Genomic DNA, 288,358 nt, shown 5'->3' with positions numbered 1-288,358 from the left:
GATGAATTCATGATTTCCGTTTAAAGTTAACAGCCTCCAGACTCATCTTACCCATAAAGCACACACTTTTAATTCAACACACACACATTAGCACTCATGCATACACATTCACTAGGTAAGATTACACATACAGTATGCAGATGCACGCAGGCACGTACACACACGTCTGGATCCATAATGAAACATTGCATTATATTCACAACTATAGATAAGAAGACAATTGTCCAGTTCATCACACTTCATCCTTTATCAAGTGTGTATCTAAAGTGAACAAATAAAGTACAGTTGGTATACAAAAAAAATATAAAACAGAGGCTGAAGTACACACACACACACACACACACTATAAGAGCGATGAGTGAGGCTTTTCAGTCTGGCTAAGATGCCATGTTGTTCTACACTCTGGTGGACCCCGACTTCAGCAGTGCCTCGTCCTATCTGGGGAAAGCTCTCTCCTAGTCCTTGGGTCATACCATGAGATGCAGGGGCAGGGTTTCCAAAATAATAATAAAAACACAGAACATAGAACACAGACAACAGTCAAAGCTACACTGAACAAAAATATGAACGCAACATGTAATGTGGTGGTCCAATGTTTCATGAGCTTAAATAAAAAATATCTTATTTCTCTCAAATTTGTTTATATCCCTGTTAGTGAGTATTTCTCCCTTTTGATATTTCTTTATACCTTTATTTCAACAAGGAACACAGACTGAGCCCAAGGTCTCTTTTACAGCTGGGCCCTGCGTATACATGTTTACACATACAGTTTAGGTACAATGATTAAGAAACTACACAAGACAAACAAAACGATCACAGATAACACAAGAAAATACAGCAACCGATTACATTTACACACAGGCTATTCCCCTAACAGCACAAGAACTTGCATTACCCAAAACAGTAACAAGCAATAAAATAAAATCCTCCAATAAATATTTAAAACTGGCAAGGTTATCTTTGCCAAGATAATCCATCCACCTGACATGTGTGGCATATCAATAAGCTGATTAAACAGAATGATCATTACACAGGTGCACCTTGTGCTGGGGACAATAAAAGGCCACTTTAAAATGTGCAGTTTTGTCACACAACACAATGCCACAGATGTCTCAAGTTTTGAGGGAGCGTGCAATTGGAATGCTGACTACAGGAATGTCCAACAGAGCTGTTGCCAGCGTATTGAATGCAAATTTTGCTACCATAAGCTGCCTCCAACGTTATTTTAGAGAATTTGTCATTACGTCCAACCGGCCTCACAACATCAGACCACGTGTAACCATGCCAGCCTAGGACCTCCACATCAGGTTTCTTCACCTGTGGGGAGTATTTCTGTCTGTAATAATTTGTGGGGAAAAACTCATTCTGATTGGCTGGGCCTGGATCCCCACTGGGTGGGCCTGGCTGCCTAGTGTGTGGACCTATGCCCTTCCAGGTCCACCTATGGCTGCACCTGTCATGTATTGTCATGTTGTGTCTTGTTTCTGTCCTTTCTCTTCACCCTGTCTCCCTCTGCTGGTCGTATTAGGTTACCTTTTCTTACCCTCCTTCCCCCAGCTGTTCCTTGTCTCCTCTAACTACCTCGTTCACCCCTTTTCCCACCTGTTCCCTTTTTCCCTCTGATTAGGTCTCTATATCTCTCTCTGTTCCTGCTTCTGTCCTTGTCGGATTCTCGTTTGTGTTTCCCATGCCTGAACCAGACTATCGTCGTGTTTGCTGCAACCTTGTCCTGTCCTGTCGGAATCTGCCAGTTCATCTAACCTTGTCCTGTCCTGTCGGAATCTGCCTGTCCATCTGAGCCTACATGTGTTTCCTCATTAAAGAAACGCTGTTTTGTTAATTCGCTTTTGGGTCCTCATTCACGTACCGTAACAGAAGAATCCGACCAAGAATGGACCCAGCGACTTCGGATCCTCTCCACTCAGCCGTCGAGATCCAGGGAGCAATGCTAGGCAGACACGAGCAGGAATTGTCTGCTGCTCGACATGCCGTTGAGACCCTGGCCACCCAAGTCTCCAACCTCACAGAACAGGTTCACCATCTCCGCCTCGATCCACCGGCCACTTCCAGGGCTTTCGAATCTCCGGAGCCCAGAATCAATAACCCGCCGTGTTACTCTGGGGAGCCCACTGAATGCCGCTCGTTCCTCACCCAGTGTGATATTGTGTTTTCTCTCCAGCCCAACACTTACTCCAGGAGCACTGCTCGTATCGCCTACGTCATATCTCTCCTTACTGGACGGGCTCGTGAGTGGGGCACGGCAATCTGGGAGGCAAGGGCTGAGTGTACTAACCAGTATCAGGACTTTAAGGAGGAGATGATACGGGTTTTTGATCGATCTGTTTTTGGGGAGGAGGCTTCCAGGGCCCTGTCTTCCCTATGTCAAGGTAATCGATCCATAACAGACTACTCTATTGAGTTTCGCACTCTTGCTGCCTCCAGTGGCTGGAACGAGCCGGCTTTGCTCGCTCGTTTTCTGGAGGGTCTCCGCGCAGAGGTAAAGGATGAGATTCTCTCCCGGGAGGTTCCTTCCAGCGTGGATTCCTTGATTGAACTCGCTATTCGCATTGAGCGACGGGTTGATCTTCGTCACCGAGCTCGTGGAAAGGAGCTCGCGTTCTCCGTTGCCCCCCTCTCCGCATCACTACCACCTTCCTCTGCCGGCTCGGGTGCTGAGCCTATGCAGCTGGGAGGTATCCGCATCTCGACTAAAGAGAGGGAACGGAGAATCACCAACCGCCTCTGTCTCTATTGCGGTTCCGCTGGTCATTTTGTCACTTCATGTCCAGTAAAAGCCAGAGCTCATCAGTAAGCGGAGGGCTACTGGTGAGCGCTACTACTCCTGTCTCTCCTTCAAGATCCTGCACTACCTTGTCGGTCCATCTACGCTGGACCGGTTCGTCAGCTTCCTGCAGTGCCTTAATAGACTCTGGGGCGGAGGGCTGTTTTATGGACGAGACCTGGGCTCGGGAACATGACATTCCTCTCAGACAGTTAAGGGAGCCCACGGCCTTGTTCGCCTTGGATGGTAGTCCTCTCCCCAGGATTCAGCGTGAGACGCTACCTTTAACCCTCACTGTCTCTGGTAATCATAGCGAAACCATTTCTTTTTTAATTTTTCGTTCACCTTTTACACCTGTTGTTTTGGGCCATCCCTGGCTAGTTTGTCATAATTCTTCTATTAATTGGTCTAGTAATTCTATCCTCTCCTGGAACGTCTCTTGTCATGTGAAATGTTTAATGTCTGCTATCCCTCCTGTTTCCTCTGTCTCTTCTTCACAGGAGGAGCCTGGTGATTTGACAGGGGTGCCGGAGGAATATCACGATCTGCGCACGGTGTTTAGTCGGTCCAGGGCCACCTCTCTTCCTCCACACCGGTCGTATGATTGTAGTATTGATCTCCTTCCGGGAACCACTCCCCCCCGGGGTAGACTATACTCTCTGTCGGCTCCCGAACGTAAGGCTCTCGAAGATTATTTGTCTGTAGCTCTTGCCGCCGGTACCATAGTCCCCTCCTCCTCTCCCGCCGGAGCGGGGTTTTTTTTTGTTAAGAAGAAGGACGGGTCCCTGCGCCCCTGCATAGATTATCGAGGGCTGAATGACATAACAGTGAAGAATCGTTATCCGCTTCCTCTTATGTCTTCAGCCTTCGAGATCCTGCAGGGAGCCAGGTTTTTCACTAAGTTGGACCTTCGTAACGCTTACCATCTCGTGCGCATCAGGGAGGGGGACGAGTGGAAGACGGCGTTTAACACTCCGTTAGGGCACTTTGAATACCGGGTTCTTCCTTTCGGCCTCGCTAACGCTCCAGCTGTCTTTCAGGCATTAGTCAATGATGTCCTGAGAGAGATGCTGAACATCTTTGTTTTCGTTTACCTTGACGATATCCTGATTTTTTTCACCGTCACTCCAGATTCATGTTCAGCACGTTCGACGTGTCCTCCAGCGCCTTTTAGAGAATTGTCTTTTTGTGAAGGCTGAGAAGTGCACTTTTCATGCCTCCTCCGTCACATTTCTCGGTTCTGTTATTTCCGCTGAAGGCATTAAGATGGATCCCGCTAAGGTCCAGGCTGTCATTGATTGGCCCGTCCCTAAGTCACGCGTCGAGCTGCAGCGCTTTCTCGGCTTCGCAAACTTCTATCGTCGTTTCATCCGTAATTTCGGTCAGGTGGCAGCTCCTCTCACAGCCCTTACTTCTGTCAAGACGTGCTTTAAGTGGTCCGTTTCCGCCCAGGGAGCTTTTGATCTCCTCAAGAATCGTTTTACATCCGCTCCTATCCTTGTTACACCTGACGTCTCTAGACAGTTCGTGGTCGAGGTTGACGCGTCAGAGGTGGGCGTGGGAGCCATTCTTTCTCAGCGCTCCCTCTCTGACGACAAGGTCCACCCTTGCGCGTATTTTTCTCATCGCCTGTCGCCGTCGGAACGTAACTATGATGTGGGAAACCGCGAACTGCTCGCCATCCGCTTAGCCCTAGGCGAATGGCGACAGTGGTTGGAGGGGGCGACCGTTCCTTTTGTCGTTTGGACTGACCATAGGAACCTTGAGTACATCCGTTCTGCCAAACGACTTAATGCGCGTCAGGCGCGCTGGGCGCTGTTTTTCGCTCGTTTCGAGTTCGTGATTTCTTATCGTCCGGGCTCTAAGAACACCAAGCCTGATGCTTTATCTCGTCTCTTCAGTTCTTCAGTAGCCTCCACTGACCCCGAGGGGATTCTCCCTGAGGGGCGTGTTGTCGGGTTGACTGTCTGGGGAATTGAGAGGCAGGTAAAGCAAGCACTCACTCAAACTCCGTCGCCGCGCGCTTGTCCCAGGAACCTTCTTTTCGTTCCCGTTCCTACTCGTCTGGCCGTTCTTCAGTGGGCTCACTCTGCCAAGTTAGCCGGCCACCCTGGCGTTCGGGGTACGCTTGCTTCCATTCGCCAGCGTTTTTGCCGGGAGCATGACACGCGTCGCTTCGTGGCTGCTTGTTCGGTCTGCGCGCAGACTAAGTCCGGTAACTCCCCTCCTGCCGGCCGTCTCAGGCCGCTTCCCATTCCCTCTCGACCGTGGTCTCACATCGCCTTAGATTTTGTCACCGGACTGCCTTCGTCAGCGGGGAAGACTGTTATTCTTACGGTTGTCGACAGGTTCTCTAAGGCGGCTCATTTTATTCCCCTTGCTAAGCTTCCTTCTGCTAAAGAGACGGCACAAATCATCATCGAGAATGTTTTCAGAATTCATGGCCTTCCGTCAGACGTCGTTTCGGACAGAGGTCCGCAATTCACGTCTCAATTTTGGAGGGAGTTTTGCCGTTTGATTGGGGCTTCCGTCAGTCTCTCTTCCGGCTTTCACCCCCAGTCTAACGGTCAAGCAGAACGGGCCAATCAGACTATTGGTCGCATCTTACGCAGTCTTTCTTTTCGCAACCCTGCGTCTTGGTCAGAACAGCTCCCCTGGGCAGAATACGCCCACAACTCGCTTCCTTCGTCTGCGACCGGGCTATCTCCTTTTCAGAGTAGCCTCGGGTACCAGCCTCCGCTGTTCTCTTCTCAGTTCGCCGAGTCCAGCGTCCCCTCCGCTCAGGCTTTTGTCCAACGTTGCGAGCGCACCTGGAAGAGGGTCAGGTCTGCACTTTGCCGTTATAGGGCGCAGACTGTGAGGGCTGCTAATAAGCGTAGAACTAAGAGTCCTAGATATTGTCGCGGTCAGAGAGTTTGGCTCTCCACTCAGAACCTTCCCCTTAAGACCGCTTCTCGCAAGTTGACCCCGCGGTTCATTGGTCCGTTCCGTATTTCCCAGATCATTAATCCTGTCGCAGTTCGACTTCTTCTTCCGCGATATCTTCGTCGCGTCCACCCGGTCTTCCATGTCTCCTGTGTCAAGCCCGTTCTTCGCGCCCCCGCTCGTCTTCCCCCCCCCCCCCATCCTTGTCGAGGGCGCACCCATCTACAGGGTCCGTAGGATTTTGGACATGCGTCCTCGGGGCCGTGGTCATCAGTACCTAGTAGATTGGGAGGGGTACGGTCCTGAGGAGAGGAGTTGGGTTCCCTCTCGGGACGTGCTGGACCGTGCGCTGATCGATGATTTCCTCCGTTGCCGCCAGGTTTCCTCCTCGAGTGCGCCAGGAGGCGCTCGGTGAGTGGGGGGGTACTGTCATGTATTGTCATGTTGTGTCTTGTTTCTGTCCTTTCTCTTCACCCTGTCTCCCTCTGCTGGTCGTATTAGGTTACCTTTTCTTACCCTCCTTCCCCCAGCTGTTCCTTGTCTCCTCTAACTACCTCGTTCACCCCTTTTCCCACCTGTTCCCTTTTTCCCTCTGATTAGGTCTCTATATCTCTCTCTGTTCCTGCTTCTGTCCTTGTCGGATTCTCGTTTGTGTTTCCCATGCCTGAACCAGACTATCGTCGTGTTTGCTGCAACCTTGTCCTGTCCTGTCGGAATCTGCCAGTTCATCTAACCTTGTCCTGTCCTGTCGGAATCTGCCTGTCCATCTGAGCCTACATGTGTTTCCTCATTAAAGAAACGCTGTTTTGTTAATTCGCTTTTGGGTCCTCATTCACGTACCGTAACAGCACCCCTATATATATGTAAAAATAAAGAAAAAAACGAATACACAGACAGTACCAGTCAAAATTCACACCTACTTATTTGTTTTTTCTTTATTTTTGCTATTTTCTACTTTTGCTATTGTAGAATACTAGTGAAGACATCAAAACTATGAAATAACACATATGGAATTTTTATTTTACTAGGCAAGTCAGATAAGAACAAATTCTTATTTTCAATGACGGCCTATGAACAGTGGGCGTTCAGGGGCAGAACACCTGTTCAGGGGCAGAACGACATATTTGTACCTTGTCAGCTCGGGGGTTTTGTTACTTGCAACCTTCCGGTTACTAGTCCAACGCTCTAACCACTAGGCTACCCTGCCGCCCATTTAGTAACCAAAAAAGTGTAAAACAAATCTAAATATATTTTTGTTTGAGATTCTTGAAAGTACCCACCCTTTGCCTTTCTGACAGCTTTGAACACTCTTGGCATTCTCTCAACCAGCTTCATGAGGTAGTCACCTGGAATGCATTTCAAGTAAAAGGTGTGACTTGTTAAAAGTTAATTTGTAGAATTTCTTTCCTTCTTAATGAGTTTCAGTCAGTTGTGTTGTTACAAGGTACTGTAGGTTGTGGTATACAGAAGATAGCCCTATTTGATGAAATCTTATGGCAAGAACAGCTCAAACAAACAAAGAGAAACTACATTCCATCATTACTTTAAGACATGAGGGTCAGTCAATTCGAAAAATATCAAGAACTTTGAAAGTTGTTGGGACCGTTGTTGGAGGTTCCGGACTGTGGCCCGGAACCGGGGACTACGGCAACGATCCTGGCCGTAGGCCCCCGATTGGGGACGCGCGCTGCGTGGATCCTCACCGGATGTTCTGAACTGGGGACCGTCGCTGGAGACCCCAGACTGGGGACCGTCGCTGGAGACCCCGAGCTGGGGACCGTCGCTGGAGACCCCGGGTACTGTCGCCAGATGCTCTGAACTGGGTACTGTCGCCGGATGCTCTGGACTGGGTATGTTTTCCAGTGGTTTTTTTTGTAAATAAACTCCGCCGTTGGAAACAGTTATTTCTCTCCTGCGTCTGACTTCTCTGCCGCCAGTTCACACCCATACAACCGCCACAGAAAAGGAAGCCCCAGAGTTACCTCTGCTGCAGAGGATAAATTCATTAGTGTTAGTGTTCGAAAAATATCAAGAACTTTGAAAGTTGTTGGGACCGTTGTTGGAGGTTCCGGACTGTGGCCCGGAACCGGGGACTACGGCAACGATCCTGGCCGTAGGCCCCCGATTGGGGACGCGCGCTGCGTGGATCCTCACCGGATGTTCTGAACTGGGGACCGTCGCTGGAGACCCCAGACTGGGGACCGTCGCTGGAGACCCCAAGCTGGGGACCGTTGCTGGAGACCCCGGACTGGGGAACGTCGTTGGAGGTTCCGGACTGTGGCCCGTCGTTGGAGGTTCCGGACTGTGGCCCATCGTTGGAGGTTTCGGACTGTGGCCCGTCAATGGAGGTTCCGGATTGTGGCCCGTCGTTGGAGGTTCCGGTCTGGGTACTGTCGCCGGACGCTCTGGACTGGATACTGTCGCCAGATGCTCTGGACTGGGTACTGTCGCCGGACGCTCTGGACTGGGTACTGTCGCCAGATGCTCTGAACTGGGTACTGTCGCCGGATGCTCTGGACTGGGTACTGTCGCCGGACGCTCTGGACTGGGTATTGTCGCCAGATGCTCTGGACTGGGTACTGTCGCCGGACGCTCTGGACTGGGTACTGTCGCCAGATGCTCTGGACTGGGTACTGTCGCCGGATGCTCTGGACTGCCGAGGCGCACTGTAGGCCTGGTGCGTGGTGCCGGGACTGGTGGTACCGGGCTCAGGGCGAGTGCGGGGAGCAGGCACAGGACGTACTGGACTGTGGAGGCGCACTGGAGGTCTGGAGTGTAGAGCTGACACAACCCGTCCTGGCTGGTTGTTTATTTTCGCCCTGCAAATGCAGGGCGCTGGCACAGGACGCACTGGGCTGTGCAGACTCACTGGAGACACAGTACGCAGAGCCGGCGCAGGATATCCTGGTCCAAAGAGGTATACTGGAGACCAGGAGCACTGAGCCGGTACCCTCCTTCCTGGCTGGATGCCCATTCTAGCCTGGCTAATGCGAGGAGCTGGAACGGGCTAGAATAGCGCACTGGAGACACCATGCGCTCTTTCGCATAACACGGTGCCTGACCAGTAACATGCTCCCCACAGTAAGCTCAAGGAATAGGCTCAGGTCTCCGACCTGACTCATGCAATCTCCGTGTGCCGTATTTATCCTCGTAGTATCACCGTTCCGCTTTAGCTTCCTCTAACTCCTCCTTAGGAGGAGACCAAGGCGCAGCGTGATAAGCCTACATTCTAATTTATTCAGGCCACCATAGACCTACATATTCCTAGACATTCTAAAACCCCATAGAATTACAAAAACCCTAGACAGGACAAAAAAACTAGACAATACAAAAACTAAACCAACCATCCTTGTCACACCCTGACCTAACCAAAATAATAAAGAAAACAAAGATAACTAAGGTGTGACACCATCGTTGAGGCGTGACACCATCGCTGATCCATTTTTCATTTTCCATTGGTTTTGTCTTGTCTTCCATCACACCTGGTTCCAATCCCATCAATTACATGTTGTGTATTTAACCCTCTGTTCCCCCTCACGTCCTTGTTGGTGATTGTTTATTGTAAGTGTATCTGTACGTCTGTACTGGTGTGCGTCGGGTTATGTTACCCATTGATTTGTATTAGTATGTTTTCCAGTGTTTTTTTTGTAAATAAACTCCGCCGTTGGAAACAGTTATTTCTCTCCTGCGTCTGACTTCTCTGCCGCCAGTTCACACCCATACAACCGCCACAGAAAAGGAAGCCCCAGAGTTACCTCTGCTGCAGAGGATAAATTCATTAGTGTTACCAGCCTCAGAAATTGCAGCCCAAATAAATGCTTCACAGAATTTAAATAACAGACACATCCCAACATCAACTTTTCAGAGGAGACTGCGTGAATCAAGCCTTCGTGGTCGGATTACTGCAAAGAAACCACTACTAAAGAACACCAATAATAAGAGACTTGCTTGGGCCAAGAAACACAAGCAATGGACAATAGACAGGCGGAAATCCGTCCTTTGGTCTGATGAGTCCAAATTTGAGATTTTTGGTTCCAACCGCTGTGTATTTGTGAGACGCAGAGTAGGTGAATGGATGATTTCCGCATGTGTGGTTCCCACCGTGAAGCATGGAGGAGGAGGTGTGATGGTGTGGGGATGCTTTGATGGTGACACTGTCTGTGATTTATTTAGAATTCAAGGCAGCATAGCTACCACAGCATTCTGCAGCAATACACCATCCCATCTGTTTTTCAAGGGCTACTTGACCAAGAAGAAGAGTGATGGAGTGCATCAGATGACCTGGCCTCCACAATCACCCAACCTCAACCCAATTGAGATGGTTTGGGATGAGTTGGACTGCAGAGTGAAGGAAAAGCAGGACTGTTGGAAAAGCAATCCAGGTGAAACTGGTTGAGAGAATGCCAAGACTGTGCAAAGTTGTCATCAAGGCAAAGGGTGGCTACTTTGAAGAATCTAAAATATATATTTTTTGTTTAATACTTTTTTGGTTACTACATGATTCCATATGTGTTGTTTCATAGTTTTAAAGTCTTCACTATTATTCTACAATGTAGAAAATAGTAAGAATTAAGAAAACCCCTTGAATGATATGAGATAGGATTTGAGAACATAATTAGCAGAGGTCCTTGAAATACTTTCTGAACAGCACGGTCTTGAGCTGTGCCTTAAAATAGGACAGAGACTTCTGCAGCCCTAATAGTGTCTGGAAGCAACTGAAATCCCTGTCACCCATAGTTTTTAATCTGCTGCTGAAGGGAGACGGATATGGAGGAGCGAAGGTCATGGCCTACCTCAAGGGTTCTAAAGGGATAAAATCGACATAGTTAAAATTAAAAGTATGTAACAAACACATATTGTATGTTGATACTGCAAACGCCAGATGTAATTCACCTTGCCCCAGGCAAATTTCCAGGTATGTGGCCTACAGATTATTTATTTGATTTAATATGTGAGAATTCCTAAACTGGAGATGCATTCTGACAGAGGATTCACCTCAATATCCTTTATAAGTGAGCTAGGATGTTATGTGATACAATGAGGAAATTGTCTACTGTACTGTGTACATATAGTAGTTTTCTTATGGAATAACATAGCCAAAATCGCCTAATCCCGGGGTCACAAACTCAATTACTTATTTTCAGTGCAACCAATTTCCGCAAATGCTTTTCAAATTTTCTACAATGTCTTTCCATTCTGTGAACAGTTTAGAAAAGTGTTAGGCATTGATAATGTTGTAACTGGGAAAAAGGTCAAGAACAACTGCATTTTGAACTGGACTAAAGTTATTATCCCTTTCAGAAGGTCATCACTAGCTTCTAAACCCTGCCCATTTCTACAATTTATCTTCTTAAAATGTGATTTTAAAACTAACCCTAACCCCACTACTAACCTTATACCTAGCCCTAACATTATATTGAGACCAAAAAGCTCATTTTTGGAGCCAATGTAACTTTGTGGCTGTGGAATCTGACTTTGTGGCTATAGAAGCTAGTAGAAACCCTTACAAGGAGCAACATTTATTTATTTTCCTCAAGTCTATACTGCCATCTGGTGGTTTATTCTATTCAGCAACATTCATTGCTTTTATGTCATTGAATGTATCTAAAACAATGAACTCTTATTTGAATTACTAACCCATTATTTTAATCTGCTGACTCCACCCTACAATGTGCATATTTTTAACCTGCGGTGTGTTCAGCAGGACACAATGTTTAGGAATGTTCAGAAAGAAATATGTTATGTAGAACAAAGATGCCTCTACAGCATGTACAACAAGGAATCATGGTGGCTCTATTCATGGTATTTCTATCTGCAATGTTCAACACTGTTTAGCAGCTGAAGTGGCAGTGGTGTCTCAGTCTGCAGATGGACACTCTCAGAAGCACTCCCAGACCTGACTCTTAACCCAAATACAATTTACAGGTCTGCTACCATGATGAGGAAAAAAGTTATTATTCTAAATTATCCAATGACATTATTTTTCCCCATCACAAACATTGCAATACTAGACTTGCATTTCTCCTGAGTTTGTTGGCCAGTTTATTAAACTTCTGCATTTGTCGATACCTCAGGGGAAATTATCAATTTATTGGAATGTTGGAGTACTTAAGTTATTTGAATGATATCACCTCCATGCAGCTGTTCCTCCTGTTGTATCAGCCCTAGCTAGATCTCCTGAGTCTACCTGTGTCTGAAAGCATGGAGGTTTGCATTGTGCATGTGTGAGTGTGTGCGTGCAGGTGTGGTGAGCTCCAAGATAGAGTTTCTGCAGTTGCAGTTCTCTCCTTCATTCTGGGCAGAAAAACTAGAAGTTAGTAAACTTTAAAGCGTAGTTATATTCTGCCTTAACTCTTTCCTTAGGGCATGGATTACAGGTTATTCATTCAATCATTTCCACTTTTTTCTTCACCCTTTCCCCACATTATGGCTATTGTTGTATATCAGTGTGTGCAGCACAGAAGAGGCTAAAATCACTTTGATGGTGAGCATATGACATTGCTCTAACTGTATCAATATGTTGCAGTACTGTTACAGTACTGTTGGAATTGCAGTATTTGACCTTCGTACAGTATCTGTATAATTCCACTAAGCTGATACAATACAGTACATATTCACTGTTTGGATTTCACTTCAATCACAGGCTCTAAATACAAGCAATCAGTGCTGTAGTACTCGAGACCGGTCTCGAGTCTGGTCTCGAGACCAAATAATGAGTTCCTCCGTCAGTGGTGTAAAGTACTTAAGTAAAAATATTTTAAAGTACTACTTAAGTAGTTTTTAGGGGTATTTGTACTTTACCTTATTTTTCTATTTTTGACACGTTTTACTTCACTACATTCCTTATTAAAATAATGTACTTTTTACTCCATACAATTTACCTGACACAAAAAGTACTCTTTACATTTTGATTGCTTAGCAGGACAGGAAAATGCTTCAATGGTTCATCTTGGCAATAGCCTATCTCAAGATGAGTTACTTTGAAAAACAGAGCTGCTGTTCAAAAAAATTGGGAGTTGAGTAAAAATAAATATTGGTTCTACAGACAATTTTCAGCAGTAGGCATTTGCTTTCCAGACTGTACATTTTTCCCGCGATTATATTTAGACAGCTGCAACCAACCATATAAATATAATCCATAGATAGCTGGCCAATTTGCCAGGGTGAGGTTCCAAAACCCTTCTATTGATTAAATGTCTATGGCCACAAAGCAACAAGAAGTATATTTTGCAGGCATGCTGGCCAAATTGCAGCCTTCCCGACTAGACAACCAGTAACTGCCAAAATAAAGGAAACACTTGAGTAAATGAGGGATAGAAATAATATGTTATGGTGTGGGGTGCATTTTCTTGGCATGGTTTAGGTCCACTTGTAGAATCTATGCCAAAGCCTATTGAAGCTGTTCTGAAAGCTCGTGGTGGCCAAACACCCTTTTAAGACACTATGTTGGTGTTTCTTTTATTTTGGCAGTTAACTCTGCTTGTGATAAAATGTAATCCACTGTTATTTTTTGGAAACTATTGATCATCTGTGGAAAAATTATGCTCTCTGGTGTATTTTGAACATTGAGAGCGGGCTACTGTGGTTAAAAAAAATGATAACGTACATAACAAATATTAAACAAATTGCCTCAATGGGCTTGGGACCAGCCCCTGACTCACACAATTGACTAGTCACATTTATTGATTATATAGTTTATTTTTATTTACCCACGTGTACCACCTACCTCCATTCATCCCCATATCTGATGATTAGCAAAGTGGAAGCAGGCAGGAGCAGGCTGTTTACACTCATTGACAGCAGGCTCCTGAATCGTTCTGTGGTTGGCTGTTGCAGTAAAAAAATATATATATAGAATAACAATATATACAAATATTTATATATAATAGACTGCATATATTTCCTTGATTTATATTTTTGTACAATGCAAAAAATATTGCTGCCTCTTGAACCCCCACGGGTCTGGGCCCAGGGGCTTCATCCCCGGTAAGACCCTGCATTAATACGGCCCTGGAGACTACACCCCCCAAAAAATATATCCTTTAAATTTTTCCCAGACCTCAAATTGGTCTGGGAAAATGTGGTTTAAGCATTGTTGTGGACTTAGAACATCACGTTTCAAATTTTTTATTTTTAAAAAGTGTGACTTTGAAAGTGAAAATCTGGAAATTCTATAGGAAATCATTTTTCACACAGGGCGCCTCTCCTTCGGCGGGCGGGCCATTTGGGAAATGTTGGGGAAAATTAGATTATACTCACTACTCCATGCACCACTACATAGGGTGATGGAAAGACAACACTCACACACAGAATAATGTTAAAGGATGAGCAGTCTATTTACTCTGGCATCATAAGCCAGTAGGGCCCAACCAGTCAGTTCCACTGACCAGATGAGAATAATTTGAAATTCAACTTCTTGTTGAAAGTTATTCTTTAAAAGAGAGAAGTTAACAAATTCGCAACAACATCCTCTTCAATAACACCTGCCGCTGCCTACAACAAATGCTAGCTAGACCGTGGTAAAACTACTGCTCATTACTGTGCAGTGACCTGTTGGCCTTTCGAAAAGGCAGAACTTTCCATAAACTGTAGTCAAAACAGTCTCACCCATTACAAGTCAATGTGATTGGTTGATTCCACTGTCACTCCAAAATGTTGCCTTAGTAAAATTGAATGGCAGATGCTTCCAAATTGCTAGATTTATCTCCCCAGAGACCACCAAAGAAAACTCCTGATTGGTAATTTTTTCGATTAAATCAGAACATCACTCAAAATAATAATATCATTATAATAATGAGGATTATTATTTTATAAATCCATAGCCCTTCTCTGAAGACGTAAAATAACCTTATTGTTCCCCACTGTATTTGGGTTGGTTAACCATTTGTAGATTGGCTCTATTTGCCCTCAGAATGCATTTTTTTCACCATTCTGAAATATTAACACAGAAATACTTGACATTTGGAACTCTCATTATGGTGGCAATTTTATACAGTTACCATCATGGTCTTGAATTAAACTCGTATTTTTCTGTTCTCCATCTTGACTATGTCTCGGACCCCTCGTCCCCCTCCCGGTCTCGGTCTTGACTCGGTCTAGTCCCCCCTCCGGTCTAGGTCTCGATTTGCTGCTGTCTTGAATTGGTCTTGCTTTAGGTGTTCTCGAACATAGCACTGCAAGCAATGCCCCTTTGTGAGGATCTTTAATTCCCATGATAAAGAATGCTGCTTTGAGTTCAAAACAGAGAGAAACAGCTCAGGATCTCTGAGAGCCATACAAATCTAGCAGTGACAGTCATCTGACAGTTTGAGATTGCCCCCCCCCCCCCCCTCTAGCTATGCTCAGTAACTGTATGGAGGGGATTCTGTGTTGATATGCAGCATGAAAGAGGCTAAAGGAACAACAGCACACATCCATATGGGCATTTGACTGCTCTTTTTACAATCATGTTGCAGGCGTGAAATGATCTGCCAACTGCCAAGCAAAAACATCTCACTATTCACATACTTTCAAATATGAATAAGCCTAGATATGATCAGATCAATCATTCTCACAAAGTATGTGGATGAATGAATGAAAAACTGATACTGTAGTTATTGAGTGGATGGCTGTGAGAAAGCTAATCTATTCTTCCTCAATGGTACCATTTCTCAGAATATTTTGGCATAATTGTTGAACCAAGAAGTACTTACAAATGTTTGATTGTTTTCTGTCATTTAATTTTTTTTTTTATCTTTGCTTAGTTTGACAAAGTGCTTTGATTACAATAGTGTTTTCTGTTTTCTGTCGGGCAGAGTTCCTCTATCTAGTGTCTGTGTTATTTTGCCCATCTGAATCTTTTCTTTTTATTGGCCAGTCTGAGATATGGCTTTTTCTTTGCAACTCTGCCTAGAAGCCCAACATCCCTGAGTCGCCTCTTCACTGTTGACATTGAGACTGGTGATTTGCGGATACTATTTAATGATAATGCAAATAGTCCAGGTAGCCATTTGATTATCTGTTCAGGAGTCTTATGGCTTGGGGGTAAAAACTGTTGAGAAGCCTTTTTGTCCTAGACTTGGCACTCCAGTACAGCTTGCCATGCGGTAGTAGAGAGAACAGTCTATGACTGGGGTGGCTGGGGTCTTTGACAATTTTTAGGGTCTTCCTCTGACACCGCCTGGTGTAGAGGTCCTGGATGGCAGGCAGCTTAGCCCCAGTGATGTATGGGGCCGTACGCACTATCCACTGTAGTGAATGGGGGCGTGCTCGGTCCTCCTTTTCCTGTAGTCCACAATCATCTCCTTAGTCTTGGTTACGTTGAGGGATAGGTTGTTATTCTGGCACCACTCGGCCAGATCTCTGACCTCCTCCCTATAGGCTGTCTCGTCATTGTCGGTGATCAGGCCTACCACTGTTGTGTCGTCTGCAAACTTAATGATGGTTTTGGAGTCGTGCCTGGCCATGCAGTCGTGGGTGAACAGGGAGTACAGGAGGGGTCTGAGCACGCACCCCTGTGGAGCTCCAGTGTTGAGGATCAGTGTGGCAGATGTGTTGCTTCCTACCCTCACCACCTGGGGTCGGCCCATCAGGAAGTCCAGGATCCAGTTGCAGAGGGAGGTGTTTAGTCCCAGGATCCTTAGCTTAGTGATGAGCTTTGAGGGTACTATGGTGTTGAACGCTGAGCTGTAGTCAATGAATAGCATTCTCACATAAGTGTTCCTTTTGTCCAGGTGGGAAAGGGCAGTGTGGAGTGCAATAGAGATTGCATCATCTGTGGATCTGTTTGGGTGGTATGCACATTGTAGTGGGTCTAGGGTTTCTGGGATAATGGTGTTGATGTGAGCCATTACCAACCTTTCAAAGCACTTCATGGCTACGGACATGAGTGCTACGGGTCTGTAGTCACTTTGGAAGGTTGCATTTGTGTTCTTGGGCACAGGGACTATGGTGGTCTGCTTCAAGCACGTTGGTATTACAGACTCAATCAGGGACATGTTGAAAATGTCAGTGAAGACACCTGTCAGTTGATCAGCACATTCCCGGAGCACACGTCCTGGTAATCCGTCTGGCACCGCAGCCTTGTGTATGTTGACCTGTTTAAAGGTCTTACTCACGTTGGCTACGGAGAGCATGATCACACAGTCGCCCGGAACAGCTGATGCTCTCATGCATGCCTCAGTGTTGCTTGCCTCGAAGCGAGCATAGAAGTCATTTAGGTTGTCTGGTAGGCTCGTGTCACTGGGCAGCTCGCGGATGTGATTCCCTTTGTAGTCTGTAATAGTTTGCAAGCCATGCCACATCCGACGAGAGTCGAAGCCGGTGTAGTATGATTCAATCTTAGCCCTGTATTGACGCTTTGCATGTTTGATGGTTCATTGCAGGGCATAGTAGGATTTCTTGTAAGCTTCCGGGTTAGAGTCCCGCACCTTGAAAGCGGCAGCTCTACCCTTTAGCGCAGTGCCAATGTTGCCTGTAATCCATGGCTTCTGGTTGGGGTATGTACGTACAGTCACTGTGGGGACAACGTCCTCGATGCACTTTTTGATAAAGCCAGTGACTGATGTGGTGTACTCCTCAATGCCATCGGAAGAATCCCAGAGCATGTTTCAGTCTGTGTTAGCAAAACAGTCCTGTAGTTTAGCGTCTGCTTCATTGTTGGGAAAATTATGATTAAATGACTGAACAAATAATTTTAAATGGAATAGTTACTAAGTAAACTTATACTCTGTTTTATTATATCTGATTAATAATGTGAGTTCATAAGAAGGGATTGTGTGACACAGACAAGGAGTAATTAAAGTTAATGAACACCATTCCAACTGGGAAGAAAGGAATGGTCTGTGGATTAAGTAAACAGATAATGTAGTTAACCTATGGTTGAACCGACGAAACTGAGCTCTCAACTACCTGCCCTCCAGGACACCTACACCACCCGATGTCACAGGAAGGCCATAAAGATCATCAAGGACATCAACCACCCGAGCCACTGCCTGTTCACCCCGCTATCATCCAGAAGGCGAGGTCAGTACAGGTGCATCAAAGCTGGGACCGAGAGACTGAAAAACAGCTTCTATCTCAAGGCCATCAGACTGTTAAACAGCCACCACTAACATTGAGTGGCTGCTGCCAAAACACTGACACTGACTCAACTCCAGCCACTTTAATAATGGGAATTGATGGGAAATGATGTAAATATATCACTAGCCACTTTAAACAATGCTACCTTATATAATGTTACTTACCCTACATTATTCATCTCATATGCATACGTATATACTGTACTCTATATCATCGACTGTATTCTTATGTAATACATGTATCACTAGCCACTTTAACTATGCCACTTTGTTTACATACTCATCTCATATGTATATACTGTACTCGATACCATCTACTGTATCTTGCCTATGCTGCTCTGTACCATCACTCATTCATATATCCTTATGTACATATTCTTTATCCCCTTACACTGTGTACAAGACAGTAGTTTTGGAATTGTTAGTTAGATTACTTGTTATTACTGCATTGTCGGAACTAGAAGCACAAGCATTTCGCTACACTCGCATTAACATCTGCTAACCATGTGTATGTGAAAAATAAAATTTGATTTGATTTGATTTGGGGTGTTTTAGATAAGGAAGTGAGTGCATTCCTAGGTTTTCTGTTAATTAGAACTGTCAGCTAAGTGGTGATCGATAATGTTGGGGGGTCAAAAGTTAATTCAGTTATGTTGTGTGACCTGTGAGTGTGTTAGTAAGTTAGAATGAACTATTAACCTCACTTTGTCCCGGTCAAGAGGAGGGGATTCTGTTAGAAAGATACACTGCTTCTTAATGCAATCGCTTTGTCACATTTCTTTTTAACGTTACAGAAATCGTTCACTATTCAATAATCTGAGACGGCGCTCAGACGTAAGCAATATTTCTCCGCTATGTTGGAGTCAACAGAAACACAAAATTACAACATAAATATTCCCTTACCTTTGATGGTCTTCGATCAGAATGTAGTGGAAGGAGTCTTACTTACCCAAAACATTGTTTGGTTTCAAGTCGTGTGTCTTTGTATTAGCATATGCTTCAAGTTCCAGCTGAAATCTATCCAAAATGACTTCTGGTCCCAAACAGTTGCGCATCAAAACTTCAAAATTACATATTATATGTCGACTAAACTGGTCAAACTAAGTGCAGAATCAAGCTTTAGGATGTTCTAAACGTACAAAACAATTATCCACCGTGTATTTTCTCGCGACACTCAGTCTTTTGCCTGCCAAAGGGTCACAATTTGCACAATTAAACACTGTACTGAATGAGGACATCTAGTGGAAGACATAGAAAGTGTCTCCAGATCCATAGCTGGTTGGGAAGGGTGGGGGCGATGACGTCAAAGTTGCCCCAAATTTCAGGCTCCCCAAAATAGTTTGGGAGATTGCCTGCCCTGTGAGTTCTGCTATACTTACAGACATAATTCCAACGGTTTTAGAAGCTTTAGAGTGTTTTCTATTCAATAATAATTATTATATGCATATATTAGCAATTTTGGACAGATTTTTTTTCAGTTTACTATGGGCACGCAATTCTTCCAAAGGGGGCAGTATTGTCCCGAGCCTTAATTAAGCAATGAAATGATGTCGTGTTATTGTATATAAACTGTTGCTTGTGGTAAAGTGGCAGCGCGCTCCGAGAATAAATTATATTACCTATTATTGAAATGGCTGGTCTCCGTCTATTTTATGCAAACAAGAATCTTACAAATTCTCATAAAATAGATTAAGGGTTTTCAATTAATGAAAACACATTGGCATAATACAATTACAGTAACATTCATCTGACCACTTTTTTCTAGACCGAGTCTTTAATTTTTGCTTGTAAGCAGGAATCAGGAGGATAGAGTTTTGATCGGATTTACCTAATGGAGGGCGAGGGAGAGCTTTGTACGTGTCTCTGTGTGTGGAGTACAGGTGATCTAGAATTATTTTCCCTCTGGTTGCACATGTAACATGTTGATAGAAATTTGGTAGAACTGATTTAAGTTTCCCTGCATTAAAGTCTCCGGCCACTAGGAGCGCCGCCTCTGGGTGATTGGTTTCCTGTTTGCTTATTTCCTTAAACAGCTGACTGAGTGCGGTCTTAATGCCAGCATCTGTCTGTGATGGTAAATAAACAGACACGAAAAGGAAAGCTGAAAACTCTCTAGGCAAGTAGTGTGGCCTGCAATTTATCACAATATACTCTACTTCAGGCATGCAAAATCTAGATACTTCCTTAGATTCCGTGCACCAGCTGTTGTTTACAAATATGCACAGACCGCCCCCGCTCGTCTTAACGGAATGTGTTGTTCTATCTTGCCGGTGCAAGATATCCCGCTAGCTGAATATCCATGTCATCATTCAGCCACGATTCCGTGAAAGATAGGATATTACAGTTTTTGATGTCCCTTTGGTAGGATATTCGTGATCGTACCTCGTCTAATTTATTGTCCAATGATTGCACATTGGCGAGTAGTATTGACGGTAACGGCAGCTTTCCCAGTCGCCTTCTCCGGGTCCTGACCAGGCATCCGGTTCTTTGTCCTCTGTACCTGCGTCGCTTCGTCTTGCAAATAACGGGAATGTCAGCCCTGTGGGGTGTTTGGAGAATGTCTTGTGCGTCATCCTTGCTGTAGAAAAAATCTTTGTCTAATCCAAGGTGAGTGATCGCTGTCCTGATATCCAGAAGCTCTTTTTTGCAGTAAGATGCGGTTGCAGAAACATTATATACAAAATAAGTTACAAATAACGCAAACAACCCCCACATAATAGCACAATTGGTTGGGCGCCCGTAAAACTGCTGGATATAGTTTACTTTATTTAATAAATATGTTTGTCCTTTCTTTATCTCTGCGTTGTCTCCGTCTTTATTACGGGCATCGAGCCGGTTCGTTACATGACCAATTTGTAGATACTTTAGGATGATTTGGACCAAATCGTAATATAGGTATCCGTGTATTAAAAGCAGCCACTTTCATATATTCTGTTGTATTTGTCATACAAGGCCAAACATACATAATTTCAAAATGTACATAGAATATTCATTCAAACCATTTATTTGTTTCTTACCTGATTCTTACTAGATTTTTGTACAAAACAATCTACTTCTGCCATACAAGATTCTTATTTGATTTCCATATGGGTTGTACAGGCCTAGATGCATCGTTGCTGGTATGAATTTGAGTGAATGTATAAAATAGCTTTGAGGTTGTGAGCATATTGTAGTTCCCTTTTTATGCTGACCCCACTGAAGTAGCCACTCATTGCCACTTAAAATTCTTCCACAAATTCCTGACTGAGGCTTTTAAATGCAGCTGAGATTTGAATCTCAATGCCATAGGAAAACAGATGTAGCCCTGATTCCGTCGCGTTTAATATGACAATACAGTATAAATATTTTAAAAGGTACTATCCTACAATTGTGCAAGCCCATTTTACTCCCATTAGTTAGGTTTCCATCCAATTGGCAACAGACTTTCACGTGAATATTCTAAAATCTGCATAAATACAATATGCACTTTTTCCCACTAGAGATTTCCGTCAAATTTACTTGTTGTGGAAAAAAGGCTGTGCGTGATGATGTAATGCACAAAAAAATACTGAATACAAGTTAAATGGGTTTCCGTAGCATTTTCAACTCTACTGATGGGTTTGTCACAAAAACAATTGCATTATATAGTAAATGTGCCCAGTCTTGGAATATGTGCTCTAGCCAACAGCTGGCAGATACATACTATAGCCTACATGATGACATTATTATATGGACAAAAGAGTGAGATTATTTAGATTTGTCAAACTGCGGCCAAGCATCGATCATCATGGCACCAGAATAAGACCCTCAATATTTATTGGAAAGGAGCATCAAGCTAATCACTGTGCACTTTCCCCACCCTGTGAAGTTCATCATCATTTATTCGATATTTTTACCTGAGGAAAATAGCTTAATACTGACACATTTTTTAAGAGGTTGTCTCGAGATATGGCATTGCAGTTTTGCTTTGAACTAAATCACCACCATATCACATTCTAGAGTGACAGTAGTGACTACTTCCGGCGCCAACAGAGATGGCCGCCTCGCTTCGCGTTCCTAGGAAACTACGCAGTATTTTGTTTTTTTATGTGTTATTTCTTACATTGTTACCCCAGGAAATATTAGGTTTTATTACATACAGTCGGGAGGAACAATTGGATATAAGAGCAAAGTCAACTCACCAACATTACAACCAGGAATACGACTTTCCCGAAGCGTATCCTGTTTGGTCCACCACCCAGGACAATGGAACGGATCCCAGCCGGCGACCCAAAACAACGGCGGCGCAGAAGGGGCAGACGGAGCGATCTTCTGGTCAGACTCCGTAGACAGGCACGTCGCACACCGCTCCCGATCATACTACTCGCCAATGTCCAGTCTCTTGACAACAAGGTAGAGGAAATACAAGCAAGGGTTGCCTTCCAGAGAGACATCAGAGATTGTAACGTTCTTTGTTTCACGGAAACATGGCTCACTCGGGATATGTCATCAGAGTCAGTACAGCCACCTGGCTTCTACACGCATCGCGCCGAAGGAAACAAACATCTCTCTGGTAAGAAGAAGGGCGGGGGTGTATGCCTTATGTTTAACGAGACGTGGTGTGATCATAACAACATACAGGAACTCAAGTCCCTTTGTTCACCTGACCTAGAATTCCTTACAATCAAATGCCGACCACATTATCTACCAAAATAATTATCTTCGATCAAAATCACAGTCGTGTATATCCTGCCCCAATCAGACACATCGATGGCCCTGAAATAACTTCATTTGACTCTATGTAAACTGGAAACCACATATCCTGAGGCTGCATTTATTGTAGCTGGGCATTTTAACAAGGCTAATCTGAAAACAAGGCTCCCTAATTTTTATCAGCATTTAAAATGCGCGACCCGGGCTGGCAAATCCCTGGTTCATTGTTATTCTAACTTCCATGACGCATATAAAGCCCTCCCCCACCCTCCTTTCATAAAATCTGACCACGACTCCATTTTGTTGCTCCCAGCCCATAGACAGAAACTAAAACAGGAAGCGCCCGTGCTCAGGTCTGTTCAACACTGGTCCAACCAATCAGATTCCACGCTTCAAGATTGCTTCGATCACATGGACTGGGATATGTTCCTCATAGCGTCGGACAATAACATTGATGAATACGTTGATTCGGTGAGCGGGTTTATTAGCAAGTGCATCGGTGATGTTGTACCCACAGTGTCTATTAAAACCTTCCCCAACCAGAAACCGTGGATTGATGGCAGCATTTGCGCAAAACTGAAAGCGCGAACCACTGCTTTTAATCAGGGCAAGGTGACGGAAACATGACCGAATACAAACAGTGTAGCTATTCCCTCCACAAGGCAATCAAACAAGCTAAGCGTCAGTATAGAGACAAAGTAGAGTCGCAATTCAATGGCTCAGACACAAGAGGTATGTGGCAGGGTCTACAGTCAATCACGGACAACAAAAGCAAAACCAGCCCCGGCGCGGTTTTCAGACAAACTCCCAGACAAAATAAACAACTTCTTTGCTCGCTTTGAGGACAACACAGTGCCAGTGACACGGCCCGGAACCAAAATCTGCGGACTCTCCTTCACTGCAGCCAATGTGAGTAAAACATTTAAACGTGTTAACCCTCGCAAGGCTGCCGGCCCAGACGGCATCCCCAGCCGCGTCCTCAGAGCATGAGCAGACCAGCTGGCTGGTGTGTTTACGGCCATATTCAATCAATCCTTATCCCAGTCTGCTGTTCCCACATGCTTCAAGAGGGCCACCATTGTTCCTGTTCACAAGAAAGCGAAGGTAACTGAGCTCACTTCCGTCATCATGAAGTGCTTTGAGAGACTAGTCAAGGACCATATCACCTCCACCCTACCTGACACCCTAGACCCACTCCAATTTGCTTACAGCCCCAATAGGTCCACAGACGACACAATCGCAATCACACTGCACACTGCCCTAACCCATCTGGACAAGAGGAATACCAATGTAAGAATGCTGTTCATCAACTACAGCTCAGCATTTAACACCATAGTACCCTCCAAACTCGTCATTAAGCTCGAGACCCTGGGTCTCGACCCCGCCCTGTGCAACTGGGTCCTGGCGGGCCGCCCTCAGGTGGTGAGGGTAGGTAACAACATCTCCACCCGCTGATCCTCAACACTGGGGCCCCACAAGGGTGCATTCTCAGCCCTCTCCTGTACTCCCTGTTCACCCATGACTGCGTGGCCATGCATGCCTCCAACTCAATCATCAGGTTTGCAGATGATACTACAGTGGTAGGTTTGATTACCAACAATGATGATACAGCCTACAGGGAGGAGGTGAGGGCCCTTGGAGTGTGGTGTCAGGAAAATAACCTCACACTCAACGTCAATAAAACCAAGTAGATGATCGTGGACTTCAGGAAACAGCAGAGGGAGCATCCCCCTATCCACATTGACGGGACAGTAGTGGAGAGGGTAGTAAGTTTTAAGTTCCTCGGCATACACATCACGGACAAACTGAATTGGTCCACCCACACAGACAGCGTCGTGAAGAAGGCGCAGCAGCGACTCTTCAACCTCAGGAGGCTGAAAAAGTTCGGCTTGTCACCAAAAGCACTCACAAACTTTTACAGATGCACAATCGAGAGCATCCTGTTGGGCTGTATCACCGCCTGGTACGGCAACTGCCCCGCCCACAACTGTAAGGCTCTCCAGAGGGTAGTGAGGTCTGCACAGCGCATCACCGGGGGCAAACTACCTGCCCTCCAGGACACCTACACCACCCGATGTCACAGGAAGGCCAAAAAATCCTCAAGGACAACAACCACCCGAGCCACTGCCTGTTCAGCCCGCTATCATCCAGAAGGCGAGGTCAGTACAGGTTAGAGGTCGACCGATTATGATTTTTCAACGCCGATACCGATACCAATTATTGGAGGACAAAAAAAGCTGATACCGATTAATCGGACGAATGTGTATATATATATAACACTCAATATATATATATATATATATATATATATATATATATACAGTATATACACACATTTTTTTGTAATAATGACAATTGCAACAATACTGAATGAACACTTTTATTTTAACTTAATTTAATACATATGGGCTTTTGGATGGGTGTTCTTAAGGTGATTCCACAGGTTGGTGGTATTTTTTTTCATCTATTGCTGACCCCATGCTTACATCTTTATCACAAATAATACACCTTGCTTTCCCTGTTGCCAATTCCATGTAATAGTCCCACACTGGTGCTCTGTTTTCTCTGCCATCTGTAAAACACACACAGCTCTGAAGTGACAATGATACTGAAGAGTCTGCTTAGGAGGCAAATACTCTCAACTGTTTGAATAAACATTTTGTTCAAGTTACCTGTGATGAATGTTGAAACAAAAACTGTAATTTCTATATGCAGGAAATCCTATTTGAATAATGTAAGAACAAGGTAAGAATTGACTACCAAAGTGCGAGTCATAATTCTCATGACACCTTTGAGCAAAATCTAAAAAGCGGTTCCTTCAATCATTTATTCCATAGGATATTTTTAGATGCACTTAAAATAAGGTATGTGTTTCGTGTAGGCTTACACCACCTTGCCAATTGTATAACTGTGTAGATATCCACAGGACAAGGTAACTCTGATCAATTGGCTAAATATAAGCGAAGATAAAAAAATTTGTAGAGTGGATTTATGAAAATATTTTGACAAACGTTACCTTATCCTAGTGAGATTTACACGGGTATCAAAACACAGAGGCGGTTTAAGCCTGAACGAAACACAGACCTTATCTGAAGTAGATCAAGACATTCTCTATGGAAGACATGAACGGTAAAATAACGAAGGAACCCCTTTCAAGTTCAGCCGCAAGTTATTACAGGAATTATAACACGGCAACTATTTCGCTCTAAACCATATACCTTTGACTATTACGAGCCTGCTGCTGCCCACCACCCCTCAGTCAGACTGCTCTATCACATATCAAATCATAGACTTAACTATAATAAACACACAGAAATAGGAGCCCTAGGTCAAATCCGTAAACTATCACCTCGAAAACAAAACGTTTATTCCGTTCTGTATTTCATCTAATGGGTGGCATCCATGAGTCTAAATAGTCCTGTTACATTGCACAACCTTCAATGTTATGTCATAATTACGTAAAATTCTGGCAAATTAGTTTGCAAAGAGCCAGGCTGCCCAAACTGTTTCAGTATGATATGTTGGATAAAGGAATAAAGACAGACACCAATGTCAAGTTCAATAGCCTTGTTTGTGGATTGTACAAATCCCTACGCATGGAGTCCGGGGAACAGTCCGGCTAGTCGAATACCTATCAACTAGACTCCGTAACATCATCCTTTTCAATAGAAAGTGCAAACATAAAAAGGCATAACATTAAGTTCTTAACAGTCAGGTCATAACAATATAAAAAGCATGACATTTTCTTTTTACTTCAGTTGTCATTTTCCTTTTTTAATTTAATTGTATTATTTAAGAAAAATATATATATTTTAATTAACCGAGGGCAAGTTAACAGTCTCTTGCTTACAGAGTAAGCCTGTCCGGTGGCTTGCACAGCCAACCCACCCGTGAGTAAGTATTGGCTCTGACAGGGGTAGGATTAGGGCCACGAGCTGGAGCTGGAGCTCATGTCTCAATTCTGCGCCCCTTACCCTTAGGCCTGGACTGTGATCCAGCTCATCTAGGTGAGTGTATGGCGTGTTCTGGTTTGTCTGCTCTGCTACACGCAGATCCACCCGATTGCGACGATAGAGGGAGCCACCAACATCCACCAGGTAAGAACGTGGTGCAACTCTCTGCAGGCATGTGCCCAGCCTCCAAAGTCCTGTGTGGTCTCCCGGCAGCGGTTTCATCCTTATCATTTCACCCACCTCCAGCTCTGGTAGGTCTCGAGCAGTCCGGTCGTAGAAGCACTTAGCGAGCTGCTTTCTGTGACGCAGTTTGTCCGTGACGCCAACCAGGGCTCAAGTAGCTTGTTAGCTGCGGGGATGGTAGTCTTCAGACGTCTGGACAGAAGGCGTTGTGCTGGGCTGCTGTCCATGTTTTCGGTGGGTGTGTTCCTCCACTGTAAGGTCGCTTTCCATGGGTCGTTGCTGTCGCGCAAGGCCCTGCTTAACAGGTTTTTTGCAATCTTGACAGCTGATTCCGCCTTGCCATTTGCTTTTGGGTGTCTTGGAGAGGAGGTCACGTGGTCAAACTCCCATTCTGAGGCAAAACGCTTGAACTGTGCAGTGAATTGTGGGCCATTGTCCGTGATTACCTTGTCAGGCTGACCTTGCCCTGCAAACTGTGCCTTGCAGTGCTTTATGACCATCTCAGCAGACAAGTTAGGGAGCAGTTCAATTTCCCAAAAGTCAGAGTAGTGATCAACGATGAGAAGATAGTCCTGTCCTGGAGTGTATGCGGATAAGCATCTCTGGACGTAGTGATTTGGGAATAATGACCTTCTGACCTCTGAACAAGACGCCATTTTGCACGCTGATCTCATCTCAAAAGGTCCAGTATTCTCTCACAGTGAAAGGTGTCTCCTCTTTCAGGTATGGCCAACCTGTGAGCCATGGACTTCAGTGACTGTAGGTGTTCGTCCATGTCAGTATGTTGCCTGATCTGGACTAGGCGGTGATCTGTGATGTTTAAGTAGTCTGCCTGATTGATCATCTTGAACATCTTGTTGTTCCTGCTGTAGTGAACAAATGGCAAGCCGCTGATAGACAGTGCCACTGCCTGTACATTGTGTTGTTGCCCTGCTCAGTGTGTCGCTGATGTACATCTCTGGTCCTGGCTTGTAAATTACCCTCAGGCTGAAGTTTTGCAGAGTCACGAGCATGCTTTGAAGCCTCTTGGGCACGTTGAGGAGAGATTTACTGAATATGGCAATGAGTGGTTTGTGGTCAGTTTCAGCGGTGACCAGCTCTCGCTCATATAAGTAGTGATGGAATCGCTGGCAGGAGAAGACGATGCTGAGGCACTCTTTCTCAATTTGTGCATAGTTTTGTTCGGTGGGAGTGAGCGCTCGAGGCAAACGCAACGGGCTGGCCTTCCTGCATAAGGCAGCACCCAAGTCCCCTTTGGCTGGAGTCGCTCAGGATTGTGACAGGCTTCATGACGTCGTAGTTGCGCAACACTGGCATGGATGAAGCCAGAGATTTCATCTCCTGCACTGCGGCCTCGTGCTTGGGTAGCCAGTGCCATGGTGTGTCTTTGTCCAGCAACCGGCGCAGAGGCTCACAGACTGCTGATAGGTGTGGCATGAACTTTGCAAGATAGTTTGCAAAGCCGATGAGACGCTGTACTCCTTTTGCATCAGACCGGTTTGGCATGTCGAGGATCGCTCTGACCTTGTCTGGGTCCGGCTTCAGGCCTTTTGCCGAGAGAATGTGGCCATGGAAGTGGACGTCTTTCACCTTGAACTGCAGCTTCTTCAGGCCTATATGAAGATTAACTGATCGGCAGCGCTCCATCAGTGCCAGGAGCTTCACATCGTGGTCGCGTTCTGCTTCTTCGTTGGTGTCACCACAGCCTACGATCAGGACATCATCGGCAATGGGTTCAATGCCCTGAGCCCAGCCAGTAACTCGTGCTGCTTGCGTTGGTATATCTCGGGCGCCACTGAGACACCAAACGGGAGCTTGATCCAGCGTTTCCGACCCCAGGGGGTCCAGAAGGTAGTCATGAAGCTGCGTTCTTCGTCCAGCTTGCATTGAAGGAATGCATCTCGGGCATCCACCAAGGTGAAAGTCGATGCAGACCCTCAGCTTCTCTGTTTTTTTCACTACGACCATATTGCTGATCCAGTCAGTTGGGTCAGTCACAGATGTCATGTGGCCATCGGCCTCATACTTGTCCAGCTGGGCCTGTACAGCCACTTTCATTGCATTGGGCACATTGCGAGGAGCACACTGGACTGGAGTGATGCTACCTCCCCAGGCACAGATTAGACGGGCATGTTGAAAACATCTTCATATCTGCTGAGTAGTTGTTCTTTGGACAGGGGTCCATGCTGGACATGATCCACAATGTGCAAGTAATTTGGTACAGTGAACTGCATCAGTCCCAGGCATTAGCATGTAGAGCCTGAGAGGAGAGGATGTTGACTGGTTTTCACAATCTCAAACTCCAGCTTGTGTTTGCGTCCCCGAATAACACATTCGGTCTCAAAGGTGCCCATGGAGCTCATTAGCTCTCCTGAGTACAGCTTAAGTCTAGTATCGCTGGGCAATAGATGTGTGTCAGGTGCCAGATTGATTTTGTCTTTGTAGCTCATTACATTTCCGTAGGCAGGGCAGTGCTCTTTGCCACGTGTGTGTGTATTCCCACAGTATTTACATGCTACGGGGCTCTCTGTGTTCACCGTTCGTGGTGAATTACTCTGCCTCGATTGGTTTTGTCTGAATGTCTGCCTAGCAACAGCGTGAACAGTATCAACGTCGGAGCGTGGGGTTTCGATTTCCATTGCTCTCATTCTCATGTCATTGACTTCAGCAGTGCGGCACATTTCGATGGCAGTTACTAAGCCTCTCTCTCTCAGTAGACGCCGGCGCGTATCCTCATTTGCAATTCCCAGAACTATTTTGTCAAGAAACAATTCCTCTTTCAATCCCCCGTATTCACAAGTGGCGGATTTCTCTCTCAAACGGGTTACAAAGTTGTGTACTGACTCACCCTCTTCCTGTTTGCAGCTTCCGAAAACGAACCGCTCGTAAATTACGTTTCTGGCGTGTTTGAAGTAATTCTCCAATGCATCCATTATAGCCTTTGCATCACACTGTTGTCGTGCTGTGAGGGTGAGATTGTGTCGGTAGATATGCCTGCATTCGCTGCCCATTAAACTCCTCAGAGTTGCAGCTTGTACCTCGTTGGGTTTCTCATGTAGACCGGTCGCCAGCACATAGTCCTCGAATTCATCCCTGAAGTTGTCCCAATTAGTATTCCAGTCCCCTGTGAGAACCATGGGATTTGGTGGCGGAATGTTCGCTGCCATAGCGATGGAATAGGAGATTTCTTTGCCTTCAGTCATCGAGGTAGGTAGCTAGCTAGCCAGCTAACAACGAGTTGATCAGTGTTGTGAGTAGGAAACGGAGTGTGTTCGCATATGGAACGTAACTGCGCCTATACTGTACTTAGCTACAAAAATAACAAATGTGTGTTTTCCGAGCCACTTCTGATACCATGTTTCAGTATGATATGTTGGATAAAGGAATAAAGACAGACACCAATGTCAAGTTCAATAGCCTTGTTTGTGCATTGTACAAATCCCTACGCATGGAGTCCGGGGAACAGTCCGGCTAGTCGAATACCTATCAACTAGACTCCGTAACACAAACTGTTGCATATACCCTGACTCTGCGTGCAATGAACGCAAGAGAAGTGATACAATTTCACCTGGTTAATATTGCCTGCTAACCTGGATTTCGTTTAGCTAAATATGCAGGTTTAAAAATATATACTTGTGTATTGATTTAAAGAAAGGCATTTATGTTTATGGTTAAGTACACATTGGAGCAACGATAGTCGTTGATTGATTGTTTTTTTATAAGTTTAATGCTAGCTAGCAACTTACCTTGGCTTACTGCATCCGCCTAACAGGCAGGCTCCTTGTGAGGCAGGTGGTTAGAGCGTTGGACTAGTTAACTGTAAGGTTGCAAGATTGGATCCCCCGAGCTGACAAGGTAAAAATCTGTCGTTCTGCCTCGTTCCTAGGCCGTCATTGAAAATAAGAATGTGTTCTTAACTGACTTGCCTAGTTAAATAAAGATCAAATAAAGGTGTAACAATCGATTTCCGATTGTTATGAAAACTTGAAATTGGCCCTAATTAATCGGCCATTCCGATTAATCGGTCAACCTCTAGTACAGGTGCATCAAAGCTGGAACCGAGAGACTGGAAAAACAGCTTCTATCTCAAGACCATCAGACTGTTAAACAGCCATCACTAACATTGAGTGGCTGCTGCCAACATACTGACTCTCTAGCCACTTTAATAATGAAAACATTTATGTAATAAATGTGTCACTAGCCACTTTAAACAATGCCCCTTTATATAATGTTTACATACCCTACATTACTCATCTCATATGTATATACTGTCCTATATCATCTACCGCATCTTGCCTATGCCGTACGGCCATCGCTCATTCATATATTTTGATGTGGGTATTTAGAAGCACGATGGCTTGGAAAAACTCCCTAGAAAATAAAAAGGCAGGAACCTGCAGCTGAGAGCAAACCAGGCTCTGAGGGGTGGCCTATCCTCACATCCCTTTGCATGGCCCAAATCATTCAAACAAAGGCATGAAAACTACACACACATTCTTGGATCTAATCATCACAACTCTTATCTAAATTATATGGGCGCACCCCTGTGTCGCTCCTCTTTGAACTATCCGCCATCGGATGAAAAGAGTAACACAGTTTCTCTGTAACAATACATTCATAGCACTTACAGTACAATGAAACATCAAAATGCATGGCTATTTATGAATGCATAGAACTTTATGAACTCAAGTTTCATCAGTCTTCACATCTCCTGGCTTAAGTGACACTGGGACTTCTGTGGGAATGTCTCTTCATCGAGATTTCCACAGATAAGACATGTTTGACCCCTGTGATAGCCCACAGATGGTCTGCCATATGAACAAAGTCATAAATCGTGATTTAGTCATTATGCTGCGCTCCCACGCCAGCCAGTCGCGAGTATCACCTTTTCTAATTTTCCACTACAGTTTCCCCCCTGTGGGTACTCTGCATTGTAGAATACAATCTGAGGAACCAGAGAAAAATGTGGAGAGGTGATTAGACCTTCAAAAAATAACAGCATCTAGTCCATGTAATAGTTACCACCCAAAGGATTGCCAGGACACAGTGGAGACTCTGAGCTAAAAACCAATGAGGCGGGACATGCAGCAAGTTCTCGAGAGACCATATCGAGAAGCATTGAGCTTCTTGCTTCTCGGTTCTGCGAACCTCAAAGTGCGTGTGCCTCTGATGGGTTTTGATTATCAAATTGTATGCGCGCAACCTGTACACTTTTGTTGGTTTCGTGTAACTCGAGTCAGTAGCTTTGTGCCTGGCACCTATTACCATACCCCATTCAAAGGCACTTAAATATTTTGTCACCCTCTGAATGGCACACATGCACAATTATGTCTAAATTGTATCAAGGCTTAACAATCCTTCTTTAACCTGTCTCCTTCCCTTCATCTTCACTTATTTGAAGTGGATTTAACAAGTGACATTCACCTGAATTCACCTGGTAAGTCTATGTCATGGAAAGAGCAGGTGTTCTTAATGTTTTGTACACCCAGTGTATCAGCCTCAAGAGCTTGGTCTGTTATTTCATTATGGATATTATGGTGGTTGTATTTCACATTGCCATGACATTAGGTCATTCAGAGTAGCCTAAGTCTGTTTCTCCTGGAAGTTTTTACACAAGGCGCCTTTCATTTGCCATGCACCACGACTACACCACTGATGGTATTTTTCAGAAAAATGTTGGCCCAGTCACTTTTACTCTTGCCCAGCCACATGGCAATTTCTGCCTACGCCTCTGCATCAGGCTGCTGCCTATGCTGACTGAATTCACTCCAAACGCTAAGAACATTGCTCATACTCTACACAGCATGGGAACGGGAAGCATACTTTCCTATGGGGTCTGTCTGAGTGAGTGTGGGTATTTGGGTGTGTGTGTGTATACATCTCGGTGTGTGTGTGTACATTATTTTGTACATTACATTATTGTCCCAAGATGGCATAGCAGTCCTTTGCCCTCGTCTTGTCGTGTCCGGTGTGTATATATATTTGCATCTTTTCTTCTCATATCTTTATAAATATAATTTTTTCGAAATATCTCAACTTCAAAACACTCTCCTGCAACCCGCCACACCAATTAAAAAAATATATATTATTCACCTCAAATCTGAAATCCACAATAGAAGCTAGCCAGAAGCTAGCCAGTTTACTGGCTAACGTTAGCATTCAACTAACCACAGGTTCGTGGTCATCAGCTACCCTTTAGCTCGAAAAGCTATCGCCAGTTTTGTACAACGTGACTCAGACAAGGGCATACCAGACCTATTTTCTCTCCATATCCCCGGATTTCTACAGCAAGCTCTGGACATTTACACGTGGATCTTGCAGCTAGCTAGCTGCTATCCGAGTGACTATTGCTTACGTCAGTCCCGGAGCAAACATCAATTATACCGGAGCTAGCCAGCTGAAGAGTTCCATCAGCCACTCCTGGGCTACAATCACCTATCCGGACCCGTTTTACTGCCGATACGGAGCCCCACCGGGCCTTCACGACTGGACTACCGACGTTATCTGCCCGAGGGAGTTATCCAACTGGCCCCTCCGTCGCGACGTTACCTGAGCGCCCATCTGCGGCCCGCTAATCTGAATCTGACAATTTTCTTGGGTCACTATAACTATATCTATTTTGCCAATTGGATTGGTCACCTCTACCACACGGAACCCCACTAATCTACTGATGGAAACGCACGAGGTGGCTAAAAACAGACCTCCATCCTCTGCCAGCTTTTTACCCATGGCCCGGCTAGCTGTCTGAACCGCCGTGACCCCAACCAACCTCACTACTCACTCAACCCTTATGATCACTCGGCTAAGCATGCCTCTCCTTAATGTCAATATGCCTTGTCCATTGCTGTTCTGGTTAGTGTTTATTGGTTTATTTCACTGTAGAGCCTCTAGCCCTGCTCATTATACCTTATCCAACCTCTCAGTTCCACCACCCACACATGCGATGACATCACCTGGTTTCAATGATGTTTCTAGAGACAACATCTCTCTCATCATCACTCAATGCCTAGGTTTACCTCCACTGTATTCACATCCTACCATATCTTTGTCTGTACATTATACCTTTTTTTCGCCCCCAGGAACCTCCTCTTACTCTCTTTTCCGGACGTCCTAGACGACCAATTCTCATTCTCATAGCTTTTAGCCGTACCCTTATCCTACTCCTCCTCTGTTCCTCTGGTGATGTAGAGGTGAATCCAGGCCCTGCAGTGCCTAGCTCCACGCCTATTCCCTCCCATTCTTTTGATGACTTCTGTAACCATAATAGCCTTGGTTTCATGCATGTTAACATTAGAAGCCTCCTCCCTAAGTTTGATTTATTCACTGCTTTAGCACACTTCGCCAACCCGGATGTCCTAGCCATGTCTGAATCCTGGCTTAGGAAGGCCACTAAAAATCGTGAAATTTCCATCCCCACATTTTCCGACAAGATAGAACTGCCAAAGGGGGCGGAGTTGCAATCTACTGCAGAGATAGCTGTTTTATTCATTGCTTTAGCACACTCTGCCAACCTGGATGTTCTAGCCGTGTCTAAATCCTGGCTTAGGAAGACCATCAAAAACTCTGAAATCTCCATCCCTAACTACAACATTTTCAGACAAGATAGAACGGTCAAAGGGGCGGTGTTGCAATCTACTGCAGAGATAGCCTGCATAGTTCTGTCCTACTATCCAAGTCTGTGCCCAAACAATTCAAACTTGCCGCCTGCTATAGACCATCCTCTGCCCCCAGCTGTGCTCTGGACACCATATGTGAACTGATTGTCCCCCATCTATCTTCAGAGCTCGTGCTGCTAGGTGACCTAAACTGGAACATGCTTAACACCCCAGCCATCCTACAATCTAAGCTTGATGCCTTCAATCTCACACAAATTATCAATGAACCTACCAGGTACAACCCCAAAGCCGTTAACACGGGCACCCTCATAGATATCATCCTAACCAACTTGCCCTCTAAATACACCTCTGTTGTTTTCAACCAAGATCTCAGTGATCACTGCCTCATTACCTGCATCCGTAATGGGTCAGCGGTCAAGCAACCTCCACTCATCACTGTCAAACGCTCCCTGAAACACTTCAGCGAGCAGGCCTTTCTAATCAACCTGTCCCGGGTATCCTGGAAGGATATTGACCTCATCTCGTCAGTAGAGGATGCCTGGTTATTTTTAAAAAAATGCCTTCCTCACCATCGTAAATAAGCATGCCCCATTCAAGAAATTTAGAACCAGGAACAGATATAGCCCTTGGTTCTCTCCAGACCTGACTGCCCTTAACCAACACAAAAACATCCTATGGCGTTCTGCATTGGCATCGAACAGCCCCCGTGATATGCAACTTTTCAGGGAAGTTAGAAACCACAGGCAGTTAGAAAAGCCAAGGCTAGATTTTTCAAGCAGAAATTTGCTTCCTGCAACACAAACTCAAAAAAGTTCTGGGACACTGTAAAGTCCATGGAGAATAAGAACACCTCCTCCCAGCTGCCCACTGCACTGAGGATAGGAAACTCTGTCACCACCGATAAATCCACTATAATTGAACATTTCAATAAGCATTTTTCTATGGCTGGCCATGCTTTCCACCTGGCTACCCCTACCCCGGTCAACTGCACTGTAACCCCCACAGCAACTCGCCCAAGCCTTCCCCATTTCTACTTCTCCCAAATCCAGTCAGCTGATGTTCTGAAAGAGCTGCAAAATCTGGACCCCTACAAATCAGCCGGGCTAGACAATCTGGACCCTTTCTTTCTAAAATTATCTGCCGAAATTGTTGCAACCCCTATTACTAGCCTGTTCAACCTCTCTTTCGTGTCGTCTGAGATTCCCAACGATTGGAAAGCAGCTGTGGTCATCCCCCTCTTCAAAGGGGGGAACACTCTAGACCCAAACTGCCACAGACCTATATCTATCCTACCCTGCCTTTCTAAGGTCTTCGAAAGGCAAGTCAACAAACAGATTACCGACCATTTCGAGTCCCACTGCACCTTCTCAACTATGCAATCTGGTTTCAGAGCTATTCATGGGTTCACCTCAGCCACGCTCAAGGTCCTAAACGATATCTTAACCGCCATCGATAAGAAACAATACTGTGCAGCCGAATTCATTGACCAGAGGCTTTCGACTCTGTCAATCAACACATCCTCATCGGCAGACTCGATAGCCTTGGTTTCTCAAATGATTGCCTCACCTGGTTCACCAACTACTTCTCTGATAGAGTTCAGTGTGTCAAATCGGAGGGCCTGTTGTCCGGGCCTCTGGCAGTCTCTATGGGGGTGCCACAGGGTTCAATTCTTGGGCCGACTCTCTTCTCTGTATACATCAATGATGTCGCTCTTGCTGCCGGTGAGTCTCACATCTCACACCACTGACTCACATCAAACATCTCCAATCCAAAGTTAAATCTAGAATTGGCTTCCTATTTCGCAACAAAGCATCCTTCACTCATGCTGCCAAACATACCCTCTTAAAACTGACCATCCTACCGATCCTCAACTTCGGCGATGTCATTTACAAAATAGCCTCCAATACCCTACTCAATCAATTGGATGCAGTCTATCACAGTGCCATCCGTTTTGTCACCAAAGCCCCATATACTACCCACCACTGCGACCTGTACGCTCTCTTGGCTGGCCCTTGCTTCATACTCGTTGCCAAACCCACTGACTCCAGGTCATCTACAAGACGATGCTAGGTAAAGTCCCCCCTTATCTCAGCTGGCTGGTCACCATAGCAGCACCCACCTGTAGCACGCGCTCCAGCAGGTACATCTCTCTGGTCACCCCCAAACCAATTCTTCCTTTGGCCGCCTCTCCTTCCAGTTCTCTGCTGCCAATGACTGGAACGAACTACAAACATCTCTGAAACTGGAAACACTTATCTCCCTCACTAGCTTTAAGCACCAGCTGTCAGAGCAGCTCACAGATTACTGCACCTGTACATAGCCCATCTATAATTTAGCCCAAACAACTACCTCTTCCCCTACTGTATTTATTTATTTTCCTCCTTTGCACCCCATTATTTTTATTTCTCCTTTGCACATTCTTCCACTGCAAATCTACCATTCCAGTGTTTTAGTGCTATATTGTATTTACTTTACTTTTTTTTTGCCTTTACCTCCCTTATCTCACCTCATTTGCTCACATCGTATATAGACCTATTTTTTTACTGTATTATTGACTGTATGTTTGTTTTACTCCATGTGTAACTCTGTGTTGTTGTATGTGTCGAACTGCTTTGCTTTATCTTGGCCAGGTCGCAATTGTAAATGAGAACTTGTTCTCAACTTGCCTACCTGGTTAAATAAAGGTGAAATTATTATTATTATTTTTTTATTCAAATTATGGAAAAACCACATGATTTCACTTATGACATTTGGTCTTTCTGCTACACCACCACATCCATGTCATCAGACTATTTCACCTGTATTCCTACATTTTTGACTTCAAAGTAAATCTCAGCTTTGTTCAAAATACACTCAAGAAAGACAATTATATTTATCATAGTGATTCAGGAGTAGCATTCAAACATAATAATAGGCCCCACCAACATTAGACAACTATACAGAAAACCCTCAAATTGCGGAAATAAGTTCATTAAATCAATGATGAGAATACTTAAATTAACTGATAACTAAAAGAGCATTGCAGATGGCACTCCTTTCCTAAGTGCAGGGATGTATTACAGGTAAGGAATGTGTAGAGGAATGTTACAGACTTTGTCATTGCCTCTCAAACCTGGAGGTTGTGAGTTCAAATCCCAGAAGGGGTCATATTTTAGCTGACCAGCGTACCACCTACTTTAAAACAACCATGCCATTATTTTACTTATAATGATTTGGAACCATCTGGGACCATCATGTGACGTCCTGACGACCGATAAAACAAATGTCTTGAGAACATCTTACAAAAATACTAACATATTCCTCACCCTTATGTCAAAACCTCATGAATTTAATGTGGTCACATGTTTTTGTCACATGTGAAGGGTTCCAAAAGCACATGTTCTCATGTGAAATGTTCCAAAGGCACGTTTTCACATGTGAAATTTCACATAACCTTAAGTGTGCATAATTGCTCTGGGGATTTTAACTTGCAACCTTTTGGTCTGTAGTGCATTCATTTCTCAGCAAGGCCACCAGATACTTTAAAAACATTTTTTTACCAAGAACATGTACTCTCAAAATAAGTTACAGTAAAATGTTGTTCCTTGGTTTACAAAAAGGTAAATTACACACATACAGAGGTACACATTGGAACTCACATCATACTGGCCGGTAACTTTTAGGGTACATATGCAGATGAAGTGCGGATAATCTAATATAATGATATATTTTGAAACCCAAATGTACTGACAGGGGCTCATTAGCATATTTGGGGGCATAGTCTAAAACATGTTGCATTTGTGCCAACCATTAGTAGAAATGTTGTACCAGTTTAAGGGGTTATGTTGGTGAATGTTGAGCATATCTTTTGACACTATTTGCTCTGCAATCTTTGTAATAAATTGTGACAATCGAGCACTAAGAGAGATTACTGTGCATTTTCCAGTAGCTTAATGGCATCTGGATGACAGATAGTTCATGTTTATTTTTTGATAACTTCCTTTCAACTAGCTGCAAGTGTGTTTTATTTAAAAATTCACAGTAATTTACTGTAGTTAAACTGTCATTTTCAATGACCTGATGGTGTAGCAGAGAATTGAGTATTACAATGACATGCTGACTAGCTATACATGAAATATTGTATGGCTCTTTACAATCACATGCACGTACAGCACTCTTTCACAAGGCCAGAGAACTGACCGTGTACAAGCTGTGTATATACTGTATAAAACACATCACATTAACTGGATGTTAATGAGAGGGATGACATTCCCTCTCATGGGAAACAAAATTAGCTACCTGAAAACAACGCCTCCAGTAAGCCACACCTGCAATATTCTGATAGGTCGCTGCTACGGTATGCTGCCAATCAGCAAGTAATGTTGCATGTTGTCAACAGAAGAGTCAGTGAAAGCACAGTAGGTTACTGGCATGTATTGCTCGAGGCAGCAAGTTGCCTGTAGGTTACTGGCAACAGTTTATCAGTAAGAAATGACAAATTCACACTAACTTCTGTCAACAAGTTGCAATTTTTTGTAGCCCAGGGAACATCGCTGTACCCTAACCATACCCTTATGTTAATGTTCCACGCAAGAAGTATGAACCTGATGGCACTGCAGAAGGATCAATGCACTCGACCAAAAGGTTCCAAGGTCAAATCCCACTATATACTCTATGTTAAGGGTCCTTGCACACTGCTAGTTTTACATTGGACAATTATTTACTTGATTCTCTGCAGCTTTTAGCAAATTGCAGAAATTCATTATTGCCAGTAGGTCTGTGGCCATCTCTCTTTTATGTTTACAGACCTGGTGGTCAGGGTTGGTTAGGTTACTTTCTTAATGTAATCTGTTACAGTTACTAGTTACCTGTCCAAAATTGTAAACAGTAACGTAACTTTTGGATTACCCAAACTCAGTAATGTAATCTGATTACATTCAGTAACTTTTAGATTACTTTCCCTTGAAGAGGCATCAGAAGAAGTCAAAAATGTATATTACCAATTGAACATCTATTGCCGGATAAATCAATGTTAGCATTTAAATAGCTGGCCATATATGGATATTACATTTTATTTTATGGGTTGGTTATGTGTGATTCTTCTAACCCATCACATTCTACTACATATAATAATACGATTAAATTATATCTTTACATTAAAAACCAAAGTCCATCAGAATTCTAGTCATTCCAATTAATGTTATACCCATTGATCTTCAAGAATAGGATTTGGAAATATGGAAGTATAGATTAGCCAAAATTGTAATCAGTAATGCAACTTTTGGATTACCCAAACTCAGTAATGTAATCTGATTACATTCAGTAACTTTTAGATTACTTTCCCTTGAAGAGGCATCAGAAGAAGTCAAAAATGTATGATAACAATTGAACCACATCTATTGAAGGATAAGCCATATATGGATGTTAAATTGAACTTTATGGGTTGGTTATGTAGATTTATTTTAACCCATCGCTTCCTACTACATATAATAATACGATTAAATGATATCATTAAAAACCAAAGTCTATCAGAATTCTAGTCATTCCAATAAATGTTATGCCCCTTACTCTTCAAGAATAGGACTTGGAAATATGGAACTATAGATTAGCCAAATTGTTTTATCTGAGCATAACCCCACAACTAAGGACTTATTAGCCAGCCCTACTCTGTTGTTTATGATTTTGTTGTCATGGAGGACTGATTGGGCTCATTGATTTGTTGAAAAATAAATGCTGCGCTCCTGGAATGGCATGCTAGCACTACTGAAAAGTGCTATTTACATGTGAAAAATGAATGCCATGTCCTGCATTTTCTGTAGGCATATTGTTTAACTTTCTGTCGGTGACATTTTGATATTTTGATAGTATGCAGCTGTTTAAAGGGAAAATCCACAGAGGAAACAATAACAAAATGGCTACCCCGCCACTGTTTTGGTAAACAGTGACCACTCTCAGACTAATAGACAGAGCAATGATGCAAGGACTGAGCATCAATGATATCAACATTATTGTTTTAACCATGTTATGAGGCTGTACAGTGTTTGTTTACATTTACAATGTTTACAAACATTGGAGAAAACAATTTTATATTATGGATTGTCATGGAGCGTGACAGTTGAACTAAGCTCATGAAGCATTTAAAAGTTATATTCTTCAAGAATAAATGGATGTATATATATACACACAGTTGAAGTCGGACGTTTACATACACTTTAGCCAAATACATTTACATTCAGTTTTTCACAATTCCTGACATTGAATCCTAGTAAACATTCCCTGTCTTAGGTCAGTTAGGATCACCACTTTATTTTAAGAATGTGAAATGTCAGAATAATTGTAGAGAGTGATTTATTTCAGCTTTTACTTCTTTCATCATATTTCCAGTGGGTCAGAAATGTACATACACTCAATTAGTATTTGGTAGCATTGCCTTTAAATTGTTTAACTTGGGTCAAACGTTTCGGGTAGCCTTCCTCAAGCTTCCCACAATAAGTTGGGTGAATTTTGGCCCATTCCTCCTGACAGAGCTGGTGTAACTCAGTCAGGTTTGTAGGCTTACTTGCTCACACACGCTTCTTCAGTTCTGCCTACAAAAAAGTATTGAGGTCAGGACTTTGTGATGGCCACTCCAATACCTTGACCCTGTTGTCCTTAAGCCGCTTTGCCACAACTTTGGAAGTATGCTTGGGGTTCATTGTCCATTTTGAAGACCCATTTGCAACCACACTTTAACTTCCTGACTGATATCTTGAGATGTTGCTTCAATATATCCACATAATTTTCATTTCCTCATGATGACATCTATTTTGTGTAGTACACCAGTCCCTCCTGCAGCAAAGCACCCCCACAACATGATGCTGCCACCCCCGTGCATCACGGTTGGGATACTATTCTTCGGCTTGCAAGTCTCCCCCTTTTTACTCCAAACATAACAATGGTCATTATGGCCAAATAGTTCCCTTTTTGTTTCATCAGACCAGATGACATTTCTCTAAAAAGTACAATCTTTGTCCCCATATGCAGTTGCACACCGTAGTCTGGCTTTTTTATGGCGGTTTTGGGGCAGTGGCTTCTTCCTTGCTGAGCGACTTTTCAGGTTATATAATATAGGACTTGTTTTTACTGTGGATATAGATACTTTGTACCTGTTTCCCCCAGCATCTTCACAAGGTCCTGCTGTTGTTCTGGGATTGTTTTGCTCTTTTCGCACCAAAGTACATTCATCTCTAGGAGACAGAACTCGTCTCATTCCTGAGCGGTATGACGGCTGCGTGGACCCATGGTCTTTACACTTGCGTACTATTGTTTGTACAGATGAACGTGGTACCTTCAGGCATTTGGAAATTGCTCCCAAGGATGAACCAGACTTGTGGAGGTGTACAATGTTTTTTCTGAGGTCTTGGCTGATTTATTTTGATTTCCCATGATGTCAAGCAAAGAGGCACTGAGTTTGAAAAAAGGTCTTGAAATACATCCACAGGTACAGCTCCAAATGACTCAAATTATGTCAATTAGCCTATCAGAAGCATATAAAGCCATGACATCATTTTCTGGAATTTTCCAAGCTGTTTAAAGGCACAGTCAACTTAGTGTATGTGAACTTCTGAACCACTGGAATTATGATACAGTGAATTATAAGTGGAAAAATTACTTGTGTCATGCACAAAGTAGATGTCCTAACCGACTTGCCAAAACTATAGTTTGTTAACAAGAAATGTGTGGAGTTGTTGAAAAACGAGTTTTAATGACTCCAACCTAAGTGTATGTAAACTTCCAACTTCAACTGTATGTATACAGTACCAATCAAAAGTTTGGGCACACCTACTCATTCAAGGGTTTTTCTTTATTTTTTATTTTTGTAGAATAATAGCAAAGACATCAAAACTATGAAACAACATATATTGAATCATGTAGTACCTAACAAAGTGTTAAACTAATCAAAATATATTTTATTTTTGAGATTCTTCAAAGTAGCCACCCTTTGCCTTGATGACAGCTTTGCACACCCTTGGCATTCTGTCAACCAGCTTCATGAGGTAGTCACCTGGAATGCGTTTAATTAACTGGTTAATTAATAATTTGTGTTGTGACATGGTAGGGTTGGTATACAGAAGATAGCTCTATTTGTTAAAAGTCCATACTATGGCAAGAACAGCTCAAACAAGCAAAGATAAATGACAATCCATCATTCTTTAGGACATGAAGGTCAGTCAATTCAGAAAATATCAAGAACTTTTAAGGTTTCTTCAAGTGCAGTCATAAAAACCATCAAGTGCTATGATGAAACTGGCTCTCATGAGGACCGCCACAGGAAAGGAAGACCCAGAGTTACCTCTGCTGCAGAGGATAAGTTCATAGAGTTATCTGCACCTCCGATTGCAGCCCAAATAAATGCTTCACAGAATTCTAGTAACAGACACATCTCAACATCAAATGTTCAGGGGAGACTGCGTGAATCAAGCCTTCATGGTCGAATTACTGCAAAGAAACCACTACTAAAGATCACTAATAAGAAGAAGAGACTTGCTTTGGCCAAGAAGCACAAGCAATGGACATTAGACCCGTGGAAATTTGAGATTTTTGGTTCCAACCGTTGTGTCTTTGTGAGATACAGAGTAGGTGAACGAATGTTCTCCACATGTGTGGTTCCAACCGTGAAGCATGGAGGAGGTGTAATGGTGTGTGGGTGCTTTGCTGGTGACACTGTCAGTGATTTATTTAGAATTCAAGGAACACTTAACCAGCATGGATACCACAGCATTCTGCAGCGATACCCTGTCCCATCTGGTTTGTGCTTAGTGGGACTATAATTTGTTTTTCAACTGGACAATAACCCAACACACTTCCAGACTGTGTAAGGGCTATTTGACCAAGAAGGAGTGATGAAGTGCTGCATCAGATGACCTGGCCTCCGCAATCACCCAACCTCAACCCAATTGAGATGGTTTGGGATGAGTTGGACGGCAGAGTGAAGGAAAAGCAGCCAACAATTGCTCAGCATATTTGGGAACTCAAGACTGTTGCAAAAGCATTCTTGGTGAAGCTGTTGAGAGAATACCAAGAATGCGCCAAGCTGTCATCAAGGCAAAGTGGCTACTTTGAAGAATATTTGTAGTTGTTAATTAACACTTTTTGGTTACTAGATTTTTCCACATGTGTTATTTCATAGCTTTGATGTCTTCACCATTATTCTAAAATGTAGAAAATAGTCAAAATAAAGAAAAACTCTTGAATGAGTATGTGTTCATACTTTTGACTGGTACTGTAGCTTAGAGAGTAACCTGTCCATCAAACCAATTTGGTGTGTCATCATAGTGTTCTCTGAATCACTCAGGTGGAACAAGCTTAACTTGCGCTTTTTTTCAATGCTGATTTGAATGTTATTGAGAAAACAGAAAAGTGTCAACTATATTGTTTTTGCATTTCCCCTTTCTGAATTTAAAAGTAATCCACGAAGTAATCATCTGGTTTTTCAAAAGTATCTGTAATTTGGTTACAATATTTTTGCTGGTAACGTAACGGATTACAGTGACTTTTTTTGTAATCCATTCCTCCCCCACCCTGCTGGTGGTGTAGCAGGACATGTATTAGGACATTTCTGGTTGCTAGCAACCAGAGGTTATATGTTTAAATCCCAGTTAAGTCCCAAGTGTGGCCACAGTACAAAATGCTACAAGATGTTTTACTCTCATAGAAATACTGTTATTTTATATAAATAACACCTTCAAGTTCTTGTACATACTTCAGGCAATGTGCAAAAAAATATTTTGGGCAATTTATTTATAGCCAATCTCCATTCTGTCTAGAGACCTTATGGCACAGCAGGAACTTCAAGTAGCTAACAATCAAGAAGGTGTGAGTTAGGTTGAGTCCCAAGTAAGCAGAATACTGCCCTTCAACATTAACACCTTAATTTAGCTGTAAAAATACAGTAACATGTAGTTTTACTATATTTTCACTGCAACTAGACAAAAACCTCCAGGAGACCATGAAACAAGGTTCTAGGAATGTCCTAAAAAGGTTATTGGGGACGTCCCTGGAACAAACCGGGAAAAAGACCAAACCTGCAGGGGACTATGACTGTTTAAATTGAATTTATTTCAATTATGCATTTTAAAGTAAAATATTCTCAATTTGACACCTGGGTTTTCACATGTGCAAAAACGTTGTCATTAGGTATCACATGTAAAAACAATGTGCAGTCCCACACATTTATTTCACATGGGATCATGTTTTCACATGTGCTCAAATGTTGTCACATTAACTTTAACTCGTGAAATTCATGAGGTTTTTCCGTAAGAGGTGTGTTATCTGTGCATGTGTGTTGTCTGTGAGTGTGGATACACAGATGTGTGATGGGCAGTGTCCTTGTCATAGTTGCAGTGCCTTGCTGTTGTTTCTGTTTGTATGTACTGTACGTGCATGTGTGTGTGCACGTATGTGAGTGTCACACTGTATGTGTTTGTGTGTGATGTGTCAGGAGTAGCTAGAAAGCCCGCAGTTAATAGGTTGTCCTGTGTACTCTGCTGCAGGTGTAAACGGAGGTGACATGCCTGTGGTACAGTGGGGAGAACCTGTAGACATACAGTGGGGAGAACAAGTATTTGATACACTGCCGATTTTGAAGGTATGTCACGCAATAAAATGCTAATTAATTTCTTAAAAATCATACAATGTAATTTTCTGGATTTTTGTTTTAGATTCCGTCTCTCACAGTTGAAGTGTACATATGATACAAATTATAGACCTCTACATGTTTTGTAAGTGGGAAAACCTGCAAAATCGGCAGTGTATCAAATACTTGTTCTCCCCACTGTATGTCTACAGGTTCTCACCCTCTGTCTCCTCACCACTCTATTAGCTATGTTATCCTGTAATTCTAACTTCAGCAACAGCTCATATTCACTTGGCATCACTTTGTGAACTTCCTGTGCCCCTTTAACATGTTAAGGGGGTGTGTCCTCCTTGTTCACCGACCCATTCCATTGATAATAAGCTGTTTTAATGCATAGCCCCTTCTGTATGTTCTCCCAGTTTGTGTTTTTAGTACTTCAGAGAGCTGCCTGGCGGAAGTCCGTTTTTAGGTCAGTGCTCTTGTACTTTCTGCACTGCTCAGACTCCTGGGAGATTCAGAAATCACTGAGGGGAGCTGTGCTGCCGTCAAGTATAGCCTCTTTCAGTTTATCACAGGCTGCAGAATAGTCAGGTTTGTCCATCAATGTCCTCTTCTCTACTGCTGAGACTCAATAAAGAGCCCCCATGATGAGTTTTGAAGTTTGTGTACCATCCATGTAGGCCTAATCTTATTTTTCATTGTTTGCAACAAGAATGTGTAGTAAATGCTGAGTGCATGAATATTACAAAGGGTATTGACTAAATACAGTATATGTACTGTAATGGTTATCTTATTTACATTTTTATCTCAGGCATCACGGTAGGCTAATCGAAATTGAAATGAAATTCAAATATTGTAAATTAATGTTTAATTTGATTGTTACAAGGAAATTAATTTGTCCACATTGTGCCCACATTATCTGCTTGTTATCTGTGACTGATAATGCAAAGAATCAAATAGATTCCTCTACTTCTGTGGATCTCCCTTGGAGGGTTGTCACTAGTTACCACAGCCACAAAGTCATGATCATGTCTAAACCCCGCTTATTTCTACTATTTCTCTTCTTAAAATCTGATTTTAAATCTTAACCATAACCACACTGCTAACCTAATTCTTAACCCTAGCCTTAAACTAAGACCAAAAAGCAAATGTGTGTTTTCATGAATTTTTACTGTGGTAACTAGTGACAACTCTTGAATACATTGTCAATGTTTAATTGTGTTCTTCAACTGAAACACTCTCAGCTTTTGAGGCTCCATTCGTCATCACAGAAGTGCAGAGCACACCAATTTGCTTATCAATGTGTGTCTGGGGGATGTTTCCCGGCTGTGTTCTGGAAATGGTACCAAAGTAATAACCGAGCCAGACCTGTAAGTGGGGTGTACTGAGAGTCGGGACAATGTAACAGGTGGATCCAAATTAATGCACACAAACCAATTATTGTATTCGTCTTGCCAGGTTTTTATCAATTGTAACAATTCTCCTTTAAATAAGATGAAAACTGATAATTAAGATTTTCTAACCTCGTGTTCTGTTTTTGAAAGTAAGGTAAATCAACTTATTAGGGAGAGCATTGTATTTGGCATTGGAACTGGAAGAAGTTAATACTTATTATAGAAGAATGCCTTTTGTGTCTCAATTAGTCCTGTTTCCATGGTTATTATAACTGTCAGCTTTGAAGGGGATGGGCTCTGGGTAGTGAGAGCTGGTGAGAGCTAATTTAGATAGAAGCAAATTAGAAACACATACAGTATTAGTGTGGAGAGCCTATTTTAGAATGAAAAGGGTTAATGAAAGCCATTATTTCCTTCCCTTCCTCACAAAGTGGATTTCCCTGGCATGTTGCCCAAACCTGCACACTAAGAGATAGTTTGCCTTTTTAAATTACTCTTACCAAGGGGAACCATTGTCATTATAATTGCTTAATTTCCTCCAATTTTATCCTTCCCTTTTCTTACAACATAATGGGAGAATCTCAATTGCATAATCTTCATGTCCTCTCTCCTCACCTTCTTCTCAAAACCCATTGGATGAGAAAGCCAGAGACCCCTCCCCTCTGACCTTCTCCTCCCATGGGTTTTGAGAAGCAGAGGAGAGCGAAGAGAGGACGTGAGGAGTATGCAATTGAGATTCTACCATTGTAGCAGTTGCGGCTCATTATAAAATTTTGGGGCGTGGTTTGCACAGTTATATCCTTCCTGTTTGGCCCTGTCCGGGGATATCATCGGATGGGGCCACAGTGTCTCCTGACCCCTCCTGTCTCAGCCTCCAGTATTTATGCTGCAGTAGTTTATGTGTCTGGGGGGTTAAGGTCAGTTTGTTATATCTGGAGTACTTCTCCTGTCTTATCCATTGTCCTGTGTGAATTTAAGTATGCTCTCTATAATTATCTCTTTCTCTCTTTCTTTCTCTCTCTCGGAGGACCTGAGTCCTAGGACCATGCCTCAGGACTACCTGGCATGACGACTCCTTGCTGTCCCCAGTCCACCTGGCCGTGCTGCTGCTTCAGTTTCAACTGTTCTGCCTGCGGCTATGGAATCCCGACCTGTTCACCGGATGTGCTACCTGTCCCAGACCTATTATTTGACCATGCTGGTCATTTATGAACATTTGAACATCTTGGCCATGTTCTGTTATAATCTCCACCCGGCACAGCCAGAAGAGGACTGGCCACCCCTCATAGCCTGGTTCCTCTCTAGGTTTATTCCTAGGTTTTGGCCTTTCATGGGAGTTTTTCCTAGCCAACGTGCTTCAACACCTGCATTGCTTGCTGTTTGGGGTTTTAGGCTGGGTTTCTGTACAGCACTTTGAGATATCAGCTGATGCACGAAGGGCTATATAAATAAATTAGATTTTTTTATTTGATTTGGATGAGATGTTCCGACGGTTTGGAGCACTGCAAGGTCTAGAATGACTTGCCTAGTTAAATAAAGGTTAAATAAAATAAAAACAAACAAAAGGTCTCCTCAGTGATCAGGGGAGACATTTTGACAAAATTCTGTTGAAGAAAGTCAAGCTGGTGGGTGAGCAAGACGGGAACCACCACCCTGCATCTTCAAAGCAATGTTTGGCAAACAACTATGCACTACAGTAGACTTGTCCTTTGGAAGTCCTCCGGAGCTGGAGGTTTCCTGGTGCAGCAGGCATGGAGTACCCAGTACCCCTATGACTTCGCTCAATGACGCTTGTCGGAAGCAGGGGTCAAAACGACCCTGTAAAGTCCAGGGATTTAGTCTCTAATGACTCATCAGAAGGTAAGGAGACATGTGAGGTGAGTTCACATTGAACAAATGTTATCTAGCCTACCAGGTATGTACTCCCTCTTTCCATAGCAAGGTTTTTGTAGGAAATAAAACCAATATGATGGGATTCCCCTTGCCCAGAGAGAGACACATGGTACGGAAGGGCTGAATACATTTTTCTGTCACATCATGAAACCTTTTAGCAATCTGACGGCCACAAGCACGTATCCTAACGGAAAATCACAATTTCACGTGGATTCAAAGTTTCTCACGAGATATACACACAGGGCTTTTAAAATAGTGTTATCAACTTACATATTTCACCTACATGACTAGATTTTGTATGTTTATTTATACAGTAATTATTATTTAACAACCTCTTGGTTCACAACATTCAGATTTTCCTGCAACACCACCATGTCTTTGTCAGTAACTGATTTCAACCGTCTTCCTATACTTTGATTTAAAAGTCAATGTCAGCTTTATTTAGAATACACTCAAGAAAACAATTATATTTATAATAGAGATTCAGAAGTGACATTAAAACAGATGAATATGCCCCACCAACATTAGACAACTATATTGAAAACCCACAAGTTGAAATAAGTAAATTAAATCAATGATGAGAAAATAGTCAGAATAACTGTAATGCTCATACTTTGTTCATACTTTATTTCAACTGAACACTAAACAAAACAACAAAAGGAACAACGAGCGTCACATTCTGAAGGCTACACAGAGCTAACAAAAAACAACATCCCACAAGCTAAGGTGGCAAAACAGGCTGCCTAAGTATGATTCCCAATCAGCGACAACGATAGACAGCTGTCCCTGATTGAGAACCATACCCAACCAAAATATAGAAACACAAAACCTAGAAATAAAGAACATTGAATAACCACCCAAATCACACCCTGACCAAACCAAAATAGAGACATAAAAAGCTCTCTACGGTCAGGGCGTGACAATAACTGTTAATTAAAATAGCAGTGGAGATGCCACTCTTTTGTTGTCACGTTGTTATATTAACTTCACATTAAATCACATGAGATCACACGAGATCACGTGTTCACGTGAAATTTATGTGGTTTTTCCCGTAAGAGATACTGAAGCTTTCCACAGACACACAACAGCTATTGGTAAAATAACTGTGCTCTTATGAAAATAATACATTATCTTTATTCCTCTTCAAGACCAGAATACAATTAAGTAATATAATGTAGGCATATGTCTTCATATACAGTAGATACTGTATCTTATTGATTGATCTGGTGATGTAAAAATGGCTTTATAAATACATTTGATTTGATTTGATTGATTGACAGTAACTTTAGAGAAACAAAAATAGAGAAAGGTGATATTATTATCTAAACAAAAACTCCAGGACCTATACATTTAGAGTAAAGAAAATTATTCCACAGATATATTCAGTTATTCATTGGCACTGACCAGTTGCTAGTCCCAGTTCTGTGGAGTGAAGCCAAGCATAGCAAACTCTTCTTCAGTAATCAGAGCTCACTGGGCTGTCTCCTGGACCTGGCCTGATAGACTAGATCAATGTCCTGTCAGATCAATGTCCTGTCAGATCATACCCTTCAACGTACCAGGTCACTGGGCTCCCCACAGCACAGGAATGACCTGCCATCTCACAACGTCCACTAGTATTAACCTGGTGTTTCATAGGAAATGAGGTGGTAATTGAAATGAACCGGTAATTTACCTGCTCTCAAATCGGTACCTAGAGGTGCTTGTTTTCATAGGGGGAGAATATCTTTACTTCAAAGACAAGTCCCTGTAAGCTTCACTAATTTTCTATCTATGTAATAATTGTGTATTCAGTAGCTGCATGGCTCTGGAATTGGTTTTCAAAATGTAGGTTTTCAATATATTTCCATAACTACATATCATTAAAGACTGGTGCATTCTAATCACATTTTATTCACATGAAGGTATGAATTTGCAGCCAATTTAACATGCAACATTTCAAGCTTATAATAATTATGTAGTGAGAAATTTAGTGAGGCTTACAATTGTTGTCAAGTAATAATACACAACATACCAAAAGTATGTGGATACCTGCTCGTCAAACATCTCATTCCAAAATAATTTGCATTAATATGGAGTTGGTTCTACCTTTACTGCTATAACAGCCTCCCCTCTTCTGAGAAGGCTTTCCACTAGCGGTTGGAACATTGCTGCGGGCACTGCTGCGGGCACTATGCTTCCATTCAGCCACAAGAGCATTAGTGAGGTAGAGCACTGATTTTGGGCGATTAGGCCAGGCTCGCAGTCAGGGTTCCAATTCATCCCAAAGGGGTTCCATGGGGTTGAGGTCAGGGCTCTGTGCAGGCCAGTCAAGTTCTTCCACATCGATCTCGACAAACCAATTCTGTATGGACCTCGCTTTTGTGCACTGGGGCATTGTCATGCTGAAACAGGAAAGGGCCATTTCCCAAACTGTTACCACAAAGTTGGATGCACAGAATTGTTGAAAATGTCATTGTATGTTGGAGCATCAAGATTTCCCATCACTAGAACAAAGGGGCCTAGCCCAGACCTTGAAAAACAGCCCAAGACCATAATTACTCCTTCACCAAACTTTACAGTTGGCACTATGCATTCGGGCAGGTAGCGTTCCCCTAGCCAAACCCAGATTCGTCCGTCGCACTGCCAGTTGGTGAAGTGTGATTCATCACTCCAGAGAACATGTTTCCACTTCTCCAGAATCCAATGACGGTGAGCTTTACACCACTCCAGCTGACGCTTGGCACATGGTGGTCTTAGACTTGTATGTGGCTGCTTGGCCATGGAAACCCATTTCATGAAGCTCCCTACGAACAGTTTCTGTGCTGACGTTGCTTCCAGATGCAGTTTGGAACTTGGTAGTGAGTGTTGCAACCGAGGACAGATGATTTTTACGTGCTACGCACTTCCGCACTCCGCGGTCCCGTTCTGTAAGCTTTTGTGGCCTACCACTTTGCGGCTGAGTCTTTGTTGCTCCTAGACATTTCCACTTCACAACAACAGCACTTACAGTTGACCGGGGCATCTCTAGCAGGGCATACATTTGACGAACTGCCTTGTTGGAAAGGTGGCATCCTATGACAGTGCCACGTTGAAAGTCACTGAGCTCTTCAGTGAGGCCATTCAACTGCCAATGTTCGTCTATGGAGATTGCATGGCTGTGTCCTCGATTTTATACACCAGTCAGTAACGGGTGTGGCTGAAATAGCCGAATCCCGTCATTTAAAGGGGTGACCACATACTTTAGTTTAAACAGTGTACATTCCAAAGTAGCTCCAGTAGTTTGTGGAGGTGCTTTTAAAATTTGTTTAAATTTAGTTACATTTCCTCAGGATTATTTTTGCAGTAGAATCAAAATAAAGATACTGATCACGAAGGGGTTCAATTAATGAGAAAGTAATGAGTAAAATATGTAGAGAATCCTCAGCCTAGTCTGCTTAACATATCTGGTCTATTTATCATGCATTCTCACACAGGGTTTTGTCAATTAAATGCAGTTTGTTAGATTAATATAGCAGGAAATGGATGAGTCATTGTTTGACTGTTCTCACCATGACTAACATGACATGTGGGCAGGAAAACATGACAAGTGAGGACTGCCGACACTGAATAATGAAAGCAGTGTTAGCCCTGTTACTGCAATGAGATTAAACCCCTATACAGGACTTCAGCATTATACATTCATTTAATACACACGCATAGAATACAACCATGAATGATGATGATATTGTGTAATATAGCGTTAGTGACATACAGCATAATATCAATGTACAGTACAGGTACAAATTGATTTTCCGCATTTGTTCAGTTTCTTAATAGCGCATATAGCCACAACCCTTACTTAAACCCTACTCTATGTATGGGAGCATATTCAGTGTCTGACAGTCAGTCATCTTAAGCATAGCCTTCCATTTGACAGAATGCATGATAATCACTTTTATGGAACAATGTTTGGTGCAAGCACATCATGTGCTGTATTGTGTGTTTACAGCCCATAGATACACTTCTTGCACATGCATACTTTTTGTAGCCCCCGCCTCTGCTATAAAATATAGCAGGCGTTCTGAAACCTCTCCTTAAGTAACCCTGACGTTCCATGTATTTGAACTATTCCACAGCTAGCACACCTGATTCATACGGTCAACTAATCATCAAGCCCTTGACTAGATTAATCAGGTGAGTTCAGGGCTACAACAAAATTGTGGACCTTCTGGGGTCCCTGAGCAGAGGTTTGAGGACTGCTGGAATAGAGTGACAGCAACTACCAAGGGAGGAATTTCCCAGCTTCCTCTGACAGACCTCTGCGGATGTAACATGCAGTTGTATCAGTCAACATTCCTTACCATAGGGAATATCCAACCGGACATATGGAATATGAGTCAAACTGAGTTGGAATCTCAACCTACAGTAAAATCCTACACAAGCCGCTGAGGATTTGAGACGAGACTCAAATAAAATATGATTAAATAACATGAAAATAAGTGATCGTCCTTTGTCGGTCTCCGTCTTGTTGGTAACTGGGTCTTTAACATACTGCTAAGCTCCACTGAGGGGAGAGCTGATGTAAACAAGCTAAGCAATTGGAATTGTGCTCAATCTTCAATCTCCCCCTTCATCCTTCTGACAGTCATGTACAGCTCCAGTGACATTGCTCAGTGAGAAAAGCCTGCCAGCCAGAAATAGATTAATTGTGAGCCAGTGTCAGCGTCAAGCAGACGTTGGCCCAGAGAAATGCAGACGTTGGCCCAGAGAAATGCAGACGTTGGCCCAGAGAAATGCAGACGTTGGCCCAGAGAAATGCAGATGTTGGGACCAGAGAAATGCTAACGTTGGACCAGAGAAATGCAGACGTTGGCCCAGAGAAATGCTGACGTTGGACCAGAGAAATGCAGACGTTGGCCCAGAGAAATGCAGACGTTGGCCCAGAGAAATGCAGACGTTGGCCCAGAGAAATGCAGACGTTGGACCAGAGAAATGCAGACGTTGGCCCAGAGAAATGCAGACGTTGGACCAGAGAAATGCAGACGTTGGACCAGAGAAATGCAGACGTTGGCCCAGAGAAATGCAGACGTTGGCCCAGAGAAATGCAGACGTTGGCCCAGAGAAATGCAGACGTTGGACCAGAGAAATTCAGACGTTGGACCAGGGAAGTGTCTGCCTTTTGGGTTTGGGTGACTGCATCTAGAGATTCCAATCTAAACCATAGACCAGAGAGGCAATGAGGCAAGCAGGTAAGCTAATCCATGCAATGGACTCTATCAACATGTAACCCCAAATTACTTTTGGAGAACAAGCAGGAAATACACTCAATTCAATGTGCGTGCTCCTTCTACCACATGGATCCTAATAACATTTTTTACCTTGTATTTTTGTGCTCAGTCTTATTCCATATATCCCTAAGGGCATGGGAGCCCAGCTCAGTAAGTATTTGCTACAGAGACACTGTAATCACACAGATAGATAAACAGACAGGGTAGGGTTTTGTTGTGACTGACCAGTGTGAGTATGGAGCGTGGAGCCTACTGAGGGTCTAGACTGGGGATCAGTGGGGTTTTAGTGCTCAGTGATGTAGAAAGGAAGGCTGAGTGACTGCCAGGTTGGTCCCGCTGATGGGGAGAGAGGGCTGTGATTGACAGGTGGGCTCCTCACCAGTCACCCACTCCTCACCTGAGATCAGCATCCTCCTATAGGCCCTGAGGGGGTCACTCAACCTGGATCCATCATGCACACCACAGGCTGTCTGCTCGATCAGAAAGCGGTCCTCTGTAGCTCAGTTGGTAGAGCATGGCACTTGCAATGCCAGGATAGTGGGTTAGATTATTGGGACTACCCGTACGTAAAATGAATGCATGCAGGACTGTAAAGTGTAAATCATAGTCCACAGACGCTGAGACGCGATAGTCCGGCGACCCATTGTGACACAGCTATGCAGCTCTGAGACCACCATCCGGGTGCACAGTCCGGACGGGCACGTCCCCACAATTCCCAACCAATGTGTCTCTGGTACACGTCCTCTATTCATTTAAAAGTGTTGACAGTTGGAGAAATTGCTTGAGCTGTACTGAGAAATTCCAAAAGTATGAAAGCCAGCGGCCCAATATTCTAGAACACTTGTGTGTACGCGTACACATTTGATATTCTGATAGAACCTTACATCGCGTTGGATAAAAGTGTCTGGTAAAGTGTCTGCTTGTATATTTTTGTTGTTTATTGGAAAGTCCATGGAATCTCCATATCTCCACACTGAAACCAGTGTCCCTGTCTTGTCATATTGTGTTTGTCATCTTCAGTGGATATGGTAAGATTCTGCTAAATAGCTTCACGTTACTTTACTATGAGAAAAAGATCAGGGATAATATTGAGGGATGTTGTCTCTATGTAGAATTCATTACCATCCTCTCTCCTCATGAGTCCTCTAATTAAATATTTGTGTGTTTCCTCTTTCCAGTTAGTAAAACTCACCATGCCATAGCTACTGTATAACCACCAATAACAATCCACCTCACCTCTTCTCTTTGTTTAAATTCATGGGATGAATGATACAGGGAAAGTCATTAAGTGGGGTAAAAATACAAAGGATCGATGGTGCAATGGATACTCCCCAACACTTGATGCTCCACTCCACTGAACATGAGCATCAGGGAGGCTCAAGCCTGCTTGTTGTTTCCAGGTGAGCTCAGTAGCCCAGCTTTATCTCTCTCTCTTTTCTCTGTCTCTGTTTGTCTCTCTTCTCCACCTAATCTCTCTCTCTTTCTTTCCATTTCTCTTTCTGTCTCTCTACTTCCCTCTTTCTCTCTCTGCTTTCCCTTTCTATCTATCTCCCTCAGTCTGTCTTCTCTCTATCTCCCTCTCTCTGCTTAATGGAGAGGGTCGTTGGAACTGCTTCGTCCTGACTGGGGAGAAAGTAGAGGCTTTCAGCAGGTGACTGCCTCAAGTATGTTCTTCTGAAGATAATGTCATGTCGATTTAAAGTCACAGCCATCAAGTGGACATGCCCCGCATTGACAGCCTGTTCCCTCATAATAGCTCATCAACCTGGGCAGACCATACTGTGACACTGGAGAACAGTGATGGAAAACACATTCACTTATTCATTATTCAGATCCTGGATGTTCTCTCTCCTTTTACCCAACTATGCAAACCAGAGTGAATTTGATTAAGACGGTGCGATTAACAGATGATGGATAACGTATTTAATATTGCAATCAATTTGATAAAATGCTATATTTAGAGTACACAGAGTAATTGCCATGTGAAGAAATATCTTAAATTATGTCCCATGTAGATGGTTTGTAGATGTTCAATAACTGTCAACAACATTTTCGCTAACTATCCACTAACCCTAACCCTAACCATTATCCTAACCCTAAACGTTACCCTTACCCTAACACTAGATAACGTTAGCCACCTAGATAACGTCAGCTACCTACCTAGTGTTAGCCACAAGAAATTGGAATTCGTGATATATCATACCATATGACACTTATCATATCACACTAAATGGAGGGGGACAGATTTACTTTTACTATGTTACATCTACTCCTGAGTCCAGGGTGGATAAAACAGTGTGGATTAATAAGGACAATGTGAGGTTATTCAAATCATCTGTTTGAAAATCGTTTGTCACTGAATATATTTTCCCTTTGTCATTCACTGTCTTTTTCAGTTAGCATATTCATATATTGTAAGTAGGAGTGGATAAATTGTCTCTCAGATATGAATAGTATAAACAAAAGACACACCAGCAAGATGCCTCCGGGAATGTATTTGGTGCCCCGGTTGCCCTGGAAACAGATTTCAGAGGCACATCACTGTAAATGCTGAAAGGTTGGCCACCCAGAGGGAGCCAGGGGATAAGGGGATAACTGACTGACTGACAGAGAGATGCACTCACTCTCACTCACACTCACACACACACACACACACACACACACACACACACGAGTGAGACTGACATATAAAATCCGATTTAGATATTTAGCGTTGCTCATTTCTTAAGTATTTATATAAGAGCATGGACCTGTCCTGAATTCAAACTGTGTAAGCCATTTAGGAGGCTGCAAGTGCCTTATCATCATGGTCGAAAGGCATGAATGATGTTCATTGGACTTGGGAAGGCTGGAGAGCACACAGAGAGACACAACAACAATAACAACAACAGTGTGAAAACGTCTCTCTCTCTCTCTATCATTCATGTCAAGCCATCCATAGGCTGTGTGAGATTACTTCTTGGTACAACACATGGCTGAATGCTGTGACATGCTTGGGGGTTATATTACTCCTCAGTCTGGCACTCTGTTACTGACTGGCTCAGCTTCAAGCTCCTCTGCTGTGCTGTTCTGCTGCGAGAGACTGAGGCCCAGGAGGAAATAATCCACTCCATCTTCCTCCTCTTTCTCTCCTCCCCTGTTTAATTCTATGAACCAAATTGCAAGTGTCACATTGGATCTCATGGTACAGGATGTATGAATTGCTCTGGTTTGAGGTGTGTCCTTTCTTTTTCATTAGAGCACCTGTGAATTGACATGTTCTACTCCCCAACGGCAATGAAAGGTTAAGAGACTTTCAATGGATGAATCAGTTTTATTTGCACTACAGAGTATACAATACATGAACCTTCCAGTCACAGTCATTAAAAAAGTTATGTTTTAAATGAGAAAATGTAGAGGAAAAAATGTAGTATGTTTTGAGTCATCAGACCAATATTGAATCATCTAGGTCAGGGTTTCCCAAAGTCGGTCCTGGGGGCCCCCCTGGGTGCCCGTTTAGTTTTTTGCCTTGGCACTACACAGCTGATTCAAACAATCAAAGCATGCTGATGAGTTGGTCATTTGAATCAGCTATGTGGTGCTAGAGCAAAACCCAAAACATGCAGCCGGGGGTGTTTCCCAATCTTTATTAAAGTAGCCTTGGCCTATTGTAATGAGCTGCAATAGTTCCCCTCCTGTTTTCCGTGACTAGGAAGACTTTTGTACACAACACACACACCAAAACACAACTTGTCTCAGATCCCAGAGAAATCTCATAACATCCCTAAAGAGAAACCCTCATCTTGGCAAACGTTATCTTAGAGAAGGTTTCACCGATCAACCAGAAACTCTTCCCATATCTCATTAAATAAACCCAGACAGGATGTATGATGAATAAGTCATGAGACAATGTATAGAGGATCAAGACACACTGACCCCATCCGTAGTCACTCTGAGTCCAAAGACAGCTACAATTGTCTTGACCATGTTCCAACCTCCAGTCCCCACTCCAAATGGTCATTAGATCCCATCAGTAAGGACCTTTGGGCAGGTGGATCAGATAACCGTCAGATAATTAAGGAATTTAAATCCCATTCTGCACGTCACCAAAAGGAAAGAGAGGTGTATCAATCTGTGGGTTTAACAATAATAAAACACCCTAATCCCCCGACTAGAGCTGTCTCTTTCACTCACCCAGGACTTCCAATGCCCATTAAAATAAGGCACAATGCAGGACAAGCCTTTCTTTCATAAAACTGCCCAGATACAAGTGAGATTGGCCACTGTTGCTTGCTGCTGTGGAATTGAGGATTTTACATTCCCTGGTTTATAGTGCAATCCATTTAGACTCTGGTTGGTGCTGGTTTTGCAGCACCAACCTAAATGTTGTTAGTATACCTGTTGCTGCTCACAGAGGATGCTGTTAATCTCTCTTTTCTAGGTAGTTAATTGCCGTGTGTGTGTCTCCATTGGAAAACATGAATCATTTGGGTCACACTTTATTCAGATAGTCCCATATAGGTGATCTACAGATGGTTATACTATTAACAAACTATCTGTAGATAAGCAACTGCTTACTAACGTTAGCCAGCTAGCTACAATTCGTAACATATAGTACTTTTTGCACATATTAATACATACCACATGAAACATAATATATCAAACTAAATGGAGTGTCTCAGATTTACTTACAGAATAATATGAAGTGCTCTGAGACCAGGTTGCAGGCAGCCAGCCAGCCAGTGTCAGGTGATGAAACATTCTAGAAAACTATTGTCTGACAACAAGATGTTCTGGCACACAACATCTGTGTGCAGTCCCTCCTGACCTGAGCACTTCCATATCCATATCTTTTTATGGACAGCTTTTAGGGGAATTTTACTCGAAACACAGGAATTTGGATCATTAACAACACTAATTTGAATTTATTTTTTTAAATGTTGTATTCCTCATTTATATGAAAATCAACTCGCGCCCTCCAGTTCTGAATGGTGCGCTTGCGCGCAAAGGTAACGGGAGCTATCCAAGTGCTGAATCTGAAGAGGCGTCCACTTGTCTCCATTCCAGCAGTGGACAGTCTTCAACGCAAGGAAAGATTATGCTTCAACACTGCTATATGTTTTTGAGAACATACATCTGTTTTCAGTGAGTTTTTGAATGAAAGCGAGAACGCCTCATTGACGACTTGGCGATTTGTGTCACCTCACGACGTTTTTTTTTACAGGTTCTTTTTTGGCGGCAATGACTCAGAATTTATGATTCTGGGAACCAGTGTTTCATCAAACTAAACTATGATCCTACGAACTGGAATGCCACCTGCGTATTCTCTGTGTGCCACGAGAACACCCAACTGCGCTTTGGTCAGAAATAAAGCGACACTGCTGCTTGGATTGTGTGTTTGACCAGCATTCACATATGGAAGAAATAAAGAAGTGAAGAAATAAAAAATCAAGAGGAATGAATTGCCCCTTTATCAAAGTCTTGACTGCTTTATTTGCATGTTTAATGGAGACCAACAACAGCAGGTAGGTGAATGGCTACGTTATTGGCTATTTAACAAAAACAAATAAAACTATTCCAAATCGAATTAGATACTTCCTTGGATGTATGTATATGTAGTCTATTCAACTGTAATGTTAATCGTTTGAAAAGGCAAAGTGCGTTGCCATTAAAACTAAGTTTAGGAAATGTAATATGAACCTACCTAAAATGAACACATTATTTCCTCATGGACCTTAAAGTTCCAATGTTACTAATGGAAGGTAAAAATCATACAGCTTTAATGTTCAGTCATTGGACTGAAAATATAGCTTAGCATGTGTAGCCAAGCTAATCACTGCCTCTAACTCTGTGGGCGTTGTCAAAACGTTGTGAAATTATAGTAGCCTATGCCGGAGTGACTTATTTCAGAATGTGCATAGCCAATAGGTATACAATGAGGAGAGTCACGATGCCAATTCTCCATTACAGTGACAAGAGGCTTATTGCACACCTTGTCTGCCAATGTGTTCCACACTATTGTAATTCTCCATAATCATAGAATTTGAATCGCATTTGTGTTTATCTCAATACCTATTCAGGCCAGGATCATCTTTGGTTGTGTTTAAATATAAATGTTTTCACCACACTTTGGACTAAGTAGGTGTTTTTATTTGTTTCTCACAGGGTGGTGGATGCCAAGGAGCATGAGTCCAGATCAGGATCTACTGCTAACTTGTCTCCCTCAGACTTTCTGGACTCATTGATGGGTAGAACATCGGGTTATGATGCACGAATAAGACCGAACTTCAAAGGTTGGTTTTTATTTGGCTTTCCTATGACTTGTTTAGTGTGGATTACAAAACATTTGCATAAAATGCATCTGGAATTATCAGTGTTTCCACCTATATGGCTATATTTAACTTTCTAGTATTGACATCCCTTACATAAAATGATGTAGGTGTAAACATTCTCAAGCTGAACACACCCTCAACAGTCAATAGGACATATTTTGAACAATGTATACATTCTCAACTTAAAAACCCATCAATTGTAAATAAGGCCCATTATGAACATTAATTATGTATTTGTCTATTGATGAAACCCACCCCTTAAATATTTAAAGAAGAATGGCTATCAATCACACTTGTAGACAGTGACATCCTCATCCCTGTAGGACTTATGGGATTGAGCTATCGAACATGAAGGGCTCACACCAGAACCAAGCAGTAGGCTAGATATAGTTTTGTATCTCAGTCCACCATCACAACACCCAATAACTATAGCTATTTTCTCAATTGTCATTTATAGTGTGCAACAGCTATATTTACCATGAGTATTCAACACTAGAAAAACAATAATGAGCTTAAAGTTATAGATGTGGGCCCCAAACCAACGGTGGTGCAACAGTGACAGCCACAGATGAGGGATTGGTTCCCTCTGGCTAGACTGTGGGCTGTTGAGTTCCTCTATTGTTGTGTTGTGGTGAGGGGGAGAGACACAGCATCTGTCACTGTGATGGAGCTGAGTAAGGAGAGGGAAGGGAACTCATTGGTGGGGCTCAGGGAGCAGGTTGGCATTTATTGTCATGAATCTTGCCCTGGAGGCAGCTCTGCAGAGTGGTCACTAGCTAGCACAGCCACAAAGTCATACAATTAATTTAAACCTAACCTTAACCACACTGCTAAGCCTAATGCCTAACCTTACATTTTTGTTTTCATTATTTTTACAATATAGCCAATTTGGACTTTGCAGCTGGCTCAGATGGTGGAAATTGCTCAGTTCTTCCTCCAGTGCAAGATTCATGACAACAAACATCAACGGCAGGCAGGGGCACACCCCAGACAGGGAGGCAGGCAGGCTGGGACAGGAGGGCTGGGAGACTAGTGGTGGAACAATGCTGAAGAGAAGGCCACTGTGAGGAGAATAGCACAGGAAACCCAGTCTGAGATTGGTCAGCAAGACTCAGCCTCAACACAGAAACATTGGCCCAGATCTATCCACTCTGTCTGGGAGAATGGAAAACAAGTGTAGACAAGACCTCAGAAATCGACTTAAGATCAGGGGAAGACTTGTCTGTTCTGAAAAGCAGAAACAATTTTAATCAGTATATGGATATGGGAGAATGTTGGAGTAGAGGTGAAAAAAAAGTCTGGAGTGAAAAACATGATCTTACCTTGTCTGGTAAATTGATGAAGGACAGAGTCTCTGGCAGATAGATAATTCCAGTCTAATGAGGTGTAATACCACACCAACACATGCACACGCACGCACACACACACACTTACAGTACATTTGCACATCCATGTACAGTATACAGGGATATACATAGATGATGCTAGTTTATCACTTACAAACCATACTGTGTCACAACTATTCCCCACAGTGCTGCTGGAGCCTGACCTACATTTCCTTGCCGAGGTTGTTGTGTAGAGTTATTCCGTAAAAATGTTGTTACTGACATTAAATGTAGTTGCCCGACTACAAACAGAGGCAAATATTAATACCACCACGTCACATTGAATATTGATGAATACACAGGGGAAGGGCACTGTGCTCACATCTTAACACAGAGACCAAGATTTGGCGCTGCTTTAAAGGGTCTTTGCTGTCTGAGGCTGCTTGGAGAACTCATGTCAGTGAAGGCTGCTTGGAGAACTCATGTCAGTGAAGGCTGCTTGGAGAACTCATGTCAGTGAAGGCTGCTTGGAGAACTCATGTCAGTGAAGGCTGCTTGGAGAACTCATGTCAGTGAAGGCTGTTTGGAGAACTCATGTCAGTGAAGGCTGCTTGGAGAACTCATGTCAGTGAAGGCTGCTTGGAGAACTCATGTCAGTGAAGGCTGCTTGGAGAACTCATGTCAGTGAAGGCTGCTTGGAGAACTCATGTCAGTGAAGGCTGTTTGGAGAACTCATGTCAGTGAAGGCTGCTTGGAGAACTCATGTCAGTGAAGGGCGTTAAGATGACACAGGGTTTACTATTTCCTACAATTTTTTTCCCCCTGTTAATGTATTTACCAGGTATTCTGCCACCAGTCCTCAAAGATATTAGCATAATGCTTCTGACACTAAATGAACTGTTCTGTTTGCATGTGCCACTGTTTAATGCCAGTGTGTGTATGTGTGTGTCAACGTGTCTCTCGAATTGTCTTTCAGCATGTGTTTTTGTCTGTCCTTTAACCCCATCCAGTAAAACATTCGTTGTCATCCTTATTTAGTCAATGATTAGCCCCACTTACCAGGCACCATACTTTTGAAGTAAGTCAGTATTTCTGAACGATACCACTGTTTGTTGAATAATGATCCCGCCATTTGTTTTACCTGGTCTTATTACTGTACCTGCTTTTGAAGACAAACACTTGGTGATGAGATTAGTCAACGACTATCTGTGGCTTTACTCCACGCATGGCGTGCTTAGGAGAACAACATGCCTTTCTTATGTTGACAGAAATACATACAGCCCATATTTTGGTGATAGATACATTTATTACACTCAAGTTACGTCCAACAGATATTGCACCACTATCTTCCTCAACCTCCCTCACCTCTATTTGCTAAAGCACCCCGTGCAGATGGCACATGATAATTAAGGGCTAAAAAAACATATTGACTTTTTCTTGTCACCTCATTCTCACTCCTTTTCACAGGTCCCCCTGTAAACATTACATGCAATATTTTTATCAACAGCTTTGGGCTCGGTCACAGAGACCAGCATGGTAAGTGTCCCGAACGTCTTCTTGCCTTACCTCTTCCCTGTCAAACATGTCAATGTGCTATCTGTCCTCCAACCTGCAGGTCCCCCAGTTAATGTTACCTGCAACATATTTATCAACAGCTTTGGTTCTATAGCAGAAACTACAATGGTGAGTTGGAGTGTTGTGCTTGGTCATGTTGTCTACAGCCTGGCTATTTTTCTCCTCTGGGGTTTAAGATTTAAATCATCCAATCCAAATAATTTCTTTGCTGTTCATGAGCTAATTTTCCTTTTAGTTTATGGATGTTTTCAACGTTTACTTCTTCATGTGCGATGATTCACTTTGTCCCATCCCCTTAGTCTATTGGCAGCTCCAGGGGGCAAGTATAGCACACTATACTCAAGGCAATATTGGATTGCTATTCCCATGACACTCCCTTGTGCATGTGTTAAGTTAGTTCTGTTTTAATCATTTACACAGTGAATGCAAGCACATAATTCACTTTAATTGCAGCCAATAGCTGTAGGTGTGAGATTTCAGCAGATTGATCAGGTGTAATATCTCAAGACATCCAACTGCCCAAGGGGTAAACAATAGCAAACCTAGAATACGCATTGAGATCCCATTCAATAGTTATATCGCAATGACAGTATTTGCCAGCTGAGCTGGGGTTCAAACATTTGCCCACAATTGTTCAATAACTTGTCACACATAAGCATACACATCTGGGACTGCCAATAGACTGTTGACCGCAAATACACTACTGCCTACCAAATAGGTCTGTTCTGAAAGGGAGAGAAAAGGCATCTCATCTGATACGGTCTGTTCATCTGCAAACGAGCTTCTTAAAGCCTGCATGAGTCAATACTAAATGCATCTTCAAACTTCAATGTACTTTCTGCGTCTACTTCCTGGGTCACCCAAACATCATCTATCTCCTATTATGGCACTTCAGCAATAACAGAGGAAACTGATCATATGGAGCAAGTAACTAAGTTAGACTGATGGCTGCAATTTTTTGATGGCTCTTTTCAACAAATTTGTATCTACTCTTAAAATGTCATTTGGATTTTAGATGATGGTATTGCGCTGTGATTTACAAACATACAAATATGCATTGAAATCCATGTATTGCATCCATTCATTCATGCTATTATTTATCATATTACAATTCTATGTGAAACAAATAATTGAGCAATTTCTCCAGTTAAGGTTGTGGTCGTCCCACAGCGTCTGTATTCTATTACCATTGATATTAATATTAGTATCATTGGTGCAATATTAGGTGCCAAATGTAATGCTGCATGTCACTACGATGGAACCAAAAACCTGAGGCAGGCATTTGGCCAACATATTAAGAGGATAATGTTGTTTTGTATTAGTAACACTATCATTCTAAATATGTAAAAGTCCACAGCAAAATAATGTTTTCATGAGTAAGTGACCAGTCATTGACCAGTCATGAGTAAGTGACCAGTCATGAGTAAGTGACCAGTCATGAGTAAGTGACCAGACACAACATATTCTAGTCATCAAAAGTAGAATACTGTATATTTAATGGGGACAAAAGTAGTTAATCTGTCAAAATAAAACCGTTCTAAAGCTGATTTCACTATTTACTCAAGGATTACAGAGTGAACATCTTCCTGCGACAGAAGTGGAGAGACCCTCGGCTGGCGTACAGCAAATACCCAGACTCCTCTCTGGACCTGGATCCATCCATGTTGGATTCTATCTGGAAACCTGACCTGTTCTTCGCCAATGAGAAAGGTGCCAACTTCCATGATGTCACCACAGACAACAAGCTCCTGAGGGTCTTCAAAGATGGTACCGTCCTGTACAGTATCAGGTCAGATGTGGAGCATGCATTGAATGGTGGACTCAACTCTATTGATTGGGGAAATAAGTGAAATAGGCTGGAGAGATGTAGAACAAGGTCACGCAGAACATTTCCTATTGGAAACATCCAAACAAAGAAAATATTAAAATCCAGTGAAATTTCAGCAGACAGTCAGAGATTCCCTTCAACGTTAGTCTACTTCCAAGCCCTTAACACACATGTAATTACTTTTGTAAGAAACATCAAAGACTACCTCTCTGGTTTCATGGGATTCATCTCAATAAAGCATTCCTTTACCTGGAGGAATTGGCTGCAATATGGTCTCCACTAAGAGTCTCCATAGAAACACAAACTACTTGAGTAGCCAAAGGCTACAGGGAATTTTTCTCCAAAGATGTTTAGAATACGTTCAGGGACGGAGTATGGAAGAAAAAAAAAGCCGCTCATGTAGGCTATTCATTTCCACTGGGCATTTGCTTCATCCCTAGCGTTGCCCACTCGTAGTAGATGAGACATGGGTAACCTTCATACAATAGCCTCCTCCTACAAAAATCACTACTACACTTACATTACATAAAATTTCATTTCATTTCAATATCACTTCAGTCACACAACTCAGCCTCAGATTTAAACCTCAAGGGAACGGAATAATGCAGCTCAATTTTGTCCATTTGGAGAGCTGATTCAGGCGGGGGAGCCCAGGTGTGGAGGGAGGCAGGGGGTTCTGAGAGAACAGATGAAAGGTGGTTAGCCACTCGCTCCATTCATGAGAGAAGAGATGAGAGAGAGAGCAGACTGCAGACGACAATACATCTCAGACGCAATAACTGTCCAGTAATGAAAGTGTGATAAGAACCTGCTGAAGGGAATCCCACATGCTGTGTGGGAGGAGGAGGCTCTCAGAGGGGAAGGAGAAAGAGCATTGACTGCAGGAGAGGAGTATATGTTTATTACATACTGTACACAGTAGGCATGCATTGTAGGGAGCTTGTATTTAAATCTTGAAACAGTAAAAATGAGGTTCCATATAAGATTTTTACTTTTACATTACATGCATCTATTGAGTGAGGTATAGAACACGATAATGTAATAAGCCAGTATCTACATCATTTACATAATTTATTTGTACATTCACAAAGAATGCCTGCACAGTTGACTCCTTACCTTTACATGTCTCTTCTTCAAAGGTTGACTCTCATTCTATCTTGTCCAATGGATCTGAAGAACTTTCCCATGGACATGCAGATCTGTACCATGCAACTGGAGAGCTGTAAGTGACTGCTCCTTACATTCCATATGGTAAAGCACATGCAACATGGTTTGTAAAAATGCAATAACCTCTAAAACATCTTTGCTGTATTCATTCATTCCTCAGTTGGCTACACCATGAATGACTTGATCTTTGAGTGGGAGAGCAAGGACAAAAATCCGGTGCAGGTGGCCGCAGGGCTGACCCTCCCCCAGTTTATCATGAGAGATGAGAAGGAGCTGGGATACTGTACCAAAAGCTACAACACCGGTCAGAGAACCACACACACACACACTGTACGCACACACATTCACAGACATTTTCCGCACACACCACACCTCTCATCACACCATCCCTGATCTGAGGTGTCAGTGTGTTTTGTTCTCCAGGTAAATTTACCTGCATTGAGGTGAAGTTCCACTTGGAGAGACAGATGGGTTACTACCTGATCCAGATGTACATCCCCAGCCTCCTCATTGTCATCCTCTCCTGGGTCTCCTTCTGGATCAACATGGATGCCGCGCCCGCCAGGGTAGCGCTGGGCATCACCACCGTGCTCACCATGACAACCCAGAGCTCCGGCTCCAGAGCCTCCCTTCCTAAGGTAATATTGTTAAACCAAGCAGGGTGAGTGGACAATCTGATGGAGGAGAGAGGGATACTGGGCCATGTTCAGATCAATCAATATTCCATTTCCTACTCATTTTCGAAGTCGTACATAATCAGATACTGCTCATGAAATGTAAATATGCCTAAGGTTGAAGTCTCCATGCTTCCCTGAATTTTGAGTATTGGGTTCTGAGTCAAGTGGCCTAGGGCAATAGATAAGCAATCAATATATTTATATCAAGCGAATATCAATGCATTTGTGAAGTCTTTAATTTTTTAAATCAATAAGTTGCAAAACAGAGAAGACCTTTAAACATTACATTATCACAATATATTGAAGAAATGTATTTAACTTGTTAGAATAGTGATTTAGGTGGTGATATAACATTACTAAATTAAACAGTAGTGTATACACAGCGACAGTACACTGTCAAACACTAAATTGCTATTCACACTTACGCTAGCAAGAGGCCTCCAGTGTGAGTCATCTCTTGAAGATCAATAATTTCCCTACACATTGGACCACACATGACCACAGAGGGCTCGACCACGGAGGGCTCGGCCACGTCAAAGAGGCCCGCATGAAAGAAACGCTGATAAATATTAAGATAGGACTTTGAGAGGCCCAACTCACAGCAACAAAAGCTCAATATGCCTAAAGAGTACTCAACAACGTTGAGTTGTTTTCTCTCCATGCAAATGACCTGTCATTTTGAGAGACAGACGAGGTCATTGTAGGATGAATAAGAGGTCATCCTTCAGATTCTAGCCTCCATCTCACATTCGGCTGGGAGATGAAGGCTTCAGCCTAACTGCTACTGTTTCCTTTATGTTACCTTGGTAATTGAAGCAGCAATTATTTCCTTCCAGTGCTATCGCTGAAATCACTCATATCAATTTCAGCTTTGAAAGTTTAAAGCACTTGTTAGCAAATACCACCCCTCTAATTATGGTGATTTAGAATTTACATCAACTCTGATTAACATAACAAAGCACAATGAGGGAAGATAATAATCCCATTGAAATGTTAATTGACCGATGCATCATGACGCCAGGACATACAAGGATTATGCAGTCCCAGTAAACTATTGTTTGTTTGTTTCTTGTCACAGGTGTCCTATGTGAAGGCCATTGATATCTGGATGGCCGTGTGTCTCCTGTTTGTATTCGCTGCCCTACTGGAATATGCTGGGGTTAACTTTGTTTCCAGGCAACAGAAGGACTTACTTCGCTTGAGGCGAAGACAGAGGCGGACTCACAAGGTAAACAGTCTAGTCTTGAGGAGCATCCCACTGGACACATGCTGCTTAAATCAACGTTGTTTCTACTCCATTTCAATGAAATTACGTTGAACCAACGTGGAATAGACATTCAATTGACGTCTGTGCCCAGTGGGATTGCCGTTAGAACAGTCACTGCAAAGCCCAGACTCATTAACCATTTTTAAAGATTGGGAGTTCCACTCCAGTATTTTTTAATTGCTATTGAAGAGATGGGGAGAGACAGGCAAGATTGAGAAAATGTGTGTTGAAAATGCAATATGGACCAGGATTCGAGCAATCCCTCGCTTACACAGGCTTACATGCGCCAAAGGCAGGCGGTGCCAGTAACTGCTACACCAAATCCCAGGGCCTCATGGCTGATCATATGAATGGTGTCTTTCAAAAGGAAGTGTGACATGATGAAACTGGGCTGAATGAACATTTAGGGCAGTCAGAGACTTGTTGACTGAAGTGTGTCAGGTTATCTAAGGTTATCTAAGTGTGTTAGCTTGTTGTTGCTGCTGCAGCAGAGGGAGGGAGGTAGGGAGGGTGTATCTGGGAGACATTCAGCTGTGTCCCCAGTGTTAATGAAGCAGCTGTAGATGTCGCCTGGAGGCATCCTCAGGTAAAGGGTACAACACCTGAGTCACGGGCCAAGAAAAGGACGCAAGAACATGGCTACTGGCCATACACCACAATGTCATAGTGTGTGTGCACATGGGAGTGTGTCTGAAACTCTTTCTCTCCATTGAACAGAAGCAAACTCACCATGGTTCTGCCTTTGTTTTGTTTCACCAGGATGATGACATGAGGGATGGCCGCTTCAATTTCTCTGGTTACGGCATGACTCAGTGTCTGAAGGATGGGTCGGCTGTTAAAAACGCTGTCTCAAACCCCGGCCCAGCACCACCAACTCCTAAAGAGAAAGAGGTAATAAGAAAAAGGTTTGTGGACAGGGCCAAGAGGATTGACACTGTGTCCCGAGCAGCCTTCCCTATGGCCTTCCTCCTCTTCAACATCTTCTACTGGATAACATACAAGGTCATCAGGCATGAGGACATTGGCATGCAGTCAGGGTAGTCGCTCTGCCCGGCAGGTTTTACCTATGGAACCCTCATCTTTCTCTCACTCTAATTTTACTGAATGAGAAATGATTGGACAGCAGTGAGACTACTTTATGTTGTGGGACTGTACATGGAGGAGAGGCACAGTGATGCTGGGGGTGGTGGTGGTGTTCTTTCAGGGATAATTGATAGGTGTTCAAGCAAAATCGAATAGACTAATGTTTTAGATGAACAAGTGGTGAGGCACAGATATATTCCTATGTGTTAATGCATCCTGGAGATTCTACTGGGTTTTTACTCAAGGCACAGAGCAATGATGTAAAAAGGTGGACCACATTTTATGAGACAATACTGCCTTTGCATTTGTGCAACCTTGCAATGGAGCAACATTCCATGCATTTGTATGTGCAGTAGTCTGGGCTTTAGGGTTAGACTTTTGTGTGGTTTTCATATGAAGGTTGATTTAGAGCAGTTTTATACAATTGTACTGCAGTTCCTCACTGTTTCTACAAGCAGCAGTTCTATACGAGCACAATGTATACACACACACACGTTTTACTATCCTTGTGGGGACCAAACAATTGATTCCCATTCAAAATCCTATTTTCTCTAACCCCTAAACCTAAACCAAACTCTGACCTTAACCTTAACCCCAAGACTAAGACTAAAAAAGTATTTTTCCTTGTTGGGACCGGCAAAATGTCCCCACTTGATTGAATTTTCCTTGTTTTACTGTCCTTGTGAGGAGTTCTGGTCCCCTCAAGTATAGTAAAACCAAACACACATCTATAAGGCCTACATGTGTGAAGAGATTAAATCCAGATTGACAGTTAGAAACTGCATTTTTATAAGCTACCCAAAGCCTTAGATATCATGAATTTGGAGATAAATGGTAGGCTTCCCTATCTTTCACAAAGCAATGTCTCTTTTCGCTCAGCTGTCTGTCAGATATGAATGCACTTATTTATTTAAAACTCAGTAACATTTTGCCTAAAGGTGGTTTGTATTTTCCACTCCCCTTCAACGTACAGTTGAAGTCAGAAGTTTACATACACTTAGGTTGGAGTCATTAAAACTCGTTTTTCAACCACTCCACAAATTTTTTGTTAACAAATGATAGTTTTGGCAAGTCGGGTATCTACTTTGTGCATGACAAGTAATTTTTCCAACAATTGTTTACAGACAAATTATTTCACTTATAAATCACTGTATCACAATCCCAGTGGGTCAGAAGTTCACATACACTAAGTTGACTGTACCTTTAAACAGCTTGGAAAATTCCAGAAAATTATTTAGAAGCTTCTGATAGGCTAATTGACATCATTTGAGGTGTACCTGTGGATGTATTTCAAGGCCTACCATCAAACTCAGTGCCTCTTTGCTTGACATCTTGGTAAAATCCAAAGAAATCAGCCAAGACCTCAGAAAACAAATTATAGAGCTCCACAAGTCTGGCTCATCCTTGGGAGAAATTTCCAAATGCCTGAAGGTACCACGGTCATCTGTACAAACAATAGTATGCAAGTATAAACGCCATGGGACCACGCAGCCGTCATACCACTCAGGAAGGAGATGCATTCTGTCTCCTAGAGATGAACGTTCTTTGGTGCGAAAAGTGCTAATTAATTTCAGAACAACAGCAAAGGACCTTGTGAAGATGCTGGAGGAAACAGGTACAAAAGTATCTACATCCACAGTAAAACAAGTCCTACGACCTGAAAGGTCGCTCAGCAAGGAAGAAGCCACTGCTCCAAAACCACCATAAAAAAGCCAGACTACGGTTTTCAACTGCGGACAAAGATCGTACTTTTTGGAGAAATGTCCTCTGGTCTGATGAAACAAAAATACAACTGTTTGGCCATAATAACCATAATTTTGTTAGGATGAAAAAGGGGGATGTTTGCAAGGCAAAGAACACCATCCCAACTGTGAAGCACGGGGGTGGCAGCATCATGTTGTGGGGGTGCTTTGCTGCAGAAGGGATGGTGCACTACACAAAATAGATGGCATCATGAGGCAGGAAAATTATGTGCATATATTGAAGCAACATCTCAAGACATCAGTCAGGAAGTTAAAGCTTGGTCACAAATGGGTCTTCCAAATGGACAATGACCCCAAGCATACTTCCAAAGTTGTGGAAAATGGCGTAAGGACAAAAGGTTCAACGTATTGGAGTGGCCATCACAAAGCCCTGCCCTCAATCCTATAGAACATTTGTGGGCAGAACTGAAAAAGTGTGTGCGAGCAAGGAGGTCTACAAACCTGACTCAGATACACCAGCTCTGTCAGGAGGAATGGGCCAAAATTCACCCAACTTATTGCGGGAAGCTTGGTGAAGGCTACCCAAAACGTTTGACCCAAGTTAAACAATTTAAAGGCAATGCTACCAAATACTAATTGAGTGTATGTAAACTTCTGACCCACTGGGAATGTGATGAAAGAAAATAAGCTGAAATAAATCACTCTACTATTCTGACATTTCCCATTCTTAAAATAAAGTGGTGATTCTAACTGACCTAAGACATTGCATTTTTACTAGGATTAAATGTCAATAATTGTGAAAAACTGAGTTTAAATGTACTTGGTTAAGGTGTATGTAAACTTCCGACATCAACTCTATATTAAGTCATCATCATTACATACATGTTATCTAATCTATTTCATTATTCAACGTATCATCGCTATTTTCAAACTCCATCTTTTGCATTTCATTTTCTTCTTGTTCTATTCTTAAATATGCCACACGGGGTACATGACAAACTTCTGACCCACAGACAATATCCCACTACTCAATATTCCCTTTTTGCCAATTAATTTGTTTGTATCACAGATAAATATTTAGAGTTGGGGTGTACGTTTTGTAGATTTAATTGTAATGAAACGTTTATTGTAATGAAGGCAGATGATATGGTTTTTAAAAACTGAGATTTCTATTCTACTTCTTAAGATTCCTCTGAGGACTGCTGAATGCATTCCCTCTTTGGGCAGTACGTATTACAGTTAACATTGTATACTATACAGCATTGCCACTATGAAGGATATCCTCGTAACACAATGGTATAGAGCAGCTGTTGGTCCTTGCACTCCTGACATACTACAAGGAAAGTATTTTCTTGAATGCTCAGTGTTTCCCCTATTTGCATTTAGCAGCGGCGCAATGTAGATGTATAGATCTCATCCCCGCGCACCGCAGGAAGACCCCCCCCCCCCCCTACTCTGCCAACGCTGCTGAAAGAAGTCCTAGGGGAAACTAATGCTGTTTCTGAAAAACGTTGTTTAAGAAACTGTACATCAATAAAGTTGAGTGTGCACCACATATGCCCTCTCCCTCACCATGGTAGTGTGTTGTCCCATCATCAAACAGACTGTCAGAACATCACATGATGTGTACCGTATGGAACTAGCTGATCACATTTTAGAAGAAGAAGTATGATGCAGACTACAGAGTTCAATATTTCTAGTGGGATGGCAACAGGGAATCATTACCCATAAATAATGATTAGAGACCCACCAAGAAAAATCTAGTAAAACAGACATCTCTATGGTGACTTGGGACAAAGTTAGAGGAGAAAAAACAACAACTGTCCTTTCTTCTTACCTGGCCAATGACTCAGGGTGACTGCTGAAGCCTGGCTGGGCTCTCTTTATGTCCAGGTCGCGCCGTGTGACACAGAACTGGGGCGACAGCGGGCTTCCGCTAATGTAGGATAATGGACCTCACGGTGTGTTGGCGAGACATCACAGCAGGTAGCGTTTACCTGTGTGGACACCACCTGAATAGAAAATGCCAGAGTGGCTTCACTGCCACGGCAAAAACATTCTATTAGACATACACCTGGGGCTAAGTGGTAGCACCTCCTAAACGGTCTTCACTCAGTGCAATTGTCTCTGAAGTTGTTTAATGTGAAAACCATGGAAATCACTGCTGCCCAGAGAGAATCATGTTATGCTCCCTGACACCAAATGACCATGTGAATCATCTTAATTAGACAGAAAAGATAACATTGCTCTAATGTATATTGGACTTACCTTTCCCACTAGTCAATTCACTGGACCTTATTACCATGCTGGAAATGAATGCGAGAGATCAACATTGAGCCACATCCAACACAAAGTGTGCTATTGGAGATGATAGAATCAATCAAAGCAAAATAATGCATACAACTGTGGTTGAGTGTTTCACATCAGGATTCTAAACTGATTCATAATGTTAATAGTCTACAAATAATACCTCCCATTTACTGTAGGTGACACTTTACGGCACTGTTCATTATTGGTCTAAAAGGCAAGGATGCAGTCTTATTGAAATAGCCAGTCAGTGACAGCTTAGAAAATAATACAATTATTTTCAGAATAAAGAGTAAAAATAGATAGCATCTTAATTGTCTCAGAGAGAAAATACGACTTCCAATCGTTCATTAGGCTTCTAGACGGTCTGGGAGGGAGAAAAAAAAGAAATTACAGGGTTTCCATAGCAACTGCACAGAAATGGAAAGGCCAGTGTGTGGGGAAAGTGTGGATTGATTGAGTTTGAAAACTGGTGGATCATTTTGTCACAGAATATATATTTAGTCTTTCTCCTCTTTAAAAGGCTGGGAGAAGAATATTTTGACAAATGAAAACTGTTTTATGTTATTCCAGTGATTAAACCAGCCTTATAGATGACCACAACAAAGCTATTATCATTGTCATCCAACTTAAACCAATGTTAACCCATTATCCTGTCTGGAACAGCAAAACAGCCCCCCCAAGTCTATACAAACTAATTAACAAAACCACTTAATGTCAATTCAATTCCCACCTTTAGAGGTTGGACACAGAGTTAAAACCCAGTGCAACTACTGTAGATGGGGACGCTGCTGATATTACAGAGTACTGATCTCAGTTCCTTTGTCATGGCTCAATATAGCTAGTCTATAATCAATGAGACTGAACTGTCTGTGCATGCTTCGATTCCCCTCCAGGCCTTCCAAGACTGGTTTCCCTGCTCTTAGGAATTTTTCAAAGCACAACGATTATATCATTCTAAATCCCTACTCCAAAGTGCATATATAAATATCCCTTTTTAATCACAGAGTTGTACTGCTCAGAGAAATGGTTTCTAACGAGAACTGATAAACACTGTTTATGCTCCTAATGGGACATGTACAATTAGAGGAATTAGACTGAGAAACCCTACACTTTGAGTCAGGCATGTCCCATCAGTCAGAAGAAGTAGTCAAATCAGAAAATAATATAAATGTGTTAGGATGTGATAAGGAAAGAACGCAGGGGAGTCGCTAAATTGAACAAATACCATAATACATGATTGATATTTGATAAAGTCACGCAATTGGGATTGTTTTACGTCTGAGGTCTACTTTAAAAGTGTATGTGATGGTTCCATTCAACACATTACTGGGAAGTGCTTTTAAGAGTAAGTATTTTTTTAGACCATCTGCATAAGAAATGTTGTATTTAGAAAACTGCAAGTGTGCCACTTGGAATTGTAGTCAATAAACACAGGGTGAGAGAGTACTTCTACAACTACTAGTCAAGGCGAAGTCGAAATACATCTTCAATGTAGAGACACTTGGTATAGTTGTGCCTACTTCTCTATTGTAATCAATAAGCCTATGTATTTCCACATAGATTTGACAGAGTCACGGGCATTTATTGGGATGACTCATGTACTGGAGGGTAGTCACTAGCTGGCACAAAAACAGTCATACAATCTGATTTGAAACCTAACCCTAACCACACTGCTGACCTTATGCTTAACCATAAATTAAAGGGATACTTTGTGATTTTGGCAATGAGGCTCTTAAACTTCCAGTCATTGTGCTAAAGCTAGTTAGCATTGGTTCGTGAAACTACTTCTAACTTCCTTCATACTGGACAAAGTCATAAAAATGGTATCCAGAAGTTCATCTAACTCTGGGGAATTAGATAAAGTGCCTATTTCCAAAATCCCGAAGTATCCTTTAAAGACCAAAAAGCTACTTTTTGTACTTATTTAGCCAATTTTGACTTTGCAACTGGCCCATCTAGTGTAAATCCCTCAGATCTGCCTCTAGGACAAGATTCATCCCAATAAACATCAACCTGCGACATAGTCCTGCAGTGAGAGGAACCTTAGTCAATAGCTATACTAACCAAGCCAGGAGCAGAGCGATCAAGGTTGACCTGTCACTCAGAATCAACATAACAATGACTTCTCTCCACCAACAACACTCATCATTGTTGGTGTTAACATTACCAGAACGATGCCTCTGGAAACAGTCAATCAAGTATCTGGGGCTTGTTTGTCCCTTAATAGATTATTCAATTGTGATTCATGTTCAGCAACATAAGAATTCCAAAAAACTGTACAAGATGGAAACTAGGCTACATGTTGTCTTGTCAACGGATTTAAATCTGTAATGACTGGCAAATTGCCTTCATGTCTTGAAGGCCAATTCCACCACTTTTCAAGGAAATTTTCATATCCAGAACAATACCAGTGTCTACATGTGAAAACAGCACATTTTGTAGAAAAAAAAGTGAAAAAGTTCTACCCGATGACATTTTAAAAACAGTGATTTTCAAACACTACGAGATTCGGAGTGACGTGTGGAAAAAGAAGATACCCTCCCTCTGGACTCATTGCAGATTTTGAAAAGCCGTTTTCCTACTTTCTTATCTTTTTAACCACAGATCATAGAAACGTGCCATTTTCACATATGTAGACTCTGGTATGGTGCTGGAGATGAGTTTGAAAAGTGGCAGAATTGCCCTATAATAACCTTCAAACTACACTGAACAAAAATATTAAAACGCAACATGTGTTAGTCCCATGTTTCATGAGCTGAAATAAAATATCCTAGAAACTTTCCATATGCACAAAAAGCTTCCTTTTCTCAAATTGTGTGCACAAATTTGTTTCCATCCCTCTTAATGAGCATTTAATTTTTGACAAGATAATCCAGATGTGGCATATCAAGAAGTCTTAAACAGCATGATCATTACAGTGCACCTTGTGCTGGGGACAATAAAAGGCCACTCTAAAATGTGCAGTTTTGTCACAACACAATGCCAGATCTCTCACGTTTTGAGGGAGCGTACAATTGGCATGCTGACTGCATGAACGTCCACCAGAGCTGTTACCAATGAATTTGGCAGTACGTCCAACCAGCCTCACAACCGCAGACGGTATGGCGTTGTATGGGCGAGCAGTTTGCTGATGTCAACGTTGTGAACAGTGCCCCACGGTGGCAGTGGGGTTATGGTATGGGCAGGCATAAGCTATAGACAAACACAATTACATTTTACAGATGGCAATTTGAATGCACAGAGACAGTGACGAGATCCTGAGGCCCATTGCTGTGCCATTCATCTGCGGCCATCACCTCATACCCAGCAATTGAAGAGGAGTGGGACAACATTCCAGAGGCCACAATCAATAGCCTGATCAACTCTATGCAAAGGAGATACTGACTGGTTCTGATCCACGCCCCTACCTTTTTTTTTAAAGGTATATGTGACCAACAGATGCATTTCTGTATTCCCAGTCATGTAAAATCCATAGACTAGGGCCTATTTAATTGATTTCAATTGACTGATTTCCTTCCGTGAACTAACTCAGTAAAATCTTTCAAATTGTTGCATGTTACATTTATATTTTTGTTCAGTATATTTTGGCTTCGGAGAAGAAGCATATGCAAGCTTCATGCCTGGTCCTCGTCTGCAATGACATTCCTCTATCAGGAACCGCATTCTTCATTCTGATGAAAACACTTGTGTGGATCGAGGGCAGATGCCCTGCAGTTATTCTTCTCAAACTTAAAAGTTAGCTTGCAATAATGGGATGACAAAACAAATCCCCATGCATTCTCCTCAGCCTGCCAGGCAGTGAGGTTTGAAGAGGCCTCCAGGCAGAAAACCATCCCCAGCTGATACCATAACAAATCGAGCAGGTGCCTCAGTGCAAGCGCTGTATACCTAACCCCAGAGGAAAACCTAAAAACCTGTGTGTGTTTGAAGGAGGCCGAAAGGTGTGAATTAGTGTGAGTATTGTGAAAAAGACAGACAGCAGAGCAAAACGCAAATGGCAGGTACCACCAGATGATACAGTTCTCACAAAACCGGTTCAAAGCAGAATCATTTCAATTGTATGGCTTTTTATTTGGATTATTTTGCAAAGAATCCCATGACAGTGAAAACAAAGAGTGCCTACAACAATGTTCTCAAATTATGTTTTCTAGACAAAAAGTATTGTGACAGTGAGTCCAAGAGCCCTGGATTCAATAACAGCCTTAGGTATTGGACCACAGATAGTATTGTGGTGAAAGAGAGAGAAAAGAGTAATTTCTCTGGTCAGACAGTGTGCCACAGACAGGAGCTGCTGTGTCGCGATCTGACTTTATGAGAACCAAAACTGCACATCCCCATCCCGGGGTCCTCCAGGGGCGAACTTCACAAAATAAGGGGCCAAAAACCTGGTAGAACTGCACCAATCCGTCTTACCAGACACCTTTAGTCAAACAGCCTGGACTGTTTGCTGTTTGAGCACACATAGTAACTGTACTACATTTGGTCAAGACAATATCCAAGATGGGTTTAAATTTGTAGCATCTTACAGAAAATATAACTGCGCCATAACGGGAAGAGACAAAGCTTCCTCAGCTTCTAACCAGGGAGGCAGGTGTAGACGTTTGCCATCCCGTTACCTCCTAAAGTTTCATTCTGAACACAGTGTTTCACACTTCAGATCACAGCAGCAGCAGCGTTTCACAGGCTGCCGGTCTGAGGGGAGAGAGGAGTAGCTATTACACACAGATTAGAGGCGTGAAGCACAGGAGGTGGTCCAAGGGAGACATGCATTCACACACGCACACATTCATACAGTGCCTTCAGAACATATTCACACAACTCAACTTTTTCCACATTTTGCTGTGCTACAGCCTGAATTTGAAAGGGACTAAACATATATTGGTCACTGGCCCACACATACAACCCCATAATGTAAAAGTGGAATATTGTTTAGATCTTTTTTATTATTATTATTATTTTGTATAAAAAAAAACAATAAGTATTCAACCTCTTATGGCAAACCTAAATAAGTTCAGGAATAAAAACTTAAGTCAGAAGTTGTTTGGACTCACTTTGTGTAACAATAGTGTTTAACGTGATTTTTGAATGACTACCTCATCTCTGTACCCCACACATACAGATAATTGTAATGTCCCTCAGTCGAGCAGTGAATTTCAAACTAAGACCACGGATGTTTTCCAATGCCTCAAAAACAAACAAAAAAAGCAGACATTGACAAGTTATTACACGTTAGATGGTGTATCAATACACCCAGTCACTAAAGATACTGGCATCCTTCCTAACTCAGTTGCTGGAGAGGAAGGAAACAGCTCAGGGATTTCACCATGAGGCCAATGGTAACTTTAAAACAGAGTTTAAATGGCTGAGGATGGATCAACAACATTGTTGTTACTCCACAATACTAACCCAATTGACAGCATGAAAAGGAAGATGGTACAGAATAATATTGCAATAAGGCACTAAAGTAATACTGGGGAAAGTGGCAAAACAAGTCACTTTTTGTCCTGAATACAGTGTTATGTTTGGGGAAAATCCAATACAACATTACTGAGTACCATTCTCCATATTTTCAAGCATAGTGGTGGCTGCATAATGTTATGGATATGCTTGTAATCATTAAGGACTAGGGAGTTTCAGGACAAAAAAGAAAACGGAGCTAAGCACAGTCAAAATTATACAGGAAAGCCTGGTTCAGTGTGCTGTACCACTGGGTGATGAATTCACTTTTCAGAAGGACAGTAACCTAAAACACAAGGGCAAATCTACACTGGAGTTGCATACCAAGAAGAGAGCAAATTATCCTGAGTGGGCGAGTTACAGTTTTGACATAAATCTGCTTGAAAGTCTGTCAAGACTTGAAAATTGTTATCTAGCAATGACCTACAACAAATTTGACAGAGCTTGAATAATTTTTTTAAAATAATGGGCAATGATTGTACAATCCAGATTTGCAAATCTCTTCGAGACCTAGCCAGAAAGACTCACAGCTGTAAGTACTGACAAAGGTTATTCTAACATGCATTGACTCTGGGGTGTGAATTCTTATGCAAATACATTTTTATTTTTTTTAACTGTCATTATGGGGTATTGTGTTTAGATGGATGAGATGTTTGTTATTTATTTTGTCCATTTTTAATTCAGGCTCTAACAAAACATTTTCACAAAGGGGTGTGAATATTTTCTGAAGGCACTGTATGCTGCTGTTCTGCTACTTCAGTAGAAATAAAGCACCATTGGTTTTGAGGTGCTAATAAAAGGAAGTGAAACTATTTACTTGTGAAGCGCCATAACCGATTAGGCTGAGCCCCTTCTCGAAACAGAAACTTCTGTAGAGGGAGCAATGCTCCACCCCATCAATGCTGACTTAAATGAAGAACAAGCTTGAAGAACTGAGAAAATAATAAAAAAATGGGCAGATATTGTACATACCAGGTGTGGAAAGCTCTTAGAGACTTACGCAGAGAGACTCACAGATGTAATCACAGAGATACTTAAGTAAATGAGATTTCAGTATTTAATTTAATACATTTTAAACAATTTCTCAGAACGTTTTCACTTTGTCATTATAGAGTGTAGATGGATGAAACAAATCATATTTAATCAATTTTGAATTGAGGCTGTAACAAAATGTGGAATAAGTCTAGGGGTATGAACACTTTTTTTAAAATGGACCGTACATCTGAGGAACTATAGGTACAGGCAGGTTTACAGTATGAGAGATTAACATAATAATTACAGTAACCTACAGGGTGAATTGCATCTCAGGTTTGTAACTTCTCATTACCAATGACAACGCATAAGGTAGCACTCAGTTCAACATGGCATAAGACAGTGATCATCTGGACTGAATCTCAACATTTCATTGATAACAGGAACATACAGAATATTAGAAACCAAAAGAAGGTAACAAGACAATCCTGTAGAAGGCATAGAAATAAAAAAGAACTACTGCACTACCGTGGCCAGTTTATTAGATACACCATTCACGAAAATGGTTCACTCCTACAGTGAGTCACGTGGCTGTGGCTTGCTATATAAAGCAGGCAGACAGGTATTGAGGCGTTCAGAAACTGTTCGATTGAACATTAGAATGGGCAAAACGAGTGATCTAAGAGACGTGGTATGATCATCAGTGCCAGGCGCATCGGTTCCAGTATCTCAGAAACAACAGTGTCTAGGGTTAACCGAGAATGGTGCGACAAACAAAAAAAACATCCAGTGAACGGCAGTCCTGTCAGCTTGTTGATGAGAGGTCGAATGAGAACGGCAAGAATCGTGCCAGCTAACAAGCGGGCCACAAACAGGCAAATAATGGTGCAGTACAACAACGGCATCTCGGAATTAACAACTTGTCGTTCCTCGTCACAGATGGGCCATTGCACCAGACGACCACACCGGGTTCCTCTCCGATCAGCTAAAAACAAGAAGAAGTGGCTCCAGTGGGCACTCGATCACCAACACTGGACAACTGAAGAGTGGAAGAACTTTGCCTGGTCCGACTAATCCCGGGTCCTGTTGCGTCATGCTGATGGCAGAGTCAGCATATGGCGTAAATAGCATGAGTCCATGGCCCCAACCTGCCTGGTGTCAATGGTATAGGTTGGTGGCAGTGGTATAATGGTGTGGGGAATGTTTTCCTGGCACCCGTTAGGTCCCTTGATACCAATTGAGCTACGTTCCCATGAACCGAAGAATTTGGGCTGGCCACTTAGTGTGCATGTCAATGCATTGCAAGCCTAAATTAGTGTCTGTGTCTCTAGGATGGCAGCTACATCTCCTTCCAGCTGTACCTGGGTTAGGCTCTGGGTCAACCTGCGATAGCGCTCCACGCCCACCAGGGGGCTCAACAGCCTCCTGCTCCTCTCCTTGTCCCGCTGCCACTCCTCCCTGCACCTCTGGAGTCCCTCAGCAGAGCCTGGATCAGGGGGCTCCATCTTCTTCACTCCACTGCTCTTCTTCACCTCCTCCATCTCCTCTTCCTCGCCATGGAGCAAAGACGACACGCCCTGTTTGAGTGACAGTACCTCTTTCTCCAGGGAATGGGCCAGTCGTGGTACCGTCCCGTCTCCTCCCCCCTGCCTGAGGCGCAGGATGGAGCAGGATGCTGGCAGGAAACCGAACAGGGAGTCGAGGAACTGCAGCACCTTGAACTGGCTACAGGTAAACAATTATGTAAATATCATGAGAGATGTATTATTTGTGTTTAATCTGTATCGAAACGCACTATACCATTGAAGTATTAGAGCGCCATTAAACGTTCCAGTATATTTGGATTAAGGAACATTCATGCATGGCCCACCACTAAGTAATTTAATCACTCGTGCATGATTTCCTAATTCGTTGAACATATCAAACTCCATTGTAAGCAAAGATTAGCTACCTGCAGTGGACGGATAATTCTCCCTGGAAAGGTGTTTTGTGCTGCCAGTGAAACAGCATGACAGCAGATGGCCCAGCAGGATTGGCCAGTAGGTAGTGTGGGCTGATCTCTAGCCTCTCACAGGGAATGCTTGTCTGGATCCAGCCAGCCACATCACACAGGGTGTGGTCAGGAGAGTGGATCAGGAAGGTCCAGGCATCCAGCACAGCCAATAGGCTAAGCAGGTCTTCTCTAGCCTCATCTAGAGAGACAGGAAAGAAAATAGAATGCAATAGAATAGTGAACACTACATGCATACTGTATTAACTGTTTATTCAATGAGTAAGCAACACTATTATACTGTTAAGAAAAGACGTGAAGATGTCCACACACAAACGACTATCAATTATCATAAAGGGAGTTACAGAGCTCTTACTTATTGACCATCCACTGATATAAAAAGTGTCACAGTTTTACCTGTTGTGAGTTGACTGTTGGTCATCAGCTGGCGGTGGTGTTTGACCTGAATATCAATTTGGATTTGACCGCACTGGACCACTGTTGGTCCTGGAGCGGTTACAGAGGCCGAAGATCCCTGTCTGTGGACGTAATGGAGCATAATGGGGCATTTGACACTGCCAGAGGTCAGCAGAGGGGTCAGGTCAGTCATAGCGGTCACTGCCAGTCGGTGTGTGGCACGGGCTCCGCTGGCAATGGCCCGCCTGCTCCTCTTAGCCGCTGGCTCTGGGTGAGAGTAGGGAGACGGGGGGCTGGGTGTGGGGAACCAGGACGCTTGGCTGTGGGTCTGGATGACCGCAGGCGTCTGGCTCTGGCCTCTCTCTCTCAGGATGGATAAAGTAACACTCTCCGCTGAGCTGGAACAAAAATATATACACTGAACAAAAATATAAAACGCAACAATAAACATTTTATGAAGTTACAGTTCATATGAGGAAATCAGTAAATTGAAATAAATTAATTAGATCCCTAATCTATGGATTTCAAATAACTGGGAATACAGCTGTTGGTCACAGATACCTTAAAATAAACAGGCCTCACAATGAGCCTCAGGAGCACGTCATTGGTATTTCTGTGCATTAAAAATGCCATTGACAAAATGCAATTGTGTTCGTAGCTTATGCCTGCCCATACCATGACCCCACCATGGGGCACTCTTCACAACATTGACATCAGCAAACCGCTCGCCCACATGACACCATACGTCTTTATGAGGCTGGTTGGAAGTGGTAGAGAAGGTAGAGAAGTGAACATTAAATTCTCTGGCAACAGTTCTGATGGACATTTCTGCAATCAGCATGCAAATTGCACGCTCCCTCAAAACTTGAAACATCTGTAGCATTGTGTTGTGTGACAAAACTGCACATCAGTGTCCTTTTACTGTCCCCAGCACAAGGTGCACCTGTGTAATGAAAATTCTGTTTAATCAGCTTCTTCATATGCCACGCCTGTCAGGTGGATGGATTATCTCGGCAAAGGAGAAACACTAACAGGGATGTAAACAAAATTGTGCACAATATTTTTGAGAAATAAGCTTCTTGTGTGTATGGAACATTTCTGGAATCTTTAATTTCAGCTCATGAAACAAGGGACCAACACTTTACATGTTGTGTTTATAAATTTGTTCAGTGTATAACACGTCAGTAACAATCCCTTGGACACAGTAGGCTGCTGAACAGGGAATCAAATACATTTAGTATTAATGAAGTGAGTGAGCGAATAAATGAAAGACCAAAAGAACGCATGAAAGAACAAACAGATGAGTGATCTCAAACTGTCTGGAGAGCCTATGTACTACTTGAGCTGTACCAGTGCCATGTTAACCCACAGCAGCAGCACTGAGGGCCCCCAAGCAATTCCACCATAAGGATGATATTCTCCATCCTCAAGACATGCGCCCAAGTTAAAACAGAACAGGTGGCGCAACTTGGACTCTTGATTGCTCTGCGCTCCCACAGAAACCGCTCTGAGGGCTGTTGGAGAGTATGTTGCCATGGTGACCAGATAGGCATGTGGCTGCTGTAGAGTAATATCTCAAAGTCTGGAGAGTTATCGCCCGAGAGAGTAAGACTGGCTCCTAAAAGTAGCTCTTCTACAGGAGGCTGAGGCAAAGCAACTGGGTGGAAGGGAAGACATTATTGATATCCCTTCAGTCTTGCTTTGAGTGCACTTCACAGGCATAAACAGCATTTGATGTTACGTTTGTTTGCTAAATGTCCTCATAAATGCAATCATGATCTAAGTTGTATAAGTTCTGTGATATTAACTAGGTTTCCATCTCACTTTTTATGCGAGTGTCGACAAACCAAAATACGCTAGACAAGATGGAATCTTTTTGTGTCGGTACAATTAATTTTGCGAGAAATGGTGGTGGAAACGCCTTTATGCACACATATTGATACAATAACCATCATATCGAAGTAAAATTGGAGTCACACGATATTGTGTGTGATCCTCTCACTACAACTCGGAAAAGCATGCAGTTTATTAAGCTACAGATTAAATAAATTATGAAGTTCACAGGGTGGTGAAAGTACACAGCGATGAGCTTGATGCTCTTTTCCAATATTCTGGTGACATTATGATCTACGCTTGGCTGTCGTTTGACATAATAATAATCTTATCATGTAGGCCAGAGATTCCCAACCAAGGGGTACTTTAGAAGATTTGAGGTCATAGGACTACTGGTAAAATGCACGAGGGGGTAACCCCTAGCAGAGCAAAATTCAGTTGGTGGTACAGTAACGGACAAAGGTTTGGAACCACTGATGTAGGCTATACAGTGCCTTGCGAAAGTATTCGGCCCCCTTGAACTTTGCGACCTTTTGCCACATTTCAGGCTTCAAACATAAAGATATAAAACTCTATTTTCTTGTGAAGAATCAACAACAAGTGGGACACAATCATGAAGTGGAACGACATTTATTGGATATTTCAAACTTTAACAAATCAAAAACTGAAAAATTGGGCGTGCAAAATTATTCAGCCCCTTTACTTTCAGTGCAGCAAACTCTCTCCAGAAGTTCAGTGAGGATCTCTGAATGATCCAATGTTGACCTAAATGACTAATGATGATAAATACAATCCACCTCTGTGTAATCAAGTCTCCGTATAAATGCACCTGCACTGTGATAGTCTCAGAGGTCCGTTAAAAGCGCAGAGAGCATCATGAAGAACAAGAAACACACCAGGCAGGTCCGAGATACTGTTGTGATGAAGTTTAAAGCCGGATTTGGATACAAAAAGATTTCCCAAGCTTTAAACATCCCAAGGAGCACTGTGCAAGCGATAATATTGAAATGGAAGGAGTATCAGACCACTGCAAATCTACCAAGACCTGGCCGTCCCTCTAAACTTTCAGCTCATACAAGGAGAAGACTGATCAGAGATGCAGCCAAGAGGCCCATGATCACTCTGGATGAACTGCAGAGATCTACAGCTGAGGTGGGAGACTCTGTCCATAGGACAACAATCAGTCGTATATTGCACAAATCTGGTCTTTATGGAAGAGTGGCAAGAAGAAAGCCATTTCTTAAAGATATCCATAAAAAGTGTCGTTTAAAGTTTGCCACAAGCCACCTGGGAGACACACCAAACATGTGGAAGAAGGTGCTCTGGTCAGATGAAACCAAAATTGAACTTTTTGGCAACAATGCAAAACGTTATGTTTGGCGTAAAAGCAACACAGCTGAACACACCATCCCCACTGTCAAACATGGTGGTGGCAGCATCATGGTTTGGGCCTGCTTTTCTTCAGCAGGGACAGGGAAGATGGTTAAAATTGATGGGAAGATGGATGGAGCCAAATACAGGACCATTCTGGAAGAAAACCTGATGGAGTCTGCAAAAGACCTGAGACTGGGACGGAGATTTGTCTTCCAACAAGACAATGATCCAAAACATAAAGCAAAATCTACAATGGAATGGTTCAAAAATAAACATATCCAGGTGTTAGAATGGCCAAGTCAAAGTCCAGACCTGAATCCAATCGAGAATCTGTGGAAAGAACTGAAAACTGCTGTTCAAATGCTCTCCATCCATCCTCACTGAGCTCGAGCTGTTTTGCAAGGAGGAATGGGAAAAAATTTCAGTCTCTCGATGTGCAAAACTGATAGAGACATACCCCAAGCGACTTACAGCTGTAATCGCAGCAAAAGGTGGCGCTACAAAGTATTAACTTAAGGGGGCTGAATAATTTTGCACGCCCAATTTTTCAGTTTTTGATTTGTTAACAAAGTTTGAAATATCCAATAAACGTCATCCCACTTCATGATTGTGTCCCACTTGTTGTTGATTCTTCACAAAAAAATACAGTTTTATATCTTTATGTTTGAAGCCTGAAATGTGGCAAAAGGTCGCAAAGTTCAAGGGGGCCGAATACTTTCGCAAGGCACTGTACCTGCACTACATGTGCAAGCTGTTGCTAGAGCACGCATGCCAAGGCCAGAGTGTGAACATTCGCTATTTAAAAAGGCAACATTTTTAGGCAACAAGTAAACAAGTAAAAAGGCAACAAGTAATTTATGTGCATTAAGTCATTGCCTTTTGTCCGCAATAGTCAATTGGATTACACCACATCTTAAATGGTTGGGGGAATTGCTCGTTGGTAGGTAAAGAAATCTGGTCAGCCACTGTGGGATCTAACATCTGGTCAGTGGTTTTCACCAGGCAGGAACCATGCTTGACTGAGCCCATTAACACATACTACCATTACTTTAACACTGCCGCTATCATTACCATGCCCTCAGCTCCATAAAATGAAGATATCAATAAAATTAGAAGCTGCAAAATTCACTACTAACAATTGATGTTCAATGATACGTAGCTGAGGAAAATAAGATGCAATGTTCATAGGGCTCTCAAACGAGCTCACGTGACAGTGAAAATATCAACTGATATAGAGAAAGAAGTATATTTACATGGCACTCTCTGTGGATAGTATCACGCCCACAATCAAGCGGTCTTCAATGACACGGTGCCAAAGATTGTCCACTAGAGGTGGTGGCATCACCGGCATAACCTGCCTCTTCTCATGAATGGCCTCGTCCTCTGGCTCATCTTCCCATAGAGAAACAAGGCCTTCCTGTTAGAGAGGATCAAAGACTACAATCAACACCAATATGATAACAGTTACATACATCTGGCATATATTGAATTGTCATGTAAGAAAGATCATGACAATGTAAGAAAAATAAGCGTGACTAGGCTAATGACAATCACCTGCTCTGTCTGGGTGAGAATGTGTTCTCTTCCTGAGACCAGGTCTGTGAGGGCTTGGACTGACTGGCGTAGAACCCTCTCCTTCACCCTCACATCGCTCTGAAGATCCTGGAGCAAAGTCAGGCCACTCTAAAGAAACACAACATAGTGGAAAATAGCAACATGTTGGATAAACTAGAATATTGTTGCATCTGGACAATACACTCCAAACATGACAACTGTTAAATAATTTACGCATTGTTCTCATTAGCACCCAAATACACAACTACAGAATAACAGCTGTGATGTTGTTCTCCTGACTGTAATAATATACCTGTAGTCTGGACTGTAGAGCTTGGACAGTTAGGAGGTAGTTCTCCTGAGCTGTGTCAGATGCCTGCTGTCCTTCACTGCTCTCCTGTCCATGCTGAAACATACAATCTTTAAAGATCAGAATGGTACCTTTAGGCATTTGGTTTACAAAACACCGGATATGAACCTTGTTACATACACCATTTAGGGGTATAAGTTGGGTGTTATAAAACTGGTAAAGAAGAACAAATAGTAGTGTCTCACAGAATAGGTTGTCCCGCAGAGATCTGTGATGAGGAAAAGATCCACTGGATCCACAGGAGGGCTCTGGCTTCCAAAGACCAGCAGCATCTGATCTGTTCCACAGCTCAAAAAGTCATCCACATGTAGGGAGGTCACACCTGACCAGCATGATGCTACCTGAGGGAGACAGAACAGGGCCATGAGAATTATACAATAAGCATGATAGCTCACCCAAAATAGCAGAACAATACCTGAAAAGTATCTTTCCACACTGCACAGACATGTCCATCGTTGAAATAGATGGCAAACAGACATCCATTGCGTCCAGTGTTGACCATCTGAATGTGTTGAGGTTCTTCAAAGGGAAGCAGACATACCTCAATGGGAATGCCATTCTCAAAATACACCAATTGCTTTTTACTGGTCGCTGCCACCACAGTTGATTTCAACACACTGTTCACCTCTTCAGCGGAGATCACAAATACACACTGTGTGATGGAACTATAGGCATGAGGTAAGATCAGATCTGCATTAAATACTTGTCCGTCCTCTACAAAATAACCCATGGTTTTGCTTCCGCCTGGAGCGTCCAAATGATCTTTCAGGCATTCTTTTGATTGTGTTTGGTAACCTAGTATGAATATTTTTCTTTTGTTGAGAGGAAACTCAACAATACAATTCAGAGAGAGCTTGATAGGTATTTGTCTAACTTCACCTGCCTGCAGTGACGTGTAGAAGACAATGCCAGCATGGCTCCATAATACGGTAGGGCCTTGCAAGATAGTAACGTTGTCTTTCATTCGGTATGGCAGTTTAAACTCCATATGTGGCTCTAATCTATTTGAGATGCTCAGAGTGAGAAGGCTGTACTTGAAGACATTTCCCTTCTTGCTCTGTATCAGTAAAATGCATGGCGAAGTGACTCTGTTTTTCACATGTAGGGCAAAGGTGCATGCCACTATATCAACATTAGATGAACTCTTTCTGTTGATGACAGCCATACCACCATTCCCCTTTAAGAAAGTGCAGCCATCCCGTTGAAATGTCAGTCTGCTAAAAGCCAATTCTGATCCTCTTCGACTTTCGCCATCTCTGGGATTGGGGAGTTTGCACTGAAATGTGAGAATATCACCATGGAAGGAGAGCAGCTTCGTGTGTTTGGGACTGTCATGTGTCATTGTGGTACTTTTATCCACAGTAGGATGAGTTCAGCAGGTGTCCTCTGTGTCCCCTCTTCGTCACCTGAAAAGTATATGCACATGATTCTAGTTGAGTTTAACTTGTCTAGCTAACGTTAGCTAAGTTAGCTTAATCAGCTGACTGAAATACTCAGCTGGTGTACTGTAGTTATAGTAGCCAGTTACTGTAACGTTAGCTAGTTAACTTACTTGCACTAAACCCCAAAATTGCACCGAACAAACATGTAGTTAACTAGCTAGCTACGTGATTTCGAGATACAATTATGAAAGATGAACCGGTGATGCTTACCTGCAGTTATGGGGCAAAAGTTTGTCAAATAGTTAGCTATCAAATATTCACTGTCAAAACATCGCGCCAGCACTCAGTCAAGGTGCCCTTGATTCATGTCGCCTGCGTAGAAGATGGGTGGAGTGTTTCATGGCCAATTACCAAAATGGTTGATGTGGTTATATATATATATATATATATATATATATATATACAAGTCTCATATAAAGTTCTCAACCCTACAAGCTCATCCGGCGAAGCACGTGACCCAAATCTAACGCTTTCAATTACGTAACAAACTTTGCATTGTGGGATAGCCAGTCTTGTTTCCAACAACATACTCGTGAACAGTTGTCGCATTCAAAACAACTGGTAACTCGGAAAACTCCGACTCCCGACTTCAGTGCGCTCATAACCACTGGGAACCCTGGAGAAAAAAACGAGCTCCAACTGGGAAATATCGTATTGGACTGCTCATCCAACATGGAATCTCTGGAACTCCGAATTTCCGAACTGAAGTTCACTGACGTCATGATTTGACCTTTTTTTCCCCCGAATTCCCTGTTGTCTTGAAAGCACCAAGGATAAACTATTGTTTACGTGCTTTGTCATCAATGCTTACGTTGAAGACGCTTGAATTAATCCATGCAATGTTCTATACATTTGCATAAATGGACCTGAGATATCATATACCTATGTATATATTTGACGAGCTTGCCAAGAGTAAAAATGGCAACATATATTGTATATCAGTGGGTAGTACTGATTCATCTATCAACTTCCATGTAGCCACACTAGCCACCACAGAAGCAGTCACTTGAACAGAGTCACTTGAACATGGCGGAAGTTGGGCAGCTCGAATCAGAGCAGGTAGCACACCAGCTCATTTTAGCAACAAGATTACATATATTTTGCTTGGCTATTTGTTATGATAATATTCATTAACATTAAACATGGCAAACGTATCTCTCTTACAACAGGACATTATTGAGAAGAAAATTGAGGAGACAAAACAGAAGTTCAAGAATGATTACGTCCAAGGTAAGTAAGTGCCTGTTAACAGTCCAGTTAGCTAGCTAGCAAAATAACATTTGACACAACACCCCATAATCTAGCTACTGTAACGGATAACATCATTCGCTAACTAGTTAGCTAAAAGCCAAAAAGCTCTGCGCTGTTCGATTTCAGTTCATCAATCTAGTTTACTTAGCTAGTTAACGTTACCTATTTGACTGAGAAAAGATCATACTTTTGAAATAGTAGCCTGATGCCATATGTTCAGATGTGCCACTTGTAAACAATAATTATCATAGTAATCATCATCATACCTATTCAGTTTCTGACAGATTGTTCTGATACATTAATTCATTGATGAATGAATATTGATTTGCCTACTGGCAGTGACATGTCTGTGGTCACACCATTATAATGTAAACTTGTTTTTTTTTTGTAATAGAAAAACCTGTTATTTTCAGTAGCCTACTTGAGGTGAAAACTATACTATACCTTTCAGTCCCCTGATAAGCGTTCTTGAAAGACCAATCCCTCTTTGAAAGAACACTTGTTTCCTAAACAGCTACATTTAGTAAATGAGGTAGCTGAAGTAGCAAGGCACCCCTGTTTTGTTTTACATACAGTAGGCTAATTGCTGTCTGCACTCTATGGTAGGGTCTTGTCGCAAAAGGTTAGAAGCAACAAACTCATAGGTGTGTTTTTGGAGTAGGTATTCAGTTTATATATGAGTAATATAAATTGTTAATTTCTCTATCCCTCACAGAATCGGACAAATATGACTCCAGAGATGTGGACAGGCTACAGAAGGATGACGCTCTGGTGGAGGCATACCTGACATGGCGACAATACTCTGTGGACGATGCCTTGAAAATGATTGACGATAGTTTCCTGTGGAGGAAAGAATTTGGTTTAAATGGTGAGGAGACCATTGCAGGTGTCCTTTTTTTCTGGGATTAAAGAAGGGAAAGGAAGTGACACTGTCAATAACCACATTTCCATCCACAGTTTTTATGCGAGTACCATACCAAGTCATACCATTATAAGAAGTTTCGGTACAATTTCGGTACAATTTCATAAATGCCGACCGATAATCTGTTTGTTAGACATGGTGGGATTGAGTCGCAACAAAATGGAATTTAGCATTGCATATAAATGTTCGGAATGACACTTTCATGTGTACAACATCTAAAGACCTACATCACTATACTGAGAGCTTTGCTGTTTCTAAAAGGACATATTTGGGTGTTTTTGGAGCCTTTGTTCATGTTAATCTGTGGCCCCCATACTGCAAGTGTGGTAGGTTTCTCAAAACCAAGTTAAATTACGAAAAAAGTGTCTGGACCCTTCTATAACATGCCATTTGCATCAAATAGAGATTTGGTTGTAAAAAGTAAACTTCTCCTTTTAAGGTTGTGTAGAAAACAGGAACAACACACATTCTACACTCTGCTAAAGTAGTGTCCTAACTATATTCAAATACAGGCAAGTTATAAAGAGCATTTTTATGTAGGCCTATCAGTATTACCACACTGTGACGATTCATCAGTAGCTGTTTTGTGTGCCATTGTGGGATAGATTCTTGGCCTTCTCTCAGAGAAAGGCTTCATAGTCCATCCGTACAAGCCGGAGACAATCTTCTATAAGCCTCACTGGTAAATTGCTGCATTTTAGTCATTCAATTACAGGGTTTTAATCCAGCCAACAGTCAGTTTGTTAAATCGGCGTCATGCAGAAATTGGATTTACAACTTCTGATATGAGTTATTGTCACTTGTTGACATGTTTTGTCAGTCTTGAATAGAAGAGAGGAGTTAGGAATACTTTGGTTTTTAAGATGATTATTTTGGCCAGTAATTGTTCCTATTATGAAACATTCTTATTGAATGGCCAAGAAAGTTTTTGGCCATGAAAGTTTTGTCTTATTTCAGACCTCACTGAGAGCAGCATTCCAAAGTGGATGTTTGAGACGGGGGCTGTCTTCCTCCACGGCTACGACAAGGAAGGCAACAAGCTCTGTATGTTGATTCAATATGCTCATACGGTACCATATGTATAATATATTTCTCTAATAATTGCTCACTGACACAATATTTATACCCCTTACAAAAGGATACAAAATATGTTCAGTCATTGTTCTTTAATACGTTTGCCACATATGTTGAGATTATTGAAGGCAATACCTTTGTCTGTGTTTTCAGTCTGGTTCAAAGTCAAGCTACATACCAAGGATGCAAAGACCATCATGGACAAGAAGAAGTATGTTGCCTTCTGGCTGGAGCGCTATGCTAAGAGAGAGCCAGGGATGCCACTGACTGTTGTGTTCGACATGGCTGATTCAGGGATCAGCAATATCGTGAGTGGACACTTATCTGTATGATTAACATTGTAGTCATTTCATGTATTTGTCACCTGCCCTTATTATTTGATAGTGTTTGAAGAATCACTGTAATTTCATCCATTGCTACAGTACATCAATAGCTCTGGTTTCAACCAATATCACTGTTGATCCACTCTACATAGGTTAAAGGCGGGCTTTATTTTTGTTAATTTTTGTCCTCATAATTAAACATGTTTGCCCCCTTTTCAAAAAGATGTGGCCTAACTCTGTGGGTGGTTATGAGTGTCATTGAAGACCCGGTGTGCATCCTAATTTTGCTTGCTGTTTGAGCCAGGGACTTGGAGGGATTGATGCTCTTCAATGCTTAGCACGTTGGAGATTAAAGTGACCTTTAAATCCGTTTGGTCAATCCAAATCGACTGACTACCTAATCCATAGACTGACTGTCTGTCAGAGCCTCCAGGCAGGCACTCACCTCTCAGTCAGTCAGCTTGCTTCACAGGCCAAACTCACTCCTGGAGAAATGCACCAATTAAACACACACGAGCCAGAGAGAGAATAAATAACTTCACAAAACCCAAATATGAAATGTGTGGATTAGTAGATCATTTTGGGAAGCAGTCTTAATGAAGTTTTCGGAAATAGCCCACTGTGTGGGGTGGAACAGGCCTAGCCAGTGTTATCTCATTAACTTTAAAAAATGTGTCTGTAGGGGGTGGGATCTAGACAGGCTCCTCCTAAGGGTATGACTAGATTGATAGTGTTGTCTGACAATAATAGGCCAATATGGTAATGGAAACATGACTGAGTGAATTGTCATGAAGGAGGCTTTTAAGGTAGCTGTAATCCATTCAACTGACTGGAGAGTTTTAGATACCGGTAGTCTCGTGTGTTTGTATGAATTCAACCTTTGTCCTTGTTTCAGGAGACTCAGGACAGATGGCATTGGTTTGTTTGGAGGACACGTGCACACACGAAAAGGAAACCTCTGAGTTTCCAAGCTGTCCGTAGTTATCGCAGCCAAGGCTTGATATGGAGAGCGACTTTATACAACCTTTTAATCAAGGTTCCTCAATCATACAGTAAACAACCAAACTGCAATGTGTCAGCAAATACTGTGATTAATACAATCAGCGCAATGCAAGTAGACTAGCCTTTGCCTTAGTTATGGTGGTTCATGGGGTGCCTGAATTATATTTCATATGATTGAGTTGAGGGAAGGTGTTTGAAAGTATGAAATGGATTGGCTACAGCTCTGTTCAGTAGAACTTGTGACAAAGTTTCAATGGTGGTGATTTGGGTCAATGCACAGCTTGCGGCAGTAAATATCTTAGGCTGAGCAAACAATTTCCCTATTGAAAACCCATAAAACGTCTTTGCTAGTCAAAGCCTGCTTTGAGGCTGTATAGCACTGTACTTTCTGAGTTGTGTTCATTTACTTTTTTTTCTTTTTCAGGACATGGATTTTGTGAAGTATATCATTAATTGCTTCAAAGTGTATTATCCAAAGTTTCTATGTAAGTATATAAAAAGTGTAACAATATGGGTTTCATTCACGAGTTGATCGATCAGCTTTGTATGACACAGATGGCCTACATAATTAGTATTATCATTGACACGCATTGTGTGAAATTAGTTTTAATAAATGGATTTAAAACAACGCACATGGCATCATATGATTCTGTGTTGTGGCCTTGTTACCTCTCAGATATGGTTTTATCTTGTCATTTCAGCCAAAATGATCATTGTTGACATGCCATGGATCATGAATGGTGAGTCATGTAGTTATTCAAAATATTTGCTAGTACCCATAAGGAACCAGTCTTTATGATTGAATCGTAGTTTGGACTTCGTAGTTGGGACACCGTTGTTTTTTTGTTTTTTTCAGCTGCATGGAAGATTGTGAAGACATGGTTGGGTCCAGAAGCCATCAGCAAGCTCAAGTTTGCATCCAAAAACGAGATCCAGACGTTTATTGACCCTGAGTACCTCCCTCTTCACATGGGTGGAATGGTATATACCTGCAGTAATTAACTCACTGAAGATGGCAGTGACGCTGTCCATTGATTTACCTGGCTGCATACATTTTCATCTTACTATCTCATCTGATGAATTCCCTTTTTCAAATGTCAACATTTTACAGGTTTTGCATCTATTCCTCCGCTCACTTTTCATGAGAAAATGTGCCTAGCCTGTGACTAATCAATATTTGGCCATTATCACATTACTTCGGATGGTTGACCTAATACTATCTCTGAATTCATTTCAGGACCCCTTCAAATACAGCTATCCTCCCCTTCCTGACGATGACTTCCAAACACCCACCTGTGAGAACGGACCAATCGTCAGCGAGGATGACAATGAGAGCAAGGAGGGCGAATCAGAGGGCAAGGAGTTGGAGTCAAGCTTCAGCTCTGAAGTCGCTGTCAAACCCAAAAAGGTACAAAGGCTCCCCTTTTATTTATCAACTCTGGTATTTTCTGTCCTCCTCTCTAAATGTAGGTACAGCAAGGAAGACAACATGCTCAGATACATTGTATATTCATGCTGTGGCTGCATCTAAACTCCTAATCTGGCTTAAATAGTTTTACTTATCCATTAGATTTTTAGAATTAGTACAAGATGTTGTCATGTTTCTAAGGTAGCCTGCCATTACATCTGATAATGGCTGCTGCTATTACTCATTAACAGTAGAGTGAATTTAGTTAGTATTTGCAGTGAGCTAAAATTGATTACTGACGGTTTAACCCTGCATGGGGTTCTCTTAGAAACAGCAGACAGATTTTATCTTTGTCATTAGCTCGAATTACCATTAAAGCACACCCTGTCCACACTCCGCAGTCAAATAAGACGTTAGAAGAAGTCCAGTCGAGTTACTCCTCACTTTGATGTGCCGTTTTACTCCCAGACCCTTTCATTTCTCAACGTTTAGTGTGAGATAACAGTATGTAATCGGGGTCCTCTGTGGAGAGAGCTGTGAATGGTTGAGGCGCTAATGCCCTGATTTGGCAGCTGTTAAGCTCCTCCTCATTGTCTCGGTCAAGGTGACTTCCCATGTCTCCAGCTGCAGCTTAATCCTTCCTGTCGACTGACTGACTGTACCCGCACATCGCAGTCCCACTCTCTGGATCTACCTCAGTCTCCCTCACTCAACCCATGGCTCCTCTCATCAGGCTATTGAGAATGTGTCAAGTCTGACTGGCGTCAAAGAAGCTCTTCCTAGCTGCGGTGGAGACCGCTTTTTCCCCGCATGCGTCGTTCAGCTAACCTGACTTCACAGCAGTGTTTAAAGCAGTTCCCAGAATACACCCGCGGGGCCTACTTTCTTTCTTTTGTGTTACCACTAATGGTTTTGTTGCCGGCCGGCCCTCGTGCAGCCAGGGCCCATCACAGAGACAACCTGCAGCTCTAGGCTTTAACACACCTCCACCATCTAGTTCTCTCTGCTGTCGTTAGGCTGCCGTACCCTAGCAACAGTCAGCACATCATTACTGGCATATGCTGCACACATTCCCCTCTTTCTCTTCCCTTGGGGTCTTCACTGTTCATCCACAGCACAATCTATTTAGCCTCTACTTTGTGTGACAAGCAAAACAAACACACATTGTAGCCTATGATATAGGCTACTGTCATTTCTGTCATATGAAGACTAGCCTGTATGAGTAGATCTACCTGTTTCATATTCTTTAGTGTAATGTCAACTGGATGGTAGTGCTGTGAAGTGTTGGGTGTTTATTGATGTAGCTCTCTGGGTGTAGCTGCGCTAGCTATGTGTCCTGTATTCCTGGCAGAGGGCTGTGTTGTCTCTACATTGTCAGACAATGGGGCGCTATGGCTATGCTGTGACTGTGCTGTGTCAAAGCAGACTTCTGTTGAGCCTTTAATTAGGCTTGGGTGATGTACTGTGGGAATTTAGAAATACCGATGGTATGATTTAAAAACAATATATATATCGGTATTTCTAAATTCCCACAGTATACGGTACATCGCCCAAGCCTAATTAAAGGCTCAACAGAAGTCTGCTTTGACACAGCACAGTCACAGCATAGCCATAGCGCCCCATTATCTGACAATATAGAGACAACACAGCCCTCTGCCAGGAATACAGGACACATAGCTAGCACAGCTACACCCAGAGAGCTACATCAATAAACACCCAACACTTCACAGCACTACCATCCAGTTGACATTACACTAAAGAATATACAGTGGGGCAAAAAAGTATTTAGTCAGCCACAAATTGTGCAAGTTCTCCCACTTAAAAATATGAGAGAGGCCTGTAATTTTCATCATAGGTACACTTCAACTATGACAGACAAAATGAGAGAAAAAAAATCCAGAAAATCACATTGTAGAATCTTTAATGAATTTATTTGCAAATTATGGTGGGAAATAAGTATTTGGTCAATAACAAAAGTTTATCTCAATACTTTGTTATATACCCTTTGTTGGCAATGACAGAGGTCAAACGTTTTCTGTAAGTCTTCACAAGGTTTTCACACACTGTTGCTGGTATTTTGGCCCATTCCTCCATGCAGATCTCCTCTAGAGCAGTGATGTTTTGGGGCTGTTGCTGGGCAACACAGACTTTCAACTCCCTCCAAATATTTTCTATGGGGTTGAGATCTGGAGTCTGGCTAGGCCACTTCAGGACCTTGAAATGCTTCTTACGAAGCCACTCCTTCGTTGCCCGGGCGGTGTGTTTGGGATCATTGTCATGCTGAAAGACCCAGCCACGTTTCATCTTCAATGCCCTTGCTGATGGAAGGAGGTTTTCACTCAAAATCTCACGATACATGGCCCCATTCATTCTTTCCTTTACACGGATCAGTCGTCCTGGTCCCTTTGCAGAAAAACAGCCCCAAAGCATGATGTTTCCACCCCCATGCTTCACAGTAGGTATGGTGTTCTTTGGATGCAACTCAGCATTCTTTGTCCTCCAAACACGACGAGTTGAGTTTTTACCAAAAAGTTATATTTTGTTTTCATCTGACCATATGACATTCTCCCAATCTTCTTCTGGATCACCCAAATGGTCTCTAGCAAATTTCAGACGGGCCTGGACATGTACTGGCTTAAGCAGGGGGACACGTTTGGCACTGCAGGATTTGAGTCCCTGGCGGCGTAGTGTGTTACAGATGGTAGGCTTTGTTACTTTGGTCCCAGCTCTCTGCAGGTCATTCACTAGGTCCCCCCGTGTGGTTCTGGGATTTTTGTTCACCGTTCTTGTGATCATTTTGACCCCACGGGGTGAGATCTTGCGTGGAGCCCCAGATCGAGGGAGATTATCAGTGGTCTTGTATGTCTTCCAATTCCTAATAATTGCTACCACAGTTGATTTCTTCAAACCAAGATGCTTACGTATTGCAGATTCGGTCTTCCCAGCCTGGTGCAGGTCTACAATTTTGTTTCTGGTATCCTTTGACAGCTCTTTGGTCTTGGCCATAGTGGAGTTTGGAGTGTGACTGTGAGGTTGTGGACAGGTGTCTTTTATACTGATAACAAGTTCAAACAGGTGCCATTAATACAGGTAACAAGTGGAGGACAGAGGAGCCTCTTAAAGAAGAAGTTACGGGTCTGTGAGAGCCAGAAATCTTGCTTGTTTGTAGGTGACCAAATACTTATTTTCCACCATAATTTGCAAATAAATTCAGAAAAAATCCTACAATGTGATTTTCTGGATTTTTTTTCTCATTTTGTCTGTCATAGTTTAAGTGTACCTATGATGAAAATTGCAGGCCTCTCTCATCTTTTTAAGTGGGAGAACTTGCACAATTGGTGGCTTACTAAATACTTTTTGCCCCACTTTATATATATATATATTGCGGCCCTTGTGTGCACTTCTGGTAATACCCTGGTATGGTACAGGAATGGTATGACAATCTGTATGCCACCAAACCCTACATTTAAGCCATTTGGGTAACCTGCACCACTTTTGTAGCTCACAGGGGACTCTGTACATATACACACACACACTCTTGCGTACACGCAGATACACAGACCTATTCTCCAGAGTGGCCCCGGCAGCTACGCGTCGCAAAGCTGCTCGCATGAGCCTCTTAAGCGCCTGGAGCCTAAAACGTCAAAGCCCCCATTGTAAATTAAGACCACATTAGTCATGCACAACAGATTTAGATTTACAAATGGACATATGCAAATGAGTGAGTAAATAAACATAGTTAGGGCTATCCAAAATCCTTGGGACATTCCTACCCCAAACCCGAACCTTATCACCTACCCTAACTTTAACCATAACCCTTACCTAATCATAAAAACTTTACATTTCAACTTCAGTGGGGTAGGAATGTCCCAAGAATCCCCGATAGCAAGGACCAATAGTTCACACCCAAACCCTTTCCTTGGAATGGCCTGCTGACGGTGTTGTAACATACAGACCTGGAGTCAAGCTACACACTCTGCTGTGGCATTGGAGTGTAGCTATGTATTCATGGTCAGGGAGGGTCAGCCTGCCTTGCGCAACCCTAGCGGGAACGGTATGGTTGGTGTATGGTTCAGGTATTTCTTTGGCATGATCAGGGAATGTCTTGTATTAGATTATAATAAATCAGGTTGGCAAACCAAAACCTGAGCCTCATCCAGTCTGTGTGTGGTTTTGTGTGTAGGCCTGTGTGATCGAGTGGTATGTGTGAATGAGTCCATCTATACACGCGAGTGAGCACAATGGTCTTTGTTGACTCTAACAATCTATTTAGGCTATTGGCTAATCTCTTGGTTTGCTGTGATTAAGGTTAGGGTCCTAATTCCAATCATGATATCCATTGCTTACAGTTTGTCTGTCTGCACACATTCTGCCGTCATGATCATGTTCTGCTACTCCTCTCTCTACATAAATATGGTCCTGCCTCCTGAATCAATACCAGTGTGTCTCAACAGTGTTGATACAGTAGCGTCCCAGAGCAATCAGCTAATTGCCTTTCTCTCTGTTTTGAACCAAGGGCTGGTTTTGGTAAGCCATTGTATGCTCTTAGCCTCACCAGCAGAAGTACTGAGTCCTGGAGAGTTCTGCAGTCTGAAAGGGCAGTCTGAGGGTTTTACTCATGTAGAATGTGTGAGTACCCCACCCTCGCCATCTAATCACCATCATCGACTCATTCAGCCTTTGATTGAATCCAAAATGGACCTGGATCAAACATTTCAAATTTGACCCCTACAATATGTTGCACTTTTTGGACTCCGTGAGATGATTTGGAATTTGATTATGTTTTTGAAGAGATTCATAGCCAATCAAGTAGGCTAAGATACATTACTCACAATAGTGCATCATAAAAGAAGAAAAGCTTTCCAACCTTGATGCCTGTCCCAGTGACCAGCTTTATATCATGGTGGTATTTTATCCAACTTGAGTGTTTTATCTTACTTAATGTAACATTAAGGAAGTTGTTTTTCTGTAGTGAAAAGAAAGGAAGTGTGCCAAGTGTATACATGCCTAAATGTATTGTACTGACCTTTTAATCCAAAACCATACTGTATTGTGTCATTACTGTTCAGTTCAAATGAGCTTTTAAAAAAAATATATATATATTTCACCGTTATTTAACCAGGTAGGCTAGTTGAGAACATGTTCTCATTTGTAACTGCGACCTGGCCAAGATAAAGCATAGCAGTGTGAACAGACAACACAGAGTTGGAGTAATGGAGTAAACAATTAACAAGTCAATAACAAAAAGTCTATATACATTGTGTGCAAAAGGCATGAGGAGGTAGGCGAATAATTACAATTATCTACTCTATTATAATGATGAATGTACTCATTGTTTATAATACTAGAGAAAGATAATTATACAGTCATACTACCACCAGCACTAACGTTTTTGGTATTTTTACCGCACTTACGTTAGCATATTTGCACTTACCTTATGACATATATATACCTGTAATTGCAAGACCTACCTCTGTGTATCGACACCGTTTCAAACGACGAGAGAGCAACTTTTCAAAAATCATCTGTATTGTGCCTTACTGTCAATAACCACTCCACAGCCCCGTCTTTCAAAAGTTATTTATCCGGATTCGGCTATCAGATAGGAGTCCCCATTCAAGTCAATGACTTGTCCGTTTAATTCAATATATTTCTATGCATTTAATCCTCTCGATAGGCGAAATCCAGATGTATAGCATTTCAAAAACTGTGCACAGATCGGACAGTCATTTCACGGTCTGCTTGGGGACGCTGCCGACAAATCATGTTATCAATTCAAGAATTTCATATGGGCTACATTTCTTAGACATTTCTGGATGTATGGAATTCATATTGTATCTGCTGCCTAGATCAGCCTTAGATCAGACGGTCCTTTTGAATTTCTAAATGTTTGTTCCCGACCCTATGTCATTTTTTGGGTGATTTCACATTTTAGCCAGTAGGATTAATATTAGATGTAATGGCAAAATGTAGATTTCCGCCTAAATAGAGATACCCAAAAGTAACTGCTATTTATGTGTAATTACATGATTCTGACATGCTAACACTTGGTATATTTGGAAAGAAGTAATCTGTGAGGAAATGATCAGAAGATAGATAGATAGTTACATAGTTCAGAGAACACAATCTCAAGCACACACAAAATGACTTATTTTATTTTGAAAGTGATCTTTCATTGACAAGCTATAAGTGAATTATTGATGCCCAGAGCTGGAAACGCATCAGGTGGCTTCCACAACATGTGAACAATATCAGAAGAAATATGGGATTGATAGACCTAACCACTAGAAATGGGCAGATGTGTTAGTAAGTGGTGTCAAGTGTGGTCACGGGACGTTTCCAAGTGTCGCTAAACCTCTCCACAGTGGCATATGTCTGTAAATGAGATAATACCAGTGCTATTACATATTTGCAATCCCTAAATGCACATTTTTCAGTCTAAAAACACAATTTATTCCATATAAACCTCACTCAAACATTGTATCGGTGTTATGGGGTATCCAGGGTACATTCAAGTGTCCTTCTCTCCAAAGTGTCTGAATGTGGCCATTAAGTCATTCATCATCAGATAATTGACAATAGGCTATATTTGTTCCTACCAACCTAAGGATTAATTTGATCCCCCCCCCCATATAGCTCAAACACAGACCAAATTGAATCTTACCTTGCAAGATGTTTGGTGAAAATGTTGTGTAAAATAAACATTTTAACTCTCGGGGCTGGTGATCAATAACGGTAGGTCAGAGTATTTTGATCCTGGTTTTGATTAACCAGAATGATAAACTGAACATTTTGTTTTTCACTGTTTGATTAACAGTTGATTTAGTTATGATTGTAACTCTTATGCAATTATTAGATAGTATTTAATCAACGGAAATGCTGTAGTTTTTTATTTATTCAACAGATTAGTCTCTGCCAGTCAATTATGCTCATGTACATTTCAACAGTAGCTAATTAATCCCTGTTGTGTATTGCACTTGATTTGAACACTGAATAAAAATAGACATTTCAGAAGCAGCTCAGTGTCTCTTGATGTCTTTATTGTGTCATCTGTGTGTGTCGCAGCGGCCTGGTGGAGGTGTGCGTGTGTGTTGCTTATCACAGTAGAAGACACACTCCTCATCTGACTCATTAGTGCTTGTACACGGATCACAGGCACACCCCAGTCACCTCTCATCCAACTCTCCCATCCTATCACATCTTCTCTCTCCTGCTGCACTCCCCCTCTCCCTATCTCCCATCTGGCTCACTCAAGCTGTGGGACTGGCCTTGGTAATATACTATAGAGGCCAAATTACGCTCGTCCCACCACAACTGACCTTTCACCTGTCTTTCCATAACTTTCTGCCAACGTTGAACAAACCATGTGTTCATATCGGCTGTTCTGTGGTCTCGTGAACTCATTGTGTGGGTGGGTGTATGAGGGAGGGAGTTGGATGTGGGCGAAAGTTTACGTTTATTGAAGTGAAAGTGCTGACTAGCCATGGGACCATGTGTTCTCACAGGACATGTGTTTGTAGGGTTCCTCTTCTTGTTGCCTCACTATACTGTGAACAAGGTTCAGGGGTTGTCATGGGGATTGATGTGTTTATTTAGGAAATGAAATGACCTGTCACACACACAGTCCCAAAATGTATTTAACTGATATAATTTGAAATAAATCCAATTTTATATCAGATTTGCTGAATACAACAGGTAGACCTTACCGTGTAATGCTTACTTAAAGCCCTTAACCAAAAAACGCAGTTAAATAAATAGTTAAAAAAATAAAAAATAAATAAAATTGAATACAAAAATATAATCAAATCAAAAAGTAACACCAAGAAAATGACCTAACAATAACGAGGCTATATACAGGGGGTACCGGTACCTCAATGTGTGGAGGTACAGGTTAGTCGAGGTAATTTGTAAAGTGACTATGCATATACAATAAACAGCCAGTAGCAGCAGTCCGGGTGGCCATTTGATTAATTGTTCAGCACTCTTATGGTTTGGGGGTAGAAGCTGTTAAGGAGCCTTTTGGTGCTAGACTTGGCGCACCGGTACCTCTTGCCGTTTGGTAGCAGAGAGAACAGTATGACTTGGGTGACTGGAGTCTTTGACAATTTTTTGGGCCTTCCTCTGACACGCCTAGTATATAGGTTCTGGATGTCAGGAAGCTTGGCCCCAGCGACGTACTGGGCCGTACACACTATCCTCTGTAGCGCCTTGCGGTCGGAGGCCCGAGCAGCTGCCATACTAGGCGGTGCTGCAACCGGTCATGATGCTCTCGATGGTGCAGCTCAAGACATTTTTCAGAACCTGGAGACCCATGCCAAATCTATTCAGTCTCCTGAGGGGGAAAAGGCGTTGTCGTGCCCTCTTCACAACTGTGAAGGGTTTGGACCATGATAGTTTGTTGGTGATGTGGACACCAAGGAACTTAACTCTCGACCCGATGTTAAAGGGGGCCTGTTTGGCCCTCCTTTACCTGTAGTCCACGATCAGCTCCTTTTGTCTTGCTCACATTGAGGAAGAGGTTGTTATGCTGGCACCACACTGCCAGGTCTCTGACCTCCTCCCTATAGGCTGTCTCATCATTGTCAGTGATCAGGCCTACCACCGTTGTGTGGTCGGCAAACTTAATGATGGTGTTGGAGTCGTGCTTGGCCACACAGTCATGGCTGAACAGCGAGTACAGGACGGTACTGTGCATGCACCCCTGAGTGGCTCCAGTGTTGAGGATCAGCGTGGCAGATTTGTTGTTGCCTACCCTTACCACCTGGGGGCGGCCCGTCAGGAAGTCCAGGATCCAGAGGCAGGTGTTTAGTCCCAGGGTCCTTAGCTTATTGATGAACTTTGTGGGCACTATGGTGTTGAATGCTGCGCTGTGATCAATGAACAGCATTCTCACATAGGTGTTCCTTTTGTCCAGGTGGGAAAGGGCAGTGTGGAGTGCGATTGAGATGCATCATCTGTGGATCTGTTTGGGCGGTATGCGAATTGGAGTGGGTCTAGGGTTTCCGGCATGATGGTGTTGATGTGAGCCATGACCAGCCTTTCGAAGCACTTCATGGCTACAGACTTGAGTGCTACAGGGCAGAAGTCCTTTTAGGCCGGTTACCTTCGCTTTCTTGGGTTCAGGGACTATGGTGGTCTGTTTGAAACATGTAGGTATTACAGACTCGATCAGGGAGAGGTTGAAAATGTCAGTGAAGACACTTGCCAGTTGGTCCGCGCATGCGTTGAGTACAAATCTTGGTAATCCGTCTGGCCTCGTGGCTTTGTGAATGTTGATCTGTTTAAAGGTCTTGCTCATATTGGCTACAGAGAGCGTGATCACACAGTCATCTGGGACAGCTAGTGCTCTCATGCATGCTTCAGTGTTACTTACCTCGAAGTGAGCAACAAAGGCATTTAGCTTGTCTGGTAGGCTTGCATCATTGGGCAGCTCGCGTCTGGGTTTCCCTTTTGTAGTCCGTAATAGTTTTCAAGACCTGCCACATCTGACAACTGTCAGAGCCTGTGTAGTAAGATTCAATCTTAGCCCTGTTTTGATGCTTTGCTTGTTTGATGGTTCGTCTGAGGACATAGCGGGATTTCTTATAAGAGTCTGGATTAGTGTCCCGCTCCTTAAAAGCAGCAACTCTAGCCTTTAGCTCGGTGCGGATGTTGCCTGTAATCCATGGCTTCTGGTTGGGATATGTACGTACGATCACTGTGGGGATGACGTTGTTGATGAACCTATTGATGAAGCCAGTGACTGAGGTGGTATACTCCTCAATGCCATTGGATGAATCCTGGAACATATTCCAGTCTGTGCTAGCAAAACAGTCCTCTAGCGTAGCATCCGCATCATCTGACCACTTCTGTATTGAGCGATTCACTGGTAATTCTTGCTTTAGTTTTTGCTTGTAAGCAGGAATCAGGAGGATAGAATTATGGTCAAATTTGCCAAATGGAGGGTGAGGGAGAGCTTTGTATGCGTCTCTGTGTGTGGAGTAAAGGTAGTATAGTTATATAAAAAACAAAAACAAAATTGTATTTTTCTTCTTTTTTTTCTCTGGTTGCACATGTGACATGCCGGGAGAAATGAGGTAAAACTGATTTGTTTGCCTGCATTGAAGTCCACGGCCACTAGGAGCGCCGATCTGGATGACTATAGTTAAGCATTTAATAGTTTTATTTAGAAATGAATAAATATTACTTATGAGAATATGTATCTTTTAGAACACCTCTCCAAACAAAGCACTTAGAATGATGCACTGATGAATGATCAACTGTTGTCTTGTTTCAGGTGTATTTCTCTGAGGAGAGTCTGAGCAGTCTGAAGCTGGATGACAACGACAAAGGAGACTGTCGGACGAAGGGAGCTAGGAAGCCACTGACCACATTCAAGGGCCCTCTTCTAAACGTCAGGTATTCTCTTAGTCTTCTCTTGCTGAATATCAAATCAACCCTTACTCGCTAGGCACTCCTGTATCTCGGAAAGTATTGAAAATGTATAAGCAATATGCTAATTCTTTCACTTTGCCTTCTGGGTGGAATTTTCACCATATTGTTTATCCAATAGTTGCAGATATACAAGAGTTTCTAGAAAGTCAGGAGGGACTAGGGTTTGATTTGGAATTCAGCATCTCTCAGCTGCACTCAATGCTTAAAGAATAGTAGGACTATTAGCACAGTGACTAGGCTGTAGCTAATCCATATCCACATGGGAAGGATTTGAATGGGTTGTAGAGTTTAGGATGAATGTGTTTTTGACACTCAAGCCCAGAGACAGATATCAATATGTTTGCACCTGGATGGATCGATTGATCTTGTAGTATTTGAACAGAAATAAAGGATGCCTGCGATCAATAGTGCATTGCGTGGAAATCAGTTGGTGCAGTTAATTACTGTGATATTCAATAAAATTAATTGCTTGATCATACCGACTATTACTTCCCATATTAACCAAGGAGCAACCAGTAGTCCCCATGCAAATTGGATGGCTAAATGAATGTGGCATTAGTGATCGAGTGACAATTTTGTGCAAAACATAGTTCAAGGTCATTCTGTTACCTAATTGTACTCTTTTGTGTTGAAGCTGATGTATCATTTATCTTGAGGCTGATTATAGAGTGCAATTATTCAGGGTTCTATGTTATTTGAAAGAACTTTGTCTTTCCTAATCATTTTATAAGAATTTGTTGACTTAAGGTGACCTGTATGGGGTGCTGTTGAGGTTGACTTCAGGTACAGTACTTGTGAGCTACCTCCATTGATGGCTATTTTGATGTCAAATCAGATCATCGCTCTTTTCCCTAGTCATTTCTGTCGAGTTCAGTTTTTTGGAGAGCTGACACTTTGATGTGAGATTTGACAGCTCAGGGCTACGTATTAGATGCAATTATGTCTCTGAGCTGTGTTAGTCCTGATTCCAGTGAGACCACGAGGAAGGCAGAACGCACTGAGAGGGGAGGGGCATGAGAGGGGAGGCTTTGATCTTCAGAATATGTTTGTCAAAAGGTTTCTTGGAGTCTAGAGAGTCATTCTGGGCTCAGGGGAGCACTGTGCTCCTCAACACTTTACTGGGGCAAAGAATAAATACAGTAGGATGTGGAGAGGAAGGAAGTTGGAACAATCTGTTTAGAGGAGCCGTACCCTATGGAATGTACAATGAGAGACTTTAAAGAATGGCGCCCGAGGAGATGTCTGCTGTTTTATGGGCTCCTAACCAATTGTGCTATTTTGTGTGTTTTTTCACGTTGTTTGTAACTTATTTTGTACATAATGTTTCTTCCACCATCTCTTAAGACCGAAAATAGCTTCTGGATATCAGAACAGCTATTACTCACCTTGAACTGGACAAAGATTTTTTTCAGATGCAAAGGATATACTCCAGATACCCGACCAGGCCCAAATCCCCGTCATTTGCATGAAGAGAACACGCCAATACAGGGGGCGCAGGTTCGGGTGCCTTGTGAGAATTTGTTGGCGAGTGGGTAACCCACCTCTACCATCCGTCCTATTGGTCAATGTGCAATCATTGGAGAATAAACTGGATGAGCTCCGTTCAAGACTATCCTACCAACGGGACATTTAAAAACTGTAAAATCTTAAGTTTCACAGAGTCATGGCTGAACGACGACATGGATAATATACAGTTGGCAAGACCGAACAGCTGCCTCCAGTAAGACAAGGGTTGGTGGTCTGTGTCTATTTGTCAATAACAGCTGGTGTGCGAAATCAAGTATTAAGGAAGTTTCAAAGTTTTGCTCGCCTGAGGTAGAATATCTCATAGTAAGCTGTAGACCACACTATTTACAGAGAGAGTTTTCATCTATATTTTTCGTAGCTGTCTATTTACCAGCACAAACCGATGCTGGCATTCCACAAACTGAATAAAGCCATAAGCTTCCTAGTGGCTGGGGTCTTTAATGCAGGGAAACTTAAATCAGTTCTACCTCATTTCTACCAGCATGTTACAGTACATGTGCAATGAGGGGGGGAAAACTCCACACACAGAGACGCGTACAAAGCTCTCCCTAGCCCTCCATTTGAAAACTCGGACCATAATTCTATCCTCCTGATTCCTGTTACAAGCAAAAACTAAAGCAGGAAGTACCAGTGACTCGCTCAATACGGAAGTGGTCAGATGACGCAGATGCTATGCTACAGGACTGTGTTGCTAGGACAGACTGGAATATGTTCCGGGACTCATCCAATGGCATTGAGGAGTATACCATATCAGTCACCTAGCTTCATCAATAAGTTCGATGACCTTGTTTCCACAGTGACCTACATACATACCCCAACCATAAGCCATGGATTACAGGCAACATCTGCACGGAGGTAAAGGGTAAAGCTGCTGCTTTCAAGGAGCGGGACTCTTACCTGGACTCTTATAAGAAGTCCCGCTATGCCCTCAGAGGAACCATCAAACAGGCAAACGCGTAAATACAGGACTAAGATTGAATCCTACTACACTGGCTCTGACGCTGGTTGGATGCGGCAGGGCTAACAAACTATTACGGACTACAAAGAGAAGCCCAGACGCCAGCTGCCCAGTGACACAAGCCTACCAGGCGAGCTAAATTACTTCTATGCGGGCTTCGAGGCAAGCATGCATGAGAGCACCAGCTGTTCCAGACGACTGTGTGATAACACCTTGGCCAATGTAAGTAAAACCTTTTAAACAGCTCAACATTCACAATACCGCAGGGCCAGACGAATTCACCAACCGAATTACCAGGACATGTACTCCAAGCATGTGCTGACCAACTGGCAAGTGTCTTCACTGACATTTTCAACCTGTCCCTGGCCGAGTCTGAAATACCTACAGTAGCAGTCAAAGGTTTGGGCACCTACTCATTTTCATACTCATTTTCTACATTGTATTTTGTAGTTCATCACTAAGCTAAGGACCCTGGGACTAAACACCTACCTCTGCAACTGGATCCTGGACTTCCTGACAGGCTGTCACCAGGTGGTAAGGGTAGGCAACAACACATCTGCCACACTGATCATCAACACGGGGGCCCCTCAGGGGCGTGTGCTTAGTCCCCTCCTGTACTCCCTATTCACCCATGATTGCGTGGCCAAGCACGACTCCACACCATTAAGTTTGCCGACGACACAACGGTGGTAGGTCTAATCACCGAAAACGATGAGACAGCCTGTAGGAGGAGGTCAGAGACCTGGCAGTGTGGTGACAGGACAACAACCTCTCCCTCAATGTGATCAAGACAAAGGAGATTATCGTGGACTACAGGAAAAGGAGGGCCGAGCACGCCCCCATTCTCATTGATGGGGCTGTAGTGGAGCAGGTTGAGAGCTTCAAGTTCCTTGGTGTCCACATCACCAACAAACTGTCATAGTCCAAACACACCAAGACTGTCGTGAAGAGGGCACGACAATGCCAATTCACCCTCAGGAGACTGAAAAGATTTGGCATGGGTCCCCAGATCCTGAAAAATGTATTGAGCTGCACCATCAAGACTATTCTGACTGGTTGCATCATGCCTGGTATGGCAAATGCTCAGTCTCCGACAGCAAGGCGCTACAGAGGGTAGTGCGTACGGCCCAGTACATTACTAGGGCCAAGGTTCCTGCCATCCAGGACCTCTATACCAGGCGGTGTCAGAGGAAGGCCCTAAAAATTGCCAAAGACTCCATTCACCCATAGACTGTTCTCTCTGCTACTGCACGGCAAGAGGTACCAGAGCACCAAGTCTAGGTCCAAAAGCTCCTTAAAACTTCTTAGGGCTGCAATCCCGTTAACGGGATTGATATGACAACAGCCAGTGAAAGTGCAGAGCGCCAAATTCAAACAACAGAAATCTCATAATTAAAATTCCTCAAACATCTTATACCATTTTAAAGGTAATCTTGTTGTTAATCCCACAAGTGTCCGATTTCAAATAGGCTTTACAGCGTAAGCACCACAAAAGCCACAGAAAAATTCAGCAATTTTTCCAGCCAAAAAGAGGAGTCACAAAAAGCACAAATAGAGATAAAATTAATCACTAACCTTTGATGATCTTCATCAGATGACACTCATAGGACTTCATGTTACACAATACATGTATGTTTTGTTCGATAAAGTTCACTTTAATGATACTCCTTGGAGGACTACCACCTACCGGCTTACTTCCGGCGCCGACAGAGATGGCCGCCTCGCTTCGCGTTCCTAGGAAACTATGCAGTTTTTAGTTTTTTTACGTGTTATTTCTTACATTAGTACCCCAGGTCATCTTAGGTTTCATTACATACAGTCGAGAAGAACTACTGAACATAAGAGCAGCGTCAACTCACCATCAGTACGACCAAGAATATGACTTTCGCGAAGCGGATCCTGTGTTTTGCCTTTCACCCAGGACAACGGAATGGATCCCAGCCGGCGACCCAAAAAAACGACTTCGTAAAAGGGGGAAACGGAGCGGTCTTCTGGTCAGACTCCGGAGACGGGCACATCGTGCACCACTCGCTAGCATTCTTCTCCCCAATGTCCAGTCTCTTGACAACAAGGTTGATGAAATCCGAGCAAGGGTAGCATTCCAGAGGAACATCAGAGACTGTAACGTTCTTTGCTTCACGGAAACATGGCTCACTGGAGAGACGCTATCGGAATCGGTGCAGCCAGCTGGTTTCTCCACGCATCGCGCAGACAGAAACAAACATCTTTCTGGTAAGAAGAGCTTCATGGTTAACGTGACGTGGTGTGATCATAACAACATACAGGTACTCAAGTCCTTCTGTTCACCTGATTTAGAATTCCTCACAATCAAATGTCGACCGCATTATCTACCAAGGGAATTCTCTTCGATTATAATCACAGCCGTATATATTCCCCCCCAAGCAGACACATCGATGGCTCTGAACGAACTTTATTTGACTCTTTGCCAACTGGAATCCATTTATCCGGAGGCTGCATTCATTGTAGCTGGGGATTTTAACAAGGCTAATCTGAAAACAAGACTCCCTAAATTTTATCGGCATATCGATTGCGCAACCAGGGGTGGAAAAACCTTGGATCACTGCTATTCTAACTTCCGCGACGCATATAAGGCCCTGGCCCGCCCTCCTTTCGGAAAAGCTGACCACGACTCCATTTTGTTGATCCCTGCCTACAGACAGAAACTAAAACAAGAAGCTCCCGCGCTGAGGTCTGTTCAACGCTGGTCCGACCAATCTGATTCCACACTCCAAGACTGCTTCCATCACGTGCACTGGGATATGTTTCGTATTGCGTCAGACAACAACATTGACGAATACGCTGATTCGGTGAGCGAATTCATTAGAACGTGCGTTGAAGATGTCGTTCCCATAGCAACGATTAAAACATTCCCAAACCAGAAACCGTGGATTGATGGCAGCATTCGCGTGAAACTGAAAGCCCGAACCACTGCTTTTAATCAGGGCAAGGTGACCGGAAACATGACCGAATACAAACAGTGTAACTATTCTCTCCGCAAGGCATTCATACAAGCTAAGCGTCAGTATAGAGACAAAGTAGAATCTCAATTCAACGGCTCAGACACAAGAGGTATGTGGCAGGGTCTACAGTCAATCACGGATTACAAAAAGAAAACCAGCCCAGTCACGGACCAGGATGTCTTGCTCCCAGGCAGACTAAATAACTTTTTTGCCCGCTTTGAGGACAATACAGTGCCACTGACACGGCCCGCAACTAAAACATGCAGACTCTCCTTCACTGCAGCCGACGTGAGGAAAACGTTTAAACGTGTCAACCCTCGCAAGGCTGCAGGCCCAGACGACATCCCCAGCCGCGCCCTCAGAGCATGCGCAGACCAGCTGGCTGGTGTGTTTACGGACATATTCAATCAGTCCCTATCCCAGTCTGTTGTTCCCACATGCTTCAAGAAGGCCACCATTGTTCCTGTTCCCAAGAAAGCTAAGGTAACTGAGCTAAACGACTACCGCCCGTAGCACTCACTTCCGTCATCATGAAGTGCTTTGAGAGACTAGTCAAGGACCATATCACCTCCACCCTACCTGACACCCTAGACCCACTCCAATTTGCTTACCGCCCAAATAGGTTCACAGACAATGCAATCTCAACCACACTGCACACTGCCCTAACCCATCTGGACAAGAGGAATACCTATGTGAGAATGCTGTTCATCAACTACAGCTCGGCATTTAACACCATAGTGCCCTCCAAGCTCGTCATCAAGCTCGAGACCCTGGGTCTCGACCCCGCCCTGTGCAACTGGGTACTGGACTTCCTGACGGGCCACCCCCAGGTGGTGAGGGCAGGCAACAACATTTCCACCCCGCTGATCCTCAACACTGGGACCCCACAAGGGTGCGTTCTGAGCCCTCTCCTGTACTCCCTGTTCACCCACGACTGCGTGGCCACGCACGCCTCCAACTCAATCATCAAGTTTGCGGATGACACAACAGCGGTAGGCTTGATTACCAACAACGACGAGACGGCCTACAGGGAGGAGGTGAGGGCCCTCGTTGTGTGGTGTCAGGAAAATAACCTCACACTCAACGTCAACAAAACTAAGGAGATGATTGTGGACTTCAGGAAACAGCAGAGGGAACACCCCCCTATCCACATTGATGGAACAGTAGTGGAGAGGGTAGTAAGTTTTAAGTTCCTCGGCGTACACATCACAGACAAACTGAATTGGTCCATCCACACAGACAGCATCGTGAAGAAGGCGCAGCAGCACCTCTTCAACCTCAGGAGGCTGAAGAAATTCGGCTTGTCACCAAAAGCACTCACAAACTTCTACAGATGCACAATCGAGAGCATCCTGTCGGGCTGTATCACCGCCTGGTACGGCAACTGCTCCGCCCACAACCGTAAGGCTCTCCAGAGGTTAGTGAGGTCTGCACAACGCATCACCGGGGGCAAACTACCTGCCCTCCAGGACACCTACACCACCCGATGTCACAGGAAGGCCATAAAGATCATCAAGGACAACAACCACCCGAGCCACTGCCTGTTCACCCCGCTATCATCCAGAAGGCGAGGTCAGTACAGGTGCATCAAAGCTGGGACCGAGAGACTGAAAAACAGCTTCTATCTCAAGGCCATCAGATTGTTAATCAGCCACCACTAACATTATTCATCTCATATGTATATGTATATACTGTACTCTATATCATCTACTGCATCTTTATGTAATACATGTATCACTAGCCACTTTAACTATGCCACTTTGTTTACATACTCATCTCAAATGTATATACTGCACTCAATACCATCTACTGTATCTTGCCTATGCCGCTCTGTACCATCACTTACTCATATATCTTTATGTACATATTCTTTATCCCCTTACACTTGCATTTCGCTACACTCGCATTAACATCTGCTCACCATGTGTATGTGACAAAATAAATCACATTTGATTTGATTTGATATTTTAAAAAATTGGTGCGTTACGTTCACTAGTTCCAAAAACATCCAGTGATTTTGCATAGCCACATCGATTCAACAGAAATACTCATCATAAATGTAGATGATAATACAAGTTATACACATGGAATTATAGATATACCTCTCCTTAATGCAACCGCTTTGTCAGATTTCAAAAGAACTTTACGGAAAAAGCATACCAGGCAATAATCTGAGACGGCGCTCAGAAATATAATACAATTAGCCCCCATGTTGGAGTCAACAGAAACCAGAAATGACATGATAAATATTCCCTTACCTTTGATTATCTTCATCAGAATGCACTCCCAGGAATCCCAGCTCCACAATAAATGTTTGATTTGTTCAATAATGTCCTTTATTTATGTCCAATTAGCTACTTTTGTTAGCGCGTTTGGTATACAGTGGGGCAAAAAAGTATTTAGTCAGCCACCAATTGTGCAAGTTCTCCCACTTAAAAAGATGAGAGGGGCTTTTTTTTTTCAGAAAATCACATTGTAGGATTTTTAATTAATTAATTTGCAAATTATGGTGGAAAATAAGTATTTGGTCACCTACAAACAAGCAAGATTTCTAGCTCTCACAGACCTGTAACTTCTTCTTTAAGAGGCTCTTCTGTCCTCCCCTCGTTACCTGTATTAATGGCACCTGTTTGAACTTGTTATCAGTATAAAAGACACCTGTCCACAACCTCAAACAGTCACACTCCAAACTCCACTATGGCCAAAACCAAAGAGCTGTCAAAGGACACCAGAATCAAAATTGTAGACCTGCACCAGGCTGGGAAGACCGAATCTGCAACTGTGGGAGCAATTATTAGGAATTGGAAGACATACAAGACCACTGATAATCTCTCTCAATCTGGGGCTCCACGCAAGATCTCACCCCGTGGGGTCAAAATGATCACAAGAACGGTGAGCAAAAATCCCAGAACCACACGGGGGGACCTAGTGAATGACCTGCAGAGAGCTGGGACCAAAGTAACAAAGCCTACCATCAGTAACACACTACGCCGCCAGGGACTCAAATCCTGCAGTACCAGACGTGTCCCCCTGCTTAAGCCAGTACATATCCAGGCCCGTCTGAAGTATGCTAGAGAGCATTCGGATGATCCAGAAGAAGATTGGGAGAATGTCATATGGTCAGATGAAACCAAAATATAACTTTTTGGTAAAAACTCAACTCGTCGTGTTTGGAGGACAAAGAATGCTGAGTTGCATCCAAAGAACACCATACCTACTGTGAAGCATGGGGGTGGAAACATCATGCTTTGGGGCTGTCTTTCTGCAAAGGGACCAGGACGACTGATCCGTGTAAAGGAAAGAATGAATGGGGCCATGTATCGTGAGATTTTGAGTGAAATCCTTCCAGGTCGAAGAAACATTTCAAACTAAGTATAGAATCAATCATTAGGATGTTTTTATTATAAATCTTCAATAAAGTTCCAACCGGAGAATTCCTTTGTGTCTTGAGGAGGAACACAAGTCAATATCATGTGGAATGCGCGTGACCAGGAAATGGCTCTCTGCCAGTAAGCTGACTCATTCAGCTCTTATTCAGTCCCACAACGCAGTAGAATCCTCATTCAAGTTTCTAAAGACGGTTGACATCTAGTGGAAGCCGTAGGAAGTGCAACTTCATTCATATCCCAATGTGAATTCAATAGGGCCTGGTTCGAAAATCCACCAACCTCAGATTTCTCACTTCCTGTTTGGATTTCTTCTCAGGTTTTTGCCTGCCATATGAGTTCTGTTATACTCACAGACATCATTCAAACAGTTTTAGAAACATCAGAGTGCTTTCTATCCAATACTAATAATAATATGCATATATTAGCAACTGAGACTGAGGAGCAGGCCATTTACTCTGGGCACCTCATTGCACCTTTCATCCAAGCTACTCAATAGTGCCCCTGCAGCCATAAGAAGTTAATGCAACCGCTGTGTCAGATTTCAAAAAAACTTTACGGAAAACGCAAACCATGCAATAATCTGAGTACAGCTTTCAAACAACAAAGCAGCCAAAAAGATATCGCCATATTGGATAGTCAACAGAAGTCAGAAATAGCATTATAAATATTCACTTACCTTTGATGATCTTCATCAGAATGCACTCCCAGGAATCCCAGTTCCACATTAAATGTTTGATTTAGTTCGATAATGTCCATCATTTATGTCCAAAGAGCTATTTTTGTTAGCACGTTTGGTAAACAAATCCAAAGTCATGAAGCGCGTTCCCTAGTTGCAGACAAAATGTCAAACAGTTCCGTTACTGTCCGTAGAAACATGTCAAACGATGTATGGAATCAATCTTTAGGATGTTTTTAACATAAAACGTCAATGTTCCAACCAGGGAATTCCTATGTCTGTAGAATAGCAATGGAAATAGAGCTAACTCTCACGTGACCGCGCCTCAGAGCCTGTGGCAATCTGCCAGACACCTGGCTCAATCAGCCCTTATGAGCCCCCACCTCACAGTAGAATCCTCAAACAAGTTTCTAAAGATGGTTGACATCTAGTGGAAGCCTTAGGAAGTGCAACATAACCAATATCCCACTGTGTATTCAATAGAGGCTGGGTTGAAAATCAACCAACCTCAGATTTCCCACTTCCTGTTTGGATTTCTTCTCAGGTTTTTGCCTGCCAAATGAGTTCTATTATACTCACAGACATCATTCAAACAGTTTTAGAAACGTCAGAGTGCTTTCTATCCAATATTAATAATAATAATATGCATATATTAGCAACTGGGACTGAGGAGCAGGCCGTTTACTCTGGGAACCTTTCATCCAAGCTACTCAATACTGCCCCTGCAGCCATAAGAAGTTGACAGCTTCTACCCACAAACTATAAGACAGCTGAACAGCTAATCAAATGGCTACCTGGACTGTTAGCATTTTTTTTACACTGCTGCTACTTGCTGTTTATTATCTATCTATGTATGGTCACTTTACCCTTACCTACGTGTACGTATTACCTCAATTACCTCGACTAACCTGTACCCACACACATTGACTCAGTTCCGGTACCCCCTGTATATAGCCTTGTTATTTTATTCTTACTCTTTTTTTTTTTTTTAACTTTAGTTTATTTAGTAAATCTTTTTCTTAACTGCATTGTTGTTTAAGGGCTTGTAAGTAAGCATTTCAGGGTAAGGTCTACACCTGTTGTATTCGGCGCATGTGACAAATTACATTTGATTTGATTATATGCGCTAGACAGGGATTTGAATCCTGTTTGCCATTTCACTGAGTTTTCAGTAGGTACTGTAGCAGGCCATCAGGATTCCACAGGCTGAATTATCCAATTACAAAATAATCCCTTAAACCTGAGCCTGTTTAAGCAGTCTTGGGGGGGGGGGGGGGGCGCTGAGTGAATGGGGTGCGCTGAGTGAATGGGGTGTGCTGAGTGTTGAAGAGCGAATCAGAGCACCTTGTAGCTAATTTCTCAGGCCATGGATTTTTTGCACTGCTGCTCTGGATTTCACAGCTTTGATGCCAGATCACAGCTGTTTTCACCCTAAACCTGGATAATAATGTGGTGTAATTCTCCATGTTCCCCATAAATGGGTCCAGCCAGGCTAGAGGCAGCCTAGTACCCAAGAGCCTGACAGACAGCTCCATATGGGTCAGGAGGAGACACAGCACATCAGAGACTGAGCGTTTGGCCCAGAGGAACATAGTCAAGAGCTATTTCTCTGGAAAGAACCCCCTTTAAAAATATGCTAAAGAACATGTTGACGTCAATCAAGGCTCTCCATATGTTGAGAGAAGAATATAATTCTGCGAAATGGCACACACACGTCAGTTTCAGCATCTCTGTAGGATACCAGGCTTTTTGTTTACTCACAGATGGACATAATCTGCCATGTGTTAGCTAATAATATTGAGGTAGATGGTGGTACAGCAGATGTTTAGTAAATTTGTAACAACAGAAACTAACAGAAGCTAACGGAAGTTACACGTCCCTGGGTAATCATACTAAAATCACTCTCAGGAAGCAACATCTTCATCTAAGCTCACGAAGCTTAGTCAAAAAGATTGTTAAAGCTAAGATATCACAGAGAGGAACAGCAACAGCACGCTGTAAAGCAAGCTGCTGTTGCTATCCACTTTTAACAGATGTATTGGCTTGTTTTGAACACCCAGATAGCCAATGTGGCCAATGGCTTAAAGAAAAATACATTAATTTATTTAGTTAGACACAAATTCAGTCATAGCAACCTTCTCTTCATATGCTGTTTCTCCTGTAAAATGTGACATCTTTTCTCTTTCTTCCAGTCCAGCAGAGGAGCTGAGTTTTGGCACCAAAGAGTCAGAGAGGAAGTGTCTTATCATCCTCGATAATGTGTCCAAGAATCAAGTGGCCTTCAAGGTGTGTGTGTGTGTGTGTGTGTGTGTGTGTGTTTGTCTGATACACAGTGGTGTGCATTTGCACAAAATACACAATGTTGTTGTCAGTCTCCAAGCTGACGTGAGTGTGTGTGTCCCTCTACAGGTACGAACCACAGCACCTGAGAAGTACAGAGTGAAGCCCAGCAACAGCAGCTGTGAACCGGGCGCGTCTGTGGATATAGTGGTGTCTTTACATGGCGGTAGAGTACTGATTTTATCTCTCTGCACTGTCTCTCCTCCTCTTACCTACTTCGTCCTTTGAATGTTTCCAAATGCTCCTGCAGAAACTTCAGAATAATCAAAAGGTCCAGTCTATTCATTTTGGGAAGTGCTGACAGAGTGCAGCTTTCTTTTGCCCGACATACATATTTTAAGAGTGATAAAATAATAATCTCTTATCTTCCCCTAAACCGAGACTTCAGAAATCTAACAGAGGGTGAATAAACTTTATTGAGACACTCTCAGTACTCTCCTGGAAGGCTAAAACCTCTAAGGTCAATGTTTTTACCTCAATCACTTGAGACCAACATTGAGTTGGGATGCAGGGACTTGGCTGATAAGAAGTTCCGAGGCGTTCAAGCATGGACATGTCAATCATGGCCTCTGATGTACTAGACATGGGTTTTTTGAAGATTTGAATTCTGGCACTATTCCAAAGTTTGAGGGTTTTCTTCTCTCTCTCTGGGTTTTAACTTTGAAACTCATTAATTACATGTTTGAGAACCGCCATCTATCGCTTCCATCTTGTTCACTTAGTTCTAGTGGATAAGAACCCTCACTGTATCTGTAAATGAGTCAGCTCTTTCACTTCTATATCTGAGACTTTGATGCTGACAGCAGTGGGGTGATCCCATCCATATGTAGGACTCTAGATACATAAACTGAACAATATGCAGAGATTAAATATAATTCAGAGTTCAATGAGAGAACGAGTGCCCTGGATGTGTTTGTGCAGGCTACCAGGCGTCTCTGCAGGACCGCTTCTTGGTCATGGCTGCTGAAATGGAGCAGAACGCTGGTGCTGGATCACCAGAGCTCGCTCAGTTCTGGAAGGACGTGCCCAAAACCAAGATCATGGATCACAGGTACACCACCATCAATATCTCATCATGGACAGGAATGGGAATATGTGAATACCTTTTTATACGTTTTTATTACCAGTTCATTCAAGGGGCAGGTAGTCATTTGATATGCCACTATCAAAATCTATAATGACCTCAAGATAACTTTGATTGACTTAACCCATTGTGGTCTTGCATTGTACATCACAGATTGCCTCAGCATGGCTAGTGAATGTCAGTGACCTAGCAGGCTGATAATCCCCTCTACCCGGCCCTTTCTGACATGACTGTGTCCTGTCCTTCCTGTAGATTACGATGTCACGTCCTGGAGAGCACTAAGCCCATTCTGAGCTATCCGAGTGGATGTGACAACCCTGTGGAAGGAGGAGCCAATGGCCACCCAGACCTGCACACAACGGTGAACTCTGATTGGAATATACACCTCATCCCACAATAACTTATTAACCTATACAGTGCCTATAGAAAATCTACACCCCCTTGAACTTTTTTCACATTTTGTTGCATTACAAAGTGCGATTGAAATGGATTTAATTGTAAAAAAAAAAGGGGGGGGGGGGGAATTGATCTTCACAAAATACTCCGTAATGTCAAAGTGACAAGTAATAAAATGTAATAAGTAAAATATAGTTGTTGCATAAGTATTCACCCTCCATAAATTAGTTCAGAAGTAAAATTTGGCTTAACATCAAACTGAACTGAGCTGCAGGACAGGAATGAAACTGCTCAGGGATGTTAACTTCTTACGGGTATGTGGGACGGTGGCGTCCCACCTGGCCAGCATCCAGTGAAATTTCAGAGTGCGAAATTCAAAAATACTAAATTCAAATATTTAACATTCTTGAAAATATATGTTATACATCAAAATAAAGCTTAACTTTTTGTTAATCCAGCCGCCGTGTCAGATTTCAAAAAGGCTTTATGGCGAAAGCAAACCATGCAATTATCTGAGGACAGCACCCCACATACAAACACATCAAAATCATATTTCAACCAGGCAGGTGCGACTCGAAAGTCAGAAATAGCGATATAAAAAATGCCTTACCTTGCCTCTTCCTCTGTTGGCACTCCAAAAGGTCCCAGTTACATCACAAATGATCCTTTTGTTCGATAATGTCCTTCTTTATATCCATAAAAACTCAGTTTAGTTGGCGCAGTCAATAATCCACTCAGTTTCCCATCCACAAAATGCATCCAAAATGAATCCCAAACGTTACTAATACTTTTCCAAACAAGTCAAACAACGTTTACAATCAAACCTTAGGTATCCTAATACGTAAATAAACAATACAATTTAAGACGGAGAATAGTATGTTCATTACCGGAGATAAAGAAGAATATTCCAAGCGCTTTCCTCCTCGCGCTTGGAAACACTACAGCCAAAATGGGAGCCACCTAGAAAAACTACAATTTCTTGGTCATTTTTCCAAATTCTTGTAATTGTAATTCTTGTAATTCTTTCTAAAGACTGTTGACATATATTGGAAGCCCTAGGAACTGCAATTTGGGAGGACTTGGGCTTATAATTATAGTACTAGCCATTGAAAATAGTGTAAGCTGAAATTCTTTTTTGGGGGGATGGTTTGTCCTCGGGGTTTCGCCTGCCATATCAGTTATGTTATACTCACAGACATAATTTTAACAGTTTTAGAAACTTTAGTGTTTTCTATCTAAATCTACCAATTATATGCATATACTAGCTTCTGTAACAGGCAGTTTACTTTGGGCAGGCTTTTCATCCGGGTGTCAAAATACTGCCCCCTACCCCAGAGGTTTAACATGAGGCCATTGGTGACTTTAAAACAGCTACAAAGTTCAATGGCTGTGATGGTAGAACTGAGGATGTATCATTATTGTGTAGACTCCACAATAATAACCTAAATGACAGTGAAAAGAAGAATACAAATATATAGAATATATATTCCAAAACATGCAACAAGACACTAAAGTAATACTGCAAAAAAACACGGCAAAGGAATAAACTTTTTGGCATAAATGCAAAGCTGTATGTTTGGGGCAAATCCAACACGTCACTGAGTAACTGCCTCCTTATTTTCAAGCATGGCGGTGGCTCCATCATGTTATGGGTGTGCTTGTAATCATTAAGGACTGGGGAGCTTTTCAGGATGAAAAGAAACGGGATGGAGCTAAGCACAGGCAAAGTCCTAGAGGAAAACCTGCTTCAGTCTGCTTTACACCACTGGGAGAGGAATTCACCTTCCAGCAGGACAATAACCCATATCAGAAGGCAAAATCTACACAGTGAATGTTTGTGAGTGGCCAAGTTACAGTTTTTACTTAAATCTGTTAAATATATGCCAAGAATTGAAAATGGATGTCTAGCCATGGTCCCCAACACCTTGACAGAGCTTGAAGAATTTTGAAAATAATAATGGGGAAATATTGCACAATACAGGTGTTAAAAGTTATTAATCCACTTACCCCAGGAGACTTACAGCTGTTATCGCTGCCAAAGGTGTTTCTAACGTGTAATGAAGCACATACGGACTAAATCGCACACATGTTGATTTTGTCCATCCACACCAGACACAATCAGGAGACGCAGGTTGAAATATAAAAACAAACTCTGAACCAACTATATTAATTTGGGGACTGGTCGAAACACATTAAACATTCATGGCAATTTAACTAGCTGGCTTGCTGTTGGTAGCTAATTTGTTCTGGGATATAAACATTGGGTTGTTATTTTACCTGAAATGCACAAGGTCTTCTACTCCGACAATTAATCCACAGATAAAAGGGTAAACTGAGTTTGTTTCTAGTAATCTCTCCTCCCTTAAGGCTTCTTCTCTTTTGGACTTTATATGGCAGTTGGCAACCAACTTTAAGGTGCATTACCACCAACAACTGGACTTCACTTCATCTTTCAATCACCCACGTGGGTATATGCTCCTAAAAACAAATGAGGAGATGGGAGAGGTGGGACTTGGAGTTCTATTTTAATTCCTGGTTATGCAGACACTTGCGAGCAGTTTGGATGAAATGATTGAATAACATGTATGTGTACATTTATTTTGAAACGCTCACGCACGTAACGCGAGTGGTGTGGTCAGCATTTCAGGGGGGGGGGGGGGGGATCTTATCTAATCAAGGTATTTTTGTTTTTTATATTTCATTCATCTTTAAAATTATAGAATATTTTGTGTAGATAGTTGACAAAAAATGACAATTACATCCATTTTAATTTCACTTTGTAACACAATATAATCTAAAATATATACAGTGCCTTGCGAAAGTATTCGGCCCCCTTGAACTTTGCGACCTTTTGCCACATTTCAGGCTTCAAACATAAAGATATAAAACTGTATTTTTTTGTGAAGAATCAACAACAAGTGGGACAATCATGAAGTGGAACGACATTTATTGGATATTTCAAACTTTTTTAACAAATCAAAAACTGAAAAATTGGGCGTGCCCCTTAAGTTAATACTTTGTAGCGCCACCTTTTGCTGCGATTACAGCTGTAAGTCGCTTGAGAGTTTGCTGCACTGAAAGTAAAAGGGCTGAATAATTTTGCACGCCCAATTTTTCAGTTTTTGATTTGTTAAAAAAGTTTGAAATATCCAATAAATGTCATTCCACTTCATGATTGTGTCCCACTTGTTGTTGATTCTTCACAAAAAAATACAGTTTTATATCTTTATGTTTAAAGCCTGAAATGTGGCAAAAGGTCGCAAAGTTCAAGGGGGCCGAATACTTTCGCAAGGCACTGTATATTTAGTGTGTGTGAGATTATATATATATATATATATATATATATATATATATATATATATATATATATATATATATAATCTCACACACACTAAATATACAGTATACAATATACAGAGATGTATATATATACACACACACACACACAAAGTGGAGTGTAGACTTTCTATAGGCACTGCATATTAACCAATGTATTTTCTGTACTTGAACTTGATTTACTTTCTTTGTATAATCTTTTTTTTACACAATTAGAGCCATTGGGGTTATAATTATGGTGAATTGTGTAGTTTTCTGAAACATTTTAGTAGTGTCAAATTGATATGGGAGACTGAAAAGTGAATAAATTAATAAGATGAAATCAAATGCTCTCCTCTGCAGCTGATGCGTGTGATGGTGTGTAACGCCAGGCTGGAGCAGAAGCTGGACCAGTGTCTGTGGGTCCAGCAGGTCCTGATTGGTCTGGTGCTGGTTGTCATGATGTTCAGCTTCCTGACTCTCTACCACCTTTCTGGGGCTTCCTGACTTGACTCAACCTTGTCTACAGCAGCTTAAAGCTAAACCAACAGACAGGGCTGGTATTGGACTTGGTGATAAAAAAAAAAACAAAGGCAAACTCTCTTCTCTACAATGTCTGTCGTCATGAAATGGAGGAACGCTTTTTAATGTAGCAGTGAACTAGGGACATGTGGAGTTGTCAGTCAGTTGCCCAGAGAGATTCTTCATAGTCTCCTTGGCGTTGTGAGAGGTACCGTAGCTAAAGACTCGATACCGTGAAATGAAGTCAATAATGTATTTTTGTTACTAATCATGGAATTATAAATTAAGTATTTATTGCAATATGTAACATATTCATTATTTCAATATGTAATATGTAACATGATGAAGGAGATTTAGTTAATTTTTCTGATCCTAATGAACATTTCATTTGAAATATATAGTATAAAAATATCAGGTCAAGAATAAACGTGCACTTTTTCTTTAAACCAATTGCAATTTGTTTGGCTTATAAAATGGCTAAAATAGGTGTCTGGCATGTACAAGGCACTACCCAACATGAGCTTCTCCATCCTGATACAGTAGATAACCATCTCGGTCCTGAAGCAAGCCTCAAACTTCTCTCTTTTGTCCCTGATTTTACTTCAACAGTATAACAGTGTCGGTGATCCAGCCTTGCCACCCTCCCTCTTTGATAAAAGCCTTATCAATCCCGGGGTTCCTAATTGAAAAAATAGAGTAGTGTGTGACCTCGACAAACCTCTCCCCACTTACCTCTGGGGAGCCTAGGGAGATCTCTTTCTGTGCTATCTCCCTCCATTTGTTTTAATGACCCTACGCTGGCAAACCTAAAAATACCTGGCAATTACTGGTGAGGGTGGGGAAATGGCAGAACCCACAGAGCTCAGTGGGAAGGCTGGGTATCTATAACAAGATTCAGCGCAGAGCAGTCAACCACAGAGCCAGTGCAGGGGATCACACTTAGAATATTATAATGAACAAAAATATGAATGCAACATGCAGCAATTTCAAGGATTTTACTGAGTTACATCAGGAAATCAGTCAATTAAAATAAACTCATTAGGCCCTAATCTATGGATTTCCCATCACTGGGCTGGTGTGCAGCCATGGGATGGGCCTGTGAGCGCATCGGCCCACCCACTTGTGAGCCAGGCCCAGCCAATCAGAATGTTTTCCCCACAAAGGGGCTTTATTGCAGATATAAATACTCCTGTTCTGACTGCTCTGCAGCTGGTCTGCTGTTGGTGGTTGATTGCATTTTGCCCTCAAAAAGATAGTGTTTGGTCTGGCACTGAAGACATCATTGTTTCATGTGCATTGGCTTTTGTCTTGTTTCGGTTGGAGCCTTTTCTTTCTCTTATATAAGACGATCACGTTCAGCTACCTCATGTTTCCTAACAGTGCTATTTCTGTGTTTTTCCTCATTCACATGTGATGTTTTGAACTCTCCCTTTTCTCTTAAAGGGTTCCTATGTATGAGTCTTTACCACGCGATTGAGAAACCTCTCTCCCTGCATCAATGGACTGTTTGTATTAGTCATTGGATCGTTTTAGGAGAATGTGTGCAGTGGGTGTAAAATTTGCATTATTTGTTGTATTTTTGCTCTCACTGAGAATCGCTTTCGCAGCTATTTGAGGCGGTAAGTGCCTGTGCATTTAGCAGGAGGACGAAGCTAAATGGAGTGCCTGGTTCTCTAGGGGGCTTTAGGTAAAAGCTTTAGCATCAGATGCAGGTGGGTAAGCTCTAAGTGCATCTATACCTCCTTCAGTACCTGACCAAGTCTGTCAGAATCCACTCAGAGACAGATTGATCCTGTTGGTTACATAAGGCGGTCCAAAACCCAATATGAACATCCTCCCAGGCAGGCTCCCACCCGCTCTCACCACTAATGCATTACATTCAGTCATTACAGTAGAGAAAGTTGTTCATTACATGTTTGAAAATGTGTAGCCACACGACTGTCTTCTCTCCCCCCTGACAGACAGACTCAGTCTCTTTCTTGATTTCCCAGATGCCACTAATTACATGGGTCTGATCAGTCTGACCGGGGAGTCTCAGAAGTCACAATATCCTCCACAATATTGATTTAACATTCAGCACTAGTAAATCAAAGGCTGGCTTAATGCGCACGGGTGGCCCAAGATGCTTATTGTACGTTTTGAAGGGACAATGATTTACCTCAAGCACTAAATTGGGAGAGGCGATCGATGAAGAGGTAATGAGTATTGCGAATAATGAGAAGCCGTGTATGTGGCTCAGCAGCTATTGCTGAATCATCACAGAAAAGGAAAATCGTGTTCATGGCAGCACATTATCTCCTGTTGAAGTTATAGACATGGAGAAGAGACACGATGACAGACAGGCTACCATGAACCATATACATGAATGACACCTCTTCTGGGGCTTGTTTAATAATCAATTGTTCATAAGCAATAATTTAAATGAATGTGGTCATCGCAGTATCCATTTTTATGGAAAGAAATTGCTCCCTTTACTCTGGTTATGAAATAACTCAATAATGACCACCCTACTGTATTGTAAGTAATAGTTTTTTGAAGGGGAATAGAAAAGTGTTTACCCCACACTGTCCCAGAAACCATATTACTGGTCAAATTTCCACATTCTAAACTCGAAGACTAGGTATCAGATGGTCCTTCATTAGCGACATTTATTTTGTTTCAATCTCCAGTGTCATTGCTTGGAGTATAATGAGGAATACAGTGGACCGCACAAAAGCGAGAGAAGGCAATCAATATATCACTCTGGCTAAATGTATCACCTCTTACAGGACACACACCTCTGTCTCCAATTGTCCATGTATCTCCCAGTGATTGGCTTTAGTTTTTCCTGATTATCTTGATTCATGGTAAGACTTTGGGGCGGCATCTCCTTCCACAAAGGCTTGATTGAATGCTGATTTAAGTGGCAATGGAATAGCCATGCTATAACCTATCAATTTATTCAGGAGAAAACCCTTTATTCTGTCTAATTATGTGTGTGTGCGTGCGTGCACCTACAGTGCCTTTGGAAAGTATTCAAACCCCTTGACTTTTTCCAAATTGTGTTACGTTACAGCCTGATTATAAAAAATGATTAAATAAAAACATTTCATCAGCAATCTACACACAATACCCTATAATGACAAAATAATTTTTATTTTTTTATGTTTGCAAATTTATTTAAAAAAAAGTTAAATACCTTATATGTAAGTATTCAGACCCTTTAATATGAGATTCAAAATTGAGCTCAGGTGCCTCCTGTTTCCATTAATCATCATTGAGATGTTTCTACAACTTGATTGAAGTCCACCTGTGGTAAATTAATTTGATTGGACATGATTTGGAAAGGTATGCACGTATTTCTACAGTTGAAGTCGGAAATTTTCCAAATACATTTAAACTCAGTTTTCACAATTCCTGACATTTAATCCTAGCAAAAAATCCCTGTTTTAGGTCAGTTAGGATCACCACTTTATTTTAAGAATGTGACATTTCCGAATAATAGTAGAGAGTGATTTATTTGAGCTTTTATTTCTTTCATCACATTCCCAGTGGGTCATCATTTACCCTCCCTCATGATGCCATCTATTTTGTGAAGTACACCAGTCACTCCTGCAGCAAAGCACCCCCACAACATGATGCTGCCACATCTTCGGCTTACAAGCCTCCCCCTATTTCCTCCAAACATAGTGATGGTCATTATGGCCAAACAGTTGTATTTTTGTTTCATCAGACCAGAGGACATTTCTCCAAAATGTATGATCTTTGTCCCCATGTGCAGTTGCAAACTGTAGTCTGGCTTTTTTATGGTGGTTTTGGATCATGGCGCCACACCAAACTGGAAGTCTTCCGACTAGCTTGGAAAGACAGTACCATGCAGTATCGAAGAGCCCTTACTGCTGCTCGATCATCCTATTTTTCCAACTTAATTGAGGAAAATAAGAACAATCCGAAATTTCTGTTTGATACTGTCACAAAGCTAATTAAAAAGCAGCATTCCCCAAGTGAGGATGGCTTTCACTTCAGCAGTAATAAATTAATGAACTTCTTTGAGGAAAAGATCATGATTATTAGAAAGCAAATTACGGACTCCTCTTTAAATCTGCGTATTCCTCCAAAGCTCAGATGTCCTGAGTCTGCACAACTCTGCCAGGACCTAGGATCAAGAGAGACACTTAAGTGTTTTAGTACTATATCTCTTGACACAATGATGAAAATAATCATGGCCTCTAAACCTTCAAGCTGCATACTGGACCCTATTCCAACTAAACTACTGAAAGAGCTGCTTCCTGTGCTTGGCCCTCCTATGTTGAACATAATAAACGTCTCTCTATCCACTGGATGTGTACCAAACTCACTAAAAGTGGCAGTAATAAAGCCTCTCTTGAAAAAGCCAAACCTTGACCCAGAAAATATAAAAAACTATCGGCCTATATCGAATCTTCCATTCCTCTCAAATTTTAGAAAAGGCTGTTGCGCAGCAACTCACTGCCTTCCTGAAGACAAACAATGTATACCAAATGCTTCAGTCTGGTTTTAGACCCCATCATAGCACTGAGACTGCACTTGTGAAGGTGGTAAATTACCTTTGAATGGCATCAGACCGAGGCTCTGCATCTGTCCTCGTGCTCCTAGACCTTAGTACTGCTTTTGATACCATCGATCACCACATTCTTTTGGAGAGATTGGAAACCCAAATTGGTCTACACGGACAAGTTCTGGCCTGGTTAAGATCTTATCTGTCGGAAAGATATCAGTTTGTCTCTGTGAATGGTTTGTCTTCTGACATATCAACTGTAAATTTCGGTGTTCCTCAAGGTTCCGTTTTAGGACCACTATTGTTTTCACTATATATTTTACCTCTTGGGGATATCATTTGAAAACATAATGTTAACTTTCACTGCCATGCGGATGATACACAGCTGTACATTTCAATGAAACACGGTGAAGCCCCAAAATTGCCCTCGCTAGAAGCCTGTGTTTCAGACATAAGGAAGTGGATGGCTGCAAACTTTCTACTTTTAAACTCGGACAAAACAGAGATGCTTGTTCTAGGTCCCAAGAAACAAGGAGATCTTCTGTTGAATCTGTGAATTAATCTTGATGGTTGTACAGTCGTCTCAAATAAAACTGTGAAGGACCTCTGCGTTACTCTTGACCCTGATCTCTCTTTTGACAAACATATCAAGACTGTTTCAAGGAAAGCTTTTTTACATCTATGTAACATTGCAAAAATCAGAAACTTTCTGTCCAAAAATGATGCAGAAAAATTAATCCATGCTTTTGTTACTTCTAGGTTAGACTACTGCAATGCTCTACTTTCCGGCTACCCGGATAAAGCACTAAATAAACTTCAGTTAGTGCTAAATACGGCTGCTAGAATCCTGACTAGAACCAAAAAATGTGATCATATTACTCCAGTGCTAGCCTCCCTACACTGGCTTCCTGTTAAGGCAATGGCTGATTTCAAGGTTTTACTGCTAACCTACAAAGCATTACATGGGCTTGCTCCTACCTATCTCTCTGATTTGGTCCTGCCGTACATACCTACATGTACGCTACGGTCACAAGACACAGGCCTCCTAATTGTCCCTAGAATTTCTAAGCAAACAGCTGGAGGCAGGGCTTACTCCTATATAACTCCATTTTTATGGAATGGTCTGCCTACCCATGTGAGAGACGCAGACTCGGTCTCAACCTTTAAGTCTTTACTGAAGACTCATCTCTTCAGTGGGTCATATGATTGAGTGTAGTCTGGTGAAGGTGAACGGAAAGGAGTGTGAAGGTGAACGGAAAGGCTCTGGAGCAACGAACCGCCCTTGCTGTCTCCGCCTGGCCGGTTTCCCTCTTTCCACTGGGATTCTCTGCCTCTAACCCTATTACAGGGGCTGAGTCACTGGCTTACTGGTGCTCTTCCATGCCGTCCCTAGGAGGGGTATGTCACTTGAGTGGGTTGAATCACTGATGTGATCTTCCTGTCTGGGTTGGCACCCCCCTTGCGTTGTACCGTGGCTGAGATCTTTGTGGGCTATACTCGGCCTTGTCTCAGGATGGTAAGTTGGTGGTTGAAGATATCCCTCTAGTGGTGTGGGGGCTGTGCTTTGGCAAAGTGGGTGGGGTTATATCCTTCCTGTTTGGCCCTGTCCGGGGGTATCATCGGATGGGGCCACATTGTCTCCTGACCCCTCCTGTCTCAGCCTCCAGTATTTATGCTGTAGTAGTTTGTGTCTGGGGGCTAGGGTCAGTTTGTTATATCTGGAGTACTTCTCCTGTCTTATCCGGTGTCCTGTGTGAATTTAAGTATGCTCTCTCTAATTCTCTCTTTCTTTCTCTCTCTCGGAGGACCTGAGCCCTAGGACCATGCCTCAGGACTACCTGGCATGATTACTCCTTGCTGTCCCCAGTCCACCTGGCCGTGCTGCTGCTCCAGTTTCAACTGTTCTGCCTGCGGCTATGGAATCCTGACCTGTTCTTCGGACTTGCTACCTGTCCCAGACCTGCTGTTTTCAATTCTCTAGAGACAGCAGGAGGGGTAGAGATGCTATTAATGATCGGCTATGAAAAGCCAACTGACATTTACTCCTGAGGTGCTGACTTGCTGTACCCTCGACAACTACTGTGATTATTATTATTTGACCATGCTGGTCATTTATGAACATTTGAACATCTTGGCCATGTTCTGTTATAATCTTCACCCGGCACAGCCAGAAGAGGACTGGCCACCCCTCATAGCCTGGTTCCTCTCTAGGTTTCTTCCTAGGTTTTGGCCTTTCTAGGGAGTTTTTCCTAGCCACCGTGCTTCTACACCTGCATTGCTTGCAGTTTGGGGTTTTAGGCTTGTTTTCTGTACAGCACTTTGAGGTATCAGCTGATGTACGAAGGGCAATATAAATACATTTGATTTGATTTGACCAGTGGCTTCTTCCTTGCTGAGCAGCCTTTCAGGTTATGTCGATACAGGACTCGTTTTACCGTGGATATATATACTTTTGTACCTCTTTCCTCCAGCATCTTCACAAGGTTCTGTGATTGATTTGCACTTTTCACACCAACGTACGTTCATCTCTAGGAGACAGAACGCATCTCCTTCCTGAGCGGTATGACGGTTACGTGGTTCCATGGTGTTTATACCTGCGTACTATTGTTTGAACGTGATGAAGATGAACGTGGTACTTTCAGGCGTTTGGAAATTGCTCCAGAGGATGAACCAGACTTGTGGAGGTCTACAATTTATTTTCTGAGGTCTTGGCTGATTTCTTTTGATTTTCCCATGATGTCAAGCAGAAAGGCACTGAGTTTGAAGGTAGGCCTTGAAATACATACACAGGTACACCTCCAATTGACTCAAATTATGTAATTTAGCCTAATAGAAGTTTCTAAAGCCGTGACATCATTTTCATTTTCCAAATTCTGGCCCACTGGAATTGTGATACAGTGAATTATAAAATATCCTAACCAACTTGCCAAAACTATAGTTTTTTAACAAGAAATTTGTGGTGGTTGAAAAACGAGTTTTAATGACTCCAACCTCAACGTATGTAAACTTCCGACTTCAACTGTATACAGTGCCTTGCGAAAGTATTCGGCCCCCTTGAACTTTGCGACCTTTTGCCACATTTCAGGCTTCAAACATACGTACACAACGTATTTTTTTGTGAAGAATCAACAACAAGTGGGACACAATCATGAAGTGGAACGACATTTATTGGATATTTCTAACTTTTTTAACAAATCAAAAACTGAAAAATTGTGCGTGCAAAATTATTCAGCCCCCTTAAGTTAATACTTTGTAGCGCCACCTTTTGCTGCGATTACAGCTGTAAGTCGCTTGGGGTATGTCTCTATCAGTTTTGCACATCGAGAGACTGAACTTTTTTCCCATTCCTCCTTGCAAAACTGCTCGAGCTCAGTGAGGTTGGATGGAGAGCATTTGTGAACAGCAGTTTTCAGTTCTTTCCACAGATTCTCAATTGGATTCAGGTCTGGACTTTGACTTGGCCATTCTAACACCTGGATATGTTTATTTTTGAACCATTCCATTGTAGATTTTGCTTTATGTTTTGGATTATTGTCTTGTTGGAAGACAAATCTCCGTCCCAGTCTCAGGTCTTTTGCAGACTCCATCAGGTTTTCTTCCAGAATGGTCCTGTATTTGGCTCCATCCATCTTCCCATCAATTTTAACCATCTTCACTGTCCCTGCTGAAGAAAAGCAGGCCCAAACCATGATGCTGCCACCACCATGTTTGACAGTGGGGATGGTGTGTTCAGCTGTGTTGCTTTTACGCCAAACATAACGTTTTGCATTGTTGCCAAAAAGTTCAATTTTGGTTTCATCTGACCAGATCACCTTCTTCCACATGTTTGGTGTGTCTCCCAGGTGGCTTGTGGCAAACTTTAAACGACACTTTTTATGGATATCTTTAAGAAATGGCTTTCTTCTTGCCACTCTTCCATGCATTGTATAAGGTCCCACAGTTGACTGTGCATTTCAGAGCAAAAACCAAGCCATGAGGTCAAAGGAATTGTCCGTAGAGCTCCGAGACAGGATTATGTTGAGGCACAGATCTGGGGAAGGGTACCAAAAAATGTCTGCAGCATTGAAGTACCCCAAGAATGAAGTCACAGTGGTTGCCTGGGCAAACTGAACAATCAGGAGAGAAGGGCCTTGGTCAGGGGAGGTGATCAAGAACCTGATGGTCACTCTGACAGGGCTCTAGAGTTCCTCTGTGGAGATGGGAGAACCTTCCAGAAGGACAACCATCTCTGCAGCACCCCACCAATCAGGCCCTAATGGTAGAGTTGCCAGGCGGAAGCCACTTTTCAGTAAAAGGCACATGACAGCCTGCTTGGACTTTGCCAAAAGTCACCCAAAGACTCTAAGACCATCAGAAACAAGGTTTTCTGGTCTAATGAAACCCGAGATTGAACTAATTGGCCTGAATGCCAAGCATCGAGTCTAGAGGAAACCTGGCACCATCCCTATGGTGAAGCAAGGTGGTGGCAGCATCATGCTGTGGGGATGTTTTTCAGGGGCAAGGACTGGGAAACTAGTCAGGATTGGCGCAAAGATTAACTGAGCAAAAGTACAGAGATATCCTTGATGAAAACCTGTTCCAGAGTGCTCAGAACCTCAGATTGGGGCGAAGGTTCACCTTCCAACAGTACAGCGACCCTAAGCACACAGCCAAGACAATGCAGGAGTGGCTTCGGGACAAGTCTCTGAATGTCCTTGAGTGGCCCAGTCAGAGCCCGGACATGAACCTGATCTAACATCTCTGGAGAGACCTGAAAATAGTTGTGCCGTAACGCTCCCTATCCAACCTGACAGAGCTTGAGATGATCTGCAGAGAAGAATGAGAGAAACTCCCCAAACACAGGTGTGCCAAGCTTGTAGCATCATACCAAAGAAGACTCAAGGCTGTAATCATTGCCTTTATGTGCTTTAAGAAAGTACTGAATAAAGGGTCTGAATACTTATGTAAATGTGATATTTTTATTACATTGGCAAAAAAAAATCTGTACCTCATAACAAAGCAAAACCAGGTTTTGTGTGTAGATTGATTAGGAAAACATTGGAAAAAGTCAAGAGGTCTGAATACTTTCTGAATGCACTGTGTGTACGTACTTATATATTTACTTATTTACATGTAACTTGTGTATGGCTAGATGAATGCATTAATGGGTGTATGAAGGTACAGTATCATGAATGGATACTTACATTTTAAGCTTTTTAGAAAATCCAAAAGGCATTGTTTGAAACAAAATAATTGTTTATTTGGCATTCCTTTGGTTAACATTTATGATCTTACCGTTGAGCAATATTCACACCAATTTTCAAGTAACAGTACATATTCATTTATTTATTTCTGAATGCAGAAAATCTAGTTCTCTCTTCTTTCTCATATCTTTCATGAGTACAAATCTGATAATGTGGCACAAACCATCCCACTAATCAACATCAACGTCCTCTCTCCACAGATGCTGGTGGTAAGGTGCCACCTATTGACCGAAAGTAGAAATGCATTGAGAAATGCATTGAGATAGAACATAACAAAAATATCCTCATTTAATAAATATACCCTTTCGATCTGATTGGTACAGAAGGTATTGCTTCAGTTCTGTGGGGATCTGAAGACCATGGATTGAACTAAGTCTGGCCTTTCCCAAAACCTTCCTGATGGACAGCCGGCACTGCTGCATCAGATGAGACACTCCTGGTCAGCCATCAGAGGAGAAACAGCCATCATTTAGATAACATCAAGATGTTCTCAGGGTTTGATATTGTTTATAACACAAGCACAATACTATGCAAATCTATTAATAAATCATGCAAGAACCAAGAATCCTTTCACAAACACATCCATGATGGATTTCAACTCGATGTATACAACAGCAGTTCAAAGCACCACAGAATCTTCTGTTCAAAATCTTACGGGTCTAGCTACCTCCTCTGTGGCCCAGTAGTTTCTCAACGGGGCTGTTGGGAGGGGCCAGGTCCAGGGGCTGCTTGCCCTGTGTGTCTCTGCAGTTGCAGTCAGCCCCGTGCTCCAGGAGAACAGACACCAGCTCAGGGTTGGACAGACGGGCTGCCGTGTGCAGAGGAGAGTCCCCATCCTTACTCCTGTTCACACTAGCACCTGACAGAGGGCATATATGTGTGGATATTGTGTGTAAATGTGTGGATTTTGTATGTAGCCTACCGTAAATGTCAAATGAGAGTATCATATAGTATTTGAGCACCTTGTGATAGAAGCACCCTGGTCAATGTCTAGTCCAGATTCTATCTATCTATACATCCTTTCTGCGTAATAACAAACTAAAGAGAATACATTTTCATACCAAGCTGAAGCAGTTTCCTCACGGTACTCAGATGCTGATTTGTGCAGGCAATGTAGAGTGGCGAGCCTGATTGGTCAGTGTGCTGATCTACATCTGCCCCGTGATGAACCAGAGACTCAATGCACTCTGGGTGACCTGGACATAGATATATTCAGGGGATAAAGAACAGTGTATGGGATCTGCTTTGAAAAACTGCTTACTGTATCTAAATCTGGGGAATGATACATTTCATTACACTATCATAAAAAATATCAAATCTGACTGGTTTAAAAAAGTGCTATAGCTCCTAGGTATTACAACAACAAAAAAATAACTGCAACAACAACAAATGGAGTTCATGGTGCTTTTTTTTATTTGATTAAAGCTGACGATAAAAGCTAAGAATGTGACCCCTGACCTTTGGCTGCAGCCTCGTGGATGGGGGAGGCTGAGAGGCTGGATCCCTGGGGTGAGGCTCCGTGCTGGAGGAGCAGGGTCACACAGGCCACGTGACCCCGGGCACAGGCCTCCGACAGAGGGGTGGTCTTCTCCAACATGGGGACATTCACCTGGTACCGCAGACAACAACATATATCTTGCCAGATACCTCTACCATCCTATACAAACCAACATAACTGCTGGTGATAGCCTGCTGAGAAAGTTAACACTCCACTGGTTGTCACATTTCAAGCATATTAGTGTGTCTGGGAATGGAGGTTGCACACCTATATGGAGATAAACACTGCTCAAAAAATAAAGGGAACACTAAAATAACACATCCTAGATCTGAATGAATGAAATATTCTTATTAAATACTTTTTCTTTACATAGTTGAATGTGCTGACAACAAAATCACACAAAAAATTATCAATGGAAATCAAATGTATCAACCCATGGAGGTCTGGATTTGGAGTCACACTCAAAATTAAAGTGGAAAACCACACTACAGGCTGATCCAACTTTGATGTAATGTCCTTAAAACAAGTCAAAATGAGGCTCAGTAGTGTGTGTGGCCTCCAGGTGCCTGTATGACCTCCCTACAACGCCTGGGCATGCTCCGGATGAGGTGGCGGATGGTCTCTTGAGGGATCTCCTCCCAGACCTGGACTAAAGCATCCGCCAACTCCTGGACAGTCTGTGGATGGAGCGAGACATGATGTCCCAGATGTGCTCAATTGGATTCAGGTCTGGGGAACGGGTGGGCCAGTCCATAGCATCAATGCCTTCCTCTTGCAGGAACTGCTGACACACTCCAGCCACATGAGGTCTAGCATTGTCTTGCATTAGGAGGAACCCAGGGCCAACCGCACCAGCATATGGTCTCACAAGGGGTCTGAGGATCTCATCTCGGTACCTAATGGCAGTCAGGCTAACTTTGGCGAGCACATGGAGGGCTGTGCAGCCCCGCAAAGAAATGTCACCCCACACCATGACTGACCCACCGCCAAACCGGTCATGCTGGAGGATGTTGCAGGCAGCAGAACATTCTCCACGGCGTCTCCAGACTCTGTCACATGTGCTCAGTGTGAACCTGCTTTCATCTGTGAAGAGCACAGGGCACCAGCGGCGAATTTGCCAATCTTGGTGTTCTCTGGCAAATGCCAAACGTCCTGCACGGTGTTGGGCTGTAAGCACAACCCCCACCTGTGGACGTCGGGCCCTCATACCACCCTCATGGAGTCTGTTTCTAACCGTTTGAGCAGATACATGCACATTTGTGGCCTGCTGGAGGTAATTTTGCAGGGCTCTGGCAGTGCTCCTCCTGCTCCTCCTTGCACAAAGGCGGAGGTAGCGGTCCTGCTGCTGGGTTGTTGCCCTCCTACGGCCTCCTCCACGTCTCTTGATGTACTGGCCTGTCTCCTGGTAGCGCCTCCATGCTCTGGACACTACGCTGACAATCACAGCAAACCTTCTTGCCACATCTCGCATTGATGTGCCATCCTGGATGAGCTGCACTACCTGAGCCACTTGTGTGGGTTGTAGACTCCGTCTCATGCTACCACTAGAGTGAAAGCACCGCCAGCATTCAAAAGTGACCAAAACATCAGCTAGGAAGCATAGGAACTGAGAAGTGGTCTGTGGTCCCCACCTGCAGAACCACTCCTTTATTGGGGGTGTCTTGCTAAATGCCTATAATTTCCACCTGTTGTCTATTCCATTTTCACAAAAACATGTGAAATTGATTGTCAATCAGTGTTGCTTCCTAAGTGGACAGTTTGATTTCACAGAAGTGTGATTGACTTGGAGTTACATTGTGTTGTTTAAGTGTTCTCTTTTTTTTTTGAGCAGTGTATAAAGTGTTGGTCCCATGTTTCCTGAGCTGAAATAAAATATCCTAGAAATGTTATATGTACGCACAAAAAGCTTATTTATATGTGCACACATTTGTTAACATTCCTGTTAGTGAACATTTCTCCTTTCCCAAGATGATCAATCCACTTGACAGGTGTGGCAAATCAAGAAGCTGAGATTAAACAGCATGATCATTACACAAGTGCTCTTTGTGCTGGGGTCAATAAAAGGCCACTCTAAAATGTGCAGTTTTGTCACACAACACAATGCCACAGTTGTCTGAAGTATTGAGAGTGCAATTGGCATGCTGACTGCAGGAATGTCCACCAAAGCTGTTGCCAGAGAATCGAATTAGCCGCCTCCAATGTTGTAGAGAATTTGGCAGTGTGTCCAACCGGCCTCAACCGCAGACCAGGTGTAACCGCACCAGCCCCGGACCTCCACATCCGGCTTCTTCACCTATGGGATCATCTGAGACCAGCCACCTGGACTGCTGATGAAAGTGTCGGTTTGCACAACCAAATAATTTCTGCACAAATTGTCAGAAAGTCTCAGGGAAGCTCATCTGCGTGCTGACTGCAGTTTGGCATTGTAAACAACTTCAGTGGGCAAATGCTCATCTTGGATGGCCACTGGCATACTGAAGAAGTGTGCTCTTCACGGATGAACCCCTGTCACAACTGTAATTGGCAGATGGCAGGGCATCGTGTGGGCGAGCGGTTTGTTGATGTCAACATTGTGAACAGAGTACCCCATAGTGGCGGTGGGGTTATGGTATGGGCAGGTTATAAGCTACAGACAATGAACACAATTGCATTTTATCGATGGCAATTTGAATGCACAGAGATACCATGACGAGATCCTGAGGCCCATTGTCGTGCCATTCATCCGCCGCCATCACCTCATGTTTCAGCATTATAATGCACAGCCCCATGTCGCAAGGACCTGTACAGAATTCCTGGAAGCTGAAAATGTCCCAGTTCTTCCATGGACTGCATACTCACCAGACATGTCACCCCTTGAACATGTTTGGAATGCTCTGGATAGATGTGTATGACAGCGTGTTCCAGTTCGAGCTAATATCCAGCAACTTCGCACAGCCATTGAATAGGAGTGGGACAACATTCCACAGGCCACAATCATCAGCCTGATCAACTCTATGCGAAAGAGATGTTCCGTGCTGCATGAGACAAATGGTGGTCACATCACATACTGACTGGTTTTGTGATTCATGCCCCTATTTTTTTTAAAGGTATCTGACCAACAGATGCATATCTGTATTCCCAGTCATGTGAAATCCATAAATTAGGGCCTAATTGATTTATTTCAATTGACTTATTTCCTGATATGAACTGTAACTCCGAAAAATGTTTTTTTTAATTGCATGTTGCGTTTATATTTTTGTTCAGTGTATATATTTTTTATCTTAATTTAACTATGCAAGTCAGTTAAGAACAACTTCTTATTTACAATGACGGCCTGCCAAGAGCAACAACACGGTAGCAACACAACATGGCAGCAGCACAACATGGTAGCTGCACAAATATGGCATAAACATTGTTAGGCACAGACAACAGCACGAAGGGCAAAAAGTGTAGAGACAACAATACATCACGTGAAGCAGCCACAAGTGTCAGTAAGAGTGTCCATGATTAAGTCGTTGAAATGGCGATAAAACTGTCCAGTTTGAGTGTTTCTTGCAGCTTGTTCCAGTCGCTAGCTGCAGTGAGCTGAAAAAGGAGCAACCCAGGGATGCGTGTGCTTTGGGGACCTTTACAGAATGTGACTGCCAGAACCGGGGTTGTATGTGGAAGATGAGGGTTGAATGCGGGTATCTCAGATGTGGGGAGTGAGGCTTAAGTTTTTATAAATAAGCATCAACCAGTGTGTCTTGCGACGGGTATACAGAGATGACCAGTTTACAGAGGAGTATAGAGTCCACTGATGTGTCCTATAAGGAGCATTGGTGGCAAATCTGATGGCCGAATGGTAAAGAACATCTAGCCACTCGACAGCAACCTTACCTGCCGATCTATAAATTACGTCTCCGTAATCTAACATGGGTAGGATGGTCATCTGAATCAGGGTTAGTTTCACAGCTGTGGTGAAAGAGGAGCAATTACGATAGAGGAAACCAAGTCTAGATTTAACCGTGGCTTGCAGCTTGGATATGTGCTGAGAGGACAGTGTACTGTCAAGCCATACTCCCAAGTACTTGTATGAGGTGACTACTGGGGAGGTGCCAGCTGAGTATAAGCCTGTATCATCTGCATATAAATGGTTGAGAGAGCTTCCTACTGCCTGAGCTATGTTGTTGATATTCTGTTTTCGCTCAGTGCTTTATAAAAACGAAAATGTAGACTATTCAACAGTTAAATAAATTGTTACACTCCAATTCAGTAGCTATTGAAACATGTGACTTTACACTCACTCAGTGTACAGTTGGGGTATTGTTGTCTACAGATTTGTGCTAGTAATGTTAAAGTGACAAGGAATGAGTGAAGTTAATCGACAAATAACTCTACAGACACATTTATAACCCATATTCAGAGGGGTCTGCCTGTATTTGGCCTGTGCTTGTTCTACATTGAAATTGAATCATGTAAATAATGTATACAGCTTTGTGCTGTGAGTCTTAAAATCAGCCAAATTCAGAGATGGTGCAGATTAGAGTGAAATTCCTTACTCACATTTGCCCCATTTTCTAACAGTAACCGGGCACAGTCAGTGTGTCCCTGCATACATGCTCCATGAAGGGGAGAGACTCTGTCTTGAGTGGCCAGGTTGACACACGTTCCCTGTGAAGAGGGTTGAAAAATGACACACAAATATAAAACCAATCCTATTCCCTCTGCCAACCATAGATAGACATTTCTCCATATTGAAATTGCTTTGAATGTTTAGTGTGCTAAGCTGTCCCTTGAATAATGCTGTGCTTAAGTGATGCATTCCATCTACATCCCCATTCCGCAGACAATGGTAAGGCTATTGTTACTTTATAAACAGAAATACCAAATAGCAGTTACACTAAAGCCTGCAGGCATGAGCGTGCATAATAAGGACCCACAGGGCACACACTGGTTGAATCAACATTGTTTCCATGTCATTTCAATGCAATTACATTGAACCAACGTGGAATAAACATTGAATTGACGTCTGTGCCCTGTGGGTCTGGGTGTGCCTTCCTTACCTGAGCTATTAGGTTTCTCAGTGTGAGAACACGTCCATTGTAGGCTGCATCATGAATGGGAGACCAATCTGACTCCATATCTTATAAGAGAAGAACAACAATCATAGGATCATTCACAGATACAGACATTCATTGGCCAAAGCATAGATATAGACAAGTGGAAACTTTTACTGTATCTCACCAAGCAGTCTACTCACCACTCATCAAAGGGTTGGAGAGAAAAACAACTGATCCAGTCTGGGTAGCATTGTTCCTCTGGTTGTCACTGCTGTGTCCTGTAGCCTGTCTCATTGTTGACCTAGAGAGTTCCCCAAATCAGACGGGAGTCTAGTAGTCTGTCTTGCACCATTGGTTTTGTAACATCAGCAACTGGACTTCGACCTGTCGCTGGAGTCACTTATCTGTACCCGTCTGTTCCTGAACTGTTTTTGGGTGATTTCGACATCACCTCCCAACTTAAAGCCTGTGATGTCATTTCCCCTCAGCTTCAGTCTGCCCTGCAGGAAGTGGTTTTGAATGCATTGCTGGGCTTGTTTTTACAGTGCATATGGTGTTCATTAGACCCAATTGTGGGCAGAGAGAGTGAGTAGAATCCTGTTGAGCAGATCTGTAACTTGACACTGTCATCACAGACAGTTCACACCCATCACCTGGAGCTAAACAGGGAGGGTTAGAGGGAAGGAGGGGGCTAGAGTAAGAAAGGGGGCTGGAAAGATACATAGGAGATGTGCAGGTACACGTTTGTTTTTGTAGTTTGGGTAATGTGTCAACATCATGACTGACACTTTTTCCTTGGATACAAACTGTAAAGCCATGCTTTAATTGGAGGACTTTTCCATGCCTAGTTATTCATCAGCTGTAGTCAGACTTTACATGCAAGTTTCCACAAATCCAATCAATGTTTGGAATGAAATTCAGTTCAAAAAGCTGGCTGGATAGACTTAGAAATGCCTAAACTTTACAAGGAGAAATTCCAGGCTCACAGAAATTTGCCAGAGTTATTTGCCAGAAACCAGTTTATGCTCCCTACTTTTTCCATTTGGAGGTTAAACTGTTGTCTTACTGAGGAAACATGCCAGAAAGACTTACTTACTGCATTGTCTGGCATAGATAAACTAGCATCCGGTTCGCCATGAGATCCGCCATGAGAATAAACTAATCATCCACATAAGTTAGTTGATTTTTATATACCCCAGAATTGCTACCCCACATTGACATCGAGGCAAACACATCGAGGCAAACATTTGACAGTGAGAAAACATGGCAAGGCACTCCTTAGCATGCACATTCTGTGACATACATTCTTCATGGATGCAACGTGATTCTCTAATGAAAACATTCTCTACATAAGTTATTTTATCCACCACCAGATGTCAGCAGCAGTTAGGTTTGTTCATTGAGAGAGAAGGAAAGAGAAGCGAGAGCTGCAAACATCCAATTCACTATGATGTTGATATAATCCCTGCCACTGTAAAATTAAAACACACATTACTTTGTGCCTTGTCAGAGAAGGTGCATGGATTAGAATACCACTGTATAAACCCACTGAATGTCCTCTCTGTAATCAATGCATATTCATAGCTCCATTGATCCACAAATCATTTCTACAACGGTTCACCTGCTTTTCGGGTTCTTAGAGCTGGAATGTAGCAGATCCTCTAGCTCCTCAGGTCAGGTGCTGCACAGTAGGCTATTCATAAATGATCTGTCTGGACAGGGTAGGGTTTAGTAACTTTGTTACTCTATTTCAACTTCCTAATGTATCCTACCTACATTCAAACCACTCAAAACAACTGCATAGTATCAGATGTTCATGTACAATTGGTAAAAGATTGCATACTGTGCAATTCATATTTTCCACTAGGACTACAGCATCTGCTATTTATTAAAGGTATGATTCAGTATTTTCCTGAACACACATTTCCACGTTTTCTCACACTCATAGTGCAATTTATACTTAATATTATAGAGGCATGGACAATTTTGTGAAAACATTTTACAACAAAAAGCAGCCTAAGCCTTTTTACTACAAATGTTGAGCAACATTCTTATGTGGCCTCTTACCAATGTGGGGCAGTTAAACCCTGACTGGAAGAATTAAATAGAAGCACATGATGATTCAACCCGTGATTTTCACTTGAAACAGACCTCATGCCACGGACTAAATTAATGAATTTTCCTTTATTTTCTCCCCTGACACCGTAGCCTGCTTCTTTCCATCGAGTCCATGATGGCATCCCCAAGGCTGGAGACGTTCTGCTGCCCAAACCGAGACGCATCGACCGAATTTGTCATTACTTTTCAGCCCCTCTTCTTTGGCGCCATTTGCATCGGTAGTGCAAGTTTAAGTTTCATATTTTCTATTTTACAAATTTTGCCCAAACGTAGGGGTTACAGGCGCCTTGGACAGTACCCTCTTCCCAAACCAGCGTCTTCGTCGAGAATATTGTTTATCATCAGCATATGTGATATACTGGGATGTGCAGGTAAGGCTATGTCCCGTTACTTTTCATGAACAACTTCCGCGTCATTGTCGATACAATGGAGAATTTAATCAAAGTTGTAGGCATACACCACGTTTGTAATTGTGTTCCTCTACTTTACTGTTCAATTTTAGATTGTTTATCACAGCTTATGACAATGGAACCAGATATTGTAGCTAGTGAAATACCATTTATGCAATTGGCATTTTGCAGGCCAATAGGTCTCACATATCATCAGTCAAAGAATGGATTGTTAGCCTACTAGCTTGATTTCACTGCAATCATTACACAAGGACTGAGAGTAGAATGTGTATGTGGAGGAGCAACAGATACACACACAATTGTGATTGTGATATAGCCTGGAATCGAACCAGGGTCTGTAGTGACGCCTCAAGCACTAATATGCAGCGCTACTCGGGAGCCCCCCTCATTGACATCCTGCAAAACAGATCTTTATAAGATGGTCAGATGTTTTGAGAGGTCTTGTTGTGTTTGTCTCCTCCAGGTATCATAGTGAGGTCATCCATCTGGCTGGGCCTGCCCAACCTTGTCAGAGGGATCAATGTGGCCAACAACAGCGACATGTGGCCAGAGGTGTTCTGTGTCGGCAGTGCAGTATGTATGATAGATGTTTTCTTGACCATGTGAACTAACCAAGAAAACCGTCTGACCTAGCAGAGGAGACAAATATGAGCTCAGCAAATATACAGTACTGGGAGTAACAGGCTAGCAGATGATATGATCTTACATTTGAAACAGTCACTTGCATGACAAAATGGTGGTTAAAGGGATACTTTGGGATTTTGGCAATGTCGCCCTTTATCTACTTCCTCAGTGTCAGATGAACTTGTGGATACCATTTTTATGTCTCTGTGTCCAGTATGAAGGAAGTTAGAAGTAGCATGCTAGCAGATACCCATAGACTTCCAATCATTGTGCTAGTGAGTTAATTGCCTTGTGAAACTACCTCTAACTTCCTTCATACCTAAAGCTTAAAGAAGTTATAACAACCATCTCACTGCACACAGCAGAGGGTGTTGAGGAGAGTCAGGCGTGTTGAACCAACACCTTTATTTAGAGCAGGTATTCCCAAACTGGGGGTATGCACAATGCCGTTGGGGGTACGCCAAATAAAAATGTGATTCATATTTTTTGAAATTTAAAAAATCTTCACATTTTCAAACAGTACATTTATATTTTCCACCGGGGCTATACATTTGGGTGAGGTTTTTTTCTCGCCTGAGTAGCCCTGTTTCACTGCCAAAAATCAAATTCAACCATCTAGTGTTCATCGAAATAACAACACAATGTCAAATACAGGTAGCCCAGTCAAATAATGAATATCCAATCACATTAACTGTTACTCTCTCGCAACTTCTCACAACTTGATGAAACCTTCACTCTTCTGCAGACATTTAGAAACACAACATCCCATTTTGAAAAATAAGCCAAGGGAGTTTTTGGAGCGAGAATTAAGATGACTTTCAAGTAGTAAGACGTATAAAAGCAACAGATACCATTAATAAGAAGGGGCTAGAAGGGTATTATATGGTGAGCTACCAAGTGGCTAGGATAGGCAAGCCCCATACTATTGTGGAGGACTTAATTCTTCCTGCTGCCGCGCATATGGCTGGGACAATGCTGGGGGAAAAGGCCCCAAAAAACTATACAGACAATCCCCTCCATTATGTTTATGGGGGGTCAATTAAGGAAGACATCCTCTTCTGGAAACAGAAGAGGATATTTTTTAGTTACTGGACAGCTTTGTGACATCAAATGGACTTCGGTGGTCAAGATGTGTTTGTATCTGTACTGATGGCGCTAAGCCATGACAGGGAGACATAGTGGAGTGGTAACGTGCGCGCAAGCAGTTGCTCCCGACGCCACTTGGGTACACTGCAGCATCCACAGAGAGGTTCTTGCTGCCAAAGGAATGCCTGACAGCTTGAAAGACATTTTGGACATTACAGTGGAAATGGTTAACTTTGTTAAAGCAAGGTCCCTGAACTCTTGTGTATTTTCTGCACTGTGCAATGATAAGGGCAGCGACCATGTAACGCTTTCACAACATACAGAATTGCGCTGGTTATCAAGGGGCAAAGTATTGACATGTTTTTTTAAAATTGAGAGACGAGCTTTAAGTTGTCTTTACTGACCATCATTTTCACTTGTCTGACCGCTTGCATGATGATGAATTTCTCACACGACTGGCCTATCTGGGTGATGTTTTTTCTTGCCTGAGTGATCTGAATCTTGGATTACAGGGACTCTCCGCAACTATATTCAATGTGCGGGACAAAATTGAGGCTATAATTAAGAAGTTGGAGCTCTTCTCTGTCTGCATTAACAAGGACAACACACGGGTCTTTCCATCATTGTATGATTTTTTGTGTGCAAATGAACTGAAGTTTACACACAATGTCAAATGTGATATAGCGAAGCATCTGAGTGAGTTCAAATCAAACCAAATTGTATTGGTCACATACACATGGTTAGCAGAAGTTAATGTGAGTGTAGTGAAATGCTTGTGCTTCTAGTTCCGACCATGCAGTAATATCTAACAAGTAATCTAACAATTTCACAACAACTACCTTATATACACACAAGTTCAAAGGAGTGAATAAGAATATGTACATATAAATATATGGATGAGCGATGGCCGAACGGCATAGGCAAGATGCAGTAGATGGTATAGAGTACAGTATATACATATGAGATGAGTAATGTAGGGTATGTAAACATTGTCATCTACAAGACCCTGATAGGTAAAGTCCCCCCTTATCTCAGCTCGCTGGTCACCATAGCATCTCAGGATCTCATCTCAGGATGCTCTCAATTCCACCTTCTCCATTACTGTCCCGTCGATGTGGATAGGGGGGTGCTCCCTCTGCTGTTTCCTGAAGTCCACAATCATCTCCTTTGTTTTGTTGACGTTGAGTGAGAGATTGTTTTCCTGACATCACACTCCGAGTGCCCTCACCTCCTCCCTGTAGGCCATCTCATCATTGTTGGTAATCAAGCCTACCACTGTAGTGTCGTCTGCAACTTGATGATGGAGTTGGAGGCGTGCATGGCCACGCACTCATGGGTGAACAGGGAGTTCTAGGAGAGGGCTGAGAACGCATCCTTTTGGGGCCCCAGTGTTGAGGATCAGCGGGGTGGAGATGTTATTTTCTACCCTCACCACCTGGGGGTGGCCCGTCAGAAAGTCCAGGACCCAGTTGGACAGCTTAATGACGGGTTTGGAGGGCACTATGGAGTTAAATGCTGAGCTGTAGTCGATGCACAGCATTCTTACATCGGTATTCCTCTTGTCCAGATGGGTTAGGTCAGTGTGCAGTGTGATTGGGATTGCGTCGTCTGTAGATCTATTGGAGCGGTAAGCAAATTGGAGTGGGTCTAGGGTGTCAGGTAGGGTGGAGGTGATATGGTCCTTGACTAGTCTCTCAAAGCACTTCATGATGACGGAAGTGAGTGCTACGGGGCGATAGTCGTTTAGCTCAGTTACCGTAGCTTTCTTGGGAACAGGAACAATGGTGGCCCTACTGAAGCATGTGGGAACAGAAGACTGGGATAGGGATTGATTGAATATGTCCGTAAACACAGGGATGCCATCTCGGCCGGTAGCCTTGCGAGAGTTAACACGTTTAAATGTTTTACTCATGTTGGCTGCGGTGAAGGAGAGGCCGCAGGTTTTGGTAGCGGGCCGTGTCGGTGGCACTGTATTGTCCTCAAAGCGAGCAAAGAAGTTGTTTAGTTTGTCTGGGAGCAAGACATTGAGGTCCGTGACGGGGCTGGTTTTCTTTTTGTAATCCGTGATTGACTGTAGACCCTGCCACATACCTCTCGTGTCTGAGCCGTTGAACTGCTACTCTACTTTGTCTCTATAATGACGCTTAGCTTGTTTGATTGCCTTGCGGAGGGAATAGCTACACTCTTTGTATTCGGTCATGTTTCCGGTCGCCTTGCCCTGATTAAAAGCAATGGTTTGCACTTTCAGTTTTGCGCGAATGCTGCCATCAATCCACGGTTTCTGATTCGGGAAGGTTTTAATAGTCGCTGTTAGTACAACATCACCGATGTACTTGCTAATAAACTCGCTCACCGAATCAGCATATACATCAATGTTGTTGTTCGACGCTATCTGGAACATATCCCAGTCCACGTGATCGAAACAATCTTGAAGCGTGGAATCAGATTGGTCGGACCAGCGTTGAACAGACCTGAGCACGGGCGTTTCCTGTTATAGTTTCTGTCTATAGGTTTGGAGCAACAAAATCGAGTCGTGGTCAGATTTGCCGAAAGGAGGACGAGGGATGACTTTGTATGCGTCACGGAAGTTAGAGTAACAATGATCCAGAATTTTCCCAGCCCGGGTTGCGCATTCGATATGCTGATAAAATTTAGGGAGCCTTGTTTTCAGATTAGCTTCAGTTGGGTGTGCAATTACGCAGGTACTTTCCCAAAACGGATGACACAAACAACTGGATTCATTATCCCTTTCATGCCCTGCCTCCAGTCCAGTTACCGATATCTGCACAAGAGAGCCTCATCAAAATTGCAACAAGCGGTTCTGTGAAAATTGAATTTAATCACAAGCCACTGCCAGATTTCTGGATTGGGCTGCGCTCAGAGTATCCTGCCTTGGCAAATCGCTCTGTTAAGACACTGCTGCCCTTTGCAACCACATACCTATGTGAGAGTGGATTCTCAGCCCTCACTACCCTAACCCTAACCCTAAATACAGGCACAGACTGTGTGTGGGAAATTATTTAAGACTGAGACTCTCTCCAATACAACCCAATATTGCAGAGTAATGTGCATCCTTTCAAGCACACCCTTCTCATTGACATGTTGTGAGTTATTCACAATTTTAGATTAAAAAAGTTTTATATGTAAGATGGCTAAATAAAGAGCAAAATTATTGATTATTATTATTTTATTATTTGTGCCCTGGTCCTATAAAACCTCATTGTCACTTCCCATGAGCAGGTTTGTGACAAAAACTCACCCTCATTCTTATGTTTAATAAATGTATCGTATAGTCTGTGCGTGTGGCAGGCTTACAATGATGGCAAAAAACAACATTTGAGAGTGCGCTGACCCTGGTGCTTAGAGGGGGTACGCAGCTGAAGATTGAATGTTTGAAGGGGTACGGGACTCTAAAAAGTTTGGGAACCACTGATTTAGAGCATGTGAAATTCCCTGAATAAGTAAATTACTCTGCAGGGAGCATTTAGCAACCTTGACCCAGTTTTTGGGCTTTAACACACTGACTGACATTTCCTGAGATGGTCATGTATACATATAACTCTTAATGCATATGGAGACACATACATAGGCTTATTTGAAATAAAAGAGATTAGACCTATATTAGTTTTAGTTACATTAAAAAGCAATCTAGTTACTTATTCAGGAGAGATTCTAAACCATGTCTATAATCCTGTATGATGCTAGATTAAGTATTGTTTATATACAGTGTGTTGTTCTGATGTTGAATCTGGTTTTGTCTTCCCCAGATGTGGATCCAGCTGTTCTTCAGTGCATCCTTCTGGTGGACCTTCTGTTACGCTGTGGACGTCTTCCTGGTGGTCAGAAGATCTGCAGGAATCAGGTAGTCTATACTCTCCTCCTACCATCTATCACCTTCTGCTGTATCACTTCTATATCAAGTCTGTTCTCTCTCAATAAAACTCTTGACTATGTCTCCAATTGGGGGGAAGTACTATAGCCTCTGATGTGCGCTATCATCAATATAATATCTGTAATCTCTCAATACAATATAGCTACAACTCCTCAATATAGAATTCCTGTCTTTCCAGTTGGGGAAAAGTACTACAGCCTCTGATGTAACGCAAAACCAAATATTGTGTTGAATTATTAATACTGGCCTAACGATATGCCACTTCCATTAGAAAGTGGATGTGTAAATCTGCTCTTCACTTCTGATACTTCTCTCTGGGCTTTACCGTGTATCTCATATGTAATTATCTTGGCCAGGTCGCAGTTGCAAATGAGAACTTGTTCTCAACTAGCCTACCTGGTTAAATAAAGGTGAAATATATATATATATATATATATATATATATATATATATATATATATATATTTGTTTAATAAGTGAAATATTGTGTGCAGTATACTATGTGTCTTTTGAAATCTCTACCTGGCTCATGACGTGATGTCTTGTTGATCCGTCAGTACCATCATCCTCTATCACATGATCACATGGGGTCTGGCCGTGTTGCTGTGTGTGGAGGGTGTGGCTATGCTCTACTACACATCCATCTCCAGGTATGTCAACAGCTTCCCACTGGGCACGGATGTCAATTCAACATCTATTTCACATTGGTTCAACGTCATTTCATTGAAATGAAGTGGAAACAATGTTGATTTAACCAGTGTGTACCCAGTGGGTTGGCTTTGTCTGTGTCTATGACATAACGTTTGTGTTGTTCTGAAATGCACTGAAAATGTAGACTTGCGAATGTTTACTGTACTGCTGACTGTCAACATACTGGGATGAGTGAGCATTGTCTCAGAATACATGAGGAATGTATGATATTGTGCTAACTGGTGTGAATAACACAATGTTTTGCTTTTGTTCTTGATGTTAGACCAGTTTTCTGTGCATTCCAAGACCTGCGCAGTGCTGGCAGTCAATAGCCATATTGTAGTTAAATGACTGAGGATTGTGGTGTGCAAACCCAATATTTCTCTCTCTGCTGATTCTCCTGTGATCCTTCCTCCCTGCTTGGAGGAAACGTGCATGGTTGTGTGATGTGCAGTGCAGTGCATTTCTCTCAGTGTGGTCTCTTGTGTTGCAGCTGCGAAAATGGCCTGCAGCATGCCATTCCTCACTACATTACTACCTACGCTCCTCTAATGCTGGTGCTTATAGTCAACCCTACACTGTTCGCCAGGACTGTGTCTGCAGGTCAGTTCACCCTGCCCCTCCGGCCCAAGCTCTTTATGATACAGAGCCCTGAATAGGCAATATGCTTCCAAAATGGCACCCTATTCCCTATTTAGTGCGCTACTTTTGACCAGGGCCCAGCACACTCATATCAGATATTCCATACAGAGATCAATACTAACAGCTCTATTGTATGGAACTGTACAGGCCTACAGAAATGTGTTTTTATCTCTAAACGTTTTAATCTTTCACACCTATTCTTTTTCAAAATAAAGGTTTTGTGATGATCATCAAAATAGAAAGAAAGGAAAGGAAGTGAACGTTTGTATTTTCCATTTAGTGACAGCATTATTGAAGGGACGACAAGGGATCTACACAAAAAACGAGAGACGCCTTGGAACAGAGATAAAAATACGCTTCTTCAAAATCATGCTGGTCTTCTTTATTTGGTAAGACCACAATATTGCATTTCATTGTTGTATACACAGTACACAGTATGCAATTTCTCCTGTGTTCTATTGTATTGTGTTCTGTTGTATTGTCAGCCAAACAGCATACAAATAGCTTGATGGCAATTGAAATGGTCACACCTACTCATTCAAGAGTTTTTCTTTATTTTTACGTTGAAGAATAATAGTGGAGACATCAAAACTATGAAATAACAGACGTGGAAGTATGTAGTAACCAAAAAAGTGTTAAACAATTACAAATATATTTGAGATTTTTCAAGTAGCCACCCTTTGCCTTGATGACAGCTTTGCACACTCTTGTCATTCTCTCAACCAGCTTCATGAGTAATGATTTTCCAACAGTCTTGAAGTAGTTCCCACATATGCTGAGCACTTGTTGGCTGCTTTTCCTTCACTCTGAAGTCCAACTCATCCCAAACCATCTCAATTGGGTTGAGGTCGGGTGATTGTGGAAGCCAGGTCATCTGATGCAGCACTCCATCACTCTCCTTATTGATAAAATAGCCCTTACACAGCCTGGAGGTTGTGTAAGGTTGTCCTGTTGGGAAACAAATTATAGTCCCACTAAGGGCAAACCAGATAGGATGGTGTATCGCTGCAGAATGCTGTGGTAGCCATGCAGGTTAAGTGTGCCTTGAATTCTAAATAAATCACAGACAGTGTCACCAGCAAAGCACCCCCACACCATCACACCTCCTCCTCCATGCTTCATAGTGGGAACCACACATGCAGAGATCATCCATTCACCTACTCTGCATCTCACAAAGACACGGTGGTTCGAACCAAAAATCTCAAGTTTGGACTCATCAGACCAAAGGACAAATTTCCACCGGTCTAATGTCCATTGCTCGTGTTTCTTGTTCCAAGCAAGTCTCTTCTTATTATTGTTGTCCTTTAGTAGTGGTTTCTTTGCAGCATTTCGACCATGAAGGCCTGATTCACACATTCTCCTCTGAACAGTTGATGTTGAGATGTGTCTGTTACTTGAATTCTTTGAACATTTATTTGGGCTGCAATCTGAGGTGCAGTTTATTCTAATGAACTTATCCTCTGCAGCATAGGTAACTCTGGGTATTCCTTTCATGTGGAGGTCTTCATTAGAGCCAGTTTCATCATAGCACTTGATGGTTTTTGCAACTGCACTTGAAGAAACTTTCAAAGTTCTTGAAATGTTCCGGATTGACTGACCTTCATGTCTTAAAGTAATTGCGAATTGTTGTATTCCTTTGCTTATTTGAGCTATTCTTACCATAATATGGACTTGGTCTTTTACCAAATAGGGCTATCTTCTGTATAACACCTCTACATTGTCACAATACAACTGATTGGCTCAAATGCATTAAGAAGGAAAGAAATTAACAATTAACAGGCACACCTGTTAATTGAAATGCATTCCAGGTGACTACCTCATGAAGCTGGTTGAGAGAATGCCAAGCGTGTGCAAAGCTGTCATCAAGGCAAAGGGTGGCACCTTTTAAAAATCAATTTTCACTTTGTTGGTTACTACATGACTACATATGTGTTATTCATAGTTTTGATGTCTTCAATATTATTCTACAATATAGAAAATTGTAAAAAAAAAAACGTTTAAAAAAACTTGAATGAGTAGGTTTGTCCAAACTTTTGGCTGGTACTGTATATTACAGCTCTTGGCAACAAAGTCACCTTAAATTTGATTAAGGCAACTGTCCTTCCTGACTGTCTTTCATAAAGTCCATGACTTTCCTCCGAGAGGTCATACTCATAATCCTGTAGTGTAAATCCATGTATTTCTAAAAACACACTTTCAGAACATTATGAAGACCCGCAGAGGCCCCTTGGAATCTAATATCCAAGTTTCCAAATGGAACAACTGGCACTTCAACTGAGTTTTTACTACACTTTTAATCAATTACTTTAATTACTTTTGTAGGTAGCCCTGGGTGAATCTGTCCAGTCAGCAATGGTACAAAACATTGGCACTATTAAAAATATGCCTCAGTTAAAGAGGTTTCCTCCATGGTCAACATTTAACGAGTATCAGATCGACAATAGATCTCAAGACAAATCCCTCTAAAACATTCTGTATGCTTTCCTGCCATTAATGTACAATACCTGTATTATACTTCCCACTTTTCAGCTGGCTTCCCAACATCATCAATGAGAGCCTGCTGTTTTACCTGGAGATGCAGACGGACATAAAAGCCAGTGACCTGAAAAATATACGAAACACAGCCCTCATCACTTGGTTTATCATGGTGGGTTCACTTTGAATCCATTTTGATGATAGTAAACGATCTTAGCCAAAAGCGTTTGTTTGTGTAGCAAACTTGTCCAGCACCAATGTTAGTGTGTTACACTGAAGGCTCAGGTTTGTTCATACCTGAGGGGTTCTGTGTTCTACTGTTTCAAGGGGATCCTGAACCCCATGTCAGGCTTCCTCAACACGTTGGCCTTCCATGGCTGGACGGGCTTTGATGTGGACTGCAGCCTGCAGAGGAGAAGGGAGCTGGCCTGGGATTCAGCCTCCACCTCGGCGGCTAACAACCCCATCGTGGGCTCCACCCTGCTCTACCAGAGCCACGTCCAGGAGGCCAAGAACATGACCGGCAAGAACATCAAGGGCAATGGGCAGCCAGCCTCTGACGCCATCAGCGTCCTATCAGAAGGTAATGGGCATACATGGCTGCAGAGCAGGGAGAATGACAATGGTAACGCCTGGGCGTATCAGGGCTGGTGAAACCGGTAATACCCACACTGGTCATCATCATCTAGATTCTAAAGAGCATGGTGCTGCCAATAAAGCTGCTCTTGGTCTGTTTCATATCATATTATGTTTTAGATTATAAAGTTATAGATGGCTTCAGACCCATAGGAAATGTGCCTCACTCACCAGGCAGAGGTTCCCTTAGTAAAGCCAGTTTTGATAATATAATACTGTCAGACATTGTCCCCAGGACCAGCTTAGATGATTACTTGTAGAGGATGATGTTCTGAGCCAGGAGAACTTACCGGGGACAAAAGGATTTGGTTCTAATCAAGAAATGACATTTACAGTGGCCTCAAAGTATTCACATCCTTTGACTTTTTCCAATTGTTGTGTTACAGCCTGAATTGAAAATGGATTAAATTGAGCTTTTGTGTCACTAGCCTAAACACATAATGTAAAAGTGGAATGTTTTACATTTTTTTAAACAATTTAATTAAAAAGCTGAAATGTCTTGAGTCATTAAGTATTCAACCCCTTTGTTATGGCATGTTTAAATAAGTTCAGGAGCAAAGATTTACTTAACAAGTCACATAATAAGTTGCATGAACTCACTCTGTGTGCAATAATAGTCTTGAATGTCATTTTTAAATGACTATGTAAACTCTACTCCACACATACAGTTACTGTATCTTTAAGAGCCATCAGTCGAGCAGTGAATTTCAAACGCAGATTCAACCACAAAGACCAAGGCCAGGGAGGTTTTCCAACGCCTCGCAAAGAAGGGCACCTATTGGGTAGGCCGTCAATGTAAATAAAAATGTGTTCTTAACTGACTTGCCTAGTTAAATAAAGGTTAAATATAAAAACATACATAAAATATTGGTAGATGGGTAAAAAAAACAAAATAAAAAAATAAAAAAACAGACATTGTGTCACGCCCTGGTCAAAGTATTTTGTGTTTATCTTCATGTATTGGGTCAGGCCAGGGTGTGGCATGGGGTTTTTGTATTGTGTGTTTTGTCTTGGGGTTTTGGTGTGTATGTATTGGGATTGTAGCTAGTGGGGTGATCTAGCAAAGTCTATGGCTGTCTGGAGTGGTTCTCAATCAGAGGCAGGTGTTTATCGTTGTCTCTGATTGGGAACCATATTTAGGCAGCCATATTCTTTGAGTTTGTCGTGGGTGATTGTCCTTATTGTCCTATGTGTCATTGGTCCTGGCGCAGTGTTAGTTTACACAAGTATAGGCTGTTTCGGTTTTCGTTAAGTTCTTTGTTTTGTAGTGCTTGTTATTGATTCGTGTTTTACGTTCATTAAACATGGATCGCAATCTACACGCTGCATTTTGGTCCGACTCTCTTTCTACCGAAGAAAGCCGTTACACATTGAATATCCCTTTGAGCATGGTGAAGTTATTAATTACACTTTTGATGGTGTATCAATACACCCAGTCACGACAAAGATACAGGTGTCCTTCCTAACTCAGTTGATGGTGAGGAAGGAAGCCGCTCAGAGATTTCACCACCTAAATGACAGAGTGAAAAGAAGGAAGCCTGTACAGAATACAAACGTTCCACAACATGCATCCTGTTTGCAATAAGGCATTCAATTAAAACTGCAAAAAAAATGTGGCAAAGAAATTAACTTTATGTCCAGAATACAAAGAGTTATGTTTGGTGCAAATTCAGCACAACACATCACGGAGTACCACTCTTCATATTTTCAAGAATGGTGGTGGCTGCATCATGTTATGGGTATGCTTGTCAATGGCAAGGACTATGAGTTTTTTAGGATTAGAAGAAATGGAATAGAGCTAAGCACAGACAAAATCATAGAGGACAACCTGCTACCTGGTTTCCAACAGACACTGGGAGAAAAAATCACCTTTCAGTAGGACAATAACCTAAAACACAAGGACAAATACACAATACAATGTGTTGTGATAAATGCCTTGTTTGCTATTAAACCTGTTAGTTCATATGCCTTGCGACCATGATATATGCTTAGGGCTGAGACAATAAAAAGACAGTGGCAGAATAAATTCAACTTTGTAAAGTATATTGCAGGTAACAAACAGTTACATGACCTACAGTATGGTCAATAAAGTTAATGTTTACGACAATTTCGGACTACTAAACAACTATTGATTTAGAACCACAGAGAAATACTGCAGGTCGCAAACACTACTATTCCAGCACCATTTCAACTTCAACATCATATCACCTATGATTACTCTAATACATTGACAACTTAAAGATAGTAAAAACAATTTAGTCCAATCAACAAAAGCTAAATGTGATGTGGCTGGCCATGGTTCTGATTTGTGTGTGTGTTCATGCAAGCAGAAAAAACATTTTGACTCACCCTACTTGTAGAGAAATGCCAATGCCATCCTCCTCTCTTTCATGTTGATGAAACAGTCTATGACTCTACCATACAGTACACACTTCAGTTTGTTGTTGTCCTAGTCGACCTGGCTAAAAGTCTTGCTCACTAGCCTAATGTCCTTTCATGGGAGACCGTAGCTAGTTAACATTAGCCTTCTACATCTAGCTACATATTGACCTTCCTTCATCTCAGTCCAGGGGCACAATGTATTTTATGGTTGGATCAAAATCGCAGTTATAATCATTAACCAGTATAGAGAATTAAGTAAAACCACAAGGCCAAATCCCTATCGCTATACATGGCTAATTTAGGAAAAGGCCAATTTTTGCTAGCTAGCTAGCCACCGGAAGACAACACACAACGAGAAGCAACAATTCAAGTTGTTTCTATCGATGACGTATTTCTCTGTGATAGGAGTGAAGCCAAATCCAAACTGGTTTCCCTTGACACTGTCTTTTGGCGTACCAGGACCGTTCACAGTTCAGCTCACTCAGTTTAGCTCAACGCTGATTGGCTATTATTTTAAACTTTTCTAATCAAGGAAGGCCAAATGCTCACTGGCTTCCCTTGCATTCAATGCTATGTGCGGCAACAATGTCATAATATTTTTGACCAGACAGCATCAGATGGATGGGCTACACATAAGGAGGCAGGGGGGCACTGTTTCGCTCACTTGGTTGCTTTCTCCAGTGAGATACATTCAGCATCTTGCGAATTGAAAGAAAATTATGAAAATACAAAGAGATACATTTTTTTCTTAGTCCATTTTTTGGGGTAGCCTGGCTTCCCCTGGCATCCATGAATACACGGCACTGTTCCTGAGTGGCCTAGTAACAGTTTTGTCTTGGCTTAGAACTTTTGTGAAACATCACAGTTAAAAATATATGGCAAATAGAAATCAGACTGGATGGTGTTCAGAGATAGATGGGCAGGGTTAAGGGTAGTGGAAGGATAGGAGTAAAAACAAACAAGATGACTTTTGTAAAATAGATTGTGTCAGTAAAATTGATATACTGTAGTATGTATAAGCTGGAAGTAGATGCCTATGTGTTGTTGTTCATTAGTTTACTCCAATTAGGGAAGGGGTGGTAGGGTTCATGGAAAATAATATAGGAAAATATATTTTTAAAAGATGTGGATATATGTGTAATGTATGCATGTATATATTTGAAAAGTATTCAGACCCCTTAACTTTTTCCACATTTTATTACGTTACAGCCATATTCTAATATGGATTGAATTGTTTTTTCTCATCAATCTACACACAATACCCCATAATGACAAAGCAAAAATAGGTTTTTAGAAATGTTTGCAAATGTATTACATATAAAAAATTTAAATACTACATTTACGTAAGTATTCAGACCCTACTTAGTACTTTGTTGAAGCACCTTTGGCAGCTATTACAGCCTTGAGTCTTCTTGGGTATGACGCTAAAAGCTTGGCACACCTGTATTTGGGGAGTTTCTCCCATTCTTCTCTGCAGATCCTCTCAACCTCTGTCAGGTTGGATAGGTAGCGTCACTGCACAGCTTTTTTCAGGTCTCTCCAGAGATATTCGATCAGGTTCAAGTTTGGGCTCAGGCTGGGCCACTCAAGGACATTTAGAGACTTGTCCTGAAGCCACTCCTGCGTTGTCTTGGCTGTGTGCTTTGTGTCGTTGTCCTATTGGAAGGTAAACCTTCGCCCCAGTCTGATGTCCTGAGCGCTCTGGAGTGAGTTTTCATCAAGGATCTCACTGTACTTTTCTCCGTTCATCTTTCCTGACTAGTCTCCCAGTCTCTGCCTCTGAAAAACATCCCCATAGCATGATGCTGCCACCACCATGCTTCACCTGGTTTTCTCCAGACGTGACGCTTGGCATTCAGGCCAAAGAGTTCAATCTTTAGTTTCATCAGACCAGAAAATCTTGTTTCTCATGGTCAGAGTCCTTCAGGTGCCTTTTGGCAACTCCAAGCGGGCTGTCATGTGCCTTTTACTGAGGAGTGGCTTCTGTCTGGCCACTCTACCATAAAGGCCTGATTGGTGGAGTGCTGCAAAGATGGTTGTCTTCTGGAAGGTTCTCCCAACTCCACAGAGGTACTCTGGAACTCTGTCAGAATGACCATCGGGTTCTTGGTCACCTCCATCAAGGTTCTTCTCCCCCAATTGGCCAGGCAGCCAGATCTAGAAAGAGTCTTGGTGGTTCCAAACTTCTTCCATTTAAGAATGATGGAGGCCACTGTGTTCTTGGGGACCATCAATGCTGCAGAAATTATTTGGTACCCTTCCCCAGATCTGTGCCTCGACACATTTGTAAAAACCTGTTTTCGCTTTGTCATTATGGGGTATTGTTTGTAGTTCGATCAGGATTGTATTTATTTGATTCATTTTTGAATAAGGCTGTAATGGATTTTTTTTGTTGAAAAAGTCAAGGGGTCTGAATCCTTCCCGAATGCACTGTATAGAGTATTTCTAAAAACATAATTTCACTTTGTCATTATGGGGTATTGTGTGTAGATGGTTGAGAAAAAATATTTGTAATACATTTTGAATTGACGCTGTAACACAGCAAAATGTTGAATAAGTCAAAGGGTATGAATACTTTCTGAAGGCACTGTACTGTTTTTGTAGTATAGTAGAACATGTATTGAACAGGGATGTGCTGCTGTATATCTTAAATCCATAAGGTCAAATATTTCAAATGTTCTACTATTTAAACAGACTCAGTGAGTTGTTTGTGTGCACAATTTCAAGATAATGTACACCGATATTGAATGTTTTTGATTGATGTTCAAGATCCCTGACAGTCATCCTAACTTTTAAATGAAAACCACTTAGAAAAATAAAATAAAAATGTAAATCATGACTTTCAAGGATCGTGAATCCCATGGGAATTAAGTTTCAATATCGAGTTGAGGTGAAAATTGTTAGGTTTGACTTTTTTTTTTTAACAAGAGGATCCAAATATTTGAACCCATAACAACACATGCAAATAGAGTCCTGTCGAAACTATTCAAAAATTCCCAAAATACATTTGTCAATCATTTGAAACATATGCCAGATATATTTGTATGAAGTTGTTGTGCATGCCTTGAATGAAGACAGCAGCAGCAGAGGACGTATGATAATTTTAGGCACTTGGGAGTTATGATTTGAAGTGTAAGAGAAGGGATATATTGTATATACCCACCTAACTCAGTCATCTCCCCTATCCCCTATTTTGTCTTGCTAGGTTCAGAGTCTAGTACAATTGAAATCGACATTTCCACTGAGCACCAAGACTATGAGGATATAGACGCAGATGGAGAATCATTGGGGAGTTCTGCAAGGCACTAGCTGCTGCATCACCTGCTGCCAGCCTCCATCTTGTTTTGTCTCTCCCCTACTGAGTTTTAGACCCTGTCCCCATCCGCTGTTTGAAAAACCTCAACTCAGACACCTCTTTGGATCCAACAGCAGTGTTAAAAATGATCTGTCTACCTGTACCATTTCATTTATTTCGCTCTTAAGAACTGCCATTTAATTACTGCTGTAGCACAGTCATAGGCTTGATGTTGTCACAGAACAACATGACACATTTGGCCACCAGTCTGCTCCTCATATGTCGTGACGATACATAACAGGACCAGTTAATTTGCCTCATCACTGAACTGGGTGGGAAAATCTATGTGTTCTATTTCTTTGTTGGCCGGGTATGGTTCCCAATCAGAGGCAGCTGTCTATCATTGTCTCTGATTGGGGATCATACTTAGGCAGCCTGTTTTCCACCTGAGTTTGTGGGATCTTGATTTTGTTAGTTGCTGTATTAGCCTGCAGAACTTTACTTTCGTTTATCTTTTTTTTTTTTTTTGGTGTTCATCAAAATAAAGAAAGATGTACGCTTACCACGCTGCACCTTGGTCTCATTCCAACAACGGACGCAACAGAAGATACCACCACAAACAGACCAAGCAGCGTGGTCAGGAGGAGAGGACACAACGGAAACCTGAGAGGCAGCCCCCCCCAAAAAATTGGGAGGGGGGGCAGATGACGTGGGCGTCGGTGCTGAGGGGTGAGACCGAGGAGGAATTCTTGGACTGTTTGAGCGAGGAGTGGTTGGCAGTGGAGAGGGACGAAAGAGTTTGGAGGGGTTGGAGTCTGGAGCAAGACCGTTGCTATGAGGAGCGTGTGACCCTTCAGGCACCATACTTTGCGGTTACACGTACTGTGTCTCCGGTACGCATCCACAGCCTGGTGCGCTCTGTGCCAGCTCCCCACATTTGCCGTGCCAGATAGGGCATTCAGCCAGGACGGTTTGTGCCGGCTCAGCGCTCCTGGTCTCCGGTGCGTATCTTCGGCCCCGGATATCCCGCGCCGGCTCTGCGCACTGTGTCTCCAGTGCGCCTTCACAGCCCAGTGCGTCCTGTACCAGCGCCCCGCAGTTGCCGGGCTAGGGTGAGCATCCAGCCAGGACGCGTTGTGCCAGCTCTGCGCTCCAGACCTCCGGTGCGTCTCCACGGCCCAGTATATCCTGTGCCAGCTCCACGCACCCGGTCTCCTGTGCTTCTGCCCAGCCTGGTAAGCCCTGTGCCAGCTCTACGCACCTGGCCTCCAGTGATGATCCATGGCACGAAGCCTCCAGTGATGGTCCATGGCACGAAGCCTGCAGTGATGGTCCATGGCACGAAGCCTGCAGTGATGATCCAGGGCACGAAGCCTGCAGTGATGATCCAGGGCACGAAGCCTGCAGTGATGATCCAGGGCACGAAGCCTGCAGTGATGATCCAGGGCACGAAGCCTCCAGCGACGATCCGCGGTCCGGAGTCTCCAGAGAGGGTTCCCGGTCCTGCAACTGTCCCCTGGCAGGAGCCTGCGGCGGTTTGGTTCCTCCAGCAGTGATCTACGGTCCGGAGTCCCCAGCGACGATCCCCGCACCAGAGGCACCACCGAAGTGGGGGGAGAGCCTCATGCGGGGTCTGCGTCATGGGGAGCGGGGTGGGGGGGGGGGTTAGGTCAGGATGTGACTTGGGTGGGCAAATCTATGTGTTCTATTTCTTTGTTGGCAGGGTATGGTTCCCAATCAGAGGCCATCGTTGTCTCTGATTGGGAATCATACTTAGGCAGCCTGTTTTCCACCTGAGTTTGTGGGATCTTGATTTTGTTAGTTGCTGTATTAGCCTGCAGAACTTTACTTTCATTTATCTTTTGTTGTTTTTTTGGTGTTCATCAAAATAAAGAAGTACGCTTACCACGCTGCACCTTGGTCTCATTCCAACAACGGACGGGATGAGAGGGAGGGTTTCAGTGCATTGTAATTTCAAGTTTGATAATGTTAAATGATAACATTAAATATCTCCTACAGTGCTACACTAAGTGTCTACTTCATCATTATGCACATGATCATAGTAATGCTATACATTACGCTGCATAAGTGACAAACCCAACAATACAAGAAACGGACGCAGTGTTTTCTCATATCAAAATAGAGTGATTTATTTGAGACATTGAGTGTGAATTCATTGTTTAGTCTTGGAAACAGATGACCATATCCTAGACTGGGGTAGGAGAGAGATCGCTGTCAGTCACAGCATTTTATTCCACACTGGGCTTCTCAACATGCCAAGATGGCCACCAACCATAGCCCGATTCTCAGTCTGACACAGACAATATTGGCTCTCAGCAAAAAAACATTAACGCCGGATTATTTATATATATAAAAAAAATGAAATAAAATGCTGGCCTTCCTCTTTCAGCACAAATCCAAACAAAAGCTGAGCCTACCTTCTGAAAATGAGCTTGACTGAAAGAATGGACCAGAAAAAGGCATTCTCAAATTGGTGGCTTGTTAGTTTGAAAAGACTGTCACGTTAGACCACGATAAGTACAAGTAGACATACTGCACACAAAGCTAAATCCATCATACAGGCAAGTCAAATAAGTCCAATCTGACCAATTAGATCAGGCGGTGGCAATGTCGGGACCTCAACCCAACTCAACCAATCACAGCTTAGAAGCTACAGTAGGACTTCCATTTGACCAATCAGAGCCTGGTTGATCAGTCAGCGTGTAACTTGGGTTTCCACCAGAACGATCACCCTGCCAAACAAAGGAGTACTGTAAGAAAAGCTCAGTAGATGACTAGTGATGACACTGCTACTAAAGCAACATTAAGACAACACAATACAAATGTTCACAGCATCCTCTCCTTCTCAATCAGCATGCTCTCTGTCTGTTCTGATTTCCATTTCAATGGTTGTCATTAGGGCTGAATACAGACAGGTCCTGTTTCACATCCCAGACCTGAGCCAGGGGTAACCCCGACAAAACAGGTAGAGCCTACAGAATGTAACATCCCATCTTTATCCCATTCATCATTACCCATGGTCCATTCAGTTACGTTGAGGCACAGATCTCCATGGCTTAAAGTGTAAAGAGCCATCAGTGAAATGACTACAGTCCACTTCAGCACCACCTGACTTAACACACCAACCTGATACACACATAATTGTCAGAATAAAATAACATACATGGTAACAAAAGAAACATCTATCTGACGTGCATTAAATTGAATCAGGGTCTTGTAACCGAGTATCAGCAAAGAAAAGATGTGATAGCTCAAGCCAGTATTGAGCGTCTAGAAGATTACGTTAAAGTGTACTGAATATAAACATATATACACAGTATATAAGTCTGTGTATTTTTCTAATTTACATATCTTTACATTCATTAAATGTACATCCAGAAGGGAGAATATATGCTTATAAACCACGCTTTTTGCATATTTTCTTTTTAAAGTGAATTAAATGTCATTCAAACTTAGAGAAGTTAAACTTGGCAGTTTGGTGATTTTGGTTGACCTTGATGTTATTAAATGCGAGCACAGAACTACCGCATAGCGGCACCTTTTTTAACTCGGACTTTCAGAAGTCCGTTTGTGAAAAACCTGCAAGAAGTACTGTTTAAACAGGAACTATTCTCCACTGAGGACAATTTAAACATCACATAATTTGAGAATGCCAGTGCAGCAATAACAATGTCACTCTCCTCATGTCTCCCATATTGTTTCTCAACTCAGGACACCATAGGGCTAACATGTGCTTAGATAGGTTCTAAAACACAACCTTTCTCTCACAATTTCATGTCAAACACACCCAAAACACCAGTCTGTCTCTCCTCACACCTCTTCCTATTCAAACCCTCTTCCTCATGATTCAGACCATAGCCAGATAACAGCAGGGCACCTTTTAGGCACCTTTTAAAACATGGCTGAACAAAAAAAAATGGATTTCGTCCAGTATGTTAATTAACCCAGGAAATGTTCTTTGTGGTCTTAAACAGGAGACACAAATCCACAAACTGAGGATTGCCTCTGCCATTAAGTAGTTTGTGGTTGTTAAAATGTCTCCTGTGTCCGCCCTATGAGGATGTCCTCCATGTTGCCAGGCCTGCTTTGAGCTATGAGAGTGTTTGCTGATGGCAGGGTCCAACTTCAAAGTCACTGCCAGGATGCTATTTTCTGAGATCAAGAACACATACCTGGAGGGCAAAGATAACATGATTAATAATACATATTATGCTTCGGATTATTTTGGTTCCTCTCCATGCACTTCTGAAAGCATTGGTCCCCAGACTAAAGCATTAGGGGCTTAGCTTTTATTCACTTTGGTTAAAAGGGATACTTTGGGATTTTGCAAATGAGGCAATTTATCTACTTCCCCAGTCAGATGAACTCGTAGATACCATTTTGATGTCTCTGCGTACAGTTTGAAGGAAGTTGCTAACTGGTGCTAGCACAATTGCTAACTACCGTTAGCACAATGACTGGAAGTCATTGGGTATCTGCTAGAATGCTAGTAGATGCTCATAGACTTCCAGTAATTGCGCTAAAGCTAGTTAGCATTGGCTCACGAAATGAACTTTAACTTCCTTCATACTGGACACAAGAGACATAAAATGGTATCCACAAGTTAATCTGACCTTGGGGAAGTAGATAAAGAGCCTCATTGCCAAAATCCCGAAGTATCCCTTTAACATCTAGAAACGTGTGATTGACAGAGCAGCTCACAGATTACTGCACCTGTACATAGCCCACATATAATTTAGCCCAAACAACAACCTCTTTCCCTACTGTATTTTATTTATTTATTTATTTATTTTGCTCATTTTTGTATTTATTTTTTATTTTGCTCCTTTGCACCCCATTATTTTTATATCTACTTAGCACATTCTTCTACTGCAAATCTACCATTCCAGTGTTTTACTTGCTATATTGTATTTACTTTGCCACCATGGCCTTTTTTTGCCTTTATCTCCCTTATCTCACCTCATTTGCTCACATCGTATATAGACTTGTTTATACTGTATTATTGACTGTATGTTTGTTTTACTCCATGTGTAACTCTGTGTCGTTGTATGTGTCGAACTGCTTTGCTTTATCTTGGCCAGGTCACAATTGTAAATGAGAACTTGTTCTCAACTTGCCTACCTGGTTAAATAAAGGTGAAATAAAATAAACAGTGCTTGCATAAATGAAAGAAAACATCTCATTACAAATGATATACAGCTTGAAACACAAATTATAATCCAACTCAACTAAAATATGACAACTTACTGATCCATCTGAAGCGCTAGCACCAACTTTGTCTCCTGTGCTGTTCCAGCACACCTCGAAAATCCCTCCGGTCCCCCTGTAGCTATGCACCAAGGCTCCAGTCTGCAACCACAACACAACCAACTCTGGTGAGGACTGCTAGATGGCCATAGTTGCCTGCTCGACCTTACAACATCACTGATCTCACTGTCTGGGTAATGCATTGGGGCCAGGGGTTTTCCATGACCAAGTAACTAACTGTTGTAAGCTGCTATAACCTGTTTTAAGCTGGTATAATCTCCTGGGTGACTCACCATGGTGTTCCAGATGTGGACACACTTGTCGAAGGAGCCGCTGGCCAAGTGCTTCCCGTCAGGGCTGAAGGCCACACTGTAGACGGGCTCCTGGTGTTTGGTCAGGGTGTGGATACACACACCTCGCTCCACATCCCACAGACGCACAGTTGAGTCAAACGAGGCACTAAGGGGTACAACATAGCACATGGTCAGTTCTCCATCTACTAACTGCCATCTACAACATGCAAAGACATACTGTAACTGAAATACATGAAAGCTCTAACTTTAAGTTTATGTTAATATCAATAAGCCATCATTGGTCTTTCCTTACGAATGTTAATTTACAGGGTTTGACAGGCGATTTAACACCTTAATGACAAAGTAGCAGCCGGGTAGTTTTTCCAGCTTTAGATTGACAACAACACTACAGAAGGATATGAAATGTAAGAAACATGTCAATAAGTTTGCTTTGGTGGTCGACACAAATTCTATTTCAAAATGCTGATTCACAGAGCCAAAACAAGATGTGTGATTTTGTAAGATCAGTGAAATGGTGATGGTGTGAATATCTGTCACCACAAAAGGAGAGACACGGTTGAAAGCAAGTGTTAATGAAAAGAGAAGCAGACTTTCATTAACACTTTCTCATCAAAATGTTATTATTAGGTAGTGTAAGTCAACCTGGCTAAGTTGCAAATCTCACTTTACAAAGACAAAGGAAAAGATGGAGATAAAAACTAAATTAAAAAATAAGTTCGGAAAGAACCAAATAAATCACAGGATCAGACAGGAGCTGTATCTCGGTGTACAATAGCCGCATTTACCTCAGATAACTATCAAGTTCCTCACAAGTCATAGCATTAATGGCAGTTTTACGTCAAGAATGAAATATAGACCCATCCCAGGGGACGCCAGTACAGGTTGTAAATACCTCTGCTATTTGAACTGTGACATTTACACATGCATTCATGTCTGGGTCATCGGCTTTATGTCCCTCAACGACTGACAGTTATTAGACCTGGGAGGATGTCTGGGACACTTTTTGACAAGAGACCCTTTCACTGGCACACACACTGCCCATTTTCAACTAATAAATCACAACGTTGTCCCAAAACAAGCTTAGGAGCTGTGTGTGTGTGTCCCACCTAGCCAGCATGATGTTGGCGTTGGGGTTGCTGGTGCCTGGGCCGGTGGGGCTCCACTTGATAGTGTAGATCTCTTTACTGTGGGCCTGGAGATCATGGACACATGAGTCCTGCTTCATACTCCAGATCTGGGGAAGAGCACAGCACACTTTAAACTCACTATGTAATCATTACATTCTTATATTGACATATAGATCATGGTCATAGGAAAGAGGTGAAATTCATTGTGTGTCCAGAATCTTGCCTGAAGTAGCAGCACTGGCATTACCTTTAAAGTCATGTCATCAGAGCAGGAGGCTAGTAGCATCCCTGACGGGTCCCACTTAATAGCGTTGACTTCATTCTGAAACACACATGGGCAGATATCATGTAGACTCAGAGGACCAACACAAGACATCCTGCTCTTCCTACCACTAGTCACAAAATAATCTTGTTTACTTTGCAGAAGTACAAAAGTTGGGGAAAACACATTCAGTAGAGAAATCTTAAGTCTGACTATGTCCTCAGTAGTGTGAGATGTAGAGGTTAGAACACAGACGCTGTGTGTTTGTTTACCGTGTGGCCCTGGTAGGTCTTGAGCGGCCGGTCGCTGCCCAGTCGACACACGTGGATGCACATGTCTGTGCTGCAGGAGGCAAATGTTGTGTTGTTTTGCCAGTCCACGTCCAGGGCTGGAGCTGTGGGTAGGAGGCAACACACAGGGACAGGAGGGTTCGCAAAGGGTTAACTCACATCAGCCGGGAAGCTGAAGTCCTACATCTTTCTGTTCGGGACACAGGGGGCTTACCTGAGTGGAAGGGGAACTGCTGCTTAGCCTCTCCTGTGTGTGCGTCCCAAATGATTGTCGTCTGGAAAATGACAATAGATACATAGAAAATGCAGTACAAACTCTTGACAATTGGGCGGCAATGTTCCCTCTAAGCTGTGCACGTAGTTACCCCGGGACTGCCGCGCAGAAGAAATATCAGCCTGTGCATAGAAGCATGAGATTGAACTTCACTAAACCTTCTTGAGTTTTCCCCGTTAGTTAACACTATCAATGTTTCCCTTTACTGTGGGAATTGTGATCGAACCAAATCAATAATAGCCACTTTCAATGCATAGTACTGAAACAAAACAAACTTCGCAAGACTTAGTATGAAAAACAAACTATGCAAAATATTTTTTGCTGGTTGGTGAGTTATTAGTCCAGTTATAACTCATTTGTAGTAAGAAATGTGGGAGTGGTTGCTTCCTACAAGAGCACAAAGCGTTAACATTTCTAGCCATCGTAGAAAAGCGATTCAGGTAAAGAGCCTTTTTATATCTCTTAAAAGGGGCAGGCTTAAATAAGCTAAGTAACCAATAGGCAGAGGGTAGCAGCATTTGTCTGTTATCTCTGTAATAACGGTATGGGTTTCTTGTATCAAACACAACAAAATGTTGTCACCTCCTTGTCTGAAGGACAAGTGGATACACAGGTTAATGTCAAGCCCTGCATGTTTCTTTCAAAAGTCTCATGGAATGTAGGCCTACATTGAACACCACACATTGGCTGCTGCTGTAGGCTGAACGATAGAACAGCCATTTCCATGTTAAAATGTTATGGGATGCATTTTTTTCCATTGTTTGATGGTAGGCCACTCTGGTAGGACTACATTATGATCAAATGGCCACAGTAGTCTACTTGGTCACTGTTAAAACAGTAAATTACAGCGGGTACAGCCTCAGGGTTCACGCGCACAGAATTTTCACAACGTTCAAGTTAGCTCTCATCAGAACTGAAATTTGCTCAGTGCCCAAAGACATTTGAAGGAACCTTGTTGGGCGCTATACAAAACAATTCAGTCAGCATTCTTGAACTAATATTAATTGATTGCTACATGAGTGACATGATGCATTCAATCAAAAATACCTTATCTACACCAGCACTGAGGATACAGTTCCCTTTCTTGTTCCACTTCAGTGCAAATATGGGTCCTTTATGTTGGCCCAAGGTGCTCGCCAGATTACCTGTGAAAGACAAGAGTTTAATGCATTTGCACAGATAACAGTATGATTCAGAATGGGCATTGGGCACGGTTGTTTAATTGAATTAAAAAGCTACAAAACTCAGCGTACCATCTTTTGTCCATATCCTTGCAAATCCATCATAGGATCCGGTTGCTAAGAGTGTCCCATCGCTCTGTGGGGTAAAACAGAACTGTTAGTGAACTGTCCTCAGTGTAGATGGCTTCTAATGTTCTGTTCCAGACCATTTCAGTCAAGTAAGAATAGATACAGTAGACGTGGATGGAATGGACCACTGAGAACTCACATTCCAGTCTAGTGAGGTGACGTCTTTGTTGCTGGGGACGTCCTGGCCCCCCTCCCTGATGCAGTGTCTGAGCACCAGCTGGGTGGAGCTGCTGTTACTGTTCTCAATAAGGTTCCAGATCCGGGCTGTCGAGTCTCCCGACCTAGACACAAACAGATAGAATATAGAAGAAAAATTCAATACATAGTGTGTGTGCGGCAGTGTGTGTGTGTCGCTCTAGCCTCCCAAGTCCCAGAGAAGCTCAACCCAGCACTGACCCAGTCCCTCCCCCTGCCACTCAAAACAAAGAGATGAAAGATCACTTTTTCCTCTATGACAACAAGCAGTTTCAACATTAATTTACTGTAATAGAGGATAACTTAACCTTTGTAACGATACTATTTTTATGTCTTCAACTCCGGAAATTTAGAACAGAGCAGACCCTACTCGACGGGAGTATCAATGAACAAGATTGTGGAAAATAGATGCTCAGTTTGTCGCGTGCAGCATTGCGGTACCACATACTGCTAGCAGCATTTTAGCCTCAGATGGTTACATGCTAGCTGTCTGTTTTATAAATGTGCCATGAGCATAAAAATTGGCAACTTGTTCTCATTCTGAGAAATAAGCATATTTTTTTTATCGATGTAGGCCACTTGATTTCAACATCTAAACAAAGTGAACCAGCTGTAGTTCATAAGTTTTAGAGATGGCCAGGAGGGTGTATTCATAACAGTTCAACTGTTCTACAGTACCTTGTTAGCAGGCAAAAAATATCCAAGTTGGCTAGACTTGAAATATAAACATTAGCTGGCAACTAATTAGCAGAGGGTTCGAGTCTGAAATATTGTTTAAGAGACCTGTGTTAGTTTTCATGGTTTTGGTTATATATTCATAGACAGACTTGAAAGCCAGATCAGTGATTATTGCAAAAAAAGCAGGTGAAACTATTTTGATAAAATAATTAGTCGGTCTTATGGTTGAAGGCTTATATTTGGTCTAGGTATAATTTTACAAGCCCCGAATTCATCAGATTATTCCAGACTGTTTGAAATGCAGTGTAATGACTATTAATTTTGTGCAACAAAGCTTATTTTGAGAAAATGTCAAACCATGTATGTTTTATACATACATACATACACACACACAACAATATATATATATATATATTACACACATACAGTATATATACACACACAAGATTTTGGACACACCTACTATTTTCTACATTGTAGAATTATAGCAAAGACATCAAACATATGAAAAAACACATATGGAATCATGTAGTAATCAAAAAAGTGTTAAACAAATTAACATGTATTAAATATGTGAGGCTCTTCAAAGTAGCCACCCTTTGCCTTGATGACAACTTTGCACACTTCACATTCTCTCAACCAGCTTCATGAGGTAGTCACCTGGAATGCATTCAATTAACAGGTGTGCCATGTAAAAGTTAATTTGTGGAATTTCTTTCCTTCTTAATGCGTTTGAGCCAATCTGTTGTGTTGTGACGAGGTAGGGATGGTATACAGAAGATAGCCCTTTTTAGTAAAAGACCAAGTCCATATTATGGCAACAGCTCAAATAAGCAACAAAAAACGACAGTCCATCATTACTTCCAAGACATGAAGGTCAGTCAATCTGGAAAATTTTGAGAACTTTGAAAGTTTCTTCAAGTGCAGTCGCAGAAAACATCAAGTGCTATGATGAAACAGGCTCTAATGAGGACTTCCACAGGAAAGGAAGACCCAGAGTAACCTCTGCTCCTAAGGATAAGTTCATTTGAGTTGAGTTAACTGCACCTCTGATGGCAGCCCAAATAAATGCTTCGGAGTTCAAGTAACAAACATCTCAACTAGAGGTCGACCGATTATGATTTTTCAACGCCGATACCGATTATTGGAGGACCGAAAATGGAGGACCGAAAAAGCCGATACCGATTAATCGGCCGTTTTTTAAATTTGTAATAATGACAATTACAACAATACTTATTTTAACTTAATATAAAACATCAATGAAATCAATTTAGCCTCAAATAAATAATGAAACATGTTCAATTTGATTTAAATAATGCAAAAACAAAGTGTTGGAGAAGAAAGTAATATGTGCCATATAAAAATATGTGCCATGTAAAAAAGCTAACGGTTAAGTTCCTTGCTCAGAACATGAGAACATATGAAAGTTGGTGGTTCCTTTTAACATGAGACTTCAATATTCCAAGGTAAGAGGTTTTAGGTTGTAGTTAATATAGTATTTATAGGACTATTTCTCTCTATACCATTTGTATTTCATATACCTTTGACTATTGGATGTTCTTATAGGCACTATAGTATTGCCAGTGTAACAGTATAGCTTCCCCCCTCCTCGCCCCTACCTGGGCTCGAACCAGGAACACATCGACAACAGCCACACTCGAAGCATCGTTACCCATCGCTCCACAAAAGCCGCAGCGCAAGGGGAATAACTACTCCAAATCTAAAAGCGAGTGACGTTTGAAACAGTATTAGCGCACACCCAGCTAACTAGCTAGCCATTTCACATTGGTTACACCAGCCATTAGGCTGATAGGCTTGAAGTCATAAACAGCACTGTGCTTGCGAAGAGCTGCTGGCAAAACGCACGAAAGTGCTGTTTGAATGAATGATTACGGGCCTGCTGCTGCTCAGTCAGACTGCTCTATCAAATCAGACTTAATTATAACATAATAACACACAGAAATACGAGCCTTTGGTCATTAATATGATCGAATCCGGAAACTATCCTTTCGAAAACAAAACGTTTATTATTTCAGTGAAATACGGAACCGTTCAGTATTTTTTCTAACGGGTGGCATCCCTAAGTCTAAATATTCTTGTTACATTGCACAACCTTCAATGTATGTCATAATTACGTAAAATTCTGGCAAATTAGTTCGCAATGAGCCAGGCAGCCCAAACTGTTGCATATACCCTGACTCTGCGTGCAATGAACGCAAGAGAAATGGCACAATTTCACCTGGTTAATATTGCCTGCTAAACTGGAGTAGTAGTTATAACTAGTGATTATGATTGATTGTTTTTTATAAGATAAGTTTAATGCTAGCTAGCAATTTACCTTGGCTTCTACTGCATTCGCGTAACAGGCAGGCTACTCGTGGAGTGCAATGGTTAGAGCGTTGAACTAGTTAACTGTGCAGTTGCAAGATTGGAACCCATGAGCTGACAAGGTGAAAATCTGTCGTTCTGCCCCTGAACAAGGCAGTTAACCCACAGTTCCTAGGCAGTCATTGAAAATAAGAATGTGTTCTTAACTGACTTGCCTAGTTAAATAAAAGGTATACAAATAAAAAATAAATTACCGATTTCCGATTGTTATGAAAACTTTAAATCGGCCCTAATTAATCGGCCATTCCAATTAATCGGACGACCTCTAATCTCAACAGCAACTGTTCAGAGGAGACTGAGTGAATCAGGCCTTCGTGGTCGAATTGCTGCAAATGAACCACTACTAAAGGACACCAATAAGAAAAAGAGACTTGCTTGGACCAAGAAACAAGAGCAATGGACATTAGACTGGTGGAAATCTGTCCTTTGGTCTGATGAGTCCAAATATAAGATTTTTGGTTCCAACCGCCGTGTATTTGTGAGACGCAGAGTAGGTGAACGGATGACCTCCACATGTGTGGTTTCCACCGCGAAGCATGGAGAAGGAGGTGTTATGGTGTGGGGGTCCTTTGCTGGTGACACTGTCTGTGATTTATTTCAAATTCAAGGCACACTTAACCAGTATGGCTAGCACAGCATTCTGCAGCGATACGCCATCCCATCAGGTTTGCGCTTAGTGGGACTATAATTTGTTTCTCAACAGGACAATTACCCAACACATCTCCAGGCTGAGTAAGGGCTATTTTACCAATAAGGAGAGTGATGGAGTGCTGCATCAGATGACCTGGCCTCCACAATCACCCGACCTAAATCCAATTGAGATGGTGTGGGATGAGTTGGACTGCAGAGTGAAGGAAAAGCAGTCAACAAGTGCTCAGCATATGTGGGAACTCCTTCAAGACTGTTGGAAAAGCATTCCAGGTGAAGTTGGTTGAGAGAATGCCAAGAGTGTGCAAAGCTGTCATCAAGGCAAAGGGTGGCTACTTTGAAGAATCTTAAATATATTTAGATTTTTTTCATTTCATCACAACTCATTTTACATGATTCCATATTTGTTTATTTCATAGTTTATGTCTTCACTATTATTGTACAATGTAGAGAATATACAAAAAATAAGGAAACACCCTTGAATGAGAAGGTGTTTCCAAACTTTTGATTGGTAATGTACAGTTGAAGTCGGAAGTTTACATACACTTAGGTTGGAGTCATTAAAACTCATTTTTTCAACCACTCTACAAATTTCTTATTAAACAAACTATAGTTTTGGCAAGTCGGTTAGGACATCTACTGTGTGCATGACACAAGTAATTTTTTCAACAATTGTTTGAATACATATTATTTCACTTATAATTCACTGTATCACAATTCCAGTGGGTCAGAAGTTTGCGTACATTAAGCTGACTGTGCCTTTAAACAGCTTGGAAAATTCCAGAAAATGATGTCATTGCTTTAGAAGCTTCTGATAAGCTAATTGACATAATTTGAGTCAATTGGGGGTGTACCTGTGGATGTATTTCAAGGCCTAACTTCAAACTCAGTGCCTCTTTGCTTGACATCATGGGAAAATCAAAAGAAATCAGCCAAAAAATAATAATTGTAGATTCATCCTTCTAAGCAATTTCCAAACGCCTGAAGATACCACGTTCATCTGTACAAACAATAGTACGCAAGTATAAACACCATGGGACCACACAGCCGTCATACCGCTCTCTGTCTCCTAGAGATGAACGTACTTGGTGCGAAAAGTGCAAATCAATCCCAGAACAACTGCAAAGAACCTTGTGAAGATGCTGGAGGAAACAGGTACAAAATGATCTACATCCACAGTAAAACGAGTCCTATATCGACATAACCTGAAAGGCCGCTCAGCAAGGAAGAAGCCACTGCTCCAAAACCGCCATAAAAAAGCCAGACTACAGTTTGCAACTGTACATGGGGACAAAGATCGTACATTTTGGAGAAATGTCCTCTGGTCTGATGAAACAAAAATACAACTGTTTGGCCATAATGACCATCGTTATGTTTGGAGGAGAAAGGGGAAGTTACAGGGGTGGCAGCATCATGTTGTGGGGGTGCTTTGCTGCAGGAGGGACTGGTGCACTTCACAAAATAGATGATATGATGAGGAAGGAAAATTATGTGGATATATTGAAGCAACATCTCAAGACATCAGTTAAAGTTAAAGCTTGGTCGCAAATGGGTCTTCCAATTGGACAATGACCCCAAGCATACTTCCAAAGTTGTGGCAAAATAGCTTAAGGACAACTAAGTCAAGGTATTGGAGTGGCCATCACAAAGCCCTAACCTCAATCCTATTGAAAATTTGTGGGCAGAACTGAGAAAAACGTGTGCGAGCAAGGAGTCCTACAAACCTGACTCAGTTACACCAGCCCTGTCAGAAGGAATGGGCCAAAATTCACCCAACTTATTGTGGGAAGATTGTGGAAGGCTACCTGAAACGTTTGACCCATATTAAACAATTTAAAGGCAATGCTACCAAATACTAATTGAGTGTATGTAAACTTCTGGAATGTGATGAAATAAATAAAAGCTGAAATAAAATCATTCTCTCTATTATTCTGGCATTTCACATTCTTAAAATAAAGTGGTGATCATAACTGACCTAAGAGAGGGAATTTTTACTAGGATTAAATGTCAGGAATTGTGAAAAACTGAGTTTAAATGTATTTGGCTAAACTGTATGTAAACTTCCGACTTCAACTGTATATAGATAGTGAATCGCCCATAAATTAGAATAATTTTTTATTTATTATTATATATATTTTTAGGCCATATCGCCCAGCCATACACCCACCCCTGACCCATCCCAGTGAGACTCACCCAGAGGCCAGCAGGTCGCTGACAGGGTTCCAGGCACAGATGAACACTTCTGACTCATGACCTCGGAGGACCGTGGCCTTGCTAGCTGGGATCTCCACGTCCACATCCATCTCCATGGGCTCGCTCTGGTTATCTGTAATCAGATCAAACCCACCCTCTGTTAGACACATACAACTCCCAGTACCTACTGTACTATTCAGAATATCACATGGAAATGGAACCATATTTTCAGCTTTTCTATTCTAGTGCCATATTCAGCTTCAAAAACAAACTATCTATTAAGTGCGTATGTGACAAACATTTGAGATGTTTAACCTCTCACCTTTCAAAATCATAACCATTCAAGATCAAATCATTTTAATTAGGCTAGTTCTAAAACATTGCCTTCAAAAAGAAGAGTGTGAGATTTTTAAATAACCGTGTTATCTAAGATTTTCAATTACCGCATCATACATACTTGTTGACCCAAAAGAATCAGAGGGAGCAATCTGTGCGGCGTCAAAGCACAACTATTCGGGGAGATGAACTAAGAGCTAATCCAGTAATCATCTTCGTATCCTGCCAGCAGTATTGATAAAATGTGTTTTTCTTCCAGACATGTTTTTGCTGCAGTGCAATCCTAAGGGCCTGCAGCGCAATCCTAAAGGCCTGCAGCGCAATCCTAAGGGCCTGCAGCGCAATCCTAAGGGCATGCAGCGCAATCCTAAGGGCATGCAGCGCAATCCTAAGGGCCTGCAGCGCAATCCTAAGGGCCTGCAGCGCAATCCTAAGGGCCTGCAGCGCAATCCTAAGGGCCTGCAGCGCAATCCTAAGGGCATGCAGCGCAATCCTAAGGGCCTGCAGCGCAATCCTAAGGGCCTGCAGCGCAATCCTAAGGGCCTGCAGCGCAATCCTAAGGGCCTGCAGCCTAATCCTAAGGGCCTGCAGCGCAATCCTAAGGGCCTGCAGCGCAATCCTAAGGGGCTGCAGCGCAATCCTAAGGGCCTGCAGCATCCCTGTCTGTTCAGACAAGTGTGAAAGAAAAATGACATATTTACCTGATTTGTTTGATATTAGTAGTTAGCAATTAATACTTAATAGGAAGAAATGTCTGTCCTGTTAGTGTCTTTAATTATTGCAATAATTAAATCAATATTAAATAAAGATGATTGTTTGAAGAAATTACCCAATCTCTCTCAGCACTGAATTTCCATGGCACAAGTAATCATTATTTACAGTAAGATAGTCTTTCCTGATGCTCTGCCACTCACCCACACATTAGACTTTAACTCCAGTGGGATCGGCTGACAAACATCCACAAAATCCGCTTCTCCCTAGTCTAATGCGTCACCTGACCCACACCTCTCTGGTTTCACTGGCTGAACTCTACAAGCATCTGAACAGTTAGGGAGGCACAATAAAAGGTAAATGCAGGCAGGGTCAAATTCACCAACACTCAATGCCATGTCACTAATGACCTCACATTTGGTGAAAACCACACTGTTCTGAAGTAACCCCCCCCCCCCCCACACACACACACACACACACACTTAAAGCTGTACTAGTATTGTGCTCAAATAAACCAATGTGATGTTGATCATGCTTGGGTTTGCTGATTTATGGAGATTCAGCTGCCTCACATAGTAAGTATCGAGATAATGTAGGAAAACATTATTTGCTAAGTTACGACACGAAAATACCAGCTAGCAACAGCTAAATGGGTCAGAGAGGAAGTAATTCTTACAGATGGTGTGTGTTCCGTTTTCCTCCCCGTTCACGGTGGCCTCTCCGTTCTTTGTTGCATTAAGTTGGTTGCTAGCGGCAACAACTGCCATGCTGCCGGCCGCCTGTTGCTGGGCTAGCTTGTCGCGGAAGGCCTGCTGCCGCGTCTGTACCACGTCCGGCATCACCGCGTCGATGAGTGACAGAGACTCGATGGGCCGCCCATCAAACACTGTGCCATCCTGCCAAACATGCCAGGGTTACACCATATTTCATTAAAGGTGGGATTTAATTTGTTTTAATTTACCAAGTACAATAGTGTATTGATTTTTGTATTTATTTTTGTATTGTTAACAATTTATGATTTTGATCAATTTACTTCACTGTACTTCACTATATTAGTGAAGGCAGTCTTATATAACCCCATGGATTTATATGGAGAGTGTGTGTTTGTTCTGACAGTGGTAGTCCAAGGTTGTATTCTCTAGGCACCAAACAATAGAAAACAGATTGAAACAGGGAGGAACTATGTGGACTTTTACAATAAAAAAACAAATTTTTGTGTTCTGTTGCAAAACATTTTGCTACGGTGTGCACTAATGAATGTGTCCCAAGGCAGCACTAGACAGCAGCCTGGACTGGAGCAGCTGGCCTCACCTCATTGATGCTGATCTCTGCCTCCACATACTGGAGGCCTTTCTGCAGGATGGAGATGAGGGCAGCAGGGGGCACTAGAGTTCCATTGATGTTGGACTGGCTGATGTGGCTCTCAATTCCAAAGGTGAACGCTGAGTGGGAGAAACCTGGAAACGAACACACAGAGAACATAGTCAGTACAATGACAACACCAGAGACCCTGCAACACAAACCTCTTACTCCTATACAAACATATCTACACTTTTTATGTCAATGTTATGCTATCAAAAAAATGCAAGTGAACGCAGACAGCGGAGCGAGTCAATTATCCGTACCAAGTATACTTTTTCAGTGCGATATATTTTGAAATGCCAGAGCTATCATGCGTTTCACCAATGACGGGCTTCAAAGAAAGCCCCAACAAAAGAGTAGGAACTCAATAATTCATTCAACCTGTGAAATACAGGTTAGCATGAATGGCATGAGAGACAGACACCGACATACAGGCAGACAGGCACAGACAGACAGTGTGTTCCAGGAAGTTTGGCAGTCATACATACCTGACTCCTGAAGATATCTGTAGACCAAGAAGTTAACTTCATCACTGGTTATACTCATCTTAGCCCACCTCGATGGAGGAGGTACTGTATCTTAGCCCACCTCGATGGAGGAGGTACTGTATCTTAGCCCACCTCGATGGAGGAGGTACTGTACGTAGTAAAGATGGACTCAGTCTAGGGAAGAGAGAGAGGAAGACATTGAGTTTTAGATTCATTACACAGCTAGCTACATAATTTCAGAAGACAACAAGCTTCCCAACGAGTGGGACAATGTAGGTTACCGTTTTTCTTGGTAGGTCCCCAATCATCATAACCAAATGACTTGACAGCTACCTTGTCATCACATACAGAGATAAAGCAAGAACATAAATGTGTCTCTGTCCATGGTTAGAAGCGCACACACAAAGGAAAACCCAACTAACTCCCTCCATTAGTGTGGGCCCCCATTTGCCCATTGGCTGCACTTTTCGACCCACTGAGAAAGGCAATGACCGGGTCACTTAGCCAGCGAATCCATCTCCACTGCACAGGCCAAGTATTCCCCCATCTCTCTATTGTGACATGACTGCGGCGTCCAATTCCATTAGTGACCTGGCCACTGATCTAGATGGATAGAAGCCTAATAAAGCATTACAGGGCATTGAATGCCTACTGCCGTTATCTAGTAAACTGTAGAGAGCTTAGCACATGGCGTAAGGATAATTACTGGTAAAGTTGGGGGACTTTCGCATCATTCTCTCTTTCTCAGATAACACTTTATTGGCGCCGACGTGAACAGTTCAACTTGGCATTCTTTCAAAACTACTGGGAGCTGAAGAAAAACAACATAAAAACAGAAGCCTTTAGAATCACAGCAATTGAGTTATTGTTCCCACTGATGAGCTAGCCTTCAGGCTAATGAGGGCTTCGCTACAATGGGATGATTCATCATTTTCCAACAATATATTAATGAATTGGCAGTACACATTATATTGTGCATAATAGGGAAGGAAATACGAAGGTGAGACTGGGACTTTACTTTTGTAATTGAGAGAGAAAATTCTGAAACTGAAGGTGCAACCAAGTAAACATTATTTTGTATCAAAGCCCATGTATAGTTAAGAGTAGAGCTGAATCTCAAACTGAAGGGAAAGCAGACAACAAATATTTGATATACCACACATAATGCAGTCAATACCATGTAGACAACCATACACTGTAAAATGCTTCCTATTCACATTGGTAGCGCCAATCATATTCAACATTTGACCAAAGATTGAAAAACTTGAACCTCTGTACCTCTTCAAAAACTGCCAGTTATCCATCATAAACACCCCCACTAAAACAGTTAAGACTTCCTCGGAGATTAACAATACATTTGAACTTGATCCTAAACCTATCATTCAGAATGCTGAATCATGGCCATTGTTATATTTTGTGCTTTCAGTCTGACTTGAGGGGTAGAACTGGACAAGAGGGACAAGCTTCCTTCCAGACCAGATACAGAGTAGAGCCAGTCAGTAAGAAATGCAGGCCTCTCTAACCTCCATACCACACCACTCACAGAGCTCAACTCACTCCCAAGAGTCACCCTTTGGTAGCATAGCAACCAGCAGGAACCAGTTGCAAAATACACAGAGAATACTGTTACAAGTGGGCCCTGTGCCAGCTGGGTCGAAAATGTTACCCAACATGAATAACACACGTCTTTCACCTTGGGATATTATTTCACATGGACTCTCTGGCTTTATTGCACCGCACAGCAGACATGCAGCGCTCAAATGAAATAACCCCCGATATTGGCTAAGTGTGAATGTTCACATTAATTTTCCTCCAAAAAAAAGAGATGGTGCTATGATTTGGAGCTGGTGTGAGAATCAATCTCACACTGAGACACATTCCCCTTATGGCGTTCCATGAATACATAATCATACCACATGTTATTGAATGAGAACCATTGCTTGATTTAGAGTATCATAAAACCCAAAATGCAATACATTTAAACATGATCAATAACGTATTATACATTTTAAAAAGTACAACATAAACACCAAAGCTGGAACAAGTCCCATTTTCCCTAGCATTCTAGCTAAGCCAAGCCTTTGTGTGATAGTCTGGGTGGCCTGCAGAGCTCAATGCCAACCCACTAAACTGCTTCTCTTTGGGCTAATTAGATAACAAGCAGGGTCTGGCTAGAAGGGAAGGCATATCTGTATCAAAGCTGTGAGACGCTGCTCCCATGGCCGCCACCCCCACAACAACTGGAAACATAATTATACTGAACAAAATATAAAACACAACATGCAACAATTTCTAAATGTTTACTGAGTTACAGTTCATCTAAATAAATCCGTCAAGTTAAATAAATTAATCAGGCCCTAATCTATGGATTTCACATGACTGGGCAGGGACGCAGCCATGGGTGGGCCTAGGAGGGCGGGCATAGGACCACCCACTGGGGAGCCAGGCCCAGCCAATCAGAATGAGTTTTTCCCCAGAAAAGGGCTTTATTACAGACAGAAATACTTCTCAGCATCCCCCATCCCCCTCCTCAGACAATCCCGAAGTTGAAAAAGCCGGATGTGAAGGTCCTGGGCTGGTGTCGTTACTCGCGGTCTGCGATTGTGAGACCAGTTGGATGTACTGCCAAATTCTCTAAAACAACGTTGGAGGTGGCTTATGGTAGAGAAATTAACATAAAATTATGTTGGGACAGTCCTGCAGTCAACATGCCAATTGCATGCCCCCTCAAAACTTGAGACATCTGCACATTTTAGTGTCCTTTTATTGTCCTCAGCACACGGTGATTAGTGATTAATCGGAATGGCCGATTAATTAGGGCCGATTTCAAGGTTTCATAACAATCGGAAAACTGTATTTTTGGGCGCCGATTATTATTATTTTTATTTATACCTTTATTTAACTAGGCAAGTCAGTTAAGAACACATTCTTATTTTCAATGACGGCCTAGGAACGGTGGGTTAACTGCCTCGTTCAGGGGCGGAACGACAGAGTTTCACATTGGCAGCTCGGGGGATCCAATCTTGCAACCTTACAGTTAACTAGTCCAACGCAATAACGACCTGCCTCTCTCTCGTTGCACTCCACAAGGAGACTGCCTGTTACGCGAATGCAGTAAGCCAAGGTAAGGTGCTAGCTAGCATTAAACTCATCATAATCACTAGTTAACTACACATGGTTGATGATATTACTAGATATTATCTAGCATGTCCTGCGTTGCATATAATCTGACTGAGCATACAAGCATCTAAGTATCTGACTGGGCGGTGGTAGGCAGAAGCAGGCGCGTAAACATTCATTCAAACAGCACTTTCGTGTGTTTTGCCAGCAGCTCTTTGTTGTGCGTCAAGCATAAATGGATTTTATTGATGTATTATATTAAGTTAGAATAAGTGTTCATCCAGTATTGTTGTAATTGTCATTATTACAAAAACATTTTTTTTTTTAATCGGCCGATTAATCGGTATCGGCTTTTTTGGTCTTGCAATAATCGGTATCGGTGTTAAAATCATAATCGGTCGACCTCTAATCTGTACTATACAGAAATGCATAATTATTCTCTTCATGTGGATGTGTCCTTAATAGGTACACAAAGGTAGAAGATTTTAATATCCTCCTTTGCATTTTTAGGTATAATTCTACACTCTGGCTATTATTATTAGGATACCTGGGGTGGCAGGTAGCCTAGTGGTTGGGCCATTAACCGAAAGGTTGCTGGTTCAAATCCCCGAGCCGACAAGGTAAAAATGTATCATTCTGCCTCTGAACAAGGCAGTTAACACACTGTTCCCCGGTAGGCCATCGTTGTAAATAAGAATTTGTTCTTTACTTACTTGCCTAGTCAAATAAAGGTTCAATTTAAAAACAAGAGCAATTTAGTTGGTCCGGTCCATCTATGTTTCACAAGTTTGGACATCACAGCACAGCATGTATAACATACGTACAGTATATAACAAACGTACAGTACAATATAGTAAATTATACTGATAGATGTCTTCTAAGACCCCTTTAACCATATGTGACCCGAAATCAAAGCCTTTGCTTGTTTCTAATTTGTAGGATGGAACATGGTTGAAAAATGTATATATGCCTTAATTTCTCAAATATAGACTCTTAGTTTTCATTTTACTCCAAATTTGATGTGCTCCTATGAACTTCACATTAGTGATCATAGGGCTTTTTACATTGGAATTCCCATACGCTTCAGGGCTCTAATACCACATGTAGGATAAGGATTACATTTATCAGCTCATCATAGAACCCTACATCCCACCAATTAAGATTGCTTTCCAATGTTCTCTAAAGAGATTGCATGAGACTGAGTTTATTCCCTCAGGGTGAAAGGACATTAAAAGAGAAGTTCACTTTTTTACAACCAAATCTGTAGTTTACATGTAACCTACATGTAAGAGAAGTGTCCAGACACTTTGTGGGGATTTCACTTGTTTTTGAGAAACTTACCCCAACCAGCAATTGACTTCCTCTTCATTATTCTGCAGTGTGGGGGCTAAAATAACAAATCAACAAAAGCAACAAAAAACAAACAAGCGTTTTGAAAAACAGACACGCACTAAGTATAGTGATGCAGGTCTTTAGATGTTGTACACGTGAAATTGTGTCATTCCAAACTTTAGCCGCAATGTTATATTCCATTTTGTGCGATTTGAGCCATTTCCCCTACGCAGCTGTACAAGACGGGTGTGTCGGTAAATATATGGACACCCCCGGCCTGCACAGCTCTGTATGGACACCTGCACAGCTCTGTATGGACACCTGCACAGCTCTGTATGGACACCTGCACAGCTCTGTATGGGAAACAGCTTCAGTTGCACAAATCTAACATTGCGGATAAAGTTTGAAAAATGACACAATTTAATGTGTTGGGGTATAACATGCCACTTATATCTAAATGACAGATTTGGTTGTAAAAAAGTAAACTTCTCCTTTAGCTGTAGACACCCATCAATGGCCAGAGGTAGACCCCAACTTGAAACAGACACACCCCTCATATCATCATGGTTAATCAGACTATATCATTGTGTTGAACCCTTGCATCATTCACTACACGTTACTAATCAATGGATTTTGTCAATAGCAGAGGAAAACATAATTCCTTCAGGATTTCTTTTTTTAATCTTTATTTTCCTAATTTAATGAAAAATCGAGTGCAGATGTAAAATGTTGGTTTTACTGCATAAACAGCTGGTAAGAAACAACTGTTTGTAATAAGAGTACATCTGGTACATACAAAGTGTAATATAGTGTAGTGCCTCTCGTCAGATCCATTTCAAATACATTTGTCTTGTTCATTACGGTTGTCCTACTTTGATGCACGCATTCACACCGTTCCCAAGCAATTGCATATAGCCTCAATAGCATATCCCAGGACTTGACTGACACTGCAGTAGAAGACAAATGGATATCCCACTGGGCAGTGTTGAGCTTCCCAGTGGTGGTCAGCCCTGTGACTCATTAGGGAAATCATTAGCATGTTTACTGCACAGTAAAGGGGGTTACTTTACTGTCAAAGTACAACAGTAGCAACCATCCAGTCATTCACTCATCCAGGCTATGGTGTTTAGGTTGTAACTGAGTGTTATGCTTGAGGCTGTGGTCAAAGTACAACACAATTTAACTGGATGTCCAATCTATACTAGCTGCCTGAGCCATTCGAAACTCATTGGAAAAGAACAATCTTTGGATAGATTTTCAGAATTCACATGGAAAACTAAAGGCATACAAACATAAATGACCTGGTAATAGGAAACACATTTATTTCCATGACAGAATTAAAAAGCAATTTGACTGACCAAAGTAGATGTTTTCAAATACATGCAACTTAAAAGTTTCACAAGTCAATTTTTTTGTGTGAAATCCTTGGACATCAGAGCAATCTTGAGGGAATCCTTTTTGAGTCAGATAAGGATATTCATATGATAGGTAAGCTACACAAAACCTTGCAGAGAGCCTATCCAACTGACCATCGCTTAGAAAAATATCTAAACTATTGGAACAAAGACTTAAAAATAACTGACACTGGCACAAGATGGAGGGAATGTTGGAACATAACTAATGACATTACAGTTAACTAAAATGTACACTTAATCCAGTGTAAACTAATGAATAGAATTTATTATACAATAACCGAGTCATGTCTTGAGTGTAAAACTAACAATGTCTCAATAATCTATCGCATCTGGGAATTCTATAAAGTCCAAAAACATTATGGGCTGAGTTAGAAAGCTGGCTGTCAGAAGTATTACAATGTAAATGTACTTTTAATCCACCTGTCCGCATATTTCAAGACACGGCGTATATGGGTGCAGTGATATACACGATGGGTTGGACGATACCTTTCTTGTCAATCATCTTGAAAAAACATATATTTACCTGGAAATCAACCAATCCTCCATCATTAACACAATGGAAAGGTCAAATGCTTTATTATCTAAATGTTGAAAGTGCGTGGGTGACAAAGAGAAACAAAATGGTGCAGATTGACACCATGTGGTGGAGAGTGTGATGCGGGCATTGGAGATGGGGGTGTGAGCAGGTGGATCTGTGTAACAGTAGACCGTCCCCTCGCCCATACCCGGGCGCGAACCAGGGACCCTCTGCACACATCAACAACAGTCACCCACCAGGCATCGTTACTAATCGCTCCACAAAAGCCGTGGCCCTTGCAGAGCAAGGGGAACTACTACTTCAAGGTCTCAGAGCAAGTGACGTCACCGATTGAAACGCTATTTAGCGCGCACCACCGCTAACTAAGCTAGCCGTTTCACATCCGTTACATCTGGGCAGGTGTGATGTCGTTGATGTTTGTGTGAGGCTGTCGTTTGGATGAACATGTTTGCATTCTTTGAAAAAATCTAATAAAATCTGAGTCATTGGAAAAAGCACCACATCAGGTTGAATGTCCATGTAAGTAAACACATTGCAACAGGTAAAATGGCCAAAAAGATCTCAGGACTCAAACCAAAATTGAGTTGCTGTCATATAAGCATTTCATGAGTGTTCCAGCCCATTCAAAACTGTATTTATTGCAGTGTTTCCACAAACACGTCCAGTCATTCCAGCACATTGATCCAGGGTCAGATTTGTCTTACCCTCTCCAACTGTGAGGTTTCAAATTTGGGGAAGGGTCAACTGATGGTAGATAATCACGCTGGGGCACTACAAACAGAAATGTCAGCCACTTAAATTCATATTGTAAAAATATGAACTGCTTTAACTATACTCCTAGATCTAACAAACAGACAACCTACAAGCAGGGGAAGCTGTGGTAAGTCTTCATGATAAGGTCACCATGGGTGGATGTAATAACAGTCGCAAATGCAATTTTTTTGCTGTCTATCCTAAAAATAGATGTGGATGGTTTGTGGTGTGAAACTCACGTACAGAGCAATATGCTCTCTCAGATTAGAGAAGTCTTAACATCTACTGATTGGATATATACTGAAGAAATAGAAAACACAGCCACATCCAAACATTGCAGAGAAAACACACAAAACCCTAGCAAAATACAAAACATTTTTATCAACCACAACAGTGTCCAACATGAAGAGAAATGAAGTGTAAAAGTAAAGAATAAATCCTGACATAAGCTATAAGACATCATGCCATCAATGTATTCAGAGATTAAACACAAAGACAGTAAAGCTAAGAAAAATGCCTGGCTGTAGAGTGTGTGTAGGTTTTGAAAGTGTTTGATGTAGAAAAACAGGACACTACAAAATTGAGAGAGAAAAAGACGTTTACAAAAAAGAGAGGAAGGCACATTCTACACCAACATGCCAAGGACCCCATTTTCTCCTGTACAGTCACCTCCTGACAGATGTGCAAACAAGACCTGGAAACAGCAGCCATTTTATCTTGAACTGCTCTGATGAGTAAAATCCACCTTTGGTTGGGCTGCAGTCTCTGGGCTGCAGTCTCGTCTGACCATTGGGGGAAGGGAGAAAGATAGGGGGTAGGGAAGGATAACTAATGATGCCACAATCAGGTAGTCACAACAAGTACTTCTGCATCACTGTCTGCCTTTCTCAATGACTCACTCAACGACAGGCGGTGTGGGCTTGGAGGGAAACTATGGGGACTGGGGGATGGTAGCACTCCTGTCTCTAGGGGAAACCACTTCTCCCACACCTGCCTCAGCCTGCATGCCTGGATAGAGGTGACTTACTGACAACAGTTTGAAGCTGACTGTGTTTCTGTAGTTTTAATATTGAAGGGTTGCATGGGTTGTAAAATCTAAAGGGATGTAGGTCTACATCAGGGACTTAGAGGGCGTAATTTATTGAGTAGTACAGTGAATAGTAATATCAAAGCATCATTTCAGCTGGCAGCTTTTCAACCACCAGTGACTAACTTTGCCCTAGTTCTTTTGCGTCCTACACAAGATCACACAGGACAGGATAGAATCCATACACGACTTGCTTGAACTTTCATGCATATTGACCATTGATCATTTCAGCATTTATGCCAAAGATCGAGTTTGTATAATCGTAATAAAAATGTTGGCCAAACTAAGTATACCAAACATTAGGAACACCTTCCTAATTTTGTGTTGCATCTACCATTTTTGCCCTCAGAACAGCCTCAATTCGTCGGGGCATGGACTCTACAAGGTGTCGAAAGCGTTCCATGGGAATGCTAGCTCACTGCTTCCCACAGTTGTGTCAAGTTGGCTGGATGTGCTTTTGGTGGTGGACCATTCTTGATATATACGGGAAACCCAGCAGCATTGCAGTTCTTGACCCACTCAAACCGGTGCGCCTGGCACCTACTACCATACCCTGTTCAAAAGGCACTTAAATATTTTTTCCTACATATTCACCCTCAGAATGGCACACATACACAATCCATGTCTTAATTGTCTCAAGGCTTAAAATCATTCTTTAAAACACCAATGATATTCACTAAGTCAATGGTTTATATTTAGGATAGTGTTTGACAGCTTTGTAATTCTATTTTTAATCTTATTTCATTATTTAATATATTTTACATGTGATAAGGCCAGAGAGAGGTCCAGAGAAAATTACAGACACGTGTGATAATTTGAAGAACCCAAACGAGCCACATGAAGTCTTTTGATAGATAACATAAAAACCTTGAATGATAGCAGAATTCCAGTAGTTTACTCATCAACTAAGCAAGTTTTCAGTAAAATACCCCCCCCCCCCTTTGAAACCTTATCCTGAGTTATCTATAACCTTTATTTTGTGGCTCCCTGGAGAACACATGGGATAGAGACAGATACTTAGGCTAATTGAAGGGATTCATCATGACTTATCATTATGAACATGACCTATGATCCGCTACACTCAAAATCCACTGCTTTGCATCGTATAGGTCTACCGGTAACAATATTTTTAGACTCTTGGCATTTACCAGAGCAACCGAGTGAGAACGAGAATAGTAGAATGGTTCTGACAGCAGAACCACCAGGGCAATTACAGTGTAGTGGAATAAAGCTTGTAATTTTTTATCCATCCTCCTCTAGGGCTGAGAATTGCCAGGAATCTCCCGATACTTAGGTGCTGATATGTATTGCGATGCTCATGATTCTATATGTATTGCGATTCGATACTAGTGTTTTATTGCGATTCTATTTTTATTTTTTTTGAGAATTGATACTTGGAGTCATATAATCTATATAATATCGTCAAAAATAATTTTGCAATAGTCTAGTGTATCAATTTCTATCCCATCACTATTATCCTCTATGCAGGCCATGTGGATCTAAACACCTAGGCTCTGTGGAGGGGACCGTAGCATCTGGTTGAACAGAAACGGTATTCCTCAGTAATGCTCACTGCAAAAGTCATTACCAAACTCATTCAGCCTCCTCTCTCTTAGTTAATTCACTATATTGGAGAACAAAGCAAGCCAGGCGACTTTGAAGACTGTTGTTTTAACTCAAGACAAAGGATATACCTAAGCCAATATTTTTTTATAGGCCTTACAAGTTCATGTTATGATGGATATCATGACAGCCAGCCTGAACCGTACCATTCAGGCTATATCACAAGCTTTAAATATTTCATAGCCTGTAAATCCATATATGCAAATATGACAACAGGACAGAAATTCCTGACTGCAGTGTTTATGATTAGATTAGCCAATAGGCATTCACTCCGTCATGTCCCCGAAGGAGATGGCTGTCTGACGGAACCAGTGATGGCCTATTGGTACACATCTCCATGATTCTCATAACACTATGTGATTGGTGGCAGAAACCTTCGCCCATGAGTAGACTAGACTATTGCTTGTATGGAGCCAATAGCTTGCTTTAATTTATTATTCATTTAACTAGGCAAGTCAGTTAAGACTTCTTAGGGCTGAAATCCCGTTAACGGATCGATATGACAACAGCCAGTGAAAGTGCAGGGCGCCAAATTCAAAACAACAGAAATCTCAAACATATAAGTATCTTATACCATTTTAAAGGTAATCTCTCCACCACAGTGCCCAATTTCAAATAGGCTTTACGGTGAAAGCACCACAAACGATTATGTTAGGTCAGAGCCAAGTCACAAAAACACCCACAGCCATTTTTCCAGCCAAAGAGGAGTCACAAAAAGCAGAAATAGAGATAGAATGAATCACTAACCTTTGATGATCTTCATCAGATGACACTCATAGGACTTCATGTTACACAATACATGTATGTTTTGTTCGGTAAAGTTCATATTTATATAAAAAAATCTCAGTATACATTGGCGCGTTATGTTCAGTAGTTCCAAAAACATCCTGTGATTTTGCAGAGAGCCACATTAATTTACAGAAATACTCATTATAAATGTTAATGAAAATACAAGTGTTATACATGGAAATATAAATAAACTTCTGCTTAATGCAACCACTGTGTCAGATTTCAAATAAGCTTTACGGAAAAAGCAAACCATGCAATAATCTGAGTACGGCGCTCAGACAAACAAATGCTTATATCCGCCATGTTGGAGTCAACAGAAGTCAGAAATTGTATAAATATTCACTTACCTTTGATGATTTTCATCAGAATGTACTCCCAGGAATCCCAGTTCCACAATACATTTTTGTTTTGTTTGATAATGTCCATCATTTTTGTCCAAATAGCTACTTTTGTTTGGTAAACAAATCCAAACTCACAAAGCGCGTACACTAGTTGCAGAAATGTCAAAAAGTTCCGTTACAGCCTGTAGAAACTTGTCAAACAATGTATGGAATCAATCTCTAGCATGTTTTTAACATAAATCTTCAATAATATCCCAACCAGATAATTCCTTTGTCTTCAGAAAAGCAAAGGAACAGGAGATACCTCTCATGTGAAATCCGCCTGACTGCTGGCAGACCTCTGACTCATTCCCTTCTCATTCAGCCCTCCTTCATAGTAGAAGCCTCAAACAAGTTTCTAAAGACGGTTGACATCTAGTGGAAGCCTTAGGAAGTGCAACATGACCAATATACCACTGTATCTTCGATAGGGGCTGAGTTGAAAATCGACCAACCTCAGATTTCCCACTTCCTGGTTGGATTTTTTCTCAAGTTTTTGCCTGCCATATGAGTTCTATTATACTCACATTCATCATTCAAACAGTTTTATAAACTTCAGAGCGTTTTCTATCCAAATACACTAATAACATGCATATATTAGCAACTGGGACTAAGGAGCAGGCGGTTTACTCTGGGCACCTTATTCATCCAAGCTACTCAATACTGACCCCCAGCCATAAGAAGATAAACAAGGACTTAAGAAGGATACACCTCCACTGAAAGTGACTATTCTGCCCCCTTTGTCTCGCTTAGTCATTAAACCAAGTCTTCCTGTAATGATTTACAACTATCTATGCAAACGCAGAGCTATTTATATAGGACCCTCCACACTGCCAATATCTGGTTTGGCTGAGTGCCCTAGTCTACGCCACCATGGTAGAGGAACCGCTTGCATTTGGTTATTACTTTACAAATAAGCTTATCACAAGGTGTGGGTTTAAGACGTCTAAGGAATAAAAATGATCTCAAATCTCAACCAAACAGCTTTTTCTGAGAAGTTAAAATGGTAGGGCAGTGAATTCAGATACAAGACAAGTCAAAGTCTGTATTACTTGTCACAGTGTCTAGGTGTTAGTCAACCTCTCAGAACCTCCAGTGGTATCATTATGAGAGTGTATGGCTGTTTCAAACTACAAACGGCAGGAAATGGCAGTGATAACAACTAACTGAGGTAGACTATCTCTGGCATTCTACACATGAATGTTTGGGATCCATTCCAGAGCCACTATTCAAGGACAGTGTTATCCTGGAAACTTGATAACCTTAACAGACAGAGGCTGGTCATGGCCAAGAGCAGAGCAGACGAATGATCAACACAAACATACTTCGAGCATCAGAAATCATTACAACTAACACCATGAATTATTAACTTCAATGTTATCTTCTTTTAACTTATTTTTATTTTTTTCACACTAAAAACAACTTCACAACTCATTGGGGACAATACAATGTCACACATATTGGGAATTCCTTTCGGATGCTGTAATTATATCACGAGTTGACAGTAAATGCCACCCAATTACTCCAATTGCACTGTGATATTGGTCAACAAACAAATCTAAACCATACTTTGCAGTGTGTGTTTAAATGTGAATATGAATTCCCTGTATTTCCCTCACACAAATCTCTTTCTTTGCTTTTTTATGACACCTCACACACATGGCACACAGTACCAGTCAAAAGTTTGGACACATATACTCTATTCTACATTGTAGAATAATAGTGATGACATCAAAACTATTAAATAACACATGGAATCATCTAGTAACCAAAAAAGTGTTTAAAAAATCTAAATATATTTGAGATTCTTCAAAGTAGCCACCCTTTGCCTTGATAACAGCTTTGCACATTCTTGGCATTTTCTCAACCAGCTTCACCTGTAATGCTTTTCCAGCAGTCTTGAAGGAGTTCCCACATATGCTGAGCACCTGTTGGCTGCTTTTCCTTCACTCTGCGGTCCAACTCATCCCAAACCGTCTCAATTGGGTTGAGGTCGGGTGATTGCGGAGATCAGATCATCTGATGCAGCACTCCATCACTCTCCTTATTGGTCAAATAGCCCTTAACCAGCCTGGAGGTGTGTTTAGTCATTGTCCTGTTGAGAAACAAATGATAGTCCTACTAAGCGCGAACCAGATGGGAATGGCGTATTGCTGCAGAATGCTGTGGTAGCCATGCAGTTTAAGTGTGCCTTGAATTCTAAATATATCACAGACAGTGTCACCAGCAAAACATCCCCACACCATAACACCTCCTCCTCCATGCTTCACAGTGGGAACCACAAATGCGGAGATCATCCATTCAGCTACTCTACGTCTCACAAAGACATGGCGGTTGGAAACAAAAATCTCAAATTTGGACTCATCAGACCATAGGACAGATGTTCACTTGTCTAATGTCCATTGTTTGTGTTTCTTGGCCCAAGCAAGTCTCTTCTTCTTATTGGTGTCCTTAAGTAATTGTTTCTTTGCAGCAATTTGGCCATGAAGGCCTGATTCATGCAGTCTCCTCTGAACAGTTGATGTTGAGATGTGTCTGTTACTTGAACTCTGTGAAGCATTTATTTGGGCTGCAATTTCTGAGGCTGGTAACTCTAATGGACTTATCCTCTGCAGCAGAGGTAACTCTGGGTCTTCCATTCCTGTGGCAGTCCTCATGAGACCCAGTTTCATCATAGCACTTGGTGGTTTATGCGACTGCACTTGAAGAAACTTTCAAAGTTCTTGACATTTTCCAGATTGACTGACCTTCATGTCTTAAAGTAATGACTTGGTCATCTATCTTCTGTATATCACCCCTACCTTGCCACAACAAAACTGATTGGCTCAAATGCATTAAGAAGAAATTCCACAAATTAACTTTTACAAGGCATACCTATTCATTGAAATGCATTCCAGGTGACTACCTCATGAAGCTAGGTGAGAGAATGCCAAGAGCGTGCAAAGCTGTTATCAAGGCAAATGGTGGCTACTTTGAAGAATCTCAAATATAGTTTGATTTGTTTAAAACTTTTTTGGTTAGTACAGGATTCCATTTGTGTTATTTCTTAGTTTTAATGTCTTCACTATTCTACAATGTAGAAAATCGTAAAAATAAAGAATCCCTAGAATAAAGAAAAACCCTAGAATGAGTAGGTTTGTCCAAACTCTGGACTGGTACTGTATATACATACATATCCTATATGGTCGCTTACACAACTCACAGCATAACTGATTGGATATGCATCAATTACTTTAGTGCTTTAACAGGAGCAGAATGGGGGGGGGGGGGGGTATCTGGATTCTACAGCTTTCAAACAAGGGCTCTAACAATCATTACAGTTTAGGTCCGAGAATAGACATTGATTTGCAGCTGAAGCGAGCAAGAGAGCAGTTGCCGTATAAACATGTACAGTGAGGTTTCTGTTGAGGCCTCCAGTCCACTCTGGACAGACCTCCAACTTGTCTTTATAGCCTAGCCTGAACACAATTGTAAGGTCATAAAGGCACAGCCACCCCTGGTCCCAAATAAATAGCTGTAGTCTTGAACAAGGATGTACTGCAATGAGTGTTACTTCAATGTAATGTATTGGCCTGCCAACACTAGTGGCCCACGTGAACCTTTAACCCCTCTAAAAGGGAGGGCTTGCCATGCCTCCTCCCATGTTCTATTGGGGATAAATATTGCTGCATAAACATTTGGACAAATGCTGAGATTGAGAGTGGTTGTTTTCACATGGGATTTTTGTATGTGGGGCTAATTTCAGGTACTGCTGGTGTATGGGGAATAAAGCACTGCTTTGAACAAATGAGAGTTCGACAGAAAATAACCTCTATCTCCTGCAGAAAGGGGTAATCAACACATTAGTAACGAAATAAGAAAAATGTGTACCCAAATTAAACAACAAACTACTGTCTGAAGGAGAATGTCTAAATGACCATTAACCTATAGTGGGACATTGGAGACTGGAGGGGTTGTTATTAGTCCATGCCATGGAGGGTAATAGGCTACCTTGTATGTGTTACACTGCTTTCTGTTGTTCGTCAATGAATGTTTCTTTTGCATTTAAAACTTGTCTATTTGAACAAATGAAAAATGTACTTGTAAAACAAACTACAGGACAAAAATTACATCTGAAACATAAACTGTATCATTGCCATGGAGCTCATTTATAACATGAACACACAGTGTCAGCACTAAATCCAAAAGGTGTTGTGTTATTTCAAAACGAGCTCACTGAAACTTCAGTAGACATATACCCATAGAACGCTGAGACACTCAAGTGTCAACTATCTAAGTCTTCTGAAACAGCCTATCAGAAGAAAAAACACAATACAATCTCCCAGAACAGAATGTTCACTGAGGCATAAACCAATTCCAATATCATGGAGAGTTAGCATTGTTGTTACCACTCACTGTTACCTCTCCATTTCCAACACGGTGCCATTCTACCAAGGTTCACACAGCCATAGCTTACTAATGGGTTCCAACATTACCACTCTCTAACAGCTTGTAGAATTCAACAAATGGAAAAGCCTCGAGTCGTCGAAGGACAAGCAATTACGTTATAATACACCCCATTGTTCTTTTAATAGATGGCACTAAACCAGTTGTTTTTTTATGACTCATTTGGTTTAATCTACAACCAAACCAGTAGACACAGGCACAACGAGCTCCAGTTTTTGTTGTGGGATTCTACACTTTTATTAGTTCAAATTCCTTATTAATTGAAGATCATATTTGGAGTTGGAGTAAGATAATTCCAGTGTCACCGTCCTGGTGAACTGTTGCCATACATTGAAGAATGTTGGTGGGGGTTGTCAAGTCTTACATGTCTGCACATTATCCCATAAACTTAAGTGGGAGGATGGAAATGACTTTACGTTAATATAGAGCCTAAGTAGTCTTTACATCACCATATTTCGTGTCTAAAGTAAGGACCTAGATCTAGAAAAATCTCAGTTTGACCATATAATCACCAGATCAACAGGTGTTAGAGGTGGTGCCATTTAGGCCTAGGTTACATCCCGTGTCGTGATGATGCCTCTTTCAAACCTCACAGTCTTTGTTCCTAAAGCTTCCCCAATAGCCTTCAGAAATAAAGTGCCAACAGTCAGTATAATCATTCTTTAAAGATGAATCTAATGTCATGTGTAAACATCATGAAATAATGATAATAAGAATGTCCAATCTAATGACCAATTAGCATTCTAAATAATGTATTGAATAGGCATGAGGGTGAAGGTTGTTTTTGTACATGGTCTAAATGTCACCATTTTGACTGATACTGTAACAAGAAGTAACCGTGGCAGCAGGCTACTTACTAGTGAAAGCAACGTCTGCTGGTGTATTGAATCAACTTCCCCTCCCCCACTCATTGCGAACTATCAGCATGTGCAATACCCTTTAAATGTAGCTAATATCGTTACAGTTTGCAGAGTATATAAGAAAGAAAACTGATGAAGTAACTTTAAATACTCACACTTAATAATAAAAAAAATCGGGGAAACAATAGCCACCAAAAGCACTACTATGTCCAAATAAAAGGGCAACGTTTTGATAAGCCTAGCTCGTTACTACTAATAATAATACAATATAAAATAAAGAACAATGTTCCTTCGGGAAACATTTATACACATGTAAAGTGATTAATGTGACCCAGTAAATGATTCATAACAGTGTTACTAAGTTCAGCAAGTAATTACATGCAACAATGTATCATTCATGAAATTACAATGTTCCAATTCATGAAACTTGAGCGAAAGTTTGAACTTACCTTTCTCAGAGAGTGAGCTTGTGGTGTTGCCGACTTGCCGCCACCTCTTCCACTTGGATAGCCCCCAACTTCAGTGAGCAAGAAACGACTTTCCTCCCATTTTGCTTATCATAATTCAAGTTCTGACCACCGGTGCAATCTCTGCGTTCCGAAGGTAACATAAACGGTCTAAAATATATTTCCTCGCGAATGTTTGTGTGGGATGTAAAGTTTAAAGAAGCTTGAGGTCTAAATAAAGCTGAGGATGTGTGGAATAGAGTTTCCGGCGATTCTGAGAATGAAACGAAGAGACCGCAGCAAACACTCATCGGCAGAGAGAGAGAGAGAGGGAGAGAGAAAGGGAGAGGGTGGGGGGGTATTATTTCCCTTGTTTATTTCCCTTTTTGTTTATTGTCTATTCCACTTGCTTTGACAATGTAAACACGTGTTTCCCATGCCAATAATGCCCTTTGAATTTACTTGAATGGAGGGGTTAGGGGGACTGTCATGACCTACAATGTATTTTATTGTAGGTCATGACAGTCTATCTATCTATCTAGCACCTGACCTTAAACCTGCTTATTCAAAACATGACATTTCTTCCAGTAAAACTTAACTAAATGACCATGTGGTTATCATGTTGACCACAAGTAATTTCCTTTACAGCTAGAGCAACTAGTGCTAGTGAATGGCTTTGTTTGACCTTTATTGTGCAATTTGTTATGGTTTAAAAAAAGTAATTTGTATTATATTGCCTTGTACATAATGTAGGCCTTCATGTGGTCTCAGAACATGGTCACGGCAAAACTACAATCAAAGAACATTGTGGCTAGATTAATGTATTGTCTTTGGTAGCCTAATTGTCTTTTTTACATTGCATTTGAACATTTTAAAAGGCTAATATAAATGATTGATTAATTTCATTGCAACCCAATATAATACGTATTTTGTGATATAATTTCAAACTAGGCCTATGTATTACTTTAGATGCTCAAATTATATTGTTTGATTAGACATCTACATCAATCAAGAATATACTAAACGGTAATCCCAAAATATATATTTTAAATTAGTCAGAATTCCAAGATTGAAGAATTGCAGTCATTATAATCTTAGTTTTGTTAAAAATTACTAATATGCACCATATAATGCACAAAGGCCAAAAACCCTGGGTTGGTTGGATCTAGTAAAACAAAAGGACTACAGCAGCTGAAGTCTTTTCATGATGCAACTCTACATTGTATGTGGCCTTAGCGGTCAATACCCCTCCCCCACAGTTCCGTATTTTTCGCCTGCCGAGTCACATAGTGGTTGATTAATTCTCTTTTCGCCTTGCTCAGTCATTCAGATTTGGAAAGTAAATAACAAGTTGACATCATTACAGCTCGACATTGGTGTGACACATTCCTTTGGTTACCGTATGAGCTTGAATATTTGCGCACAAAGACTACAGAATTATGTAATTTAATCATAAAATAAAATGTTATTGGTCTCGTACACATATTTAGCAGATGTTATCGCAGGTGTAGCAAAATGCTTATGTTCCTAGCTCCAACTGTGCAGTAATATTGAAATATTAGAACAGGCAATGTCAGAGTCCGGGATATAAATATATATGTATATTATTGTGTGTATAGACATTATTGGTAGTATATGAATATAACATTGTAGCAGTTATATAGGATAGGCATTGACTAGAATACAGTATATACATATGAATTGGGAAAAACAGTATGCAAACATTATTACTATGACCAGTGTTCAATAACTATGTATACTGAACAAAAATATAAATGCTACATGCAACAATTCATTGAAATGAATTCCTTAGGCCCTAATTTATGGATTTCACATGACTGGGAAGGGGCACAGCCATGGGTAGACCTGGGAAGGCATAGGCCCACCCACTGGGGAGCCAGGCCCAGCCAATCAGAATGAGTTTTTCCCCACAAAAAAGCTTTATTACAGACATAAATACTCCTCAGTATCATCAGCTGTCTGGGTGTCTGGTCTCAGATGATCCCGCAGGTGAAGAATCCAGGAGGGAATGTCATGGGCTGGCGTGGTTATACGTGGTCTGCGGTTGCGAGGCTGGTTGGACGTACTGCCAAATTCCCTAAAACAACATTACATTCTCTGGTAACAGCTCAGATGGACATTCCTGCAGTCAGCATGCCAATTGCACACTCCCTCAAAACTTGAGACATCTGTGGCATTGTGTTGTGGGACACAACGGAACATTTTAGATTGGCCTTTTATTGTCCCCAGCACAAGGTGCACCTGTGTATTGATCATGTTGTTTAATCAGCTTCTTGATATGGCACACCTGTCAGGTGGATGGATTATTTTGGCGAAAGAGAAATGCTCACTAACAGGGATGTAAACAAATTTGTGCACAAATTTGGAGATAAAAAAGCTTTATGTATGGAACATTTCTGGAATAATTTATTTCAGCTCATGGAACATAGGTCCAACACTTTACATGTTGCGTTTACATTTTTGTTCAGTATACACTACCGTTCAAAAGTTTGGGGCCACTTAGAAATGCCATTGTTTTTGAAAGAAAAGTACATTTTCTGTCCATTTAAATAACATAAAATTGCTCAGAAATACAGTGTAGACATAGTTAATGTTGTAAATGACTATTGTAGCTGGAACGGCAGATTTTTTTTTAGGGAATATATATATAGGCATACAGAGGCCCATTATCAGCCACCATCACTCCTGAGTTCCAATGGCACGTTTTGTTAGCTAATCCAAGTTGATCATTTTAAAAGGCTAATTGATCATTAGAAAACCCTTTTGCAATTATGTTAGCACAGCTAAAAACTGTTGTTCTGATTAAAGAAGCAATAAAACTGGCCTTCTTTAGACTCGTTGAGTATCTGGAGCATCAGCATTTGCGGGTTAGATTACAGGTCAGAGTAGGCTACCTACCATGCACACGCTTTATAAACGATAGCGATAGAGTCATACCTATGAAATAACACTGTAATTACATAGTACTTTATTAATCTCTTTGTGATTGCATTGTTCTGAATTTGAGTGTTTTCGTTGTAATAACAATAATGTAATAATTATTATAATTGGAGAAGCAGTCCACCATGTAATGACCAAACAAATACAATGCTGGTATTAATGTAATATGTAACAACATTTTATGTTGCTATTAGAGTTTTTACAGTGTAACTTCACATGTGTAAACTGTTACCCGTTTCCACATTTTTATTTCAACAGTGATAGTGATATGATACAAACTGTATACTGTAGCCTAGCTGTGTCCTCAGAGCATGCACAGACCAGCTGGCTGGAGTGTTTATGGACATATTCAATCTCTCCCTATCCCAGTCTGCTGTCCCCACATGCTTCAAGACGGCCACCATTGTTCCTGTACCAAAGAAGGCAAAGGTAACTGAACGAAATGACTATCACCCCGTAGCACTTACTTCTGCCATCATGAAGTGCTTTGAGAGACTAGTCAAGGATCATATCACCTCTACCTTACCTGTCAACCTAGACCCACTTCAATTTGCTTACCGCACGATAGGTCCACAGACTATGCAATCGCCATCACACTGCACACTGCGCTATCCCATCTGGACAAGAGGAATACCTATGTAAGAATGCTGTTTATTGACTACAGCTCAGCATTCAGCACCATAGTACCCTCCAAGCTCAGCATTAAGCTTGAGACCCTGGGTCTCGACCCCGCCCTGTGCAATTGGGTCCTGGACTTCCTGACGGGCCGCCCCCAGGTGGTGAAGGTAGGAAATAACATCTCCACTTCACCGATCCTCAACACTGGGGCCACACAAGGGTGCGTGCTCAGCCCCCTCCTGTACTCCCTGTTCACCCATGACTGCGTGGCCATGCACGCCTCCAACTCAATCATCAAGTTTGCAGACAACACAACAGTAGTAGGCTTGATTACCAACAACGACAAGACAGCCTACAGGGAGGAGGTGAGGGCACTCGGAGTGTGATGTCAGGAAAACAATCTCTCACTCAACGTCAACAAAACAAAGGAGATGATCGTGGACTTCAGGAAACAGCAGAGGGAGAATCCCCCTATCCACATCGATGGGACAGCAGTGGAGAAGGTGGAACGTTTTAAGTTCCTCGGCGTACACTGAAGACTGAAATACAGCTTCTATCTCAAGGCCATCAGACTCTTAAACAGCCATCACTAACACAGAGAGGCTGCTGCTTGCATACAGACTTGAAATCATTGGCCAATTAAATAAATGGATCACTAGTCACTTTAATAATGCCACTTTAATAATGTTTACATATCTTGCATTACTCATCTCATATGTATATATTGTATTTTATACCATCTATTGCATCTTGCCAATGCCGCTCAGTCATTGCTCATCCATATATGTACATATTCTTATTCCATTCCTTTACCTAGATTTGTTTGTATTAGGTCGTTGTTGTGGAATTGTTAGATCACATGTTAGATATTGCTACACTGTTGGAACTTGAAGCACAAGCATTTCGCTACACTCGCAATAACATCTGCTAACCATGTGTATGGGACCAATCAAATTTGATTTGATTTGATTTAGTAACAATTTAGTTTCAGCAGAACTGCTAAATGGGCTCGTATATCAAAAGCATCATTCATAGGTCAAATTGAATATCAATAGAATGAATTGGAATTTCTATGTTATCATGACAGGAAATCCCCAAATACATTATATAGTGTTTAACATCAAACAATTCTTTAGAGTGAAGTTGCTGTTTTTTTGCATCACAGATATATCTGGAGACATATGATCTCGCTTTCACTCTATAATTGTTTGTAACAACTATCTCTTTACTATCCAGATTAATGAGATATATTGGCTGTAAATACAGATTCAAGTGTTTGATCATATTCAACTTCACATTGTCTTATTACATTATAACCCCCTTATTTATTTTTACATACACCGGATAGGTGCAATGAAATGTGTTGTTTTACAGGGTCAGCTATAGTAGTACGGAGCCCTTGGAGCAAATTAGTGTTAAGTTCCTTACTCAAGGGCACATCCACAGATTTTTCACCCTGTCAGCTCAGTATTCAAACCAGTGACCTTTCGGGTTACTGGCCAAACGCTCTAACCACTAGGCTACCTGCCTACCTTATTTATGGGTCAAATGAGCAAAAACATGGACTTTCATATCTGCACGTGTAGCCACACTATCCAGGCCTCTGGTGATGTTGTGTTCTGAGATACATGTCTAGCTGGCTATAGTTTTCTGCCCTGAAGTACACCAATGGCCCTGAAGTACACCAATTCTTATTGCTGGGCTTTATTTGTAGCCTGTGTGCACAGCTATTAGTGTATGTGTGGTAAAGAGCACTTCCTGCCATGGTGCTGGGGCTGACCTCCTAACAAAGAACAGGTTCAATCTGCTTCCCCTCCCCCAACCCGGGAGACTGATGAGGGTCACATGACCTTTCTAGGCGGCACTGAGCGGGGGATGGTAATATATTGATGTGGGGGAAGGGTGCTGCTAGTCACACCACTCTTGTTTGTCTGGTATTAGGCCTGGGAAGCGCTGGCAAAGCACAGCCTCTAGCTGGGATTATCCAGCTGTGTCTCTGTTTCTCACAGTGCTGCAGTACCATCAACATATTGGATTTAGCTCCCAAGCCCTCCTGCTTTATTCATACCATAAAGAGATTACGAGCACAGGCAGGGTGTGAGTCAGTCTGGCAGGGCCAAGACCATCCACCCACCAACACAGAAGCCTACTGTGTGTGTGTTAGAGTGTGTGTGCGCGAGTCAGCGCCTGTGTATGCCTCTGTGAGTGCATGCACGTGTGTGTGTGTGAGGAAAGGCTTTGTGTACTCAGTAACACTGAACCACCCCTCCCCCACTCCCATCCCTCCCATCCCCCACTGCAAGCAGCCACACAGGCGGGAGACGCATTAGGGTTTCTTTGGTGCTGTTATGTCATACAGACCCATTTTCCAGACACAGCAACACATCGTACAAGAAAAACAAAGCTATTTTCAGACACAGAATTTGAGTATGTTTACCTTCATATGAAATTTGACTTCACAGAAGGAATATACTTTTTATATGACTACACAATTTCCTGCAAATGTATACAACCTTCTTCTTACATAGATCTATACTTACATATTACATTTATTTTTGTCATTTAGCAAATGCTCTTATCTGGAGCGACTTACAGGATATGTCTCACCTACTCAAAATCACATTTTATTTGTCACATTCGCTGAATACAACAGGTGTAGTAGACCTTACAGGACACCTACAGCACCCGATGTCACAGGAAGGCCAAAAAGATCATCAAGGATATCAACCACCCGAGCCACTGCCTGTTCACCCCACTATCATCCAGAAGGCGAGGTCAGTACAGGTGCGTCAAAGCTGGGACCGAGAGACTGAAAAACAGCTTCTATCTCAAGGCCTTCAGACTCTTAAACAGCAATCACTAGCACATTAGAGGCTGCTGCCTATAGGAATAGACTAGGAATCACTGGCCACTTTAAGGAATGGAAAACTAGTCACTTTAATAATATTTATATATCTGGCATAACTTATCTCATATGTATATACTGTATTCTATTGTCACGTCTGCTCCTGCTCCTCCCCTCCGGCGTACGACGTCGCCAGAGTACTAACCACCGGTCCTGGGATTCATCACAGGTGTGCGTAATGATGAGTGCCAGGTGTGCGTAATGATGAGTGCCAGGTGTACGTAATGATGAGGACCGGTGGTTAGTACTCTGGTGACGTCGTACGCCGGAGGGGAGGAGCAGGAACAGACGTGACATCTATACTATTCTACTGTATCTTAGTCACTTAGTGTTTACGTATCTGGCATTACTCCTCTCATGTGTATATACTGTTTTCTAAACTATTCTATGGTATCTCACTTAATAATGCATGCATAGCTTGCATTACTCATCTCATATGTCTATACTGTTTTTCTATACTATTCTACTGTATCTTAGTCCGTTTCACTCTGACATCGTTTGTCCGTATGTATATAGTCTTAAGTCATTCCTACTTAGATTTGTGTGTATTGGGTAAATGTTCTGTAATTTGTTAGATATTACTGCACTGAGGGAAGGCTTTGTGTAACACTGTACCACCCCTCCCCCACTCCCATTGCGGTCAGAGGCAGAGCAGTTGCCATATCAGGCAGTGATGCAACCAGTCAAGATGCTCTCGATGGTGCAGCTGTAGAACTCTTTGATGCCAAATCTTTCCAGTCTCTTGAGGGGGAATAGGCGTGCCCTCTTCACGACTGTCTTGGTGTGTTTGGACCATGATAGTTTGTTGGTGATGTGGACACCAAGGAATTTGAAGCTCTCAACATGCTTCACTACAGCCCTGTCGATGAGAATGGGGGTGGCTCAGGTATTCAAACCAGCAACCTTTGGGTTATTGGCTCAACACGCTTAACCACTAGGCTACCTGCCGCACTACAATAATTATCTGCTAAGATAGGAAATATGTACAGTACCAGTCAAAAGTTTGGACACACCTAGTCATTCAAGGATTTTTCTTTATTTTGACTATTTTCTATATTGTGGAATAATAGTAAATACATCAAAACTATGAAATAACACATATGGAATCATGTAGTAACCAAAAAAGCGTTAAACAAATCAAAATATATTTCACATCTCAACATCAACGTCCTTTGCTCTGATGAGTCCAAATTTGAGATTTTTGGTTCCAACCGCCGTGTCCTTGTGAGACGCAGAGTAGGTAAACGGATGATCTCCGCATGTGTGCTTCCCACCTTGAAACATTGAGGAGGAGGTGTGATGGTGCTGGTGACACTGTCTTGTTATTTATTTAGAATTCAAGGCTCACTTAACCAGCATGGCTACCACAGCATTCTGCAGCAATACACCATCCCATCTGGTTTGGGCTTAGTGGGACTATCATTTGTTTTTCAACAGGACAATTACCCAACACACCTCCAGGCTGTGAAGGGCTACTTGACCAAGAAGGAGAGGGATGGAGTGCTGCATCAGATGACCTGGCCACCACAATCCCCCAACCTCAACCCAATTGAGACGGTTTGGGATTAGATGGACCACAGAGTGAAGTAAAAGCAGCTACCAAGTGCTCAGCATATGTGGGAACTCCTTCATGACTGTTGGAAAAGCATTCCTCATGAAGCTGGTTGAGAGAATACCAAGAGTGTGCAAATCTGTCATTAAGGCAAAGTGTGGCTACTTTGAATAATATCAAATATAATCTAAATGTTTTGGTTACTACATGATTCCATATGTGTTATTTCATAGTTTTGATGTCTTCACTATTATTCTACATTGTAGAAAATAGTAAAAATAAAGAAAAACCCTTTTGACTGGTACTGTACATATGTTCACACACTGAGGAATGCAAAGGGTTACTCCAGTGCATTCTTTCTCGGCTATAGTCAAATGCCTTACAGACCAAAGGGAAGGAGAGAGGGAGAGAAAAGGCGGGAAAAGCAGACATATCAGAGATTGAAGGGCTGAGGTCAGGGGTCAAGGGTTGATGACCTGTGGATCCTGCTGCTTCCCCTCCTCTCCTCCCTCCATCTCCTCCCTCCTCCTTCCTCTCCCTCACCAGGCACTCAAGCAGTAAGTGCTACAGAATGGCATTACAGTTTATGTCTCTAGGAGGCATGTCTTCTAATGTACTGTGAATGTAGAAAATAATGTGGAAAACAGGTAATAGCTGTGGATGAAAAGCAACTTAATTCCCTTCATAATTGAGAAGTTGTCTCTTATAGAAAATCTATCTTTATTTGGCTCTATTACAACAACAATCAGAATCCAAACTGCAGTCTGTTTACTCATAATCTGGGCATAATACTAATCTAATACTGCTCAAGATGTCTTGGGTCAAGAAAATGTCAGAAAGGCTAAATAAAGCCTAAAATTTGCAATGATATCGACATTCATTTCAAATCAAATCAAATCAAATCAAATGTATTTATATAGCCCTTCTTACATCAGTTGATATCTAAAAGTGCTGTACAGAAACCCATCCTGAAACCCCAAACAGCAAGCAATGCAGGTGTAGAAAAACAGTGGCTAGGAAAAACTCCCTAGAAAGGCCAAAACCTAGGAAGAAACCTAGAGAGGAACCAGGCTATGAGGGGTGGTCAGTCCTCTTCTGGCTGTGCCGGGTGGAGATTATAACAGAACATGGCCAAGATGTTCAAATGTTCATAAATGACCAGCATGGTCAAGTAATAATAATCACAGTAGTTGTCGAGGGTGCAACAAGTCAGCACCTCAGGAGTAAATGTCAGTTGGCTTTTCATAGCCGATCATTGAGAGTATCACTCCCGCTCCTGCTGTCTCTAGAGAGTTGAAAACAGCAGATCTGGGACAGGTAGCACGTCCGGTGAACAGGTCAGGGTTCCATAGCCGCAGGCAGAACAGTTGAAACTGGGGCAGCAGCACGGCCAGGTGGATGGGGACAATAAGGAGTCATCATGCCGGGTAGTCCTGAGGCATGATCCTAGGGCTCAGGTCCTCCAAGAGAGAGAAAGAAAGAGAGAAAGAGAGAATTAGAGAGAGCATACTTAAATTCACACAGGACACCGGATAAGACAGGAGAAGTACTCCAGATATAACAAACTGACCCTAGCCCCCCGACACATAAACTACTGCAGCATAAATACTGGAGCCTGAGACAGGAGGGGTCAGGAGACACTGTGGCCCCATCCGATGATACCCCCGGACAGGGCCAAACAGGCAGGATATAACCCCACCCAGTTTGCCAAAGCACAGCCCCCACACCACTAGAGGGATATCTTCAACCACCAACTTACCATCCTGAGACATGGCCGAGTATAGCCCACAAAGATCTCCACCACGGCACAACCCAAGGGGGGTGCCAACCCAGACAGGAAGATCACATCAGTGACTCAACCCACTCAAGTGACGCACCCCTCCTAGGGACGGCATGGAAGAGCACCAGTAAGCAAGTGACTCAGCCCTTGTAATAGGGTTAGAGGCAGAGAATCCCAGTGGAGAGCGGGGAACCGGCCAGGCAGAGACACCAAGGGCGGTTCGTTGCTCCAGAGCCTTTCCGTTCACCTTCACACTCCTGGGCCAGACTACACTCAATCAAATGACCTACTGAAGAGATGAGTCTTCAGTAAAGACTTAAAGGTTGAGACCGAGTCTGCGTCTCTCACATGGGTAGGCAGACCATTCCATAAAAATGGAGCTCTATAGGAGAAAGCCCTGCCTCCAGCTGTTTGCTTAGAAATTCTAGGGACAATTAGGAGGCCTGCGTCTTGTGACCGTAGCGTACGTGTAGGTATGTACGGCAGGACCAAATCGGAAAGATAGGTAGGAGCAAGCCCATGTAATGCTTTGTAGGTTAGCAGTAAAACCTTGAAATCAGCCCTTGCCTTAACAGGAAGCCAGTGTAGGGTGGCTAGCACTGGAGTAATATGATCACATTTTTTGGTTCTAGTCAGGATTCTAGCAGCCGTATTTAGCACTAACTGAAGTTTATTTAGTGCTTTATCCGGGTAGCCGGAAAGTAGAGCATTGCAGTAGTCTAACCTAGAAGTAACAAAAGCATGGATTAATTTTTCTGCATCATTTTTGGACAGAAAGTTTCTGATTTTTGCAATGTTATGTAGATGGAAAAAAGCTGTCCTTGAAACACTCTTGTTATGTTCGTCAAAAGAGAGATCAGGGTCCAGAGTAACACTGTGTGTCATCCGCATAGCAGTGAAAGTTAACATTATGTTTTCGAATGACATCCCCAAGAGGTAAAATATATAGTGAAAATAATAGTGGTCCTAAAACGGAACCTTGAGGAACACCGAAATTTACAGTTGATTTGTCAGAGGACAAACCATTCACAGAGACAAACTGATATCTTTCCGACAGACCAAACCAGGCCAGAACTTGTCCGTGTAGACCAATTTGGGTTTCCAATTTCTCCAAAAGAATGAGGTGATCGATGGTATCGAAAGCAGCACTAAGGTCTAGTAGCACGAGGACAGATGCAGAGCCTCGGTCTGACGCCATTCAAAGGTCATTTACCACCTTCACAAGTGCAGTCTCAGTGCTATGATGGGGTCTTAAACCAGACTGAAGCATTTCGTATACATTGTTTGTCTTCAGGAAGGCAGTGAGTTGCTGCGCAACGGCTTTTTCTAAAATTTTTGAGAGGAATGGAAGATTCGATAAAGGCCAATAGTTTTTTATATTTTCTGGGTCAAGGTTTGGCTTTTTCAAGAGAGGCTTTATTGCTGCCACTTTTAGTGAGTTTGGTACTCATCCGGTGGATAGAGAGACGTTTATTATGTTCAACATAGGAGGGCCAAGCACAGGAAGTAGCTCTTTCAGTAGCTTAGTTGGAATAGGGTCCAGTATGCAGCTTGAAGGTTTAGAGGCCATGATTATTTTCATCATTGTGTCAAGCGATATAGTACTAAAACACTTAAGTGTCTCTCTTGATCCTAGGTCCTGGCAGAGTTGTGCAGACTCAGGACAACTGAGCTTTGGAGGAATACGCAGATTTAAAGAGGAGTCCGTAATTTGCTTTCTAATGATCATTTCATGAATACATAGTCTCGTTGGAAAGTAAACATACGAAAGCTTTTAGATTGTAATACAGGCTAAATTAATATTAAAGGTCCTTTTCCACAGCCAGACATGATATTTGGTGACATTGTCTCTGATTTCAATAGCCAAAATAGAACGTCTGAAAAGAGCACTGGTGTCATAGGGCATGTGTTTGCTATAGCATGAAGTGTGCCCCAGCATGTGCAATGCAGATTACTTTAATGGTACTGCTAGTTGAAATGTCAGCAATTCCAGGTTTCCATGGAGATATACCCTTCACACTCAGTAGCTTTATAGAAACTAAAATGTTCTGTTCTAATTCACTGTCCACGGAGGTGACAAAGCTCACTCAAAACCATGGTTTGATCTAACTTTAATTCAAACCAATGTGTACCACCACCGCAATGCTATCCAGTAACAACATTGTGAAGGACAAAACCTGTTTTAGTATGCAATTAGACCTTGATGATATTTATACATCATAAAACAGGATTCAATTTCATGAAAGAGGAAAGCAAGCCACATACAGTATTAACATGACACATTTCAGCCAACAGTGTCTGGTTTTTACCTTCCACAATGCCCCCTATGGGCAACTAAATGCTTCGGATATGGTTAATGATTTCCACCTAACAGCCTGGATACATCTTAAACAATTTATGATTTATACAGAGAGAAATTAGTAAATGTAAATCTCACTGGAGATCTGATACCGACAATGTATTGTTTGCTGGGGGATGGGGATGAATGCTATAGCTAGTTACTGCTGTGTAGTCAGTGGATTCAGCCCAGAGTTTTGTCATGTCAGCATATTGCTGTGTAATGGGGCCATCCACTCAGCCAATGACAGTTGTAATGCAGCTAAGTGAGCTGTCACCCCACACTATCACCTGGTTTTACTTACAGGATTGTTTGTATGCATTGGGTCTACTTAATTACTGAGCTGCATGCCCTAGTCCCTACAAAGACACATATCAATGACACTGGCTGTATGCAGTATGGGCCAGGGATTTTGCATGTGGCAGAGGAAAGGTGTTGTGTAAGGTGGACTGGAGGAAAAGACAAGCAGTATTTATCTCATCATGATAAAGGTCATTCATATGAGGTTGACAAGCCCTTCCTGATGATCTTTTACCAGGTGAGACGAGAGTGATAGAACAATGCCAATCAATATATCATCTAGTAAAATAGGTCATAAAATCATTATACAAATGTTGTATATGTTTGTGTGTGTGTGTGTGTGTGTGTGTGTGTGTGTGTGTGTGTGTGTGTGTGTGTGTGTGTGTGTGTGTGTGTTTGTGTGTGTGTGTGTGTGTGTGTTTGTGTGTGAGAGAGAGAGAGTAAGAGAGGAGAGAGAAAACAAAACCCATTTAGAATCCAAGACCTGTTCTATTTTCCATTATATATCTTATTTTGGTCATTATGATCCTCAGACAAGAAAAACAAAAGTAATTATCCATTGTTTACTATTAATGCTGAATCTTCTCCTGGAAATAATTATTTCCATATAAAAAGTACGAAACAAAGTAGAGGGCTCAGCATCCAAAAGTTGTGTGTGGCAGCATTGCCATCTAGTGGACACTAAATGCACTGACGCTAGAGTGGACAAGTCAAGGTTAGCCCACCCAGCAAAATAATAAACATTGAGTTTCTCTTTCTACCCGGCTGACTGCCGCTGAGGGACACTCACACATCAATCAAAATACATTGAGCACATTAAAGTATATAATTAAATTCTACAGATATTGGAAATAACTAAATGAAGCTGTCCACTTTGGGAAGCTTGTAGAGATGGTAGAGATGAGAATAGCAGCATGCTGATCTGAGTACCTACAGTGCTGCACAATGCAGTGTTGTTTAGGGAGCTGCTGGTGATTGTCAGAACAATGTTCCCAGGGCGTCTATGTTTAGAACTCTTTCACACTGAACAGTTTTTCCGACCTCATACAGAGGATAAATATTGTCACAGGGAATATGGGAAAGTCTTGTGAATAGATACTGCCTATTAAGTCCAGTTTAGACTCTAGAGTTACAAACAAAGACTACTGTACCAAATTGAGAGGGGCCATTGTAAGTCTGAGGAGAGTGTAATAATTTCCTAAGACTGGAATTGTGACATACTCAGTTATTTTATTAGAACCCCGTGAAATGAAGCCCAGCTCTCATGGTTGAATATCTGGCCAATGTAAAAAAAAGACACTAATTTAAGTCATGGCTTTTAAATCTGATAAACCAAGATTAAAGTCTGTAGTATTGGCAAGGAGTTGATAACTGTCATCAATGCATATTGAAATGTTCCAAAAGAAGCCAAAATACATTCTCTCAAATGATGCCCCCTGGTTGTAGGAAATAAAACCGCCATGTCAAGAATGAAAAACATTTCGTGACTACACTAGAATCTAGATCTAATCGTTATATAATTTAAGATACTGTAGTGTTTGTGTTTTAAATGGCACCATTTCAGCCCTACTTGCCTCCACTTGGAAGATATCTTGCATCTGTTGTAATGATGTCATCCCCGGTGTCAGCACTCATGATGCCATGAGACATCATCATGTTTGCTGTTATTTTTGGCTTTTGAGCAGCTTATACGGTATCTCAATATCATCCCAGAGACCTCAGCAATGTGCAATCGTGTCGTGCTTTTAAATGAATAAGGGATCATCTGTAGCGATGAAAGACTTGTATGGGAGGGCTTGTATGGGAGGTCTGGGAACTGTCCCTTTCTTTTGCCAGTGGTCTGTTTTCTCTGCAGTAGGCTGAAGAATATCATGCAATGGCTATAGATAGTATTGTCTGCTCTGAGACCAAATAGAAAGTGTTGGGGGGGAATACGTGAAAATGAAAGGTGAGCCAGCCATGTAAAGGTGTTCTGCATTCATTCCACAACAGAAAGTGTTGGATTTATTGGAGGGGTTAAGGTTAAAGGCCCAATACAGCTGTTTTTATATCAATATCAGACCGTTTCTGGGTAACAATTAAGTACCTTAGTGTAATAGATTTCCATTAAAATGGGCAAAAATAGCTTTCTAGCAAAAAACTATTTCTCAAGTAAGTATTTTGCAAATAATGTCTGGAATTGGTCTGAGTGTGGAGTCTATTAACCAATTTACCGCAAGGGGATGTCACCATGGAAAGCCAAAACTCCCGCCCATGCAAACCTACTGATTAGAAGATCCTGTGGAGATTGTATTATCACCCAGCAACTATAAGGAAATAACACGGATCACATTTTGAAACACTTTGACAGTGTTAGTTTTATAAGCTGTTGTACAATAGGACATGTATTTTGAATTTTGATTGCACTGGGTTTATAAGATGAGTGACTTACACATTCCACATCGACCTCTATATATTGTGTTTGTGATGGTTGTAGCAGAGGCCATTATGGTTCAGAGATACTCATCTATAATACCACTGTTGGTGTTGACCAGGCTACTGACTGACAGAGTCTGTATGACCAAACATGGGCTTCAATGAAGAACACTGGCAGATGGCAAAGTGAGGAGGTCCATGGGACTGTTAATACCTTGATGTATTTCAGTTAATCATACTCTGTTCCTCCAAAGACGCTAGTTATAAAATAATCAAATGTGAACTTTACAGGATAAGTAACAAGAGCAACGATCAACATGATCACAATCACTATCAGAACCTATACAAACGAAATGACCTCATTTAATTTGATCGATAATGTCATTGGTACACACATAGAGGTAGGCAACTTTCAATCTGTCTGCTTTTGTTTCATGCATTGGATAGGCTACTGCTTGAACACTAGAGTATTTTACAGCTTATGTACTTAGTCTGCCCATACCTCACTAAAATAACTCAAGCTATCTTGTTCTTGATCATCAGTCAGGATCCTGTACATGCTTGTCCCTTCTGATCTTCATACCACTGCAGTCACAGGTGTGTGTAACAATGACTACACCTGCAGCCTTTGGGATCAAAGATGGGTGCTGAGCACTTCTTCGCTCAACAACATCAATACTGGGTGAAAACGGATGCTGGTTTGTTATCAATTCAAAAACTTTTTTTTCCATATCATGTGTCAAAGCCCATATTTGTGTAACCTGGGGGAAAAAGCAGACCATGCAACCAGTGGAATATACCAGACTACGGCAGCTTGGAAGTCATGCTCAGTGAGATTGACAGTTTGACAGAGGGTTTCCTATATAGAAGCCCTCAACTGGCTGAAACACCACTATTTCCACATATTTTGCAGGCAAGGAAGTGTACCCATAACAACCTGGCATGTCACACTCAATCATCTCCAAGATACTAGAAAATTAGGGTACTTCACATCAATTCTCAGTGTTTGGTTTATCATTGATATTTTGTTTATGTTAAGGCACCATTTTGTGTATGGGTCTACAGCTTGAGGTCAAAGGTTGAGGTCAGAACAGAGGTCATGGGGTGTGGTGGTTAGGGTCAGGCCATTCAGAGGTGATGCAGGGATTAGGGGATTTTAGAAAGGAAGTTCTGGTTAATGGGCTTCAGTTGACATTGTCCTGGAATATATTAACACACAAAGATTCTAACCAATGATTGCAATGATAGCATTATGCTCTCACCCATCTCCTTTTAGAGAAGAATGCCAACAGGGCAATCATACAAATTCTATATCCAACAATACAAAACAGTGTCTTTATACTTTCTAGGTAGTTACCCTATAGATGGCTCATTATAGAGAATTCAGACTTCTGAGCCAAGTACACACTGGTTTATTTATGTGTGTAAACATCAGTTGCCAGTAGAGACCCCCACAGTAATTAATGGAGCGAATTAACACAGTGACGTGGGTAGCTGAAAAATCAGGTTCCACCTCTGCCCAGACAAACACCTCCGCTCCTACTCTGGCTTTATGACCTGAGTTCAGTATTGGCAGATTTTTCCCAGTCAATGAAACACTGGAGTCGGTCAGAGGAGGGATGCATGCGTGTCCTACAGGCTGTAGGAGACATTAGGACCGCACACAGGCACCGTGTTTCCTTCACCACACACCATAAAACCCCTACCACACATGGCTGTAATAAGCCAGAAAATGAAGCCATTACACCATTTTTAAGGTACACAGACATCCGTGTTTAAATATTTTAAGAGTGGCAAGGGATCTCTCACCACAAGTTACATTGTACTCTGGGACCACCAGGGAAATGGACACCCATTCAAATAGGGGTTCTGCAGCCACGGGGATGTATTTACACACCATGCAGCAGCATCAGAAAGCCTTATCTCTTCTATAATCACAAATCATACCCTAGCAGACATGTATAGAGGGTTAATAACCTACAGGAGGCTATAGAATATGTAAATGATAAAAACTGCATTGTTATTGGAAACAGAAACTATTATTTTGGGGGTGATCCCTATCCTTGGCACTGGCAGCCTCATGCTTTCCAGGATGTATTTGTATGGCTGTATTAACAGACCCATTTCATTAGAGAGAGAGAGAGAGGGGTAAGGGCTGAAGTGCTTGGCACAGAGCATCGCTAGCCTAGGGCGAGCTGCATGGCTACCTGAGCCAAAATCTAATGATTGTGTTAGTCTCCGTTTGGATCCCATTCTGCAGACTGTTTAAGAGCAACACTTATAAAAGCTCATTACAATACTTCTGTAATGGTGTACGGCAAAGTACTCCATAAGCTGAGAACAGCAGAGAAAGAATGTCTAGTAGACCCCCTAGGGAACTTCCTTATTAAAGATGGATGTTGTTTTTCTTCTTCTTCAAAGATTTCAACCTTTTCCTACATGTCATATTTGCTCCATTCCCTGGGCTATGAAACAATGCCAAATTTTGGGAGACCATGTTGAGGAATTTGTTTTAGGGCGGTTTACATTTTTTCCAGGTAGAATAGTTTTTCCAAGCTACTGTTTAACGTTGAGGCACAGACTGGTGGAAAGGGATTCCCTGATATGTTGGCAGGCTTTCCAGGGGCCATATGTGGGGGCTTGGTTTAGACGACCTGTCTATTCTGTATTTCTGATGTATTGTGTCATCAGTAGGTGGCAGTAGGTCGAATACTTCCTGCAATCCGCTGCACACATGAAATGTGGAGCTTCCTGTAAATGGTGTTGCTTATGTATGAGCCATTTATGTTTTGGAGAGATTGTCTATAATTAAGATCTGCTGAACGTCTCATTGCACACACTAGGATAGAGGTTTTCCAAGTGGACCTGATAAACTAGGCTACCCTGTTTATCATGCAGTATTACAATGTCATGAGGTGGCAGGTAGCCTAGTGGTTAGAGTGTTGGGCCAGTCACCAAAAGGTTGCTAGCTTGAATCCCTGAGCTGACAAGATGAAAAATCTGTTGATCTGCCCTTGAACAAGGCACTTAACCCTAATTGCTCCAGGGTCACTGTCAATCACTCTTATAGAGTACCTGACTGTGAGGCCACTCTGTGAGAGTGTTTCAGGGGGAGTTGGGATACGCAAAAAAAACACATTTCCCATTTCACACCTGACAGGTTACCCACTGGTACATGCAGGTAGAGACAGTTCAAATAATCAATATATTTCCAATACATTTGAGGTGACATTGAATATAAATGTTATTCATAACAATTGTCTTAATTGATTTTCAGCACAAAATCATTCAACCATCTACTCAAATAGAATTCATATTTGAAAATGCTTGATAGTGAGTCCATAACCTCTACCTGCTGCAAGGCACTCGCAGTATTTGCCAATCACCACGGTATCCGCCAATCACAAAGCGCACGCGGTTCTGACTCCTCCCCAGTGTATAATTGAAGTTTCTTTAGTTTCTACAGCCGAGTCAACACGCAGTGTAGCCCGATCAGTGAACGCATAAAAAGCAGCACCCGTCGTCGAACAATGTTGCCCAGGAGCTTAACTGTATGTGTGACCCTGTGTCTATGGATTACAGTGTTGTCGACCCATGGAACCTTCGCTGCGAGGACCAGGCAGGATGACTCGTTCTTCACTACTAGCATTTACCGAGCAAGATGCGCCTCGAGATGTCTCAGCCTGCATATCACTCGCATCTCTGCTTTTTTCAAGCACTCCCAGGTAGGAGCGTGTTGCTCACAGTCTGTCCAACTTTTACGCTTCATGTGTCCCCCTCAAAATAAAAAAAGTGTGTGTGTGTGTGAGTGTGTGTGTGTGTGTGTGTGTGTGTGTGTGTGTGTGTGTGTGTGTGTGTGTGTGTGTGTGTGTGTGTGTGTGTGTGTGTGTGTGTGTGTGTGTGTGTGTGTGTGTGTGTGTGTGTGTGTGTGTGTGTCACCCCATATGGATGAGTTGATGAATAGGCTATTGGACATGAATGCGTCTGTCACATTACAAATGAAACAAGGCATAAATTAAGTGGTTCTGAAATGTAAACAAAATAGCCTACTGATAGTTTTGTTGGACTTCACTTGTCACACAGTGACTAAAACAGTGGCAGCTGATGACCCTATAGGACTTGGAGTCTATTGGTTTTGCTTTCCACAGCTGCAAATTTGATGCATATTGTGTACATACTGTATTGTGGGCACTTATTATTATTATTATTATTATTATAGTGGAAGGACATTATAGCCTTGCTGTTTTGTGCATGTGAAAACCTTTTTTGTCAAACTGGTTCATTAATTCTCCATAGTAAGAAATATGAGGGCTGCTTTTGATTTTGAGTCTTAAGAATGTTGTGCTTAGATGTTTGATCTGATTTGTTTATATCCCTCTATCAAAATGGGCCAGTTTTATTTTTCACCCCATATATTCAATTACCTCACAATTAGCACCCACAATAACCCAGAAAATGGGTCACAATATGATTATGCATACCGAAGATGACCACCAAGCATGTTTCGATGCTCTTCTAGAATTTGAGTTGGAAGAAGTGATTTGCTGTGGAATTAACCTTGTAATTGGGTGATTTGGTATGTGGTGTCAGAAGTTGTTTTTCACCCTCCACTAGACACATTGTTCTCTCCAAGGACACAGTAAAAAGATCATTTTCTTCCCCCAACTGTCTTTCACCTCCTATCTGCACTCAGTTTTTAGTTTTTACTTAAGAACATTTGCAGGATGAAGGCTGGGCTTATACTCTCTATTCTATTTAATTACTGATTGCTGTGTGTTTTGGAATCAATGTTGGGAGAGCTCGTCAACTGTTATTAACTATCATTGAGTGCTTTGTCTCCCTCTCCTGTCTTCTCTCTTTATATTAGTTGGTTTTATGTTAGGAAGCATTGATATATTTTATTTCAGATTCTTTATTATACCATTTAGTCTAGTGAAGTTCACCGAAATGAAATGAAGATAATTTCAACAACTTCTCAGCACTGCCCATGTTCTTAATATGGAGGCCTATAATCAATCACTATTTGACTGAAAAGTCTTAGAGATTGAGATGAAATGTATTAACTCCCCTGCAATTATAATGGGTTAATTGTCTGATAATTGACTGCTGAGCCCCAGAAGTTGTATTCAACCTCTGTTGTGTTCAGAGGGCAGGAAATTAGGAGGATGTGTTTATAAAAGAGAGGTGCATTTTTGCTCCGTGATAAGGGACTGGTTGAGCATGCTTGGAGCTCCAAGAATAGAAGCCAATTGTTGTTGATACGCTGAGTACTGTTAAATGTATTGTGTTCTCAGCAGGCTCTTTCATGTGGAAATGGGAGGTCTGGTCAGCTGGAAAAACATGCCTCCCCCTGCTCTAGCCCATGGCCCTAACCCTTGCCACCAAATGCCAGCATCACACCTCATAGCGGGGACACTGGCCCACTGATGCTATCCCCAGTGAGGTCACCTTCCTGCTAAACGCAGAGGCCCACTTTGGCTAAATGTGATAAGCTCTAATGTACTGTTGCCATAACACTGGAGCCTGCCCAGTCAGCGCTCAACGTGCTGCGACCTACAGGTGGATCTGCTTCCTCTGACAGATCTCATTACAGAGCAGGCCCAGCTAGGCGGGGGCTTGCCTCCAACCTCTACCATGATTGAGACTGCAGACCTCTTAATTCAACTCAGAAATCATTCATGCTTAGGATTAATGTAATACTTTATAAGGACTCCAAGACACACAACGTTTCCAGTTTCATGGAAATAGACCCTTTCAGCAATACGCCTATAGAAACGTTAAAAAAAAAAAAGTTTACTGACTTAATTTTATTTTAAAAATTCTACACAACCTACAACAAATTTTCGAAGTGAAAGAAAGTTTTTTGAAAATGTTACAAATTAAGAAACACCTCCCCTGAAATATCATAATTGGATAAGTCTCCACCCCCCTGAGTTAATGCTTGGTGGAAGCACCTTTGGTGGCCATTATAGCTGGGAATAATTTGTATCAATATTTTACCAACTTAGGGCATCATATATCCATCGTTTTTGTCAAAATTGCACAGACGCAGTAAATTTGTATGGGGATCATCGATGGACAGTGATATTTAAACCGTGTGTTTGATTATTTTTTCTTTTTTTTAAAGCAGATTTAAGTCCGACTGAGACTTGATCGGTCAGGAACATTCAACACCTCTTTGAAAGCAACTCTGGTGTATTTTGCATAAAAATGTGTTTAATCCTCCCCCATAAAAAATAAAACCCTATCTCAGAGTTAGGTTATGTAGATCTGTATGAAAAAATCAAATTGAATCCCTTATTAGAAAAAAATGAAGGAAGCATAATGTGAAAAAGTTTAAGGGGGTGTACGTTTTTTGTATTGTCCTTTGTAGAAGTTATACATACATTTTTTGCATATTGAAATAAAACATTTTAGCAGTTGAAGCTGTAAACTCCCACAAGTCCTCCTTTGAACTTGGCCGAATCAGGATCCAAAGATAATTGTCAGTGATGAGTTACTGAGCTCAGCAGGAACAGATACAGAGTTGGAAAAAGGCATGACCTTTTGGGCTTTGGATTTATGGCAATTTAGGATTTATAAATGTAGAAGTACTTCCAAAATACAGATGTATTTATTGAACATTTCCTTCATATATGGGGGACTTGTCACCCTGGTACAATAGACAGAGAGAGGGGAACACCCAGTTATAAATATGGTCACTGGACATTTAAAATGTTAGGAGTGAACTGGGACCTCTGTTCACTAATGCATTCTGAACGCATCAGTCTTGTAGTGGATTATTTATGACTACCCATGAAACCAAAAAACAAGGTGTGTCCATGTGGTCTTGTTATTACATTTTAAGTCATAAAAATATAACATTTTAAATTTGGTCATTCATTCCCAGTGAGCGGGGGGGTGCTGAAAGTTAAAGTATTGCACTTGTGAGACCTGTGTTCATAGCGAAGGAAAGAAAAACATGGGAAAGTAGTTTTTCCGTATCCCCTTGTTTTTGTCTTTTGATATTAAATAAGTTGGGGTGGAATCAAACCACAGCCACTGCTCGTCTCATGTGTGGACTTTTTCATTAGTGAAGACAGGGGATGAATAGGGCTCTGTGTAGCTTGGCCTCACCTCTCTGTAAAAGCTTTTAAACCACGACCGTCATGTCTGTAAATCTCGGCTCCCAGTGAGTGCTACTGCCTGCTACACCCTCTAGTGCCTCCTCAGACAAACATTACACATTCCTAACGGGATACAGGCTCAACGTCTTCACCATTTCAATTTGATACAACATTCACTTTCATATTAACCTTGATGCTGAAGAATATGACTGAGGAACCTCACTGTCACAATCCATGCATGTCAATTCCCTGATTTATTTGCTTCGAGCCCACAGCTATTTGACCAGTCAACAGGGGAACCTGAAGGGTTGCTTAGTTATTTTGGTCCGGAGAGGCTTCTGGGTTGTTGATAGACATATAGAGAGGTTGCCAGCTCTTTGAATTGTCTCTACCTGGGGTTCCAATTGCCTATGAAATCAAACACTTTGCATGGGGTGCTTTGCCATTAAAAAAAAATCCATAATATAAAAAAAGATGGTCTGCACATCCCTTATGTGCTACACATATTTTATTGGTTGACAATGTTTTGATCCAAACAGATTTTTGTCAGGGCTTTTACCAATGTCAGTGATGTATAAGTGACCTATTGTAATTTCTGTGCGGAAGTGCTGAACTTAAAAAAGCAGGACATTCATCGCTCATCAGCACTGCGGGATGTAATGTAGGCCTACAGCGACACGATAGTTGATGAAGGGTCAAATGGATTCAGAAAGTGAACACTGAACAGAGATGGATGGGGAAACAAAATGTATAGCTGTTTTCAAAAGAAGGAATGCTGTACTCAAACGCAGAGCAGGCTTTTTGTCTATGTTCCTCAGACGTCTAGAAAAACAACATGGCCCTGGTCACCTGCTCTGCCTTCTCAGCTGGCACAAGCCAGAATACATCTCTGGGGTGAATCTGTGTTTACATGACTTTACCAGTGACACAGAGAAAGCTGTGAGTTCACCTCTGCGTTCAGACACACAGAGCAACTATTTGGCTCTCCAAGTCGTTCTAGTGAATATCCGGATGTGGAAAGCATTCATCGACCGGAGTCTTAAACAGTTCCTCGGCAGCACTGCATCATATTGAAACTGCTGAGGAATGCCACTGAGTCGTTGGGATGAAGTCCTGACCTATAATTATTCCCCATTGGTCCATGACATGCTGAGGTCAGGCCTGGACAGCTGGGGCAACATCCCACAGAGCCCTGCCGGTGCTGCAGAGATGCTGTCACTGAGCAAAATTAGCCCCTCCACAGATCTCTTTCTGTTGCCACTGACGGATGGGCAAGAAAATGTGTAAAAAAAACTGTGCCTGTGATTTAGGAGCAGGCTGGAGTCATGTCAATGTGTATAAATGATCTTGAGTGATTGCCAGGGTTTTATTTACAGAGTCAGTGGCACTGATATATTATTTTGACATGTTTGATTGATCTTTTTTGGGTATATTTAGTGCCATTAGATTTGTATTACACATGTTTTTTAGATGTACATCATGTTATTACACATGTACATTCATCATGTTATAGAACATTTCAATCAAAATACAGTACATATAGTACTACAGAAGAAAAAAGTTTCATTTCCTGCTGCAGCCTGCCTTTTTAAGGTGAATTCTTCAGGTTTTCCTGTTCCAAACTAGGGCTGACTATGAAATGTAAGCTATAGGTAAAACATGTCTATTTGTTACCTACATTTCCGTCTATTAATTTGCTCTTTGTTTAGTAGAATTATGAGATTTGTCACGCTTGCATCCTATTCATTAGTAACGTGGATTTCTTCATGATGTTATTACAATTAGCAGTAGGGCAATTCCACGGTAGGGCAAATCTCCTTCAGTTTTACTTTGTTACCAAACTTTCTATCTGCATTGTTCTTCAAGTGAATGTATTTCTGTCAAATGGAAATCAGTGGAAATTGTTTTGCTGAACTTTGCAATCATTGTTTTTTTATTTGCCATATACATTTAAAATTGAAACATCAGCGTCTCACTGTCACTCTGTTACCGTTGCTGTTAAGCCTCTGCTCTAGACTTCCCGATGCACCATGGGATGCTTTTTAAACTGGCTGACCATTATCCTTGACACCTAACACACACTGGTACTGGATGGCAAATGAAATCCTTTAACGAGAAGTTCTTTCCCGAGGTCTCACTGGGAATTTCCTCTGGATTACATTGTTTGAGAATACTTTGAACTTGACATTGAACTTATGCAGACTTTCTGGTTCACAGACCCTTAAGGTTTGGCTAGTCAGTCATTCCTGGTGCAGTGTCTTATTGTAAGGAACAAAGCACGGATTCATGTATAACGGTGACCTTTCATTTTTAACATATGGCTGGTAATGGTCATTTAGAGTCATCGCCTTTAATGAGAAGGTTTCCTTTCTCTACATTTGGAATTTCCCAACTATTCATAATGGCAGACAAACTTCAATGGGGATTTGAGTGAATCAATGAAACACTTGCACCCAAGCCTTCATACCTAGAACCTTGAGTTCAGGGAAATTCCACGGTAACAAAATGATGCTGAGACTCAGATTTTTCACTTTAAAATGTATATCAAACAAAATCATTGTTAACTTTTTTTTTTAGCATACACTTTAAAGTGAAAAATCTGGGAATCGGCATCATTCTGTTACCATGGAATTACCCCCACCAGCGAATTAATCAACTGGTCAATTTGTCTGGGCGATCATTTATCTTACATTTAATGTCCAAGTGAAACCATAATTGAAGATAATAGCCTTGTGGTTTCTTGGAGCTCAGGAAATGGACACTTGAGCCAGGCATTTAGCCCATTGGAACTTCTCAAGATGACAGGGAGACACTCTCTTTAGCCGGCACAATTAGGACCAAATGTTTGGCTTCATGGAACCCAGAAGGTGGCACTTCCACAGCAATTAGGGGGAATTGGAGGTGTCTGCAGTCTACACAAGAGTGCTGACATCAGTTCCTGTGTGAGTGACCTCTGGGATGTCTGTTGTGAGATCAAACGCAGGCTGATAAGAGTTGAGGTCACAGTGCTCTGCTGAACGACACTGAAACTGACCAGAGATCTGCCCCCACCCCTCTCTGACCTTGCTTAGGTTACACATAGGGGTGTATTACTCCGTTCAAAGACTAAACTGAGTTTTGATACATTTCCCATGGCTTCTAAATAAAGAAATTAGAAAGTTTTGTGGTGAAACTGATTCAGAGCATTCTTTCTGTTTTTGATGTTCTTATGAATTATTGTGTGAATAGCTACTGGACTGAATTATGATGTGTTTAGCATTTAATTGATCATTCTTGAATTGAAAATTGTAACTCATAATCTGCTCTCTATTTTCATTACAGAATAATGGATCCTTGGTTTGGTGTCAGAATCACAAACAGTGCTCAAAGGTAAGTATTGACTGCATGTGCTTTAAATAAAATAACAAACTTATAAAGCAAGTTTATACCCAAACTTTATACAAGTTTTAGGTGAACAATTTCAAACCATGATAGCCGTTACGTGAACACACTTCACCTTTTCATCAGTCAAGTTCTTCTAGGGTTATTGAGATTCCACCACCCGTCTCTGACACCACTAAACAAACCCCTGTTCATTAGAATTACAGTAGTCCATTTTATCCAGCGTTTCCTGAAGGTCTTGTTTGGTTTTCGTGCCCTGTCCCAAAGACAGTTGGTACAAAGATGGTGTTGACAGGTCCTCTGAAAGGATGGTGCTGACACGTCCTCTCAGCTTCTCTGGGAGCTGTTGACAAGCCCCTCACTGTGGTGCTGAGCCCACTGAGTAGACAGTATACTGAGGACAGGCTCAGCCCAGGGCATTCTGAGAGGACAACCAGGAGGGAGGATGATGATGATGACACAACAGTGGGGATCAAAGACATGGGGCAACTTTGAACCCTATTCACAAAATAGTGGACTACCTTTCAGCTTGTCCCTATGTGACTCTGGCCAAGATTAGGGTACTGCAAATAGGGTGTCATTTGGGACAGTAACTGATACCCTATCTCTGTCAAAGACTCTTCTGTTCATATCAACCAGGACAGCAGCAACCAGCCTACACGTTGTTCATGATGATGTCATCGTCGGAGGACTAAATTCCACCCAGGATGTAAATAGAGTGTTGTCATTCACACTTCTACGGATGCTTACAGTTTTCTCTTTCGCGAGAGTGTGTCTCTGTTTTGTTTTTCATCTCTCCCGTGTTTTCCTTTGCATTTATAAAAATGTTGTCTTAATAGCTTATGGGAAGCGTGCTGTTGCGGAGGCGATGACAAATTGGATCTCATCCTTGTCTGTACTGACTACTTACTCGTATGGCTTGTTCATGCAGCACGGGGAGAGAAAACAATGACTCTTGAGTCATTGTTTGCATTTCTTACACTGTTTTATTTGAGGTTTTATTATAAATCATATATTTGGAAATGTCCAAGGACACCCAGTTTATTTGTTAGAGCCTGTATGCTGAACATTTGGTCCCAATCAGTGTTCAATGATTTATTAATGAGGATTTGTCTATGGTTGGGCTATAGCAACTTTAGATTAAAAAAAACAACAACAAAATAATATGGGTAGCCTAGGCCTGTCTGTGTGTGCCAAAGCGCAGAGTGAGTAACACACTGTCAATCATCATAGGGTGCAGAGCAAGCAACTCTGTTGTTCCCAGAACTGGATAATGATAATACCAGTTTCATATCTTATTAGGCCTGGGGTACTATGGGTTGTAGGTAGCACATTGCTAGAATAATATGCCGATAGGCTACGTATCGTTTCTTTCAGGTCACAGCTCTTTTGACTTCTCATTTGATTTTTCCGTCTTGACATTGTTTGCTCAATTTGACTTCTTGTGGCCTGAAATATGTCATTCAAAATGTGATTGAGAATAGCATAGACTCTGACTTTCATAATTGTTCCCATTTTAATAGCTGCAACTTTAGGACATTAAACACTTTATTGGAATGTTTGGGAAATACTCTTCATAATTTTAATTTGTCTTAATGCTTTTATGATATTTCCATTAGTAGGATAAGGCATTTGGATGTTTGGTTTGCAACGGCAAGGATAGATTTTGTCTGGCCTCGCATGCATTTCTGTCTTGAACTGTAAGGTTTGTTCAAATATATAATTCGTTTTTTTCTATCTTGCTCATTGCTATTGGTTGTTCCATCTCCCTCAATATTACCTTAGTTTAGGACTACCATGGTTTTAGGTTATTCATAAACAACTTAAACTTCCTTAAATAGCCTGGAACTCCATTAGATTCAATCACTGTTTGATCATGAAATAGTGTGACGGGGGAAATCCAGTATGCATTAAACTGAGAAAATGTCTTAATAGTCATATTGATATCAAATTGAGAGAGAATAGAACATTGGGCTTCTATAACATTAAGACACCAGAGCGTCTTCTGTAAAAAGGAACTTTGGCTTTTGACCCAGATCATTCGAGAGGGAAAAAACGAAAACACATTTTCTTACCGGACATTCTGTGCTGCTTTGGTAAAACTCTTAAGGTCTGTCTACATTGTTCTTTTGCATTCTGTAAATATAACACATTTATTGTAATAGTCTGTAGCAAATAGGAATATATGCAGTTTATTCAGATTGTCATCCGTGCAGTGCTATGCTGTGCGCTTCTTGACTCGGCTCATTACTGTGTGCCAGCAGTCAAGTTGAAATGGGTTTAGGTATCGTCTGTCGCATCACGACGTCATCGCCATCAACGATGGCTGTCAATCATCCTCGATAGACGATACTATCGTAATATTGCCCAACACTAATTTGGGCTCCCTTTTTTTTATATTAATGACTACATGGATAATATGAAACAGTGAAATGTGGAACTGCTGAACACTCTTTACTGACTTTGCAGTATTGCATTTGTTATGAAGATTCATTACAATCAACTTCTTGTATTCACGCCCACATGCAAACCATCCCCTTTTATTTGAGATCTAAATATTTCTATATTCCTTTGATATTTAAATCAAATCCATGTGGATTGTGATTAATTGAAAAAGGTTTTGGGAACGTCAGTTTTTCAGGTCCTCATACAGGCGTGTGTGTGTGTGTGTGTGTGACATGCATATGTATGTATGTGTGTGCGCAGTACCAGGCAAAAGTTTGGACACCTACTCATTCCAGGGTTTTTATTTTTACTATTTTCTACATTGTAGAATAATAGTAAAGACATCAAAACTATGGAATCATGTAGTAACCAAAAAAGTGTTAAACAAATCAAAATATATTTATAAGTAGCCACCCTTTGACTTGATGACAGCTTTGCACACTCTTGTTCTCTCAACCAGCTTCATGAGGAATGTTGGAAGCTTTTCCTTCGATCCGCGGTCCAACTCATCCATAACCATCTCAACTGGGTTGAGGTCGGGTAATTGTGGAGGTCAGGTCATCTGATGCAGCACTCCATCACTCTCCTTGGTCAAATAGCCCTTACACATCCTCGAGGTGTGTTGGGTCAAAACAAATGATAGTCCCACTAAGCATAAACCAGATGGGAATGGCGTATCGCTGCTGAACGCTGTGGTAGCCATGCTGGTTAAGTGTGCTTTGAATTCTAAATAAATCACTGAGTCACCAGCAAAGCACCACCACACCACCTCCATGCTTCACAGTGGGAACCACACATGCGGAGATCATCCATTCACCTACTCTGTGTCTCGCAAAGACATGGCGGTTGGAACCAAAAATCACAAATTTGGACTCAGACCAAAGGACAGATTTCCACCGGTCTAATGTCCATTGCTTGTGTTTCTTGGCCCAAGCAAATTTCTTCTTATTATTGGTGTCCTTTAGTAGAGGTTTCTTTGCAGCAATTCGACCATGAAGGCCTGATTCACGCACTCTCCTCTGAACAGTTGATGATGAGATATGTCTGTTACTGGAACTCTGTGAATCATTTATTTGGGCTGCAATCTGAGGTGCAGTTAACTCTAATGAATTTATCCTCTGCAGCAGAGGTAACTCTAATGAACTTATCTTCTGCAGCAGAGGTAACTCTGGGTTTTCCTTTCCTCTGGCGGTCCTCATGAGAGCCAGTTTTATCATAGTGCTTGATGGTTTTTGCGACTGCACTTGTCAAGAACTTTGAAAGTTTCTTCATTTTCCTTATTGACTGACCTTCATGTCTTAAAGTAATGATGGACTGTCATTTCTCTTTGCTTATTTGAGCTGTTCTTGCCAAAATATGGACTTGGTCTTTTACCAAATATGGCTATTTTCTGTATATCACCCCTACCTTGTCACAACGCAACTGATTGGCTCAAACACATTAAGAAGGAAAGAAATTCCGCAAATTAACTTTTACAAGGCACACATTGAAATGCATTCCAGGTGACTACCTCATGAGAGAATACCAAGAGCATGTGAAGCTGTCAAGGCAATGGAAGAATCTCAAATATACAATATATTTGAGCATTTCTGTGGTTTCAACATAATTAATGCAGAAAATAGTACAAATAAAGAAAAACCCTTGAATGAGTAGGTATGTCCAAACTTTTGACTGGTACAGTCTGTGTGTGTGTGGATACCTACATATGTGATCATATGCATAGTATCAGTACATTATACTGTACAGTATGACATTTACACATGCTTATAAGTAGGAGCTGCTAAATGACTAAAGTATGTTCAAAGTTAATATTTCTGTGCTTCAGAAGATTACGTTTTGAGGTAATTTGTAATGACCTTGTCGGGGTGTTTTAAATGATATGTATTTTTTAAAGTAGAGCCTCCATTGTTTTCACTATAATGCAGCTCAACTTGTTTCTTTCCTTTCCATAGTGATGGCCAACATCGTTTCTTGGCACCAGCCATTCCCTTGTCATTCATCATGAGTTTTATGTTTGAAAAGGCTTTTGCTGGCTGCAAGTCAATGCAGAGCATACTGTTTTCATAATCAACCGGCTACATGGCTGAATCTCTGAAAATGCCAGAGATTCTTTAATGGACCTCTTGTTCTCTTGACAAGCATGTGACTTTGCACTCATTTACCCTCTGTCTGTGTGTGTGCGCGTGGTGTTACAAATCAGTTTGCACTTGTTTAGCCTGTACTTTCAGACATGATTTATTGGAGTGTGAACATGATGTAGCATCTTACAAAGTAATATTCAAAGCACCATCATAATACTGAACTCCAATTTGTTGATGAGACCTGTATCCTTCTGGTATATTTTAGAACTGAGCAAATAGGAGTTTGGTTATTCAAACAAGGACTAGAACCCTAAAGTTCTGTCTTGTTTAATGAGCATACATGCGCGCACACACACTTCATATCGACATAATTGAGTGTTTACAGAGTCTCACTCTGAGCCTCTCAAAGCACAGGGGCCATTGTGTCAGCTCAAACAATCACTACAAATGGCCCATGTCGTACAGTGCCTCTGTTTGGATGGCTCTACGGATTCTGATTAGCTTCTCCTCACTTCATGAACAGCTCACAGTCAAACAGACGGACAAAAGCAGTGGCTAAAAAGACCTCCCCCTCCCTGGACCGGTGTTCTTTCCATCCAAGTCCATAGTGGGGGTCCCTTTGTGAACAATGTGTGGTAAAGACTGGTTAATTATTTAGACAAAGATGCTATGACTCTCCGTCTGTCAGCGGTTTAGGAAATCAAAGCCTCCCAGTTTACATCTTAGACGGGGGAACGGCCGGAGTCACTCCCATTGCCTCCTAACTCCCAGCAGCCCCCTTTGTCATGGTGATTAACCCGTCTTCCCGCTTGCCGGGGCAGGGAGAGGTGGCGGGCAGTCATTAGCATGCCGTAACACCAGGCCAGCCCCTATTCAGCTAGGGGACACCAGGAGGATAGAGCAGAGTGTAGGCAGCATTTGTATGAGCTATTGTCATTTAGTCTACTCTGCTTTGATAGCTTCCCACTTGAGAGATTTGGATAAGGTACTCATCGAAACTTTTCAAACTACAGGGCGTTCTCTCTTTTCCTGCTCCTTGTGCTAAGAATGTGTGTGTCAGCCAAAAAGCTTTCCACATGCAGAGTATGACTGACATTTAACAGGGCTGATTTCCCAAAGGGTGTGATCCATGCTCCAAATCAAATGCTAGGATTGACTTGAGACTGTTAAATGCCAGTTTGCAAATAAGCAATGTACTTCATTACCCACACGTGTGCTACGCTCGGTTACACTTGTCTGGAGAGATGTTGGAATATAACCAGTTTTCAACCAGTTTCTCCAATATCCAGTTTAAAAAATTTGGTGTATGACCAAAGTGTATTTTTGATTTAAGAAGAAAATCATGCTTTGAAATGAAGATATAATGCCATGTACACTTGTTGACCAGGGAGATGGATTTGAGATGAACAAAAGTAATCCATTAATCTTTAGTCTAACATCCCTTAGCAGTGAACTAACGACTTCTCCTCTCTGTTTTCCCGGCCCGCCACATCACCAACCCACCAAGGTTTTCAGAGCTTGCCAAGAGAAGCTTTGTAAAGCAACATTGTATGGACAGCTTTTTAATGTCAATGCATGTCCTTCCTGGAACTGTAATGCTCCAGGTGTCTCTTTTGACTCTGCTTACCCATCATACCCAATGAACTAGACATCCCTGCATTAAGAACAAACAACATCTGTTTATTCTATTGGATAACACATGTCTCAACTGAACCTTTACATTTTGTGAAGAATGCTTCAGTGCAGTTTGCCTGAATAGCAAGAACTAGAGAGCTATGTACGTCTCTCATTCAAAAGTGTCTTTCAAAGCCCGTCACCCCCCCTTTCTTACCCACTAGTTTTCTCACGCCAATTTTTTTTTATCCGACTTCCCCAACAGTAGTGTTTTTCTAGGTCAATCAGTCTATTGGTAGTGTTGGCTCGGTCCTCAATCTGCATTAATCGTCATTAAAAAAGAAAATAATGGCATGCGTTCTGGGAAAATATAGCATTCCTCATTGGCTACAAACTTGAAGTGTGTCATGGCAATTTACTAAGGTCATTTGGCGGAAGGCAGTATATTTTGGAGGCGCAGTGAACATATCTGATTTAAGTAGATGCTGTGTGGATGGTTTATGGTCGTGGCATGGCTGGGTTTTTGTCTGCTTGGACGCACTTCAAAGCACCTTTTGGTGACAATTACTGTCAAGTGTGTGCCGCAGTGGCGGTCGGTGTCGTTTTAAGATGAGGGAGGACAATTATTTTTTTATGAGCATGGCCATATTTCTATTACAGCATATTGTCATTCCTATTCCATTCACACAGCTCAATTTAACATCAAAAGGTTTAGGCTACTACATGATACTAAAATGTTCCCTATAGCTATCATGAGGTTGCTACAACCTAGCCTATGAAAAGTTTACAACGTAGGTGCACAGGTCGAGAGAAAAATGTGAGTAATCAAGGTGACAGACAGTGACACATTCTATACAGCCTTGCACACTCTTGCCTGCATCTAGGGTGTCATCATTCATCCAAAATGAGAGTTTCTATTGGACAAATGTGGGTATTTTTATCCCCATTTTCATTCCGTTTGCTTCTGTTTAAGTAATGTTTTTTTTCAACAGAATTGGTTGATTGAATATACCCCTGATCACACGCGAACACAGTTCACGTTCATAGCAACCACATACAAACAGCATGATCTGCTCATTGTATAATTCCTTCTCGGATCGATGCGCTCCCCTCCTTTCACCATTTCCCTTCACTTGTGGACTTCAGTGCACAACACATCAGCTGTCTATGACCAGTTGGAGAAAAAAAAAATCCAAGCCAAACCTTCATATCATGACTGCTACACACAGCCTACATCGTTGTCACCATATTAGCTAACGTCGTAGTTAACATAGCTACTAGAACTAACAAGTTTGTAAACCCGCTACAATCATGCAGTACAGTCAGCAAGCAGTTTAGTAGTTACACAGGCGAGCCCCGGTGGAAATCAATAAATCCACAAGCTTACCTTGACTTGGACGAGTTCCAGTGTTGGATAGCCATAGCAGGGCTAGCTAACATAGCATCCCTCTCTGTTTGAGCTGGGTGTTTGAGTAGGCTAAACTGGCTAGCTGAATTCACTAACTAAGTGAAAGTTAGAGTGAAAATGCAACAAAATATAACTAGGTCGCTCTCTCGCTCTTGCTTCTCCATTTAAAAAAAATTAATTCATTTGATCAACTGTTCAACTATTCTGTCTTTGAATCAACTACTCACCACATTTTATGCACTACTCTGCTAGCTCGCTATAGCTTATGATTTCAGTACTTGATTAATTCTCTGATCCTTTCAGTTGAGTTGATAAACTGTTAGTTCATGCTGTAAAAGCTCGGATAGGTTGGAGGATGTCCTCCGGAAGTTGACATAATTATTGTATAAGTCTATGGAAGGGGGTGAGAACCATGAGCCTCCTAGGTTTTGCACTGAAGTCAAAGTACCCAAAAGAGGATGAAAAGTATCTGTCCTCCGGCTACACCATTATGCTACCCTATAGAGTGCTATTGAGGCTACTGTAGACATTCATTTAAAAAAACAATGTGTTTTAATCAATTATCAGTAACGTGTGTGTGTGTGTGTGTGTGTGTGTGTGTGTGTGTGTATGTGTAAACCAAATGGTAGTTTTGTCTTTGTTTCGCTATTAAATATTTTCTGAAATTCAATAAGGAGGATTGTTCTCCCCTTCCTCCTCTGAGGAGCCTCCAGGTGTGCTGCTAGAGTCTGACTGAAGATTAAAGCAGACCAAATATTGAGATGAACAGTGCATTTGGAAAGTATTTAGACCCCCTGACTTTTTCCACATTTTGTTATGTTTTAGCCTTATTATAAAATTGATTAAATATTTATTTTCCTCATCAATCTACACACAATACCTCATAATGACAAAGCCAATTTTTTTTTATAAAAAAAAAACCTTTTTAGCAAATTTATTACAAATGAACAGATACCTTATTTACATAAGTATTCAGACCCTTTGCTATGAGACTTGAAAGTGAGTTATGTTGCATCCTGTTTCCATTGATCATCCTTGAGATGTTTCTACAACTTGATTGGAGTTCACCTGTGGTAAATTCAATTGAATGGACATGATTTGGAAAAGTGCATACCCCTGTCTATATAAGATCCCTCAGTTGACAGTGCATGTCAGAGCAAAAATCAAGCCATGAGACCGAAGGAATTGTCTGTAGAGTTCCGAGACAGGATTTTGTCAGGGCACAGATCTTGGCAAGGGTACCAAAACATTTTTGCAACCTTCAAGGTCCCCAAGAAAACAGTGGCCTCCATCATTCTTAAATGGAAGGACTTTGGTACCACCAAGACTCACCCTAGAACTGACTGCCCCGCCAAACTCTGCAATCGGGGAAGAAGGGCCTTGGTCAGGGAGATGACCAAGAACCCGATGGTCACTCAGAGAGTTCCAGAGTTCCTCTGTGCAGATAGGAAAACCTACGAAAAGGACAACCATTCCTGCAGCACTCCGCGAATCAGGACTTCATGGTAAAGTGGCCAGACTGAAGCCACTCCTCAGTGGAAGGCCCATACCAGCCCGCTTGGACTTTGCTAAAAGGCACCTAAAGGACTCTGACCATGAGAAAAAAGATTCTCTGGTCTGATGAAACCAAGATTGAACTCTTTGGCCTGAATGCCAAGCTGAACATCTCTGGACAGACCTGAAAATAGCTGTGCAGTGACGCTCCCCATCCAACCTGACAGAGCTTGAGAGGATCTGGAGAGAAGAATGAAACTCCCCAAATACAGGTGTGCCAAGTTTCTAGCGTCATACCCAAGAAGACTCGAGGCTGTAATCTCTGTCAAAGGTGCTACAACAAAGTAAAGGGTCTGAATAGTTATGTAAATGTGATTCCACTTTTTACATTTTTTATAAATGTGTAAAAATGACAACCTGTTTTTTCTTTGTTATGGGGTATTGTGTGATATTTTAGAATAAGGCTGTAACAAAATGTGGAAAAAGTCTAGGTGTCTGAGTACTTTCCGAATGCACAATTATTATCTGGTATTCCTTCACACCACTTATTTGTCTCATTGGACAGTGGTGGTAGTTGTTTGAGAATACTTTTTATTTAGGTTCATTTCTGTGTGCACATCTCTTACTCTTTTTATTCATTCCACTCTCCGCCCTGCACTTTTATACTTGAATAGTGTTTGAGTCTGAGGCCTGTGTGTGTGGCGGAGGAGGAGTGTGAAGCAGGGCTGATCAGGCCTAGCAGGAAGGATCTGGACATGGCTGTTAAGTTTCATTGACTGAGGGGGGTTGCTCCATTGCCTGCTATCTGTGGAGCTCATTATACACAATGTGGGTGGCAGGGAGAGAACCCTCCCCCCCCCCCAGAAACACCAGACCATCGACGCTGGAGACCCGCATTCTCTCCTCACTGAGGTTACAGCCCCTAGACTTTCTCTAGTGGTGATGGTTCCCTTCCGGAACATTCCAATGATTCTGAGGAGGTGAGGAGTAGCTGAAGGAAAAAGTTGCATTACCATGGGTGTCTCCTCTATGGCATTGCTTGGAAATGTGAGTCGCTAATATAAACAGGTATTTGTTTGTCATTTCAAGGAGCTATTTTGATCACTTCCTGTTCAACCATGCATCAATGTACGTTTTTAACATACAGAAAGCATCTTCAAATGCCCCAAATAAACTGTTAAACAGAAATAAGCTTACACAGCTACAACGACACATCTCCTTGTCAAATGTCGGGCTTTTTTTTTCTTCGTGTTCTTTCTTTTCTAGAAGGATCATTGTAATCACAACTGCTTGTCAAATCCTTTTCAAGCAATAATGACCTGTCAAGCCGAGACAATCTGCTCTAATCCATGTTGTTTATTTCCATTCTGCGGACGAGGAGCTCTGTGCTGTTTTCTATTGGCCGCGAGGCTTATCAGCACCCACAAGCTCAGCCCATAGCTTAGTACTCTCCTCTCCTGATGTTGCCATCTCTACTTTGAGAGCTCTTAGATTATAATGATCTCTGAAGGAAAGGTTGGATTGTTAGTTTGTTACACAATCAACAGGAGGGTGTTTTTGACAATGGATATTTTTTTTATTGAATCAATCACGTCATGTTCGAGATGGCCAAATCCTGAAATGAAACTGCACAGATCTTGTGTGACATTCATTTGGGCATCACGGGTATGATGAAGTCCATAGTAATACTCTGATAATGTGGGCGTTAGTGTGGTCAGTATGTCAGCAGAGGAGTAATTTACACAGCTAGGATTTCCAAAGGCTCCAAATGTCTCTCTAATCGAAATTGACCATTCTGTCCTAAGCTCTCGCTTGATCCCTACAAACACGCAGCAGTGTAAATCCAGTGACCTTTGACCTGGCCCTATGGCCCTCTGGGTAAAGCCTTCCATGCTCTGAATATTGATATTCTGGCTGTTGTGTTCCTCAATATGTTCTCATTGGTAGAGATAATACAGATCACATTTTGTTTTTGAGGAAGAGTACTACCGTTTGTGAAAGTTAGTGGGGGCTGGTTGAGTGGGATTAGTGGATTTGAAGTGTTTCTTTAACCTCAAATAACAGGAGATGGCAGTGGAATGTTATCAGGTCAGTCTCACTCCCTCTGAAGACTTTTCATGTTGCAGATATTTCTGGCCTAGATAGGGAGAGTGGTCTGAAGTCTCCTGACTCCAAATCCTTCACATTTCATTTCTAATTCCTCGAGTCCCAGTCCAGACACAATTCCACCGCATAGTGTGTATGGGCCCAGCAGGAGCATGTTTTAACGAAGCCTAAATTCATTTATTCGCCCACTATCTCCCCAATTCACCACTGACTACACTGCCCATAACAGAAATTGTATTTTCTCTCACTTCTACTCTGTGGAAAATATGATCTGATAATCACAACTTGAAATCTTGCATTGCGAACAAAACCTAAACAAATGACTCAGTGATGCTGGGAAAGTGCATTAGCTCGTACTCCCATTCTACGCTACGCTTTCATCCGTCCATCATCAGGCAGGATGATGTGGTGGTTCCCATCATCACTGGTATGGGGGAGCTGCTAGAGTACAGTAAATCAGATGGGACGTTAAGCAGAGTGGCGTGGGACAGCCACAGAGTCAGAGGGCCCAGCTCTTTCCCAGGCCACCGCAGCATAGTAAAAGGACAACTAGACATGTTTTTAACCCATCTGACCCCATCTGATTGAGACATCCTGTTGAGTCTATTTGTCATGACGTGTCAACCTAGCCCTGAGAAAGGTGATAAGTGAGGCTCACGTTACCGGCCACTGTAATATCCATCTCTTGTCTGGCTGGTGGCGTAATGTAACAACCGTTCCAAAGGACCAGAACGTAATGAGTCACATCAGCTTCGTTGCCGCTTTGGTTGTTGTGTTGGTATGCATTTTCAGAAATATAGTAGTGAGAGGGATGTCAGTGGTTTGTTGAATGGCTGTTATGGGTGAAACTTCAGTCATGAAGTAATTAGTGTGAACTGCTATTGCATTCCACAGCAGACAGACAAAGCCCCGATCCTAGCTGGGCTGGGTGTTTATTTTAGCTCATAAATAACGCAGGCAACTTCGATTGTGGGGTACATTTATAATGCATGAACTCCTCTGTTTTTTTTTTCCCCTTTCTGGCAACATATTCCTCCAAGGCTCTGTTCCCTTCAACTGCATTTCAATGAATAATTAAAGTGAAACTCAAAGAATGTCTGTGATACCACCTGCTAGGTTGCTCATCGTTTCCCGCTCTCTATTGAATAACATAATAGCATGTCTTCAACCATATAGATTTCAGCCCATTAGTGGCAGCACAGCGCTGTTTTTGTTGGTTTGAAAACATTGGATAAATAATGATATTCACAACGTTTTGAACTACTCTTTCAAGGCTATATGCTGTTTAGAGGTGACATGTAATGAATCGCTAATTGTGTCAAAGAACATTAAAGGTATGTTGACTTACTTGGCATGCATGCCTGCAGGTCTTCATTGTTATTACCCTGTTAATTGCAATTGGTGCATGAGCTATAAAGATATTCCAGGTCATATTTAATTGCGTTATGCCTTGACAGCTTATGACTCCCAACAAATGGTAGATGAGTAAATCTATTTGAATTCAATCCCTTTTTGACAGCTCACCTTTTGATTTGACTGAAACCTTCCACACATATTTGATTATTGTAGAAATGAACAGAAAGTGACTTTTTAAACCTGAATGGCTAAACCTTCAAGAGATAAAGGTGCTCAAAGTTGATCCATGTTGCATACCCCACCATAGCATTAGACAGCCATGTCTTCTTCACTGAAAAATATAAATGGTTGGGATTGATATCATTTAAAAGCTTACAGACAGGGTTGTCAAACTATTTTATAATTTCTGTCGGGAAGAATTATTTGACTAAAATTGTATTTATTTGACCTTTTTTAATGTAAATCCCCTATCTGACCTAGATATTAACATATGTTGTAGTTTAGACCCTAATTTATATAATCTAAGGGTTTTGTGTTGTGTCTCGACCAATAGCGTACACAACATGCTCTTGAATACAAGGTGGCTGTCATGTTTTGGCTGATAAATGTACTAAAATGTGAATACAATTTTTAAATGTCAACTTTCAAATGGTACAACAAAGATGGTTGGAAGTCCACGCATCAGAGAATGTTTACTTGAATGGAAATATCTGTTACATTTTTGTGGTACTAACTAGAAGTTTAAATGGACATTTCAACGGTGTACCAGCTAAATTGCAGTGGTCTGAAGGGACAGCAATATGAAATCCAAGTTTGTGTTTTTAGATAATTGACATAATTTTTTTCAAGAAATTCTAAAATAGTTTGACAACCCTGTCTAAGTCTTGAAATGATATCAATCCCAACCATTTTGATATTTTCCAGTGAAGAAGACATGGCTTTCTCCATGGTATGTTGGTATGCTAACTGGCTCAACTTTGAGCACCTTTATCTCCTGGTTTTGTCATTCAGGTCTAAAAAGGCACTTTCTGACCACTTCTTCCATGGGCAAACATGTCTGGAAGGTTTTGTATAAATGAAAAAGGGATGCTGTCAAAAAGTGATTTGAATTCAAATGTAATTCCCCAGATAGCAAGTGATTGATAAATGACTTTTGGAAAAGATTTGAGATGAAGACCAAGGGCCTTATGAAAGGAGTTGACGATCTCCATAGGAAGAGAGAGATGGAAACCAGATGGTTTTTCCTCCCCTAGTCTGTTATATGACAGACATTGAGAAGAGGCATGTCTGTGTTATCCTTGCTCTGTGCTGTGAACTAATGAGAGGGCATATGGTGGACATGAGTCATGTCATCCATGGTAAACATCATAACCAACACAAACCCATGGGATGGACTTTGAAGTCTGAGTTTTCTTGAGTCCTACCAGGACATGCATTGTGATAAAAAGGTGTGTTTGTGTGCTGGGGAGAGGGATGTAGAACCATGTTTCAAGTTTGAGCACTTCAGTTCATCGGTCTCCTCCTCCAACCTTGAAATATCTAATCCACTCACACACCCTAGTGTGGCAGCATGTCTCAACTGCTTTTTCAAACCAGCACCTGTGTTGGTTTACTGGAAGCGCAGAGAGAGCGACAACCGGAGAGTCCTATGCACGACCACACCTCATCTTACTCACAGTCCACTGAAAGAAAAATGTGGAAGGTACACTGAACTTTATTGTTTATCAGTCACCGTAAATCACTCCACACTTTATTCTCCACATTTTTACAATCCTACGAAAGTTAATGACAAGTCAATGACATATTGGAAAGCCTTTAGGACGTACAATTTTCTACCTATTCACATCACAACCCAACACTCGATGAAATATGTTTAAACTGTTCTGATTTGTTGACCTCCGCTTGTTTTGATACTCCCAGTGTGCATCAGCTGACAGGCAACTCTTCACCAGCTGTACAACTTTAATTCTTTCATTTCAAATATGTCACGGAATTCACTTTTTGAATGTTTTCTTGTACATGGTAGAAAACAAACACTTGACTTGAATATGGATGTGGGCCCTAATCTATAGATTTCACATGACTGGGCAGGGGATTGGCCTGGGAGGGCATAGGGTCCAGGCCCAGTCAAGCAAAATGTGTTTTTCCCCACAAAAGGGCTTCATTACAGACCCCCCAGCCCCAGCCCCACTCAGAAGATCCTGCAGGTGAAAAAGCCGGATGTGGGGGTCATGGGCCGGTCTGCGGTTGTGAGGCCTGTTGGACGTACTGCCAAATTGTCTAAAAAGTATTGGAAGCAACTTATAGTAAAGAAATCAACAATCAATTCTCTGGAACAGCTCAGTTGGACTATCCTACAGTCAGCATACCAATTGCATGCTCCCTCAAAATGTAAGACATCTGTGGCATTGTGGATGGTGGATAGATTATCTTGGCAAAGGAGAAATGCTCACTAGCAGGGATGTAAACAAATGTGTGCACCAACATTTAGAGAAAATAGCTTTTTGTGTGTATGGAAAAGTTCTGGGATTTTTTTTTTTCAGCTCATGAAACATGGGACCAAGACTTTACATGTTGCTTTTATATTTTTTTGTTCAGTGTAAATCAAGCTGACTTTGAATTATCTAATGCAGTTTGAAGTGGGCCTTCTGCCATGAATAAGAATGAGGAGGGATGTAGGGAACCATTAAGAGTAATGGTGCTCATAGCAAGGGAGTGATGGAGGGAGAGAGAGAAAGAGACCGAGGGGGAGAAAGATATACAGAGAGCGAGAGAGATTAAAAAGAGAGCACTTTAACCACAACACCAGAGTAGGTCCTGGTGACCAGTGGTAGCTTCTGTGTGGGTCGATAAATATGAGCGGGGCGTCTAGCAAGCACCGCTGGAGTAATTGAGTCTGGTGGTGTGCATGAAAAGCGCCAGGGCTGCAGAATAGATGGGTGATATTTACAGCGTGTGATCAACGGAGAGCCCCTCCCTATCACTCTATCCCAGAGGAGTCTGGTCACTCCTGCTGCAGCTCTGCACACTCCCAGGGACTCCAGACATCCCCACCGCATTGCCAAGCTGACGCTAAACTTCAGGACCATGATCGACAGTTTCTAATGGCCCCAGCCATCTTTTCCTTTATGGGATAGATGGGGGGGGGGGGGACTTATACAATGGATTGGAAGGCCTGTTATGTATTCATAGTGGCTAGGTGACTTTATAGTCAACTTCATATTTGAAGGGATGTATGGAAAGCTCTCACATTTTGGTTATTCATGTGTAGAAATATTATGTTGTATCCATACCCATTGGATGCAGTGATCACAATATAGTGGCTATATCTAGGAGAACCAAGGTTCCAAAAGTGGGGCCTAAAATAGAGATCATCAAAAGTTTTCTGTGACTCTTATGTGGAGGGTGTAAAACATATTTGTTGGTCTGATGTGATTTAATAAGGAGCATCCAGATGCTGAACTTAATGAATTTATGAAATTGCTGCTTTCAATTATTGATAAATATGCACCTGTTAAGAAACTGACTGTTAGTACTGTTATGGCTCCATGGATTGATGAGGAATTTAAAAACTGTATGGTTGAAAGAGATGGGGCGAAAGGAGTGGCTAATAAGTCTGCATGCACACCTGACTTACTGCAAATTGAGAAATGATGTGACTAAACTCAGCAATAATAAGAAGAAACTGTATTATGAAGCCAAGAACAATGATCAAAACACTTTAGCATATTTTAAATGACATTATGGGCAGAAAGACATTCAACTTCATCTTTCAATTAATCAGATAGCTTACTCATCACAAAACCATTTGATGTTGCCAATTATCTTAATGATTACTTCATTGGCAAAGTGGGCAAACTTAAGCGGGAAATGCCAACAACGAACAGTGAGCCATCATATTCATGCGTAAAAAAACTAATGAAAGAAAAGCATTGTAAGTTAGAATTTTGCAAAGTTAGTGTGGGACAGGCACACTAGGCATTGACAACTTAGGAGTGGCCATACACAGTAGACTTCCATCTGTCTGTCATATCTTTTAATCTGAGTCTAGAGGAAGGTTTTTGTCCTCAGGCCTGGAGGGAAGCCAAAGTCATTCCGCTACCCAAGAGTGGTAAAGCGGACTTCACTGGTTCTAACCGCAGACCAATCAGCTAGCTGCCAGCTCTTAGCAAACTGTTGGGAGAAAGTGGTGTTTGACCAAATACAATGCTATTTCTCTGTAAACAAATTGACAACAGACTTTCATCATGCTTATTGAGAAGGACACTCAACATGTACTACACAAAGACTGATGATTGGTTGAAAGTGATAAGAAGATTGTTTGAGCTGTACTGTTTTCAGTGTAGCCGTTGATATTATTGACCATAACACAAGTTCTCAACAACAGGTTATGGCTTTTCAACTTCTGCTATGTCGTGGATTCAGAGCCATCTACCTAATAGAATTCAAAGGCATCTCTGTCAAACATGTAGGGTGTGGTGTACCGCAGAGAAGTTCTCTAGGCCCTCTACTTTTTTTTCCCTTCTATTTTTACCAATGACATGCCACTGGCATTAAACAAAGCCTGTGTGTCCATGTATGCTGATGATTCAACCATATACACGTCAGCAACCACAGCTAATGAAGTTATTTGAAATCCTTAACACGGAGTTGCAGTCAGTTTTGGAATAGGTGGCCAGTAATAAACTGGTCCTGAACATCTCTAAAACTAAGAGCATTGTATTTGGTACAAATCATTCCCAAAGCTCTAGACCTCAGCTGAATCTCTAGTAATGAATGGTGTGGCTGTTGAACAAGTTGACACTAAATTACTTGACGTTACCTTAGATTGTAAAGTGTCATGGTCAAAACATGTAGATTCAGTGGTTTTAGAGATGGGGAGAGGTCTGTCCGTAATAAAGCTTTTTTACACCACACTGCTAAGAAAGACCTAGTTAAGCTGCAGCTGGCCTAGAACAGAGTGGCACATCTTGCTCTTCGTTGTAATCAGAAGGCTAATTTAAATACTAGGCATGCTCTCTTGCCTAAGAGTTGATGAGACTGACTGCATCACTTCTTTTTTATAAGAAACTATGTGTTGAAAATTCCAAATTGTTTGCATAGTCAACTTACTCACAGCTCTGACACACACACTTACCCCACCAGACATGCCACCAGGAGTCTTTTCATAGTTCCCAAATCCAGAACTAATTCAAGAAAGCGTACCATCTTATATAGAGCCATTATTGCAAGGAACTCCCATCTCATATTGCTCAAATGAACAGCAAACCTGGTTAAAAAACCCCCCCAGATAAATCAACACCACGGCACAGCGTCACTCCAGTATCTGACCTAGATATTTTGTGTGATATGTAGGCTATGTGTGCTGTGTGTGTGTGTGTATATATATATATATAGTGTATTAAGAAAGGAGTCAGACCCTTGACTTTTTCCACATTTTGGTATGTTACAGCCTCATTCTAAAATGGATAAAATACTTTTTTCCCTCATCAATCTATACACAATAGCCCTAAATGATAAAGCAAAAACAGGTTTTTACACATTTTTTCAAAACAAATAAAGAAATACCTTATTTACATAAGTATTCAGACCCTTTGCTATGAGAATTGAAATAGAGCTCAGGTGAATCCTGTTTCCATTGATCATCCTTGAGATGTTTCTACAACTTGATTGGAGTCCACCTGTGGTAAATTCTATTGATTGGACATGTTTTGGGAAGGCACACACCTCTCTAAGGTCCCACAGTTGACAGTGCACGTCAGAGCAAAAATCAAGTCATGAGGTTTACGGAATTCTCTGTAGAGCTCTGAGACAGGATTGTGTCGAGGCACAGATCTGGGGAAGGATACCAAAACATTTCTGCAGGATTGAAAGTCCCCAAGTTTGGAAGCACCAAGACTCTTCTTTGGTCAGGGAGGTGACCAAGAACCTGACGGTCACTCTGACAGAGCTCCAGAGTTCCTCTGTGGAGATGGTTGTCCTTCTGGAAGGTTCTCCCATCTCTGCAGCAATCAGGCCTTTTGTAAAAGGAGGCCCAAACTGAAGCCACTCCTCAGTAAACGGCACATGACAGCCCGCTTGAAGTTTGCCAAAAGGCAACTAAAGGACACTGACCATGAGAAACAAGATGCTCTGGTCTGATGAAACCAAGATTGAACTCTTTGGCCTGAATGCCAAGTGTCACTTCTGGAGGAACCCTGGCACCATCCCTACTGTGAAGCATGGTGGTGGCAGCGTCATGCTGTGGGGATGTTTTTCAGTGGCAGGGGCTGGGAGACTAGTCGAGCCCGGACTTGAACCCGATCGAAAATCTCTGGAGAGACCGGAAAATTGCTGTGCAGCGACATTCCCCATCCAACCTGACAGAGCTTTAGAGGATCTGTAGAGAAGAATGGGAGAATATGTGTATGCCAAGCTTGTAGCCTCATACACAAAAAGACTCAGGGACTGTGGACACTACCAAAGGTGTTTCAACACAGTACTTTTTAAAATATTTGAATACATTTTCTACAATTCTAGAAAATATTTTTTTTGTCATTATGGGGTATTGTGTGTAGATTGATTGGGGAAAAAAAACAATTTAATCAATTTTAGAATAAGGCTGTAACATAACAATGTGGAAAAAGTCACGGTGTTTGAATACTTACACAATTCACTGTAGATCTGTCCTTGAGCAGTTCTTGTTTATTAATGTTCTGTCATGTTTCATGTTCTTTGTGGACCCCAGGAAAAGGGGCTGTGGCTTTCACAACTAATGGGGATCCTAATAAAATAGCAAATTATTTGATGGATTGCAGTATGGTAACGAAATGAAGGAATCATAGCTTGTCGTCAGAAAACCACTCATCTCTCCTAAACCCGCCCTATGATTGTACAAATATGCTCAGGCGGTATGGGAAAATGTCTCCTATACGTAATACATTAGCATGAATGATGTTCATGCCTTTTGTTATGTCTGCAGTGCATATGTGAAGCCCGAGGCAATCTCTACTGGTAGCGGTTCACACTTCATTAACTGAAGCAAAACACTTTCTGTGACATTTTATACAATACATTTTGTCAGAGTTTGTTTTTTCAGCTGTCCCCGTTGGGAAGTGAGTCTTTTTTTACGTTGGACCGAGAACCAGCGCACCCCTACCCCAGCCGCCTGGGGAAGTGGAAGTTCTAAGATGCACAAGCGCGCGCACACACACACACACATAGCCGAGTTGTCTTACCCCCCTCTTCCCCTTCGCTGTGACAAAGTGAGGACGGTGCTGTCGCATTGGCAGCCATTCAGTCCCTGACTCTCACATCGGCCCCACAGAAAGCCTTTCAGGGCTCCACAGTGCAACAACTGCTGTGTTTTATTACAGCGTGAAATGGGGAGTGAAAGGGCTCCAAGGCTGGTCCTACTTACCCATGCAGAATGTGTCACTTTTTTGGAAGGACGATAAGGACACAAAGGGAGAGTCGGGAGCACAAATGCTTTTGTTGGGAAACTGCTACAGCCAACTGCTTTGGTGGAGCTCTGGCCTCAACCAATAGCCAAAGTCCTTGTATACATCTGGGAATGAGAACAGTTCAATTCAACATCATTTAGTGTACTAACTTGCATGTTTATGCATCATAGAACATTTTCATGTGGTGTTGTTATGCCAACATATGTTAGCCTGGATGCCAGTCTCAGACTTTAGCTTCAACACCATCTCAGGCTGGCACCCAGGTTAACTAGACAGATGCAGCATGTCTATCCCAATTACCCGCCTTCCCTTCCATGTTGTCTCTGCCCAGCTGAGATCTCCTACACTGATTAAAAATATAAATGCAACATGCAACAATTTCAAAGATTTTACTTTGTTACAGTTCATATAAGGAGATCAGTCAATTGAAATTAATGCATTAGACAATCTATGGATTGTGAAATCTATGGATTTCACTTGATTGGGAATACAGACATGCATCTGTTTAAGGCACAGATAGTGCCTTAAAAAAATGATAGGGGTGTGGGTCAGAAAACAACCAGTCAGCATCTGGTGTGACCACCATTTTCCTCATGTGGTGCAACATCTCATTCGCATAGAGTTGATCATGCTGTTGATTGTGGCTTGTGGAATATTTTCCCACTCCTCTTCAATGGCTGTGTGAAGTTGCTGGATATTGGCGGGAACTCAAACACGCAGTCGTACACGTCAATCCAGAGCAGCCCGAACATGCTCAATGACATGTCTGAGTATGCAGGTCATGGAAGAACTGGGACATTTTCAGCCTCCAGGAATTGTGTACAGATCCTTGCAATATCGGGCTGTGCATTATCATGCTTAAACAAGAGGTGATGGCGGCGGATGAATGGCACAACAATGAGGCTCAGGATTGCGTCACGGTATCTCTGTGCATTCAAATTGCCATCGATAAAATGCAATTGTGCTCGTTGTCCGTAGCTGCCCATACCATAACCCCACCTTCATCATTGGGCCCTCTGTTCACAACGTTGACAGCAAACCGCTCGCCCACACGAAGCCATAGACGCTGTCTGCCATCTGTCCGGAACAGTTGAAACCAGGATTCATCAGTGAAGAGCACACTTCTCCGGCATGCCAGTGGCCATCGAAGGTGAGCATTTGCCCACTGAAGTTGGTTACGACCCCAAACTGCAGTCAGGTCAAGACCCAGGTGAGGACGATGAGCATGCAAATGAGCTACCCTGAGACGGTTTCTGACTGTCTGCACAAACTTTCTTTGGTTCTGCAAACTGTTTCATCAGCTGTCCAGTTAGCTCAGGGGTGGGCAATTCCGGTCCTCGATGGCTTGATTTGGTGTCACAGTTTTGCCCCAGCCCCAAATAACACACCTGACTCCAATAATCTCCTAATCAAGATCTTCAGTTTAGAATGCAATTTGATTAATCAGCTGTGTTTGCTAGGGATGGAGAAAAAGTGTGACACCAATCAGGCCCTCAAGGACTGGAGTTGTCCACCCCTGGGTTAGCTGGTCTCAGACCATCCTGCAGGTGAAGAAGCCAGAAATAGAGGTCCTGGGCTGACGTGGTTACACAGTCTGTGGTTGTGAGGCCGGTTGGACGTACTGCTAAATTCTCCTAAACAACATTGGAGGCGGATTATGATGGAGAAATGAACATTACATTCCCTGGCAACAGCTCTGGTGGACATTCCTGCAGTCAGCATGCCAATTGCACACTCTCAACTGTGTTGTGTGACAAAACTGCACATTTTAGAGGGGCCTTTTATTGTCCCCAGCACAAGGTGCACTTGTGTACCTGTGTAATGATCATGCTGTTTTCGGCTTCTTGATATATTCCACACCTGTCAGGTGGATGGATTATCTTGACAAAGGATAAAATGCTCACTAACAGGGATGTAAACAAATTTGTGCACAAAATTTAATAAATAATATTTTTTGTGCGTATGGGACATTTCTGGAATTTTATTTCAGCTTATGAAACATGGGACCAACACCTTACATGTTGCATTTATATTTTTTGTTCAGTAATGGTTAAACCCCATGTTAAAGACTCACAGAAGCAGATATTGTTGGAGTCAGCAGCAAAACTGTGCCAATAAAACTGTGGTTTTTGATTGAGTCACCTTTTTGTAATTATACGGAGCGTCTCCTATTTGCTTTGGCAAGACATCTGTCGTCACTCACGCCCCCTCCTACTAAAATGTCAGTTATGTGGGTGTGGCTGAGGAAAAACGCTGACAGATTGTCAATTATCAGCACACCTGTGGAGAGCTCTCACAGCGAGGAACTCAAATGCTTATCTTTTTGTGATCCTCATATCCACTCCCTCAAAGAGTGCAAAGACTTGCAAAATCCATAGGAATGCACTTCCTTTATTTGTAATTTGCCTTCGTTTTTTCTATTGTATTGAAAACACCTCTCTTGGACTAAATAATTTGTGTGTGTGTGTGTGTGTGTGTGTGTGTGTGTGTGACACATTGACGAGGTAGACATCATGCACTAAATTGGCTTGATTCCGCAGCTTACATGTGTATGCTCAGTGATTTGTAGAGGGGATTTTAGGCCTTTGGCATGTGCCGTGTCTGTTGGCAGAGGTTCCTTTAGACTAGTGTGACTGCTGGAGCAAAAGCCATTGCCTCAACACCTCAATGTGTCAGCATGGTGTCTCTGGAAGGAAGACTGGCTGCCCATTAGTGCTACTACATGTACTGTAGGTGTTCATCAAATCATATTCCCATGCAGTATGTGGGGATAGTGACATTGCAAGACTCTTATTTCAGTTTTTCCCACTATGTCATTCTGTGGAACCCACAATGGTTTCTTTTGAATCTCCAGGGGTTCATTCTGAACTCCTGCTCATCACATAGTATAGCCTATACTTGTTTTTATGGGAAATATGAACTACTGCTTCCCTACTGCCTCCTGTCTCCCTTTTCTCAGTCCTGTATCTCCTCCTTAACACTTCAGTGTCCAGATGGTCTTCTTCCAAACCCGCTCCGTGGGAGTGGAGTGGAGTGGAGTGGAGTGGATTGGAGAGAAAAAGCGAGACCGAGTTTTAACTGAGAGACCACAGTGTGTAATTGAGAACTGTCAGGCAACCCAAGTGTAGGGCCCTGATTGCGCCATGTTCCTCCTAGAAGCCAGGTTTACACTTCAACATGTGCCCGCCCTACGCACTCCATAAAAAGCAAGTCAACTTTTCACTGGCAATGGCATAATAAAAACAGGCTGCTAATGAGCTGATTAAAGACACATAAACACAGCTCCCTGACTAAGGTGTAATTTCTTATGTTGCCTTTTAAGACAATCTTATTCTCATGCAAGTGTCTCTGTACCATATCAGTAAAACATGGGCACATACTGTTTTATGCTCATCGAATGACTCTGTCTCTCTCTATATATCTAATAGGTAATGTTCTCTGAGATTGACGTGAGACATCCAGAATGTTCTGGTTCATCAAAGATGATTCCCCCCTGCTGACCAACATATTGGACTTTCCCAATACGAGGAATGCGGTGGTGGAGTCTGACAGTTAGCTGCTGGGTCTCTGTATTGGAGGTGGGTCAGAGAGCCTAAATTGAATGGGGCTGAATGGTCACTGTGGTTTGGGCCTGTCCCAGTGGCTGCCCAGAAGCAGCAGCCCAGCAGTGGTTCCTCTCTGGGAGACTCTCCTACTGGCTATAGCAGTACCACTGGTTCTGTAGCAGCCAGCTAGCAGCACCCGGAACACATCAGCCTCCAGCCACTCTATCCTATGAAGGTTCTGAACACATGCCCCTTTTTCTGCGGTGGCATCTGATGCCTGATTCCCTTGGACATGCATGAACTTTCATGTTTTATTACATTTAGCCTTATTGAGTTTGATTAGTTGAGGGCGAGCGGTTGTATTTACAGCGAGAGGAATTTGACCATTATTGGTGTATTTTCATTTTAAATTCTTCATCCGATATGTTGGGCTAAACGACTTGCCCTGCAGTCTCTTCTAGGATCCTCTTTGATCCCATGCCCGCGCCAATCATCCAGTAAATAAGTTCCACATGTTTGAAAAGGGAATCCCAAGAACATTTTAACTGGGTGTATTATCTATTAACCATCCTCTCTGTGTACAACTGGAAGAGGTAGGGAGGGAGAGAGGGCGGGTCCAGACATGCGGTGGTGGAGAGAGCTGGTGAGGGGGGGTTGGGGTTTATGCTGATGCATTTTTGTAAGGATTATGTCAAGGGCAGAAGAGCCAGACAAAAAATGATAGCTATTGAGTGGATTTTGGGAGTCACAGCGACTGTGCTCTATTCTGAAACGAATCCGCTTTGGCCCTTGGCCTGTTACCTTCTTTTGTAGAAAATTGTTGATGTTCTTTGAAAGTATGTGGGGATTCTGTAACAAAGAGGTGTGAATGCTGATTGTGGTGTGTACCATGGAAGTGGCTGTGTGAGGTGCTTGGCAGTCAGAGGGAGTGAGACAGAAAGAGAGCAAGGGAGAGCAAGAGATAGCACCCTCTCAGGCTTCGCTCACACTAAGCTCTTTAATGTGGCTGGCTCTTTGAAGCACTGACACCCTTCCTTCTCCCTTTCATAGTGCCTGGAGCCCTGCAAGGAATCCTGGGACCTGAAGGAAAATCAGTGCCAGGACTTATGCGAGGTACGTATGTCACTATTGCCACCGCCTCTGAGTTTGAGTGCTCCCTCTGGAGTGGGGAAAGTCTGAGGGAACGAAGAGCGTCAAGCAAAGTAAAGTGGAGGCTCTTTTTTTTCTCTCTACTGTAATGTAATGTAATGTAATGTAATGGCACTCCGTGTAAGATTGAATCAAAGCTGTTTAACTTACTCACCACTCAAATTAGTCATCAGGTTCAATGTAAACAGAAGAATCCCTGTTAGCTCGCTGACCTGCCTGTTCAAGCACTGGCACACTCAACTCTACAAGTCACCTGACACACATTTTTCATTTGCCTTTCCTTCTCCCCCTCCTACCTCGTCCTCTTTGTCCTCTTCTTCTCCTCCTCCTACTACCTCCTCGTCCACCTCTACCCTCCAGCCCCTCTTTCCCAAGAAGCACTATGAGTGTTTGACTAGCTGTGAGTTCCTGAAGTCTGTAGAAGGGGTGAAACAGGGGGACTGCTCGGCCCCCGAGAAGGCCAGTGGCTTCGCTGCAGCCTGCGTGGAGAGCTGTGAGGAGGATGGAGAGTGCTCCGCTGTCAAGAAGTGCTGCTCCAATGGCTGCGGACACACCTGTCAGACCCCCAAGAACCTCTACAAAGGTACAATGACACGTACTGTACAGGCGCCGTATGTGACATCATTGGGTACAACACTAACGCTAGTTACTGTACACAGACCTTTGTCAGATTCGGTTATTCAAATGCAACAGTAGCTTTCAGCGCCATAACTTTTGTCCCTGAATATTGTAAATCATCTTCTGTTATTATTTAGCAAGGCTATGCCTTTTTAGTGTGTGTTTGTGTATGCACGATATACCAAGTTTCACTAGTAGTGCTGCAAAATCCATTTAGCTATGCAGTGAACCATACATTTAATTTTATTCAAAATAGACCAATATTTCACTTGAGTTTCTTTGTCTCCACGCAATCCCCACATTCTGTACATGCTGTATTTTATGATACATCCAGTGTGTGAAATTGTTCTAAATCCGCTTTAGGCTCACAAAAGAACAGATGCATAGAGAGAGAGAGAGGGAGGGAGACCTCCAGTAAAACTGTTTTAATGGCACTGCCTGAGGTGGATGTTCAGAGAGGAGAGGAGAGCGCACAGCCCATTGTGGAAGAGCGAGAGAAGACTCTCTCAGTGCCTCTGGGCCAGGAGATGGAAGCTGGATCTTCTTCAGTTGTGTTTGTCAGCAGCACACTGACTCTCTCAGGCTGCTGACAGCCTTGGACCATAACAAGGCAGGAGAAGTGGAACGACTGGAACCTGCCTCTTTCAGTCTTTGAAGCAATGCAGTGACAGAGCTGTGGCTATTATTGAAGTGCACACAGACGTGTGTGTGTGTGTGTGTGTGTGTGTGGGGGGGGGGGGGGGGGGGTCTGTGTTGAAGCATACATTAATATATTCTGAAAGAATGGATGTACAGTAAAGGCAGTGTCATGGCCTGGAGATTCACAGCCTGTGTGGATGGAGAAAGATAAAAGGAGATTTGCACATGTTTTAATTCGCAGTCTGCTTTAAGTCATGTTTGAATTCCAATCCTGATCTCCATTGTTGAAGGTGTAATTATGTGCTCACGGTGTGGAGAGAGTAATTGTTTCTGTATGTGCACAAGTGTGTGTTCAAGATGATCCATAATGCTGGAAGCCATTATTCTGACGCGAGCCGGGTGAAATGGAGTGTTCCCCCCCACGGAGATCGCTCTCAGATGTGTGTTTGTGTGCCCTGTGTGTGTGCAGGTGAAGGTCCCCAGCGAGTGTGTGACAGTGGAAGAGTGCGCTGTAGAAAGCAGAGCTCATTGTGTGTGTTATGTCTTTTGAACACAAATACACAGAAGACAACTACAGGGCCTTGGTCCCATATGTAGAGATTTTTTCTTGATATCAATAGAAGCCAGTGATGTTACATACTATTCACTAGACTGTAACGTCTTCTTTTTTGTTCAAAGCTGTACTAGCAAAGTGGAGTTTTGAATAAGATGTCTTTTCCCTCAGCCATGATGTGTTGGCAGTCATTTGTGATAGATGGTTATTCTGTCACCATAATGGAGATCACTGAGAGACCAGTGTGGAAAGGCAGTCTTGTTCTCAGCCCCGTGTCCTTATGTAAATATGTCAGTCTTTACTTATGGTCTCTCCCTCTGGAGACGCTATGATGCTTGATCCTCACACTCGCCAGCCAGCCAGCAGTCGTCCTCCCCAGCCATTCACAGCTCCACACCCCTAATGGATTTAAAAGATTGAACAGTGCATGACCATCCTGGGGTATGGATGTATTGCTGCCTCTGTGCTCCAAAACAAACAGTCATTTGATGCACATAAAATATGAAGCATATCTTTACTGTTAACCGTCAGAGACCTATGTAACCATGTATATTGATGACTCTGGGAACCATGGCATGACACTGAGCACTCATCAGTGTTTGAAGTCTATGGGAGGCCATTGTACTACAATCACCTTTTGAAGAATGTATTGTTGGATGTGTTCCTCCCACCTTGATTGGTGCTTGTTTGCCACTGCCCCAGTAATTAGCCTGGTCAGTGTGTGCGTGAGCACTCAGCATTATAATCCAGGAGCATTATTGTTGGAATGCACAATACATGAATGAATGCTCAGCTCTTGATGACTGTTCATCAAGGCAAACTTCATGGTTATGTTTTTTAGATGGGGCAGAGCAAGCATGTGGCCATTGGACGATGAATCCTGCTAGTACTTGGATGGATGGATTCTTGGATGGGATCTGGCCCCATAGGGGTAATCTTTGTAGGGGTGCGAGCTAAGAGCGGGTTTAGGGTTTGTCACTTTGCTGCGTGTGGATGGTTGTTGGATGGAGAGACGGGATGTGTGTGGCTGAGGGAAGATGAATCATGGCGAAGGGAGTAGGAATGCTGTGGTATTGTGTTCGTCTCACACACACACACACACACACACACACACACACACACACACACACACACACACACACTGGAGCTGTGAAACATCAGCACAATGGCACACAGCTGTTACTCTGTGTAGAGCCTCTATCTACGAGACTCAAGACAGACTCTGTGTCTGGCAAATGGGCCCACCTCCATCTCCCACCCGGCATTCAATGAGTATCAATCAATCACATTAAAAAGAATCAATAGAGATGTAACAAGTTGAAGCAGCCTGCTTATGCAGCACAGGCAATTCAACACTATTTTCAGCACCTTGTTTGCAGTTACTTTGACTTGAGTATGTGTGTTTATACTGTGTGCATTTCATGAATGCAGAGCAGCGCTAGGCGCTCGCTCTCCTCGGTTCGAGGGGTGAGGTCCTTGGGTAAGTAAGTGTGTGAGAACGGCAGGTGATTTATTGAGAGGTGTGGGATTTATTCAGTGTTCTTCTGTACTCCTGAACGCTGCGTTTCCAATCTCCATCTCATTAACACTCAGCCCGATGCTCAATCAACAACTCACTACATCTCAGCTGAAATAAATCCTCAAGGAGAGAGTTAGTCTGTCATGGACACTCACTTTTCCCTACACCGCACACTTAATAAATCGGCTTTATCGCACATGGGCACATTGACAGAGTTTAAATGGGTTGAATGTGAGGGACAATGAGGCAAATGGATTGTACACGTGTGTGTGTGTGTGTGCGTCTGAGTGTGTTTTGACATGGAGAGAAGATAATGTAAGCTCCTCGGCTTTCCACTACCTCACATACCCAGAGGCTAACTATCTGTGTCCTCCCCAAAGAGACAGCTGGTAAAACATGTTCTCTCTATCCAAGAGTATATCACGGTCCGTCACAGCACAATGACCATGATATTGACCCAGTGGACAGTGTCTCGGACAGTGTCTGTCAATTTCAAATCTGTGCTGTTTCTCCCAAAGTCAGTCTCACAGTGACGATGTTATATGTCTGTCCTCAAGCAAAGATTATCTATTTTATTGACAAGATAGCCAAGTGACCGCTCTAACAATGGAAATACATGTCCTCAGTGATTTGAAGGCAGGCGAGATCAGGTGGGACCATTCTAGACAATGAGGGCAGATACGCGTGTGAACAACAGGCATAACGAAGTGTTTTTTTTTCTCAAAGTTGGTGATATTAGTACATTTATAACAGCCTAAACATTACGAGACTTACATTCATTCAAATAAGCCTCACGTAATTCTACACTCCCATAGACCTCCATACAAAAAAGGACTTATCTAAATCATCTGGCTTCGCCTCTTCCTCTCTGCCTAAAGTCACTCACAGTGATGTCATGCCCCATTCTCTCCCTAACTCTGTCTCACAGTGATGTCAATGACTGTTTTCAGGAGCACCCCTGAAGCCCAGAAAGGAGCTGGTGTTTGCAGAGCAGCCGTCTGGAGGCCTGGTGATCCGCTGGTCCTCTAAGTTCAACATCTCTGTGGAGCCTGTCCTGTACGTGGTGCAGCGCCGCTGGAACTATGGCATCCACCCCAGTGAGGACGACGCCACAGAGTGGGAGACCGTGGCACAGGTAGGGCACCACACCAGGCTCCTTCTCTGACTACCTCAATGCTGCTGGAGGATTGCTCTTTCATTCACATACAGTATATTATAATCAAATAATTTCCTGTTTAGTTATCCTAAATTAATAACATGGTCAGTGCTTTTTAGGAAGATGAAGAATCAGTGATGCATTATTTTGTGGAAAAACCAACCCTAAAACTAAAGCATAATATGTTTTACACAAAAGAGAGAGACATAACAATGTCGGGGTGGTACTCCACAGCTGTGGAAGCACTGCACTCAATCACACTGTCGCACACTGTTGCACATTCCTTAGTTGCAGTGTCTTTGAAAGTTTGGCAAAGAGAAACAGACAGATGACTGATGTGGCAGCAACACTCACACGAGCTGCGACCCTGTGTGACCTTTAACCCCTGTGTGGCTGCTCTCTCCCATCTGTCGCTCAGACTACAGAGGAGCGCATCCAACTGGCCGACATCAGAGCCAGCAGATGGTACCAGTTCAGAGTGGCTGCCGTCAATGTACACGGGACCCGCGGGTTTACTGCCCCCAGCAAGCACTTCCGCTCCTCCAGAGGTAGGCTGTGTCTGGGAGAGTGTGGGGGTTGTGTGTGTTTGTGTGTGGCCCCTACTCGGTGTCAGTTCCTGTGTGACACCCTATCCTTACATTTACTACAGTCAAGGGCTATGAACAGGTGGAGACTTTGGGACAATCCATCACAGCCTGATTTGTCTCAGTAACGGCCAATTTCCCCATTTTGTTCATGGACAAATTGTGTTTTTTTGCATGTTTGTGAGTGTGTCTAACTTTTGCCTGAAATTCAAGCCACCCTGCAGTGAGGGGAAACACCCACACTGCAGGAACGTAACATTGTTCCTGTGCTGGAATATTCTGCAAGATTACACCCGTAATGCTCACATTTGTTAAAAGCAAATAACAAAATGGTTTTGGCACAGTGTCTTTAAATATCCATCACAACCATATGTAATCTGTTTCTTTTTCTTTCCCCTATCTAACAAACCCGAACCTTAAATCAGATTATTAAGCATTCCTCGTCCCTCCGTCCCTAAAGTTGTCCGCTGAGCTAAATGGAAATTGATGCACACTGATGCCAAACAGAACATAGAAAGTCATCAGAAACCCCTGTGCGTGCAGAACATGTGCTTTTCTCCATAGCGATGCAGCCACACCTTTGTACATTTAACTCTTCAAAGGTGGGGCTTTCCCTCTTTACAGCTGTATAAAATGTCATATGTCCAAATTAGTCAGGATATTGCAGGTTTCAACTGCATGTAAGTTATTGTCTGGCTTCCAGGGAGAATGAGGTAAGGTAGGCTGCTCAGTGCTTCAGATCTGTGTTACAGATTAGCATTGTGTTTGATAGTGGGCTGAGACTGTGCTGATGCCTGTACTACTCTGAGTGTTTCTATGTCGAATGACTCTAAATAACCCTTTAGTCTGGATTACAGGTTTATGAATGTAATATTGTGTCTAGATTTCATCTGAGGTAGAGCAGATAGTTTGGTTTGAGGTGTAGAGGCAGAGCTGTGAGCAACGTTCTGCAGTTCAGTTGATTTGGCTCCGGATTTGGCCCTTTGTCTGAGTTCTTGTGGTGTGTTTGCTTTACCAACATGGCTTTGGCTAGAGATTTTGTCTAGCAGGGACCACCTTTGTCTTCGTCTTCAATATGAATAGCTGAGGAAGTAATGAAGGCATTTCTTTTTTTACATAGTCTATGACAAGATTGTGGTGCAATATTCACCAGGGAAGCAAAATTAAGTACCTTGCTTCATCCTCATATGTTTTGTGGTAGTGGTAACTGTATGCTGCCTGAATGACCTTCCTTGTCATTTATATTCTAACATGAAGTCCCCTGGGTGTTCTGACAGGCTGCGTGACATCACCAGACACCAGGTGGAAACAGGATTGTGCTGCAGGCCTGGAAACTGACCTCCAATCAGTCCCACAACGCTGATGGATGGATGAGAGCTGTCACATGATGAGCGATTGATTCTGTCATTCCATTGTTATTTACACAGCTCAGCCTGATCATCTGATTGCAATTTCGCACCACCATACTTAGTTTGGGCAATTTGCAAAAAACTCACTGCTTATTTATATAGCGTGGATATAATTAGCTGGTTCACTCAGAAACGATGCGTCCAATTGCACTTTGAAACCACCCCAAATGTGTTTCAGGTGGGAGAAGGAAGAAAGGGGAGATGAGCTAACAGTAACAGGGCTGTAGTCTCCATCATTTTCTCAGGAATAGGCCTTTCCCTCTGGTCTGGCACCTGGCCCTGCCTCTGCCTGGCCCTGCCTCTGCCTGGCCCTGCCTCTGCCTGGCCCTGCCTCTGCCTGGGACCCATGGCCTGACATCAGTACTGACTATATGCGGCAGCCGGCAGCAATCCTGGGGCAGACCCCATCTGGCCAGGCTCTTAACAAGCTCTGAAACATCATCTTACACACACACTCGGATGCACACAGCTAGGTAGACTCAAGTTAAGATGGAATGTGAAAGTGAGGAGCATGTGTTTGGTGACCATTGAGCCGAGCTCTCTGTAATGTGTAACACTGCCGTAGACGTGACACCTGTCATAACATTTCATGACAGATTGTCAGTGGTGGACTAATAACTTTACACCATCATACTGGCTGGGCCTCTCATATGGGCCCCTCTTATTCTGGTCTCTCAGCTGCACTGCAAAGCTGTCTTAACTGGTGCAAATGTATCCTGGTTAGACACATTAAACCAAACGTCTGATATGATTTTAAGCAAGGATCAACACATTAATGTGGTTTAAGTGATCGTCCATTTGAATGAATCTCAATATTTAGTTGATTAGTGTTTTGGTCTGTGAGTCTCCAGTCACTTATTAGCACCAAAAAAACATTGCAGCTGTCACTTTTCTGCCGGCGCCGTTATTTGTGGTCGTTCCCAAATTGTACAAACAAAAACAGCTCTATCATGATCTCTTTCTGTCTTCCATTAAGAAACAATAGTCTTTCTGTGTCTAACATTATCCTCCTCACTCAGTCCCTGAATTAAAGCTTAACAGCTGGAGAGAGAGAGAAGGAGAACTGCTGTGGATTACATGACATTAGAGTACTGTGTTCCTGGTCTCTCTCCAGATCCCGCCGCCCCTCCCAGACCAACCAGCCTGCATGTTACTAACATGACGCTGGGTGCTGAGGGGACGGTGACAGTCCATCTTAACTGGACCCTGCCCTCGGAACCCGACATCCCCGTCCATCACTACAAAGTCTTCTGGAGCTGGACCGTTCCCAGGAAGTCGCTGGTGCCGTCCAAGAAGAAGAGGAGGAAGACCACCAACGGGGTAAGCATCGGCTCTTCTCTTCCCGTCTGGGTGATGTGTCTGCGGGTTGGGAGGCTAGACACCCAAGGGCCTGGATGGGCTGATTGGATCAGACCCATCTCAAGCTCAGCCTCACTCCCCTAGTCTCTGCACTGTAAATAAGAACCACAGGCCCCACAATGGAAAAAGATCAGCAACGTAAGCCATTTAAATACATAAACTCTTAAAGCAATCACTCATGCAGCACGGCACACTGCCCTTTTATTGTTTTATTTCCTCAGACAAATTAAATTACCCTTAAACGCTTGGTTAGGCTTTGAAAGAAAACATAACATATAATGTATTCCTCATTTACGGCTAGATAGTGTCACAGGGATGTGTTCCTTTGATAACTTAACCCATATTTGTCAAGGTTACTGTTATTTAGATTGACTACTGGTAACTGAGAATAAGTCCAGGTCCTTTCTTATTAATTGAATAACAATTAACAAGCTGTCAAATGAAGTGGTTTAACAAGTGCAATAGTATCAAATGTCTGTTTAGCTTAGCATCGCTATGAAGAATAAAGCAAAAACGCTATTGTCTAGACAGTCATTCCACTTGTGCTGACTTAGAATCCGGAATTAGTGTTGGTAACCAGATGCAGATGTGGCATGGAGGTGAGAAAGCTGGGAGACACCAGATATCTTTTGATACTTTGGCACCTCAGGGCTTTGAAAGCTACCTGCTGATGGTGGAATATCAAAACAAGCACTGGTCAATAACTGGAGCCTATCAGGCTCATGCTGCTGGAGGAATGCTGAGACCTAAACACACTGTAACGAAGCCCCAGGGGATGGGGATAACACTGCTCCCTCTCACAGCGCGTAAAGCCTCAGGCCTAAGACTCTATCACTATCTCCATGTTGGTTTAGACCAGCACACGTGTTCCCAATAAGGATGGTCCTTATTCCCACAGACCTGGCTTCGACTGGGCTAGCCTGGGCTGGGACTGGAATGGACTAGACTGGGACAGGGATCTGAGTCATCTGGTTTGAGTGATACGGTTGTGGTCTGGCCACATTGTGTTCTGGCTGTGGTTGATGTGGTGTTGTCTCTGGGATTTCAGGCCCAGAGCTGGGTGGATCTGGAGGGCCTTCTGACTAACAATAGCTACACAGTGGAGCTGCAGGCAGTCACCTACTGGGGTCAGGTGCGTCTGAAGAGCTCCAAGGCATCACTCCACTTCAGCACCGCTGCCCAGAACAATGACTCTGGTAAGGCATCATGGGACATTGAGTCTAAACAAGGCTGCACCCATCTGACTTAGTGATAAATAATGACACTGTTTAATAGTTTTTATGAGTTCATTTTAGAGTATTTATTAGCATAACTATTGGTACGATAATATATGTTTAAGCATACTGTAACCTTCCCATATTAGAGCTTTGAGCTACATTTGGAGATTTGATGAGATTAGCTGGACTAGAAATCCGATGTTAACTTCTCTTTTCCTTCTCCAACCCAGTGAAACCAGTGTCCAAGAAGGAGGAGGTTATGATGCCTGTTGGCTCCACCCTTGGCAAGCGCCCGGCCGGCCCTCTGGAGGTGGGCACACCCTTCTACCAGGACGGCCAGCTACAGGTCCGCATTTACTGGAAGAACCGAGGGGGTACGTACCATATTATTGTAGCGTGCGTGGGCCTTGGCGCCGACCCTACTGTAATTACCACATTCTGCCCTTCATCAGGCATCCTGCATCCTGCATTGGTTAATCAATGTCGAGAAATGATTGGTTCTCAATTGAGATAAATCTGTAGGAAAAGCTATTGGATATTGTAGATTAACTAAATGAAACGGGTTGTCTTTGACATGGGCAATACGAGCACAGGGTGAGTTTAAATCTACTGTGGACCAGGAGGAATGGCGGCCTAGGGTGTTCTGTTATGTGGGACGATAGCATCCCACCTCAGCAACAACCAGTGAAATTGCAGGGCGCCAAATTCAAAACAACAGAAATCCCATAATTAAACTTCCTCAAACATACAAGTATTTTACACCGTTTTAAAAATAAACTTGTTGTAAATCCGTCCACAGTGTCCGATTTTCAAAAAGGCTTTACTACGAAAGCACACCAAACGATTGTTAGGTCAGCACCCAGTCACAGAAAAACATTTTTCCCGCCAAAGAAAAAAAGCAGAAATAGAGAGAAAATGAATCACTAACCTTTGATGATCTTCATCAGATGACACTCCCAGGACTTCATGTTACACAATACATGTATGTTTTGTTCGATAAAGTTCATATTTAACATCCGGTGATTTTGCGGAGAGCCACATCAATTTACAGAAATACCCATAATAAACATTGATGTTATGCATGGAATTTTAGATCCACTTCTCCTTAATGCAACCGCTGTGTCAGATTTCAAAAGAACTTTACGGAAAAAGCAAACCGTGCAATAATCTGAGTACGGCGCTCAGACACAAAAACAAGCCATGCCGATATCCACCATGTTGTGGAGTCAACAGAAGTCAGAAATAGCATTATAAATATTCACTTACCTGTGATCTTCATCAGAATGCACTCCCAGGAAACCCAGTTCCACAATAAATGTTTGTTTTGTTTGATAAAGTCCATAATTTATGTCCAAATACCTATTTTTGTTTGCGCGTTTAGTACACAAATCCAAACTCAGGAGTGCCGGGCAAGTCCAGGCGAAAGTTCAGATGAAAAGTCATATTACAGTTCATTGATTCTATACTTCGTTTGACATGATTCTATCTTTAGGATGTTTTTATCATAAATCTTCAATAATGTTTCAACAGGAGAATTCCTTTGTCTGTAGAAATGCAATGGAACGCAGCTAACTCTCACGGGAGTGCGTGAGACTGAGCTCATGGCACTCTGCCAGACACCTGACTCAATCAGCTCTCCTTCACAGTAGAAGCCTCAAACAAGGTTCTAAAGACTGTTGACATCTAGTGGAAGCCTTAGGAAGTGCAATATGACCCCATAGACACTGTATATTCAATAGGCAATGACTTGAAAAGTACAAACCTCAGATTTCTCACTGCCTGGTTGGATTTTTTCTCAGGTTTTTGCAGGCCATATGAGTTATGTTATACTCACAGACATGATTAAAACAGTTTTAGAAACTTCAGAGTGTTTTCTATCCAAATATACTAATTATATATGCATATTCTAGCTTTTAGGCTTGAGTAGCAGGCCGTTTACTCTGGGCACCTTTTTGTCCAAGCTACTCAATACTGCCCCCCAGTCCCAAATAAATTAATATGAGCCCTCTCTCATATATTAGTGTTGAAACCTTACATTTTGTTTTACAAGACCTGACGTCACCCTCCAGAAACACACGGACCACATGTAAGAGTTAAAACATTCACCCCACTGCAGTGTCCACAAATTCCTTAGATCCCGTTCCCCAGCCCCTACGAAAATATGGAAACCTTGAAAGGCGTGCTCCAAAGGTAAGCCAGTCAAGTCCCATTCACTGGACTATATTATGTTGCTAATATACACTACTGTTCAAAAGTTTGGGGTCACTTAGAAATGTCCTTGTTTTTGAAAGAAAAGCTCATTTTTTTTGTCCATTAACTCCTTGACGCACCTATCCCGTTAGTGGGATCATTTTCATCAACACCCGCTGAATTGCAGCGCGCCAAATTCAAATTAAATTACTAAAAACGTGTATTTTTCATGAAATCACAAGTGCAATATAGCAAAACACAGCTTAGCTTGTTGTTAATCCACCTGGCGTGTCAGATCTCAATACAGCTTTTCGGCAAAAGCATAACAAGCATCTATGTAAGAACATCTCTCTCGGTAGACAAATATTACAAACACTAGCAGCCAAGTAGATTGGTCACGAAAGTCAGAAAAGCAATAAATTAAATTGCTTACCTTTGATCTTCGGATGTTTGCACTCACGAGACTCCCAGTTACACAATAAATGTTCCTTTTGTTCCATAAAGATTATTTTAATATCCAAAATACCTCCATTTGTTTGGCGCGTTATGTTCAGATATCCACAGGCTCGAGAGGTCACGACATCGCAGACGAAAATTCCAAATAGTATCCGTAATGTGCACAGAAACATGTCAAATGTTTTTTCTAATCAATCCTCAGGTTGTTTTTAAAATATATAATCAATAATATATCAACCGGGACTGTAGCTTTTTCAATAGGAGAGGGAGAGACAATAGCTGCCCCACTCTGTTGCGCAAGCAAAACTCTGCGAACACCCAGCTATCCACTGACGTGATGTGATCTTTCTCACTCATTTTTCAAAATAAAAGCCTGAAACTATGTCTAAAGACTGACACCTTGAGGAAGCCATAGGAAAAAGAATCTGGTTGATATCCCTTTAAATGGAGGAAAGGCATCCAATGGAACAGAGAGCTTTCAGGAAAAACAGCACTTGTTGGATTTTCCTCAGGTTTTCGCCTGCAATATCAGTTCTGTTATACTCACAGACAATATTTTTGATAGTTTTGGTAACTTTAGAATGTTTTCTATCCTAATCTGACAATTATATGCATATTCTAGTTTCTGGGCCTGAGAAATAGGCAGTTTCAAATGGATACGTTTTTTTTTAGCCAAAAATGAAAATCCTGCCCCCTACACTCAAGAAGTTAAAATAACATCAAATTGATCAGAAATACAGTGTAGACATTGTTAATGTTGTAAATGACTATTGTACCTGGAAACGGTAGATTATTTTATGGAATATCTACATAGGCGTACAGAGGCCCATTATCAGCAACCATCACTCCTGTGTTCCAATGGCACATAGTGTTAGTTATTCATTTTTAAAAGGCTAGAAGGCCAGCATCCTGGAATCACCGCTTCACTGTTGACATTGAGACTTGTGTTTTGAGGGTACTATTTAATGAAGCTGCCAGTTGAGGACTTGCGAGGTGTCTTTTTTTCAAACTAGACACTCTAATGTACTTGTCCTCTTGCTCAGTTGTGCACCTGGGCCTCCCACTCCTCTTTCTATTCTGGCTAGAGACAGTTTGCACTGTTCTGTGAAGGGAGTAGTACACAGTGTTGTACGAGATCTTCAGTGTCTTAGCAATTTCTCGCATGGAATAGCATTAATTTCTCAAATTAAGAATAGACTGATGTTACGGTTTTCTTGGTGAGAAGGAGAGTCGGACCAAAATGCGGCGTGTCTATTGCAATCCATGTTTAATGAAATAACACACTAAACACAAACACTATCAAAACAATAAACTTAACGAAAACCGAAACAGCCTATACTTGTGTAACCTAACACAGAACAATGACACTAAGGACAATCACCCACGACAAACTCAAAGAATATGGCTGCCTAAATATGGTTCCCAATCAGAGACAACGATAAACACCTGCCTCTGATTGAGAACCACTTCAGACAGCCATAGACTTAGCTAGAACACCCCACTAGCTACAATCCCCATACATACACACCACCTACAAAAACCCATGCCACACCCTGGCCTGACCAAATAACTAAAGATAAACACAAAATACTTCGACCAGGGTGTGACAGAACCCCCCCCCTAAGGTGCGGACTCCCGAACGCACCTCAAAACAATAGGGAGGGTCCGGGTGGGCGTCTGTCCATGGTGGCGGCTCCGGCGCGGGATGTGGACCCCACTCAATCAATTTCTTAGTCCCCTCTCCTCGCGTCCCTGGATAGTCCACCCTCGCCGCCGACCATGGCCTAGTAGTCCTCACCCAGAACCCCACTGGACTGAGGAGCAGCTCGGGACTGAGGGGCAGCTCGGGACTGAGGCAGCTCGGGACTGAGGGGAAGCTCAGGCAGGTTGATGAATCTACCAGATCCTGGCTGGCTGGCAGATCTGGAAGAGTCTGGTCGGCTGGCAGATCTGGAAGAGTCTGGTCGGCTGGCAGATCTGGAAGAGTCTGGTCGGCTGGCAGATCTGGAAGAGTCTGGTCGGCTGGCAGATCTGGAAGAGTCTGGTCGGCTGGCAGATCTGGGAGAGTCTGGTCGGCTGGCAGATCTGGGAGAGTCTGGTCGACTGGCAGATCTGGGAGAGTCTGGTCGACTGGCAGATCTGGGAGAGTCTGGTCGACTGGCAGATCTGGGAGAGTCTGGTCGACTGGCAGAGTCTGGTCGAGTCTGGTCGACTGGCAGAGTCTGGTCGAGTCTGGTCGACTGGCAGAGTCTGGTCGAGTCTGGTCGACTGGCAGAGTCTGGTCGAGTCTGGTCGACTGGCAGAGTCTGGTCGACTGGCAGATCTGGGAGAGTCTGGTCGACTGGCAGATCTGTGAGAGTCTGGTCGACTGGCAGATCTGGGAGAGTCTGGTCGACTGGCAGATCTGGGAGAGTCTGGTCGACTGGCAGATCTGGGAGAGTCTGGTCGACTGGCAGATCTGGGAGAGTCTGGTCGACTGGCAGATCTGGGAGAGTCTGGTCGACTGGCAGATCTGGGAGAGTCTGGTCGACTGGCAGATCTGGGAGAGTCTGGTCGACTGGCAGATCTGGGAGAGTCTGGTCGACTGGCAGATCTGGGAGAGTCTGGTCGACTGGCAGATCTGGGAGAGTCTGGTCGACTGGCAGATCTGGGAGAGTCTGGTCGACTGGCAGATCTGAGAGAGTCTGGTCGACTGGCAGATCTGGGAGATTCTGGTCGACTGCCAGATCTGGGAGAGTCTGGTCGACTGCCAGATCTGGGAGAGTCTGGTCGACTGCCAGATCTGGGAGAGTCTGGTCGACTGGCAGCTCTGGCTGCTCCATGATGACTGGCAGCTCTGGCTGCTCCATGCTGACTGGCAGCTCTGGCTGCTCCATGCTGACTGACTGCTCTGGCTGCTCCATGCTGACTGGCTGCTCTGGCTGCTCCATGCTGACTGGCTGCTCTGGCTGCTCCATGCTGACTGGCTGCTCCATGCTGACTGGCTGCTCCATGCTGACTGGCTGCCCTGGCTGCTCCATGCTGACTGGCGGCCCTGGCTGCTCCATGCTGACTGGCGGCCCTGGCTGCTCCTTGCAGACTGGCAGCTTTAGCGGCATCCTGCAGACAGGCAGCTCTGGCGGCTCCTTGCAGACTGGCAGCTCCATGCAGACTGACAGCTCCTTGCAGGCTGGCAGCTCCTTGTAGACTGGCAGCTCTTTGCAGACTGGCAGCTCCTTGCAGACTGGCAGCTCCTTGCAGACTGGCAGCTCCTTGCAGACTGGCAGCTCCTTGCAGACTGGCAGCTCTGGCTGCTTCATGTAGACTGACAGCTTCATGTAGACTGACAGCTCAGGCTGCTCCATGCAGACTGGCAGCTCAGGCTGCTCCATGCAAACTGACAGCTCCTTGCAGGCTGGCAGCTCCTTGCAGACTGGCAGCTCCTTGCAGACTGGCAGCTCTGGCTGCTTCATGTAGACTGACAGCTCTGGCTGCTCCTTGCAAACTGACAGCTCGGACTGCTTCATGCAGACTGACAGCTCAGGCTGCTCCATGCAGACTGACAGCTCAGGCTGCTCCATGCGGACTGACAGCTCCTTGCAGGCTGGCAGCTCCTTGCAGACTGGCAGCTCCTTGCAGACTGGCAGCTCCTTGCAGACTGGCAGCTCGGGCTGCTTCATGCAGACTGGCAGTTCTGGCTGCGCTGAACAGGCGGGAGACTCCGGCAGCGCAGGAGAGGAGAGAGGCTCCGGCTGCGCTGAACAGGCGGGAGATTCCGGCAGCGCAGGAGAGCAGAAAGGCTCTGGCTGCGCTGAACAGGCGGGAGACTCCGATAGCGCAGTAGAGAAGAGAGGCTCTGGCTGCGCTGAACAGGCGGGAGACTCCGGCAGCGCAGGAGAGGAGAAAGGCTCTGGCTGCGCTGAACAGGCGGAAGACTCCGATAGCGCATGAGAGGAGAGAGGCTCTGGCTGCGCTGAACAGGCGAGGCGCACTGTAGGCCTGATGCGTAGTGCTGGCACAGGACGTGCAAGGCTAGGGATGGGTACAGGAGGCCTGATGCGTGAGACTGGAACCAACTTCACCAGCCGACTAAAACGGACCTCAGGACGAGTATGGAGCGCTAACCCAGGTGCCATCAAATCCCTGACACGTTCCGTCAGGCGAATTCTATGCAAAATGCACCAACACAGCAACTCCCTCATTTCTCTCTCCTCCAATTTCCCCATTAACTCCTTCACAGTCTCTGTTTCGCTCACCTCCAACACCGGCTCTGGTTCTGGTCTCCTCCTTGGCTCCTCACGATAAACAGGGAGAGTTGGCTCAGGTCTGGCTCCTGACTCTGCCACACTCTCCCTGAGCCCCTCCCCAAGAAATTTTTGGGGCTGACTATGGGGCCTCCGTCCGCGCCGCCTTGCTTGCTTCGCAAACTCCATTCTCCTATATCCTTCCGCGCACTGCTCCATCGAATCCCAGGCGGGCTCCGGCACTCTCCCTGGGTCGGCCGCCCACCTGTCGATCTCCTCCCAAGTCGTATACTCCATACTGTACTCCTCTTTGGGCTGCTCCTGTTGTTTCTTCTCCCGCTGCACCTTTGGGCGGCTACACTCCCCTGGTTTAGCCCAGGGTCCTCTCCCGTCGAGGATTTCCTCCCATGTCCAGAAATCCTTATTGCGCATCTCCTCGTGCTGCTCCTGCCTGTTGACACGCTGCTTGGTCCTTTTGTGGTGGGTGATTCTGTTACGGTTTTCTTGGTGAGAAGGAGAGTCGGACCAAAATGCGGCGTGTCTATTGCAATCCATGTTTAATGAAATAACACACTAAACACAAACACTATCAAAACAATAAACTTAACGAAAACCGAAACAGCCTATACTTGTGTAACCTAACACAGAACAATGACACTAAGGACAATCACCCACGACAAACTCAAAGAATATGGCTGCCTAAATATGGTTCCCAATCAGAGACAACGATAAACACCTGCCTCTGATTGAGAACCACTTCAGACAGCCATAGACTTAGCTAGAACACCCCACTAGCTACAATCCCCATACATACACACCACCTACAAAAACCCATGCCACACCCTGGCCTGACCAAATAACTAAAGATAAACACAAAATACTTCGACCAGGGTGTGACAACTGATGAGTTTAGTTATTTGTTTCTAGCCATTTTGAGACACAAATGAGGATGCTCCAGATACCCAACTAGTCTAAAGATGGACAGTTTTATTGCTTCTTTAATCAGAACAACAGTTTTCAGCTGTGCTAACAAAAAAAAAGGGTTTTCTAATGATCAATTAGCCTTTTAAAATGCTAAATTTGGATTAGCTAACATAACGTGCCGTTGGAACACAGGAGTGATGGTTTCTGATAATGGGCCTCTGTACACCAATGTAGATTTTCCATAGAAAAATTGCCGTTTCCAGCTACAATAGTAATTTACAACATTAACAATGTCTACACTGTATTTCTGATTAATTTGATGTTATTTTAATGGACAAAATATGATCTTTTTTTTTTCAAAAACAAGGACATTTCTAAGTGACCCCAAACTTTTGAACGGTAGTGTATGTCATCGCCAAGCCAAACTCCACAGAGTGGAGGCAGGAATGCCCAGGCTGGCCTGGCTGAGGAGAGGCCCAGTGGTGCTTCTGATGGAGAAGCCATCTGCTCAGTCGCAGAGAGAGAAAGAGACCATGAAGAGATGGAAGTCTTCCTGGTCCAGAGTGATTAGCAGGGCTGGCCCGAGCTCCGGAGGCTGAGTGATTGTGACTGGGTCGGCTAAGCTTTCAGTCCCAGAGTGTTGTGGAGTTAGTTCTGGGCTCGCTCCATGGCCTAGCCTGGGGGGGATGACTACACTACGCTGCAGCAGTCCTAGTCTGTGAGGGTGATGGTGTGGCACAGACTCAGCCTCTAACTGGGCTGATGATGGATGCCTCTGGGTCTGGGTCTGCGTCTGACCACCCGGGTTATACTGGAAGAAGGAGAGAGAGAGAGAAACCTGGTCCCTGATAGCCTAGGATCATTTTTCTCATCATCAGACTCTGTGTTCAGAACTTCAGATTGAGGGACAGATTAACTCAACACTGCTGATTACTGCACTCGCTCATTCAGAGGCAGCTCAACATTGGGACACATCTGGTCAAGTAGAAATGTCTATCTGTACTGTTTCATAACACATAGGTTTATAAAGGACTGTCTCAAAGGGTGAGATAGTGGATCACTGACACAGACAGACAGACAGATCAGTAGACTTCTGAGGCGAGCTCTGCCACGCTGCTCTATACCTGATTTAATGTTCCTTCCCTTTTTTTTTACGTACCTCTACTTCTCTGTCAGCTCAGCTACGCATATCTTGTTTATTTTCCCCTAATTTCCCGCTTCCCCTTAATTCCTCTCTTCTGCTTCCAAACTGCTGGGAGGCTGAGCACGCCAGATCCGTGTCGAAACCTTCAAAGGCCTCCTTTTATCTCCCGACCGCAATCCAGTCCCCTGCCGAGGGCTAACACAGCGTAACTCAATTATTAATCGGAGAAGTATAATTTCACATCTGAACGCACACAGCCAGATGAATAATAATTCCTGTCAAATATCAGGGGGCAATGGGAGCATAAACAGCGCTGATTAGGCAATGAGGGTCTACGGTTTAGTAATGAAGCGAACTGGGGCTGGGACCCGGTGTTTGAGACTGGCGCTGGTTCACCATTGCTGAGGGTAGGCCTTTAAACATAGCCACGTTCCGCTGATGAGATGATTCAACACAACATTTAGGAGAAATATTTGTATGTACGTATTTAGTCGTTCAAACTCTTTTTATTTCTTATTTTATTATGTTGACATTAATGTCATGTTGAAATGAGTCACAGTAGGAAATGTAAGAATCGTGTTTTAATGTGTTTCACCAGCTAGTGTATCAGCAGCATCTGTTAATGCCTGACAAGATCAGACTGATGGTGGGACACTAATAGAGAGTACTCAGACAGTCTGACTGGGTGTTATTGTAAGATGATGTATTATACGATAAGATCGTTTTACCCAACAAGCAAGTATCATGTCTGATATTGTCTTTGTCATCGGGTCCTTTGTTGTTTTTGCACCAGGTCATTGAATACTCTCATCTCTCTCTTCTTCCTCCTCTCCTCCCAGATCCTTTGGTGAGTCGTTACCATGTCCAGTGGATGCCTGAGTACTGCAGTCACAACGAGACCAGAGGACCAGAGAAGTCAGTCACACAGGTCTGTCTCATACCCCAAATCATCCTTCTATCAAAGTACAGTCATTGCGCCAAGTTTGTGTCTGGCTGTGTCTTGTTCAAAACATGAAGCAGATTTCATTTCTTTATGAAAGCAGCTCTAGTGTCAGAACCAAACAGCATGTTGTCATTCAGTCACTTGTATTTATTTTCCAATATATTTGACGTACAGTAGGTTTTTAAAGGACCATAGAGTTTGGTCTGCTTTGTGTTTTAATTTTTGTCAAGGAAAAAATATAGCGATGCTGGTATCGTCACAGCCCTACATCTCAGTGGTATGCAAAGTGCCCGCCAGCCTTTTGTCTGGCACTAAGAAAAGACATCTCGTGTAAAGAAAAGGGCCCCACTCAGCGCCTCAGTCCTGCTGTGCAGCTTTGCAGCGGGTAAATCAGCGACTGTTTTGATTATGACTCAGTCGGTGTGGTCAAACATGGTGCACTGCCCAAACATGGTGCGCTGTACTAAAACAATGTTTTCGGGAATGATGGACCATGCACCCCCAGCATGAGCACATTTGGTGTGTGTGTGTGTGTGTGGGGGTGGGGGGGTGCGCCGTTTGAACTCAGCACTGTTCCAGGATGGCATAGCCTGGCAAGCAACACATTCTTCAGGGAGCCCTTCTCTGGTTGCTAGGAAATACACATCCTTTTTCTATAGATCCCTGGGAAGGATTCCAGCACAGCGCTGTCCTTGTCTCTTGTGTGTGAACATGGCGCCTTGGTTCGTTTTTAATCAGGGCTGTTGCATATCAGAGAGAAAACACTCGCCCTCTGAGTTCACGACTATTAGTGTAGAATGTCGTTATTACAAATGGAAGATTTAATTCCAGTGAGACACTAAGAGAGGCACATCCAATCCTTAAAAGTTGTCTCTTTGCTGTTATACAGATTAAAAACATCAATTTTCGGTGGATTGACAATGGAACCCTGTTTAAAGTATCCTCCTTTTTAAATGAAGCCATACAGAGTTGGCTACAATTCAAATGTTATCTTCCAGAAGAGGCAGAACATTTATTACAGCAAATAATATGGCTAAACTTCACTGTACTGATAGAGGGTAAGCCCATGTTTTTCAAGATAATGTATAGTATAAGGTGTCATGTTTATGATGTACTTTGGAAACAACTTTGTTAAAATTGTCATACAAGCAGTTAACCTTTCTGATCTCCCCATCCCGGATCCGGGTTCGTGAATACAGACTCAAGCTCATTACCATAATGCAACGTTAACTATTCATGAAAATCGCAAATGAAATGAAATAAATATGCTAGCTCTCAAGCTTAGCCTTTTGTTAACAACACTGTCATCTCAGATTTTCAAAATATGCTTCTCAACCATTGCAAAACAAGCATTTGTGTAACAGTATTGATGGCTAACGTAGCATTTAGCATTAGCATTCAGCTGGCAACATTTACACAAAAAAACAGAAAAGCATTCAAAAAAATAATTTACCTTTGAAGAACTTCAGATGTTTTCAATGAGGAGACTCTCAGATAGCAAATGTTCAGTTTTTCCTGAAAGATTATTTGTTTAGGACAAATCGCTCCGTTTTCTGCGTCACGTTTAGCTATGAAAAAACCCCTGTATCCAGGATTGTGTAAATCTATCAGCAAGCTCATTAGCATAACACAACGTTAACTATTTATGAAAATCGCAAATGAAATGAAATAAATATGCCATCTCTCAAGCTTAGCCTTTTGTAAACAACACTGTCATCTCAGATTTTCAAAATATGCTTCTCAACCATAGGAAAACAATAATTTGTGTAAAAGTAGCTAGCTAGAGTTAGCATTTCGTGTTAGCATTTAGCGTTAGCATTAGCGTTAGCATCCAGCACGCAACATTAACAAAAACATAAAAGCCTTCAAATAAAATAATTTACCTTTGAAGAACTTCTGATGTTTTCAATGAGGATACTCTCAGTTAGATAGCAGATGCTCAGTTTTTCCAAAAAGATTCCTTGTGTATTAGAAATAGCTCCGTTTTATACATCACATTTGGCTACCAAAAAAAATCCATAAATTCAGTCCTCAAAACGCAAACTTTTTTCCAAATTAACTCCATAATATCGACTGAAAACATGGCAAACGTTGTTTAGAATCAATCATCAAGGTGTTTTTCACATATCTCTTCATTGATACATCGTTCTTGGACACATGCTTTCTCCCCTGAATCAAATGGTAAAGTAGAAGCAGCTGGCAATTGCGCACCGAATTCGACGCAGGACACCAGGCGGACACTTGGAAAATGTAGTCTCTTATGGTCAATCTTCCAATGATATGCCTACAAATACGTCACAATGCTGCTAAGACCTTGGGCGAACGACAGAAAGTGTAGGCTCATTCGTTGCGCAATCACAGCCATATAAGGAGAGAATGGAAAACAGAGCTTCAGAAATTCTGCTAATTCCTGGGTGATGCATCATCTTGGTTTCGCCTGTAGAATGAGTTCTGGGGCACTTACAGACAAAATCTTTGCAGATTCTGAAACTTCAGAGTGTTTACTTTCCAAAACTGTCAAGAATATGCATAGTCGAGCATCTTTTCGTGACAAAATATCGCGCTTAAAACGGGAACGTTTTTTATCCAAAAATGAAATAGCGCCCCTAGAGCTCTAACTGGTTAATCAAGGTGTATGGAGATGTATGCTCAATACAAAATGATAACAACTCATTGCAGTTCTGTCACAAAAATGGAAGAGGCAATTACTTAATTTGTTTGTCTGCCAAAAATGTTAACCTTAACCTCTAGCGTCGAGCAATCCCTTATCCGGGAGCGTAATCATAGCCTCAAGCTCATTACCATAACGCAACGTTTCCTATTCATGAGAATCGCAAATGAAATGAAATAAATATATTGAAACACAAGCTTAGCCTTTTGTTAACAACACTGTCATCTCAAATTTTAAAAATATGCTTTAACCAAAGCTACACAAGCATTTGTGTAAGAGTATTGATAGCCTAGCATAGCAGTAAGCCTAGCATTCAGCAGGCAACATTTTCACAAAAACAAGAAAAGCATTCAAATAAAATAATTTACCTTTGAAGAACTTCGGATGTTTTCAATGACGAGACTCTGTTAGATAGCAAATGCTAATTTTTTCCAAAAATATTATTTGTGTAAGAGAAATAGCTTCGTTTTGTTCATCACGTTTGGCTAAGAAAAAAAAACGAAAATGCAGTCACTTACAACGCCAAACTTTTTTCCAAATTAGCTCCATAATATCGACAGAAACATGGCAAACGTTGTTTAGAATCAATCCTCAAGGTGTTTTTCACAATTCTATTCGATGAAAAATCATTCCTGGCAGTCGGTTTCTCATCAGAGGCAAACGGAAAAATGCTGCAGCTGGAGATTACGCAATAATTGCGACGGAGGACACCAAGCGACCACCTGGTAAATGTAGTCTCTTATGGTCAATCTTCCAATGATATGCCTAAAAATACGTCACAATGCTGCAGACACCTTGGGGAAAACGTGGAAAAGGTAAGCTGACTCCTAGCTCCTCCACAGCCATATAAGGAGTCATTGCCATGAGGCGGTTTCAAAAAATGCGGCACTTCCTGATTGTATTTTTATCTGGGTTTTTTCTGTAACATCAGTTCTGTGGCACTCACCGACAATATCTTTGCAGTTTTGGAAACGTCAGAGTTTTCTTTCCAAAGCTGTCAATTATATGCATAGTCAAGCATCTTTTCGTGACAAAATATCTTGTTTAAAACGGGAACGTTTTTCATCCAAAAATTAAAAGAGCGCCCCCTATATCGAAGAAGTTAAAATGACCCATGTAAAATGTGTCAGTTTCACTTACGGTCAAGAGGGTTAACAACTATGCCACATAAAATTCAAAATGGTTGGGCACAGATTTACGATGTCCCAATAACATGGCATCGGGTTTATGAATTGATATACAAAACAACAATTGACACATGAATTCTTTCTTTTCAATTTAAGCTATTATATAAAAATTATTGTTACAAAAAGAGTCAGTCAGCCTTGTGCAGACTATGCCACGAGGAAGCCGAAGCAATAGAACATATCTTTTGGTACTGTCCATCGGTGGCTTGTTTTTGGAGTCGGGTCCAGGAATGATTGTTATGTCAATATCAGAGCGCGGTTGGACCACAGTCAGTCAATAGGAAATATCATTGTGCTCTTGGGTAAAATGTTTATTTTGGGGGAAATTTGGACTGAAATGTTGCAGATGGAGAGTTTGAAGTCCCTCGTGAGACACCGTGGTAGAATGAAGTTTTGTATTGCAAGAGGAAATGGTAGAATAATGATTTAATGAGAAAGATGGGTTGATCTGTGTCTATCTGAAGGTTGGAATGATGGAGTGTGGGAATTAATACATACACACATGCACAGTATCATGTTTGAGGTCCTCCAATCAGGTGTGAGGGTGGGGATGTGATTATTGTATGTTTTGCATTTAGTTAATTCTGTTTTCTGTTTTGGTTTCACACTGAGCAGTGTGTGTGCTGGTCCTGGTGGTTGGGTATGCTCGCTTCCATGCCCTCCCGGGCGTTGGGCGGGGCTTGGTCCTTCCCGCCATTGGAAAATCCCTTCGGGCCAGGGGCGAGGGCTTTGCCCTGCTGGCGTCTGGGGACGAGCTCACCCAATGAACAGACTGATGGGAGCGGCCATTCATATTATACTGCATTGTTGTTTTTATTCAAAGAAATCATAATAAAAAAGATCAGCCACTCACTCAGCAGGAAATCTTCATGTTTTCTGGAAAAAGTGTCTGAAGTAATTCATTTAACATGTCATTTTCATTTCAAATGAACCCGAAATGCATTCTTGTCCCCTCGTCTTTATCAGATACCTCCTTTTTATATTTGTGTTACACTTGGAACCCATCAAAATAATGTAATCTTTTGTTCATTGTAGTTTTAATGGAGGACTAGTGGGTTAACCCCTAACATGTGAATGTTCAAAGTGGTTCAGTAATGTGGGCCATGTTCCAGGGCATAGGGAGGGAACCTGATCCTCTCTTGGCTCCATGTATTTAATTATCTGTGGTGGTTCCCTGGGATGTGACCTGGGTGATATCATGTCAGGGCTCTGAACGTTTAATGCGTCTCTTGGCTCAGGAGAACTACATCAACCTCCCGGGCCTGCTCTTCTCCTGCAAGTACAAAGTGACTGTTCACATGCTCAAGTCCAAGAGGCGCGCCAAGGACGAGAGCACCACCTTCCTCACCCCGTCCTGCACCACCATCAGGAGCAAGAGCCACAAACACATCCCCTGTCCTGGGGAGGAAGGTGAGTCAGCTGCCCAGTACAACCAAGTCATGTTATGTTCATACTCTTATTATCATGTTGCATTATGTGCCTGACTCCAAGACTCTCCACACGGTTGTTGAAAGAGGCTGCTTCTTCTCATGTTATAGTAGATTTTTGCCTTATTTATTTACTATGACTTATTTCTTCCCAGCCTAGCACATACAGTTTACATTATGCCAAGAATACATGTCCATCAGACGAGTGTTTTTCAACATAGTTATTCCGATCTCTCTCTGCAGCCCCACTTCCCAAAGTGTTGGCTAAGTCGGAGAATCTGACAGCGTCCTTCTCCATCCACGAGGGAAACATCACAGGCAGCTTTCTGTGGCGGGTGTCACAGGTCCTGGCCCATCAACGAATCACAGGCTTCCAGGTCACCTGGGCTGAGGTCACCACTGAGAGCCGACAAAACAGCCTGCCCAACAGCATCATCTCTCAGTCCCAGATCCTGCCTCCAGTAAGTCTATTCAACTCCATAATATTCAAATAACTATTATTCCTGTAGTGAAAATTCTTGTTTGGAAAGGTACATGCAGTCACTCACTTTAGAATTGCTTATACCAGGAAGTGGCTATTGTAATTTATTTGCTTTTGCTGTAGGACACAACATTTTAAGGAAAATGTTATCAAGAATATATTGTACTTTTCCCAGGGACACTGCCCTCTGTGTGCTGAAAAAATAAGTGTGATCTTCAGCATTTCATTATACAATGCCTGCCAGGAGTGGAGGTGTTTTTAAGGATACACTGCATTGCCCTCTTTACATGAAGAACTAGATAAGCAGTGCTGTGCAATCATACACAGAGATCTGAGGGAGGGATCCCGTTAGAAGTTCTCCTCCTCCTGTGTTTCATCTACCTTCCCTGCTTCCTCTTTCATCCTGTATGAGCGCGCTGAAAAACCCACTGTTTTACATAATCTACTCGATCAACAACACGTTCCGCCTGTCTGCGCCACCCAGTGAGCCGCTTGCAGCTCTAAAAAATAAAAACACTCATCACTACACTCAGTTTATCAGGATAAGTGTTTGTTTACCTCTGTGGCTGAATAGAGAGCAGATGGTGGATGGGATGTAGCCCAGGTTTACCTAACAGATAATTCAACATCTTAACAACAGAACGGACAAAAACTCTAGACTTCTATGGGGAAAAAGTTATACAGGTACCAGAAAGTTATACTAGCCCTGAAGTCCAACCAAGATTAATGCTTTAAACAACAGTCTGTCTGTGAGAAAGGTATTCAGCCAATCTTGGAGGACAATTAAAAGTTGATAGAACATTGCTGCTCAAATCCTTTACAGTTGTAGAAAAGATGGTTAATGGTCTTCTCTTGTGCTGTTGACCCTTTCAGGACCATAGTCTGCTGGTGGTGTCTAACCTGCGGCCAGCCACGTACTACAGACTGGAGGTCCAGGTGATGACGTCAGGAGGTGAGGGTCCTGCCACCATTAAGACCTTCCAGACCCCCAGTGTGTTACCAGTCCTTCAACACCGTAAGTACCAACTCACTGACCACTGACTGTTGATCTCCTGTAGTCAGCCACATGACTCATAGCTAATTTGAGAAAATCTGTGACGCTCCAGTGACATCTTCATCAATGACCAGTATATTTCTTGCACGACAACACATTACTCTATTTTGATCATTATTCTGTAGTACCATTAGGAACTGAAATTGACATGTATTTGTGTTGTGTTGTGTTGTAGGACCCAGACTCAGGCAGCACCATCCACATCACCAGAAGTCCTCAGCGGAGAGACATTGAGACCCCTGACCCATCAGACCCAGTGCGACAGGAACCAATGTCTCTCAGCACTTTCACCCAGGGAGGGAATACAGTGTGGAACCAAACTGCAACACAGCAGACCATGAAATCTGACCCCAACCTATGTGAAATGGGTTCACCTTCAGGCTGCACAGCATATGCTTTCCCCTCAGTCCTTCCTGATTCCATCCACTGACTGGACTCTCCATACGGTTAGATGCATACTGATATGTAGGACTCTTTTCTTTAGGACTGGCTGGTTCATTCTCCTGTTATTTATGGGACACTAAGACTAAGTTGGTTTAGGAATTCTCAAACTGTTTGTTCCAATAGAAACAATAACAAAGCAACAGTATTTTATCAATTCCAATTGTATATCGTTGTATATCTAGAACTCAAAGATTGTTAGATTATAAAAGGACAAGAAAAAAGTCAATCAGATTTTGTTTGAATATCATGGTAACTTAACTGAAGACACGTTAATAACCGTGGAGAGAACGGCATACAATTGTAAAACACAATCATGTATTCATTGAGAAAGGCGCGTGTTCACCTATTTATTTTGTTTCACCAAGTAAAAAGATGTCGCTTAGGCATACCCTATGTAGTGATGAATAATGTAACTAAAACCAGTGTAGTTTAACCCAGAATATTTCTCATAGTATGTTGCATGTAGAACATTAGAATTTAAAACTGTAAATAAATTACAAGCTTCAAATTGAATGCTTGTAATGGTTTTGCATGTCAAACGTTAGTGTTCTGTAGGCATGAACATGTCTGTTACCTCTTTTGGATATGTTAGCAATGTTTCATTAACAGTTAATTATATGGGGATTCATATGTCATGTTTATTAATGAAATTATAACGTTTATGTGGAAATTATGGAATTTTATGTTCTTGACTGTAGAAATATTTGTTGTGGAACAGTCAGTGAATGTCTATTTATTTGTGTGTGTGTGTTGTGTTTTTAGTCTAGTGTTTTTGAACCGGCAAAACATCTTGTAAAGACATTTTGTAAAAATGGAATTGTAAATATAGTCTCATGTTACATGTTATTTTTCCATGGTAGAAACTGTACAAACTGGTAAGTAATAAAATAATCCTTAACCTATTCCTTATGCTTTATCCTCTTCATTGAAATTGCTGTGAGGAGTCAATATCAAATAGTGTATATTGTCTAAACATTGGACTATTTGGCAGATACTGGTGCTTATGTTGGCTGTGTGGTCCATAACGCCAGACTCCAACAAAGCATATTCACTGATCTCCCCAGAAGCTTGAGACATACAGTCCAAATAAACAGGTCATTCAGAGCTTACCAGCAAGCCATGGCTGGAGTTGGGTGCCCTGGACATAATACTCTCCTTTAGACTACAGTATTGTGCCCTGCCAGTTGCGTAAAGTGTGCTGTTTGTATTCGAACAGCTTTAAATCCTTTTTGTCTCAATCCCTTCACTTTTTCAATATGCTGTGGAATGTTGACATTTTTGTGAGTACTTAAATTCTTATGGTATGAGAGAGAATAGAGTAAACTGTGTGAAATCGACTAAAATTAGCATAGGCCAGAGGTTTGTGGTGTTTTCCTTGCGTTTTGATATTAATCATACCTCACAGATGCCAGTGCTACTTAATGGTTATTTGTTGGCTGTGACGAGTCAGTCAGCTGTCTGCGACTGACTCATACCTTCTACGCTTGTGCCAGTAACACCCATACAACACCCATCAGCGCTGGCCAAGTGTGTTGCCTGATGTAGTTTTTACATAGTCTGGACATCCTGACATTTGTTTTGGACAACCCAGCATGTTACACTTGGTTAGCCCTTATGTCCCTTGTAATGTCTACAGTGCTGTTTTTGACCTCAAATTCTGGTTTGCTTTTCATATACACAACTGACAGACAGCCGATTTACTGTAGCTCTCCCACAGACCGCTAAGCGTTCTCTGCATATGGGTTTTATACAATGGTATGGTCTCAAGCTATTATGGGATCTATTACTGTTTATTAATGCAATATCATGAATCTGTGAAAAGTATGATAATTGCACTGTTTTGTGGTATATCAAGATTCATGTTCAAGATTATTGGATTAGTGTACTGTATATTGCCAAGTCTTCAATCCCAGTTGCCATGTGCGCGTGTATGCTTTTCCGTGTGTGCGCGCACTGTGCTTGAACAACTTTCTCTGTGACAACCGAGACCCTAGAAGTCTAGACTGTAGACGATTGGCTGCTGGGCCTCTAAGGACGTCCAAATTTCCAAGTGGTCAAGAACCAGCCCTGTCCTTCCACGGTTGGCAGCTAGGTAATTATTCAGAATCCTGCTTTTCCCCCACTCAGGCCCTCTCCTCTCCAGTCAGTCAGAGGCTGTCTTTGGATGTGGATGAGACTAAGGAAGTGGCAGGCCACTCTTCTCTCAGGATGTTGTTTATGTACAGTTCTATAATGTCACAAGAGATGAGTTCATCTCAGTCCATGCACACTAATCCTCCCCTGTGCTGCTCTGTGCTCCAGGACCATGGCCAGTGTTTTGCCAAGGCCTCCTTTCTCTGTGAGCCAGCTTCTCTCCCTTTCAGCCTGTCACAGTCCTCTCTACACACACACACCAAATACCACAGCCCTCAAGTGTGAAAATGTTAAAACAAAGGCCTCCATCCTCCTTTGAGCCACGCTGCACTAAGTCCAAGTCTCTGAGGACATAAAAGGAAAGAGAAACTGTAACTAAATAAAAGGCACAAAAGCTTGTCTCAGACTCTACAAGCCCAGATAGTGTTTATTCATTTTGCGTGACATTACAAGCTCATTGTTCCAGGCTAGGGGATATTGTTCTCCAATTGAAACATATTTTGGTAAACAATTATTCTCTTTTAGGCCCTCAAATAATCACGATCAGTCAAATATTTACCCTTCTGTTCGATGACATTTTGTCTTTTTGATTAAATGAGGTATGTAAAAACACTAACTCCTTTCAGTTGACAGCAACAACGATTGTCTGTGTTTCCCACACATTTCCTCTGACCCCTCAGCACCCGTTCTGCAGATTAGCAATGCACTGAGCCATGCTTCGCCATTTATCAAACCTTGCACGCTAGTTCTGTCTCCCCTTTTCACTTACAATAGACTCGCCACGTCCTAACGCAAGCACACACCCAAACAATATCAGCCGTACCTCATAAGGAATCAATGGATTTCAGATGGTTTTCATGCCCTGCAGTGTTGGGGTTGGGGCCCTCCTAATATAGTATTTACATTTCATTAGGCAAACTTAAGGACATCTCGCTAAACAGTAATTTCCCATTCATTGTCATTCGTGACGTTACCAGTTATGATGAGTAACCTTAATGATTTGAATGCTCACCCGTTTATTCCCATGTGAGTTCCAGGTCAGTTCCATTGCCATTGATGGAGTATGATATTCTTTTTAGATCACAACCACCTGGAACTATTCTATTTCCATTGGGACTTATATGAATGGTTGGACTGGAATACATTGTCTATGAGATTGATGCAAGGTAACTTGAATGTTATTTTTCAATTAGAGCAGGCAATGTTGCTGTAATGTTGTGTGCTGGTGCAAACTCTGACCTTGCCCGGGGCTGTGGGGTGTTACTAGTTATACTCTGGTTGAGCAGGACCAGGCTGGGGAGGTGCAGATGAAAGACCTCTGTCAGGCCGGGAGGATGTTCAGCCATAATCTAATGAAGACCAGAACATGTATGGACGTATGTAGACCTGCATGGCACACATTATACAACTATACGACACATACAAAATAATATTTCTGAGGGGAGGATTAGCACATATACTAAGAGTTCTACTTGGGCTTAGGAAGTAACTTTACAAATGTATTGTGGTCATGCCGGATTCGATGACCTTCCAATTTCAAGAGTTTTCATTTCTGTAAGGCACACTGCAGACACACACAGAACATAACTCTGTTATGCACAGAATAGTGTATGGATTCTCAAGGACCCATAAAGTGACAAAAATCATATTAATATGTCTTTCTGAATTCCCTTTATTTGGATAGCTCTATATTCAGAACTCTGCACACTTGTGGAGAAGGGTAGAGTTTTTATTGAGCCTATATTTGACATGAATTTCAAATGACAGTCATTTCAAAAGTAGTCATTGTTTACCCCTCTGTTTTATGGTCGTATATACTGTATCAATTCTACATTTATAAATGATATATTGTTCTCTAATCACACAGGTGATCCTCCTCTTTGTGGGAGCAACACTTCTCACTTTTCACCCACTAGCCTAACGTGTTGAATTACAAACACGCAATGTTAGGAGGACCTGCCATTGAGTTCCTCGAGCTTCAGGTCAAAGGTAAACAAGAGGTCCATTGAGATCCCACTAAGTGTTTACTAAGAAGGCCTCCCCTGAGAAATCATTATCCAGATCCCTCTCTCCTAACCAAACATCCTTCTCAACTAACAGGCATACATAGTGGAGAGAGATCAGTTTGAAACTATCATCCAGACGAATAATATCGGTTTCTAATCTTCTCAGATTTGCTCTTGGACTTTTTAATGGTCCTTCCTGGGAAGGAAAAAATATTGACCAACGTTACCTGCTCATAATGAATAACGTTAGGATGTTAAGAGGTTAGGATGTTGAAGGTTAGGAATAGGCCCTATTGGCCTATTCCATCTATCTATCTTCCATCTATCTTGGCATGCTCACTTCCTCAAACGTTCAGCCCATTTACGTGCAGATATTGATTGTAAAATACATACTGTAAAGGTCAATACACAATTCTGTGTACTGTAGTACTAGGTGAAAGGTAAGATTATGTGTACCGTAAAGCTAAGTGAAAGTTTAGATAAAGGGAACTGTGATTTGATTTGAACTCAGGTTACAGCCACTAGTCATGGAATAATTTACCCTTGTCATCATGTCACAGTTGCCTAAAGCTTTAGGAGTGACCAGTGGCCAGGGAGTCAACTTTAGATCTAGTGTTTCCTCTCTGTCCTCTGAAGTCCGTGGCAGGACCCCGGGTCACAGAGCTGGACGGTAGAGGAGCCTCAAAGGCAGGTCAGAGGTCACCGTCCCCCCAGAGGACAGACACTGCAGCCGGGGCCCGTGGGAGGGCAAGGGGCAGGGCAGGACCTGGGTGGGGGCTGGGGGACAAGGAGCCGGGTCAGTGGTCGACTTCAGAAGTTGGGAATCCACTCACAGGATGTGAGAATGGATAGAAGATCAACCTCCTCCTTAGTTCCACCTGAATCAAAAAGTGATCATATCAAGCAGATTGTTGTTACGTGAGAGGTTGTCTTGGTAGAGGAGGGATTTGGTCCTAAGATTGTATGGAAAATAACTTTCAAATGCTTAGAAAAATTATTGACAATTCAACAACATCTGTTCATCTCCTTCTTCCCTGTTTTTCTTTTGATAAACTAATGAATTGGGCAACCTGGCATCTCTTTATCTGGCATCTGTCTCATGCAACTGGAAACAGGTAATACACCGTGATAACATCTAGTTGGTTCAAAGAGCAGTGTGTTTCTGTTAAGTAACAGAGAGAAAGAAAAGCTGTTCTATTTGGTTCTGATTGTTCCTGACTGGAACAGTCTGCCTATCAGAATATACAATCCACATGTCTGCACTGCTTGGAATTGGGTGTTCCTTATGTAAGGTCTGCTAAGCATCAGGTCACATCTGGTTCAAAACCAGACAAATTAATGTCACTTGTTTATGTGTAATAAGAGGTCGACAGAAGTTGATATTACTCATAATATTGTAATTATAGCCGTTGTTGTGCTTTATACCTCTGCTAAAGCCATTTTCCCTTCTGAGAACCCAACAGGAGGCAGGAACCGAGAAGGTGCATGAAATTGATTACACTGTAAAAGAATAGCATGGATGTCAAAACTATTCGGCACTTAAACTATTAAGTCATTGGAAACAGGGAGGGGGCACTCTGAAATGATTGACTTCACTAATAAAACATCATCAGGGTAATTTGACGTGTTTTATATTGTACCCATACGCTGCTGCTTCTAAATATAAGACAGGCTGCAGCCAACACATGGCTCTGGCAAACCACAGTGTTTATAAAATGAATCCCCAGTCTGAGGCATAAGTCCTGCCCCATTTGCGTGTGTGAATATGTATGCTATAGTGAATGATCGTGTGTGTGTTCCTAGGCCGGGGGGTGCACATCCAAGCATGTGTGTGTGTGTGTGCACGTGTGTGTTTGTGCTCCTGGGCTGAGAGCTAATTTCCACCCTGATGATCACAGGCACCATTGATTGTAATCACAACGAGCAGGCTGTTCTGCCCCGTGGCACACAAAGGAATCTGGACGTGTTTAAAGCACTAACTTTTATGTTTTTTTTTTTATACTTATATGAAGTTAAGTTATAATGTTGTCGGCAGCTGGCTCTCATTAACAATACATGATGTCAAACAAGGGGACGTGCTGGAGGGTGGATGAGAGCTGCTCTCTCTTTATGGCCCAGTAGTGAAGACCCCCACTCTCTGTACTGTATACATGTATGATAAGCCTTTGATAAGCCGTTCATACGCCTATGATGAGCCTCTCTGTGCTGGATGGTGAGAACATAAAAAAGTAGAAACTGCAGGACACCTTTGGGTACTATTAATCCCTAGGGTTTGGTTGTCTCTCTACTCTCATTTTCATTTAGTGAATTTTGTCTTTTTGCTTGCCATTTGTTTACAAAAAAAAAAAGTAAATAAATATGTTCCCATTACTGCCAATTATCATGTTTTTCCTGGGTTTAATGCAAATGATTTCTGTCTTTACTGGTACTCTGCCTAGACTACAACGGTAAGGAAATTATTCAAATGACAGTAATAACAATCTATCACAGCATGTAAGTGATCTGAAGCCAATTGAAGTGAGTTATTGGAATCTGGCATTGCCTCTGACATTATCCTGCCAACTGCCATACTTTCAGACTGTCACATTAATGCATCACAGTGTGATTAATAAAACCTTATTGGGTCCCTGACAGTGGCGGTCGGTGCCATTCTAGATGAGGGAGGACGATCATTTTTTTAATGAGCATGGCCTTATTTTCTATTACAAAATAGTGGACAACTGTCATTAATATTCCATTCACCCAGCTCAGTGTAACATCGATAGGTTACGACTACTACATGATACTAACATTTTCCCTACACCCATCATGAGGTTGGTACAACCTAGCCTATGAATGAGAGTTTACAAAGTAGGTGCACAGATCGAGAGACATTTGAGTAATCAAGGTGACATAAAGTAATACAACCAAAAGCTTACCCTGACTTGGAAGAATTCCATTATTGGATAGCTATAGCCAGCTAGCTAATGTCAAATCAAATTTTATTTGTCACTTTCCCCAAATACCTTACTGTGAAATGCTTACTTACAAGCCATAACCAACAATGCAGTTTTAAGAAAATAGAGTTAAGAAAATATTTACAAAATCAACTGAAGTAAAAAATAAAACATTTAAAAAAGTAACACAAAATAACAATAATGAGGCTATATGCGGGGGTACAGGTTAGTCGAGGTAATTTGCACATGTAGGTAGGGGTAAAGTGACTATGCGTAGATAACAAACAGCAAGCAACAGCAGTGTAAAAACAGGGGGAGGGTGTCAACACAAATAGTCCAGGTGGCCATTTGATTAATTGTTCTGCAGTCTTCTGCCTTTGGGGTAAAAGCTGTTAAGGAGCCTTTTGGACCTAAACTTGGCTTAACATCCCTCTCTGTTAGAGCCGGGTGTTTGAGTAGGCTAAACTAGCTAGCAGCATTAGCTAGCTAAGCAAGTGAAAGTGAAGGAAAAAAAAGAAATATAGCTAGCTTTCTCTCTCACCCTTGTTTCTCTTTCATTTATTGAGAAATATATTTGTTCAAAACTGTTCAACTATTGTCTTTCTCTCTCTTTGAGTCCACTACTCACCACATTTTATGCACTGCAGTGCTAGATAGCTGTAGCTCCCTCTGTAGGGAGCTACAGCAGAGGGAGCTGTTTCCTGAAGTCCACGATCATCTCCTTTGTTTTGTTGACGTTGAGTGTGAGGTTATTTTTCTGACACCACACTCCGAGGGCCCTCCTTCCTGTAGGCCGTCTCGTCGTTGTTGGTAATCAAGCCTACCACTGTAGTGTCGTCTGCAAACTTGATGATTGAGTTGGAGGCATGCATGGCCAAGCAGTCATGGGTGAACAGGGAGTACAGGAGAGGGCTCAGAACGCACCCTTGTGGGGCCCCAGTGTTGAGAATCAGCGGGGTGGAGGTGTTGTTACCTACCCTCACCACCTGGGTGCGGCCCGTCAGGAAGTCCAGTACCCAGTTGCACAGGGCGGGGTCGAGACCCAGGATCTCGAGCTTGATGATGAGTTTGGAGGGTACTATGGTGTTAAATGCTGAGCTGTAGTCGATGAACAGCATTCTCACATATGTATTCCTCTTGTCCAGATGGGTTAGGTCAGTGTGCAGTGTGGTTGCGATTGCGTCATCTGTGGACCTGTTGGGGCGGTAAGCAAATTGGAGTGGGTCTAGGGTGTCAGGTAGGGTGGAGGTGATATGGTCCTTGACTAGTCTCTCAAAGCACTTCATGATGATGGAAGTGAGTGCTACGAGCGGTAGTCGTTTAGCTCAGTTATCTTAGCTTTCTTGGGAACAGGAACAATGGTGGCCCTCGTGAAGCATGTGGTGACAGCAGACTGGGATAAGGATTGATTAAATATGTGCGTTAACACACCAGCCAGCTGGTCTGCTCATGCTCTCAGGACGCGGCTGGGGATGCCAGCCTTGCAGCCTTGCGAGGGTTAACACGTTTAAATGTTTTATTCACGTGGGCTGCAGTGACGGGGAGTCCGCAAGTTTTGGTAGCGGGCCGTGTCAGTGGCACTGTATTGTTCTCAAAGCGAGCAAAGAAGTTGATTAGTCTGTCTGGGAGCAAGATATCCTGGTCCACGACGGGGCTGGTTTTCTATTTTGTAATCCGTGATTGACTGTAAACCTTGCCACATCCCTCTTGTGTCTGAGCCGTTGAATTGCGACTACTTTGTCTCTATACTGACGCTTAGCTTGTTTGATTGCCTTGCGGAGGGAATAGCTACACTGTTTGTGTTCGATCATGTTTCCGGTCACAGTGGACCCAAATTGACTGATATCATGAGGCAAAATCAAGTTGGAGAAACATCAGATTGGAAAACTCACACTGGATTAGGAAAAGACCGAAATAGAAATCGTCATCAGCGCTACTGACTTCTACTTAATCAATTTAATGTTTCTCTAAAAATGTATATTAAATTGTGTATCTCAGGGACCAGTGGAGGCTCCTCAGAAGAGGAAGGGGAGGACCATCCTCCTTGGTGAATTTCATAAAAATACAAATATTTAAACATACAATTAGTAAATGTTTTAGATAAAACTGTACTAAATATATTTACGTCACCAAATAATTTATTAAAACACACTGTTTTGTAATGAAGGTCTACAGTAGATTCAACACACACTGTAGGGTAGCATCATGGTGTAGCTGGAGGACAGCTAACTTCCCTCAGTTTATGCTGCAAGAGCTCTGATAGATTGGAGGACGTCCTCCAAAAGTTGTCATAATTACTGTGTAAGTCTATGAAAGGGGGTTAAAACAATATGCCTCCTAGGTTTTGTATTGAAGTCAATGTACCCAGAGGAGGATGGAAGCTAGCTGTCCTCCAGCTACACCATGATGCTACCCTACAGTGTGTGTTGGCTTGGCAAGAGTAGCACATTGCTTTAACTCACAGTGAGTAGAGTACAGTCTTCAGAAGGGGAGCCCATGTGTGCTGCTCTCCTCATCTCCCATCATCATCTGCATCCCAGCTGTTATTGCAAAGTCAAAGTTCCAAACCACACAACCATTTAATATTTCATTTCACCTATATTACTGTAAATGATTAATAAGAAAACATTGGCACTAGGCCAACATGCCAAAGCAGCATTAGAAACATAGGAACACTGTTTTTGACATTTCAATTGTGAATATACCTGGACAATGACTCTCAACCTTGGTTCGAAATCAATCAGAAGCGTAACAGCTATGGACATTTTGAACATATATCACTGTTTTTAATGCTTCATTTCCTGGAGGCTGCTCACAACAACATAAACCGTTCCGATTGTGTAGAGGTGCTGAGAGCGCCCCAGATTTAGGTGAGTCGTGGGAGCGCTGTGATTGTGTGTCAGGATGGGCGACTGTGGCTGCGCTGCTTGTAACACGTTTATGACACACACAGGACCGGAACATATGGGATATGTGTTAAGGAGCTTTACACTGCACAGCTAGGAGGGGAAATGATCCCTCTGTTTCCACACTTTGATGATAGGTGACCATTAGCCACGTATGCACCTGGGATGGATGTCATTACTAACTACTAACCTAGCTAATACTTTTCAGGACCAGCTTGCTCTCAATGACATTGATATAATGCTAGGTCAACATTTAGTGGTTGTTAATCTCTGTATTGTCATGACATCATCTGTCAGGTCTTATGTAAGGTTCACTGGACACTGATCACTTCAATGTGTAAGCACATTTTTACATTGGGTTACTGTCTGAGTTATCTCATCAAGAGAATCCATCTTCATACAGGCACAATCAAACAAGTAACAATACATGGAGGACTAATTCATACCATGTGCTGATATTAGGGTGAGCTTCATGTCAGATTTCTCATATCTTGACTTTAAAACAGCATGCCAATTCCAGGCTTCAAGGGATGGCTCATGAATCACTGAGTCATCAGGGAAGGAGGTAGAGTTCCCATAGCTTAGTGTGTTCATCAGGGAGGATAGAGTCGGATCAGATATCACCCAATACAAGGTCTTTGATCCACATTATGACTTCAGATTCACATGAGACGAGCAAATGAATATTTTCCCCATTTGATTCAGATCAGATTAACTATTTCATATTTTATATGCACAGTGTATTGGCATTGTTGGCTGCCCTCACGTTAACGAATGTATCATGTTGTTATGATGTTGCCATGCCCCCCCCCCCCCCCCCACAGCTCATCTCCACCTCATTGGGTGGAAAGGCTTTTATAAAGAAGCAACGCTCCAAAGACAACTTTAAATATTGTACTGTTTGAGGAGCTGATTGAAACCAGCTCCTCTGATGCGAACCGTGAGGTCTTTCAGACGTGTCATTTCACGTTTCAAAACAGACTGTTTGAAATAGCTCCGTAATTTGATTAAAATGGATTGACAACACACCGAGTTGATGTCAGCACGGCTGGCAGTGGAAAGATAATGTTTTTGATTACTCCTGAGGGGGAATCCTTCACTTCCTGATAGCTAGTTGTTTTAACTTGAAACACAAGTCTTAATACATCACAGTTCCTTTTCAACTCTCACAATATTTAACCATCGTCACCTTCTGGTTGTTTGGAATGAGCTGTATATTATTCATCTTAATGATACTTTAAAGCAAAGTCACTACTCTCTTTACTTCTATGAAAGTCAGTCTAGTTTTTGGCAGAGAGTGTCAGACATACAGTACACTACTTTGTTAAAACTCTCCTACACCCTTTGATATCCAAGTTAGCCATAGAGTATCAGAAGTAAAGTTTACTGGACTTTAGTGCCTCCATATGACTCTGTAGTCATACATGAGACATTCCCACAACTGTTGAGCCCCCACAACTAACTGGTGTGGTCGATCAGGTTCATCATAATTTGGTGCTTTTACTGTCATGTAGCTTACATCACATTACATTTCTGAACATCTTCAGTGACATTAATTGTTCTATATTTTCCACAAAATAAAAGGAGAGGAGTGATATTAGTCCTAAAACTACTTAAATCTGTCTAAACTTTCTCTCACTGCTCTTGAAATGGAGTAGAGGTAGTAGTTCCTGAACACAGCAGTTTGGTTTGAGGGGCTCATAGGTGAAGTCTTTGGTAGCATGCAGGACCAAAGATCCGACACAAACAAATCATTCCATGTAGATAATTAAAGCAGTGGTTTAGCTGAATGTTGCCATTCCCTCAGCTCAGCACTCCCTCCTCTGGGTCCCTATTCCAATCCCCACTGTGGTTATGGTATTTCATAGGACTGCATTACCCAAGCCCATCACGCTACCTACACCATACACTACATCTGTCTAGAGACTGATTAACTTAATTAGCACGGCCAAATCAGAACCAAGGTGCCATAATACGTATATATAATAGGAAAGCCAAACATTTTATGAACCAACCACTCCAGTGGTCATGATAGACGTCTTGCTGCAGGATCTGTCTTTCATAGAGGAACCAGTGCTGGCTGCCAAGAATAGCACTCTAGCTGATGTGTCTGGCTCTTGTTAACATCAGATAGGTTCCTCTCAAACAGCTATTCAAAAGAAGACTTTCCTCAGGCTGTGTGTGTTGTTGTGGTTGTGTGGATCGTGTGCTATTGTGTGCGATCACTCACTGACAGATGTCAGAACCACTAAATAACACACCTCCTATCAACTGATGCCTTGCCAATGGGAGTTAATGTGAGTCATATTTATTTCTTTATTTCATTTGGAGGGCCCCCGTAGAATGCTTTTGAACAGGTGTCATAATGTAGTCTTTGTTGCCTATCTCCTGTATCTCTCTCACACACCTCTCTTTTTTCTCTATATATCTATCTTCATCTTTCTCACACTCTCACTGTCTGTCTTCCACCTGATTACATCACCAGAGAAAAGATTCTGGCGACCTCATATTACTGGAAACTCTGAGCAGAGATGCACCATATCTTCACTAGATTTCGTTCTCTTACGATTTATGTGCTCCACTTTTTCTGGACACAAATTCTTGCTTCAGGGATCATTCTGACAACGGTAGAATCCGTTCAATAAAAGGTTATAGTTTAAGATGGCCTCTGTATTCAGCCAAGTAATAGTTATGGGAGAAGATTGAATTTAGTCTCATTTTCATGCATGGATACTGAGGTTCTCCTCAATCAAAGGGATTACTCTGACTTTCTGCCATGTCTTTCTTTTGAGTCTTAAGTTATACCTTAATGGTATTCTGATTCTCTTTCAATATGAACCTACCCACAATTATGTCCAATATCATTCTCTTGAAGGTCTGCCAAACATTTAGAAAGCCTGTTTTGTATTGACTCATTGTCCACATGGTTGGAATATTCAGAAGATTTTGCCATGGGCGCTGCTAGTTTTTCTTCTCATCAGGAGCTGCTGACGACGTATGGGTGGACCTCAGATCTCACATCTAGATCCAGTAATTTAATAGATGGATTCTGATTCATGTTTTAAGGAAGTTACTTTCCTATTGAAATATTCATGGACTTCTGTGCCTGCAGGGGGGGATGCGAGAAGAGATAGTTTAAGGAAACCTGTGGACAACAATATCAGCAGACCCCCCCCCCCCCCCCCCCCCATAGTCTGCTTCTCATTACAGACATTCTCAGGGCTGCCATCCTTCCCTGCATTCCATTACCCCTCTCCCCCTTCAAGATGGACGCCACTGGGGAAGATAATGGGAAGATATGTGGTGTCTGGAGCCAAACCTAAGTGGATGTAATAGCTGGTTTTCCTATTGTCATGGGAAACTACTGACAATCGGATGCTGCAGTATTGAATGTGCTTTCTGTGGATAGTGGAAATGCATCTTCCAGAGAATATGCATTTGTTTTATTCAGCTCGTTCCACAACCAGTCCTATAGACAGACTGAGATTGACTGCTGTAGTAATGGCATGGCATTTGAAACATATGACAGGTGTCGCCTAGGGCAGCATGTCTCCATCCGTCATCCAATCAGGGTCCTTATTCCAACACCAAGCTCCACTTGAAAGCTGTCCATTGAAGCAGGCCTGTCAGTTCACTACAACACAGAGCCTCTGGTGCAGGCACCCTTCTGGCATAGCCCATATATCACATCATTAATGGTGTGGAATAAAACAAAAAGCTGAATAGCATTTAGGCAGGATTTAGCCAGCATGCCATAGCTGTTCACACTTACGAAGGCCCCTTCATGCCAAATATGAATAAGGCTGTGATGGATGTGTTACAAGTGCACACTAGAAGTTTCCTCCACTTATTTGGTCCACAGTAACAGCAAGTGGTAAGTTGACAATGTAAGTGTTAACTACCATTTGGAACTGGCTCACTCAATGTACTGGTATGATAAAATCCAAACAGGTTTACCAGAGGGTAGTGTATGGAAGGTGTAACATGCAACATCTTGTCATTGGTAGGAACTGAATTCTTATTCAAGGACAAAATCCAACACAATGCAGAGATTCCTTCAAGGTGCTTCATACCATATATCTCATACACTGACTCACACAATGCAAAGTCAATGGAAAAATCCAGAGGCTTATTGGATGTTTATTCTGACACCCAAAACAAAGACCCCATGAATAATATTGAGTGGTGAGAACAAGCAACAGGAAACCCACCATAACCCTCATCCCTGACATGTCATGGTTAGTAAGGAGGCTTCCTCCTTCTCCTCAGCTTCTCCAAATCCCACCACAAAATGTGGGACATGCAACCCTGAATGCCAAACAATTTTTATTGGGACAATAAACATTAATTATATTTGTCTGTCAGCTTGTAACTGTAAAATAGTACTAAACGCACTCCGCTCAGCTTTTGACACAACATGCAGTGTTGCAAACACACTCATTACTCGTATTTCAATGTTTTACCCCCTTCTTTTATCCCCCGATGGAGTGAAAGCTGTCTGAAAGGACCTGAGATTTTCTTTCTTTCCATAAACATGTTTTGAATAGAGGATTTAATTAAGCGAGTGTGAGTTTGTTTGGGGAGACTGGGCAGGCAGCACGATAATAATACCTCTGTTATCCTGCCAGAGAGTCAAAACAGCATGCTATTAAATACACAGCTCACATTTCGGCCATGTTTGCCATCATGCATAATTTGTCCACACATCTTTATTTATGAAGTCTGTAGGTACGGGGCCAGAGCATTCCTCTCTGATGTTGATGCAAAGCAACAAGGCTTGGCCAATAGCAGGAAAAATCACTGTAAAATGAACCATAAACAAAAACATCATCATCCAATACTTTTTCCTATACTTAAAAACGGACAAGATTCAAGAGTTGTGCTCCCATTACCAGAACGTTTGTGCATGGTTTGAATATTTAAATTCTTGGAAATTACGTTCGGTGTGGTATTTTGTGGTCGTTGTGAAAATACATAAAAAATCTAATCAAATTGTATTTGTCACATGCGCCGAATACAACAGTGAAATGCTTACTTACAAGCCCTTAACCAACAATGCAGTTTTAAGAAAATACCTGCAAGAGATAAGAGTAACAAATAATTAAAGAGCAGCAGTAAATTACAATAGCGGGGCTAATTACAGGGGGTACCGGTGTCAAGGTAATTGAGGTAATATGTCCATGTAGGTAGAGTTATTAAAGTAACTATGCATAGATAATAACAGAGAGTAGCAGCAGTGTAGAAGGGGGGGGGGGGGGGGGGGGACAATGTAAATAGTCTGGGTAGCCATTTGATTAGCTGTTAAGGAGTGTTATGTTTTAAATGTAGAAGCTGTTTAGAAGCCTCTTGGACCTAGACTTGGCGCTCCGGTACCGCTTGCCATGCGGTAGAAGAGAGAACAGTCTATGACTAGGGTGGCTGAAGTCTTTGAACATTTTTAGGGCCTTCATCTGACACCGTCTGGTATAGAGGTCCTGGATGGCAGGAAGCTTGGCCCTGGTGATGTACTGGGCCGTACGCACTACCCCCTGTAGTGCCTTGCGGTCGGAGGCCGAATCGTTGCCATACCAGGCAGTGATGCAACCCGCCAGGATGCTCTCGATGGTGAGGCTGAAAAACCTTTTGAGGATCTGAGGACCAATGCCAAATATTTTCAGTCTCCTGAGGGGGAATAGGTTTTGTCTTGGTGTGCTTGGACCATGTTAGTTTATTGGTGATGTGAACGCCAAGGAACTTGAAGTTCTCAACCTGCTCCACTACAGCCCCGTCGATGAGAATGGGGGCATGCTCTGTCCTCCTTTTCCAGTAGTCCACATCACATGTCTTGATCATGTTGAGGGAGAGGTTGTTGTCCTGGCACCACACGGTCAGGTCTCTGACCTCCTCCCTATAGGCTGTCTCATTGTTGTGTCATCAGCAAACTTAATGATGGTGTTGGAGTCATGCCTGGCCATGCAGTCATGAGTGAACAGGGAGTACAGGAGGGGACTGAGCACGTACCACTGAGGGGCCCCTGTGTTGAGGTTCAGCGTGGCGGTTGTGTAGTTACCTACCCTTACCACCTGGGGGCAGCCTGTCAGGAACTCTAGGATCCAGTTGTAGAGGGAGATGTTTAGTCCCAGCGTCCTTAGCTTAGTGATGAGCTTTGAGGGCACTATGGTGTTGAACTCTGAGCTATAATCAATGAATAGCATTCTCACATAGGTGTTCCTCTTGTCCAGGTGTGAAAGGGCAGTGTGGAGTGCAATAGAGATTGCATCATCTGTGGATCTGTTAGTGCAGTATGCAAATTGGAGTGGGTCTAGGGTTTCTGGGATAATGGTGTTAATGTGAGCCATGACCAGCCTTTCAAAGCCTTTCATGGCTCCAGACGTGAGTGATACGGGTCGGTAGTCATTTAGGCAGGTTACCTTAGTGTTCTTGGGCACAGGGCGCATGCTCGGAGTACACATCCTGGTAATCCATCTGGCCCTGCAACCTTGTGAATGTTGACCTATTTAAAGGTCTTACTCACATCGTCTGCGAGTGTGATCACACAGTCGTCCGAAACAGCTGATGCTCTCATGCTCTCAGTGTTACTTGCCTCGAAGCAAGCATAGAAGTTATTTAGCTCGTATGGTAGGCTCGTGTCACTGGGCAGCTCTCGACTGTGCTTCCCTTTGTAGTCTATAATAGTTTGCAAGTCCTGCCACATCCGACGAGCGTCGGAGAAACGTATTTTGACTTGCTTAAACAAAGTTGGAATCTTTTCTCTGCATGTTGAACAAGTAGATTACTCAAATCAATGGTGCCAACTATAAATACTTTTTGGGATATAAAGAAGGATTTTAACAAAACTACCATGCATGTTGTCGCTTGGATCCTTGGGATTGCAAATCAGAGGAAGATTTTTAAAAAGTAATTGAATATTTAATCGCTATTTGTGATTTTACAAAGCCTGTGCTGGTGAAAAAATATTTTGATGTGGGGCGCCATCCTCAAACAATCGCATGGCATGCATTTAGCTGTATAGCCTATTGTAAATCGGACAATGCAGTTAGATGAAAAATACTTTAAGCTTTTAACTGATATAAGACACTTATACAGTATGTACCTAAATGTTTAATATCCATCATTTGTATGATTATTTATTTGAATTGCACGCCCTCCAATTTCACCGGAAGTTATCGACAGGTGTCCCGCTGGCAGGACGCCTATCCCAGGGAGGTTTTTTGCTTGCAAGCAGGAATCAGGAGGATAGAATTATGGTCAGATTTGCCAAATGGAGGGCAAAGGAGAGCTTTGTACGCATCTCTGTGTGTGGAGTAAAGGTGGTCTCTGGTTGCGCATTTAACATGCTGATAGAAATGAGGAAAAACTGATTTAAGTTTCCCTTGCTTAAAGTCCCCAGCCACTAGGAGTGTCACCTTTGGAGGAGCATTTTCCTGTTTGCTTATGGTGGAATACAGCTCATTGAGTGTGGTTTAAGTGCCAGCATCGGAGTGTGGTGGTATGTAGACAGCTACGAATAATACAGATGAAAACTCTCTAGGTAGATAGTGTGGTCTACAGCTTATCATGAGATACTCTACCACAGATGAGCAAAACCTTAAGACTTCCTTAGATATTATGCACCAGCTGTTGTTTACATATATGCATAGGCCCCCGCCCCATGTCTTACCAGAGGCTGCTGTTTATCCTGCCGATAAAGTGTATCCTGCCAGCTGTACGTTCTTAATGTTGTCGTTCAGCCACGACTCTGTGAAACATAAAATATTATGTCCCATTGGTGAGATTTGCGTGCTTTCAGTTTGTCACATTTATTTCCCAGCGATTGAACGTTAGCTAGCAGGATGGAAGACAAAGGCAGATTAAGGCAGACAAAGGCAGATTAGCCGGGTGTCTGTAGTATATTCCTCCCGTCCAGCTCATTAAAGAAAAACTCTTTGTCTAATCTGAGGTGAGTAATCGCAGTTTTAATGTCCAGAGGCTCTTTATGGTCATAAGAGACGTTAGCAGCAACATTATGTACAAAACAAGTTACGAACAACGCAAAACAAATGTCAGTTCAATGTCTAGTTTTGATTTATACAACTCATACAGAGTTGTCAACTAACATGAATTCAATGTGAAATCCCCCCAAAAATGTACCATGTATGTTGATTTAGGTTATAATTTGGGTGTAAAAGACAACATTCCCTTTTTTCAAATCAAACTTTTTCCAAATCCACTCAGTTTTCCACGTTGATTCAACGTCATCACATAGATTTTTTGTGGGAAAAAACATTGATTTAATCAGTTTTTGCCCAGTGGGAAAAGAAGTTCCATTGTTATGCATCAACGTGTCTCTTTGTCTCTCTGTGTGAGGAATATCTTCTCTCTCTGATAAGCAAGGCTCTATTTCTAAATAGGAACGGTGGAAATATTACACAATCGATTCCCAGCAGAGCCTTTGAAGTCAGAGATAAATTGGGATGAATCATAATATCCTCAGGCTCCCATTTAGTATTTGGGAAAATAAACAGTTGTCAGCCAAGCCTGATCTTGTGTGACTGATTGTGAACATAGAAGTCTGGGAACAGTGACAGTGGTATTTCTACAACATAATTAAAATGATTGGTATTTAGAGATGATCTCGTTGTGGAGTTGTGTAATTCATATTGCGTAACCCAGTCTGAGTACACTGAGGATCAGGTTAAAGATACTGGTGGGTACAAAAAAGTTGAACAGTGTGTACTGTATGTACATGGATCCTTTCACTTCAAGCATCTACTCCAAAGCCTTTTAGAGTTTCTCACTCACTGAATGTTGTGTTTTGATGAAAGCTTGAATGCCAAGAGGAAATCACATACATAATACTGTATTATTGATATATATACACAATGAGTAACCATCATTTGGCTACATACACAGTGGCGAGTCGATGTGCAGGGGTACGAGGAAATTGAGATAGATATGTACATATAGGTAGAGAGAAAGTGAATAGGCAACAGTATAGATAATAAACAGTAACAGCAGCGTATGTGATGAGTAAAAGGAGTAGCTATTAGGCTAACTATTTAGTAGTCTTATGGCTTATGGGTAGAAGCTGTTAAGGGTCCTGTTGGTTCCAGATTTGGTGCATCGGTATCGCTTGCCGTGCAGTCGAAGAGAGAACTGTATGTGACTTGGTGGCTGGAGTCTTTGACATACCCATAACATAATGCTGCAACTACAATACTTGAAAATACAGAGGATTTCGCTCAGTGTTGTGTTAGATTGCATTTGACCCAAACCTGTAGTTTTTCACTTAGCCAAAAAAGTGTATGTCTTTGCCATTGTTACTTAACAACCTTGTTGCAAACAGAATCATTTGGAGTGGATTTTTTAAACACAGGATTTCTTCTTTTCACTTTGTCATACAGGCTAGTAATGTGAGGTGAATGCAATGTTGTTGATCCTCTGTATTTTCGTTCATTGTGGTGGCATCATCATGTTATGGGTATGCTTGTCACCAGCAGGTACTGGGGAGTTTGTTCGGATCAAAATAAATGTGAAGAAGAAGAGCTCTGGTAAAAAGGTAGAGGAAACCTCCGTCTTCTGAATACCTAACTCTGGGATAGATTTTATTTTTCAGTGGGACAGTTACACACATTTTTATGCTGAAGGCTCACCTAATGGCTTTCGAATAAGTCTTGAGTATTCCTGAGTGGTCCAGTCACAGTCCTGACCTAAATGTGCTTGAAAATCAGATACAAAGTTAGAATATTGCTGTCCATCAATGATTCCTAACCAAATGTACTGAGCTTGAGCAATTTTGATAAAAAACAATGGATATACTGTAATGGTTTTGACTTAGGTTATTAGGGGTGGGTGCCAGGTAGGTTGGGCTACCAGAGAAATGGTATGATTTCTCCTTTTTGTCTGTAAGGGAATGAGTCCCGTCTTGTCCTTCAAGTCTATACCAATACAAAAATGGAACATAAACCCCATTAACTTCAAAACAATGGTTATTTTCCATTTGTTGTGTTATACAAACTAAATTATCACCCAAACAATAGTCCAAAATAATATGTTACTCAGGAAAGTCCCGTACCTTGGCCTTAAAAATAGTCCGGCCCGGTAAATGGTTCAAGTGAACCCAAGTGATCTCAGTCACATAATGTTCGTTCATGAAGTGAGGTGTAAAACCGGTCTCATTATACATTAAAAACCTCTTGCTCCTACTTGAGACGCAGACGTCTCATCTAGACACCTGGAAATGCAAATGCGCTACGCTAAATGCTAAATGTACTCGTTCAAACTCAAATGTTCATTAAAACACACATGCAGGGTATTGAATTAAAGCTACACTCGTTGTGAATCTAGCCAACAAGTCAGATTTTTAAAATGCTTTTCGGCGAAAGCATGAGAAGCTATTATCTGATAGCATGCAACACCCCAATATACCTGAAGGGGACGTAAACAAAATAATTAGTGTAGCCGGCGCTACACAAAACGCAGAAATACAATATAAAACATTCATTACCTTTGATGATATTCTATGTTGGCACTCCTATATGTTCCATAAACATCACAATTGGGTATTTTTCCCGATTAAATCCGTCCACGTATGCCCAAAATATCCATTTGTATAGCCTGTATGGTTCAGGAAAAAAGCTCTCTTCCAACACGCAACGTCATTTTTAAAAATTATATAAGTTGCCTATATTCTTTGACAAAACACTTCAACCTACTTTTGTAACCCAACTTTAGGTATTTGTAAACGTTAATAAGCGATCAAATTGATCACTGGGCGATCTGTATTCAATAGCAGCTACTCAAGAAAACAATGTCCTTTGTCTCTCTTCCAAAATCGATTGCTGTATGCTGGACGGAATGAAGGATCTATTTGTCATTACACAAAGGATTTTTGTCAATGAAAATGACGTTTTTGGCTACATCGTGTGGAAGTTGTAGGAACTGCAAGCTCCCTGCTATATATTTTTGCTTGCAATAAACAACTCAGAGACTGGCGGATTAATACTTTTCTGTGGTTTTTGTGACCAGGTTTTTCTTGGGATTTCGCTTGCTGTTCACGTTCTGTTATAGTCATAGACGTTATTTAACCAGTTTTAGAAACTTCAGAGTGTTTTCTATCCACACATACTAATCATATGCATTTACTATATTCCTGGCATGAGTAGCAGGACGCTGAAATGTTGCGCGATTTTTAACAGAATGTTCGAAAAAGGAGGGGGTAGACTGAACTCAAATCCCCCATTCCACACAACAAATAAAGATGATAAGAACTCACAGTATTCTTCCCCAACAATTGAACACCAACTGCCTTAATTTTGCTGGACTCAGGAAGAGTATCTGCTGCCTTGGCAGCAACTAATTGGGATCCATAATACATACAATTACAAAACAAACACAACACGGAGTAGATCACAATAAAATAAATGAAATACCACTTAGGAAAAGTTGTTAGTCAGTCGGTTAGTCG

General features: G+C 42.3%; 7 protein-coding genes across 9 annotated transcripts; 4 read left to right on the top strand and 3 right to left on the bottom strand.

Annotated features, from left to right (window-relative positions):
* Nucleotides 1-58,303: 58,303 nt before the first annotated feature.
* glra2 (glycine receptor, alpha 2) lies at nucleotides 58,304-71,826 on the top strand. Its single transcript, XM_021579357.3, has 9 exons — nucleotides 58,304-58,823; nucleotides 59,464-59,591; nucleotides 62,571-62,638; nucleotides 64,096-64,319; nucleotides 65,498-65,580; nucleotides 65,686-65,829; nucleotides 65,949-66,163; nucleotides 67,281-67,430; nucleotides 68,229-71,826. The coding sequence occupies exons 1-9, from the start codon at nucleotides 58,756-58,758 to the stop codon at nucleotides 68,508-68,510; spliced, it is 1,362 nt and encodes a 453-aa protein (XP_021435032.2). The 5' UTR covers nucleotides 58,304-58,755; the 3' UTR covers nucleotides 68,511-71,826.
* Nucleotides 71,827-79,065: 7,239 nt separating this feature from the next.
* Nucleotides 79,066-88,978, bottom strand: LOC110501650 (FA complementation group B). The gene is made up of 9 exons (XM_021579355.3): nucleotides 88,185-88,978; nucleotides 86,948-87,938; nucleotides 86,718-86,873; nucleotides 86,476-86,568; nucleotides 86,163-86,291; nucleotides 85,862-86,025; nucleotides 81,402-81,799; nucleotides 80,946-81,186; nucleotides 79,066-80,719 (listed from the first exon to the last, which is right to left on the bottom strand). The coding sequence occupies exons 2-9, from the start codon at nucleotides 87,872-87,874 to the stop codon at nucleotides 80,302-80,304; spliced, it is 2,526 nt and encodes an 841-aa protein (XP_021435030.2). The 5' UTR covers nucleotides 87,875-87,938; nucleotides 88,185-88,978; the 3' UTR covers nucleotides 79,066-80,301.
* Nucleotides 88,979-122,022, top strand: LOC110501651 (motile sperm domain-containing protein 2). Of its 2 annotated transcripts, XM_090215846.1 has the most exons (14): nucleotides 88,979-89,204; nucleotides 89,941-90,093; nucleotides 91,105-91,191; nucleotides 91,375-91,529; nucleotides 92,971-93,031; nucleotides 93,248-93,286; nucleotides 93,403-93,527; nucleotides 93,784-93,954; nucleotides 104,231-104,352; nucleotides 116,112-116,205; nucleotides 116,329-116,425; nucleotides 117,181-117,310; nucleotides 117,596-117,704; nucleotides 121,418-122,022. In XM_090215846.1, the coding sequence occupies exons 1-14, from the start codon at nucleotides 89,117-89,119 to the stop codon at nucleotides 121,559-121,561; spliced, it is 1,575 nt and encodes a 524-aa protein (XP_090071972.1). In that variant the 5' UTR covers nucleotides 88,979-89,116; the 3' UTR covers nucleotides 121,562-122,022. The 2 variants fall into 2 exon arrangements, with proteins under 2 accessions (XP_090071972.1, XP_090071973.1); XM_090215847.1 differs by lacking the exons at nucleotides 104,231-104,352; nucleotides 116,112-116,205; nucleotides 116,329-116,425; ... (1 more) ...; nucleotides 117,596-117,704; nucleotides 121,418-122,022 and adding an exon at nucleotides 98,471-100,971 and having other exon boundaries at nucleotides 88,992-89,204.
* A 9,287-nt stretch (nucleotides 122,023-131,309) lies between these two features.
* LOC110501649 (ankyrin repeat and SOCS box protein 9) lies at nucleotides 131,310-138,479 on the bottom strand. Its single transcript, XM_021579353.3, has 7 exons — nucleotides 138,055-138,479; nucleotides 137,858-137,937; nucleotides 137,358-137,465; nucleotides 132,794-132,944; nucleotides 132,397-132,531; nucleotides 132,003-132,194; nucleotides 131,310-131,771 (listed from the first exon to the last, which is right to left on the bottom strand). The coding sequence occupies exons 1-7, from the start codon at nucleotides 138,146-138,148 to the stop codon at nucleotides 131,620-131,622; spliced, it is 912 nt and encodes a 303-aa protein (XP_021435028.2). The 5' UTR covers nucleotides 138,149-138,479; the 3' UTR covers nucleotides 131,310-131,619.
* A 1,403-nt stretch (nucleotides 138,480-139,882) lies between these two features.
* Nucleotides 139,883-158,128, top strand: LOC110501648 (G protein-coupled receptor 143). The gene is made up of 9 exons (XM_021579352.3): nucleotides 139,883-140,343; nucleotides 140,846-140,955; nucleotides 145,860-145,954; nucleotides 146,542-146,634; nucleotides 147,168-147,277; nucleotides 147,597-147,705; nucleotides 149,846-149,963; nucleotides 150,119-150,374; nucleotides 156,015-158,128. Exons 1-9 carry the CDS (start codon nucleotides 140,085-140,087, stop codon nucleotides 156,116-156,118), a joined length of 1,254 nt encoding a protein of 417 aa, XP_021435027.2. The 5' UTR covers nucleotides 139,883-140,084; the 3' UTR covers nucleotides 156,119-158,128.
* Nucleotides 158,129-158,228: 100 nt separating this feature from the next.
* LOC110501647 (F-box-like/WD repeat-containing protein TBL1X) lies at nucleotides 158,229-191,074 on the bottom strand. 2 transcript variants are annotated; one of them, XM_021579350.3, is made up of 15 exons: nucleotides 190,741-191,074; nucleotides 173,949-174,122; nucleotides 173,410-173,555; nucleotides 172,775-172,994; nucleotides 171,052-171,184; nucleotides 165,089-165,230; nucleotides 164,893-164,956; nucleotides 164,687-164,784; nucleotides 163,580-163,640; nucleotides 163,348-163,469; nucleotides 163,061-163,135; nucleotides 162,793-162,920; nucleotides 161,666-161,831; nucleotides 161,373-161,474; nucleotides 158,229-160,297 (listed from the first exon to the last, which is right to left on the bottom strand). In XM_021579350.3, exons 2-15 carry the CDS (start codon nucleotides 174,004-174,006, stop codon nucleotides 160,271-160,273), a joined length of 1,542 nt encoding a protein of 513 aa, XP_021435025.1. In that variant the 5' UTR covers nucleotides 174,007-174,122; nucleotides 190,741-191,074; the 3' UTR covers nucleotides 158,229-160,270. The 2 variants fall into 2 exon arrangements, with proteins under 2 accessions (XP_021435025.1, XP_090071971.1); XM_090215845.1 differs by having other exon boundaries at nucleotides 172,302-172,994; nucleotides 190,741-191,013.
* Nucleotides 191,075-208,974: 17,900 nt separating this feature from the next.
* LOC110501646 (anosmin-1) lies at nucleotides 208,975-267,833 on the top strand. Its single transcript, XM_021579348.3, has 14 exons — nucleotides 208,975-209,331; nucleotides 216,034-216,081; nucleotides 240,635-240,697; nucleotides 241,094-241,316; nucleotides 245,013-245,197; nucleotides 245,637-245,766; nucleotides 248,326-248,531; nucleotides 249,619-249,766; nucleotides 250,018-250,161; nucleotides 259,564-259,652; nucleotides 264,764-264,935; nucleotides 265,196-265,413; nucleotides 266,307-266,448; nucleotides 266,663-267,833. Exons 1-14 carry the CDS (start codon nucleotides 209,137-209,139, stop codon nucleotides 266,719-266,721), a joined length of 2,022 nt encoding a protein of 673 aa, XP_021435023.1. The 5' UTR covers nucleotides 208,975-209,136; the 3' UTR covers nucleotides 266,722-267,833.
* The last annotated feature ends 20,525 nt before the right edge of the window (nucleotides 267,834-288,358 follow it).

The sequence above is a fragment of the Oncorhynchus mykiss genome, chromosome 22, assembly GCF_057628025.1.
Source record: "Oncorhynchus mykiss isolate SJ-2025 chromosome 22, ASM5762802v1, whole genome shotgun sequence".
Classification (NCBI taxonomy): domain Eukaryota; kingdom Metazoa; phylum Chordata; class Actinopteri; order Salmoniformes; family Salmonidae; genus Oncorhynchus; species Oncorhynchus mykiss.
Note: the sequence above shows the minus strand (reverse complement) of the source record. Positions and strands in the feature narration are given on the sequence as shown.

Excerpts from the sequence above, each read along its gene's own strand:
- glra2 (XM_021579357.3), top strand. The coding sequence starts at position 58,756 with ATGAATTGCCCCTTTATCAAAGTCTTGACTGCTTTATTTGCATGTTTA. Across the intron at positions 58,824-59,463 it reads ATGGAGACCAACAACAGCAG|GGTGGTGGATGCCAAGGAGC; the intron begins GTAGGTGAATGG and ends TGTTTCTCACAG. Across the intron at positions 67,431-68,228 it reads GACAGAGGCGGACTCACAAG|GATGATGACATGAGGGATGG; the intron begins GTAAACAGTCTA and ends TTGTTTCACCAG.
- LOC110501649 (XM_021579353.3), bottom strand. The coding sequence starts at position 138,148 with ATGAGACAGGCTACAGGACACAGCAGTGACAACCAGAGGAACAATGCT. Across the intron at positions 137,938-138,054 it reads CTCCAACCCTTTGATGAGTG|ATATGGAGTCAGATTGGTCT; the intron begins GTGAGTAGACTG and ends TTCTCTTATAAG. Across the intron at positions 132,195-132,396 it reads GAGGAAACTGCTTCAGCTTG|GTGCTAGTGTGAACAGGAGT; the intron begins GTATGAAAATGT and ends GCCCTCTGTCAG.
- LOC110501647 (XM_021579350.3), bottom strand. The coding sequence starts at position 174,006 with ATGAGTATAACCAGTGATGAAGTTAACTTCTTGGTCTACAGATATCTT. Across the intron at positions 163,136-163,347 it reads AGACCTACCAGGGCCACACG|AATGAAGTCAACGCTATTAA; the intron begins GTAAACAAACAC and ends TGTGTGTTTCAG. Across the intron at positions 161,832-162,792 it reads GCCAACATCATGCTGGCTAG|TGCCTCGTTTGACTCAACTG; the intron begins GTGGGACACACA and ends TGTACCCCTTAG.
- LOC110501650 (XM_021579355.3), bottom strand. The coding sequence starts at position 87,874 with ATGACACATGACAGTCCCAAACACACGAAGCTGCTCTCCTTCCATGGT. Across the intron at positions 81,800-85,861 it reads CTATCCACAGAGAGTGCCAT|CTCAGCGGAGAGTGTTACTT; the intron begins GTAAATATACTT and ends TTTTTGTTCCAG. Across the intron at positions 80,720-80,945 it reads GAATTATCCGTCCACTGCAG|CCAGTTCAAGGTGCTGCAGT; the intron begins GTAGCTAATCTT and ends GTTTACCTGTAG.
- LOC110501651 (XM_090215846.1), top strand. The coding sequence starts at position 89,117 with ATGGCAAACGTATCTCTCTTACAACAGGACATTATTGAGAAGAAAATT. Across the intron at positions 116,206-116,328 it reads AGAATCAAGTGGCCTTCAAG|GTACGAACCACAGCACCTGA; the intron begins GTGTGTGTGTGT and ends GTCCCTCTACAG. Across the intron at positions 117,705-121,417 it reads ACCCAGACCTGCACACAACG|CTGATGCGTGTGATGGTGTG; the intron begins GTGAACTCTGAT and ends TCTCCTCTGCAG.
- LOC110501646 (XM_021579348.3), top strand. The coding sequence starts at position 209,137 with ATGTTGCCCAGGAGCTTAACTGTATGTGTGACCCTGTGTCTATGGATT. Across the intron at positions 241,317-245,012 it reads CCCCAAGAACCTCTACAAAG|GAGCACCCCTGAAGCCCAGA; the intron begins GTACAATGACAC and ends GACTGTTTTCAG. Across the intron at positions 265,414-266,306 it reads AGTCCCAGATCCTGCCTCCA|GACCATAGTCTGCTGGTGGT; the intron begins GTAAGTCTATTC and ends TGACCCTTTCAG.
- LOC110501648 (XM_021579352.3), top strand. The coding sequence starts at position 140,085 with ATGATGGCATCCCCAAGGCTGGAGACGTTCTGCTGCCCAAACCGAGAC. Across the intron at positions 140,344-140,845 it reads TGATATACTGGGATGTGCAG|GTATCATAGTGAGGTCATCC; the intron begins GTAAGGCTATGT and ends TGTCTCCTCCAG. Across the intron at positions 150,375-156,014 it reads CATCAGCGTCCTATCAGAAG|GTTCAGAGTCTAGTACAATT; the intron begins GTAATGGGCATA and ends TTGTCTTGCTAG.